This window comes from Ambystoma mexicanum, chromosome 1q (genome assembly GCF_040938575.1).
Source record: "Ambystoma mexicanum isolate Mex_15411 chromosome 1q, UKY_AmexF1_1, whole genome shotgun sequence".
NCBI lineage: Eukaryota > Metazoa > Chordata > Amphibia > Caudata > Ambystomatidae > Ambystoma > Ambystoma mexicanum.
The window spans coordinates 470600513-470888870 of NC_090922.1; the positions used below are offsets into that span (position 1 = coordinate 470600513).

At 46.9% G+C, this 288358-nt stretch overlaps 1 protein-coding gene across 3 annotated transcripts; it reads right to left on the minus strand.

Moving 5' to 3' along the window:
* Nucleotides 1-1678: 1678 nt before the first annotated feature.
* Nucleotides 1679-181022, minus strand: LOC138528855 (uncharacterized). 3 transcript variants are annotated; one of them, XM_069640763.1, is made up of 3 exons: nt 180870-181022; nt 100888-101040; nt 1679-7760 (listed from the first exon to the last, which is right to left on the minus strand). In XM_069640763.1, exons 1-3 carry the CDS (start codon nt 180909-180911, stop codon nt 4650-4652), a joined length of 3306 nt encoding a protein of 1101 aa, XP_069496864.1. In that variant the 5' UTR covers nt 180912-181022; the 3' UTR covers nt 1679-4649. The 3 variants fall into 3 exon arrangements, with proteins under 3 accessions (XP_069496864.1, XP_069496869.1, XP_069496878.1); XM_069640768.1 differs by having other exon boundaries at nt 180763-180994; XM_069640777.1 differs by lacking the exon at nt 180870-181022 and adding an exon at nt 137028-137141.
* Nucleotides 181023-288358: the final 107336 nt, after the last annotated feature.

Consider the following 288358-nt stretch of genomic DNA (forward strand, 5'->3'; position numbering starts at 1 on the left):
ATTAATGAGGTGGCACCATTCCTCATGCACACCCACAGATCAGCAACCCGTAGATATATATGAACATTGTATCGAGTGCTCACACCCATGGACATACTTCGAGATCTGTTTTAAAAAGAAATGCAGAATGGGGTTTACAATTAGAAATTACTGTTAAATTGCCCCGTTTAAAAAAACATTGCGTACTGATTCTTGTGTACAGCTTTATAGAATTTGGAGTGAAACAGAGTGTGTACAAAAGAATGAGTCTGAATAAATTGTCGGATAGATATGCATTGTCTTTTAACACAAGCTGATGGAATAAATCTCTTTCTAAATTCCCAATAGTACTGCAGTCCCCGCCCCCTCACCCCCCCGCACCCCCCCCCCCCCGAGTCAGTTTACATCATAGGTTGCAGCAGCGGACTTGCCACCAAATGTTTCTGTGTAGGCAGTGTTGACCTCATAGGAGGCGCGCGAAACATTAACTTGAAATTATATAGCAAAGTTCACCATCCAGCGTTATTTATTTTTTATTTTTAAGGCGTCAGTCTGCAGGGGCGTGCTAAAACAAAAATGAATAGTAATTCCCAATTCTCATTGCAGCGTATGAAAGCTTCTGAACATTGAAAGAACATTCAAATCACAATTCATACAGCTCTTTACTAAGCTTAGCATAATAGAACTATGGACTCTAGCGCCTTCTTCACGATACAGTGCCTTAAGGAAAATGCAGAATCATCCTCATTGAATACATTCTAGTACTTTTTTTCGGAGAGTTGCTTTATGCAAAAAAAGGTTCTTTTTAGTGCCTCAAAGTTCCTGTGATATCCAAAATGGTGCCGCATATGCATGTTGGAGATTGCACTGCAGCATTGTATACAAGGAGGCGGCTGTGGCTCATGTGATGCAATCTAGAAGTCAACAGGAGAAAGGTATTGATATGGAATACCAGATGCCCAGTGAATGAGAAAAGGTAAGTTAGCGGGATCTCCTGCGTTAAGTGATTACATTTCAAGTAGGAGGAAAATGCACAACATGGGTTCTTTGCATTCAGATGGTGCAGAGCAGAAATATAGATGGTTTGCATATGCACTGGCCTCGGAAGTAGGTTCATAAAAACCTGGACTGATGTTACCAGGACCATAACACAGAAATAGGTGCAGACATTTTGCCCCTCTCGAAAGTCTACTTGGCTTACAGTGGGATCACTTCTACGAATGCTGGTGACGAGATGGATGCATGGCTCTCCGTCCCATAAGAAACTTTTCTTACGTTTTGCTGCACTGCAACAATACTGCGGACAAATACTTATGGATCCGGAAGAAGGCTGCACTTTAAGACAAATGGGTACTATTTACAGCATAACTGATCAGTCAGCAGGCTGAGCAACTTCTAACAGATCTTTAATTTCAGGTTAGAACATGCAGGCGTAAATTAATTTATCAGCAACTAAAATGATTCCCTGGTAAGTCAAGAAGCTGCTGCAGTGTCCGTTTTTGTGCACCAAGGTTTTTCCCCAAACATTCCAGTATGTGAAATTTGCCTCTGAATGACGTTTAAATTGGATAGCAAGGAGTTCATCCAGATGGAGTGACTAGGAACCAACCACAAAGGAACATTACTCCAATGGATGATTTCTTGGAACACACCCCCTGTGTCTCTCAATATCGACTCAATCACAAAATAAGAACAAAAAGAAATTTAGGGACAAACTGTCCAAAGAAATTTATTCAAAAATAAGGAGTACCAGTCTGTAAGTACATAAACAAATCCATTTCGTTTTATATTTAAATAGAACTATACCATAGTTTTTTTGTCACACCATTAAGTACTTGTTTGAAATGAACGCAACCCCAAACTTATAAAAGCAAGCACAAAAGACTAAATGAAAATTGGCTTAAATCAGCAGATGGGGGAAATGTGTAGGTCATGATTGTCATAGACTGGAATTTTTGCAGATTTAAGCAGTTCAAGAGAAGCAGCAAAAGGCCTCTACTGAAAGAACGACGTTACAATCCTGTGAACAAACAATCTTAACTGCTTTGTTATGTCCTTTTAGAATTTCCCAAACACGGGAAGGGGAACAAGCCACTATGGCACCAGCACGAGATGGTGTCAAGTCCACTGTGGGTACTCGTTGAGGTGACCTCAGCTCAAAGCATCCTGCAAAAGAACATACCAAGTACATGCAATTGCAAAGGAGATCCTTCTGAAGAGTACAATCTACAGGCTACCAACAGCACCAATTAATCACCTCGAAATGGCAGACAATGGGAGCAAGTGATAGACTTTCAAAGAAGACAGGCATTCTTTGGCAAGAGAATCTTCATTTGAAGCACAGACGCCATTGCACAAACCTTATACAAAAAGGGTTGAATGTCTATTGATAATTTTTTGGGGTCGATTCTCTGTTTTTGCTCAAACTATTTTTGATAGAAAGTGGAGGAGACCCCCATTCCAGGGTCCATACATGACCCTCCACTCCACCCCCACCAATATTACCTAATCCAAATTCAACATATGCATTTTTTGGCGAATTTCGAGCACAAAATGCCCACAAATAAAATGATCAATAGACCTACTACAGAAATAAATAGGTTGGAAACGGATTACTCTCCTCAGACATACGCCTAAATTCTGCTGACGGTGGGGTCAAGAATCAGTAAGGGTACAAGTGAACTCTTATGGGATTTAACCCCAACTATTTGGAAATATTCTCCACTGAAATGACTTTTCCAGATCATTCTGGAAGAAAAGGCCGGCATTAAAGTACCAGCAGCACTTCTGTGAGCCACCGAAACTCCTGCCATTTATTGGCATGCTACCCAAACATCTGCACATGTGAGCACATCAATCCACAGTGCTTCACGGTATGTGCTCAACAAGACCCCGCTTCTGATGCGGGCTTTTACATGTGACCGACTAAATGACGACAGCAGACATCAAAAGCCACAGAAACTCGGTGTACACTCCTCCTGCATCATTTCATTCCGCTGGGGGCCCAACCACTACCACCGTGTGAATGCGCGTGCTCCAAGGCATGATTTCACAAAAGGGGCGACCTTACTGCCTCCCCATCATCCCGCCTTAAAGGTCCTAACATAGGCTACCAATAAAGCTGTAAAATGCACGTCGAGCATCGGAATGTAGACAACTCATGACATGCATGTGTCGAAAACACATGCTTTCTTTTAAATGTACACACAAAAACTACAAAATTGTGATCCGTATATGAATTTGTCAAAACACCATTATTTATGTGTACTATTTCGTTATTTATGCTAATTTTCTTCTATATGAAGTGTCTTTTCTTAATACATTGATTGCATTCTATTAGGTGTGTCCACACTTTATGAAACCATTGCTTTGTGTTAATGGTCTTCACCATAAGAATTAACTTTCGTACAGTAAATTAATGTTCTTATTGTTTCTATATTGTAAAAAAGTATGAAATATTCAAAATAGAAATAAAATAAAGTGACAAAGTTCAATTCAAAAATCAATTGTCCCTTGGTTATTAATTAACATATCCTTATGTTATTTACTAGAATGGTCAGAATTTCTAAACGTGTCTGATAAGTCCATACCCCGCAGGTACATCTTTTATGTTTCTTGGCAGTAAGCATGCGGGCATTCCAGTTTACCCCACCCCAATTACAGGGAGGTTGGGGGGGAATGCCACAAAGGGGCTCAGTATGAGAAATGTTAGGAGACAAAAAAAAGGTTACTCTGCATCTTTCATTCTACGGGAGGAATGTGTACACAGAACCACTTCTCGGGGTTGGGGGGGGCGATTGGGGAGGAGGGGGTGTGTTAGTGTATTATATATATATCGGAATAACTGCACTAGTGAAGGCCCCGCTTTTTGTTAAATAAATAGAAATGAAGGGCAGCTTAAAAAAGGCACCACAACAAAACTGGATGGGTAAAACTAAATAAGGAACACTCTAGGCTAGAGGGGAAAAAAACAGACTGTCAAAGTTCTGTTGATGCAGAGGAATAAGGAACACTCTAGCCTAGAGGGGAAAAAAACAGACTGTCAAAGTTCTGTTGATGCAGAGGATCAGCACAGTGGCTGAGAAGTTGTTTTCAGTGCTTCCGGTTGAGGGATATATAGAAGTGTGCACTCCGCGTAGGCAACATTTTCAAAGTTCAGATGCTTGGAGTGTGGTCGAGAAGCCTATGCACTCATGGCAACTAAGCCCAGCGGGGATTTGCCTTTTCTCGCCATCGCTGCACCACGTTGCAAATCCCCAACTTCGGCTGATTTTCTCCATTTCACAGACTTATGGCATCAGACATCGCATCACAGCAGAGCACATCCAGTTCGTCCAGGCTATACCATAGACCTCTGGAGTACCATGTGCCGCCTCGTGTCCCATGTTAGCACATCAGGGGACATAGGAGGCTCGCCCAGGATCATACAATCTGGCAAATGTATGAGGAAGAATGTAAATTCCTTGTCCATTGCAAATAAACTCACCAGCTCTTCTCCAGTACCTCTACTCCCAGTGTTCAGGGCGAAGTGATGTGAAGTTAGAGAAGTCTTGACAATACTTTTCAGTTCAGAACACCTCTTGAATGGGTGACTGGGAAAGTGCAGTGTAGAGATATAAAGAGACCGAGATGGCAAGCGGCATCAGATTGATCCAGTTGCTCAGGGCTGCTCATTTGCGACGACATACGCTTGGCAGTGTGTGCCAGAGGTAACTGGGAAGACGCCGGAACACAACTCCACAGGAGCACTCAAATCGGGATACATTGGGGTGCACCCAGCCATGGCTCAGCAGCTGCTGGTGGCCCACCAGGGACCGTCCACAAGTGGCACAGATGAAGACTGTGGCCTCCAGGTGTTGTAGCTGGTGCCGCAAGAAGTGCAGTCGGCCCCGGAAAACCTTCTTGCAGTCGCATCTGTGGAGCCGCAACCATCTTCTTTTCCGGCTGCGGTGCCTTTTTAGCTGAGAAGCGAGGCCATAACGAACGCCACAGTCCATGCAATCGTAGCTCTGTGTGGTCTGCAGTAGTGAGGACATATTGGTGGCTGATTTACGCAGCAACTTATAAACAGGGTTTGTGCGATAGGATAGGACCTTGATGTGCTCAGGATGCTCCTCTCCCATATTGGCGCTCAAACTATCCATGTACTCCGAAGAGGACCAGTTGCTGCTCAGGTTGGCCTTTGCATTTTGGAGCTTTTCATAGCGTTTCATGTCCATCATTATTGTTTTTCTCCCATGCCCATCTTTCTGGGGCACCTCAACAACCATAAATCCTTCGTCCATCTTTTGACTCTGGTCAGAGCGGTAGGGGTTGTCTTCAAAAAAATCATAATCCTCTTCAGTCTTCACCACTACATCAAAATCACACTCTGGATTAACACCACCGGCTTCCTCTTTCCTTTCCCGATGCCTATAGTGCTCGTTACGGTCCTCCTCCTCATCATCCTCCACTTCCACCTCCACCTCCATCTCCTCCTGTAAGCAGCTTTGCTGATATTTTCCAATATCTATGCTAGGAAAGGCCGAGTTTGGGCACAATATACTTTCCATGTTTCCAGACATGGAATGCACCCCAGGAGAACGGTCGGAACCCTCAACATCTTCTTTGGGGGTGAAGAAATTGGTCTCCATGTGAATCCGTAGATGGCGAGCGAGATTGCACTTGTGCACAAACTCCCTCCCACACTCATCACACGGGAAGAGTTTGTTGTGAGCTGTGCCACTAGAAGCACCTGTATAGGAGTGCTTGGCCGTGGACGCACTTGTACGGGGCTGCTTTGTCGTCAAAGGATTCATTTGTGAAGATTGGTTGTCCATCACTGGCTTTGAATTCAATTGAGGCTCTTTCACGGTCTGCTGCAGTTTGCGGATTTCCCCCTTTATCTGAAGAAATTCTGCCTCCTTTATGTGCCACCTCAAGTGTGCAGAAAAATCAGAGTTACGCTGAAATGTCCGAAAGCACTGTTGACACTTGAATTTCCTTTTCACAGCACTCCTGACTTGGGCAGGGACAGAGCCCAGCTTCTCCCCAGCATTCGGTTTGTCCCAAGGTATTTGCGTTTTGGTCTGTAGATCTTCCTGCAGAGTGTCTTGGTCAATAGAGCCATCGGCCTCTACCTCCCCAGACAACTCGGGAACTGCTACTTGATTGACTTCAACTCCTCCGGACTGGTCTGAAGGGGTGTCTGTAGCAACTCGCCGTCTGACTCCCTTGAGGCCGAAGAATTTAGGGTCCATATCCCAGCACACGTGCTTGTCCAAGTTGCACTTGCGCATAAATTGACGACCGCAATGGTCGCACATGAATGTTGCCGGCACTGTACTCCAAGGTCTTACATAGCCATTCAGTTGGCTGACAACACTGTACACATTCTTGCCTTTGAAAGTGGGTTGGCCTACAGCAGCACCCAGATTTCTGGATCGATTTCCCAAGGAGGTGCAGTCAGCACCAGAGGTAGACGGGCCCTCCTCCTCTACATCTTCGGGTGCTGCCACTTCAACCACCAGAACTTTCCTTTTCCCTTTAGCTGTTGGTTGAGGTTGTTGGATTCTCCTTCCCACTTGAATGGGCATTTTTAAATGTTTGCCCTTCTGTGCACTGGGGGCCTCCAAGCCCTGACTATTTAAGCGCTTCTGAAGCTGCTGTAGCTCATTCTGTGCCTGGATACACATTTTCTCCAGGGTCATCATGTCAACTGTATCCAGCATGCTACTATCCAGGCTGTCGTTCAACAGGTCCTTAGTGGTGGGTTGGTCACAGTGTGTATGCTGAGAATTACTCAATATGGGCTCTTTTCCGGGCAAGGGCTCCATGTTACAGGCTGTCACAGATTGCCCTTTCTCGCCCGTTTGTAACGGTAAGGTCTGTATGCCACCGGAAGTGGTGGAAATGGGTGGATCAGTACTAGTGGCCTTCCTTGGCCTTCCACGGCCTCTTTTGATGCCATTGTTCTTCAAAGCCACCCTCAAGCAGTTGTGCTTCTCCAGATTGCACAGGCGCCTGAATTTCTGCCCACATTTGTTGCACACAGGGTCTTTCAATGAAGGGCCAACAGCAAACTCTTGTTGGTTATCAGAGGCTCTGGTACCGTTGTCGATTTCTGGGCATTGTTCTGCTGGGCCCCAGGAAAAAGAGCATTCAGGACTTGAAGAGAACCACTGGCTGTATGAATCCTCCTGTTCAGCACTGTAGTTATCGCTGGAATGTAAGAGCTGATCTTCAAGGGGTTCCATTTTAATGACTCGCATAGAATGTTCATCAATTGTGCAGCTGTCTTCCTGGGTCTGTCTACTGCCTCGTCCACGGCCACTGCCGCGTCCACGACCACGTCCGCGACCTCGACCGCGGCCTCGCCCGCGGCCACGGCCACGGCCTCGACCGCGGGGGGCAGATATCACTTCAGGCTCTGTTGCTGTGCAAGACCCTGCATTTGACTGGCCACGTGCTTTCTTGCCCTTGCCCTTCTTTTGCAGAGCCATCAGAGCAGCTTTGTAAGCATTATTCCATAAGTCAGGCTTGCCACCCAGCACCACGCCATAGGTACACAGGCGCTTGCGCAGCCCCTTGGAGATGGAAAACCTTGCAACCTGCTGCCCCACATCAAGCTTCCGTTTCTGAGGCAGGGCACCCAGATGCGGATTCATCACCTCCTCCCTCTTCAGAATCTCTGCATCGTTCATCGTCACAGCGGATTCTATGATGTTGGTTTCCACCGACTCATCGCAGCTAGAGTCAGAGCTATGCAGCATGTCCCAGGAAGGGCAGCCCTCCTTGTTCTCCTAGAGAAAGAGAAACACAAGCAGAATTAGCCATCAGAGTCAGATGCAGGACTCAAGAGGTGCAATGTATGCTCTAACAAATAAGGGGTCTCCTAATGCATGGCCAAAAAGCTGACTAAGTTCATAATCTACCAGCATGAGCACGGGGGACCATTGGAGAACAGCAGGTGTGTAAAGGAGAGCTGCGCGCAGGGGCGGGGGGAATGGAGACGATACATAAGCGAATAGAGGGAAGACCACTACTTTTCCAGATGCTGCTGAGAGAAGACAAATGTCTCCCTGACATCGTATTCATATTCTACAGGCAGGGTTTCCAAATGGAAGACTCCCAAGCTATGGGTAAATCTCAGAGCATTCCAAATCATGTGTAGCTTAGAACAGTCCAGTACATTCTGAAGTGTAAGATTGGCACTTACACCAGTAACAGGAGGGAGGAAGCCTTCCCTATACCAAGGATGACTTCCAAGAGTCATGGTGTCAGGGGAGTTTTTCCTAAAGTCCCACTTGGGAGGTAATACTTTAGTAAGCTATCCCAGTGGTTTGTAGATCGCCAACTCTTAGCATCAGTCTGTACTACTCGGAGACCTTGCTAGAGCGGCAGAGCAGTCAGGCTTATCTTAAGAAGATGATGTGAGCTGTAGGTAAGTACACTGAACCTAGCTAGTAATGGTCCAAGAAACACTCATTTGTATCAAAATATAGATAATACACAATAAACCAGCACACATGGGTATACTTTACAATACTTTCAAAAGGCCACTTCTTAATTGGTAGTTGCTGAATGCGCACAATTGTTACAGGAGTCTGACAGGCCTACCATACTATCACACTCACAAACTGATAGGGTAATTGCATTTAGTCAGCATATAGATATATGATGGTGATTTCTGGGAAGGAAAACAATTGGTTAGTGTTATCCTCGCAGCGCTTCAGGTTCTAGAGGCAGATTCCCTGCAGAGCAAGGCTTTTAAAAGTCCAAAACGCAACCCTAGCTAAAAGGCATTTCGGAGAGACTTAAAGTCTTGAAAAGCAGCAGAAGTCAAAAGTTCCTGTGGATACTTTCTAGTCTCTAGGGAAGATGATGCAAGAAGAGTGGAGATCCTGTTAAAGGACTCGCTAAAGGGACACAAGCAGCGGCTTGAGTCGGAGGTGAGAGGGGGTTGCCCTGGACGCCTCTATGTGTACTTCAACGCTCCTGTGAGACTTTCTGGAAAAAGGTAAGCAATACCTTTTTCCCCACAGTGTAATATAACATTTATTTGATTTGGTTAAAACATTAACCTTTTCAAAATAATCAGAAAATGGCAACAATCAAAAATAACAGTCATTTAAAGGAAAAACATGTGTTGAGGTTCTGTCAAAATAAATCTAACAAGGCAAATACTTAAATTTGTGCTTTCAAAGATTCAAAGTGTTTAAAAAGGTAACTAGCTAGATTTAAAGATATGTGTTCCGCTGTAAAGATTTGTATCCATATTTTATCACATGATAAGAAATTAAAACCATCAAAGAATTTAAAAAAACAGGCCTTTCTTAGCTGTTTCAAGGCTGGACAGTCCGTCAACAGGTGTTTCAAGGTTTCACTTATGAGCAATTATTACAAAAACGACATGTATTCGATTGCTCCCAATCTCTTGAGCGTATCGCCAGCACAGATTTTGTTGGCCAGAGATCCAGGCAAATTCGTAGGCGGGCATTCCTGTATGCAGGATCAGGGAATTTTAATAAATATTTTGGCGCATCTTTCCATAAATGAATGCATTCACTTTCATTTAGCCTTCGTTTCACACCATCCGGATTTTCTATAAGTTGCTTCAAAGATCAAAGAGAGATCAAAGAGGAAGCCATAAAAGGGACTTGCCCTCAACTAACTGGTGTGACAGAAACAGAGCTTTGTTGGTTTCAATAGCGTGCACAGAAGAGGAGCTGATGGCCAACCCTCTGAGGATAAAAGCAAAGATGGAAGATCTAGATTGGATCAAAACCCTCAACCAGGCGGCTTCAAATAAACTTTTGGCTCATCTTCCCCTCAGTCTGCAAAAAAAAAAAAAAGGCGCGCATATGTAAAAAAATTCCCGAACAACACCTTGAGAGGCACCTTCCTCAGGGCACGTCTTAATCTTTTACCCACAGGGGAAATTTTGAAAATCCACTCCCAAGTGGCAACGAATGCATGCAGACTTTGTCCAGATAGCAGACAGCCGGAAACTAGACATCATTTAATGATGGAATGTCCAGCAACGCTCACTCTGAGACAGACCTACCTGTCGCCATTGTTTTTGGACAGTGATTTTCGGGAGAAGGACCTCTGGTGGACCCGCCTTTTGTCAGGCGAGAACACCAGAACACCAAATGGACAATCGCAGCAGCCAAAATCCTAAAATTGGCAATGGACAAAATCGCAAAATTGCAGATCTCTATCAAGTGAATGCAAGCAACATCCAAACCAATAAACAAAGAACTTTCCATGTAAATCTTAAGACTTTTATTTTTTCTATCTTCTTCAACGTCTTGTAAAAGCCTTAATTGGCTGCAAAACAAGTAAATAAAAAAGAAATTAAAAAATAAGTTGTTTCATCTATATCGAATTTATTTAATAGTGATACACAATGATCTTTCCAAATATTAAAATAATTAATTCCATAATCATCAGAGGTAGCAGTTGCAAGTACTGGAATTAGTGTGCCTTTTATGTTCTTCTTGGATTATACATTTTTTATAAAAGGGCCAGTGTCTACAAGTCGACTATTGATTGTAATTAACTCAAGCCCATTTTGTAATGGATGATTAAACTAGGCACACTTTTAGGTAAACCCAAGACTTCTTTCCACAATTTGGCATCTAATTGTTCCCATTTAGGATGGTCTGTCGTTTTTTTTTAGCTTGAGCAGCATACGAAACTACTGGGATCACCTTGTGTGTGTAAAGGATCAGCAAAGGTTTATAGGAGAATTTACAATGGTTCTTAATATTTTCGCTTGGGATAGCAGATTATTCATTTTATTCAACATATCTAGATTTGGTTTATAGTGATTTTCTCGAAAAAAAAGTTTCGAATAACAAAACATTCGAAAACAAAGTTTTGAAAAGAAAAAGCTTTGACAAGCTATATTTAACATGCAAAAATGCATTTCTTTCGAAACCAATCCATCGACAATAGACATGGACTGGTTTCAATTGAAATGCACTTTCACATGTTAAAAGTAGCATTTCAATGCTTTTTTTGTAACTTTAAAACATTACATGGAACTGTCCAGTGCTGAAATGTCAGCACTGGCCAGCCCCTTGTAACGTTTGAAAGTTTTGTGTTTATTGGTCAGGGGGTTCCCCCTTATCCCCCCAACGCCCACGCCACCCTGCCCATACCCAACCCTAACCCTAGCCCCAACACCAACCCTAACCATAAGGCATAGCCCTAACCCTAATTTAACCCCTAAACTAACCCTAGCCCCAACCCTAACCCTAAACCCTAATTTAACCCCTAAACTAACCCAAGCCCCAACCCTAACCCTATTTTAGATCATTTTTCATTTAGATGTATTTCGATATGATAATCGAGTTTTCTTCCCAAAAAAATGACTAACCGAAAAAATGACTTTTCTACAAAAAGTATTCTCAAGATTTGTATTTGAAACATTGTGTTTCAAAAAAATTACTCAATACCCTAGCTTATAAGGGAGTTCACTTACAATTGAAATTATATTGACCCCCAAATACTTATATTCTCTAACTATTTCCACGTTTTCCTTTCCAATCCACCATTTTTCTTTAGGCTTCTGCTTGTTGTTGGAGCCTGATAATATTAAAATATTTGATTTAGTGTCATTTATTCGCAATTGATTTTCTACTGCGTAGGAGCTCAAAGTATTCAACTGCCTCTGCAATCCTACAGGTGTCTGATCCACAATCACAAGATCATCGGCAAACAACAATCGAGAAATTATCGAAGGTCCTATTTTTGGGGAAAGGAACGTTGACTTTCAAATGTTGTTCCTATATCATGAATAATAGTGCCGCCTGAGCGCAACCTTGTTTCAACCCTTTTCTAGTCAGTATTTCCTCCGATAATTTCCCATCCCCATTAAGCTTCACCCTAACTGATGTTTCAGTGTGGAGTTGTTGTACTAAATATAAAAACTGTAAGACCATTTTGCATTCAGTAGCTTCCGCCATAGTACACTTTCTGAGATGGAAATCGAAGGCTTGGCGAAAGTCGATGAAAGCCAAATAGATATTCTGTTTACGAAAAAGAGCGTGAAATTTTAACGCTGTCAAAATAATCAGGTTTACTGCCGTTCCCCAGTCCCGTTATAAACCCCGATTGGCAAAAATCCATCTTTCTATTAACTTTAAGCCACAATGTTAAGTTCATCAGGATCAACCGCGCAAAGATCTTACCGGGAATGTCAAGAAGGGCAATAGGTCGGTAGTTAACCAGATCTTTCCTTTTACCCTTCTTGAACAGAGGTATGATGACCGAAATTCTCCACGATGGTGGGATTATTCCAATCAATTTTATTTTTTGGAAGATTAAATATAGGATCTCTGTCCACTTTTCTGGTTTACTTTTTAGGATTAAATTTAAGAGCCCGTAGGGGCTGGGTGCTCTTGAGGTGGATAATCTTTTAATCGGCCCTAGGATATCGGCCCTTGTGAAATTGAATGCCTCCAGATCTACTTCGTCTTTGGAGGTAGGTCATTGGGAATATCAGCAAACAATTACAAAAAATGCGGTACCAACGCATGCTCGCTGATAGAGTTCACAATATTTGTCTGAGTAGCATCTGAAGGAGCCTCTTTTAATAATCTCCATATTTCCAAGCTTGATTTAGAGCACAAGGCTTTTCACATTTTTCTCCCGCTATTTGTTTTTGTTGCATTTTATAGGAACAAAGGCGGTTCTTAAATCTTGAGCAGAGATTGGATACCAATTCACGCAAGTTCTGGGGTTTTAGTCGCTTTATCCTCCATATTGATTTTCTCTTAGCGAGTTTCCATTTCTGGATTATTGAGTCAAATTTAGATCTATTTCATTTGTGGCCATCCCCCTTTTTTGCAGACATGATCAATTATTTGCATAAAATCAACATATGTTTGTCTGGAATTATGATGCATATCTTTGGACAGGAGTACATTCAATTTCCTAATATTAGATACCAACCATCTGATTTAATTCCTACCGTAAATTTCCAACTGATGAGTATATGCCTCCGTCTTTTTATTACAGTCCATTGCCCATGTGGTCATAAGAATATTATGGTCACTAGATGGCAAAGTTAGTATTTCAAAATCTATTACTCTCGATATAGCCAGATCAGATACAAATACATAGTCTAGTGTTGCTTTAAGATGGTCCCTGGACCACGTATACTGCGGAGGCGTATCTTTCTTTGATGACCCATTTAGCATTTTGAAGCCTCTCGATTTCATTAAATCTAACCATCGTTTAGCTCTCTTTGCTAGTTATGATTTCTTTATGCCTATACATTTTAGATTTAAATCACCGACTATTATAGTCATGTTTATATTTCCCTCTAGTTGCACTAGATTTAGCATATCACTAGCTAGTTCCAAATAATTATTATCAGGTAACATCACCGGATTCCAATACTAATTTAGTATCGCTATTTGTGATATAACAATGTTTCTTTGGTTCTTAAATACTATTTTAGATAACTAGATACGGATGTGGAGAGGCCCAAACATAGTCTAACCTTACTGCAGTTAACAATCCTGTGGATGGTCTATCTATTCCTTGATAAACTGATGGTACACAAGTTAGTTTGTAGCCTGGCAGGATTGGTTCTTTCAGCAACCATGTTTCTTGCAATGCGATAATTTCGGCATTCACAAACATTGTCTTGCTGCCAGTGTTTAGCAGATGCTTATAGCCCAGAGTATTCCAACTCACCATTTTAATGGTGGTTGAGAGGTCTTGAATTTGGCATTAATTCTTATTATGAGAATAGGTCCCTTCGCTCGCTTTCTTCAGCCAGGTCCAGTCTGACGTATTCTCCTCCCCGTTATCAGAATCAAAGTGAACAGTTCTAGCAATCCTACCAGAGTCAACTGTACAATTTACAAAGATATCTTTACTATTATAGTCGCTTTTATGAGAACTATTATTAGGTGGATTCCTGTGAGTCATTTCATGCCTCTGATTCGGCTATTATGATATGATATGGCATTTATGACGTGCCTATACACAAGTGTTTCAAGGCGCGACGAGGCAAGGGAGGGGAACAAAGGGAGGACAGACTATCTCCACTCCACTATTATCTCCACTAGAAAGCCAGCTTCAATCAATTTAACCCTCTCCTTCCATAACATTTTTTAATGATCGTTGAGGGTATTGTCAGAATGACTGTCCATTTTACGGGTTATTTGGCACTGCATAGTTCCAATGTCACATGATCTAATGAGCTCTAGATTTGGGAATTACTTAAAAGGCAGCCATTAAAGTTGATCGATTGGGGAATGGCTCATTATGGCAACAGTTTAACAGACACTGATACAAGCTCTGACATTTTCAAGTGAGTGGATCATAAACCTTTTTTAGAAGATGAACATGGAGGAGGAGATTTTAAATTTAGTGGTTTCCCGGTGGATTTATTTTTCCTATTAATGGTTTTTTTTTTCCGTTTGTCCTCCATTGTGAGGAACCGAGTGTCACATTGCTCAATTGGGATGTTAATTCGAAGGTCATCTAGTGTATATTCCCTATTGTAGTGGCCACTTCCTTCTGTGTCCTATCTGGGCATTCTCAGAATCAATCTCTGAATGGTCGGTCGGCAATGAGTATGTGGATAGATTCAACAGGGCTTCCTCAGACGACTGAGTCCAGACTCCCTTTTCTCTTAGATTGTTCAATGGGAGGACTTTGTTGCTCTGATAAGGCTCTAGTCTGGCTAGTAGCAGTTATTTTTGAGTGAGGCCTATTAGACGGTGTAGTCAATTGAGCAATTCATTTTTAGCATCATTTGATTTTTCATTTTTTGCTGTTTTTTTTTTTTTAACATGTTCATGTTTCAATGAGTCTGGACTTTCTTTTCCGACTTTTACAAGTCTTAAAGACTTCATAAAGTGTCTCGTGTGGGATTTCACTGTCAGTTTCCTGAGGAGGAGCAGGCTCTATCATTCGTTCCTCAACTTCATATAATGACGGTTGCGCATCTAAGCATAGGACTGATTCTTCAGGCAAGGCCTCAACCGTAGATATCATTTATGGCAGTTGGAATTTGAACATAATCTTCAGATTTTCAAAACCGTCCCATTTGGCGGCTTCTCTGGTGAACAACCCTCTTGTGCACAATGTAGACACCTCAGGCAGCCTTGCTTTTTCTGTGGATCTACATTCCGATTTATTAGCAATTGTTAAGACGGATTTCTGGACTCTGTTCTGGAGAAGCAGAGGTTCAGAAGTCCAACCTAGTTTCTTGGAACAGGGTAACCTCTGGACAAGCCAGACCAATCAGGGCAGCTATGGCAGGCAGTCAAGACTTAGTCTCAGGAGGGGTGAGGGTGACTGAAAGACCTCAATGAGCATACAAGGCAAGGACACTTACAAATTACTCCAGACAGGTGTTGTATTAAAAATATAGACACATTTATTACAAGGCCTTTGTAACATAGACCATAGCAAAGAATCACAGTAACACTAAGTAAACCAATGCATCACACTCAAATATATATATATATATATATATATATATATATATATATATATATATATATATATATACATACATACACACACACACACACACACACACACAAGACCAATGGGGTTTAAAGGGTTAAACTCACGAAATATATGTTGACAACCTAGAGGGGAAGAAAACAGGCAGTGCGGGTAATCTTTAGACCCAGTTCCACATCTTTTTTTTTTGTTTTTTTTCCTCAATAATACACCTGAGAGGCAATCCAACCCCTACGAAGAGAGGAGCCTTGTGCTCAATAGTACATGCACGCGCTTGTGCCAATGGGCAGGATAGGGTCTCTTCAAGGGTCTCTAGCAGCTAAGGAAGGTGGATGAGGCGATGCAGAACAAGTTCCCACTATTCAAGAAGGACCTCCACTTGAGGGCAGAGGCAGTTTGAGAGTGCGGGTTGGATTAGCTATTTTGCAATAGCTGTGGAAAGGAAAGGGGCCCTCAGAGGCCACCGTAGCGTAAAAATGGGCTCCTGCGCTAGGGGCCAGCGGTTGGTGTAAGGACTACTCACCGGTCCCCGATGCAGGCAGACCCAAACTTCGCCAGTACAGTCCACTTTGCTGTGTTCCAATGTGGCAAAAAAGACTGCTCAGCACCTTGTAGTTCCCAAGATACAGCGATGATTCCCAAATGGGACAGTGACGATTTCTCAGCTCCAGGAGGAGGAATCGACTCGGATTCACTGCAGCAGGCTTCAGGGGTAAGAGGGTCACAAATGCAGCCAACTTGCACAGGCCGTTGCCACGGCAGGGTAACACGGTAACCGCGTTTACTCTGGTCCTGGCGCATTCGTCTCACTTCAGACCTAGGAATGCCAAGTAAACAAAATTCGGTGTGAGGGTGCCGTGGACACAGAGCTAGCAGTATACCAAGTTTTGAGGGTCTCCTTGAAACGACGGCAGAGACAGAGCAAAGGTTCTGCGTAAACTGGTCAGCCCACTGGTTGGCCCAGGGACACTTCCGAGAAAGCTTACTTGCAGGGTTTGATGAAGGTGCCGAGAATAGATGGTCCCACTATTCCAATGTGCTGAAGCGTCTTCGCAGACCCTCTAGGAGATCAGATGCAGAGGGGTCCCACGGGACGACAGCGGGCTCAGGGTGCCAAACCTTCCAGCGGATCACCAGTGGTTCATCGACTCAGCTTCTTGTTGCAGGATACTTGGCTCCTATCCTTTGTTCGGTGTGAACTCAGGAGATCGACATGGTAGCAGTGTTTTGAGCCTCCTCTTATCCAAAGTTCCCTTTGCACCAAAATGGAGAGGACCCAATGGGAGATCTGCTCACAAACACACACACTCCATACGTGGACCAATCACGGACCACAGTGGTCCCAGGCATTCAGGGCATTCCAGACTCTCTGGCACCTAGGATGTGTATTGGGATGAGACATCCCAGCCCACATACTGGCGACATACACACAAGGCATGCAGAAGCCTGCGAAAGCTTTGGGATTCATGGGAAAGTGCATGACCAAATAAGGACTGACCCGGGTCGACTCAACCTGGGGAAGGTCAAGGGGCAAGATGGCCAAAGGACAGGACAAAGAACCTCGTGGCATGGCCATTTTGGAGCCAGGCCACCTATTTGTGCCAAACGCGGTTAACATAGCAGGAAAGGGTTAAAACAAATGCGAAAAGATAGCTGCCACCAGTCCTGTCCATGACACATCTGCACAGTTCATAAAAAGTCCAGTGAGAGTTTCTAGGGTCTTTGGAAATGACTAGAGACCCAAGTGTGCTGTATGGTAAGATACATTGCACACTTGTTACATGTTGCACAAACGCTGCAACATGAGGAAAGGACTAAGGGAAACAAAGTTTCCCAGTACTGACTGTCTTAAGGGCATGTCAGTTTCCCCATAAAAAGGTGAGCGAAAGCCCAGAGGAGTGCAGCTGAAGGCTGTGCTTCTCTGGCAAAATCCGTCAATGGTGTCTAAACAGCAGCAACAAGTTTGGGGGGTCAACACATGGAGGGCAAATTACATACAATTATGAAATCTTTCCTAACAGCAATTGAGGTTTTTCTTGAACTATATTTTGAGCGACCCAGTCTATCTTTGCCCACAATAGTTTAATGGTTTCATCATGGGACGCCATTTGTTATGGCAAATAACCCATTGTTAATGGCAGACAGAGTTAATTCTTGAATTAATTGCAGAGTAGGGTCTTAAGTCAAAGGATGGCCTTGGGGTCGGCTTTGCAAAAGAGTAGGGGGATAGAGTTCGATGTCTCAGAGGAAGATTTTCTTTGGTTCAACTACATGATGGGCGATTGGGATAAGTTGAGAACATTTGCCACAGGTGGTGCTTCAATTTGCATACAAAACACTATACTAGTTTCGCTATTCAGGATTCCTTCTTGCGATTTCACGTTAGTGTTTTCAAATTCAATTAAATTCATAGACGCAACATGTTTGGTAACAGCTGAGGACACACTCTGGACAGTATAATTTGCTGGCACAACAGCTTGTGAATATAACATAGGCCAAGGTAAATTCTCTGGCGCATGACAAATTACCTCTCTTGGGGCTGTACTTGCTTTAAAATTTTGTTCCGAAAATGTTTCCGGTTGTTTAACATTTGGTACACAATGGCTGCCAATCAATGTGTTCATGAGGTCAATCCTTTCAAAGTTTTGCAAATTTATAGACAACAAATCGGCAACTGCAATAGAAAAGTTTGCCGGATTGCTGTGTGGGTTTGTCGCAATATCTATTTTTCACTGCCGTTGTGAGGAAATTTATCGCAATAGCTGGAATTGTAAGTGAAGCCCCTCCTTTGCGGACATTACGGTAGGGCAGAGGGGTTTGCGAACATCCATTGGTAATGTTTTGCAGTGCTTCATTCTATGATGGATAACCTTCTGTAGGGCAGTGATATTGGAGGCATCTGAAGCAACAACAAGTTGGCTGCATCTGCTTGGCATCCCTGTAGTCACGTTATACATTATCACAAAGTTGTAATTTAAAACTGATTCGAATGCAAAGTCGAATTAATTATCGCACCTTATTAAGTGGGTATATGAGGCAGTGTCTGCCAAAGGCAGCGGTACATCGCTTCAATCACCGGCGATATGCCAGCGAGGAGGGGCTGTCAGCTGAGCGCTGCGGTGAACCACAAACAGCCGTCCTCGATAGCATGCGGTTGCGTGCTGCAGTCAGATAAGCGTGTGGCAGAAAAGGGGCGTGGCCAGCAAGTTCTAAAAGAAAATAAGTTTATATCAATGTACTTTGCGATAATAAAACCTTATCGGCATTATAAGGAAAGTAATATAGCTTACTCTCAGACAGTTTTAAAGGCACCATGTCCTTTTGGTGTTCCTTAAAAGATGCATGTAGGTCCAAACAGAAACGAGCAGGATAACGGGCAGAAGCAGGAAGCCACAGCGAACTCCTCGATAGCGTTAGCTCAACTGCGCTATTGCTTTCCACACAGCTTAATTGCGCTATTGCTTTCTGCACAGTACCTTAGGCTTGAAGGAAACTCTTTGTGGTGGATGCTCCGCCATGTTGCAGCTCTGGACCAGACCTCTGTATTCCTTGGTCTGATGACAGAAGGCAGGACAATGGACGGGATCTCTCAGCAACAGTCTCGAGGGAGGACCTCTAGCATGGTTTTCATGGCTTTCATCAAGTTCTCTGGTAAATCTGCAGTTTTGGCACCTTTTCTACAGCACCAACAAAGGACGTGATTAGCCTGTTCAATCTTCTTAGGTTCCTGCAGTCCCACACTCTGGTGAGTGGGACTGGAAGAGTTGCATTGTGTCTCTGGAGTGTCCTTGAGGGCTCAGCAAAGACTTCGACGAATTCAGCCTTTCCACGACAAAGCACTTGAAATGGCCAGCAGGTCTCCTGGTATAAGGTTTCCGCAACACTGGAAATTAACAGCACCTCGAGTGATGGCTCAAAATAAAGTTTGTCTTGGGACTGGTTGTTCCCACCAGTCAAAGGGAAGGAGTCGTCCTCTTCAGAATTCCTCTGTCGCACAGAAAACGGGATTAGGACAGTAGTGGTTGCTTCACAGTGTTAGAAAGGGTCTGCAGGCATCTCTGGTTTTCTTCTTCAGTTACTATAGCTACCAGGGGTTGACTTTCTTTTCACTCCAGGAGACTCCCCGTTTATACAGTTCCAGCACTCACTCCTCTAAGGAAGCCATGGTATCAAACTAAGACACACAAGTGATCACAGTTCAAGTGCATTTAGTGAACCTTATCAAGGGTGTGATAAATGCCCATCTAAACCTAAATCTAAGATGGAAGCAAGCTACAACCATCAAATAATAATAATGCAGTCCTAGTGGAGTCTCGTCAAAAATAAAAGGGCCGATACTAAAAAACCTGTTGCCAATCCTTACCGCTAATTTACAAATAGTGTGGGGAAATGTTCATGAAAAATAAAGAAGTGTTCACGAAATGATAAGTCATGATTTTCAGGCCTTTGGCCTCCCTTCCCCACGTTTTCAGCACGGGACAAGGAGGTTCACTCGAGCATAGCACACTCTTGGGCTTCTTCGGCACGAGGACAGTTCTATTACTAGCATCAGGGCTTTCTATGCCCAAGTCTCTTAAATTATCAAAAGTCTCTTGATCCAGAAGGCCTGATTTATCAAACAAATTAAAGAGTTCCTTTCCACATATTCAAGTAGGGCGATTCACTCTTCATCCTAGACCCCCCCCTCCCCAGTCGGGCTCAGATCCCCTTTTCCACAATTAGTCTCCCTCAGCCGGGCTCGGACCAATTACAGTTTGTTCTCGGGTGGCTCACAGTTCACCCCAGATCCCCCTCAGTCGGGCTCAGATCCCCTTTTCAGAATTAGTCTCCCTCAGCCAAGCTCTGACCAATTACAGTTTGTTTTACATTTATCGAACACGGTTTAGCTTGACCCGCTGCAGGACCACTTCGACACACACTTCCTTTTCACAATATAGTTGCCATTCAGTTCGATACCCAACAGAGAGATTCGAATAAGCACCCACGTGGCGCGGGACCCTCTGTACACGGCATCTTACTTGGCCTTTCAAAGTTCATTCACTACTTTGGTATTCAATTACATTTGCACCGCTCATCACATACGCCTTACGCTGTTCTTTGCAGATTTCTTGATACAATGTTGCCTCTTGCAACCTTGGCTCTAACACAGACCAGTCTGCTACAAGTCTCTCCGACTCACCGGCTGTGCTGACTTTACTGGAGCGGATTTGTTTTCACAGCAGCAATCTCTCCTCCCTGCCTCAGCCGTCAATGAGGGGAAAGCCCTGGGTACCTTCGAAACACATTGCACCTTTCTTCAGCTTTAATTCCCGGTCTTATGCTTCTTATCTTCGAGGGCTTGTGAAAGTAACGGTTTTCTTCCTCTGAAAAGGCCAAGGGCAATTGCCTCCTTGCAACCCTTTCTGGTCTCGCCATCTTTCTCCTTGTATTAAAATGCCATCTCAGAACTTCTGCTTCCTCGTGTGTTTTGCCTTGCTCAGTGTGCTTTAGTGCTCTGCCTTTTATCCATGTGAGGAAGTGCGATGAAGTCCGGTGTGTGTAATTATCAGTAATTGCGTGACCCTTGTGTTGGGACATGTCGAGTATACGGCTCTGGTGTTAGTCGGTTGTCGCTCACAGTGAACTCTCCGGGAGAATGTTTTTGTGTCGGGAGGTGGTGGGGTTGGGTTCCTAGGTATCTGTAATGCTTGTGCAAAAATGTGAGCCAGAATAACATGGCGTTGATGCGCAGCCATTTTTTAACACTCATCTCCCATCACAGTAATAAAACCTGCGTTTCCGCGGGCCTCACAGAATAAACGAGCAGCAGCGAAAACAGAGCAAGGTCACAAATATTATGGTCGAGTGGGCTTACTGTGGAGAATAGTTATGGTATTGTCCACTGACGGACGAATGCAGAAAGGGAGTCGGAGCATCTTGCAGGTGCATAAGGGGCTCTGTGAATGAATGCGAGGAGAGACGCGCTAAGATTTTCCACTTCAAACTGTTTTTTTCCACCCTCTGTCCCTTCGACTTGTGATCTGCTCTTCGGCCGAGGGCAGACACAACCGAGAAGGGTGGGGAAATGCCCCCATAAAGGAGAGCGCATTGCAGGGAAAAAGTGAGTTGGACTTTGGACCCCCGGATGATGCAGTCTCGCTGAGAGGGAGGACACTACGCCTCGGATCCCGTTAGAACCCATTATCTCTTTGCCTACTTGCTGAGGGACTAAGCAGTGCTGTGGTGGCCAAGATGAGGATTTCTCCCGCTTCCTGTTTAACTGAGGTTTATGATACCTATAGTCTTATATATCGGAGTGTATGTTTGTGTATATATATTATGTGTAAATAAAGGGCCTATAACAAGCCATTTGTTTTACAATATTGCATGGTTCATGTGGGGTCTTTTGCTTATCCGAGTCCAATAACTTGCTTTTTCTAGGAGGCTGGGGTAGCGGAAGTGTAAGTGCTCTCCCCACTAAGCCAAACAGACGCAAAACAGTATCCTACCTGGTAGGATGGGGAAAAAGTGTTACAAGGAAGAGGATACTGCGTCTCACCTTCAGGTGTCCCACTTCCACTCCCCGAGGACCCCTCATCCAGGTGATTCTCCCGCAATGATCGACCCCCAGGAACTGGAACCAAAAGCAATGGGCGTGTCCTGGCCACCTGGATGACAAATCCCCAGGGACTAGTGGGTGAGACACGTTCAGTTTTCTCACACTCTTCTGAAATATTCCTCAGGAGTTTAAAGAATGAGGTGTTTGGATGTCCAATCAGGACAGCCAGGCCCCCAGTGGGAGCTGGATCCATTCAGGCACTTTGGCAGAAAGGACAGGGGGGGTGGAACACTCCTCTCCCACTTCCTGCTCGCCCAGACACTCTGAAACCTAGGCAGGGTCACCCAATGGTTCCCACTGAAACCACGAGGGGCCCTTAAATCAGTAACACATCCTACAAGGATGCGGATGCAGAATAACTGACACCAAATAATAAGACTGGCTCAGGAAGCTGGCAAAATGTCTCTTCTGACTTATTTACAATGGTCTAAAACAGGGAGTTACAATGGACATCAACAGACGTCGCACAGCATAAATCTCACGAGAACTCAAAGCGTTTTATAGAAAATTACATTTGTATAGTAAAAATCCATCATACGTGACGTCATAGTACATCGCAAACTAAGAAAAGCTACGGGTGTTGTGGTTGGTTCAAGGTGAACATCTAGGTATACTTTTTTTAAGGGTTGGGTTGTGATTGGGTCTCTACAGTCAGGTGGAAAACGTATGCCCACCCTTAGTGCAAGTCATCTTCAACAGTTAAGTACATGGCATATCATTGGCTCTCAAACTAGAAGGCCCTTCGTTATATGGCCTTCAATTGGTTGGCACACTTGTGCCCTTCTGGAACATTTGGATCACTAGCCGCATGTAAGCTGGCAACTTAGGTGTCAATGGGTGAACTGGACAGTGTCTCCCCACTCAATTAGCCCAACATCTCATTGCTTATGCCATCTGCCATTCAGATGGTCTTTGAACTTGGCCTTGCAAAGTATCCTTCCTCCTGAGAATACACAGGATTGGGAGCACGTTCTTATCTTAAATCTGGTGCTGCATGCCCAGTTTCTATTTCCATCTAACCCATGTGACTGGAGACCACGCTTTGGCTCCCTTTCCCGCATTTAATAGTATTAACTGAATAAAACTTGGCACTCCTGGCTTGCACCTTTATAAGGGATGGTTCTGCTTCTCACATTCACTGTTATTCAAGGATAGATAACCAGTTCTTGGCTGATCGAGACTGACACCAGGCCAGACAGCCTTCTCGGTCTTTCCTCAATCTTCAACTGCTTTCTTGCTGCGACACACTCCTAGCTATTAATCCTTCTTTCTCTGTGGGTCTGAGCTAACTAAATATGCAACATCGAAAGTCCAGATTCTATATAATGGCAGCACTGCCTGCAGTCTATGCACTATGTATAGCCAGCCTTTATGACTACTTAGTCTACTTGCGTTGTTGCATCTGTACAGTTATAAAACGGCTTGCATTTTCTGCAGTGCTCTTCACACGTGCAATCTTCATTCCGCATATGAAAGTTTACTCAATTCTTTATTTTGTCATAAGATTCTCTAAGGTCTATGCATTCTCTTCTTAACCCACTCGTCTCAGTGCATCACGCTTACTTCTTGTGAGGTCACCAGCTTCTCTTTCTCTCATCTTCATATTCCTTCGGGGATCTCCTCCAGGAGAGCATCATGTCTACGGGGGTACATCATATAGGGTCTTCTCAATGGATACCTGGTCTCAAAGGCTCTTCACGGCATAGAAACCATTACTGGCGTTGCGTATGTCGCAAAATCCAGCTTCCAACATATAGGCAAGATCGGGGACGGGACTTCCTGCAGAGACCTTCAGCTGCTCCTCTACACTCCCCCCGCACCACTCTGGTTGACTTATCAACCACTCCTTCATCAGTCTTCACATCTTAGCATGCTCTCTTAAAGAAGTGCTTCTTTGGAGTACAAATCTTTAGCACTCCTTTCAGGGATCCTGCCGATTTTACATGTTGATCAATGCTCCAGGTTATGTGGCTGCATTTGCCATATGGATTACAGCAAATCCATTGTCCCACGTACTTCCTGCGATTTCTTGGATGCAGGAATTTTGTTCCCTCAGGTGCAACGATGCTGGCCTCTACATATTTTCTGATTTCTTCATCCGTCAACTCCTTGGGTCCAAACCCTGATCGAGATCGATCTTGATCTTCATTCCTACTGCCTTTTTTTGCTGTCTTCTTGCACTGTGTGATTATTATCCTGATCAAACAGAATCCAAACATTATCATTACTAATAATGCTCCCAGGAACTTGAAGATATTCGCCATCAATTGTGGAACTCATGTGAAGATAGACACAAACCAACTATCATCTGCAATGTCTTCCACCTCATCTTCCATCTTGTCATGCAGCTTCGTCAGCAACGTTATGGCCTCTGTCAAGGTGCAATTCTCGTCACCATGAGAAGGTATGAACGTGCAATAGGATTCTCCAATTTTGCCGCAAACTCCTCAATCCATCCATTGCTGTAATCATATCAAGGACATAACTGTTCTGGAGGGTCATCAGCCTTTTGGCCCTCAATTCTTCTTTGATCGCATTGAATCCCTTTGGGTAAAAGTTGATCATCTGCAGGAGCTCCCAGCGAGTGATCTGTAACCACTTTGCATTCACCATTGTCTGGGTCCCTGGCATAAAGATAGTTGTGAATATTGCTGAAGTCTGGCTGAACAACCTGTTCTCATATGGAATAGAATCAAAGGCCTCTATCGAATTAGCTGAGAAGTAGTTCTCCCTCTTTGTCTGATTGATACATTTGAGAGATCTTTTCCTCCTCAAGTGGGCGTCTGCTTTTGGGTACTCTCCAATATTCAGGTCGCTCTTCGGAATCACCAATGCTGGAACATGGATAAGCACTATAGAGCACATCCCTCCCCTGTACTTGGGCAGTTTCATGTAAGATCTGGACCCACAAGCCCAGTAGTGGTCCATTAAGACAACTGTTGCATCCTTCATTCCTGGTACATCATAAATCCGGCCACACTGCTGATTTTCTCCAACATTTCTTGGGCCATTATTTCTGAAACGCAAAGATGCATTTTCTAGGAGGTATTATCTGCAACGGTCCTCCTTTATCGTCGACCCATGTCAGCAACTTTGTAATCTTCGACCAATGATCTACGCATTGTCCTTCTGCATGTCCCACAATTGCTTCAGGTCGTCCGGTTAGTGCTTGTGCTTTGCACACATTCAGGCCTTCAGCCCATCCTTCTGGAGTCAGCACTGTTCCTTTGATTTACAATTGGCCTCTTTCCCTTCATCTCTGTAGCTCTTCTTTATCTTTGCCTTAACAATTCAGCATCTTATTTTCTTCCCTTCTGATTCCTGCTCAGCTCATTCCAGGCTATTCATATCTTATTACTAGATTTCTTGTTTCTGGCTTCTCTCTTGTCTTCCAATCTTGCACATAATAATCTTCTCTTTGAGATGTCTCTTTATTCACCTATACCAAGGATGCTGTTTGGCCCTGGAACTGTCCTCTTGTCAAGCAGGGTGCGAGATGCGACAGGCAATGAGCTTTTTTGCACTGGTACTTCTGCAGCTATGAACAATTTGGTAGTACCAATGGCATAAGGTATGAGAGCACAAACGTAGCAACTCACCTTAGACGTTCTCTCTCCTACTTTTTTCATATGCTGATACCACATGTTATAACCCAAGTGTGTTGTACTATCTAGATAAGTGTTCATGCCATCATTGTCTTCCTCTGCACTCCTCTTGTGTCTTCCTAACAGGATTTTTGCAGCCTATGGAAACAACTCTAAGGCAGCCTTATGCTGGGGAGACAATACAAGGGGCTTTGGCTCATCAGTGATGGGTAAAGCTACAAGAGTTACTGGAGTAGGGAGGATAAAAGGAACTTCTGCCTTCTTTAGATCAATAAAATAATAAATCAGAAGAAACAAAAAGACACAAAGCATAATAGTGCATATATATATATATAGCAAACCAACATATTAATCCCCACCACTTGTGCCATTCTGGCATCTCTTGGGCTCGCTCATTCTCTGAAATCATACAATTTTCAACAATCCTCATTTTTACTACAATTTAAGGAAGGAAAGATACTTTACTCCAGTGACTGGTAAATTGGACAATTGTAGTAACTCCTCTACTATTGCTACAAGCAGCCTCCTTATTACAGGGCCATTCTTAGGATCCTGTAAAAAAGTGTGTATGTCCATGTCTCTTCTAACAAGGGCAGGATAAGCTCGAAGAATAAACACGAATACAGCAAGTATGACACGATGCACATCACATTCTGGGAAGACCATAAACTCAACAAAACAAATATTCAGTAAGAAACTAAATCGGGGGTACTGCTCACCTTTCCAATACTTGATATGACATGATAGGTTATTTATAACATGCTTAATACCCAAAGGTTTCCAAGCGTGGACCCAGGAATCAAACCTGTAGTGCTCTGTTTTGTGAGCACATTGCCCCTGAGCTATCCTCCCGAGACAAATGTCTTTTTGGCATAATCGGGATACGTCAACATTTCTTTAAAGTTAATTTTCAAAAGATCTCTATGACTCTCAGCACAGGTTGGACGCCTGCTATAAATATCTATAAAGGAGTGTGCAGGGCGAGTCATAGTTCAAAGGCACTTTGCATTTTTAATCAGTTACTTTATCATCCTTCTTTATCATCGATCAAGTATGCACAAGCTGAAATTCTTCCCGTCTTGCTTCTGAATCACTGGTTGGGGGTGCGACGGTCTCGCCGGTGTATAGCTTGATGTCGTTGAGATGTATCCAAGCTCGTCTGCCTTGAACCTTTACTGCTGAGGGAGTAATATTCTCTACAACATATGGGCCATCAAACCTTGGCTTGTGCCACTTCCTAGTCACGTTTCCGATTAGCACAGCATCATTAACAAAAAGTCTGGGTACTGATAATTCTGAAGATCCGGTTGCAGGATGGTTTTCATCTGTGTTCTGAGACCGACCCCCTCCCCCCCCGATGCTTTAGATGATCTCAAATGAGAGAGATACTTGCGGTCATAGACATCAAATATTAATTTTCAAACATTTTTGCTGTACTCTGGGCATCACTTCTACTCCTCGATGGAGGAGTCAAAGGCGTTCTCATTCGCCTTCCTTTCACTAGCTCATGGGGTGTGAGGTTGTGGTCGGAACCAGGCTAATTCCTTAGGGCATATAAAGCTAAGAGTCGGCAGTATAGCCATACATTTTTCAGCATTAACTTAAGCTTGGCAATTCTTTCTTTAAGGAGGCTGTTGAGTCTCTGACATATCCCGTTCCCTTGCGGATAAGCAGAAGAAAACTTCTACTTCATGCTAAACAATAATCCTATCTGTTTGAATACGTCATTAACAAAATGTGGACCATTATCAGATCTCAACACTTCACACTCCCCCCATCTTGGAAAAACTTCTCGTACTAAAAACTTCACTGCGCAAGTGGCAGGGTGTGTACATGGACCTGCTTCGATCCACCTGGAGAAGGGATACACCACCACTATCTACCTGTATCCAGTACAAACTTGCAGCATATCAACATAGTCAATATGTAAATGCTGAAAAGGACCATTCTGTCGAGGAATTACTCCTCTAATCGTTTGCAGTGTATGCCCAGAGGTAAACCTTTGACATATGATGCAGTTTACTACATAAAATGCAACGTGTTCTAACAAATTTGGCACAAACCAGTCTGCCGCAATTGTTGCAGCAAGACTTTCCCTAGTTACATGCGCAGGGTAGTGCAGATGTTGAACCGCTACCATTAATGAGGCTACTTGCATCACTGGCTTTCCAGTGCTGTCCTGTTGCCATAATGCCTCTGTGGGGGATAGAGAACACCCCCCTCAATTGTGTTTTCGGTAAATTATTAAATCCTTCTTTTACTACCATAATCTTGACTACTTTCTCCTTAACATCTGGAGCATCAAAACTTGAAATATCTGGTCAATATGCAACCCTTTTAGCTTCTGCATCACCGGCTTCGTTCCTGCAAGAAATAAAGTCAGTTTGCTTAGTATACGCTGCGCATTTAACTATCGCTATGGCTACTGTGCGTTGTAGTGCCTTAATAAGCCTGTCCAATAATGATGCATGCTGCACTGGAGTGCCGTCCGCTAGGAGGTAGCCCTTCCTTTTCCAACGTGCTAGTCCTGCATGTACAATGGACGTCACATAGGCGTAGTCACTGTAAACCGTCACTTCCGGCCTTCATGATTCTCGAGCGTGACAATAAGCACTACCAATTCTGCTGCTTGCGCTGAAAAGTGAGACGGTAGTCTTGCACTTGCTACAACATCAAACTTGCCATTTGCTCTATGCCTCACTACAGCTGCGCCAGAAGGCCTTTCTCCACTTGTTTGATACATTTTTGAAGAACCATGAATAAAGAGAATTTCCCCTCCTGACGGTGCGTTCTCTTTAACGCGCGGTATGTCATCAAATTCTATGTAATTTACACAATCATGCACATGCTCGCTCTCTGCCACTGGCTCGGCTACACATGTGGCAGGGTTCACTATTTTACATCTGACCATTTATTCGCTGGGTTTGAGATGATCACTTCTTATGCCCAAGCCCTCTGGGATGTCAATGTACCGTTGGTTTTCTCTAAAATGGCAAACAAAGCATGCTCTACAAAAAGCATCAGAGCAGCCCATTGCAATACTTGTAGACTTCTCAATTGCGAACGCCGTGACTGGCAATGACTGTTCGCAAGGAAAATGCCCTTTCATAAGTGGATTTAAAATCCCACTGTAATATGCCAGAGGTGTGTACCCTAATGTAGTCCTCTGTGTAAGCAATGCTGTCATGACTGTCCCATTAGTGTGTGAAAATAAAAAACTCCTCAGCATAATTGGGAATTGCTAAAACAGAAGCTGTACAAATTGCTTTCTTCAACTCAAATCCTCCCTCCATTGCTTCAGTCCATTCTATTTTTTCCATGTTCACCTGTGCTTTCTTTAAAGCCTGTAAACTGGGTCTTGTGTACGAACTATAACCAAACACCCAGCATAATTAAATAGTCCCAGAAACTGTTGCATCCGCTTTACTGTGTGCGGTTTTGCAGTCTTCATGATCGCCTCAGATCTTTTAGGCGTTATCCTCTTTCCCTCATTTGAGATCAACTGGGCCAAGTACAACCCCTCTTCTTGACAGTACTGTAACTTCTCCGTCTACTTTATATCCCTTGTCTGCTAGGATAGTCATTAACTGAATCAAGTCTTGCCTGCACTCATCTTCTGTAGTACTACAAATTAAAATATCTATGTGCTGTATCACAATGCTCTTCAAATCAATATTACCTAGGTCCATCTGTAGGACTCTGTTAAAGATTGATGGGGACTCTTGGTACCCTTGGGGCAAAACCAGGGCTTTTCAGGCCGATTTGGCGAAACATAAATGAAGTCAAGTCTTGTGAGTCTTTATGCAATGGGATTGAGAAAAACACATTTATCAAAAAGATCACCGTGAAAGATCGAGCTTCCACTGGGATACTGCATAGTATCATCGCTGGATTAGGAACTTGAGGAAACTCTGCCTCTACAATCTGGTGAATCGGTCTCCACGACCCTCCCTTTGATTTTTTCACAGGATGCACCGCAGTATAACAATGATTCTGACGGCATCAAGATACCTTGTTCCATCAGTGCTGAAATAGTCTTAAAAATGCCCTCATCTGCCTCTCGAGGCATTGGGTACTACTTGCCCCTGGCTTTAACTTTTTTCCACTTCCCCTATTCCCTTCAATAGGCCTACCTCATAAGGGCCTGTAGTCCATAAAGCACTTGGCACCTTTCCCAAGTCTTGGTAAAAAAAATGCTGGACGCTGCCGTATTATCGTCACTCGCAGTGGGATATCCCTTTTCTCTATTCTGATCCAATATGTAATGCCCACAGATAACACCACTTGATCGTCTGCTGGGTCATTCTTAAACATGTCATCAGGGACGTCAGTAAGCCTACACACTTCTCCAATAGCTATCACTTGTTCTTCATGGGCTACCTTTGTCATCTGTTCCTTCAGGCGTTGCCATTTCCGCTCGCACTACGGCTGCAGCTAATTCTGTAGGGATGGTCTGTCCCAACTCTTCATCCATGGGTATCTGTGGTCTAAATAAGAATTCATCAGGTATTCTCATAGTCCTTCCCACTAAGCCAGGTAACCATGTCAACAGACTGCTCACCCCATAAAGAAAAACCTCTGGCTCCATTGGGACGCCTCACAGAGCCACTCGCCCTGTGAATGCCAATAAAAAATCCCCCACATTCATAGAATGTATTCCAGGAGTGGAACAGATTATCCCTTAGTCAGTAAAAGAAACCGTCAGTTTGAGTTTTGTCATCAAATCGCTTCCCAAAATGTTAACTGATGTCTGTCGTGAATACAACAATGGAACAGACATGTCCTTTGGAGACTGGTAATTTATCAGTAAAAGGAACTCAATTCGTAGCTCCAGAGAATCCCTGAGCATTCATTGCAGTTCCCGACATTGGATATTTCCCCTCTCGTATACATGAACGAGTAGCCCCAATGTCTACTAGAAACGAAAAAAAAATTTGAACTCCTATCGTCACATCAACCCTCGCTTCTTCTTGGGGGTCTGGTGTCACAGATAGTACTGAACACATCAAGTCACCCTGTGAGCGGTCCTATTGTGGATACATGCATACCCCTGTACCTGTAAAGGGATTCCCTCCCACCACAGTGACACCCCCTATTCTAGGTGTCAAGAATTGTCCTGTGTTTGCATTATGCTGTATCTGCATAGGAGCATGCTTTGACTGCCCTTGCAGTGGATTGAGTTGTGCGTGCTGTGATTGCTGTGCCTGTTGCACTTGCGCCGGTGTCCGATATACGTTCTGATCTTGGGTGAACCCTTCCCTAGCTTGTGAGCTATATGCTGGAGGATAAGCTGTCCCCTCTGTTGAGAATTGGCCATTCTGTACATACCCTTGGCTCCCGCACACGTGCGCAATGTGCCCGGTCATCCCACAAGTCCAACATACAGGAGGGCCCTTCTAATTAGTCCCCCTTGGTTGAACCCTCATTGTGCATTCCGATTATCATTTTGTGCATTCTGAAACCCACCTTGATGATTATGGAAACCTCCGCTACCTCTGTATCCGATGCCTCATCCTCGTTGTACAAACCCAACCCATCCTTGGTCTATCAGCCACGGATTATTCGCCTGCGATGAACCCTCTGCTTGCTGCATTCCCAGTCCTTCTCCGCTAGTCAATACCGTTCCTTCTATGGCACACTGACAATTTCTTCTGAACTAACTTGGCTTCCTCAAGTTTTCCAGCATCCTCTTTCTCCTTATTTTCCTCCTGCAACAGCCGACAGTGATGCACTATCGTCAATTGTATTTCCACCCATGGCTTCACTTCCATTCCCACTGGTTTCTCGAGTTGCCTCTGTGCTCCGGCAACCCTGGACATAAAATGTGGTAAAATACTGCCACTGTTTTTCCCCAAGGCGCGTGAGTTTCAAGAGTCCAATGTTCTTCAATGTCCTTAATGTAAGCAAGAGGATCTCCATCCCCTTTCAATTTACGTGTCATGATTGCACCCATGTCTGATGTGTCGGAATACTGCACCCTGAGAGCCCTCCAGACATCTGCTCTGTAATTATTAAATGGTGCTTCATCATGTGCTGTGTTCTGTGCTGTCACACTAGAATAACCTGCTCTCTTCCAAATGTCATCAGCTCTTTCCTCAACAATGGCTGCTAGGAGACCCTTAATGTCCCCTATTGCCAAGGTATTTCCTCCTGTCATTGTTAAATGCATTAGTAGCCATCTGCGGCCATGGAATATACTGTGGTCTCGCTCCCCCTTTTTCCAATAAGGGAAACTGCGTAAACCCTAACCCGCAATCAGCTCCCATCGTCTGCCTATCCATAGTAGGGACAATGGTTCCTGACCGCCTCCTTCCTGGCAGCGATCTTAACCTGCTCACATATGGTGGTGAGTCTCCCTTCTCCCTATACGATCGTCCTCTGGGTACGCTATGGGATCTGGCGTCCTATCCTTAGGTTGCTCGAGATCAGACCATCTTGCTTCCTTGTCTGCCTGCAGGGTTCCCTCTGGGGCACATGCACCTCCTCCTCCTACACGGAAGGATTCCCTTTCTTCGTCTGACGTATCTAGTCCCCAACTAGTGCGGCTCTTGTCTCCTTCACCCTCATCTAAGGTCAATCTACTTAAGGATAAGGCTCTATGCTCAGGACTGAATGGATTTTCCTCTTCGCTTCGTGATTGGAAGAATATGGTTGGGTCTCCCTTCCCTCGGCTTCCCTATTTGCCACCTTCCCTAAATCTTTATAGGCTTTATTGATTCCATCTCTGATACTCTCAATATTAAAGTTCTCTTCTATGGCCACCCTAGAGGGCCCGACGTTGCTCCCTTTAACAGAAGGAACTCTTCTATACTGACCCATTGTATTACTGGACTTGGCTCCATTAGTTCCTTTTGAATGCGGTCAATATTGCGCTCCCGCTGTCTCCTCTTTCATTCTAATTCTTCATCTAATTCTATTTGCTTCTTATCTAACTCTTTCCTCTTCCGGTCTCATTTCTTCTCTCCTTGCCCCTGCTCCCCTTTCTTCTTCTTTTTGTCGGTGTTCTTTTGTCCATTTATTTCTGCGCTTCCTCTTCTCTTTTCCTTTCTAGCCTATCCCGTTCTTCTATTGCTCTCTGCCTGTTATACTTTCTTTGCTCTTCTGCCCTTTCTTCTTTCTTTTGTTGGTCCTCCTGATACATCTGTTCTCACCACTGTCTGCTCGCTCTTTTATGCTCGTCTTCCTTCAATATCTTTTCTCCTTCGCTGTCTTTCCTATCCTGTTCGTCCTGATCTTACTTTTGCCTTAATTCCTCGATGTTTTCCCCCCCCCCATCTAGCTTGAGTAATATCTGTCCTCCCATCCTTTGGTTCTGTACGAGCGTTACTTCGTCAGTTTTATCCTTCTCTTCTTTCCATCTCTTAATCTATCATTCTATGTCTGTCGATACATTCGATCGCCCGCTTTTCTCTTCCTTGTTTTGCAAGATCTTAAAGATCTCCTCTTTTCTCGTAGTCTCCTCGGGACTATCGTCACTGCTATAAGCGGGAGGTTCGTATATCGGATTACTATACCCCGTTGCCGCTTTCAGTAACTTTAACGGATACAATCCTAGGTCTTCTACACTATCGCCTTTTTCTTCAGGTGCGGTAAGGAGAGCAGAAGGCTTCACACATTCCTCCCTGCACTGGTTAAGCAGCCACTCTTCAGGTGGCAGATCTTCCCTCTCTTCCTGGTACATTTTCCAAAGCTCTAAAATAGCTAACCTCTTCTCAAATGTCTTTCCTGTGTACGCAGAGTGAAAGTAAGTGGTCATGTGTTGCAATACAGCTTTTGACAACGATCCCCCCCCCCTGTGTGGCCATGGCATGAACATTGTATCCTCTGTGCCTTTCGCCCATTCTGCCCTGTACGGTTTGAGCTTGGGCATGTGTTTTGGCAATGTTTTACATAAATACATCAGAGGAGTGATATTTCCCATTGTGACGATTCTCAATGGACTGTCAATACTTGCCAGCGTTTACAAAATACCTTTATAAAAACAAATATGAGCGCGCTCCAACAATCGCCGCTCAAATCATTTATTTCTCCAATATTCTCTGCCTACCTCTGGATTGGCAGCAATCGTTTCCCTAGACAGATACTATAACTTCTTAACTTTGCTTCAATTCTCACACAACTGTTCCTGTTGCTCCTCGACACCTTAATTCAACACAAATACATAACAGACAGACCAGTTGACTCTTCACAAAAACCTTGGTGATCACCCCTCTTCTCTTCTGCCACTAAGAATACTCTGATCACAGAGTTTAGATTGTCTTCTTATATGGACCTATCCATACGTAGCCTAGTGACTCTGCTCGGAGTAAGACGATCTCTTCTGGAACCCCCTTGGGTCAGGAATCTCAGACACTATAGGCCTCATTACGACCCTGCTGGTCTGGACAGATGTTGGTGGTAAAAACACTGCCACCGTTTTTTCATGACTGGCTGATTCAGAGTCCTGCAGGTGGGAGGTGTCACTGCTGCCAGGTCTGACCTTGCAGGAGTAACGCCACCCGCCTGCAGGCGCAAATGGAAACACCGGCTTCGTCATAGACGGAACCAGTGTTTCCATTGTCCCCATACCCATGGAGTCCTATGGGAATCACAGAATTCCGCCTCCGGAATTCCTGGGTCAAAGGGGTCGTAATGCCCCGGTGATTCCGGTAATCACGGAGGTGGAATGGTAATACGGGTCCGGCGGTAGCCTGCTGCTTTTTCCGGCACGGTTACCGTCGGACTCATAATGAGGCCCTATCTCTCCCTCTTCATACACTTATTCTCTTTAATTCTACACAGTATTTCCCGTAACTCCTGTTACTCTCATTACTTTGAAATTACCACAACCCCATACCCTTAGTTTGTCATTCCCCTCAGTCTACTCACCATTCGCTTGTTTAGCCCGAAAACCCTCAGTATCATATCCTCCTCCAATCAACCACTTTTGCCTTCGGTCCACAAAGCGCCTGTGGAAACCAGGTAGGGATTTCGTCAAAGATGGACCCTGCTCACGTCTCAATTTTCTTGCAAGTTTACTAATCGGCCACTCTCCACAGGAAACCCGCGATCTTCTGGCTAGATGGCAGAGGATATCCAATCGTCCGAAGCTCTGGAGTCAACAGGTCGGTGGGTCTTCTATGCAACCACCAGACATGCTACCACGTGAACCCAAGAGGGGCCCTTAAATCAGTAACATGTCATACAAGGATGAGGATGCAGAATTACTGACATCAAATTATAAGACCGGCTCAGGAAGTTGGAAAAATGTCTCATCTGACGGTTTTATTTTCAATGGTCTAAAACAGGGAGCTACAACGGACGTCGCACAGCATAAATCTCTCACTAGAATTCAAAGCATTTTATAAAAAGGAACAAGTACCTGTAACTGTTGTTCTCCAGCATGGGTCTGGCATGGATTCACATGCTCATGAATATTCCCTGTCGTCAGGCTGGGAATCCTCGGTACAGAAAAATCAGTATCAGTTTCGTTTCTGATCTGTCTTTCCTAGTAGTAACCAATCACTGATCTCTGGGTCATACTGCCCACAGCCAATGACTGCCCTCTTCCTAAGCCCCGCCTCTGACAGCCATCCTCAGATTTGGTAGCACGTAAAGTGGCAGTATGACCAAGTGAAGCGCCGCAGAGGGGTAGGCGGGAGGGTTCGCATGTGAATCCATGCCAGACCCATGCTGGAGAACAACAGTTACAGGTAAGTAACTTGTTCCTTCTCCAGCATGGGGTCTGGCATGGATTCACATGCTCATGAATATAAGATTACATAGCAGTACACACATGCACAACCACGGGAGGTGGCAAAAGGCTCAACATTAAGCAATACATAAACTCAACATTAAGCAACTCTTACCTCCTCACCAGGCCCTTCAGGCGAACAGGTTGCGCAGCACTGCTTGGCTGACCCTGGAATCCTGATCGACGCAGTGGAATTTCGTGAAGGTGTGCGTCGACCTCCACGTAGCAGCCCTGCAGATGTCCAGCAGGGGCACACCAGACAAGAATGCCGTGGTAGCAGCGATCGCTCTGGTCGAATGGGCTCTCGGACAGCCAGGCAGCGGTCGGTTTGCCAACCGGTGACAATGCATGATACAGCCGGAGAGCCATCTGGAAATGGAAGCCTTCGAGAGAGCCTTCCCTTGATTCACAGGTCCAAAGTTCACAAAAAGCTGTGACGTCTTCCGAAAACTCTTCGTGCGGTCCACATAGAACTTCAGCGCTCTAGCTACATCCAGCGAGTGCAAAGTCCTCTCGGCCAGCGACGAAGATGACGGGAAGAAAACTGGTAACACCAAGGGCTCGTTGAGGTGGAAGTCTGACGGCACCTTGGGCATGAAGGAGGGATGCGTCCTGAGCACCACTCTTGTGTCGTGAAAAGTCAAGTATGGAGGCTTGCAAGATAGGGCCTGAATCCCTCCCACGCGCCGTGCGGAGGTGATGGCCACAAGAAAAGCGGTTTTCCACGATAGGAACTTCAACGGTGCCTTATGCATAGGATCGAAAGGGGCACCCCCGTGAGCCTAGCCAGCACCACGTTGAGCTCCCACGCCAGGGCTGGGGCCTTCACCGGCGGGAACGAGCGGCATAGTCCCTTCCTAAATTCCTTCACCAGGCGATGAGACTACAAGGACACCAGTCCTATTGTCGTGGTGTATCTGGAGATGGCAGCCAGATGTATCTTGATGGAGGCGTGAGCTAGTCCAGCCTTGGCCAACGACAGTAGGTACGGCAGTACTTGAGGGGCCGTAATCCGTAGAGGCTTAATCTTCTGTGCCCGGCACCAGACAGAGAACCTCTTCCATTTGTGTCCGTAACACTTGAGAGTTGAGGACGCACTGGCCTTTGCAAGAACCTCTCTGCAGTCGGCCGGTATATCGTATCCTCCAAACTCTAGTGCTGCAGGAGCCAGGCCTATAAGTTCAGCGACTTCGGGTCGTGATGAAGAATGGTGCCTCCTTCTCTGGAGAGAAGATCCGCATCCACGGGCAGTTTGACTGGTGGGGATGCTGATAAGTCCAGAAGGTCCGGGAACCAGATCTGTCTCGGCCACGCCGGTGCGGCGAGGATCATCCTGCACCGGGACCTCTTGAGCTGTTGACAAGCCGACGTAGCAGTGGCAACGGCGGGAAAGCATAGAGGAACAGGTTGTCCCAGGGGAACGAGAAAGCATCGCCCATGCTCCTCGGTTGGGGGAACCTGCTGGCGAACCTCTGGCACTTGGAGTTTGTCGCCGTCGCGAAGAGATCGACCTGGGGTCTGCCCCACAGCCTGAAGAGTCGATCCACTGGATCCTGGCTTAGCTCCCACTCATGGCACGAGCGCAGCTCCCCGTTGAGTGAGTCGGCAATGGTGTTCTTTATCCCTGCCAGATGAAAAGGTACCAGAAACATCCCCTGGTCGACGGCCCAGTGTCACAGATCCTGGGCTTCCTTGGACAGGGCTGGGGATCTGGTTCCACCTTGCTTCCTGATGTAGAACATTGTGGTGGTGTTGTCGGTGAAGATCCTCACCACCTTGCCCTTGAGGGACGGAAGAAAGGACCTGAGGGCCCAAAACACTGCGCAGCGCTCCAGAATGTTGATATGAAGCTGTTTTTCCTGCGGGAGCCAAAGGCCTCTCACGTGGAGATCTCTGGTATGCGCTCCCCACCCTTCCAGGGAGGCATCCGTCGTCACTGTTTCCTGGTGAGCTGGGGTCTGTGCCCGCCATCAGATGAGTGCGGGTGCCCCACCACCGGATCGCTCGTCCGAAGGTCTTGTTGAGCGGTATACTGTCCTCAAAGCTGCCCTTCGCCTGGATCCAGCGTGCGTCGAGGAACTCTTGCAGTGGACGCATTCAAAGTCTGCACAGGCGTACCAGATAGATGCAGGAGGACATCACCCCGAGAAGGGATTTTATGGATCTTACCCTGGCTACGTCCGTGGCTAGCAGGCGTTGCACCTTGCCCAGGATGGCTTTCGTCGGACGGCGAGGCCATCCGTGCCACTGTGTCGAGCTTGGCTCCCAGAAACAGGGCGACCTGCGACGGGACCAGGTGGGATATGGGGAAGTTGATTGAGAACCCCAGGTCTGTGAGTAGCTGGACAGTCTTCGCTGTGTGTTCTAAGGCAAGCTCCCTTGTCCTTGCTCGCATGAGCCAGTCATCCAGGTAGGGATAGACGTGGATCCCTTGTAGGCGTAGCCATGCCGCCACCGCTGCTAGGCACTTGGTGAATACCCTGGGTGCCGACTTTAATCCGAACGGGAGGGCCTTGAACTGGTAGTGCCGTCCTTGGACCACGAACCTGAGGAACTTCCGGTGTCCTTTTAGAATGGGGATGTGGAAGTAGGCATCCTCCAAGTCCAACGACGACAGGAAATCGTCCTCCTCCAGCTGTCCCAGCACGTGCTGGAGGTTGACCATCCGGAACTTCTGAGCCCTGATGTACTTGTTCAACCGCTGCAGGTCCTGGATGGGACGCCAATCTCCTGTCTTCTTCTTTACGAGAAAGTATCTTGAGTAGACCCCGGAGCCCCGAAGTCTCTTTGGGACGAGCTTGATGGCACCTTTCTTGAGCATCGCCCTTACCTCCAGCAGCAGCTGCGGTACGTGGTTTTCCTTCCTGACCACGGGTGGCACGCGAGAGCACTTCTTTAGAAACTCGAGGGCGTGCCCCTGGGCCAGGGTTTCCAGCACCCAACGGTCGGTGGAGATGGACTCCCACACGCTGACGAACTTCGCCAGCCGGCCTCCCACCGGGGTGCTTCGGTGGGGGCCCAACGCCACGGTCGGTTCAGTCCTGTTTCGAGGCCGCCTTGCCGCCTTGACCTCCCTGGCGACGACGGCAGGAACCTCCAGACTTGCCCCGTCCTCTATAGGCCTCCTGCGACGAGGAACAGGCCGCTTGACGGTAGGGAGAGGAGCCGCTGCCGGAACCTTTGGAGGCCCCTTGCTTGCCTCTGGTGTTCCGAAAGGATGGCCGTCGTTGCTGGAGAACTCCCAGGGCCGGGCTGTCTCCGTGTCCGTTTTGATGGCTTGTAGGGACTCACCGACTGTCTTCCCAAACAGGTTGTTCCCGTCGAAGGGCATGTCCAACACTTTGGCTTGTACGTCATGGTGGAAATCCGTCGCCTTAAGCCATCCGCGCTGTCTGAGGCAAACACTCTTGCCCAACTGACAGAAACCGGTATCAGCGATGTCCGTCGCCATCGTTATAGCGTGGTCCGATGCCACCTCGCCTTCTTGCAAGATTTCCAGGACTTCTGCCCTCTTGTCATTCGGCAGGAAGTCTAACAAGGGAGCGATTTTATACCAAAGTTCGCTGTTGTAACGGGCAACGATAGCCAGGGCGTTGGCCGCTGACGTGATGACTCGTCATCCCATCGCGTCAAGCTTCTTTCCCTCGCTGTCCGGCGGTGAAGTCGATGTCGATGCCCCCTCACCTTCTTCCAGGCCGCCGCCGAGACGACTGAATCCGGGGTCAGCTGTGCTCTAAGGCATAGAGGGGCCGCGTCTGGGACCCGGTACTTTTCGCATCGGTCCCTTTTTGCCAGCGTTGTGGACGGGTTCTTGAGGAGGGAGAGCCCCTCGTCCCAGATGTCATCCAGTAGAGGTACCGCGAGGACCTTCTTCCTCTTGGTCTCTCAACGTTGATAGAGGAACCCCTCCTTTTCTTTGGGGCAGAACTGGAAAAGAGGGTGTAGGAGGATGTGTTCTTCTCCTCTTGGGTGGTGGACTTCCCGACGGGCCTGCCCCTGGCTCCACCGTCGGGCCTGGCTCCGGCTCCTCCGTCGGGGTAAAGGCAATCTAGTCCTTATTTCAGAGCATAAGGATTGAATTGCCATCAAAATGGCCGCCGAGTTGTCCTGCGGCACTGGCTGCGATGGGCATGACGGTTGGTCTGGGGTCCCGTCGACGCTTTCGTCGTCCCCCTCGTTGGGATGCCTCTCGACGGGCTGGTCCTCCATGCCCGCGTCGTGGCTCTCATGGACTTCGACAAGTTCCTCCTCGGGGGCTGTGTCTGAATCCACGACGGCCACTGCCCCCCCCTTCTTTCTCCGCCGGGGGCTTTGTGGGGGTTCTTTCGATGGGCTTGAAAGATGCCTCCCTCCAAGGTGGCAGGGAGACTTTGGGCCCTGAGGCCGCTACCAGAGGTGGAACCTCTGCAGGCTGCGCCAGGGTTGCTGCAACCTTCTCGATAGAGGCCTTTGCTGGGTGAATCAAGGCCTTAGGCACCGACTGCGTGCTTGTGGCCTTCACCTTGGGGGAGGGCTCCCCGCCTCGCTCCCCATCAGCCGAAATCTTTGAGATCGGCCGGGGCCTCTCCAGAAGCTTGGCCGGGTTCTCGGATTTCCTCTTACCCGAGCCAGAGCGTTGGCTCGTGGTCGATGGCGCCGGGGAGGATGCACCCTGCCTGGCAGCCGAGGAGCCCGACCGTTCGGCGCTCCCGGTGCCCGCGGACTCGCGGTGCTTAGCCTTCTGTTGGGCCCCCGTCACCGGGGAGCCCTCACAGGACTTAGAAGACCGCTCGGATTTCTTCTTTTTCTTCTCACCCGACGGGCTCTTTCCCTCCAGCCAGTTGGCGAGACGAAGATGGCGGTCCCTCATGGTCCGCTCCGACATGTTCCCGCAAAACGCACAGTTCCTCCTCCACATGCGTTTTGTCCTTGTGAAGACAGAAGAGGCATAAGGAATGCTCGTCTTCCTTGAACACGTTCTGCAGCTGGAATCCAGGGCAGGCCCTGAACAGCTTCCCGGGCGTCAAGCTCCCTTTCTCCTGGGCCATGTCCGGGGTAGGCCTCAGAAACTTCTGGAATCCTCCAAAAGCGTCGTTCGAGGAAATCTTCACCCTTGAGGGGCGTAGAAACTTCCGAAACGGGTCCCCGTTGATCGGATGTAAAGACGGTGGAGCTTGAGGCTCAATTTAACCGAAAAATGAGAAATTCTCTTTGAAAAAGCACGAAAACGCAGCAAAAGCTCGAGAGCTATAGCACGAGGACTCCCAACACTTGAACGTGCGTTAAAAATCTGAGGATGGCTGCCGGAGGCGGAGCTTAGGGAGAGGGCAGTCATTGGCTGTGGGCAGTATGACCCAGAGATCAGTGATTGGTTACTACTAGGAAAGACAGATCATAAACGAAACTGATACTGATTTTTTCTGTACCGAGGATTCCCAGCCTGACGACGGGGAAAATTCATGAGCATGTGAATCCATGCCAGAACCCATGCTGGAGAAATTACATTTATATAGTAAAAACTTGTCATACATGATGTCATACTACGTGGCAAACTAAGAAAACATATGGGTGTTGTGTTTGGTTCAAGGGGACCATCTGAGTATACTTTCTATAAGGATTGGGTTGTGATTGGGTCTCTACAGTCAGATGGACAACTTATGCCCACCCCCAGTGCAAGTCATCTTCAACAGTTTAAGTACACAGCATATAATTGGCTCTTAAACTATGAAGCCCTTCGTTATATGGCCTTCTACAATTGGTTGGCCCTTAACATTCGGCTCACTAGCAGCACGTAAGCTGGCACCCAAGGTGTCAGTGGGTTAACTTGACTGTGTCTCCCCACCCTATTAACCCAACATCTCTCATGCCGCCTGCCATTCAGATTGTCTTTGAACTTGACCTTGCAAAGTATCCTTCCTCCTGAGAATACACCAGGGTGTGAACACGTTCTTATCTTAAGTCTGGTGCTGCATGCCCAATTTCTATTTTCATCTAACCCATGTGACAGGACACCGTGCTTCGGCTCCCTTTCTCGCATTTAATAGCATTAACTGAATAAAACTAGGCACTCCGGTGTCTCTTTCTTGCACCTTAATAAGGGATGGTTCTGCTTCTCACATTCACTGTTCTTCAAGAATAGAAAAGACTGGATCAGTCAAGAACTGGTTGACACCAGGCCAGACAGCCTTCTCGGTCTTGCCTCAATCTACAGCTGCTTTCTTGCTGCGACACACCCATAGCTATTAATCCTTCTTTCTAAGTGGGTCTGAGCTTACTAAATATGTGACATTGAACGTCCAGATTCTATGTAATGCCAGCACTGCCTTCAGTCTAGTCACTACGTATAGCCAGCCTTTATGATTACTTAGTCTACTTGCATTGCTGCATCTGTACAGTTATAAAACGGCTTGCATTTTCTGCAGTGCTCTTCACACGTGCAATCTTCATTCCGCATATAAAAGTTTACTCAATTCTTTATTTTGTCATCAGATTCTCTAAGGTCTATGCGTTCTCTTAACCCACTCTTCTCAGTGCTTCACGCTCACTTCTTGTGACGTGACCAGCTTCTCTTTCCCTCATCTTCATATTCCTTTGGGGATCTACTCCAGGAGACTCATGTCTACAGGGGTACATCATATAGGATCTTCTCAATGTATACCTTGTCTCAAAGGCTCTTCGTGGCATAGGCACCATTACTGGCGTTGTGCACGTTGCAATTTCCTGCAGAGGCATTCAGCTGCTCCTCTACACTGCCAAAGGCAAAACACACACAGGCCTCCCCCTGTCAGAATGGTAAAAGAAGGGCTGACAAAGAACAACCACGCTAGTAATGGCAAAAAAATAAGGGAAGCCCAAGTTGGTAATTGGGTGCCCCTTATGTGCCCTACCAAGGCTATGGACGTAGCTGCAGTAGAAAAAAAAAAAAGAAATCACACAATAGTTGGTAGAACACGTCCACTGCCACCAGCCATAACTAGGAGATTGTCTATGTGACTTAAAAGTCACAGGAGCAGAGAGAAGGTGTCCCTTCAGCACTCGACATGAGATGGTGTGTGCCAATCTTTCAGACTATAAAGTTTTTGGAGAGATACTAAGTACCTCTCTATCCTCAAGAACTGTAGTTACTCTAGGATAAAGAAAAAGAATCTCAAAGGTCCTCCTCTGAAAGGTCCCCAGCAACACTGCCCATAAGGAGCTGTATGCTGTAATAGTAAAATACAGGTGACATTAAGAGTTATGGAGGAAAATGGACTCCACAGGATAGGTACAATACAAAGAATAGAGATCCAAAAGACAGAACCCATGAGAATGAAATAGTGGAAAAGGATCCATTCATTCAGGATTTCAGAAAAAGGTCCAGAAGTCAAGCAAAAAGTGCTGGGGATCTCACTAGGAGAGGGGATGAAGCATAAAAAGTATACATCTCTTTAACACTCATCCCACCCAGACTAGGGACAGGATGATCTAATCTACTTTCTGAAGAGACCATCAGCATTCTTATGTTGGGTATCTGGCCTGTACTCAATAGTGAAGTCAAAGCTTTGTAGGCCTATGGACCACCTAAGCAATTTTGGGGTTTCTCCTTGCATCTGCATCAGCCACCTTAAGGGTTGGTGGTCAGTTTGAATCCTGAAAGTAGTTTCATAGAGGTGTGGTTTGAATTTCTTCAGGGCCCATACAATAGAAAAATATTCACGTTCAATTGTGGCCCATCTGGTTTCTCCATCTTTTAGTCTTCTACTAATAAAGTAAATGGGTGTTCCCTGCCTTTGCTATCAAATTGACTCAAGACTGCTCCTATACCTGTGTTGGAAGCATCAGTCTTGACAAAGAAGGCCAGAGTATAATCTGGAACTCTCAGTACTGGAGCTTTACAAAGGACATCTTTCAGCCCCTGGAAGGCTTTCCGCAGTCTTAATTTCACTTGATCTTTTTAGGGTACTTGGGAGAGGATATAAAATATTCAGAGGAGAGGCTATGGTCCCATTGTTCTCAATGACGTTCCCGTAGTAACCAGTAAATCCTAAGAAGGCTGTTAATTGAGTTGGAGTGGCCCAGTATTGTACAGACTGTACTTTGTTGGATACAGGCATAATCTCCCCCTCCTCCTACCTTATGACCAAGGTAGACCACTTTACCCTGTCCATCCTGGCATTTACTTGCTTTGATGGTCAGATTGGCCTGTTGAAGGGCCTTCAACACATGTCCCAGGTGGTTAAGATGCTCTTCCCAGGTAGTGCTGAACACTGCTATGGCATCCAAGTATGCCATGCAGACGTGCCCTAACCCATTCAGAACATGGTTAACCATTCTCTGGAATGTGGCAGGTGCATTCTTTAATTGAAAGGGCATGACCCTGAACTGGTACAAGCCTTCTGGGGTTGAGAATTCATTCGGCCTTCTCCTTGGACTGGTCAGTCAGGGCAATCTGCCAATAACCACTTGTCAGGTCAAAAGTACTGAGGAATTTTGCTGAGCCCATCTTATCCACTAGCTCATCTGTCCTTGGCAAGGGATGGGCATCAGTCTTGGTAACTGCATCCAATGCCCTATAGTCCACACAGAATCTAAGTTCCTTAGTTCCTGCCTTTGGTACCAACACAACTGGGCTAGCCCATGGACTTGTGGAATGTTCAATCACTCCAAGGACATGAATCTTGTTGACCTCTTCCTTTATGTGATTCCTCATTATCCGACATACTGTAGCTCCTGCTTTTAACAGGTACACCACACCAGTGTCAATGTCATGTTGGCCCCAAGGGGTCAATGCTGGTGTAAGCGAGAACAGAGTGGCAAAGTACATTAACAAATCATTGCACTCCTGCTGTTTTTGCATTGTCAGATTAGTACAGAGTTTCACCCCTTCTACTGATCCATCTAATGGGTGTCCCTTTAGAGGATCTGGGAGAGGTTCACTTTCCTCTTCTTCTTGATCAGAAACTAAGAGCAAAGATCCCATCTGTGGCCTGGAAACATACGCCTTCAGACAGTTGGTATGAAAGACCCTAGGGGCCTCCTTGCGGTTGCCCAAGTCTACCAAATAATTGACCGTTCCAGGTTTTCCCACAACTTTGAAGGGCCCTGTCCATTTGTCTTGTAAGACCCACTGTCTTACTGGAACCATGATGAGAACTTGTTGGTATGGTGTAAACTCCATCATGTTAACCTTCTGGTCATGCCAATGCTTGACCAGCTTTCAAATTCTCAGATGCCTCTGTCATCATCTATGTCATCCTCTGTCTGAGGCCTAGCACATAGTCAGTAATCCGTACTGGCTCGATGGAAGGAGGACTCTCAAGACCCACTTTAATAAGGGCTAAAGGGCCTCTGACAGGATGACCATAAAGTAACTCAAAGGGACTAAAGCCCACTCCTGCTTGAACTTCTCTATAGGCAAAAAGAAGCATGGCAGAAGAAGGTCCCATTTTCTTCTAAGTGGTCCTTCCAAAGTTTCAATCATGCCCTTCATTGTTCTATTAAATCTCTCTACCAACCTATTTGTCTGCGGGTGGTAGGCAGTTGAGAATGTGCAGGTGACCCCACAGGTTTTCCACATGGCTTGCATGTAGTGGAACATAACATGTGACCTTCCCTGTCAGATGCAACCTCCTTAGGAAATCCTACTCTGGTAAAGAAATACCAAGTAGGGCCTTGGCCCCTACCTGAGCAGTAACAGTTCTCATTGGAATAGCTTCAGCATACCTAGTGGCATGGTCCACTACAACCAATACAAATCGGTTGCCTGAAGAAGTGACAGGGTCTAGGAGACAATCAATGTCAATCCTCACCCCTCTCAAAAGGAACTCCCGCAACAGAGGCACTAAAAGGCATTCTTGGCTCCACTTTCACCAGATAACTAACTCCTACAATGTTTCTCAATTTCTGCACCCATCTTGGGCCAGTACAAGTACAATGACATCCTCTCCTTGGTCCTCTTAAAGTGACCAGCCAGGGGGACGTCATGTGCCAACTGTATCTTGGGGTACCAACAGTCTCCAGAGGTTCTCTGGAACAGAATCCATAAGCTCACTCTAGAGGAGTCCATCCTCCCAGTACAGCCTATGCTTCCCAGGGTCTTGCCCTTCACTCTGGGAAGCTGCCTGCTGACACAGACTTTCAAGAGTGGGATCCTCTCTGTCCCCTACTGAAGTCTGTCCTTGAGGGTCCACCTTCAGCAAGCAACGTCTGAACTAAGGATGGTCTCTTGGATCCAGATCTTCCATACAGGGCTGGATCTCCTCCACTTGTGACTCACCAGATGATGGTTCTTCTGAAGATGCTTCTGATACCAACACAGCCTCAAGCTGGTGGTGGGGTCATAGGTGTGACTTCTCGATTTTTGACAGGAACCTTTCTTGGTGAGGAGGTTTTGGGCTTGGATCCCTTCCTTCCTTTGGAGACTTTGGGTTTCCCCTTGGTCTCAGTTAGGTCTCTTAAGGTTGCAGCATCCCTTGCTTTCCTGGTTAGCTCTCTTGTTTTCTTAGAAGTGGGCTTTGGGGTGCTGGAAACGACACCCAGGGCCTTTACATCATTGCCCAAGAATACCCAATCTGGCACTTCAGACTGAACACTCACAGGGATTTTAGCAGTCATGTCATTGCATGTAACGATAGCTGGCAGTATGTGACACATTTGGACTGGACCACCTGCTAACTTGGTAAGCCTTTTGGAAGCCTTAGCAACTTCCTCAGGTTGCAAGAAACTCATCTATCCCAGTTATCCTGGCCCCAGTGTCTCTAATGGCAGGGGTGTCTGGACCATTTACAAGTACACTGTTGTTAAAATACTCTTTAGTATTTTCAGTAATGGAATTATAGTTATGTTGTTTCCACAGTCTCAGAGACAATAAAGATACTCTAGCTTGAATACCAATGGGTTCTTCAGCTTGAGGGTGAAAGCTAGCCCCTGTCATTGGCATATCCACATCATGTGTGAATGCTAAACTGACAGAGGGGATCCCCAAAGGTTTAGCCTTACATCTGTGACCTCCTTTCACATGGTCACCAAACCCACAAACCACACATTTTCCAAATGTCTTTTGGAATGGGGTTTTTGATAACCTCCCTTTGGTTTGGGTCCAGAGGTTTCACCAGCCCTATAAGGTTGTTTAGGGGAATATTTACCCTCATGTTTGTGGCCCTCCTTTGGTGGGGGATTTTTGGAATGATCCTTCTCGTCCTTCTAATGCTTCTTCCAATCCTCTTTCTTGTGAGGAGCCCAAGTATCCTTGTGTGTAGCCCGATTGGCCACCCACAAGTCGGCAGCCACTGCTAGCTTCTTGGGGTGCAGTTCCTTAGAGTGAGCAACGTGCTGTTTCAGCTCTGGGGAACAGGCATCACAAATATTTTCTAATATGAAGAGACATTATGCCTTCATCGGAGCTCACCTTGTAGCCCTTCATCCACCCATCTACGTTTTTCAGGGTTTAACATACTCAAGTGGTCCACACGTTACCATCTCTCTTCTTGTGGTCCCAAAACCTTTTTGGGTATTGAGAAGGGGTCTTCCCAAACCTGGCTACGAGAGCAGTTTATCAACCAGTAATTTTGTCTATCTACATCATACAACTTCATCACAGCCACTCTGGGGGAGCCTAGAAATTACCCATGGAACAAACTCACTTTCACATATACCTTGGACTTTACATGTACATTCAAATGCAGCATACAAACTCCCCAACTCTTTGGGGGACGAGGCTTCATTTCAGACTGAAGCTCCAGTTTTTTTAAATTCAAGCTGCATTTTCTTTTTCCCCCATCTCTAGATCCAGCTCAGCTGACATGTTAAACAAGATATGGGTGAGGTTGGTGGATTGGACGGTGGATCAAGAATCACATTAACTTCTAGCGCCACATTGGAATATTGGGACAAAGCCATGTGCAAATATGCGAGGACGACATTTCCCTCACCTAAGATAGGACTATGGGATAATAAAGAATTTCCCCCGGGTTTGGACAGGGGGCGATGAATCCACTGGAAAGTGGGGGGTCTACACACACTGGGCCATTTGTACAGAGACAATCATCCCCTCACGTTTGAAGAGTACAGGCAGGCATACACGGTAGAGGAGAGGGATAGGTTTGAGTATTTGCAACTTCATCACTGGGCAACTCAACCACAAGTAACACCCCGGGGGAAACGCAAGCCTACTACCCTCGAAGATTAGTTTATTGATGACCCCCCCTCCGATAGACACACCACCCCCCCCCCCCCCCCCCCCCCCCGAGAGCCAGGTTAGCAACTCTTTATAAGCTGTTGAATAGATCCAGGTCTAAACCCCTGCAAACCTATATGAGCAGGTGGGAAGAAGATTTAGGGACACCTATAGATCTCACATGTTTCAATATTTGCATGAGAGCCAATAAGACTTCTCAAGCTGTTCACCTCAGGGAAAATAGTTTTAAGCCGTTGCTCTGCTGGTATCTCACTCCAGAGCATATACATAAAATTACCTCGATCCTCCCCCCACCAGCTGTTGGTGGTGGTGGTACAACGCACCTTCAGGTTCCGTTTTCCACATGTGGTGGGAATGCCCACAAACACAAAAATTTTGGGAGAAAGTAGTCACCCAGATCTAGGAAATGTGTGGGTTGGAATTGGTTTTACTTCTGGGAAACAAAGACGCACAGGGTCACTACAAATTAACAGCCAGAAGCTCCAGACCAATTACCTTCTTCCTAGTAGCGGCACGCTTAGTAATTGCACAACACTGTAAATCACAAAACCTGCTAGGCATAAAAGAATGGTGGGCCAAAAAGTGGTATTTAGCTGCCATGTCCAAAATTGAGGCAGCAATGCAGGAGTAATGTCGAAGTTTTCGGCAGATTGGGCCCTACTAAATCACATTTGTGAATAATTCTGATAAACCTAGCACCCACCACAAACCCCACGAGATGTCCTCCTCACTATTGTAGCAAGGTGAACACCCCGTTTCACTTGCACCCCGACCAATTACCTAATCTACAAGTCATACTTCATTAAATACTCTCAAACAATAAATGGAGATGTCTACACAAACCTTTTTGTTTTGATTTGACTAATTTTCATTTGGTTTTACTTTGCTCTTTATTGGATAAATGCTTATAGTCGTGATTTGATTAAAGTGTTTTGGAAACAGGTCAGAAGCAACACAATACTGTACTAGCGGAATGCCAGTGTCAGATATAACCTTATTAATGGGGAAATTGTAATATTTGCAACCCTGACTTGTATTGGCATCACTGTTATGGTGACAGAAGCAATGCTGTATATGATTCAATAAACTTTAAATGTTAAAAAAGAATCACATTAACATCCACATCATCATCTGCCTCACTTTCTGGAAGTTGAGGGCTAACGGTTAAACTTTGACCATCATTATTTTCCTGATCAATTCTGGGATTCGGGGGTTATAGTCTACTCACAGTTTGGTAATCCAATAAAGTTTGGATTTGCTCATCTTTTTTTCCTTTAGTGCTAAGACTTTTATCCTTAGACATGTCTTTCGGTTTTTCAACAGTAAGAGATACAAGAGCTTCTGCCTTGTATTTGTTCATAGTGGACATTGTTTAGTACTTTACAGTAGCCTTGTGGATGTACTCTTTGAAATCCAATACAACCAGGAGTTAATGTAATCCAACCTACACAAATCCCACCAGCTGTAACACCAGTGTCGGGGAGTTTTTCTAAAGTCCCACTTGGAGGTAAGACTTTAGCAAGCTATCCCAGTGGTTTATAGATCCCCCAACTCTTAGTAGCAGTATGTACTACTCGGACACCTTGGTAGAGTGGCAGAGCAGTCAAGTTCATCTTAAGAGGAAGATGTGCGCTATAGGTAAGTAAACTGAACCTTGCTAGTAATGCACATCAAAGAAACGAACACATAAATGTACATCAAAATATAGATTATTTTTACACAGGAATCACTGTTAAATACTTAGCACAATAAACCAACATTCATAGGTATACTTTACAGTACTTTCAAAAGGCCACTTCCTAGTTGGTTGTTGATGAACGCGCACAATTGTTACATGAGTTCGACAGGTTTACCGTACCATCAGTAATAACGCGCACCCATAAAGTAACAGTAATTACATTTTGTCAGCATAGACATACACGATTGTTATTTTTGTGAAGGGAAACAATTGGTTAGTGTTATCCTCATAGAGCTTCAGGTTCCCGGCACAAGAAGTCTTTAAAGTCCAAAACGCAACCCTAGTTAAAAAGGCAGTTCGGAGAGGCTTAAAGTCTTGAAAAGCAGTAGAAGTCAAAAGGTCCCTGTGGATACTTTCTAGTCTCTAGAGAACAAGATACAAGAAGACTTAGCCAATGGTGGAGTCCCTGTTAAAGGACTCGCTAAAGGGACACAAGCAGTGGCTTGAGTCAGAGGTAAGAGGGGGTTGCCCTAACGCTCTGGAGTAACTTTCTGGAATAAGGTAAACAATACCTTTTTTCCCCCCACAGTACCTCAGGTTTGAAGAAAATGTTTGTGGTGGATTCTCTGCGATGTTGACCCGACCTCTGGATTCCTTGGTCTGATGACTGAAGGCATGACAGTGGGCGGAATCTCTCAGCAGCAGTCTTGAGGGAGGACCTCTAGCACTGCTTTCATCAACTTCTCTGGTCACTCTGCGGTTTTGGTGCCTTTTCTGCAGCACGAACAATGGGCAAGATCGCCGGTCAATATTCTTCAGTTCCTGCAGTCCCACACTCTGATGAGGGGGTCTGAACGAGTTGGATTGTGTGTTTGGAGAGTCCTTGAGGGCTCAGCAAAGACTAGAACAAATTCCAGAAAACTGGGTCAGGACAGCAGTGGTTGCTTCAAGGTGTTGCAAAGGGTCTCCAGGCATCTCTGGGCGTCTTCTTCGGTTACTTAAGCTTCCAGTGGTCGACTTTTTCACTTCAGGAGCCTCACCCTTTTTATACAGTTCCAACACTCACACCTCTGCAATCTTCCTCAGCAGTTTACAGAAAGGGGCGTTTGGCTTTCCAATTAGGATAGCCAGACCCCCAGTGGGAGCTGGTCCCTTTCAGGCACTTGGCAGACAAAGGACAAGGGGTTGGCGGGGGGGAGGGGTGGTGGAAAACTCCTCCCCCACTTCCGGCCCACCCAGACACTCCGGAGCCTAGGCTGCGACGCCCAAGGGTTCCTGCCAAAGGCAATGCACACACAGGCCTCCCCCTCCCAGAATGGTAGAAGAAGGGCTTACAAAGAACAACCACGCTAGTAATGGTGAAAAAAGAAGGGAGGCCCCCCAAGTTGGTACTTGGGTGCCCCTATTGTGCCCTACCGAGGCTATGGACATAGCCTGCGGTAGAGAAATCACACAATAGTTGGTAGAACACGTCCACTGCCACCAGCCATAACTAGGAGATTGTCTATGTGACTAAAAAGTCACAGCAGCAGAGGGAAGGGGGATACTAGGTATCCCTTTGGCCCTCCACATAAGGTGGTGTGTGCCAATCTCTCAGACTATAACGTTTTGTGAGAGCTTACTGCAGTTACTATAAGCTAAAGAAAAAGAATCTCAAAAGGAGGACTCGAAGGGTCCACAGAAACACTGCCCATAAGGAGCTGTGTGCTGCAATAGTAAAATACAGATGCCTTTATGAGCTATGGAGGAAAATAGACTCCATTGGATAGGTACAATACAAAGAATAGAGATCCAAAAGACAGAGCCCATAAGGATGAATGAGTGGAAAAAGGCTCCACTCATTCAGGATTTCAGAAAAAGGTCCAGAAGTCCAGCAAAAAGCACTAGGGGTCTCACTAGGAGAGGTGATGAAGCATAAACATGATAAATCTCCCCAACAAGGAGCACCATCAAGGAGAAATGCAGGTAGCAAAATGGTGGTGATGCCTCCGTCAGTGAGGAGACACCAAGTAGTTTGAGTCAAGCCAGGCACTCCGAGTTTCTCCTTTAAACCTCTAAATGTACCCGTACTTGTGAGCTATCACAAACACTGCGGATTTCCTCCGTTGGGTTGCCTGCATTAGATGCTGCCACTGTCAGGCACATAAACTGGGTGGACCACCAAAGTCACAGACACTGTATATAGATGGGCAGAGCCGGCCAGGGCTGCTCATGGGCGTGCGTTTTGGAACCGCAAAGCTCTCTAACACAACCCCATACCAAACCTGTGAGGTTTCAAACAACCGGCACCCACATAGGGGCATAGTGGGCCCAATGGAAATCAGGAGAAGTCTCGGCAGGCCACTCCCTCACAAAGTTCTTTTAGGCTGGAGGGAAACTCTGCCATCCATCCATCCATCCATCCCAGACCTTCGAGAAATTCGGTTTGGGTTCATTTCAGAAAAACCAGACTCGAGTAATGTATTACAGACCACATACAAGTAACACTGAAGGACAAGAGCATGTACCACTCGCAACATCGGATAGATCACATGCACCACCAGATAGCTCTCCAAATATCATAGATCAAAGGACAACAATCTAGCATTACCAACACCAGTCTTTGGATATATGGGTGGAGGAAGATAGTTTACAAACATCAGGTTTCCTGTATTTACGTTCATTTTAAGGGATTGGCAGATTTATAGTTAGCAGTGAAGCTTTTAATGAATAGCCAAGTCTCCAACATAAATGTGTTTCTTTTGATAGATTGGTACTCATGAACCTTTTTCTTCACTTCTAGCTGCTTACATTAGCTATTTTACAAGGGTTTGTTACCTGCAGGTTACGCATAATGCAGCTCAGTAATTAATGTGCCTGCTGCAGAGATTTTTGTTTGGATACTGCTAAGATCCCTCAGTGATTGGTTTGTCCTGTGGAGGATTTACAAAAATAACCCTACCCTGTAGATGTAGAACGCCACAGCAATTGGCTTTGCAAGGATTGTTGAGTGAATGGTGCAGTGTACCCAAGAGTGAACATGGTAGTGTGAGTGCAAGTTCAATTCTGTGACAAGACCGGAGGAATAGAACTTTTCAAACTAAAGAAACTGTCCATAACACGGTATAGTAGGCACACTACGGCTCCCATGGGGCTCCAGGGGTTCAGTAGTCCTAGCCTCAATCCCATGCTCCAATGAATATGTCCCTAAAGGTATAAGACTGTCTAAACTCCGGGTCCCTTCCTCTTCTTTTTTGCTGCCAGACTCAGCTAAGTACTTTGCCCATTACCCTTGTGATTACAGCGTTTTATTGTTTAGGAGAGCGCTAATAAGATTGAAATAATTCAGGACAGATACCGAATGTGGCACCGCGTACATGTATTAATTAATTATATGTATTTATGCGCGCAAGATATGGTAAATGCGCACGCGTTTGAGCAGTTTCGAATTAACCATAGCAGTGATAGAGTGGGACCCGCGAGCATTACCGCTCGCTCTGGGGTTCCGAGAAGTTGCACAGAATTATGACGCACGTATTTAGTCAGAGGCCCTGAAAGCGGCTGTGGAGCCAAGGCATAACTTTGATCGCATGCGTGTGCATGCGCAATAGCGATTCCGTTCCAGTTAACTGTCAAAATAGATACGAAGGAGTCGCGTATCATTGCTGAGCACCGGAGCCCTTTAGAAACTTCGTTTCACGGTGATCCTGCTCCCATTGAAAGACTTGCATAGATTCTCAAAGAAAAAGACAGAGCTGAGGAATACTGGGAAGATTATGAGGAGCAGTTAACAAAACTCCTGGAGGAAGAGATGGATCTTTCTCTTAGTTTTAAGAAGGTGCTCGGGGACTCTCTCGTGAGAGCTGTGGCACAGGGGGTGCAACCCATCCAAGAGAGGCTATTAGTCCTTGAGAATATTTTGGGCACAAAGACTGGCTCGCAGGATGATCCTGGTGAGGGGACCTCCACTTAGTCTCTCAATGATGCAAATAGGGGGTGTAAAGTGGCCCGGAAGAGGAAGCACTCTTCTACCCCCCCCCCCCGGGCTCCATTAAGGGGATAAGAGAGAAGCCCCAGGAGGCTGCTGATGCTTTCTTCAGACTAAAAGAAGCTTTCTTGTCTAAATCAGCAGTGCCCAGCCCAGCCTCCCACACCGACACCTGGGGAGAATAATATTGGGGAATCAGGCTCAGACAGTTCAGGGTTGTCACCTAGAGTTCATGGGGACCCCTACGCAGATAAGTACACCGGCACACATACACTGCCCAGAAGAGGAGAAAGTCTTGTTAGACAAAGAGATTCAACCGCTAGCAGACAAGCAGGCTACAGAGAGAGCTCTTCCACACTCAGTAGGTTTCTTGAGCAACATGTTTTTAGTTCACAAAAAAGGAAAAGTACAGCCGGTTATCAACCTAAAGGAATTGAACAGTTGGATAATTTACAGGCACTTCAAGATGGAAGGAATCCATCTGCTTGCAGATCTTCTCAGGAAAGAAGACTGGCTGGCTCGCATAGATCAGAAGGATGCCTATCTGACAATTCCCATTGTGCATCAATATCGTCATTTCCTGCAATTCGAATGGAAAAAGCAGAGATGGCAGTTCAAGACCCTGCCGTTCGGCCTAGCATCTGCCCCGTGGGTATTTACCAAACTAACGAGACCTATTGCAGTAGCCTTAAGAGATGAAGGTTGCCGAATGATCATCTACTTAGACGACATTCTAATCATGGCCGAAGACAAAGTCAGGTTACAATATCAGGTCAGACGAGCAGTATCTCTCACAGGGCTAGGATTCTTAATAAACGTAGACAAGTCAGATCTTATCCCATGCCAAAGAATAGAATTCTTAGGCTTCATGATAGACACGAAGAAAGCTATGTTAGAACTACCCACGACCAAGATCAGAGCAAGAGAAGAGACCGGTCATATCGTTTCGGAATCTAGCCAGGATAGTTGGGCTTCTAGCAGCATCAATCCAGGCGATATTTCCAGGGCCTCTACATTATCGAGCACTTCAGAGGCTCAAGATAAAATACATACAGGAGAGATGGAGATATCATCACTCAGTTGCCCTAGATCAGGACAGTAAGGCGGCGATCGAATGGTGGCTCAGCAACATGGAAGTCTGGAACGGCCATGCCATATTCGGGGATTCCCCAGAGATCATCATAGAATCGGACGCCAGCAGATCAGGCTGGGGAGCAAGATGCGGCCACATAGGGACAGGGGGGAAATGGGCCCAAGAGGAGCTGCAGTTGCATATCAACTGTCTAGAGCTCTTAGCAGGATCTTTTGCAGTGCAAGCCTTTACCAAAGGTCGAGCGAGGGGTTGCATCCTTCTCAGGATGACAACATTTCAGCAGTGAAGTACATCAACAAGCTAGGGAGTACGCGATCCAGGATGCTAGCAGAGTTAGCCAAGGAGTTCTGGCATAGGTGCCTGGCGAGAGATATAGCAGTCAAGGCAGAATATCTTCCGGGGTCGAGGAATACGGTAGCAGACTGGAACTCCAGGTACCTGACAGACTCTAGCGACTGGAAGTTACATGCTTCAGTATTCGAGAAGTTACTGCGGAAGTGGGATCCGTTTGACACAGATCTTTTCGCGTTGAGACTGAACACCCAACTGCCCAAGTATTTCAGTTGGAGACTGGACACGGGAGCAGCAGGGACGGATGCGTTCCTGCACAGCTGGAAAGGTCAAACACATTATGCCTTTCCCCCCTTCGCGATGCTGGCGAGGGCACTAGCGAAGGTCCGCAGAGAGGGAGCAGACATAGTCCTAGTGACATCAGAATGGAACGTTCTATGGATTTTCCACTGAGGATTGCACAGACCAGACCTCCTAGTAGATCTGAAGGACGAACCTCATCCGATTCAGAACAACAGTCTGAGCCTGATAGTTTGCAGAATTTCAGGCGTAGATCGTGTTTGCCAGGCCTTTCAGAAGAAGCTACAGAGCTTATCAAAGTATCATGGGCCCTGTCCACAATTCGGAGCTACAATTCCACTTGGCAGGCCTGGGACGTATGGTGTAGAGAGAGAAGCGTTTCTCCCATTTCAGCCCCTATAGAGCACATATTGAACTTCTTAGCGTCCCTAACAACCAGTGGTAAAGCATTCAGGACAGTGGGAGTCTATAGATCAGCCATATCAGCAGGACACGAGCTTATAGACGGAACTCCGGTAGGAGAGCACCCAGCAGTCTCCCGTCTGCTCAAAGGGATTACACAGTTACGAGACCTCCTCTACCTAAATACTCAGTCCTATGGGATGTTAGCAAGGTGTTGCAGCTCTTTGAGCTATGGCCTAGGAACGAACTACTGTCAAGTCGGCAGCTATCAGGAAAGTTAGCTACTTTACTCTGCTTAGTATCAGGTCAGAGAGTATCAGACGTAAAAGCGCTAGAAATCGACAGGAAGATTTTCTATCCTGAGGGTGTAGCTTTTAACATAGCGCAGCGCACTAAGACAAACTCAAAAGTGATCTCTTACCCCCATTTCCCCGATAACAGCAAGCTATGCGTAGCGCAATGTATCAAGTGTTAAGAAGCAGCGACAGCAAGACTGCGCCCACAGGATGTGACCCAGTTACTCATAGCGCGCAGGAAACCTTTTAGAGCAGTGGCTGTTGCTACTATAGCGAGATGGGTGAAAGAGGTCATGGAGCAAGCTGGCATAGACATTTCTGTCTTCGGAGCTCACTCAGCCAGGGGAGCTATGGCCTCTGGAGCTTTTGCAGCTGGAGTTCCGCTGCAGGAGATCTTAAAGGCAGCAGACTGGTCTAGTGATTCAGTTTTCAGAACCTTCTGTGCTTCCGTTTTAAGCCAGTAGCGAATATTGCAAGAGCGATTGTACAAAGCTTTGAACAAGCATAATGCTTGCCTGCGGTCTCGTCATAGAATGAAGATTGCCAAAGCGCATAGAGCAGGAAGTCTTGATTCTGTTAAAGACACAGAGGCCAGCATTATCCCACCCTAAATGAATATCTCTGTGAAGTTACCAATGGTCAAGTTAAGTGTTTATGTATGCATAAGATGTTCTGGAGTACAGCGAATTCCCGCCCTAATGTTTTTGTTCTCTTTGATCTAAGAAGAAGAGCAGAAGAACTCCAGGGAATAAGTGAGAAGCAGGCAGTCTCAGCAGAGAAGCAAGTGCAGTTTATGAGGGGATTAAAGGCTATCAGTTTCGCAAAAAGAAGAGGAAGGGACCCGGAGTATAGACCGTTTTATACCTTCAGGGACATATTCATTGGAGCATGGGATAGAGGCTAGGACTATGAGCCCCTGGAGCACCATGGGAGTTGTAGTGTGACTACTATAACGGGTTATGCACAGTTTATTTAGTTTGAAAAGTTATTTTTTTTGGTAAAAAAAATTTAATTAAAAAAAGATATTTGATGTTTGAAAAGATATTTTGAAATGCTGTGATTTGGCAGTATTTTTTTTTTTTTTTTTCCTTTTTGTATGTTAACCTATTTAAGGTTTTTTACAAATCTGTGCTGTGGTGAACTGTGTTTGTGCTACTTCTAAGAAGTTAGACCAGAACTTATGACACCACTCTCGAATTTCCTTGAAGATCACTTGCTGGTGTTGTTGGTGTTGCAGGCGACGAAGTACTGTCACTGGCTTTTGCCAGGGCTACTTCAAGGAATTTAGCTGCCGCTCTGGACCATCTGGTGGAATCGCCTGCAATTAACCGAAACCATATTGTCTCTTCGTCGAGTGTGAGCGGGCACGTGATGAGTGGTGTCAAGTAGGCCCTTCTTTCGTGTGCCAGTCCAGGACATGAGGTGAGTAGATGACGGACAGATTCTATTTGGTCAACCAGTCCACAGACCCGGCAGTGAGGAGAATTTGCCAGTGCCCTTTTAGCCAAAACTTCTCTCGTATGCAGAAGATTCAGACGGGCTCGTAAAATAATTTTTCTCAGCCTTTTTTCAGGAAATTTTTCGCAATATTTCAGCGGAATCTTTGGGCGGTTGTAAGTAGGTGGCAAATCTTTTAGGGATGTATACGTTAGGATTTTCTCGTTGGTACGTATCCAGTCTTGTTCTAAATGTTGTTGCTTCACACGCCCAGGATTTGAGATGAGGAGGTCGTCCGTGCAGTGGACGACTTCTAATTTTTGTCCAATTTTCTTCGCCCAGTTGGTGAATGGTGTGCACTTCCCGTTTTCCAGTTCGTTTTCTAATATCTGAAAAATCGGCAGAGAGTCAGGAGTTCGTATTTTCCTGTAAAGTAGAATCGCGCTTTGCATGACGACTGAGGCTAGTGAAGGAAGGCCAAGGTCGCGCCGAATGGCTGGCATGGGGGCTGCGATAGGAAGTCCCAAGACCGATTTCCATAGAAATCCTTCCAGTCTCAGCCAAAATTCAGCAGGTAGAGTTAAGTTGGCTGCCATTCCGTATGTTATGGCCGGTACTACCTTTGTTTTATAAAATTGCAGTACCGGGGTCCAAGAGAACTTGCCGAATTTACTGTCGACCGCTCGAGATTGGGCTGTCAGGTTCTTGATTTTTGCCCATAACGAGGCTTGAAGTGAAGAATCGTTTAAAGTGTTGTCTAGTTGAGTGCCCAGGTACTTAAACTCATCTACTACTTCGATTTTTTCTTCATCGAGAAACCATACCGGACACTTTTCTCTTTTTTTTTTGCTTTTTGAAAAGGACAGGATTTTAGTTTTGCTTTTGTTTATTTGCAGGTTATTTTCTTCCATGTATTTGGCCAGATTTGTTAGCTGTCTCTGAAGGCCTACTGCCGTCTGGTCAATCAGAATTAAGTCGTCGGTGTACCACAGTCTTGGGACTTTAGAGGAGCCCACTCGCGGTGGGAAAGATCTTACTGATTTCATTGTGTCTTGGAAGTCTCCGATAAACGAGATGAACAGAGCTGGGGCTAACGGGCAGCCCTGTTTTACTCCCCGTTTTGTAAAGATTTGCTCTGAGAGTGTGCCTTGTTGGTTTAGGCGGACTCTGAGTGAGGTGGTTTTGTGGAGTGCCATTGCTGGTGCGAGAATCGAGTCTGGACATTTCCAGTTGGCTAACTTGGTCCACAGTCTTTCTCGATCTACCAGGTCAAAGGCCTGGGACAAGTCCACCATTGCCATATGGACCTTTCCCGTGCCCCTCTTTGCATTTGCTTTCAGTATGTTGAGAAACAGTAGGTTGATTGACGTTCCTTCTCCCTTCTGGAATCCTGTTTGAAGCATGTCGGCTGCCGGGGAGGCACTGGCCCAGACTTTGAAGTGGCGGAGGAGTAGTGCTGCGAAAATCTTCCCTATAACATCCAGTAAGACAATAGGTCTGTAATTGGCGGGGATGTCTCTGTTTCCTTTCTTATAGATAGGTACCAATACAGCCTCTGTCCAGGTTTTGGGAATTTCTTTTGTTTTCTGAATTTGAGTAAATATTTCGCCAATTGCTTGCGCCCATAGTAGTGGGTGTGCCTTAAGGTCAATGTTAGTCAAGCCGTCTGGCCCGGGAGCCCTTGAAGATTTAAGATTGTTGATTGCTTCTGTGATGTCCTCGACCGATGAGAGGGTGATCCATGGGGAATCTGAGAGGATGGGAAGATGTAGTGACGTGGAGGTGGGGCAGCGGTATAACTCCGTGAAGTGCTGAATCCACTTTGCCTCTGGGACACAGTTTGCCAGCGCGTTTGCCTTCTGCCCATTAATTGATTTTAGTAGTGACCAAAAGTCTCGAGTGTTCCTTGTGGCACAAGTGTGGAGCATTTCTTCAGCGTCGTTTTGGTACATGAGCAACCGGTGCTGTTTTAGCCATGATTTGTAGGACTTTTGTTCTGCTTGGTAATTCAGCCATGTTTCCGGCGAGTCAGCTCGTATGGCCGTTTTTTTCAGTTTGTTAAGCTTTTTTCTTTTTATTGCCACTTCAGTATCGAAGGAATGCGTATGGATCGGTTTCCCTGTTTTTGTTCCTGCAAATTTCGTTTTGTGTGCGGCCAAAAGCGACACGTATTCTGGTCGTCTGTCGCTTTTGCTCTTTGTTATTTGGACTGTTTTCCTCGCAATGTTAGAAAAGAAGTTTTTTACATTTTCGGGGGTTAAGCGAAGCCTGTTTTGTTGTACATTAGTTTCCACTGCTGCAGGATAGAAGGGTCTTGATGGAGCTGTTCCGTTCCATGACATTTTTAAAGGTTGTGGTCGCTTTCCTGTGTTTTTACTACCGTGAAGTCGGTGAAATAAGCTATCAGCCCTTCCGTGATGAATATGTAATCCAGCGTGGCGGACGAGCTCAGTCTTTCCCACGTAGGGATTTGTGATTCTCGATCTTGGAGTGATGATACATTATGGAAGTTCCTTGATTTCATTAGGAGGGACAAGGCTCGACCTCTTTCGTCCATCGTTGAATTCGGGCTTTGTTTGTTTTCCACTCTCCCCTCACATTTAGAGTTCAGATCGCCGCAAATGATGATGTTGGGTACTTTCCGCTCCACCGTTAGGTCGTCAATTTGGTTGGAGACCATGGTGCAAAATTCTGTAGTGCTGGTTTTCGCCGGGTTCCAGTAGAGGTTTATTATGCCTAAGTCCGAGTTTGTCCAAGCGTCTCTGGTTAAGTCTTGATGGCACCATGTGGCCAACGTCGTCAGCATTCCGTAACCCTCTGCTGTTTTCCCTTTTGAAGTAATCCCTGAGCCAATCCGGATAGCTGTTAGTATGCCTCCGGAGGGGCGTCCTAGGATGGATTTGCAGGCGGGTGAGGCTTCTGTTACATATCCGTCCATGGCTGGTTTGTGAACCAACCATGTTTCTTGAAGGCAGATCAGTTCAAACATACCTAAATTTGTGTCACTAGGCATTGTAAGATGTTGATGACCTCTCGTATTCCACGAGGCCATGTTTAGGGAGCATTTTTGTAGAGGGTTTGAAGGACCGGTGTATTGTTTCTCTGTCGGATGTGGTCCTTGGTTTTGTTGCTATTTCTTGTGAGTTTGCGCAAAGGTTTCTGAAATCCATTTCCATGGGTTGCGTACTCGTGGTCTACTCTCCTTTGTGAGTTCCGTTGTAGATTGTCTTGTTTCTCTTTTCTCGTGGTGACTGTTTTTGAAGCTTCGTAGTTGTTAGTTCGGGTAGTAGTTTGAAGGGTAGTTTGGTTTCTCCGCCCCCACCTTTCGTCGCCATATACCGCGTTTTGTTTTCTTGGAAGCCTCTGTGCGTAATTTTCTCTGTGTCGCTCCCTGTCTCGAGTTGGATCTTCAATTTTTTCTTTTGTCGCTTTGATGTTTTCCTTCGAATGTTTCTGAAGGCAGTGGATTTTTAGGCCCATTTTTTGGAGGTCCTTGTGCACGTCGGGAGTTAACTCCAATGCAGTTTTTCTTCTTAAATGGAGGTAGGCTTTTGCTTTATGTTCCCGGTGGTAGGGTTCGACCAATGTGAAGTCTTCCGTTCTTAGGTGGCAGAGTGTTCCTATTTTCCCTAGTCTATTTAAGACTGTTCTGCGGTTTAGGACCAGGTAAGAATCTTTAGATGATGTTTGTTCTAGCTTGAAGATTTTTCCCCCTTCAGAGATCTTACCTTTGTCTGAGGCTGTGTCCTTTTTTGCTCTTTGTTCCTTTGATGACTGAACTCTGGCAGGATAGTTCGGTTTGTAGTGTTTCTGATCTCGGTCTCTATGAGGCTCGAGCCCAACGAGTTCATGAGTCTCCTTTAAGTTTTCCAGGGCTTCTAAGGCAGTGGATGGAGAATTTGAACGAGATCGTTTTCTGGGCGGCTCCCTTGATACCTCGGAGTGAGTTTTTTTTCTTTTGTTCTCGCATAGGTTCGTCATTAGATAAGGGGTTTGTTTGCATATGTTTTGGAGCGTCGTCGCAGTTTGACCGTAGTGGGGAATCTGTTTCCCGTTCGTCGGGGTACAACGATATGTTTGACAAGTCTGAGGATGAAGTTGAGTCTACACTTATTCTGGTTTTGTCTGTTGCGGTCGACTGCTTCAAGTTTGTGAGTGTGGGGTTTGTACTCACTTCCCCTTGGATAGCTCCCGTCTCGGTTTCCCCAGTACAATTTCGATTTTGAAGGGTTTTTTGAGGGGATTCCATTGGGCGCAGCCACACAAAGGGTTTGGTACCGTTCTTGGTCTTTTCTTTGACTTTGCCCCTAGCTGTGGATTTTGAGGGGGACAGTGCTAGTGTAATCTCGTCAGTTTTATGTTTTGGAGGAATTTTTGTGAAGATTGGGGCAACTTCTTTGTTCTTCTCGGTCTGTGTGGACTGTGTGGTTTTGGTTGGTGGTTCCACATTTTCGTGCCTAGTGCCCTCTTTCTTTAGTAGTTCTGACATCACGATGTCTATTTTTTCCTCCCATTTTGAATGTGTGGAGTTTGCCGTTCTTTCCATTGCTGTAAGGTAGCCTTCCACGTAGATTAGCTTGTCCTTTAGTTCGCTGATCATTGCTGTATTGTCTTTCAAGGCCTCGTGTATTGATTCGTACAGCTTTGTGATTTGGCAGTATTAAAGAAGAATAAGCATAATGCTCGCCTCCGTGTCTTTATAGAATCAAGACTTCCTGCGCTATGCACTTTGGCAATCTTCATTGAGTCTCCGGTTTCCATGCCAAAGGGAGAGCATCATGACGGCGCAGTTTGGCCTGCGGAGAGCAATGTTCGTGCAAAGCAAATAAAGTAGAACAGTGGCAGTTAGTCAAGAAAGAATCATGAAGTGCGTGCACTGCAAAGTCAGCATTAACGGGTGAACCCAGCTAAAGCATTGTGGTGCAATGCGAGCAGTAAAGCGCAAATGCTTCGCTGTGATAAGGGTAGTAGGGACACTGCAGTGAGAGTTCAGTGCGAGTGCCGCAATGTGAGGGGAGAAGCGTTGACTAGGTATGCATCGCGAGTAATGTAATGTGAGCGAAGTGCGACTAGCTAGCACAGGCACAATAGGAAAAGTGCAGCGGGAGTACTGCTGCGTGATTCCCAAGGTGCAAGTGCTGTGTGAGTGAACGATCAGCAGGACAGTGCAAGTTCATTCGGAGCTCTGCAGTGTGAGAAGTTCAGTGTGATGGCCTTCTAGTGCAGCACTGTTATTGCCATGCGAGTAATGCATGTGGAGTCTACGATCGCAGAAAAGTGCAACTCGTACATTGACAAGTCAGTTTGGCAATATAAGCTAGGAAGTGGGTGAAGTCCGTTTGAGTCGTGGAGATGTGCAAGTACAGAGTCTGTAATTTTGAGCATGGCATAGAAAATAGTGTCACTGGTCTAAGCGATCCATATTAGTGCAATAAGTGAACAGGCCTAATCCCTTTGTGCAAAACGATTTGAAATCAGTACCTGGCAGTGAGAACACTACACAAAACACAAAGATAAAACGTGGACAGTCAATGTCAGTGGTATCTGCAGAAATGATTGAATACAAATAAATCTAATGAGAAATGACCGATTTCTTTTGATCAAATTCGTTAGATATATTTGTTCATTTTTTAATTAAAAATAGATGTGGGGTAAGGAGATAGGTTAAGGAAGGGGGACTGGGGGGACTCCCAGCGCATTATTTTAAAAAAACAAAAAACATTGATAAAACATTTTTTCAATCATTTCACAGTAATTCTATGTCAGGCACTGGGAGTAAAGTGTGATCAGTGCAGTGGGAACACTACAGTGTTAGTGCGCCCGAGGCAATACTATGCAAAGAGGACAGTGTCCGGATAGTTTTTAGAGAGCAGTGCGAGTATAGGTGGATATGTGAAAAGTCTAAATCAGGTTTTTCTGAGTGCACATCCTTCATGGCAAGAATCAGTGCAGGCTTTGCAGTGTTCTAGCATTGTACGTTTTACTGATCGTGCAGTGCGTAAAACTTGCTAGAGCAGTATGGCCATGTGGTGTGCGCAGAGCAGCGTAAGCAGTCAATGAGTGCAGCACAACGTCAACAGGGTTGTTCTGAGTCCAGCATGTTCTGTGGCGTACATTTGGTGTAAGCTGTGTGCTGTGAGTGCAGTGTTTGCAACGCAGTGTCCACACTGGGAAAGGGCGTTTTGAAAGCCACCTTATCAGGAAGGATTCTATGTCAAGACATGAGGTGAGCATTATGCTTATCTTTCTTTATTGCTGCAACATCAGCACTTCAAAACATTGAACATTTCAACTGGGTATTTCTCCGTTTTACTCCAGAACTCTGAGGAAAAGGTAAATCCAATGTTTGAAAGTTCATGACAAAATCCTCTCACTGACACTACGAGCCCCATCATCCTCTAGTCCCTGGTAGTCCTGGGGCTCCTCTCCTCCACCTATCAGGAGCCTGTATGTGATAAAAGAGTCCTTTTCCCTAGGTCCCTTTTTTTTCTTTTTGCTGCCTCAGATTAGTGACTTAATTTTACTTGTGAATTGTTATAATTTGGTTTGGTTTTACTGCATTGGCGTTAAAGCAGGAAACGGAGCTGTCCCTCGGTTTTAAGAAGGTGCTGGGAGACTCCCTGTCTAAAGCAGTCTCTCAAGGGGTACAACCCATTGCACAAAGGCTGGACATGCTAGAAGCATTAATGGCTGAACAGAGAGAGCAACTAGCATCCAGAAAAAGACGGGCAAATAACCCTGGAGAAGGGACGTCATCTGGATACCCCCAAGGAGGGGTTGAGCAGAAGGGACGCAAGTAGCTCGGAAGAGGCAGACGCTGTTCCCCAATGAGTAGACAACCCTGTTGCCAGATTAAAGAAAGCCTTCCTTTTGAAGTCGGCGGAACGCCACGACAGACCCCATGCCCCAGTGGTGAATAATTTAGGGGACAATGATGAAGGCTATTCGCTCGATGATGGAGGGGAAGAGGAAGTTGCCCTCAAAAAGGCCATCGAAGAGGGCACCGCTCCAGAAGATGCTAATACAGGGGTCATGTTTGACCCGGAGGCCATCAGCCACCCCAAATTATCTGAATGGGTGCCATCGCTAAGAGCAGCCCTGCATATGGCGCAGCACATTAGGAAACCCCTTGACAAGGATGTGCGCTCTCGAATGAGGTCAGAATGCCCACGGCCGGAGCTGCCTAGCAAGTTGGCAGAGACACCGGACCTCAATCCAAAGATGGTCACTTTCGTGACCAATGGCGAGCGATATCGGGAAGGGTGTGGATGGCGCCTGGAGAGGGTGTCGGGATAAGCTGCTGGAACCGGCCGGCCCGTTGGCCAAAATAATGGATAAAGGCCAAAGATACTGGAACACCAGTGGATGCCCAAGCACTGTGTAACTGGACACAATGCGCAGTATGCCTCCTGGGCAATGCCAAATGCGCCCTCTCCTCGGAGAGGAGCGTTATTAAAAATGGACTGCAAGCTCAGTGATCTGGCCTCCTACGAGGCAGGAGAGGGAGCTAAAGGGCTACTCTTCGGGGAAGCCTTCGCGAAGGAGATGGCACAATTTGTCAGAATTTACGCGGCGTTGGAGAAGGCCTAGAGCTCCATCAGAAAAATATTCCCAGGGCGAGTTTTTGCTGGGACCGGACGTGACACGGGTCAGTCGTCCGGTCGCTTCAGCTTTCACCGCAGACCCCAAGGGCCCGAGCTCAGTATTAAGAAGGAAGACAACAGGATACATTCTTCCAGGCCAGAACACGGTTCCCCAGAGGTCATAGAGGAAGAGGCTCTTACAGACAGCAGAGTGCTGCAGGCGGTGAGTGCAGCAAGCCAGCAGGCTTTGCAAGTGGGAGGGAGAACCCTCTGCTTTTTGAACAAATGGCAACCTTTGTCATGAGATGAATGGGTGCTCCAAGCAGTAGCAGGATTGCAACTAGAGTTTGTTGTCGATCCGATACAGAGAGTAGAGCCTCAACCAATACACATACTGCAAGAAGAAATAGTGCTATTGCAAAGCGAACTATCAAACTGGTAGGCAAGAACGCAATAGAGCGCGATACACAATGGGGTGCAGGATTCCTCAGCAATATGTTCCTGGTGCACAGGAGAGAAAAGAGAAGGCCGGTAATGAATTTAAAGAGCCTAAACAAATTGCTTGTAGACAACCATTTCAAGATGGAAGGTATTCACCTACTCCGAGACCACCTACATGCAGAAGATTAGCTAGCATGGCTAGATCTCAAGGATGCTTATATCACGATACCGATAGCATCAGCACGCCAGAGATTTCTTCGCTTTCAGTGGAACGGAGAAATGTGGTGCTGGACTTGTCTCCCATTCGGTCTAGCGTCCGCTCCTTGGGCTTTTACCAAAATAATGAGACCCGTGGCCACAGCCATAAGAGAGAGAGAGGAATACGAATGATCATTTATTTAGACGACGTTCTAGTACTGGGGTCAGACAAAGTAACCCTCAGCAAGAATGTACGTTGGGTTTTCAACCTATTATCCTCACTGGGCTTTATAGTGAACTTAGACAAGTCTCAGCTTCGACCAGTTCAGAGGATAGAGTTCTTAGGTTTCACAACAGATACCACGAAAGCAGTCCTTGAACTCCCGGGACACAAAGTGAGAGCAATCAAGAAGGAACTCAGAGCAGTCATAGCGGAGAAGACTATTTCGCTTCACAGTCTAGCCAGGATAGTGGGACTGCTTGCACCCTCGATTCAGGTGATCTTTCCCAGGCCGCTGCATTACAGAGCCCTTCAGGCTCAAGATCCGGCACTTGCAAGGAGGGGTAGGCTACCACCAGCTAGTGACCCTAGATCAGGAAGTACTTACCAAGCTCCATTGGTGGCTTCAGAATATGGAAGACGAACGGCCAGGCGATTTTCAGCGACGTGCCAGACTTGGCGATATCCGATGCAAGCTGGTCAGGCTGGGGAGCCAGTTGCAAGCAGGCAGAGAAAGGAGGGAAATGGTCAGAAGAAGAAATGAAGTTACATATAAACTGTCTCAAACTCATAGCAGGTTCTTTCACAGTACACGCTTTCACCAAAGACAAAGTCAGATGTTGTGTCTTACTCAAGATGGACAACATTTCAGCTGTATGCTACATAAACAAGCTAGGAGGGACCAGATCCAAGATGCTAGCAGAACTAGCAAAAGATTTCTGGAATCATTGCCTACAACACCAGATTGTAGTGTCAGCAAAGTATTTAACAGGGACACAAAACAGTGTAGCAGACTGGAATTCACAGTATCTCGTAGACTCCAGCGACTGGAAACTACATCCCCAAAAATTCAGACAGCTGCAGGAGATCTGGGGTTCTCTAGACACCAATCTATTTGCATCGACACTGAACGCACAGACGCACAAATACTTCAGTTGAAGAATAGAGTCGGGAGCAGCAGGGATGGATGCCTTCTTGCACCTGTGGAACGGAGCAGTGCACTATGCCTTCCCGCCATTCATCATGCTCGCGAGAGCCTTAGTGAAAGCCCGCAGGGAAGAAGCAGAGCTCTTGATGATATTACCGTTTTGGAAGTCCCAGGCCTGGTTTCCAGTAGCAATGGAACTTTCTTCAGATTTCCCGAGGATAGTTCCTCATGGGCAGGACCTTCTTCTCGGCCCAACCGGCCTCCCTCACCCTTTGATGGAAGCGGGCACGCTATGCTTGATTGCCTGCAGTGTTTCAGGAAGAGATGGGAATTGGCAGGCATTTCGCAACTAGCTGCCAACTGTATCAGAGACTCATGGGCGCCTTCTGCCATACGGAGCTATGGCGCCGTTGGACCCAATGGTGCACAGAACATGGTATGGACCCAGTTTCCACCCCTGCAGTTCACATACTCAACTTCCTAGCAGATCGGTTTTGAGACGGCTGTGCTTCTAGAACGCTAGGAGTCTATTGATCAGCAGCGTCAGCAGGACACAACAAGGTGGAAGGAGGACTGGTGGGGGGGGAGGGGTACACCCCGCAGCTGTGTGCCTTCTCAAAGGAATAAAGCTGAAGCGACCGCCAGAGCCTAATTGCACACTCTAATGGGGCGTCAGACAGTCAGCCTCTTTCTCAGGTGGCCAGAGAATACTAGCCTTTCTCGCTCACAGCTTTCAGGGAAGCTAGCAATGCTGGTGTTTTTAGCAGCATGTCGAAAGGTGTCAGATGTCAAGGCGCTGAAGTAGATAGGAAGATATTTTATCCAGAAGGCATTTAGCATAACTAAGAGAACAAAGAGTGACTCAAGAATCATTTCCTACCCTTAACTTTGCAGAGAATAAGAAATTATGCATAGCAAAGGCATAAAAGATTATGAAGAGTTGACAGCACATCTTAGACCGCAGGGCGTAACTGCTTATAGCGCATAGGAAGCCTCATCACGCCATAGCCAGAGCAACGATTGCTAGATGGGTTATAGAGGTGATGCAGTGGGCTGGCATAGACTTATCCTTGTTTGGTGCGCATTCAGCTAGAGGAGCGATGGTTTCTAGAGCTTTCGCAGCAGGAGTGTCATTACAGGACATAATTAAATCAGCCGACTGGTCTTCTGAGTCAACATTTAAGATGTTTTATTTCAGACCTGTATAAAAAATACCCAATAGGGTGGTAGAGAGCTTTGAACAAACATAATGCTTGCCTCCTGTCTTGAGATAGAATGAAGATTGCCCAGGCTTACAGCGCAGGGTAGTCTTGATTCTATTAAAGACACGGAGGCAAGCATTATGTCCCACCCGAAATGGCAAAAGTCTTGATGTGCAGCATTTATGGGAATACTGTATAAGAGCTTTAGCGCATTCCCACCCTCATGGTTTTCTTCTCAATTCTTCACAGGAGACTACCAGAAAGTGGCTTGAGAAGGCTTGAAGGATCAAGAAGTTGAAGCACAAAGTGCGCACGTTGTCCCGTTGAACCAGAACGACCATGGCATTTAAGGATCAGTTAAGAGTATGGATGTTGGAATAATTTGCTTAGAGCAAGTTTGACGTTCAAAGTGGAAGTACACTGGATGCAAAGAATGAGGAAGTGACCTACAGCAAAGGACTCTTATACCACAGACAGGCTCCTGAAAGGTGGAGGAGAGGAGCCCTAGAACTATCAGGGACTAGAGGATCATGGGGCTTGTAGTGTCAGTGAGAGGATTTTATCTTGAACTTTTAAAAATTGGATTTACCTTTTGCCCAGGGTTCTGGAGTAAAACAGAAATACCCAGTTTTAATGTTTAATGTTTTGAAGTGCTGATGTTGCAGCAATAAGGAAAGATACGCATAATGCTACCCTCTGTCTTTATTAGAAATCAAGACTACCCTGAGCTCCAAGCCTGGGCAATCTTCATTGACAAACCATAATTTACAGATCTGAGAAATGTATTTTTCTCAGACTGGTTGGATGACATGATATCTTTAGAGTAAAGCCATAATGTACATACTTAAAGCAGATTAAACCTGGGGACTATTCAGACCAAGAGCTGAATGTTCAGGGAAAGAAGTACTCATGAGTAGTCCCAATCTGACATTGGAACTACATTGTGTTACAGACTGGTGCTAGGAGTTGCGACCGGTCAGAATAAGAACGCAGCCTCTCAGAGGACATTTTCAGTAAGGTTCATTAAATAGTCAGAAAGGCCTAGCTATCCCTATGGCTATGGAGAGTTCCCTACCTGAAGGTGCTCGTCAGTTGTCTTTTTCTGAATGTCCAAAAATAATCTGTCCTCTGTTCAAAATGACTATCTGACCCGAACACTATTGTGACAAAATAAATGCAGGAGAAGGACTCCCTTCTCCTGATCCGTGCTTCCAGCACGGGTATATGCCCTCTTTTTTGACAACTCCCTATCAGTTCAGATAATTCCTTTGTCACATTAGACAATTTGCATTCCACTTTAGGCATGTCCTTGCTTTGAATAACTTGTTTTGTTGTATAGGCTATGTGGGCCTTTAACTCCTGATATTCGCTCTTTCTTATCTCACACTTTTGCTTTGGGAGTCTCGGATGTTTTCTTTTCTCTCCAGGATAGACATATAGTACATGGTCTATCCCCTCCGTTGAGGATTTCTGTATCTGTTTATTTTACTAAAGATATTCACATTCATTAAGATTGCCTTTCCTTTAGTCTTCTCTCACTTTCATTCACCTCCCTCTTTGTGAACGTTATTTTTGCTTTCCTTATATTAGCAGAGTTCACTTTTAGTAAACGTATTATATTTCTAGGAAAAAGGGGGTTCCTGGCTACCTTGCAAATCTCATTTTCGGGAAAGTTACATTCTCCACGCTCTTTGTGGTTTTGACAAGTGCAGGTCAAAACCGCAAAGAGCATGGAGAATCAAATTTTTCGAAAATCGGAATTTCTTAGGTAGCCAGGAACCCCCCCTTTTCCCTAATCACACAAGGAGGTGTGGGCTTCACCTCAACAAAAACCTGTGACCTTGCAGCAATACCTATAGCAGCACTAAATAGCTAGAGCCTAGCGTAGGAGTGTTCTAACTCTATGCCCAGTCTCCTTTTCTTGGTATTTTATTTCTACTTTCATCCCGTCCAGGGAACTGTCTTGTTCTTTTCCCCAAACTATCAGAGTTTGCATTTAACAATGATAATTCATTTGTATTCAACTCTCCTTCACTTAGCTTTGTGGGTTTCGGGCCCGTTTCATCACAGTTCCAGTATAATAACTCTTCCTTCTTATTTGTACTGAGGCAAGTTATTTGTTCTGTAATATGCTCTATGTTTTTCTTCCCCTGCCTACCCCCTCCATTTACCTTCATTTTTCTTAGGAAACGCCCCTTGGACTCTTACGGGTCTGGCGTTGATTCGATTTCTTCGCTGCACTTGCGAGCCAGTTTCCTCGGCGTCCCTCGCCTGCGGTTCTCACACTTCAGTTTCCTCAATATCTCAGCAAGGAGCTGCGTCGCTTGTAGCGGCTTTCCTCGGAGGGTCTCATCACCCTGGTTCTCTTAGGGTCACGTCACCACCAATTCTTCTCCTCTCAGGCTCTCCGGACTGTTCAGCGTTCTTGCTCTTGCTTCCCAGCAGGTTTGTAATTTGCAGGTTCTGCGTCCCGCGATGGCTCCGCCTCTTCCCAGGGTCATGTCAGCAGGGAGCCTCCCCTGCTTGGAGATGCACTGCTCTCTCGCTCTTCATCCTCTTTCTCCTCCTCTACATGACAAGTGTTCTCCTTTCAATCCCCTCGTCTCAGTGTATTGGTTACTTTTCCTTAAAAAGAAATGTTCTTTCTCCTGAAGAATAGCACCCTTCAGCCTCTTGTTTGGCGCAATCTTTGCTACTTGAAAAGATTTGGAAGTCTCGTATATGCCATTATGTTTACTGGTGAAGGAAGTTCCTCACAGGAACGGGAGTCCTTGACCCCAAAGGGGGGTGGGGGGAGGCGCTCCCATTGAGGTTCCACTTACCTTGACCCCTGTCATGACTACTGGGTTTCCCCTAAAAAGAAGTTCCAAGGTTTCCTGGGTAGTTGCTTATAATTCCTGGTCAAAGGGTAGGTAGGAATGTGGGCTATGTTTAAAAGAACACTTCCTCATTTACCAACATGGCCCCCTGGTAGCACTCCTTAGATTGGGCAATTCAGTCTAGTCTCTGTCACTCCCGGAGTATTTAAGCCCCTCCACTTTGTTTTGCAGTGCTTTGCGTCTTTTTGCTGTTACAGGACGCTTACCACGGCTTCACTCTTGTGAAGATTATTTTCCCTCAGCAACTTCCACTAAAACTTTCTAGTTAGTGAATTCCCGTCTGTAATCATTGTTCTCTCCATTGTTCCATGGTGTCTGCTGTTCGTGTTCCCTCGCCCCTTTCAGAACACCAGGTGCTTGGGGTTGAACTCTGTAGTGAGAGAGAACAGCTCGAGACGTTCTCTCACCAGGTGCCAAGAACTGCAAGTATCGGTTGTAAATAATTACATGACAGTCTATTTAAGCTATTGCGTGTGTGTCGCCGAGTCAAGCTAGCCTCAGAATTCCAAGTTTTGGTTTTACTAGAAGTGATTAGGGCATTGTTGATTTTTTCTGTTTGTTGCCGCTTCTGAATCTCGGAAGGCGGTGCGCACGTTTCCAGTCAGCTTTTCAGGAGAGAAGCGCGCGCACCGTAATAAAACTATTACTTGTTAGCGCGGCTTTGCGCTTCATGCTGTATTAGTTGAATGCGCATGTTTCCTGTCAGTGATTGCAAGTAGGATGTACGCGCACCTCAGTAAAACCATTTTAGGTACTAGTGTGGCTAAGTACTTCATTCCGTGCTACTGTTTGTAACAGAGAGCCAATTGTTAGTGAGTTAGGAAGTGGGTTGCCTATTCTCTTTAGGAAGTTGTACCATCCCTTGAAATCACTGGTAGCACTGTAGTTTTCTTTTTTTTTCCAGTTAGAAGCTAATTTTGCTTGAAGGTACTACACTCACCAATTTCACTAGCATTTTCCATGTTGTGTTTTTCCAGATTAACAACCCATTCTGGGTAGGGAAGTTCTTGTGGCTATATTCTGACCTCAGCCAATTCCCCATCTACAGAACATGCACCCCTGCGCTGAAGCAGGATGGAGAGCCCACCATCTCACAAAATAAGGTAATTGGGGCGATATTGTTGTACAAGGTGGTATAGGAATCTGTAGTTAATTCCATTTGCATTAGGACTCATTCTAATTAGCCCTCCCATGTGTTTATTCTTTATTTCCTGGGATATAGAAAAATAATTCAGTAGAGTGAGCAAGAGATAACGCACCCTGAGAAGTGTGGTAGTGACATTCACGTGGTGTCCCCGCAGAGTCTAAGGTAAGCGTTACACCCCTGGGGAGGGTGTTGCGGTGTGGGCTCACCTCCTTAGCATCACGGGAGTGGGAGGGGGGTCCCCTCAGGGAGAAGGGACAAATTCCCTCAATTAGTCAGTATTTTTTTAAACCAACACTAGTGTGAGGTTTGGAGAGACCTACATTCATTTACGCAGGGTTTCCACAAAAGATAAACTCACACTGGTAGACATGACGGAACAGTAATGCTGACTCTTGGGAAGGGTAAACAATGGTACAAGGTACAGATCACTCACAAAGACGACAAAGTAAGAGATTGTATACAATATCATAACATATATATAGACGTTGTTTGTTTAACAAGAATAATGTGCATTGAGATTAAGAACTAGTATAAAGATCGGTTACTACCCTATACCGGTATATATAGCGTACATTACTTACCGTAATGGTATTTCTGATGCTTGCATCTGCTTAGATTCAGATGCTGTACATAGGTCGACATCTAGTGTAGGTGCAGAGAATTGCATTCTGTGTTCCAGTTTCGAAAAAGGGACGACGACTGGCACGCTTGTAATACTATCCGTGTGATTTGTACTGTACCCATGACCCTTTGGTTCTTGGTCATTATCTCGAATATTAAAGGCCGCACCAAAAAAAGACTGATTTTTCTTCAGCTGATTTTGGGCGGCCTTTAATATTCAAGATACTTTAATTCCTCCCCTCTGCCCTTTGAAATCAGGGGTATCACCCGCGAACCCCCCTTCAACTTCTCCCCAATCCCAACCCTGCCTCATACTAACACACCTTTTCCCCAGCACTCGCTTTCATACAAAAACATGCAGAAACACACACAGACACACTCTTTGCCCCAGTCCCCTCCTCTCCACAAACACCGTCCCCTTTCATATGCAAACGCATGCAAAAAACACACTTCCCTTTGACCTGCCTTCCCCTGCCCATCTCAGTCGGCCTGTCAGCCCCTGCGCACACATTCTCAGAGCGATCTTTCCAAATCGGTCTCTCTCATTTTCGGGTAAAGGAAAAATACTTTTTGACCTAATACAGACCCTTCAAGCGTCGAGGTTCCTCCAATTGTTTTGTTTCTGGCAAGAGGGAGCATGAAGTGATGCGCAAATAAAGAAGATAAAGACGATGCAAGACTTCCATGTACCATCAACTACAAGCGGGGAGAAAGGGCGGGCACATGTGAATCTAAGCAGATAAAAGCAGCAGAATTATGATAACGGTAAGTAATGTATGCCTTCTGAGGCTTGTGGATCTACTTAGAATCACTTGTGCACAGACTAGCGAGCAGTACCAGGAGATGGTGGTGGGATGTTAAAAAGGTACAGCGGCAAAGTGAGGTCTTAGCACTGCCTGGCCCACCTGTGAAGCACTCTTAGAGTCTGCATAGCAGCAGTAGTGCTGTGAATAGAACTCCAGGTAGCTGCTTTGCAAATGCCATCTAAAGGTACCTTTGCAATGAAACCTAAAATAGCCCCTGTGCCTAGAGTAGAGTGTGCTCTGGGCATCAAGGGTAACATTTTCTTTGAAAGAGAATAACACATGTGGATGCATTTCACAATCCATTTTGAAATGGCTGACTTTGAGACATGATTCCCTTCCCTTCCAGTGGCTATGGAAACAAAGAACTGCTCAGTTTTCTGTAGTGGTTTAGTCTTATTTACGTATTAAGCTGAGTTTTAGCTGCTTGATTGGTTAACTGTGTTTGTTGTGGAGAAGTCTTTCTCCCCCCCGACTGCATTCTGCGAGAAGGAGCCAAAACTTCAAAATCTTACCCGGTGCTCGGAGCTCAGTCTTGGCTGTCTACGGGGCTGACAGTGGCAAAGAACTGGACCGGAACGCCTCTCTAAAAACCTTGGTGCATACGTGCTTGTGATAAGACCGCTCTGTGCCCCAAATTAAGTGTGAGAGCTTCCCGCCCCTCCCACCCCCCTGCATTGATATAAACACAGGTTGAAGGGGGGTAATGCTGAGAGTCTGTGCAAATCGTCGCCAGACAAAGATCCGTGATGAGACAGCTACAGTGTTCGCGGCCTCTCGCAGCAACACAGCGACTGGCACTGCAATGACTGAAGCATCCCACCACTAAAAGATTGGAAGAGACCGAATTACGTGGTCGCTACTGGGTTATTAGGGGATATGTGAGAATGAAATCACGGTGGAAGTAGGGAGGGACTTATCCTGCCACCCCACTACAAGGAAGATGACAACTACAGGCATCGGGAAGAATGCGATATATACTCTCAACCAAAAGCAGGCTTTGCTCACCAGTGGTAATGGCAACTCGCAATGAAAAAACGAAAGAGGATCATTGTAATAGCGAAAGAGATAGGATGATCCCACTCACTCAGTCAACAGGGTATGCAAATTGGGACGTTTCCTCAAGGGAAAAAGGTATGACTATCCCCTCGTCCAGCAATCAAAATCTTCTTGCATCTGCGGGGGATACCAACTTAACACACAAGCCAGACTTTGCCTCTGAGATGGAAGTCAATGGGAGCATGGTAAAGGGGGCAGGGGGTGGGGGGTAGGGTGGGGAGCGGGGGGGGGGGTGGAGTCATGAGTCTGCTGAAATTGCCGGTGAGGACATCGCCCAGAATCACCTACTATTCTGAATTCCTAGATGGACATAAGTTACAGGACAAAGAATTTAGATCTGCAACTGAGGAATCAGAATCTCCATACCTGGAAGAAATCTTTGCCAATCCGATGAGCGGTGAACAAACTAACTCTGAACATCAAGAGATGAGCACTTGATGAAAAATAATATGGAATTCCAACAACTACCAGACTTAAATATGCTAGAAAAACAGCACTTGGCTATTGTGGCCAGACTGTCACAGGACATTGTGGATATGAAAGCCACAACTGAATGGCAAAGAATGCTGAGTGGGTCATGGCAGACCAAAGGCTCGTCCCCTCCAGGATTTACACCCATACTGGACCAATCGCACCAACAACAGGAGAAGAGCATGTTGAAACAATTGAATAGGGAAGAACATCCAAACAACTCCCAGACTGAACTCACAGCATGTGGAGAGCAACGACGTAAGCCAAGAATAGGAAGGCCACAAAGGAAGGAACTGACAGACTTCCCCAATCATCTGATTCTGAGCCGTCACTTTCACCTCAAAGATCACTCCCTTCCACATTCTCAAAGAACATAAGAACAGCTGCCTAATCTAAACCAAATTCAAAACACCATATTGGCAGGTTTGGCAATCTCCCTTAACCCGTATATCAAACTAGGAGTCCATGAACAAATCAATAAAAGATCAAGAAGTAATATTGACCAAGCTCCATACAAAAAACACCCAGACAGAGACCTTTTCAGAGCCTCTCCAGAGTCGTCTAGACAGAGAAGCCAAACTATAGCAGAACCGTCTAAGCGACCGTGCGCGAGGTGAGGATGCGGATAAATCCAGTCCGATTGCTGTGATTTTAGAAGCATTTAAATGGACAAAAATAAATCAGCAAAGAGATTTGGTGCTTCATAATCAAAGAAAGATCAAACGGTGAATTCAAGAAAGAATAAAGAGGGGAATGAAACAGCTAGGAGAAGCCCTCAGCGGACTGAAAATACCCCTAAACGATCATATGAGATTCTCGAGTCTGGCCGGATAATCTCTGATGAAGAGGGAAACAATTCTACAACAGATGGAATGATGTTGCATCGCCCCGGGCCGCAGGAAGACCCAATTAGTAAAGTCATAGAAGTCTCAATTCAATCTCTAGAGGTTAGAAACTCAAGGACTGAGAATATTGATTTAACAGTGATGGGAGGTTTGGAGAGTCTAGCGAAAGGAGGAACTTGCTTCCTGATATTTGAAAAACAGGCTCCCCCAATGAAAGGAAAAAAAACAGAATAAGAAAACTAAAAATATGATGATACCCTCGAAACCCAAGTCAAACGGATCAAGAGCATTCCTTCGTAACTTGACTACGCCCCAACCTAATAAAAATGAATCACTATTAAGGGCAAAGAATCATGAGGTTCTCGTAACCAACACAACAAATGACAAAAAAACACTTTCCCTGGTGGATTAATGCCCCAAGAACCGCAAGAGATGGAGAGGTTATCCAGTTACTGGACCTTTCTACGTATTCAGATGACCCGGAACACATTGATTATATCTCCCACAATATGACCCCAACCTCGACTTGGAGGTTGCACTCCTATATTGGACACTCAAATAGAGCACCCAACACTGAGAAAGCAGTCCTTGGCACTGGGACGAATCTTGATGCTGTCAGAATCTGCTCTCCTATTCCAAATAATGGAGGAAAAAAAAAAGAGGTCGCCTGGCTTTAAAAAGGTGCCATGGCCAATGAAACCATCAAGAGCAGAGAAAACAAGGAGCCTTCTCGGCCATCCATCTTAAAGAAAGAGACAAGGATTCCTTTAGAGACGGGAAGAAATGTTGAGGGGAGAACAACTCACCGGCCAAAAACAGAACTCGGCTAAAAACAAGATAGTTAAAGAGCAAGTCTACCCAATGTATGATGCCTTGGTGATGATTGAAAGAACCATTCCCTCAGAGGATGGTTTGATCCTCAATAGGATGAACGTGCTGAAACTTCTACACTGTAGGCCTAGATTGCGCAGTGTGAACTCTGAGAATATAAAAATCATCCAGTTCATGAAGGAGTCATGCATGGACTGGGTGACCCTTCAACTATCGTTGCTTCTGATTAAGACATCCCTGATGGAAGCTGCTGCAGACTTGTTGCCCATGGGATTTATAATCTCAGATACCTAGTTTGCTAGAGAAGTGGACTATCTGAAGAAAAATATGATCCAAAAGAGGGAAGAAACACTCCATCCCCAGGGCCTATGAAAATCCTGACGTCAGTGGGAGCCACCACCTCCGAGCCCCAACTTCAGAAGGGAAACTAGAAATGCTGCCCACTAAGGCTCTCATTTTCAAACCTCAAAATTACCTTTGAGAGCAGATGTGCTAACCCAAGGAAGAACATGGAAGAAGATAAAAAGCAGGTAACCCCGGGATCCAATTCAAGATTGGTCATGGCTAGCTGAGTCTTTAGCATCCGGTTATATCAAGTAACAGCCAAAAGAAGGAAACCAACAACCTGTATGCACCTCTTTAATGAAGATGATGAATTCTTAGGACAACACAACATCCTATGCCTCCAAGAAGCCTGGCTTATTGTGGACCCAGTTTGTGATGGCTACGAGATCTATAGTAACTGTGCCACAAAGGGAAAGGTGGGGAGACCACTAGCGGGTCTATTAACCCCGATCAAAATAGGACAAGGTTTGGAAGTTATTAGATCAGTAAACCGAAACCCTTACATCCAAATGACAATCATCAAGAGGAACCTAGAGTATGATAGTCCGAGCTGTTTGGTATTGATCAATGCCTACAGGAGACGTCCAAGTTGTGTGATGTTGCTAGTAGATGAGGTACACCTCAATATCAAATATCCTAAGATCTTGATATGTGGAGACCTCAATATCAAATGCCTGGACAAAGAGGGATTCCCTAGGATACTGGATACCCTAACCAAGAAGGAACAAACCTGGGTTACTCAACTTCATGACAGGAACATCTACATGATGAATGGTCAGATTGAGGGGGATACGCCTGCGACACCCACATGGAGAAGAGAAGTCCAGGAGGAGGGGTTGGATTACTCTTTTGCTTCAGAGAATATATTTACCCTCACCACCTCATTTACATCAACAAGGTTAGCATATAGTGACCACGATCCTCTCACCTTGTCTGGGCTGGAGGAGCCAGCGCAAGAAAATAGCGAAATGGTTCAGCGGGTGGAGATAAACCAAGCAGGGACCCATTCAAGAATCCCCTCCAAAGCGGATGTTGAAATAGTGGGTCAGTATAGACTAAATGAGAAAACAAATGACATTGGTCTTGAATATGGTGGATTACTGATGTGCTGCCGCTATTCATCGAATAAGGACCCGAGACATAAAAAAACAAAGCCCATTGTTATGATAAACAACTAGGGAGGTAAGAGAGTATGTCGAGCCGATCTAAGGAATTTGAATCTCCAGGCGTCGGCTGATGGATCTTCCTTAATCAAAAAAAGGCAGCAAAAATATAAAAACTGGCTCATCTCAAAAAGGGCATTACGTCTACAGGCTGATGCGGAAGCCCTATTAAGAGTGCTTGCCAACAGAAACACGGGGGACCTATGGGCTCTCCCAAATAACAAAGCTCAACAGCAGACTACTATGGTGCCAATGGTAAAGGAAACCCAATGGGTAGCACATTTATACTCGGTTTTCGGAGGCAAGAATTTCCATTGGAAGCTTGTTCCAAAGCTTTGGGCCATATATTCCAAACCTTCGGTCACCTGTATATACATATCTAGAGGGTGGGACCTGCAGCAACAGCTTGCCACAAGAACGTAGCTGGCGGGCTGGTGTATACACCTTGATTTTATTCACCAGATAACTACGTGCCAACTGTTTAACACATTTAAATACCATGCAGAGAATTCTATAATCTATCCGTTCCTTCATTGCATGCCAGTGAAGTGATAGCCGCAAGTCAAAGATTGGGGATGATTTTGCCACCGCAAAAATAACATTTTGGGCAATTTGCAGTCTCCGAACTGGAGTAATCTGGATTGATGTTAAGAGAGCATTGCAGTAGTACAAACGTGAGTTAGTGAAAGTCGCCACAACTGCTCCATGGTCCTTAGCCGATATGAAAGTAAGATTCTGTTTTAACAAGCATTGAGGGCAGAAACCTGATTGAACCTCTGCACTCACCTGTGCCCTACTCCCCAGGTTCTCTTCCCAAATGCAACCCACATTTTTTATCTTGGGTGCTAGGGCCAGATCTGAATCTAGGAAACAGGGAGATGGAAGGCGCCTACCGTTTTGTAGTTGATGTTTTGGACCAAACCGTGCTACCTCTGTTTTCCCGGCCTTCAACAACAGCTGGTTTCGAACACATGCATGCTCAAACTTCCTTCAGGCAACGTTCCATTAACTCAAAGGTCTCCTCTGTCCTCGCAACTCTCACAAACACCTGGGTGTTGTCTGCATACAAATGGAATGTCACTTGATGTTTCCTCAGGATGCCCATGACGGGTCTCACATATCGATTAAAAAGAAGAGCAGAGAGAGGAACCCTGTGGAACACCACAGGTCTGTGGGAGGGAATCTGAAAGATAGCACGCCCCCACTCCCAAGTCTAACCCGTTGTTCATGATCTGTCAGAAGAGACTCAAACCACCACAAAGCTTGTACAGAGACGACATTTCCGATCTCACCAAGGCATTGCAACATAATATCATGGTCTACCGTATCGAACGCCGCTGAAAGATCTACCATAATCAGAAGCGATAGGTCCCCCTGGTCGGCCACCTCAAGGAGGTCGCCCCATATAGTCAGAAGCGCTGTCTCTGTACCAAAACCAGGTCGGAACCCTGACTGAAAAGGGTCCAGCAAGGCCTCCCTCTCCACATACTCCAGTAGTTGGGATGTTAAAATGGGATGTTAAAATGTTTCAAAAATCTTACCTGGCCAGGGTAGTCCAGAAACTGGCCGGTAATTCTGCAAATTCTGGGGATCTAATTTAGGTTTCTTTAGAAGAGGGGTAACCATTGATTTTTTTCCAATATAGCCGGTACAAAACCTGTAAATAAAGATTTATTTACAAAGTCAGTATGAAATGGTGATCTGACTAATGCCAGCCTTTTGGCAACACAGGACGGTATAGGAAATAGTGTATCGTTGGTAGGCTTCAGACTCGAGAGAAGAGATTGTACTGTCTCTTCCTCGTCCCTGGAGAACCCATACGGTTCTCTGGCTGGTAGACCACCAGCCTCGTTGGGACTTCTACTCTGCACACCCAGCTCTGGTTCATTAGAGGATGATTGTGTAATCTTTTCCCAGATACGCTCAATTTTTTTAATGAAGAAGGAGTTGTACACATTGTCCTGCAGCGCCGATGAGGCACAACTGGGTTCAACAAAATTTGTAATAAGAGTACAATTCTCTTGGCCTGTTGGAACCTTGATCAATCTGATTTGTCAGAAAGTTAACTTAAGCTTCAAAAATGGCCCTTCTGTATGAAGTTTGAGCTGTCTTAATCATCTCCAAGAGGTTTGTTTCCGTAGGGTGAATAATTCCTGTGAAAACCAAGCCTTGGACATTTTCTTAGGTTTACCCTGTCGCAAGGACTTGATTGCAGATTGTCCATAATCTCTACCCCTGCCTTAAAGAATTTCTCTGGATCTACAGATCTTTTTCCCTGTAGGGACTTGGATAAATTATCAGTAGTATATATATATATATTTACTGGTGTAGTGACAGGGGACCCAGACATCTGTGTAGATGCCTATGGTGTTGGTTTGATGTGTTTTACCCCATGTTTGAGCTTGGAAATTTGTTTAGATGGCCATTTCGAAATAAGCGTCGATGGGCGTTTTTGTGTGGCACCCGATTTTTCTTTGGGTTTAGAGCTATGCAGCAAGCGTGAATGTGAATGCTCAGCAGGCTTCGAATGCAAGGTTCAATCACTTTCGACGACACCTTAAACGACCGTTTGGTTGCCGTTAAAGCTCCCTTTGAGGATCCCGTTTAAGGTTGGCTTGGGTTTGTGTGTCTTTATGAGTGCACGTGTGTGCCCTTTTCTCCAGGGGACTTCCACATAACAGGGCTTTTGGCCCACCTAGTGGGGTTGGGGACCGAAACACACACGTCTACCGACTCCTCCAGAAAGTTTTCGGCTTCTGAAAGGGAGCTGTTACTGCTGAGCTCTTTCCTCATCTGACCCAACAGCGCTGGTGGGCTAATGAGATTCAGCCTGCATGGCATAGGCCGCCCACCGCTTGGTGGGCCTGCCCAAGGGTGTTGGCTTAAAAAGTTTGCAGGAATCGCAACATCGTTCAGCGTGATCACGTGGAAGGCAAATATTACACACTCAGTGCATCTTTCCATGGGAATTTTCGATTACAGGAGGAAGAGAATTTAAAGGGTGTCCGCTCCATACTGTTGTATACATTTAGCTGCAGCTAGGTAAATAAGTGGAACAAGGCATTTTATAAAAGAAATTTAGATGTGGAAGACCCCCCCCACCCCCACTCTCCCTACTGCAAGGCCAAAGCCTGGTGAAGGCCACAACCAGTCCTCGAGAAGGAGACTGTCTAAATATAACAGTACCAATATAAATTATTTTCATAAAATCAAAGCTACGTTTGTTTACCCACCCAACCCTCTGTACTTTTGGGGAGCATTTTGTCCCCCGCTACCTGGGGTCTCAAACAGGTTTGAATGATTTTTAGTTGAGCTGTTGGTCTTAGAATAACAAAGTGTGGGTGTGTGTACCTCCTGCCAATTCTCTAATTTCACCTTTAAGGCCAGCTCCAACTAGCCTCTGGGCCGAGTTTCTCAGCAGGCTCTTTAGTCTAGCCTCTCCCCTAAGCCTGACCTGGCCCAAAGTGTTTGCTGCCTCCTGTTCAGACATGCTCTATTTGGCTTGCCCAAGGCAGGACCACAATGTCTACCTCTCCGATGCCTCACTCTCTGCACCACAACTCTCTGAAAAGCCATTTTAGCTCCCTCAGCATCCATTGTTCTGCCTCCTTTTATTCAGGTGTTTCTTACATAATGGATTGAAAGAGCGTTCTGATTTGTGCTTTGATATACCATTATGACTGTCAATTGAGGACCTTCCAACGGGTTAAACACCCCCCAATGTGTTTGGCTTGGCGTACCCTTATCCTCTGGTGCTCCGTCCAATTAAAAAAATGATGACCAGGTCAAAACACCACCCAATGGGTTTGGTATTCCCTTATCCTTAGGTGTTCCGTTCAATTTAAGAATGATGATCGGCATGTGGTTTGCATTCGGATTATTCAAAAACCACGCCCGCCATGTTTGAAACTAGCAGTTCTGTCATGGTGGCCCCCAAATCTCAATCGCCACACCCCAGCTCGAAAATAAGCATCTCTCTCCAATCGCTGTACTTGCACATGAACAGTCTATCGTGAGGCTTCAGTGTGTTTCTTCGAGTCCGGTGAAGGTTGTTTGTCCTGGCAAAACAGGCATGCGCTGCAGTTAGACACACTCTTCACATGACCCACAGGCTGGAGTCAAACTACACAGCAAATCGCTTTGATATCACATTTGTACAAGACGTGTTCTTGGGTCATTTTCTTTACCCAGAGAGAGTGGCCGATTCTTTCAGACCCTTCTGGGCCCTTTGTCATCTTTTTCAAATAATATATGCCTCTTTAGGGCATATGGCTTTGTTCATTTGAACCACTGTGACCATTTGAGATTGCCCCGAGGGAAGGCAGGGGGAGCTCTGCGGATCACCCATATACCGCCTCCAGAGGTTGCAGCAGAGAAGGTAGGTCCTTCTGGCTCCCAGAATACCATAGTTCACCTCCTTGGGTGACCTACTGCAACCTTATCACAAACCTTAGACAGCTGGGAAGCCTGAAACCAGACACTGCTGAACATTGAGCTAGGCATTATACCCCTGGTTAACAAGAAAAATCAAACCAGTCTCTAAACGCCTATATGGATAACACATGGCAAGCTGGGCGTTATAGCCCTGTGCCAATGATTTGGGCAAAGTAGTGAGATAGCTGCGGCCTCCCTGTAATTGTGATCTGGGTAAAAAAGAAAGCTGGGCACTATAGCCCTGCGATAAGGTTGAGAGTAAAGATTCAGGCAGGCCAGTATCACTACTAAAAAGCCCCTCCGGCCCCCACTCCCAACACTGTATAGTTCACCCCATTCTATGCCCATTAACCCCTTTTTCAGTTGTAGTGAAAATGCCATCAGAATGTATTCCACATTCCTCTCCTAATCAGAATAGAGGATTTGAAAAGCCTACTTCGTTGCAGAAGAGACCATTTGCCACAATGGCTTCAGTACATCTTGTCAGTGAAGCACATAATAACATTCCGGAAGGACACTTATGTGCCAAAGGGACAGGTCTGTGGAACTTTTGGTGCCCAACCCTTTAGCTCAGAATACTTTTTCTGGTTCATGTATCGGAGGACCTCCGGGACCCTTCATTAGAAGAGGGCAGGAGGGGGTAGAGGGGACGCTATGATGCTTGACAATGCAAACATGAGCACCAGCTCCCATGCAGATGTAGGCTTCCTGTTGCATTTGGCCTCAAGAGTACCATATTCAGAATCTTTCCCACTCCTACAGGATAAGCGTTGTTTGGAGGCCTATGACCTCTGTAAGGATTGTATCCCCCTTTCACATATCGCAGAGGAAATGGAGTGGAGGGAACCTCAACTTCCAGCGTGGTTATCCCAACAGCTTGAGCTCCCCAACCACTTTAGATGCTTGCAACAACATTGACAGTGTTGTTCTGATGGACTTCACTTTTGCAGCTGGATATCGTAGATCACTACAACAACTTTTATCACAGCATCGGCTTTCTGCATCCGATCCATTGATTGATGAACCATTTTAGGGTGGAGTAATAGTTACACAATGCTCACTCTTGTGAACCAGAAGGAGGAGTCAGACAACTTAAATGGCATGTTTAAAAAAGGTTTAATTTAAATGAAAATAAAACTCCTATCTTGTCCTATTGCTACGAGGGATGTTCCCTACCTTACAAAAGTACAGCTACGGGTGCACATCAAGTCCAAACAAAAAGTCTTCTGTCCGGAGCCTAAGTAACTAACTGACCCTACAACTTTGGACAAAAACTGTAAATAACAAAAAAATAAAGACTAAAAAAAAGAAGAATAGAGAGACTTGTAAAATAGTCTTGGCCCAGACTTCTGCTGGCCCACTTGTAGTTGACTGGTTTTCAGGCTTTATGTTTCTAGTAGCTTGTCTTCACAGCTTCAGTATCAAATCCTTTGGGAAATAATAGTCATTATGGGTTTTCCTCTCCCTTGGATAAGAAACAGTTTCTGATTTTTAAATGTACCAATCCCTCCAGGACGATTTGAATAATACACTTCTTTCTTTCCCACCTTAGTAGCATTGGGACTTGCCAAAGTCTGGTAGCTCTGTGGAAAATGTCTCATTTCTTGATACCAAATTTAGCTTTAGGGCTTCTGCCCAGTTGGCTAACAGCTTCCTGGGATTTCATGCACTGTGCTCTCCGTATTAAAGAGTTTTGAACTTCCCTCCACTCTGTTTCAACTTAAGACGTATGTCTGTGCTTCCTTGATACCCTTAGTGGGTAATTCAGCTTTGATTATACAGGGTCTACATCTTATCCACCCTCCTATAGTGAGGCTATGTGCCAGTCTCATTTTCTGAACTTCTCAGACTTTTCTTAGCTATTCCAGCCCTACATCACAGTGTTTGTATCCCTTTCTCGCTGGGTTAGTGGGGCTGTGTGCTTGTTACGTTTGGGGACTATTCCAACCTTGCATACCACTGTTCGTTACTCTTGGTCTCTGGCTTGGTGGGGCCGAGTGCACATTATGCTCTTGTAGTGTTTTGCACCTATGTTCATTTTGGTGCTCTTGAAAATCTGCAGTCGTGAATCCCTCTCTTCTCCACACATCCGTAGCATATCTTTTCCCGTCCGTTCCTCTTGTGGCTGGAAAGACGCTTATTGATGGGAGCTCGGGATCACTTCTCCCCTCTTTTCTGGGGTCTTGGCATTAGATGCTGGGAGCCTGGACCACCACTGCTCTTACATGGCAATGCCACCCAAGAAGACTTGTCTTCCCGTACTCCCCTACCCCTTGACCGAAGCCTCTTGCTCAGTCAAGGTACCAGCCTCCCAGCTAGTGGGTTTCTCGCTTGGCACATCAACGCGCTCTGCGCGGCTCAACGAGGGTCCGCCCCTGCAGGATGTCGATGCTCTGGACGCTCGTCTCTGCATAGCATTTGCTCTACTACCACCGTGGGAGTTCAATATTCATTCGCGGTCCATTTTCCTCTTCTGTACGTCATTGGAGTCAATGAAAGGATGTCCATCTTCATTGATCATGGCACTAAGGCGAGATCCACCATTACCTGAAGCTAATAGAGTCAAAGAAAGATATTTGTGAATTATAGTTGTAGCAAGGAATGCAACAGTTTGTCTGACATCCACATATGCAGAAAGGGTGGTTTGCACATACATCAAAATGGTGTCTCACAGGAACAAAATATGATCCAATATAATGTATACAAATAGATCACAATTTCAACATCAATCCTCATGGAAGAGCATGGAGCAAATAACAATGACAGTAGAATAATGTCATTAAATCGCATCATTTAATTTTATGTAAAACACGTATACAAAACACATAAGATAAAAGTAGTACCTGACCGTCATACTACATACTAATACATGAAATAAAGTGCAAAAAACGTCACCCTACCTATTCAAACATTATTCATGTGCATAATGCAGCATCACAATACATGACTTTAAATATAGCCATGATCTCGTTAGACCATACACTACTGACACAGTCTAATATCATAGTCTCGGGAGGATAGCTCAGGGGCAACGTGCTCGCCTTGGAAGCAAGATGACAAGGAGAACCACCGGTTCGGTCCGCGCTTAGAAACCTCTGGGTATTAAGCGCGTTATAAATAACTTATTCTATCAATATCGGATAATTCACAATGGAAACTGGTCAACTAGTGGGTGGTAATTGAAACACAAAGCAATAAATTCCCACTGGTTTCCCCAAAAATGTGTAGAATTCCTTCCCTAATGCTAGTTTTGCAGGAAAACAAAGTACAACAAAATGATCCGTCTTCTTCAGGACATATGGAGCCAGCCGGCAACCTGTCTTCACTTCTTAACCAGGGACACGTGCTTCGGGATGCCTCCTAAATACTCCTTACTGACTCTAGAAAATACAAAAATTCACTTGGTCAGTCCGTCTGACTTCACCAGTTATTTACCTCCAATATCTCTTTCCTAATTTTATAACTAAAGAAGATAGTTAATTACCTCTGATTCAAGTTTGTACATGGATAGCTTCCATCATCGACTTTAATGGATTTTACAAGGTCAACATCTCCTGCAATGACACAAAAAACAACTAGGGTCAAAACCCTCCAGTTGCTGTGTACTTCATATTGGAAGGCATGTTGTCCAAAAATAATTGTCTGTTTAGTAAGTTTCTCACAACCTTGTCACAGACAGGATAGTGGTGTAACTCTTCATAGTATTTTCAATCATTACATTGAGCGAACAAACGCTTTATGGCATCTGTGGTAGAAGAAACCACTGTCAAACTAAATCAAGCCATATTTAAGGTTGCCCAGCACCAATTCTGGCAACCACAGTTACATCTTCCTTAAGCAAGAAGCTTCCCATAAATGGAAGAAACTTCAGTTGTGGCTCTGGTTTCCAAGCGTTCAACTCTATGAGAGTGCCCATTACAAAAACACACTTTACTTAGTGTGCGTCGCATGTCACTAGCACGCGATACGCGAGATGATAAATGCCTGCAAAGTTGGGCTGGTTTCCAAATGCAAAGTAATCCTCTAATTAGTCCCGACGGGGTACTTTGCACAGGGAATTCCATTTGGAATGGGAGTCCCTGTCCCTAAAAGGGGAGTCACTCCCCGTGATCTTCCACTTGCCCAGACCCCTAGGGAGGGTCTTGCATAGCAGGCTCACCTCCCTAGCCTCAAAAGGGGTGGCTCCCCTCTGCGGAGAAGGGGTGGATTATCTAGATTAGTCACACCGCCCATCATCAGCTTGTGTGTGTGCCAGGGCTACTGCATATGTTAGGCCTCACAGATTATCTTGGTGTTGCCAGGAAGAGGAAACCTCCTGTTTTAACAGTCATGCTTGCCTTGGTTCTCACAATGGAATGCCTATACAAAATGATGTCCTAGCAGAGGCCATAAATTCCCTGGTATAAGCCCGATTCTGCAAAGGTGGTCACCATATAGACATATGGTACAGGTCTCTTCCCCTGTTGAGATGTGTACGGCATCACACAGACAGGCCAAGTCATCCTTCATGGTGGCAGCCATGATGTGGTATAAGGGTGTTTCAACTTTGTTTAACACAACTGCACTAATAAGTAAAAAGGAAAAATTCAGTCAGCAGGATCGACCAAATTATGCTCTTCAATTGCGATGGACCAACGAAGAAACCATTCTGAATGTGTGCAATCAATCAATCAAACTCTGGAATACGCTTGCCTAGTATGAGATGTACATGCTTACAGAGAAGCAATGCCTTCGTAGTTTGGGTTTAATGCAACTGCAACAGGTGGCAATGGACATGGATGAGGCTGAATCTCCGATACAAGAAACATGGCAACTCTGCATTTATACTGAACGGATGTGCATTAACAGGGCTGGATAACTGACACCAGGGTTTAAAATGGAATGTAGGACAACGTCTTTGATCTCTGGTTCAACTAGGTTTACTTGCTAAATTTGTTCATCAATGACAAACTAAGAATAAGCCCTGTACTCATACAGCCAAGTCTCTAGTTGCCCTGAAAAAACAGCAGGACAAAATCCTTTTCCTCCACTGCATAGTAAAGGCTGTCAAGTTGCCAATCCTGAAGCACGTATACCGGTCACTCAGTTTTCTCTCTCTGAACCAACGCCACTTTTCACCTCTGGTCTTCATACATCTCAGTTTCTAAGGCCTCCACTCTTAACCTCCACCATTCCAATACTTGTTCCTCCAACTCTTAGTTCTCCACTTCATGCAAGTCCTCCCCCCTCCAAGCTCAACTCCTTGTCATATGTCTGCCTTGCCGGAGTACTACAACCTTCGCAGCCCCGTCTTAAATTCACCAACCTTCAACAACTTCCACCCTCCGTAACTTTGCCAACCTCCCCAAACACATCTCTAACCTCCTCCCACAAATCCTCTCCAATCTCCCCAAACTACCTCAGGGATATTGTCATGTATAACTATCATGTATTGGTGTTCAAAACAAATGTTGGAGTAGGGCCCCCAGGAACTGCTGTGATAAAACAGGTATGCGACTCAATATAACAGTGCCGATTTTTAAGAAAAACAATTCAGTGGGAGGGATATTCAAATCCTAGTCTAAGGTAGGACAAAGGTCGAGAGCCCAAGTTCCCTAGGCTACAACAGTTCGTAAGTGGAAAAGATTCACACCAAGTCAATCACAGTTATCAAATGGTCTCAACCATCCAGGGCCCTCCCTGTGGACAATGGAAACATCTGGCGTTCCTGGGCTTTGAAACTCGTCCAGACGAAAGTGGATTTCTTACCAGTTGGTCGAAGTTGGAAATCGCAGCTGCCATCAATGTGGTTGTGACCCCTCCAGCCCCGAGCCGCATGCAAAATTCTGAGCTAGGGACCATCTTCGGTTGACCAAGAGCCCATCACAGACTCAGGCTTCTCAGCAAGTTTTTCTGGCTCAGTTTTACCTTGAAATTTCCCTTCAAAGCAGGGAATATTACAGCTCCTTTCTGTGCCACTGCCTTGCTTGTACCAATGATCCAAACATGTCTGTGGAGCTGTGTCGGTGGTAGCTGGGGACAGCCTCGGACAAGTCAGTTTCCCATTTTCTGTTTTTCTTATTTGCCTGTTTTTTGGAGAAAACGTGGCTGTGCATCACTTATTGAAGGGTTGCCCTTTGGCCCACTAGGCTTGGCCAATGTTGCACGTCTGCTTTGGACCGCTGTCCATTTACTGCCGTTCCTATGAGACTCTTGCTCAAACCTCTCCCTGCCTCCGATGTCCTTTCTCCTTCAACCTCCTTCTGTTCAATACACCTTACCCTTTCTCTGTCCCAGCCTGCCAAACTCTCCCTCACATGTCATTCTGCAATTTTCTCTCTTAATGGCAGCCTCTAACACAAGTCTTCCTTCATCCAACTAAGATCTTCACAGTTTCTCTTTTTTACTCTGCAGGGTATATAGTGCCCTTCCCACTATGTTCGGATATGGTGCCTTGGTTCCTTATTCACTGCATACTACATTCCCTTGGACTCTGCTTTTCTGAAGCTTCCTCTGGCAAGCTCTGTGAGGCACGTTTGCACTCCAGTTTCCACTTACCCAGACTGAGGAAACAGATCTATTTTTATACAGCATGGGCCTGGTGTCTGCTTCCAGATTGGCTAGGTCAGTCAGATGGTTTCCTGCAGCTGTTTTCCGATTGGGAGTGAGGCTTTGTGGTTTGAAATTCTGAGGAGAGTGTTTTGAAAAAGCAGTTGGCTATTTTTAATCCATGCCAATGCAATTGGAAATTGTTTGAGAATAAGGGCCTACCTCTGTTTCTGGATGGTTACCGTTGCTGAAGGAATAATGGTTTAAGCCTTGTCCAGTTTGAATCTCCAAGATCTTCTTGCTTTCATTTACTTGGGTGTTTCCAGTGTGATTTTGTGAGGATAATGTCTTATATGTGTATGCCTTGCTGCTGCTTAGGGTGTAGGAGTTTTCCACGTGGATTTAACTTCTGTACCTCCATCTAGTGCTCAGAGTATCTCACCTTTCTTCTCTGAAGCGTGTGGCCATAGGTTCCATTTAAAGTGACATTGTGTCTTTCTGCTGGATGGTGAGTTTGTGAGGAGAGGTATCACCAACCTCCTAAAGGGGACTTGCGAAGTTCTGTCTAGGAGTGTCCTACTTCTAGACCTCTTGTCTGGATGTTCCTCTTGCCTCGTTCACTAGAACCAGAAGTGGGGAGCCGGTCGCCACACTGAGTATCGAGATACATAGGAAACCTGAAAAATTACTTGCTAATAATGGACTCAAATGATGGATTTGGCTGAAATGTTGCAAACAAAAAGATTTAACTGTGTTGCACGTATAATAACTGCAAATATTTTCGAAGTATTCAGGGCCATTTGTAGTCCAAAGGCCCTGGCTAGTGGGTCCGAAAGTCATTTATGGTGGCCAGAGCAAAGGCCGTGGCCACCTGGTGGGCCCAAAACAAACATCTTGGGGGAACATGTAAAGTGGATACGACTGAATTCCGTGGCTCATTAGTGGCCAGTGGGAAAAAAAAAAAAGACATGTATAGTGGCCATCTAGTGGGTCCAAAAGAAACATCAATGGAACAAGTACAGTGATATGGCCAAAGACCATGGCTAGTGGCCCAGTAGGGTTTTAAAATATATAGTTGGCCGGGCTGAAGGCCATGCTCACTGGCTAGTGGGCCCATGAGACATGTATAGTGGTAATGGCCGAAAGCCATTGTGTGTCCAAAAGAAACATTTTGGAGAATGTGGAATGCAGCAGTAAGGAGTTGGACAAAGGGGTGGCATACTCACTAGAATCTTTATTTTAAATAATAATGAAAAGACCCATTTTTTCACTATCCCCAAGGTGGTTTTCCCTACCCAACTAAAGAATAACTTGGGTGCTCGTCGTCAAGGTGGTTGTCAAACTCCAATGTCTGTCCTCTGTCCAAACTATTCTACTCTAACTCTACCACTAAACAAAAATACATTAACAAATAGCTCCAGGAGAAAGACTCCCTTCTCCTGGTTCAATGGCATCAGCCCTACAGGAAGTTTTCGTTTAGTCTTTGATAATAGTTAAACTTCTGCACGTGTATGCAATACCAGGAGAATGACTGCTTTCTCCTGGTCCAAAAGTTCAGTCACTGCAGTCTCTGGGTAGTTTCTTGTAGTAGTTCCAATTCAGTACACAAATATTTAAAGTCCCAAAATTATCATCTTCTCCTGGTCCATTTTGTCAGCCTCCAGGCTAGATATGTTTCTTGGATTGACAACTCCAACTTGATACAGTCAGTATCAAGTGTAGGATTCCTTTCATCAACTCCGGGGTCCATGCCCACTTAACATCTCACATGGGTGCGAGTCCCAGACTCACAATATAGCTTGGTTCACTCTCCTACCAAACTAATATCCTCTTATGGCTCATGTGTCTTGGTTAATCTTGTAGCATCGTAAGTGCTTGGTTCACTCTCCTACCAAACATTTGGTTTGGTCTCATATGGGTGTGGGTCCCAGACTCGTAATTATCATATTTTTTCGGTTTACTCTCCCGCCGAACACATGATTCCACTCCTTTGGTGATTTCCTGGGTTCCAGACCATCTTATGTTTTGGTTTTTCATATGGGTGCAGGTCCAAACTCGCAATAACCCTTCATGGTCCCAGACACTCCATTTTCAGTGTTTATATTTCTAGCCTCGATGTACACCTTGGCATGTGTCGAGTAGTCCTTCCAATTTGGATCACGCTGAAGCTCTCCTTCCCCTCTGTTTGTCGCACCCATTGTGGGCTATCTCTACCCGCCAGGTGCACGGCTCCCGCAGATCCTCCTCCTCGGTTAGTTTTTCCTCCGTCTCCCAGCTGAGCTCGTTTAGAACTTCTGCGCTTGTCTGTTGTATTGATTCGGGCAAATGACATCGCGTGAGAAGTTAGACCGCTCATTCTGCTTTTCCCCCGTGTGATCCTTAGACTTTCCCTCATCTTCTACACAGTACTTACTTTTACTTCAGATGCAAAATACTTAGTATTTCATTGTATATTAGATTGGTCATGTATATTAAAGTGACAGATCTGGCAACAGAGAACATTTTCTTTACTTAGAGAGGGGGAGGAGAATTTGGTATTTGGGAAGTGGTTGGATATACTAAGGCAGAGTTATACGGCATTCCATGAGAATAGTTGTCCCCAGTCCCATAGGGGGCTTCCTTCCCCATGTGATCGCCCTCGGTGCACCACCACCCCTGGGGGACTGTTGTACTGAGGACACATCGCCCAGGCCCCATGGGAAAGGTCTCCCCCGAGGGAAGAAGGGACAAAATCCTCAGATTCGTCACAACTGCTTTTACTTTTTCCAGTTGGGGTTGTACCAAACCGTTCCCCACAAAGAACCCAAGGTACTTTTCCGCTAATTATACAAGATGGTACGTCTTGGGGTTAGCAGTCAGGCAAGCCTTCCTTAGGGCTCTTAAGGTTTCATACAAATGGAAGAGATGTTCTTCAAAAGTCTGGCAGTGGATTAGAATGTCATCTAGGTATTGTGAGGGGTCAGAAATGTGAGGCGGACAACTTTGTAAGCTTTTCTCAACAAATACCATTTAATTAGATAAAGGCCTCACTATCCCTACCCTATCAAGGATTTCCCTGCCTAAAATAACTAAAGGAAACACTTTAATATAGGATATCTGTCCCGCACACTTAAACATATAACAAACAAATAAGGAAATGCTTATTGTATTTGTATTGCAACAACAGTCTTAGAATCTGGGAGAATTCCCCTTTCCCAGATTTCTGTTCACAGTTCAAGAAAAGAAAGTAAGGAAATCCTAGTTCACAACAAGGTTCCAACACAGTTCTTTGCACCTCTGATGGGTCAATGTAAAGTTCGACCACACCTCTTAGCAACTTCTATTTGGCAACAAAACGTTCCAACACTCCAATGATTCAACAAAGAAAGCAGAAGACTTTTCTTATCCATGTCCGATTTATCCTTTTTTAGACAAAGGACAACTTCTCTGTTGATCAATGATAAACATGATATTTGCCACAACTGATTAGTTCTAAAGAAATACAACTTCTTTGTAATAACTTTGCACAGCTCCTTCTTCAGAAATATAAGCAACATAAATAATCTCTGTCAGACCCACTTTGTAGCACTTCAACTTCTACCTGGTCTAATCCCAAGCCAGGCCGACTCCTCCAAAGGTTTACCATCCAGGTATACTTCCCTGCCCAAACAGTGTTTCCCAACAACAAGTGCTTTTGAGGATGAGACCAACTGGCACGAGATTCACAACAACTTCACAATATTCAACAGTTAGCAGCTTTGAAGTTTTTAACAAATCTTGAGGGAAAACAAGATTTGCATAAGTGCTCCTTAGAGTTCTTCTGGAAATAATGCTCCTCTCCTTCTGAATAGCCTCTTCCAGAAGGGCAGCCTTTTTACCACTCTTGTTGCCCCATTGCACAAGTAACCAAATACTAATAAGCCTACAATCTTATTCTGCTTCTCCTTTAGCAATGCGAGTTATTACCAGCTTGTACCACGTATTGTACCAAGTACGGGCACCAACTCTCACCACTTAGGATTCTTTCATTAGCCCCTTTTGGCTGTTGGCAATATCTGTTGGATTGTATTTGCCTTGGCTTTTGGCTTGGGCAATGCTTGTGGATGTTATTTCTTAACAAGATCACCCCATCGGCTTGATGGATTTTCCATGGACTTGTACATTTAAAGTGACAGTAATTTGGTTTTGTTACATACGTTTTTCACTGTTCAATAGTTTGGTATTCAAAATTATCTTGAGAACCACTTTCACTCATACACAAGTTCTGTGGTTGCTGCTTTTCAATAGTTCGGTATTCAAAAAAGCTTTCTGAACTACCTTCACTCATACGCGAGTGCTGCTCACTCAACGGACGCCTGCCTGGAAAACGAAAGCGGGTGAGGAGTGCTTCGGGGTCACTACCAACTTAACTCACTGAGTAAGATGTGCGCCTCTGATCCCCTTGCCTCTGGCAGGACTTCTGATTGGGTTGCTCCTCGCGAACCGGCAAACTGCTTCTGTTAATCCACCTTCACCCACGCCACCTTTTCACAAGAGCTTCTCTTGCTCCCGAGGCCCTCCGACGTACGGCAGCCACTGGAGTCTGCCTCCTGGGAAGGAAAGCTTCTCTCGCTTTCGCTTCCCGTTGCAGCCTCTGCACTTTGGGAGTTGGGAGACACAAAATCTCAGGACCGGCAGTGGCTATCTGCCAAACAGTCCGGCATCCTCTCTCTCCTCCAGCTTGTGTCAGAGCTGTCTGCACTGACCACACTGGTTCTGCTGGTTCTTCTCACTCTACCTCTCACCTATGGCCTGCACCTGAGGGGGGCTTTAAAGCCTGTCAGTCTCCCTCAAGTGTGGGTCATTGTTATTAATGATCTGACCACTCCTACCACATTGTACCTTGTCCCAGTACTTGAATTTCCTATGGGGCAAAGTAAGGTTTTCTTAATTCTTCGTTCTGTTTTAGAATAAGCCATTAGAAGAGTGGGGTTTCAGGGAAAGTTGAACAGGGTGTTTCCCCCTTCCTCCTGACCTGCTGCTCCCACTCCCCATGTGATCCTCCTGCACAACACCACCACCAGGGACAGGATCAAGAAGAGTATGCCTTCCCCTGGCCACATGAGAAGGGTCCAAGGCCCAGATATCTGGGGAAAGCATGGCTGATTCATCACAGTATGCGGCACAGAAATGGAAAAAGGATCACAATACCTTGTCCATAAGCCTTTGAAAAGTGGCCAGAGCCACATGCAGTGCAAAAGGATGGACATTAAACTGAACCAACACCTGGTGAAGTAAAGCAAGCAGTTTTTTCTTGGTCTGGGGGATTCAAAGGAACCTGCTAATAGCCCTTTGTCAAATGAATCGCGGAGATGTATTTAGCCGGTCCCAATTTTTCAATTAAATCATCAAACTAGGAGATGGAGTTTAGTTTACGGAAGTCAATACAGAATCTCGACTACTGATCTGGTATAGAGATTAGGACTATTGGCAAAGGACCAAGGGCTCTCGACAGCTCGAGGAGATCTGTCTCTAATATGCCATCTACTTCCCTGAGGATTGTTTCTTTCCTAGATCCACATTGGGAGGGGTGTGGGCAGAGTGGGTGGGCATGGAACACGTAGAGTGGCCAGTGGCCTGTAAAAAATTTTTTTAAAAAAACGATGGTATAACAAAACCCTTGAAATTCACTGACAAAACCTTAGTTAAGGTGCAGTTAAGTTGAACATATTTAACTCACCAAAACCCTTGAAATTCAACGGATGTTGGAAGTTATGACCAGCTTAAATCTGCGTGTTCCCATTGCAAAGCCCATGTACACATACATATTATAAGAAGGAATTCACATTGACATACAAAATGACATTATGGGGGACATCAACGGGAGGGAATCTGCCAAAAAGACAGATTAAATGACCGAATAGAAGATTTGGCCGAATTTCGGCCATTAGAAAATACTGAACTGCCGAAAAGTTTGACCAAATCCCCATTCGGTGGCAGGAGCTGCAGGGGTGTCCCCCGCACCTTTGCTCAGTACATTGTGAGCGGGGATTGTGCGGGGTGTCCCCCGCAGCCAGTCCCATGATATAAATAAATAAAAAGACCCTGCAGCTCTGGTTCCCAATCACGGAAGTGAAAGGGAACAAGTGTCGCGGGGACACAGTGAGTCGGCAGCAAGGTAAGTAGGGGGGGGTGGAGGTAGGGGTGGAGTCGGCCCCAAGTTGGAAATGTTCAGGAGAGAAAAGACTAAAGATTATTTCAGAAAAATAATCTTCGGTCTTGTCTCCCTCAAATATTTCCATCTCTGGCTTTCAACCCTGATCCCAACGGGAGCACGCTGAGTTAAGCTGGTCATGACTTCCCATCTGCTGAATTTCAAGTGTATTGTTGCATTAAATCTGTGCAACTTAACTGAGGTTTTTGTATAAAGTAGCACTGCCCTCTAAGACAAAGACAATTTTCCAGAGAAAAAGGCTTGCATTTGGGCTAATTTGCATAACCACAATGTCTTGCTAATGTGGTTCATCACCACAGGTGAACTTCCAGTGATGGCTACTAGGTGGCGTTGTGGGATGTGGAATTTGGCACAAGTGAACTATTCTACTTTCACATTTCAGGGGAAAGGGTACTTGCCTCCCCACACTCCCCCTCCAAGTCTTTCTAAAACCACCATAAGGAACAAGTTACTTACCTGTAACTCTTGTTCTCCAGCATGGGCCTTGCATGGATTCACATGCTATAAATATTCCCTGTTGTTAGGCTGTGAATCTTCGGTACAAATCTTAAAACTGCAGCGTCACTTGTAAAGTCTATTGCTGTCAGTTTGGGTCATAATGCCCCAACCAATGACATGCGTCCTCCTTTGCCCCACCCCTACTGGCCATCTTCAGCAGACTAGCAAGAAGAGCCATAGAGGGGAAGTAGGGAGGGTTTGCAGGTGAATCCATGGAAGACCCATGCTGGAGAACAACAGTTTCAATTAAATAACTTGTAACTTCTCCAGCATGGGGTCTTGCATGGATTCACATGCTATAAATAAGATTACACAGCAGTACATATACAAAACCACAGGAGGTGGCAAGGCTCAACAGAAGCAATAAGAACACGCACCTCAAGAAAACAGGTTTCAAAGCACCGCTTGTCCGCACGAGACTCCTCCCTGGAATCCCAGTCGACAAAATAAAATCTTGTGAAGTTGTGAGTCGACCTCTACATTGCAGCCCTGCAGATCCGTAGCAGAGCAACAACAGAGAGGTGAAAAAGGCTCTCGGCCGGCCTGTTGGCCAAATGATGGCAATCCATGATGCAGCCGGAGAGCCATCTGGAGATGGACACTTTAGATATGGCCTTCCAATGCAATCCAAGTCCAAAGTTGATGAAAAGTTGAGAAGTCTTTTGAAAACCATTAGTGTGTCCAATGTAGAACTTCAAGGCACACGACACATCCAGTACATGCAAGGACCTTTCAACAGGCCTAGAAGGGCTCGCAAAGAAGACTGGTAAGACCAGAGGTTTTTCAAATGAGTCATACGGGACATTTGTATTAAGGATGGATGAGTTCGTAGAACCTCCTTGGATTGGTGGAAAGACAACTATGGAGGCTTACAGGACAGAGCCTGTACATCTCCAACATGCCTGGCTGAGTTGATCGCCAGTAGGAAGGACATCTTCCTCGAGAGGAACATCAAAGATGTCTGATGCATAGGCTCAAACAGAGCACCCATCAGTTTGGACAGGACCACATTTAACTCCCAAGCCAGGGTAGGAGCCTTCACCCAGGCAATGTCCTGAAGAGGCCCTTGAGGAACTCTTCATGAGCCTGTGAGACCACAGGAAGAGCTTGCCAGGAGCCTGAGAATACCGGGATATTGCGACCAAGTGAACCTTGATGGATGCATGGGCAAGGCCAGCCTTAGCCAGAGAGAGCAGGCAAGGCAGAAGTCGGGGCGCTGTGACGCACTGTGGAGAGATCTTCTGTGACTGGCACCACACCGTAAAGCGCTTTCACTTGTTTTTGTAGCATGCAAACATGAAGGAGCCCTGGCCTTGGCTAGAATCTTCTTGCATTCTAACAGCAGTGAAAAATTCCCAAATTCTAAGGCTGCGGGAGCCAGGCCGACAGGTCCAGGGACGCTGGGTCGTGGTGCAGGATTTCCCCTCCTTCTCTGGAGAGCAGGCCCAGAAGAGGAGGTAGCTTGATGTTCGGAACCACTGACAGGAGAAAAGGGTATGGGTACCAGATCTGTCTGGGCCACGCCGGCGCAATAAGGATCATCTTGCAGCGGGATAGTTTGAATATGTTGATCACACATGGGAGCAGCGGAATTGGCGGGAATGCCAAAAAACGAACTACAGACTACATGCATGATGATGATGATCCCTGCAGGCAAACCACTAGCACTTGGTACTGGCTGCTGTCGCAAATAGGTCGATCTGAGGCTGTCCCCACTCGCTGAAATTCTGAGCGGCTTGAGCTTGTCGGAGCTCCCACTTGTGGCAGGACTGCAGTTCCCCAAGTCTGCAATGGTGTTTTGAATGCCTGCCAGGTGAACTGGGACTAGAAACATTCAGTGAGCAATTGCCCAGTGCCACAGGTTCTGGGGGAGAGAGAAAGAAGAGAGAAAAAGGAAAAGAGTGAGAGGAAAAAGGAAAAGAGTGAGAGGAAAAAGGAAAAGAGTGAGAGGAAAAAGGAAAAGAGTGAGGAAAAAGGAAAAGAGTGAGGAAAAAGGAAAAGAGTGAGGAAAAAGGAATAGAGAGAGGAAAAAGGAATAGAGAGAGAAAAGGAAAAGAGAGAGAAAAGGAAAAGAGAGAGAAAAGGAAAAGAGAGAGAAAAAGGACCTTGATGTGCAATGGCTTCTCCTCTGGGAGCCATAGGTATGTAGTTGGCACCAACCTTCCAGCGATGCGTCGGTCGTGGCAGTCTCCTGATGCACACGGGTCCTGAAGGGAGCACCCTGCGAGATGTGAGGGCGAATGGATAACCAGTGTAGGGCCTGGCGGAAAGCTCGATTGAGGGCTATCCCGTCATCCCATGGGCCAGCGATCTGCTTCCAGCTGGCGGCCGGGAATTCCTGAAGAGGTCTCATCTGAAGTCTGCAACGAGGAACCAGATGGATGCACAAGGACATCATCCCAAACAGGGATTTGATGGACCTAACAGTAGTTGGCACAGGAGGAACTGCCTCAGCCCCACCGACCGCTGGCACAGGAGGTGGCGGTCGGTGGGACTGAGGCAGTTTTGGTAGACTGGCTACAACACCTGAGCCTAGAACCACAGATGGTAGGCGCAGCTGAATCTCCGAGACCAGAGCGTGGAGAGTCGACAAAATGTCCAAAGAAACATCTCTAGTAATGGATCTCTCAGAGCCAGAGGCATCAAGATTGGTGCACGAGGCCAGGGGCTCATAGGGCGAGCAGGCCGAGTGGTTGTGCAGGCTGCGGGGCCGGCTGTGGAAACAGGTCAACACCACCCTCCATAGGGTGTGAGCAGACTTCTTCAATGACTTCTTACTCCTCCTTAGATAGGATGGTAGAACTGAGGCAGGGATTACAGACATGACCTCGGGAGGCCCCACAGGAGTGGCAGGTAGTTGAGGGGCCCTCGTGGCCTTTGGCAGAAAAGAGATCTGGAGTGGTCTCCCTCTCTCTGCTGGAACCTCTCAGAAAGGTGCCTAGCTTCGGCGCACCAGCAGAAGGTAGCACAGGTGGAACAAACCCAGCCAGGACTGACGGAGACCTTGGAGGCAATGCCACCCTCAGGATGGCCGCTGTGACCATCGAGATGGTACCTGCAGTGGTCGACGAGCCCGTCGTGACAAAAACTGCTACCACCGGCTGACGAACGGTGTCGACAGAATCTTAGTTGACGTCGACAAGGACGCGGTCAACAATGAGGAACGATGCTTTGTCGCGACAGCGACGGAGTGGACGATCTCCAGCCCTCCGAAGACAGGGTTCTCTTCATGTCCGTCACCGATCCAGATGGACACTGCGGCAGCGGCGCTCCTCGACTAGGAAGTCGGAGTGTGCAACAACTGCCATTTTAGGTACCTTCCACTTGGAAGGGTCATCAAAAGGATCTCAACCTTTTGCCAGAGGAAGCAAATCTGATTTTATTTGGCACCTGAAGTATGGCATGCTATTAGCTAGCACACAAATATGAATATTAGATCTCTTGGCACAAAATTTAAACGGGTTCAATTTCGACTGGAAGGCCATCTATTACTCCAATTATGTCTCAATGTGTAGTGGCACAATTGATCATGCACTTAAATGATATGGCACTACTGAGGAACTGAGTTTCATTGGGAATGGATTGGTTCGGAGGGACACATTCAGGATTTGCTGCAGCAGAGAAATGCTCCTGTGTATTGTGAAAGGCCCGACATGGCCGGCTTGGAATAAATGACGTGGTTCCCTTCAGAACTGCTTGGAAATCCTAGACTACAGTGCGTCATAAAATGCACAGCCAGGCACCATTTCCTTCAAAAAGTTCTTTGGGATAGAATACCTGCCCTCATCAAAAACAGCTCAGGAGAGGAGTGGTGGGGGTAATCCGACTCATTGACTTAGTGAAATATGGTGCAGGCATTTACATCCCAGTTATTCAAAAGCTCATTGGCCGTCAATGATGGGGTCCCTTTCGCATAGCCAATTATAATCCTTGAAAACGGATTCAAGATTATTGCCATGCAGCCCAAAAAAAAAAGCTCATCTCCCACAATGCACTGGTGCACTCCTCAAAGAGCTGCAACCTGAACTTTCTAGGTTTCTCCTTCTAAACAGATTTGGACATGTAATTTTGCGCAGCGACTCCCCTAGATTCACCACCCCCCACCACCACCACCACCATCACCATCACCATCTTGTGTTCGGCAGAGTGATAGCGACAGCAACCATCATAAAGTGGGAGATGCTGGAACATTTACCTCTTCACGGTGGGATCTTCCATACTCTCACTTCAACTTCTTCCACTTTCTTGTACTTCACCATTTTCCATTTCTCTCCTTTCAACCTTGTCATGGCTGCCGACATTTATTTGGCATCTGCAATCAATGTTAAGGAACCCATTGCCCCAATTCCTTTTCCCCATACACCCTAAGTGCAATCGTTCGGAAGGGTTTTTTGTTCACTCCAGTCTCAGAACATTTCAAAAGAAAATGAGGGGGATTTTCAGGGATCATTATCTCAATTAAAGAGGGTGGTCCCGGGGTTCAGAAAAGAAATGTAAGAGTGAGGAAAGGGGGTGCACACATACAAAGGGGAAATAAGGGACATTTGGGGGGAATGTCAGGGAGATTTTTTTTGTGGTACTTTTGGGAAACGCTTCAAATTTGAACAGACCCTTCCGTGAGATTTTCCACATGTAATGTCAGTGTTGATTCTGGAACATGTATATATTAAGGTGGTTGGTCAGACACGTGTACCAGAATACCCCTACATAGAGTAATAAAAACAGGCACCGGAGGAAGTGCCGTTTCAGGATGCTTTCTAGATCTCCCAGACTTCAAGACAATTACTTGTCTGAAGTAAAAACTGGTTAGTTCTCTAAAGAGATCTGCCGTTTCTCTATGGCTGGTCATTGTCTGTATAGTCCTTTAGGCCTCTTAGCAACAGGACCTCCGAGGCCCTTATGCACCTTAACATGGCAATCAATAAATACTTCGGTCTGTCAATACATTGTTTTAGTTTATTTTTGTAATGGCTACATAATGAAAAAGAAAGTAGCCGGGACATTTTCCAAATGCATGGCAGCAGAGATCACAAGCAGAACAAGATGAAAGCAGGCGTTTTCAGGCGTGCTGCCCACAAGACTAATTTATGACTGTACCGAGGCAAGGTGAGGACTGATGCAGGTAAGGACACAGTGCTGCAGCACAGATATTGTGACTAGCCCTGCTTTGCAACACATGAACCTGACCACGAGAAAAGATGGTGCACTGCCTCTAATATGCAAGCAGCTGAATGTGAAAAAGTGCATGACGATTGATTTGGAAAAAAAACAAACGTGGAAATGTTTACCACGAGGGTGCCATACAGAAAAACTTTCCAGGACACCCCCCTGTCCTCTGTAAAAACAGAAATGTGTTAATCACTGGTGGTCACTCACAAAGGTTCGCCATGTACATAGAATCCAGTACAAGTCTAATCGGTGCAAACACCCACAAATGGCACCCTCATTATTCCAGCAATTAGGTGCTGCACGCACTAAGACCTACCAACACTACAGAGGGCTCTTCAGTGCGGCAATCTGCTTCCTGCAGTTCAATCTCTGCACCAACCTCCTGCATCACTACTTCACTGCCCAGTTCCACCTCGCCGAACTCCACTTCACTGCTGAACTCCACCTCGCCGCCGAACTCCATGACTGCCTAAACCAGAAGAACAGAAAACAATTCAGTCATAACAGACATCAAGTTGTCCTTCCCTACCACTGCCAATCACCACTTCAACCCATCCTCAAGTCTCCTTTATACTTTCTACTAACTCTCCCAACCCCAACCCTCCACAAGCACTACAGCAGCAGTTTTACAAAGAAGCAGCAGTTTTACAAAGATACATTTCCCTGTTTCACAACAACAATATGGAAAAGAGTTCAAGAAGTTCCTTTCACGCTATAATTTCGACAATCCCGAAAAGCAGCGCCCAACCCCCACCTCCACCCAAACCCAGGCGACCCTCCAACAGCTTGGGATCTGTGGATTGATGCCTTCAATGTATACCCAAGGGCAGCTGGGGGCGCCAAATACTCAGATGACGAGAAGGAAGCAGCTTTGTTAAATTGCTTAGTAACTGAATGGTTATGCATGTTCAGAAATCTTCTGGGAGATGACGTACATGTTCTGGGTGCTGGAGGAGGAGAGATGGTGGTGAGCATGTATGAGACAGCCCTTAATAAGCTGGAAGGGCGTTTCTGCAAAATAATGTGGTATTGGAGAGATACCACTTCATCTCAAGGGCGCAAGAAATAGGGGAGTCGATAGATGCATGCATCACTGCATTGCGTACACTCATTGCCACTTTCAAGTTTACTGGCATGCTAGAAGAATACATAAAGAATCAAATAATGATGAATACAAACAATGCCAAAGTGAGGGAGAGACTATGAATCAATAGAGACCCCCCACTGGAGAAAGTGATTGAAATTGCCGGGGCAATTGAAGAGTCACAAGTAAGTGTTCAGGAAGTGACCGAAAGAAACGAGAGAGAGCGAGCTAAGGAGTAGCGGTGCACACAGTGATTGCTAAGAAAGGTGCTGGAAAAGGAAAGGGAAATTTAACAAAGGAGAGAATCTGACCAATAAGGACAAGAGGGCCGCCCACGACAAGACAAGTCTGCAGGAAGTGTGGTTAGACGGGTCATTCTACAGGGGCCAAGGAATGTCCAGCTTGGAATGCAGATTGTAGGAAGTGCAAGCAAAGGGGGCACTTTGCACGGATGTGAATAGCACTCGCAGTGAGTAGACAAACTGAGAATGTTGGATGGTGAAGGAAGCACCAATAGTGTGGCAGGACATGTGAGTGAGGCATTGCGCAATGGGGTATTGTTGAGTGTGGTGGGGGGGGACAAAGGAAAGGGCCATGGACTACAGAAACTGAACGGTACTCCGATCGAAATAGTTATCGACTCGGGGTCACCCTACACCATGATGTCACCAGAGTTGTACACTAAATGCTACGGAAAGGAATTGTCCACCTTGAAACCTTCTGACAAATCTGTATGCTTATGGCCATGGACCCATAAACGTCCTAGGTTATGAAAGGGCAAAGATTGAATTTAAGGGCCGTACTGTTGAAGGGAAGTTGTCTGTTGCACACAAGGGCAACAGTGTCCTAGGGTGGGATGAGCAAGCTGCCCTAGAAATTGAGATACGCCCAGGGAAAGACATTCCCATGTTGTGCGTGGAGGATGGTGGTGGTCAGATGTTAACTGGGGGCATTGTTACCGCCGAGTATCTTAAGGAGGCTTTTCCCACCGTTTTCGGTGTTCGCGGACAAGTTAGGGAGGCTGAATGGTTTTTTCACACAAAATCGTATTGAAAAGGAGGTGCGGTGTCCAAGGCTCACAAAGATAGGAAGGTACCCCGTGAGGGCTAGGGAAGGATTGAAGAGAGAACTTGCCATACTTAAGAATGCTGGTATAATTGGGGGTGTGGGGGAGGTCGCTGTAGCGTGGCTCGTGAAATGGCCGCAGCCTGAAAGTGCTCCGTCGGAGGCTCCAATATATGGTATAATATCCTGCACTCCCATGTCAGTTGCCGACGGAAAACTCGACTGCATACTGAAGCGGAACATCAGCCGAACACGGGTGTACCACTGTGACCCCTCGGGACCCCACAGAACCTGAGATACCTACACGGGCCCCGGGCGTTCCATGTGGTGAGGCCGAGGCGTGGCGGGAGGCCCTTCCCCCAGTAGCTGTTGTCTTGACGCCGAGCTAGCCAGGCCCCGCCTGGTGTCTGGAGTACCCACATCCAGGAATACAACATATCTCCAGCAGCGCCCGCTCGGGGGCAGTGGTGCCTGAACATATCTTGACTGACCGGACCCCACCGGGGGCACGCTGGCTGCCGCTTTGCCACCCCAGGAGGGGCACAACATCGTGGGACTGGATCCTCACTGCGTCCTGGCCAGGGTGCGCCTGGAGTGCCGTATACTACCCTATACACAGAGCTCCAGGGCCAGAGGACCACACTGGGAGTTTTGCGGGGGTTGCCTCACGTAGACCCGGTGAGCACCAGCCTGGAATCCGCCCCACGGTGATATGCAAGGCCCGCCCGGGACTGGGAAGAGGCTGTGCCCCAGGCCAGCAACGGCCACAACACACTTCGGAGTGCAGTGCCTCCGATCGCAGCTCCCCGTCTGAACTGAAGAACCCACCTTCCACACCTTCTCCCTCAACGAGGAACCCAGACGAGGAGTGCTGCATCCACGACCTGGCGGAGGCCGGCCTGGGAGCTGGCCACATCCGATGCACCCCTCTCATACCCACGGTGAGTCTGGGGCATATAGAAGAGGGACTCCAACGTATGCTAAACCCCCCCGCCCCGATTCCGAGGTCGGGGCGGCTCGTGCTCCAACAGCTGGGAGCCCTCACCGCACAGCAACTTGAACGCTGCGGCCAACAATCTCCGAGGTGCAAGGGACACGAGTAGTAGCAAGCTGTCCCAAAAAACTCAGCACGGCGGGCCTCACTGGCGACGGCCACCACCAGCTTTATCCTCCTTCAAGTCAGCCAGCCAGGTTGGCCTATCTCTAGGGGTGGTGCTGGAGCCGGACTTCACGATCTCCGGTCACCCCGAGCGGGTCAGGCACAGCCCGCCTTCTGAACTGCTAATCCTCCCCAGCTTCCCCGCAGGGGCTACTCCTTAGCCGGGGGCGACGGGTTGCATCCAAGGCATCCTTGCTGGCGACAGCTTCACACCTGGACCGCAGGCACATAAAGGATACCATAATTCGCCCAGGGGAAGCACAACAAGTCTGTGGTTTCTAACACTTATACAGGACCTGAAGTTCCCCTCCACATACTACGATCCTCCTCGGCCCCCGAACTACAAGCAAGTTGATGACCAAGTCTGGGCACCTCATGCCCTAAATGCGGACAACCTCCGGGACTGGGCCTAGCCTCTATTAGGAACGTGGTGGTCCGCGTCTGCACCGCATCCACAGCCTAAAGAGACATCTTGTAAACCTATATCTCGGCAGAGGTCTGTGGTGCCCCCGGCGGCCTTCGGGAGGCACAACTCCATCTCGGGTGATCTAGGGACCCTTACGCTGCAACAGCTGCCTCGCCGACAGTGAGACCATTGGGAATGGGAAACCCAAAGAAAATCGAAAATGGATCATTCTCTACAACAGACAGAGAGCCACCACAATAGGAAGACAATCCAGGTCCCTCCCATCTGGCCACCTTAGCCCTCAATCAAACTCTTAGCGCTAAAAAGCAGCACGGACAATCTTGGTGCCAAAATTGACGCCTTAACATGTAAAGTCAACGTTTCTTGCGATCCAAAGTGACAAACCGTGTGGCAGGGTGTCGGAAGCAGAACATAGAATCGGAGACGGGGAGGACAAAATTGCACAACTTCAACGAGAGGTTGCTTCCCTACAACAAACGGTTAAAAAAAAGTAATGGCCAAGAACGATGATCTTCACGAGATATATATATCCACTATATATCTATATATCCACGAGAAAAAATAACATAAGGATCACGGGGGTTGCAGTGTCCACCCCAATAGACAATATGGAACAGTTTGTGGATAAATTACTTCAGGAAGTCCTCAACAATACGTCAGTCACTGACCTGTTCATGGTGGAATGGGCCCATCATTCCACCACCTCCAGGGGCCCCCCCCGAGAGGCCCGTTATTGCTCGTATTTTCAACTACCGAGACGTGATGTATGGCTACGGGCGGCGACGATACGCCTGTTCCCGGACTTTAGCCAACAAGTACAAGACCAGAGGAAACCTTTCCAAAATGCAAAAAACATAATGAGGAAAAAGGACATACGATATGCAATGATGTTCCCAGCAAAACTTAGAGTTGTTCACGACGGTAAAACACTTCTTCACATCCCCGGAGGCAGCAGAGCGATACGCCTTGGAAATTCCAAATCCAGGGGCTTCCCCTCAGAGATCCCCATGAACTATGTTGGAGGAAGATGCGACCTACATATAGTCAACCTACTGGATCCCCACGGTGACACAACCGGGGCTCCACATGGCAACTACCGGGGTCACCCATAAAAATGAAAACATAATGGCAAGTAACGACTTTGGAAACAAGTCTCTTGAGAACAGGAGGCACAGAGGCCGCCGGCACCCACCGCGCCCAGCGGCAAAGTAAACTTGTTTGGGGTGGACGCTCGATGTTATTTGGGTGGGGCGCAGGACAAGTCGGCCAGTAGGTTGGTGTTTCTGGCATGGGTGGGGGATGGACGGGGGGAGTTTAAAGTTTAATGTGTGTTGCACCACAGCGTTTAGGGGGCGAGGGGGGGGAGGGAACTTTCTTCCAAGGGCTCAAGACTCTAGGTACGCCCAGGACTAACCAAGCTCCTAGCTCATTCTCGAGAATCCAGAACGGTAACACTATACTCTCTTGTCATGAATCTCAGTCCTGACCTCACATGACAAACCCCTTAGGGGTAAATACACCCTCCAACACAGATATAACATTGGTTTCATGGAACATTCAAGGTTTCACTAATGGTAACAAACCACGTCTGATCGCGAACTACGCCAGGAACCGCCATGTGAACGTCCACTGTCTCCAGGAGACCCATCTGGGGAAAGATCACAGACTCCCTACCTTGGTGGGGTGGGGCATACATAGGTATGGCTCGCCACACACCACCCACTCCCGGGGGGGGGTGGAGCGATATACATACGCTGTTCACTGGAATTCAAACTACATACCCAAATGACAGATACGGAGGGCTGCTTTGTCCTGGTAGCTTTCCAAACATGCTCCGAACACCTACGCACTTTCCCGGGCTATGAGGTGGTGTGGGATTTTAACATGGCGCTGTTGCTGTTCCAGGATAGGTCTTCCTCCGTACAGACAACCCTCACAGGGGCGGCCCAAAAATGGAAGTCCATCGCAGTGTATTACGCCCTCACCGACATATGGCGCCTCCACCACCCCAATAGCTGTGAATTCACTTACTATTTGGGCGTCCATGGGAGTTCGTCCAGGATAGACTACATCCAAATGTCCCCAGAACTGGCCCGGGTGACCTACAGGACGCAGATATTACCCCATACCCTGTCTGACCACTCCCCAGTCCTGGTACAATTCACGTGCCAGATCACCGCCTCCAAGCAGCTCCGCTGGAGATTTAGAGCCTATGCGCTGGAGGACATAGCATTTCGCGAAGATATACGCCAATCAATCACCGAGTTCTTCCAAATAAACACTGACTCAGTCCCCGATCCCAGGGTAGTTTGGGAAACCTTTAAAATATATATCCGGGGCTGGTGCATCTCCAAAGATGGGTGGGGATCTTGAAATGCATCTGCAGATCCATTTCGACCAGGGAAAAAGATTAAAAAAAATGTAGAGACACAACAGGCACAGCAGGACTCTCCGGAGCTTCAGGCCGAACTGGAGCTTAAGAGGGAAGAGATCCATACACTGATGACCAGTGAGGAACGATTCTTGGGAGACCAGATAATAGCCGCAAGGTATGGGGAGGGAGACCAACCCAGTAGGACCTTGGCATGGGCCATCAGGCAGGAGCAGCACTTCGATCCTATAATAGAAATAGAGACATCCAATGGTGGAACTCACCAGGGAAATGGGGAAAATAAATGATACATTCTGGGAATACTATGGGAGACTCTACTCCACACAGACTATGGCCAGGCATGATGACATTGTGCAATATCTAGATAGGGTAGCCCCGAGTTGGCTGGACCCGGAACGTTGCTAAATAATCCCTCCTCAGACAAGTTCCTCAAGGTAATCCGTTCACTCCCAAATGGTAAAGCCCCTGGAACTGACGCATCACAGCCGAACTATATAAAACCTTTCCCAACCTACTCATTCCCCATCTAAGAAGTATGTTCGAGGCGGCCAGCTCGACAGGCGTTCTCCCAGAATCCACCAGAACGGCCCTAGTGACGGTCCTACTTAAACCAGGCAAGGAATCCAGTAAGTGTTCATTCGATAGGCCCCTCTCCCTGGTGAACACCTACAATATCATAGCGAAGCTTTTGGCGGACAGGCTTTTGCCATTCATGCTTAGCCTGGTCCTCCCGGATCAGGTAGGGTTTATACCTGGCCACTCCACTCAGAACAACTTGCAGAGATTATTCACCCTGATGCACAACATGAACCAGGCAGTCCCTATGGTAGTCACCGCTTTGGATGCTGAAAAAGCATTCGACTCTGTCGAATGGCTGTTCTTGTTGGAGATCCTCTGCCGAGCAGACCTGGGTACTACATTCCTATACTGGGTTTGATTGCTTTTTGCAGCCCCTAGAGCCTTAGTGTACACCAACTGTAAACAACCTGAACCTATTCTTCCATCCCGTGGTACTAGGCAGGGCTGCCCCTTTTACCCTATTCTGTTCGCCCTAGCAATCGAGCCGGTGGCGTGTGCCCAGAGGGAATATCATGCTCATAGAGGGATAACACTTCGCTCACATACCTCCATCATCTTTATACGTGGATGATATGTTAATATATGTTGAACACCTGCGAACCAACCTAAACCCCGTGGTGGAAGAAATCACCAGATTCGGGGCCCTATCGGGACAGAGAATCAATTGGGCCAAGTCAGAGGTCCTCCCACTCACCACATGTGTAACTCCACAAGACATTGGTACCGCCTTCACCTAGTGCCCACAGGGAATCCGCTATCTTGGCATTCAGGTGTCCACGTCTCCCATTAGACTATAAGAGGAGAATTACATGACAGCCCTACAGAGTTTGGAACATAAGGTGGACAAGGGTGTGCCTTCCCATCTCCCAGGCTGCTAGGATTTCACTAGATGGTAATCCTGCCAAAATTATTATACGTCTTCAACAACGTCCCGATCTGCCCCCCCCGCAAACTTCTGGGACAGACTGAAGAGCATGATGAACAAACCGATATGGGCCGGTAGGCAACCTCAACTCTCAATAGACATGTTCTGCTGACCAGGCTCCCAAGGGGGACTGGGGGTTCTGGATCTATTCTTGCATTTCTTGATTGCCCAGGTTCAATATGCTGTGTGGTGGTGGTTCCCCACAGCTGGCTTGTTCTTATTCGACCAGATCTAAAGTGACTTTTATGGGGCACGCAGGAACGATGCGATAAGGCTGAAGTAGAGCCATTGGTATTTACCCTCAGGGCCGGGGATCGCCTGGTGAAATGAGCCGGACTGGGACAATGGCACTCTCCTAATATCACCATATATCACATCCGAGGCATACCACACACAAGGCTATTTTCATTCAACAATTCCCAAATATACTGAGACACTGGGAGATCTTACCCTTCAGGGCAGATTCATCTCCTGGGATGACCTCAAAGCTAAGGGAGAATGGAGCCCCATAACGCAATGTTTGTATTACCGGCTGCGGGAGGTGCTACGAGCTAGATGGACGGATTTCCCAAATGCGCCCCCCACACCTCCGATTATGACATACACCCCTAAACCAATGTCCACCAGGCAACTGGCATCAACCCTTTACCCACACAGACCCTCGAACTGTAAGAGATGGGATTAGGCACTAGCAGATTTCTACCATGTTGCCTGAATCTGTGTCCTCTGGTTCAGTCCATGTGGACTAAAATAGCTGAAGCAATGTCAAAAATGATCGACACTCACATACCGCCATCCCCCAAGATTTGGCTGCTAGCACTGGTTGAGGAAGGTACCAGCAGCAAGAAACACCTCGTGGGTATGGCCTCTGATTGCTAGATCACTCATGGCACGGTCATGGGGAGCCAACAGAGCCCCCACATTTCAATACTGGCTCAACGTTATATCGAACTGTGAACAGAGGGAGACAAAGTACAATCTAACGCTTCCACCTGACTAAACCCAGCGACTATTGGGCGGCCTTCAGGAGTTATATGGCCGAGGAGTCTGACCCATGGGCCGACCCCAATGCACGGGAATCCCACTGCAACACTCAACTACCCACTCCGATGGGTATCCTGTGAACATTAATCACCAAGGGGATGGATTTCTTAAAATGTCCACGAGGTATAGGGTTGATTTGGTCCACATTTCGTGGACAGCTTGCTTATGTAAACACTCGACGCAGTGAAGGACTAGAAACTCATGAGATGTCTAGGATCTCTTTGATATAACTGTATAAAATGTTAATGATTTCTATGAGCATTGGAAGAAGTAAGGGGGGGGGGTGGTGTGGAGGGTGGAGGGCCATAACGCCTCTGGTTGGGATTTTGTGTTTTGGTTCCTGTATGTAAAACTATAATAATAAAAACAGTTTGTCATCAGCTTCCGCAGCATTTTCAGAGACTCGTGTTAGGCAGAATCCTGTGCAGTGCCCCTAGGGACCACTACACACAATTAAGACTACCGGTGGCAATACAAGTTTACCTTTGGTACAAGCCTGTAATACTAAGTTATAGTGGTAGCAGTAGCAGAGCAGCCAGGCTTATCTCAAGAGTAGCAGAGATTACACAAAGGGACCACAATTACTGTGACTCAAGCAAACACTGACTCAAGGTTTCAGGTAAAAAATATAAGTACATTTATTTTTAAACCATCAGTTATAAACACAACACCTCTATTAAACTTTAAACAAAACCACACGTTAAATATACTACAACTAACCAATTTACTTTGTACAGTATGTCTCAAGGCAAGTACCCGGTGTTTGAATGAACCGGTGTTATGAACAAAACACGATACCGCGGATACGGTTGCGATCACTTTTTGACAGTTCGGTCTACTCAATAAACGCGTATCCGTGACATGCTACCGGGGCAAAAGCACACTTAGCACCTGAGATACCCAGAGGGAGTTGGAGGCAAAAATCACAGGCAATATTTAGGTTAGGTAGACAGTATCAAGAAACACTCAGAAACAGGAGATCAAAAGTCAAAGGGTCGGAGCCAGGTTTAAGTGACACCGGAGACCTGTGCCGAAGATCACACCGTTAGACAGTTCACGATTCAGCGCAGCCCAAAAGTACTTGGATATTGTCAATGTTCGGAAGCAAAAATTATAAGAAGGAGGGAACACAAGGACGAGCACTGAGGATGAAGAAAAGGGATTCACCCAGTTTCCTCGAGTAGAGCACAGTACCTTATTCCAACGATGCAGCTGGTGCCCAGGCAGTCGTTCCTGTTGGTTTCCCGCAGAGCCACGATTCCTGGAGCTTCGTTGTGAAGGAGGACGTCTGAAGGGGGTCTACATCACACAGGGATGAAGCCGGCAACAGCGACAACGAAAAAGGTGTGCTCCTTAAAAACAGGAGAGGCTCAGCAGGTGGCTAACCACTACAGCAGTGTGCAGCGATTTCGACTACGGCGGAGATCTCTGGCTGAAGAAGATGAGCTGGTTATCCCCACCAGGCTCAAGGGAAGAAGACTCCGGACTGGATCTCCTCTTAGTCGTTGAAGGGAAGATAGCTCAGGACTGCAGCAGGGCTTCACCGGGACGGGGTAGTTGCAGCAACCGTCGTTCTCTCCGCTTCTCTTCGGTTCCTTGTAGTTCCAGAGGCGACTGACTTCTAGCCCAAGAGACCTACCTTTTATGCGCAAAACCCCATTCAGACAGCCTGGCTGTCAATCGCGCAGCAGGGGGGTTGCCCAGCCAGGACAACCACCTCAGCCAATCATGGCAAAGTGCGACTTGGGTTTCCTAGGATACCCTGTGCAGGGGGTGACTACACCCCTTCCCCACATTCAGTCTACCTAGACACCCGGCGCAAAGAGGAGGGCTTCTCTGCAGAAGCCCGCCAAAAGACGGTGAACAAAGAAGGCAAACCTAGTTTGCCGCGCAAAGTAAAACACAAGAAGGACTTTAACAAAAAGAAATAGCGAATAAACCCAACCGCAGCCAAACGAAAGATGATTTGGTCAAGCGGGTTTATGTTCGAGGCTAATATAATAGTCAAGAACAGTACCACGTTTATCTGATATAATCGCGGTAGAAAAGTTAGGATAGATACCACTGCCACCAGCCAAGTCTAAACGTTAAAAGAGCGAAACAATGCTCAGGGAGGTACAGACAGAAAAGGGGTACAGATTAGCAATTTCCAGTACTCCATGTAAGATGGGGTGTACTGGGTCTGTGGTAAAAATGACTATGTAAAGTAAATGGCAACTTTACCTTTCTCTGGGGGACAGCAGTCAGCCCCAGCGAAATGGAGTCAGAGGGAAGTCTTAAAGACAACCCAGGGTTACTGCATTAAAGGTGCTGTGTAACCCGTACAAGAACAGGGGCACCTGGAGTGGTGTGTTCCAGTGCCCAAGATCACACAATGAGTAAAAGAACATAGGCCAAAACACATGTAAGAGTGGAAAAAGGATGTACACTCTTACCAGGTGGTAAAAATAAACTCCAGAAATCCAGCAAAGCTGCTGCAGGACTCACTAGGTGAGGGAAATTAGCCCTAGAAGGAGAATTCTCCCTAACAACTCACGCAGTTGCTGTTCAGAGGGGTGACGGGTGTGAGTATTTCCAAGATGAGTGAAGAGCATGATGGCTGAGTGATTGAAGTGATGCATGACCTGAAGAAGATTGGATGGACAGTGAAGTGGTCCAAGTGCCTTGTGGGGGTGCCGAGTGTCACATACCTGGGTCACACGTTGGAGGCGAAGGGAGAAGTCCCAAGGAGGAGTTGTTAAAGGTGATGAAGGGGGCACCTGCACCAGTAAATAAAGAGCAACTCGGGTCATTCCTGGGTATGACTGAATATGATGTGAGATGTATGCTGAATAAACGGTGAACATTCGGACCTTATTGAAAATAAATGGCAGGTTCCAATGGACAGAGAATTGTCAAAAGGAGTTTGTCGATTTGAAGAGCAATGTGGATCACACTCCGTCCCTGGGTTCATTCAATCCAAGGCATAGGACTGTATTGACTGTGGATGCCAGTGATGTGGGCCTGGGGGCAGTCTGGGAGCAATGGCAGGATGGGAAATGTCGGTCTATAGCTTTTGCTTCTAGGGTGTTGAGGGATGCCGAAAAACATTAGGCCATCATAGAGAGGGAAACATTAGCGGCTGTGTGGGCATCCAAGCATTTCAGAACATTCTTTTGGGGTATTCCTTATGTGGTCCAGAAGGTCCACAAGCCCCTCACATTTGTATGGACGACTAAGGGGATGGGTTTGGTCTCTCCCAGGATCGCAAGATGGAGGGCTCATCTACAAGAGTTTAATTTTAGAGTAGAGTACATACCAGGAGCTAGGAACGCGGTGACGGATTGTTTGTCCCTGTTGCCTGGTGGGTGCAAGGATTTGCAGAAGGAGGTTGATGAGAATACACAGGTGGCCAGTGTGTTTCCCGCAATTGATAAAACCGAATGGGACAGAGTGCGCCGCAGATCCTGAGCTGGCATGGATCAAGAGAGGTTCTGAGGAGTGGGTCATCCAAACTGAACTGTAAGGAAGTAGGGAAGGGTTATGTGCACATTTGGCGCAAACTGTCTGAAGGTGCATGGGGTGTAATGAGAGGGGACAGGTTAGTTCCCTCGCTCAGTTTGAGGTCCAAGTTAGTGAATTTGGCGCATGAAGGGCATTTAGGAAGGTCCTTGATGAACAGACGATTGCAGGATTCGTACTGGTGGACAGGGATGGATGAATAAGTTGAGTTGGTGGTGAAGGACTGCGCTGTGTGTGCCGCAAGTGATGAGAGCAAGGCAGTCAAGCCACAGCCGGTGTAACTCGTGGAGATTCACGACGTGTGGTCGAAAATGTCTGTTGACATTGTGGGGCCTATGGATGTTTTGGGGAGGGGGCGGGGGGAAAGAGTTGAGCTTTGTCATGGTTGATTACACTTCACGTTGGGTGGAGGCCACTGCCCTGGAATCTGTCACTGCTGAGAAGATTGTGTCATTTTTGGGGAAGGTTTTTGACAGGGAAGGAGTACCGGCTGGCATTGGCACCGATAACAGGGTACAGTTGGAAGCAAGTTGCATACAAGATTTTTTGAGGAAATTGGGAATAAGGCACCACAAAACTGCATTGTACAATCCATCGGCAAATGGTATAGTGGAGAGGATGAACCGTTTTGTCAAAGGTGCCATTCAGTTGGCTGTGGCCAACGGTTTAATTTGGACCGAGGTGCTATCTGAAGCGCTGTCAGCGTACAGGCACATGCCATTGGTTGTCACCGGACACTCCCCTTTTGAACTCGTGAGAGGTAGGAGCGCTGGTTCCAAGATGAAGATTGCCGCCTTGGGTGGAGGCGTCTCTACCGAGGTGGATATGGCTGAGGTTTTGGAAAGGGTGCATCTACGGCAAGAGAGAGTGAGTTGGGAAGGAGGTGGTCGTGGGCGATTGCGCTTTTGTGAAAAATCTGCGGTTTGTGCTGTGAGAAACCTGAAGGCGTCTCCCTAGCTAGTCCCTGGGGATCTGTCATCTAGGTGGCCAGTACACAGCCATCGCTATTGGATTCAGTTCCTGGGGGTGGACCAGTGAGGGAGGACCACCTGGATGGGGGGGGGGGTCCTTTGGGAGTGGGAAAGAGACGGGTGAAACCCAGTATCCCCCTTCTTTCAACACCTTTTCCCCATTCTTCCACGTAGGATATTCAAAAACACTGCCCCCACCTTTTCCAACACAAAACACTTGCACGACACGAAAGAGAACGGACTAACACCTGAGCCGTTAAGTTGACATGTCCCAATACAAGGGTCAGGCAAAGTCAGGCAATTGACCAGAAACAACCCTTATTAAATCCTGCAAGTGTTGAGTGATGTCAGTCTGTCCATCTCACAACTCGAAACTCCCACTATTCTGTCTCTCTTCCACCTCCTAACAACAAAACGCTGAGAAGCCAACTATACCTCCTAACACCCATCCACCTTGCCTCTCTTCCTCCGAGACACAACTTCTCTACTCTACCTTACCGCATCAACTGAATATTGCACTTTGGAATGGTCAGTCTATATGCAACAAAACATCCTTTATCAACATCTACTTTCACTCCAGTTTTCTTTCACTAGACCTTCTTGAGATCACTGAAACCTGGATCTCTCCATCTCACACTGCCACTCTGGCAGCCCCAAATGACTCCAACCTATCCTTCATTCACTCTCCTCAGCTGACTGGCAGAGGTGGAAGCATCAAAAACATCCAATGCCACGTACTCCCCTACCTCTTTTCAATCCACCATCTCTACTATTGCTCCGCCTTACTCACTTCACATCATCTCCTATCACCTCCCCAGTCCCAATGGACTGATCATGGGCAACTCCTTGATGCCCTTTCCACTAAATATCACCTTATCCTCTTAGTCGACTTTAACCTTCCATTCCAACCACTTCTCAGAAATCTTTAACTTCAGTCTTTTCCTAGTGACCAAAATCTCCACTCCATCAATAACCTACCTACCCAGACAGGAGGTAACTCTTTGGATCTCTTCCTTATCTCCTCCTCTCTCTCAGCCACCAATACTACGGTCACACCATCCATATCTGATCACTCAGTTGTTACTACAACCATCTCCTTTCCACATTTGGACCTCTTCTCTCCACTTGCCTCACCTATTACTAAAAAGAAATGGAAACCTTCTGCTATTCCTCCCCTTTCTCTCTGACCTATAATTCTCACTCTCCTTCACACCCGATGCCTCTTCCACCAAAACAGACCAGCTTCCAATCCCTACTATAGGACTCATTCTCCTCACTTCCCGCTGCTTACTTTTACTTCTAAATCTCAGCATCCTCAACCATGGAACACCCCATTCATATGCTCTCTCTGCACAGACATGCATCAGCTGCTACGGAAATGGATGCATACCCACTTGCATGCAGACCTGCAAATCTACCGCTATGCCCTGAACTCTCAAGTCCTCTCTTGACAGAGAGGAAAGGGGAATTCTTCCCAACCCTCATTGACAGACTCAAACAATCACCAGCTTCAGGGCAGCCTAACTCACTCCTCACTCCTATGACTATCAACTCCACTCTCAAAGCTAATGACCTAGCTGAATACTTCGCTTCAAAAATGTCCAAAGTTAGAGACTCTCTCCTGACCTTCCTTACACTCCCTCCTCCTACATTGTACGCCCGCCTACTCTACCCTCATCCTCTGCCTCCATCTCCCACTTCAGTCACACTAATACTGAAGACGTCCCATCTCTACATCTCGTGTGACCCATTAAACCATTTTGTTCCTCAGCTAGTCAAGCCTATTGCTCCTTTAGTCACCTCTCACCTTGCTGAACTCTTCAACCTGTCCTTCAACTCCACTTGCTTTCCCTTTATGTTCCAAACAGCCACGGTCATCCCTCTCTTTAAAAAGCAAGTGGCTACCGGCTAACTTCTGTCCTGCATCTCTCCTTCAGCACTACTCTAAAGTGCTCAAAATGATTTCATTGAACCATCTTGCCAATTTTGTAGATATCCACAACCTTCAAGACACCTTACATCTGTACAACTGTTCAATCACTTCTGCTAAGCGGCTAAGCAATCCAACCTATCCTCCATCCCAATTCTCCTTGAACAGTCTGCTGCCTTTGACATCTTAATGCTCTTTCTTCTTGGGATTCATGATAAAGCCCTCTCCTGGATTGAATCCTACCTGGCACACTGCCACTTCTCTATCTCGTGGAGCAACAGCACCTCAACTCACTCCTGTAACTGTTAGTGTTCCACAAGAGTTTGTCTTGGGTGTGCTCCTGATTACACTCTATACCTCTGCTCTCGGGGCACTAATCTCCTCCTTTGGTTTCTCGTACCAACTCATTGCAGATGACACCAAAATCATCTTCTTGTTTCCTGAACTCTCATCTGATTCCTCCATCAACATTACCAAATGGCTCTCTGCCATTAGATACTGAATGGCTTTGCACTCTCTCATATGAAACACAGACGTGCTCTTCTTCCCTTCCAGATGCTCTCTCTAATCTCTTCCTCTGCCTAGCCAGTTCCTACCAGACATTCCCCCTACGCTTCTTCAGCTAGAAATCTTGGCATCATCTATGACCCTTCTCACACCTTCTCTACTTTCATCTGCAAAACTTTAACAGCAGCTTGCCTCAACCTCATATCAGCTGGATGGCTGATGATGCAAAAACAGTGCCAGATTTAAATGTCTTCTACTGGTGCACAAATATATCCACAGTAAAGCACCACTGTCTCTATCTTGTAACCTCTGCTCTACCTACTCAACTACCCTTGTGGCTCCTCGCCTACCTGTGCTTCAGCTCCCTTCTTGCTCCACTTGCATGGAATTCTCTTGCCCCAGACATCCGAGAAACAGTCCATACAGATTTGTTCAAAACCAAACTAAAAGCCTACCGACTCACCTCCGAGAAACCCTCTTAATCAACCTCTCATCTGTCTTCTAGCAGCCTCTAACCAGCCTGTGTCCCTCGCTTTCTCTGCCCCCATTCATCATGGTCACAACCTGAGCACAGCTGGCCGTACCGCCTACCTGCACTTAATGTCCAATGTTGGTTGTCATTAATCTATGTGGGTCCATTTTTGTGTTGTCCCCGGTGACTCTTCAATTTACTCCCCTTCACAAACTGGTCAGAATGTCCCTTAAACTCACCCCATTGTAAGAAGCTCACTGCTTCTCGCCAAATCGGATTGTTTATCTATTGTAAGTTCTTTTGTGATCAAAAGAGCATTGTTCCTCACTGCATTTGTGTATATTGTACTGTGGTGGAGTGTGGAGGTGGACAAAGGTGACATTTTGACTATAGACTTATTAAAGTCAAAGAAAGAACCTATCTTTCCCTGTTCATAATGGGTCACCTCAGTCTAATTGAAAGATAACTAGGGTGCTCATCATCAGAATGGTTGTCAAAACAACACTAGCCATCCTCTGTCCAAACCCCCCACCCTACTCTAACCCTGCCACTTATCAACACAAAAGGTTTAACAAGTACGTAGAGATAAAAGGAGGAGGACTCCCTTCTCCTCATACAATGATTCAGTTCTCTATGATTCTCCAACAATCTTTGGCTCTAGGTTCCGATTTGACAAAAAAGGCATGAGTAGGAGAAAAACTTGCTTCTCCTGGTCCATCTAGATCAACCTTAAAGGCTTCCTTTGAACAGTCTTTTGAAACAGTCTTTAAAAGTCGCTTTACTTCCTCCCAAAGTCCTTTCCAATCTTCTCTTTACTGGCACCGATAGCTTTAGAATTTCCTGTCCCAATATTATTCCCCGATTATTGGGTAGATTGCTCCCCAACAGTTCTTGACTCTTTACACATTCTTCAACCTTGTTGAGGAACCCTCTGTGACTAGGGTTTCTGTGGGTATCACTACGATAACTAGGGAGATTACTCCCAAGTACTTCTTGATTATTGGTTCTCTGGGTATCACTATTGTGATGAGGGAGATTACTCCCAAGTGATTCTTACCCCTTGATTTGATTTAGGTACCTCCCCGGATCCAATTTGGGACTCCCACGGCACCAGTTACCTTGCCTCTGGCTGGGACGCATCACTGATTCTTCCCAGGGTCTCAGATTGATTCTTCTTCTGCATGGCTTCTTTCAGAGAAGGGTTATTCTTCTGCACGCGTCCTCTGCGTGGCTACTTTTGGCTTCTCCGGTCTCAGTACAGCACTGCAATGCCGTTGCTTCTCCGGCCGCAGCGTGGCTCCACAATGCCGTTCCTTCCCCGGCCGCAGCGTGGCTCCGCAATGCAGTTACTTTTCCGGCGGTCTCGGTGCAGTTTATAGACCGCATGGTCCACCTCTGAGAGGTCACACCACCGCCGAGCCCTTGTCACTGTCAGGGGAGTAGGGTCTGAACAGACTCATGGAAGCCTTCTCCATTCCCTGTGCAAGGTCTTCTTGCCTGAGGACAGACGGTCTCTCAGGACTTCCTCTGTTCTGGGTTTGATTTTCCCGGGCTGTACTGGAAGAACGCCAGCTTCCCTCACGGCTCTCCCCGCTTTTGCTTCTGCAAGTCCCTCATCAGTTTTTCTGTCATGTAGCTGGGCCCTGCCCAGCGTAACGTCAAAGTCTCTTTAGTGCCTTTGGTGTAATTCTTATGCCTCTTTGGGGCCAACTCGTCACAGTAGCACTGTAATTCAACCTGTTTCCTTGACTTTTTCTCATCTCAGTCACACCAGATCTTGAAGAAGAGACCGAAGCGACTTTACAACAACAGCAGTATTCTCATTGCTATGGAAGTCCAACATATCAATCAGACGGAGGAAAGAATTGGGGTGACTGAGGACAATGTGCAATCCCTCCAAGCTGCTGTGGTCTCCCTTACCAAAGATATGAAACTGGTCAAACATAAGTGATAAGATTTGGAGTCCCAGTCAAGGAGAAATGACGTTCCCTTTGTAGGGGTCCCCGAGGACGTGCTATCTGGGGGAATGGAACTTGCAGTGGAGCGCCTGCTTAGGGAGCTCCTAGATGATCCATACTTTGCTGTGGAACGGGCACACCGAGCACTCGCCCCAAGAACAAAGCCCGGGGACTTTCCCCACCCAATCATAGCGGAAATCTTGAGCTACTATGACAGAGACCAAAACACTGCTGGTTGGGGGAGGCAGTGAGGGTGGGGGAGATGGGTGGGAACCTAGCTGTTGGTTGGGGATGTTTATTTTGGGGAGAAAGAGTTCAAACCTCTTGGCGAGTGGGCAGTGTGCCATGTGCGGGGATGGGGGCGAACATAAGACAAGAATTCATGAGAAATACACACAGGTCAATAATCTGGCCTGATGGGTGAAAAAGCGCATCACTCCAATGAGCTGGAATATTAGGGGATTAGGAAACTGCACCAAATCAAGGAAAATAATGGCATATGCTGTTGGACACAGGTTTAATGTTCTTATGTTACAAGAAACCCATGCTAGGGCCGATCTCTGCCGTCGCATTGCTCCCACATGGGGAGGGAACAGATACTTCACCTCTTACTCGACCCAGTCCTGCAGAGTGTTGTTACTAGTGCATAAAACTATTACATTTGTTGAAAAGAAAGCATACATTGACCCGGCTGGGCTACACGTCATTGTACAAACAAAGAAGGAGAAGGCTCAAGCTTTGAACCCTCCCGTCCCCTGCACACTTTTATGTGTTGGCTAAACCAACTACTATGACCTCGGAATAGTTAATTCTGTTTGTAAATAACAATAATAAACCAAAACAAATTTTGTAGAACATAAGTGTACATATTTTGTTTTAGGTTACAAATATAATTTAAAGACAAAAGAAATCACAATGTTATTGCAGAAAAGGAACAATTTGAAGAAGTGTTGCTAGTAGTCTGTTTTCATTTGGCGACACGTTTCGAGGAGGAACACCTTCTTAGGCCTAAACAGATTATGAACAAATGTATAAATTACAGAATAAAAGTGTATAACACCAGTATATTTGTACATTCATACTTGAAGAGTTGAAGAGTTTTAAGGCTGAAGAAGTCAATTCAATTGTAGCACTATTTCCAAAGTATAAGCATTATACATTATATCCGCAATTCGACGGCTGGAGCAGTGAAGCACCAGCAAGATCCCGTTCTTCACTACAGGAGCAGTGAAGCACCAGCACGGAACGAGGAGAAGGTGAGCACATCGGTGCTAATCCCTTGAAACAGATCGCTTAAACCCGACCTGCTATTTAAAAATAGTCAATGGCCGCCGCATCAGCTGCCCTTTCTACGGCTGCGCCAGCGTCGTGTCGCTAGGCAACCATCTGCATTTCAGCGGACGCACATCCGCCGGCGAGGCGGAAGCTGGCCTACCGCTGCTAAGGCCCGCGGTGCAAAGGCCCTGTTTTGCACCTGTTATGCGCTGGAATGCGCACCGTCTCCGGCGATAGTATAAGGTATGCTCTAACCTTTACATTTCGCTCCTGATATATCTATTCATCACTCAAATACAATCCCCCATGCTCGCTCGAAGGCTATCTGCCCCTTCGATCTGCACACCAACAAATCTGTATCAATTAACGGGCGGCTACGAACGCTGAACAACCTCCACCTGCCCAAACTTCCGGCCCACAACGTAAGACTTAACTTCAAGGATCCCAAACAAACTCTTCCTGTAACTGCACAATACTCACCTTTTGTCAAGATAGTCACCCCCTTAACCTATTATGGGTTACATATGCAACTGTCTCACACTGATAATCATACCTATACTAGCCTACCTGTGCAATTGATGTTAGCCGACCTATGCAATTGATACTGGCCTACTTGTGCAATTGATATTAGCCGACCTGTGCAATTGATATTAGCCGACCTGTGCAATTGATATTAGCCGACCTGTGCAATTGATATTAGCCGACCTGTGCAACTGATACTGGCCTAACTGTGCAATTGATATTAGCCGACTTGTGTAACTGATATTAGCCTACCTGTGCAATTGATATTAGCCGACTTGTGCAACTGATACTGGCCTACGTGTACTACTTTTTACCTAGTGCAATTGTTGCACAATCAACACTAACCTGGGCGATAGTCTCCCGACTCAAAACACCATCCAAGACCCCACGGCAAGCCCTGAACATGCTTGGCAACCTAAAAACCCTACCTTTAGTACTTGCACTTAGCATCCTAGCGACTATGGCTCTAGTCACCCTCCTAACGTGCCCTCCTCCGGACAGAAACATGAGACTTAGATCTAGACGATTCCGACTCTATGATCCTAAAAATACCAACAACCGAACAGTGTTAACTATGCCTAATAACCGAACTATGGCCAATATAGTAAAGTAATGTTGCCAGTCCCAATACACCTAAAGTTAAACTCCCCCCCCCCTACCCTGCAAATAAAGGCACAGTATCCCTATCGAGATCACTTATCAATGCCAGATCCCTAGTAGCCCATGCCTCTGAAATTGCAGACACATTACACAATGAGAATCAAGACCTACTAGCCGTAACTGAAACTTGGCTCCATGACGCGGCAGGTCCTGCCCTCATGATAGCAATACCCGAGGACTACCAGATTATCAGAGCGGATAGGCCTAACTCTCGCGGTGGCGGCCTAGCCATTATCGCCAAAACTAGCCTCTCCATCAGACTTGCCACTCCAACTACATGCCACTCATGTGAAATCCTTACGGCTAAACTTCCCCTATCTAACAATCGCACCTTAACAATCCACTTGATATACAGACCTCCCGGCCCTTTAGGAACCTTTGAGGAGGACCTTACAGATATAACTAGCAACACTAAAAACCGCTCAGAATCCTTGATACTGAGGGATTTCAACCTAGACTTCGATGAGGCTGGAAACAAACACTCCCAAGCTATAGCTGCACTTCTAAAAGATCATGGACTAGTACAAAAAGTCCTATCCCCCACCCACATCAAAGGTAGAATCTTGGATTGGGTGGCTGACTTAAACTGTAACATTATTATTACTGATAATGTACCACAATTATGGTCCGACCATCACCTTATTACATTCTCGGCCCAATCAACCTCCTTAGTCCTAAAACCATCGAGATGGCACCGCCAACTTCCTACTAGAAGCAAAAAGGACATCACAGCCGAAAAACTACTCCCGCACCTCCTCCCTTCTTTGAATAATGTTAACAATAATGCTGACCCTAAATCCTTAGTGGAAATCTTCAACACAGCTATGTCCCATGCCCTGGATTCTACCGCCCCACTAAAACTCCGCAAAGCCAGACAAAAATCCCACCTCAATGCATGGTTCACACCTCAACTTAAAGAGTTAAGATTAGAGAAAAGAAAATTGCAAACAATCTGGCGCCATTCCCCGACTACTGCGAATAAGGCTAAACTAACAGAACTTTCCAAATACTACAAAAAGGAAATAACCAACTCAAAAAAAAAATATATTCAATGATAGTATTGGAACTTGCTTTTGTAATTCTAAGGAACTGTTTTCCATCCTCCGCAAAATGGAAGCCCCAATTCCACCTGCAGACACTCTTCCCCGAAGGACAAGCCATGGTGCACGGCAATTCAAAAAGCCCTCCTAAACAAAATCACTACACTCCAACTGAAAATTGCTATGAAAAAAGCTTCTCTGCCACCCTCTGAGCAACAACCACCCCCTGAAACAGGTTGTAACACAACTACTCCATTTACCTTTAAAGAAATGTCTATTCTCGACACTGAAAAAATCATTCTTTCCCTAAAACCTTCAAACTGCAAGGGCGACAGTTGCCCGGCACAAATTATAAAGGATGCGGCTAGAGACCTTGCCCCATTTATCTACAAGCTCATAAACGCCTCCTTTAAAACCAATACTGTACCTAATAACCTCAAAGAATCCTGGGTCCTCCCCCTGCTTAAAAAACAATCCCTAGACCCTACCATTCCCACCAACTATAGACCCATTACCACTGTCCCTTTTCTACTTAAAATTGATAGAGTGGCCTATATTCAAATTCAGGAATACCTGGAAACCAATCATCTACTAGGATCTCGACAGTCTGGTTTCCGCCCACTCCACGGCACAGAAACTGCCTTGCTAGACCTTAAGACTCAAATTGACGAGTTGAAGGACAAGGGACAAACAGCTATGCTACTTCTCCAAGACCTCTCTGCAGCGTTCGACCTAGTGGATCATGTAGTTCTATGTAACCATCTTAGGTCGGCGGCGCACTTTTCAGGGGAAGCCATAGCTTGGGTCCTGTCCTTCCTGGCCAACAGGACAATGCGAGTCTTCTCCCCAATAACTGCTGCTGACCCAACTCAAATCTCCTGCAGAGTACCCCGAGGATCCTGTGTCTCTCCCACTATGTATAATATCTTTACTAAGCCTTTGTTCAACAAATTGGACAGATTGGGTATCACTTACACAAACTATGCAGATGATACCCAGATCCTCATTCCCCTTTCGGGAAACTTTTTGGAGGACACAGCCTTAGTAAACAGACTATACCTCCTCATTCAGGCATGGATGGCATCACATGGCCTCTGCCTGAACGGCGAAAAAACTGAGATACTGATCCTAGGCTCCGAAACTAACATAAAAAACTTAGCCCGAACTATACCGCCTTCAATATCGACAATAATCTCATCAAAGTGATGCCAGTGGTCAAAACACTAGGCTTCTATCTTGATGCCACTCTCTCACTGAAGAAACAAGTCAACTCACTCTCAGCCTCCACAGCCTATACCTGTAAGCTTATCTGAGCTTGCAGACCATTCCTCTCTACCTTGAGTTGCACCACCCTCGCCAATGCCCTTGTAATGTCTAGATTAGACTATTGTAACGCTCTCTACTCAGGTGCCAACAGAAATATCATTGACAAATTACAAATAATGCAAAATAATGCCCTAAGAGCTGCACTGGATATCCCTAGGAGAGAACACATCTCTAACGCTAGAAGAGAGGTTCATTGGCTACAAATATCTGACAGAATACTTCTAAAAACAGCCTCCCTCACCTCCAAATGCTTAAACAACTTGGCCTCACCCTACCTTGCTGAAAGGATAATAGAAGATCGTCCATACGTCCAACGAGAACAGCCAATGCCCACACTCTGGAAACGCCTAGATTTAAACGTGCCACAGCAGGAGGATCTAGCTTCCCAGTCATTGCAGCACAAACGTGGAACGCTCTACCGCACGACCTTAGAAAGGAACAACCATATCCGAAATTTAGACTCAATATAATTAAATGGCTACGAACAAATGACTATTAACTCACCTTCCAAGCACCAGCTACTCTGGTCTCTGCTGCTTGTTTTTTAACTTGCTTTTCCTTTGCATGCCACTGTAACTATCCCGGCAGCCTATCCTTCTAACTGTTTTGTATATTATATGCTTCTTTGTACACATTATGTAACCATTATATGCTTCTTTGTACACATTATGTAACCAAGCTTAAGCTGTCTTGACTTCTACTGCGCCCGGCTACCTAATGGGTTTGGCGCGCATTATCAAATAAATAAACAAACAAACAATAATGCTAGTGTATTTACATTCACATTCGTTTATTTTGCATAAAGTTCAAGTGACCACAATAACTCTGAAATAATTAGTTAAGTTGATTCCTAATAAACCAATGGTGGCTCTTAGGGAGGGTCTAATGCCTGTGTGGAGGGAGATCCTAAGTTAACCACTAATCATCAACCCGAATAATGATTGAGAGATAAATGGTTTAAATTACCTGATAGTATAGAAAAAATTATGTAAGTGCACCCCGAAGGAAGGAGGTGGTAGTGCGTATAACAAAATGTGGAAGGCTGCTTCCAAGTGTGCGTGATGGCTGTCAACCAAATCAACAACCTGGGCTGGCTCAATCTGAAAAATATAGAAATATACTGGACGAGAGATATCAAAGAATGATGGTGTACACCCTATTATTGGCATGAAAAAAGATACCCTGTGGTATCCAATTGTTACTACTAATTTAATATAGATAAAGAATGGCCATCATACCCTCCAATTGAGGGGCCAGCGTGGTCACTTTATAAATGCAGAGCGAGTGTTAGTCCAATGCGCAAGCCCATCTGGTATACATAACTTACACGTTTATAATATTGTCTGCAAATTCAAAGGGAACAATTTATTTTGAAAATGCTCGCTAATCCAGAGTGGCCGTAGACGTCTGTCCGAGTTACATGGGATTTCCACAATTGCTTCAATACAAACAAAAAAGGTCTGCAAACGGAATGTATTAAAAAATAGAAATAAATAGAAGTGTATATAAAAAAAAGATTAAGTAAAGAATATATAAGTGAGCAAAAGTAGCTTAAATAGTGGACGTACCTAGATAGTGGAAAAAGTTGGATCTGGCATGTTTAGACCGTATTCGGGGTGAAGAGCCGGGAGAACCATATTATGAATGCCTGACGAGAATTCATAAGTGGATGGGCACAGTCTTCGATCGGTTCTAAAGCATCCAAGCTAAATTAAGGTAAGTAAAAAGTACTATAAATCAGGCCTGTAGAATAGTTCTTTAGTAGAAAGTCCCCAACGTTATTATCTTTCTATTTCAGGTGCGATTGCGAAAGTGATTCTAACTCCGTGCGGAAGCATCGGCGACCATTACCATGGTAACGCACTTCGCCATTTTAAACAAAGTAGCGTAATACACGTGCAATGAGTTATCCAATCAGGCTACGTCGACAATTGAAACTAAAGAAGGGACTGACAATGTCCATCAGGATATAACATGACCGCCATGTTGAAATGTTTTAAAGGAAGGTAAGTAAACGTGTATATATCGTGCTGAATTACAAAGAAAGTCTATCCTGAGATATTGCACATGTGATGGAGTGTAAACATCAATGGAGAAAATTTGTGAGGCAAAAATGTTGTCTTTAAATTATATTTGTAACCTAAAACAAAATATATACACTTCTATATGTTCTACAAAATTTGTTTTGGTTTATTATTGTTATTTACAAACAGAATTAACTATTCTGAGGTCATAGTAGTTGGTTTAGCCAGCACATAAAAGTGTGCAGGGGACGGGAGGGTTCAAAGCTTGAGCCTTCTCCTTCTTTGTTTGTTATTTGTGGAGGTCTTGTGCCAGGATCTCTACCAGATTAGGAGTGCACCAATTTTGGTATCTTATTCAACACGTCATTGTACACCGTATTCTTGAGGGGGTTGAAACCCTGCTGGTAAATAGATATTTCCCCAAACATGGACTCCCCAGAATACTGGGATGGGATTGTAGAGATATTGTCATCATATGTTGGGGCTCCCATTATATGAGGAGGGGATATGAACCTTATTCTCGATTTTGGACTTGACAGAACTGGCATGGCCCCCAAACACCTGCCCACGGCGGCTCGCCGCCTTAAACTGCATATTAATGCACCATCACTAAGGGACGCTTGGAGGCTCACACACCCGCAGACACAGGAATATACTTTTTATTCCTCAGTACACAATATGGCCTCCTGCATTGACCTTTTGCTGCCGTCAGCTCGCTCTTGGGTAGGGTGTTCGGGGTTCGTATCCAACCTTGAGCACCATCTGATCACTCCCCAGTGATTTTAAATATGAGAACTGATGGACCCCGTCCCCCATTGCTACTTGGAGATTCAATTAGGAAGCTCTGAAAGACAGCCTCATTACGATCCTGCCGGTCCGGAAACAAGGGTGCTGGTAAGCTTACAGGCACTGTGGTTTCCGGACCAACATACTACAGGTCTGCCTGCCAGAGCTGCCGTGACCGACAGGTCTGACCCTGCCGGGCACAGCGGCCACGGTAGGCAGACCAGTCACAGAAGCACTGGCACAGTTAGCAACAGTGCAAGTGCTTCTGTGTCCCCACTCCCATAGAGTTCTATAGGACTGGGAATGGGGACTTACATTTTATTGACGCCTGACTTTCCGGCCCGGTAAATATTTATGTTAACGCAAGGCCCGTAATGAGGCCCGTAGTGTTTAAAGCCGATATCACGTCTGACACAGAAACCTTCTTTGCCTGTAACGCTGCTGGAGACCCGTCCTTGGGAACTAGGTGGCAGGCCTTTAAAGTCTTCATAACAGGGATGTCTATATCCAGGTAGGCAGGGGTCCTAAAGGCGATCAGAAATGGCCTTCGGCTTAGTGAAGCCTGACTCAAGGCCCTGGAGACCTAACATACCCATTCACCTGAGGTGAAAACTCTAGCTCCAATATGTACCGAGCTGGAGAGTTTTCGTGCACATGCCACACGAGAGGTTCAGCTTCTCGCTAGGCCGGTAGCCGGCAGAAAATATGGGGAGGGAGAAATACCCGGCAGGACACTTGCTAGGGCGGTGCATGCCGAATGTGAGAGAAACCAAGTCGACAGTATTTTCAATGCCCAAAGGGAACTCAAATGGGAAGAGCTAGATGTTCTGGACGTGTTCCGGTGCCAATATGGGGCCCTATACCAAGCAAACCTGTGATATGACCCCATTGCCATCAATGCCTGACTGGAGGAAGTGGCCCTGTCAAGTCTGAGTCCACAAGCTACTGAAAACCTTAACACCCAGCTTACTGTAGATTACATCCTAGCCATCATCAGGGACCTCGCAAGGGGAAACGCCCCGGCCCCTGATGGTCTAACTACCGAGTTCTATCGGGAGTTTGGAGTTCTCGTGTCTCCATATCTCAATGAGGTCTGGAAGGAATTATTAGCCAACTCCCTCCTACACAAATCCATGTGCGAGGCCGTCCTAACTGTATTACTCAAACTGGGCAAATGACAGCTATCACTCATGAATGTGGATACAAAAATCTCTGTTAAGGCCCTTGCGAACTGTTTATTAGCATTAATGCCCCACATTGTCCATCAAGATCAGGCTGGGTTCATCCCTGGCAGAGCAACCTCTCCCAACATCCATCGACTGTTTAATGTGATGGCTAGACTGAACCCCGAAATAGAGGCTGTGGCAGTGACTATCAACGCCCAGAAAGCATTCGATATGGTGTCATGGAAATATCTATATCTGGTACTAGGAAAAATGGGGTTGGGGCCCCGAGATGCTCAGATACATTAAACTCCAGGATATCCAACCAATTTGAGTTGGGTAGAGGTACCCGCCAGGGATGCCCCTCGTCCCCTATCCTATTTGCACTTGCGATTGAGCCAATGGCAGACTTTATCCTCTTCCATCACAGCAGCATAGGCTGCGACTCAGTCGCCCCCCTGAAATTATCTCGTTACATAATTTCGTTACAAGCGGACGATGTCCTGCTCTATATCCGCGATCCACAAGTTAATTTGGACACCATCATCTGGGACATTACTCTTTGGCGAACATGCAGGTTTCGTTATTAATTATACCGAATCCGCAATCTCCCCCCCCCCCCCCCCCCCAACGCCCTCCACAAAAGACCCCTCTTGGGACTTCCCCCTTTTATGGGCTCCAAACGTCATTAATTAAATACCTGGGTGTGAAGGTGGCCCGTGAGAGTGCCTCCCTCCTCAGAGATAACTACACGGCCCTCGAAGAATAAGTCTGAGAGAAGACCACTAACTGGAGGTTGTTTCCAATCATTGGCGTGTAGGCTTGTCCTAATCAAGATGATTCTACTTCCCAAATTACTCTACACATTTGTTAATGCCCCCCTATGAACCGGCAAACTGTTTATTAAATTACATGGGATGCTATCACAATTCTTATGGCACTCTGGGGCGGTCCAAAAAAAGTGGCTAGACCAGAGTTACCCATATTCGCCCGTCGGACTGACGGCCCCAAATTTAGAATTTTACTGGGTAGCTTCCCAAGTCCAATTTGCTTCCTACTGGTCTGGGGAGGACTCACAATGTGAGGCTGGAGAACCTGGCTTCGGGGGAGGAATAATCTTCGATCACTAATACTAGACGATAAATACACTGATGAATGCCCCTTTGACCCGGTGAGGACAACCTTGACTGCGTAGCACTCAATCTTTGTCAAAACTGGGATCAAACACCTGTACTATAAACAGCTTCCACTATGAAAATTCCCCAGGTTGGGCCCCACATGGGACCAGTTACTGAGCTTACACTGAGAAGGGCTGGGCTACCTGGCGTTGACTTGCCTGTATCCAAATGGATCCTTTATCACTGCACAAACCAGGAGGTAGAGCCACAGGGATTCAGCCATTGAGCAGGATTCACGCTGCTGTCACTGCATGGTAGCAGAACTACCCCAATTAACCCCATGAACAATGAGGAATTGGCATACATGGTAAACACCACAAACTGTTGTGGCCGACTTTCCACACTATAAAAGATTATTTGAAAAAGAAATCTGCGGATACACTAGCAATCAGGTTGAAATGGGCGGAGAGCCTAAACGTGGAACTGTCGTACACCCAAAGGAAAAACATGTCCCTCCATACACGCAACGTATCCCTGAACGCCAGATTTAGTGTCATGCAATTTAAATTGTCAAACAAACGTTATAATATGTCTGGGAAACTGATAGAATGCTCAAGTCTGGGGAACAGCTATGCCCAAGGTGCCATGTAGCCATGTAGAAGGGGCCAGCCACATTCACATGTCCTGGAGTTGTCCCTCCCAGGCAGAGTTTTGGGAATCAGTTTTAAAGATGGTGTCGGAAATAGCGGGGATCGTGCTGAACGTTCTCCCTTGGGCGCACCATTTGGAGGTTGGTCCACAACTCCGACAAAACGCCTTAGACCATTTGTAAATATGGGGTGCATGATGGCTAAAAGGTGCATAGTGCTCAAATGGAAAGCCAGAACCCCCCCCCCTTCAACCAAGACGTGGTTGGCCTACATCGATACCCTTCCTATCTCCTCTAGACCTAGAGGCACCTTGATGGAATTCTGAACAGATCTAGCCAGCACGACCCCCGACTAACCACCTGGCTACCCTGCTGAATCACCCCTTATTCCGGAATACCATCCATCCACAAGTGTTGTGAGCTCCAATTGTAAACTGCTACTACAGGCATGTATTATTTCACTATTAAGCATGTCTACATCTGTATGCTCATATACAACGAAGTGAAGCATCCATATTAGTGTTCACAAATATTCTTGATTTCGAAAACTCTATGGTATGTTGTGTTGATGTAACATTGTCAGTCAAGGATACCATGGTCACATCACTGATGTTCTGGAGTACTGCAGTCGTCCAGCCGAGAGAGAGGGCAGGAGCCTTCTCTACAAGACTCTCGCTCAGCGTGCCGAGTGAGGAGCCCTACCAGCCTTCCTGCAGCACTACGGCGAGACCGCGACTGGTCTTGTTAATTGTGCGAAATTTTACCGAAATTGCTCAATAATTATTGCACTGAAGTGCAGCGAAGAGGCAAAGAAAGAATTGCGCCATTTTCCGACGCCTGTGAATCATTTGGCTTCATTGGTATTCCATTGTGAGCAACATGTGTAATGGCCGCGACCGGCATTGGCTTTGCCTAAGAGGCGGATATGAAAACAATTGCAGCCACCGATTGGTTCATGGCAACTGCACCAGACTACATCCGCCTACCATTACCACGGGCAGGCGCAAGCCGGCCGTTGTTAAGGGCCGTGAATAAGGGCCTGTCTGTGCTGTCGGCCAGACACTGCCAAAACAACCTCCCTCAGCCCTTCTATACTGCTCCCATATCACCGAAGGTCATCCAGCCCTTTTAGCTCACATCCCTTCGCTCCGCCATTCCCCATGGACCGATAAACAAGAATTGCACACCCCCTAAGCCCCCCCATCTGCATTAACATGGTCTGAGACTACTAGTCGGCAACTTAAACACTGAAGCTTCGACTCTCAGCGCAGCTGACTCCACCCTTCCAGCACCCGATTACACTCAAGTATGTTCTAACCACCCCGACTCTGTCCGTACCACATGCCTGCCCTGCTCAGTTATTACTCGGCGGTGCCCCCACTAGCCACGCTGCCCTGAACTGTATTAGCTTATGCCTAATGTTTAGGACTGCATTCTGTGCATGCCGCTAGCCATTGTCTCGCTGCCCTGAACTGTATTAGCATACACCCAAGGTTTACATCTGCATTCTGTGCCTGCCACCAGCCACTGTCACGCTGCCTTGTATAAGCCTGTGCCTAATGTTTTATGACTGCATTCTGTGCCCTCCACTAGCCTCTGAATTGCATGAGCTTTTACCTAACATTTATGACTGCATTCATCTTGCCCAATTGATCCCATGTATTCCACTACGTGTCCACAGGATTCACACATGCATACGCTTCAGAACATACTCTGCACTACTCCAACCTGGCATCGCCTGCTAGCGCTCACCTTATCCACCTACCCGAACTCCGCTCCATCATTTATGTTAACTTTCAATGTGGTCCACCACGCTTACACCACCACACAGGTCACAATCCAAGCTGGCCCGGCCTTCCCAAGGATCCCCTTTGGCACACGCTGCCCACCGGCCCACTTAGTCTCCAGACTCTTCAGGCTCAGGTCTCGCACTGAACCGGCTCTACCTCCCAGCATCCCTAGTCCCGCGGCTAGAAGGAATCTCAGGATGGGCTCCTGCACCCACCACTCCTATGCAACAACTTGCTCCACCACAGTAAACGACTCAGCCATCCTACTAGAATCTTCCGCCTAGGACTTCCGCCTTCCCTATTAATACTCTCCACACACTCAAATCTAAATCTAAAAAACCAACTCACGCACCCTCCCGTCCAGTAACCTCCCCCTCCATCGTCTTGCCTCCCCTTAACCCCTTTACTAAGAATCCCCCCACACCTGGTTTTAAATGTGCACTTATAAATGCACGCTCTCTCTTCGCCCATGTGCTGGAGATCAACAACCTCATCACTATTCACGACCTAGATCTACTTGCCATCACAGAGATTTGGCTCTATAAAGCTTCCGGCCCAGCCATCTCGCTAGCCCTCCCTCCCGGTTACTCCATTCTTCGACAAGACAGACAGCTGCAAAAGGGAGGGGGTGTAGCGCTCATTACCAAAGATGCCCTGTCCATTAGGCTATGCAACCACCTGTGGGAAAGCAACGCTGACCTCCGCTCAGCCAAACTGTCTCTGTCCCCCCAACTGCACCATTAATATACATCTCGCGTACAGGCCCCCAGGCCCAGCCCCGGATTTCCAAGGTCATCTTCTGCATGTACTAGGCAACAACCTAAAAACCTCCACAAAAACTATGTTACTTTGTGACCTTAATCTAGGTCTGAGTGACCCTAAAGACAAAGCAGCCTCAGCCCTAGCAAAGGAATTGAAAGATTTGGGGTTCCTACAAAAAGTTACTAGCCCGACGCATTGCAAATGCAGCACCCTCAACTGGGTGGTAGACCGCAACTGCTCCACCACCATCACTTCCAACTCTCCACCTACCCCTGGACAGACCACAACTATATCCAGTTCACCATTACTACCACACCTACCACTAAAGGCCTCACCTTTGCCCCTCCAGCTCTGGTCAGAAGCTCAGGAAAACTAACCAAGGACAACCTTTGTCCCCTCCTGGAAGGCACTGAACCTAAGCCCCCCATTCTCGAATGACCCTAGCACACTTGCAGACATCTACACCGACACCCTCACTAGAGCGATCAACACCATAGCCCTTATCGAATGCAAAAAAAGAGAAAAAAATCCATGCATACCAACTCTTGGTTCACGGATGAACTACAGGCCTTACGTACAAGCAAACGTAACGCATTAACTAACGGGCACTCCAAGCATAGTGACTCCACCAAGGAAGAATTCAAAAGGCTATCCTTTTGAATTAGATATATAAAGCCAAGTCAAACTCGTTCAACCGTTGCATCTGTAAAACTAACTCACAATCTAAGGAAATGTTCTCCATTTTCAGAGGCCTTATCACTCCTTCCATCAGCCCTGATTAGATCACTAAAGATGAAGTGTGGTGCTCCAACATACAGGCAGCCCTGCTCAGTAAAGTAGAATTACTCCACGAAAAATACAAGCACAATTCAAAACTTTACCAGAGCATGACCATCCTCCTCAACCCAGCCTCCCGTCCTATAACCCCACTGACCTACTCTTCTCATTCCGTGACTTCACAGAACCGGAAGTCCTCTAACTCCTCCAACATCTTAAACCATCTATGTGCAAAGGAGACATCTGTCCGCCCAACATAGAGTGTGCTGATTCCCTGGCTCCACCCATCACGGCTTTCATTAATGCATCATTTACTACAGGTACTGTCCCTTCTAGCCTTAAAGAAGCCTGGGTAACACACGCTAAACCCCCACCTCCCCCAACAACTACTGACCTATCACCACTGTCCAGTTACTCCTCAAAATCCTGGATAAAGCAGCCACAACCAGATCCAACAGTTCCTCGAATCCAATAACATCCTCGGTAAAAGACAATCAAGATTCCGCAAAGGCCACGGCACTGAAACCGCCCTTCTGGACCCAGAAAAACAAAATTATGGACAAAGGTAAACCAGCTCTCCTCTTACTCCTGGGTCTCTAGGCCACCTTTGACCTTGTGGATCATAAGACTCTCGAATCTCACTCATGCAGCTCACTTTTCTAAAAAGGCCTCATCATGGATCACTTCCTTCCTAAAAGGAAGAGCCAAGAAGGTCTTCTCAGACCAGGTGAATGCAGCTCTATCCACCATCCTCTGCAGAGTCCCACAGGGCTCCTGCACAGCTCCCACTCTACAACCGGTTCACAAAACCACTCTTTGACAAAATGGACTCCCTTGGCATAGCTTATACCAACTATGCCGAGGATACTCGGGTTCTCCTGCCACTCTTAGGCTCGTATGACCAAGACACCACAGCCCTCGGCCTGATTTACACCACCATCCAAGCCTGGATGGCAACTAATGGGCTGTGCCTCAATGGTGACAAAACCGAGATAATCCTTATGGGCCCCAAAGAAACCCTAGCCAAACTCCGCAAACAATACTGCAACTTCACCATCGACAACTCCATCATCCCCGTCTCCTCATCAGTTAAGACGCTAGGGGTTTTTCTAGAATCCACCTTGTCCATGATGCGACAGGTCAGCGCCATTGCATCTGCATCTGCCCACACCACAAAGCTAATAAATGTGGTAAAATCATTCTTTCCAACCAGAACTGCCTCTATATCTAGAGCCACCATTGGGGCCAAACTAGACTATTGCAATGTACTCCTAGCAGGCACATCCGCACAAAATCTAAACAGACTTCAAATAGTCCAAAAGAATGCTCTCAGAGCAGCACTTAAGATCCCGAAAAGGGATCACATGACCCAGGCCAGGCGAGCAACTCACTGGCTTCCCGTAAAGGAAAGGATCACCTTCAAGACCCTCACCGTAACGCACCAATGCTTAAGCCTCTCTGCCCCTCGATACCTATCAGAGACTATCACCAGAGACACCTCATCACGTCCTAAAAGAACCTGCCACGCCAACCAACTGCGCATCCCACCCATAAAAAGAGCCAAAGCAGGGGGGGTGGTTGGCTTCCCTACATAGCACCTAAACTATGGAACATCCTACCAAACTCACAGAGCTGAGACCTCCCTCCCAGCCTTCCGGAAAATGCCAAAAACCACATTCTTCAACTAACACGGCCTTCTCTCCTCTTGCTACTGGCCCCCCCTCCTCTCCGTCCCTCATGCTCATCATGTTACTAAGTATGTTTTTGCTCGTCTTCATGTAACTAATGTGTAGTATGCAATCAAGAACTCTCTTCAACGGCGCCACAGTGCTCACAAGCTGCTGCGTGCTTTAAAAATGTTAATAAATAAATCCTTGTTGCTGCTCATTTTTCCATTACGTGTGCAAGAAAAAAAGTTAAAAAAAGAAACTTTGGCTGACCTACACCTGGTTGCTTAAGATCGGAACAGGACAACAAAGACGAGTAAGTGGATATGCAGCACAGACTATTGTAAGGAGGCAGAAGTACGAGTCTGGCAGAGGTGGTATATTTGTTGACAAATGTGAATATAAAGAAAAGGAAAAACCTACCTGAGCCTATTCCTAAGAGGGGTTTCCCTACCTCCAACAAAAAATACTAAGGATTCTGTCAAGAAATCAGAAAACATAAAATGTCCACCGTCCTGTGTCCAAACCCATTTCCATCCCTTACACACTAAATTAACTAAGGAAAACTTTGACCTTCTGGATCCAGAAGGCGGCTTCTCTTTTTCTGGACTACAACTAAAATGTTTAGTTTTTAATGTTCAAATCTTGACAAGAAAACACAATTCCTAAGTATCGGGGACGTCCCTTCCCCTTTTCTACTTTCACCCCACAAACGTCTTATCAAGTCTAGCTCCTTCCTGCTCCTACCAGACTTGATCTGCAAGTCTGATTATTTAAAATGGTTTCACTAAACAAATATCACACAGCAAATCCTGTTAATTCTTCTGCCAGATTTGACTGTAGTTCTTTCTTTCTCCACCTGTAGCTGTGTCTCACAGGAAACCAACCATCAAAAGCAAAGTACACAATATGTATGATCAAGTCTGGTTTATTCCCTTGCCAGACCCGACTGCAGCTCAGTTGTGTTTCAAAAAAGTCACCATAAAGCAATGTTCACATATATAACATCAAGTCTGGTTTACCTGCCGTTCTGGTTTGTTATTCCAAAAAACATGTTTAACAACGGGTCCTCGCCCTTTTATTTTTACTTCTTCCTTTTTGTACCGGTCCCAGACCCCTCTGGGACACTTCAAGTTCTTTCCAATTTGTTCTATGTCCTGTTTTCCTTTCAGGTGGGTCCCTAACCTTTTAAAACTTTCTTGGGATTTCGCAACTTCTTATGTGGGTGCCCGACCCCTCTGGGATACCTTTGGGTCTCCCAAACCCGCTTTATAGATTCTCTCTCATTCCTGTGGGTCCTGGACCCTTTTAGGCCTGCTCAGGGTTTTCCCAGACTTGTCTTGGATCTCAGCACCTTGCTCACATGCTTCCTTAGACTGCAATGGGTCCTTGACCCTCCTGTACTATTCTTGTGCGGCTTCCCCAGTTTCATGTGGGCCCCAGACTCACTCTCAGGTTTGCCTTGTAGCCCATAACCCCGTTTGCGTGCTTCCCGGGACTGCAATGGGTCCATGACCCTTCTGTAGTCTTCTGCTGCGCTTTCCCCAGTTTCATATGGGTCCCAGAGAACTCTAAGGTTTGCAGTCCCTTTTTGCCAGGCAGGGTTTACTAACCTGCCAGGCACGGTTTTTCATAGGTCTGCTTTGTATTTCTCCACATGGACGGGAATGAGGGAGAAGGGGTTCCTCAGCTTTCACCAAAGGCCTTGTTTCTTTGTGATCTCTGCCACCCATTAAGGTAACCCAGGTACATTTTGTGGCATTACGTTCTGCCTTTGGTGTCTTTGAGGGACCGTCTCGGCTTGCTGTGGGCTTCAGCACACCTTCAGGCTCTCTTGACGTCTCCCCGCCGTGCTTCCAAGTCTGGTCGCTATCGGTTCGCGCCTCCTGCCTCAGTTGTGTGGTCTGGCTCCTGGATCTGCGATTCTCCAGCCAGGACAGCAGTGAACACCTCCTGTGTTCGGCAAGGCTCGGGTAGCGTTCCTGGCTCTTAGCAGCAAGCCGTTCGCCAGCGCTCAGTTCCTCCAGTGAGGATACAACAAGGTTGTATTTATGATTGCAGTGATTTGTTAAGAAAAACGAAATAAGCACTACCTGCATGCAGCCTTCCTGCCTGCATTCTCTGCTCTCCAGCAATAATGAAGCAAAAGCCACCCAATGGTAGCTTTTGTTTATTACAGCTGGATGGCTTTTGCTTCATTAGCGCCGCAAGGGCAGAGCTTAACAGAAGCACAGGACGCTCATCCATTTCACAAAATGGATGCCTCCTAGTGCTTGAAATGTGTGATTTTGAGCATCATTTGCTCAAAAGTTTACATAGGAACTTTCTTTAAAAATATTTTTTATATATATTTTTGATCATGGCCCATCTTTTGAGCAAATACAATTTTAAAAATATCCCTTTAACAAAGTGGCATTAAAGCAAAGAAGTTACTTTTCAAATGTCAAACTAATACAAAGCAGATTAATAATTCCAATGTGAATCAAGAACTGGATAATCATACCAGAGAAGTGTGATTGTGACATTGTGGGGCAGAGTGAGAGTCAGTGACAAAAGCAGGCAATAATTATAGAAGAAAAGAGAAACCATAGTTGCCAAAGCCAAAGAGAAATAAACCTAGGCAATTACAAAAGAACCACAACTGCCCAAGCCAAAAGAAGGTGGGTAAGATATTGAGCAATGATAAAGACTGTTGCCCCTCCAGAAAAGCGGTGCCAAAGAAAAATGGTTTAAGTTCACATTGCCAAAGCCAAAGAAGTGAAAGTGGAGCAGAATCCTTAGCAGTTGGTTGACAGAAGAAACAAGAATATGATATGATACGATAGGTTATTTATTACATGCTTAATACCCAGAGGTTTCTAAGCGTGGACCCAGGGATCGAACCTGTGTTGCTCTGTGTCGTATTGCTTCCAAGGCAAGCACGTTGTCCCCGAGCTTTCCTCCAGAGACTCTCCCAGGCCGGCTGACCTTCTGAAAGAATATTCAGAGGGGGTTGTGGGAGCATAACCTGCAAAGAGTGTGGCAGATACACAACTGTAACAAACAGCACCAGTGTGGTTCTTGTTTCCCTTAAAGAATTTCATGTACCTAAAACTGTGATGCTCAACATATTACTAACCGGTTTAACCTTTACCACTGAAGTAACTACAAGTAATAGTTTGTTCTGGCCTAGCAGGAGAGTACACCAGGTCAGAGAGTGTCCTAGTACTTTGATCTGTACTGGCAAGAGAGTAAACCAGTATAGAGAACTTTGTCGTGATAAGCCTAGCCGGTGAATGGACCAGGTGGAAACCATTGAAGTACTGTGGTGTGGTTAACAATATTAAAGCAGTTGCCGAATCACTAAAGTGTTTTGGTAAATTAAAACAAAAGCATCCTGACAAGTTAATAACACTGAAACAAGAGTTGTGTGAACTGCTGCAGAAGTGTCAAACAAGTGGTTTTGTGTACTGTGGCAGAAATCTAATAACAAAGACCTGTTCTTGTTGAATCCAATGAAGCAAGAGATTATTCGAGGCTGATGAGAAGATGTTGTTTAAAGGTCTTTGTCACAAAGAGAAAGAAGGAACTTTGTTGAGCACTTGTGAACTGTTGGGGGAATACAATCTTGGAACTTTTATTATTTATTTGGTATTTATAATGCGCCTATACAGCAAATGGTGTTTCAACTTTTTAAGAGACAGGATTCCCTAAGCTTTTGTTTTGAACTTTTTAATAGAATCCTACTTAAATCTGGAAAAGGGAAATTCACCCAGATTGGAAGGAGAAACATTGATTGTAACCTGAATTTAACTATTGCATTGGCTTTTGTTGAACGTTCATATAATACCTGGTTACATTGGTGTATGTTGAAGTGTGAGGGACAGAAACCTTTTCTTAGGGTGTTTTCTTTAGTTTGAGGCAGGGAAATCCTCATCAGGGTAAGGATAGTGAGACGTGGGTGTTGTTGAGCGAAGCCACATCAGGACTGCACCAGGAATGCCACTGAGACCAGATTAGGATGGAATTGCGAATACCAGCTAGTCCCACACAGACAGGTTCCAATGGTGAACAGGGGCCGAATTTGGGCACAGGTGTGAATATTGGCGAGCGTCATTTATGGAAGGGATAGCGATTATCGGCTGATGCCGAAGCTAGATTGACATGCAGTGATGTTTGCGTGCCACCCCTAGCAAAAATGCAGAAATTCAGCACATAACTTATAGACAAAGATGCCAATAACCAATCCACTAACAATTTCACCCCTCCGCCTACACCTCTCAAACTCTAACCAGACGCAAGCACAACCTTATACCACAACAAACCGCACAACCTTCACTACACCGCAACAACAAAACAAACCTCACAGAGACTCGCACAAAAGCACACGATGTCTACCGACCAGAAAACACCCCAAGCCCAGCCAACGGTGTTAACCGGGTTGAGGCTGCCAAAAGCACATCACTGCTCTCTTGCACTTAACCGCTTACTCCCACTAACTCACCCCCCTTCCCGTTTCAGAGCCACCAGAGCGCCAGGGGATCACTCCAGTGGTCAAAGTGCGCGGTACAAATATCCTTTTACATTAACATGTATCCAACCATTTGAGTTAATAAAATTGCATCTTTTGAAAAACTGTCACAAAGTTGTCCGCCTCACATTTCTGAGCCCTCACAAAAAAGGTACAACAACAGGTCCCTGAATACATCAAATAAAAGCAAGGCCTAATCATGTGTAGCATTGGGGTCTGGCCCTTCCCGGACGCTCATTTACCACCAGGCCAGGAAAGGACCACTTTCCACCTTCCCCATAGACCAGCTGCAAGCAGAGAGGTGCTAGGCAATCTAAAACAGATGTTAAGCAGTGGTCGAAGGGGGCAGGAGCGGTCGGGAGTGGTGCTCCTATACTTCTTTTAATTAAGTTTGACCATTCCTATACTTTTATTTTAAAAAGAAACAGTTCGGAATGTTTTCGTTTTAAAATAAATGTTTAGGAAGAAGTTGAAACTTGCACTTCCAGTGCACTGCACTGGACGTTCCCTTAAACAGCAGGCACCTGTGTTTTGGGATTTGTAGTGTGCATGGGAGAGGGCATGGCAATGAGGTTTGTGGGGAGCGGTGCAGGCCAGTAGGGAGCATAGTTCCACTACTTCTTTTCGTACACTTCGACCACTGATGTTAAGTCTTTCCAGCAACAAGAGATGGGCTACCCAGTCCCCCCCACCCCGCATTGTTACTTTTCCGTTATAGACCCCTCAGATGGACAACAGACACCAGAGGGGATTTTTAAAGCACCAACAGGGACCCCTTTTATTATTCATAACTAAATATGAAAAAAATCTTATTAACTTTAATCAACTTAACACTCCCTTCTTTTGCCATTGTCTACCCAGTCGTGGCTCTCCTAGCGATCTGATCTGCAATCCCACCCTCCCTGGAAGGGATCACAGAGGGACCCATAGAGTTAAACGACGAGGCAAACCCCCCCCCCCACCCATTCCCCATTCTACCTATCTGGCACCACCCACCCAGAAGGCGTTCCTTCCCCTAGGCTGACCCTGGCAGGCTGCCACTTCTACCAACTGCATCATGCCAGGTTAAATATACCTTTTCTCCCGACACATGCATGGCTGTTTGAGGTTGACTCCAGCCCCATAAAAGTTGGTGGGCTGAAATGTTGGCCCGAGGTCGGCATACCAGTCTGGGGTGTACTGACGATAGTGACATATAACCAACCCCACCCATTCACCCTGCACATGGGTGGATAGAGGTCCGGCCCTGTGCCATCAGTATAGTCGATTCGGGAGACTGCAGATTTGCGATTTTTCAAAAATAGGAGGTTATAACACAATACAACATAAACAAGGCTATAGCAGACCCCCATGTGCATGTCATCTACAGACCTGTGCAATGCCGGGTGGTATCGGTAGTAAGTACATAAATAAACACATGGGAATAAATGAGCACATAATACAATTACACAAACTATTCTATACACGGTCATCATTATATACAGTGGTGTGGGTGCTGCAGTCAGCCACACCAAAATGGCCTTGAAGTCCCAAATGGCTGCCACAGTACCTTATGTTGCAGTTCTCTGTAAGTGGCAGAGTCAGCCCAACCCTGCTGCTTCCAAAGGGGCTGGCCTGCCCCAGGTGCTTGATTAAACATGGTGGTGCCCCACATGAGACATTGTCATCACCACTGTGCCGCCTCACACATTTTATTCTTCAAGAAGTGTCCTGTACACAGCGGGGAGTGCTTCACTCACCACAGTTCTGCCCAGGCACATCACTCTTTTTCTTGCAGCGTCCCGTTGCTTGGTAGGGTGCCGCATTCACTGCTGCTGTAACCAGCAGGATTATGTTAATCATGGCGGCCCACTGCAATGCATTTTCCCCTCTGGCAGTGCCCTTTTGCCATGCGGATGCAGCCTTCAACGTCACTGCCAGCTGCGTCACTGCACTCGCCCACAGGGTCTAAGCCTTTTCCTCTTCATGGCTGTGAGAAACCAAAGGGTGTCACACTGTTCAGTCCCTTGAGAACTGTCATCCAGGTGCCCGGGACACAGCCATCACCTTTGGATCCAGTTCCAGGGAGTGGACCAGTGTGGGAGAATCACCTGGATGAGAGGTCCCTGGGGAGTGGAAGGGGGGGCACCCGGAGGCGAGATGCTGTATCCCATTTCCCTATAAACCCCTCCATGTTCCAGGTACTATCTATCTAGGAACTTTAGGTTACATGTCTTTATGGTGGAAATTTTATTGCGAGTCACACAGAGCATTTTATAACAAAACATTTTATGGGGGGTTCCCCCCCAAACCCCCATTTACCACCCTTAAAAACCCACTCGACACATTTCCCCCAATAATTAACCCTTTACCCCACCCAAAAATACAATCGGTATACAGCTTTTCGTTATAAAATCCTCGACGTGTGCGTTTCCTCTATATAAACGTTCGATATAAAGAATGGATACCGGAACTTTACCCCCTCCCCCCCCCCAACTTTCCTACACCCACTCTGCTGTATGGACAAAGCTCTTCAGGGAAAGACAGGCTCAAACACAGCCAATCCGTTTGACATGTCCCAACATCAGGGTCAGGCACTTAACCTTAATGACTCACACCTTTATCCTGTTACCTTTTCCCACTGGAATAAAGGCGGAGCATGAGAGCACCCGGAGAGGAAGGCAAGAAGGGCAACCGAAGCGAGCAAGACCAGAAGAACGGAAGTGCAGGAAATCCTGGGAAGGCGACGGGACCATGGAAGCAGAGCAGACGGGACCAGGAGGCGAATGAAGGCTGTGGTCCTACCAGCTGTGGGGGAGTTAGTGGGGGGGGGTCGCTGTAGAATCCCAAAGGGGCAACTCCCTGCTACTGCAGAAGGTCACAGCAGTACCTCCTACATGTGCGGTATGAGGACTTGAAAGGAGGCGAGCCGCGCTGGGCCAAGAGCCTTGACTAGACGGAAGGTGCTGCTGCCGGTGAGTGAAATGGGAGACCGGCTTGTGTTGATAAATGAAAAGGACCTTAACGTTTGAAGTGCTTGTTCGGTTGTCAAGAAACTGCGAGTGAAAGCACATCGTAGCAAGTTTGAAGAATGCCGAGTGTACGCAAAAGAAATATGAAGCACTTCAGAGGGTAACAGAGAGAAGGCTAATAGTCAAGTGGTCATACAATGGTAAAGTGAAGGGTACAAGTCCCCCCTCGTACAGTTGAACGTATTTGACAAAAGATGAAATTAAGTATAAAGCTATACTAAGAAATTATTAGCCTGCTGATGCTAACTAAGAACTGCAGATACCAGAATATCAGAAGGCCTCTGGAGTGGAAGCCGGTATAAACCTTTGAACTGTATCCAGTGTTGTGGGTTGCGCGTAGGACGGCAGCCGTGAGAAAGAGAAGCCCGATTGTTGAAAATTAACGCACTTCCTACTATATAACAAGAGTGACCCAGCGAGACGCGAACGCCTATCAGAAGTCTCTGTCTTGAACTGGCAAGTACTTTGAAGTGAAAGCATGAAAGATTGCAAAGTAACAAGTGTGATGCTAGCCGTTTGAAGGCTTGCACCTGATCGAGGGAAGCCAGAACTGCCTACAGAGGAAGGCCTGAGGCCGGAGGAGGTGGACCAGAGTGAATCGGGGAAAGTGCACCAAATATTTGTTTAAAAAAGACATTAGGAGCTCCTCAATCTTATAAGCTAGTAGAACTGGTCAAGTTAACTGACCTGTGATTTGAAGGCTACAGTGAACCAGACAGAGGGATGCAAAGTGAAAGCAAAGGAAAGTGAATCCCGCATTTTGATAAAGTGACTGAACAATGGGGTAAAGATGAAGCTGAACCCCAATGAAGTGGTATCACGAGAAAGAGGGGAATCCTGCAAGTCTTGTGATGCCACGCAAGAGACATTCAATCGAGGGATCCTGCCTTTTCTGAAAAAGTGTTTTCCTGATGCCTATAGAATAACGCAGGGAAGGGAGTGCACTAGTTCAGCAGTCCTGAACTACCAAAACCCTTTTGGACATTTCAGTTTGCACTCCATTCTTGTCCCACACCCTTTTGTTATATTGAGTAAGGATTTGGCAATAGGTTTATTAGCATAGGCCATTTTGTTTTGAACCGACACCACTAAGACAGCGTTTTCATTATTTTGATGGTCGTAGCTTGCTCCCTTCTTAGATTTAGGTTTAGATTAGGTGTTTTTCTCACACATACAGTTCAATAAACGCCCTTGGATTGTACTCCTTATGTCCGTCGTACTTCTGAGAACCATGCCTTCCTTACACTACCAAGCAGGCTGACACAGAGGCAGGCTGACACAGAGGCAGGCCACATGGGTGCCCGGGCTGCACAGAGCACACAGCCCAGGGTTTGTGGTTTAGACGGCAAACCCCTAGCATACACGGCCCACCTGGTACACTTTTTCTTTTAGCCCTGTGGTGCCACACGAGGCCATGGTCAGGCAGGGAGCTTACAATCGAGGATCCTGTTGTCTCTCTTGCCTAATCTCTCCACCTCACGACCGTTACTTATGTTTTCTTCCCTCTCTCTCTCCAACATTCTGTACCCTGCCCAGTACTTCTGGGGCAGGGACGACCTGGCCAATGTCTTTTTCCAAGCTATATTGCTTCCAGCCATATACTGGGGCTGGATGGTTTAGTCCACCAAGGCCAGGCAAATCCTTACAGTAAAACACAAACACAAAATTAAATACTTTTACCCCCCACCTTTTTGTCCGTCTTATTTTTCCCCCTCAGGGTACAAGCAGTATAGCCCTTGTAGATGAGCCTTAATTGAGCTAGGGGCTAGATATGAATAAAACACAGGGAAACCTGAAAGTTCAGATGTTACTAGTACATGAATGCTGTGGCTCGAAGATGGGGACACGGAAAGAAGCAACCTGCAAAGCTCCCGTCTGGCTTGAAAGAACAGTAATAACGGGGATGAAACATCTACCCACAGCATGGTAAATGCAGCAGAAAACCTGTTGCATGTTGGGAGAGTTCAGGAGGTGAGGAAATACTACACTGAAGCAAGAATTGGAGGCTGAAACAGAAGGAGCAGCAGGACAGAAAGGGTGCACCGCCATTACTCAGGACTGAGAGGGAAAGTGGAAGCCGCTTGGGCCGACGGAGTCGCACATGTGCAACAGCCAACCAAGATGGGACCGCCGAGGTTAGGAGAACAACTACTTAATGAATTGCTGGCAAGCAAGAGATACCATAAAAGGCAAATCAAGGAAGCAAATCCCAGTGAGCCCCTCAAATCAAACCGTACCAGCAAGGAGGGGGTTATTAGCGATGGCCTGAGGGAAATGGGGAAGTCACCAATAAACAAAATCTCTGCGGGGGCAGGGGATACAGTAAAATTAGAGTAATACCTCCTTTCCACACCGGCTTAATCTGACTGGAATAAGAGGTTGGTTTCCGTGAAGGAAGGCAATACTAATGTATACCACTGAAACCAAAAAAGAAGCTTTGTACAGCCAGCCGGTCTGCTCTTGAATCGCTTGTCATGTTGATTTCCTGTCCAGGCATTGGGGGCGGGAGTGATATCAAAAAGCAAGGCATAAATTAGTTTTCAAAATTCATTAGAGTTTTCTAATTAAACTTTTCTTGATTAGCAAACAAACCCATTTGATTAGCAGTGTTGTACTAATATTTTTAATGTCACCAGAAGGTATTCGTATGTGTACCGCTGAAGACAGACATTAGTGATATGAGCCAAGCTTTGCAAATTCTTTCAAATTCCGCTAGATCTGCATATCAAGTAACTTAGTTTACCCACTCAACCAAAGAGAAATGAACTTGACCAATGGCAACGGATGACAAAAAATGTAAATGCCTCTTCTGTAAAATGGCACAGGTCACCACAAATCCACTTTGTTTGGCACACTGCTGCTACCCAGAGGCCAGCCATTCACGTGAAACACATTTATTGCAAACCAAGTAAATAAAAGTTTCAAATATCCCCTGCAAATGGTACTCGACCGTCATAAAATGTACTTGACTATGCAAGTGGTCCAGTAGATTTTGCAAACCCTGTACGAGTGTCTGTAAAATGAGAAAGGTTACCTGCACGAATGAACACAAATAAATAGATATGATGAAACGGATCTGAAAACAGTTTGGCCAGCTCTCTCGCACAGGTTCTAATATATAATGCAATCATAATTGGAGCAAAGCAAGCTCTGGAGGCTACCTACAGTGCATGGTATTGCAGTAGATCTGTAGATGCACAGACTGGATGGAAATATTGAGCACTAGCTTGTGCAAACCTCTAGTTAGCTTTGTGTATTCATTATGCAAGAGGAAAGAAAGTAAGAGACTAAGCAAAGTGGATGGTGTAGCAGGCAGAGAACTGGGCAAACTATGTGGAATATTGTAGTTTGCAGCCATCTCACTTTCAGGGTATCTGGTATAAATCGACAAGTTGACAAGATAGAATGTCAAAGAGTATGTGATCAGCTCATGGATTGAGAACCAGTTGCACAGATGTATGCAACCAGCCATTAACAGATCTGGTTTTGCCATCAAAAGCATTTGGCTGTGTGATCATGTACATTTTCAAAGGTGTTCACTCGTCAATGGGATGCATCTTCCCCAACACAATGAAACATAGTTGACACTATGAAAATGTAGATAGTCTAACAAATTTTACTGTAAAGCATGGAGTGCAGGGTTTTTTACAGTAGCAATACTCTAATTATGCATAATAATTTCAGGACTGTCTTTTTAAAAAAAAATGTAGTTAACACATACTGGCCTTTGCCAGGCAGGATATAGTTAGTTTAATAAGAGTATGATCCCGATCATTTCTGGTTTGCAATTATTTGAAAAAGAAAAAAAAAATTCCTATCACTCCCACACAGACCTTTGGCAGTTAAGAGTGGAGGAGATGATTACTGCTGCACTGCCTCTCCATTAGACCTTTTGAACCTGCCGTGAACAGAGGAAAAAAGGGTGGAGGGAGCCTTGCCAACAAGAGAGGAATACAGGGTGAGCCGTGTTTTCATTGAACAGTGTAACTTAAATAGCTAGTTTTGCTACACAAGTGTCAATTTAATTATCAAACCTACTATGCGACACTGCTTATGTTATGCCTGGAAAAGGCTTGCAACCAACAGGACAAGCGAGTCATGAGCACACAGGCCTAGAGAGAAGGATCCCTGGGTGTGTTTACAAAGGCAGACCTGGCATCATGCATGGAAGGCCTGAAGAGCATATCCCATAAAATTCACTCCTTGAAAGAAGAAATGTGGAAATCCTTTGAAAATGTGCACTGCAAGGTCCAAACACTGGGGGAAAGAGTTGAGGCTAACTAAGACACAGCTACTGAATTTACAAATCGAGATCTCCAAACTACAAGCGGACATGCTGGCACTGCAGACGTCCCAACAGTTGGTTGGTGATCAAGTGCAAAGAGCTAGAAAATAGGTCTTGCGGGGGCACCCTGTGATTGAAAGTGGTGAAGGAGGAAAAGGAAGACAGATCTCTGGGGGCTCTTTTTACCTCCTCCTACCGGTGGAACATGGCCTAGCCATGACTATTGTGAGAAACCTGAAGATGTCTCACCCACAAGTCCCCGGGGACCTGTCATCCAGGTGGCCAGGACACGGCCATCGCTTTTGGATCCAGTTCCTGGGGGTGGACCAGTACGGGGGGGAATCACTGTCTTTCTCCTCTTGTTAAACTGCCATCTTGCAACAGCGGTTTCCTTGTGTGTTTTGCCTCGCTGAGAGTGTGCTCTCATGCTCCGCCTTTTATCCGTGTGGGGAAGTGTAACGGAAGTCGGGTGTGAGTAATAGCAATTGCTGACCATTGTATTGGGACACGACAGGTATACGGCTCAGGGGTTATTCTGTTTTCGGTTAGAGCGGGCTGTCACTGAGAAAGTGTTTGTGTTGTAAAAAGGGGGGGCGGGTAGAATTCCTAAATATCCTACCGGGTAGGATGGGGTAAAGGTGTTAAGGGGATACCGCGTCTCACCATCTGGTGTCCCACTGCCCAAAGACCCCTCACACAGGTGATCCACCCGCAGTGGTCCACCTCCAGGAACTGGATCCAAAAGCGATGCCGGGTCCTGGCCACCTGGATGACAAATCCTCTGGGACTAGTGGGTGAGACACCTTCTGGTTGCTCACAATATGCTGTGAAGAGTGGCAGATGCCCAAGAACGGAAAAGGATGAAGGAAGCGCTAAGGCTAGCGGAGGAAGGGGTAGTGCTGCTACGGTGGCAAAGAGATGAAGAGCAGGAGGAAGTGAGAAGACAGGTAAGGGATGTAGGAGGAGGAAAGTGGAGACATGGGCAGGTTCTTGTTAGATTGGACAAATTGGTTATCAGAACGGTTGAGGTGGACATGGAGAACAGGGATGCTTCCATGGGTACAGGGAGGACGTGAAACATCACCCTCTGGTAGTGCTGATTATGCTTCTGTGCCTGTAGAAGGGTCACTGGATGTAGTAGCCAGAGAAGACAATGAAGGAGAGAAATGGGAGGTTGAGCAAGTAGAGCAGGGTGTAGTCAGCCTACCTCCTGCTCCAGAGCAGCGATAGAAAGCAGACCATGGAGCCATTGGCTGCTGTAAGTGGTAGGGGAAAAAACGGGGGCAACTTTGTTTTCATTGCTCCATAAGGGTCTCGGAAGGGCGCATTATGTGCGGTGGTCACACCTGGACCGGAGTAACTTGATGAAGACACTCCCGGCGAGGAAGTGGATTTAAGCAATGGAGAAGCACACTGCCGCTGTCATGTTGGCCATAGGGGACTTGAAGAGCCTATTCAGGGCCCTAATGGGGGAATCAGTCAGATGAGCTTTTGCAGGAGATCGGGGTATCCGGGAGTTCAGTTGGATACAAATACCCATGATGAAGCAGCTTTTAATAATCTCAGGGCACAGGTGGGGCCTTGCAGATTATGTATCCCGATACGCCTGATATCAATTCAATTTTAGCTAAGACAATGAAATTGGATAATGATCCTGCCACACACATCAAGTTAATTCAGGAAATGTGCAGGGCAGAAACAGAAGCATGGAACAAGAATGTGTCAATCTTTTACCACATGCTAAAAAAAGGGACTTCCTAACATCACGATTTAGATAGTTAGTAGGGATGGAGGCCAAGAGTTGGCTTAAAATTCATCATACATTTTTGCAAGAGAAGACAGGAAAAAGAGAAGACGAATGTAGAGCAGGCGCAAAAAGCAGAGGCTAAGCTTGTTCAAAAGAAATTGGCAGAGATTTGTTTAGAAGGAGCAGTAATTACATATTCTATGGAGGGACAGCAGGGGCAACCAGGACAACAGGGACACAGTGAACCGGGTATGACGCAGGGTTGTGTGGACGGGTATGTTTCCGGTCCAATGCCAATGAGAGCGTTTCCACTGGGAAGTGGGTCATTTGGCAGGGTCGGAGTAATGGGTGCCCGGTTTAATGGGCCAACAGGAAATAATTATGGAGGATTTTATGGGATTCAGTGCTGGTTGTGTGGAAGGTTGGGACACGTGTCACGGGATTGTCGTGAACGGCCAGATGCCGTGCTCCAGATAAGATTTTGAAGCGCAAGTAATTTACTTCTATTTGTAAAAGTTGGGAGCAAAATGTTTTTTTCGGGAGTAAAAATGTAAGTCCATTTCCCAATGAAGATATTTTATAAGCGAGTAATAATGATTAAACAGGAAAACGGAAATGTTTCTGTAATAATTATTTCTTTGCACCTAGTTAATCATGCACATTAAGGAGATACATATTTACTTCTTCCGATCAGCCAGTATGAATAGAATTTCTTCCTCTTGGTACTACATGCACTACTGGTCCAAACGTATCCATGGAGCCGTTGGGGTGAAAGCAGGGCACAAGGTCCTAACATGTCTGTTCCTTGTTGGGAGTATTTTGACTGCCTATTTTTTGGAGTGAGAGAATTTGCATATTTTTAGGGAGTAAAAATGGCTGATACACATCTGTGGGGGCTGGCCACAGTATTTAACATGGGAGCCAATGAGAGCTCAATAGATTCAGGCCCAACCCTGCCATATTCCCCAGGCTCTGTGCAACTGCAGCAGGCACAGGTTGAATAGAACCCAGCGACTGGGGCTGCACAGACCTTCGGGAACCCAACGACCATGCCAGCACAAGCATCGGTGCAGACATGGGACAAGAATCCTTTACTCCAAGAAACAGTTGCGCACTACACTGGAGCGGGTGTGTCAGGGGAAATACTTTTTCTCTCCCAGGTGCTAATATATACCAGGAGTAGGACAGCCCTAGGGATCTCTGATGTGTCCGGTCCAGTCCGGTCCATTAACCACCGATCCGAAAGACAAACCCCCGGATAGGTGTGCAGGTACGCGACTTAACTATTTCATTCATGGTTGACATGGGAGCTACCAAGTTTTGTATCAAGGAAGGCGACTCCCCTTGTCAGGCAAAACAATGGGCAAACAGGGATTCCCTGGAGCTATCCTGTTGGTTCATTATACTGAAGATCTTCGTATCAAGGTGAGTAATCAAAAATGTATTAGCCCCTTTGTTGTATTGTACGGACACCCCAATAAATCTTTTGAGAAGGGACAGTCTCGGGAGGATAGCACAGCGGCAACGTGCGCGCCTTGGAAGCGAGACGATACGGAGCAACACAGGTTTGATCCCTAGGTCGGTGCTTAGAAACCTCGGGGTATTAGGTTATTTATAACACGCTTATCATATCATATCCAGAGCAAGTTGCAGATGTCGACTACCTTCACGGAGGAAGGTATTGTATGCGCAAACCCACAGCAGTATCCAGTGAGGGGAGCAGCACGTTTTCAGACCTATTGTAGCAACAAAGCGATAAGGGGGCGGGGAGGTTCCTGTGTATGCAGCATAATTTATTGATGAGATGATGGTTTTGTTGAGTGTTGTCCCGGGAATCAGAAATCTTGCCTGTTCGATATCATTTCAGTTTTCTTTTTTTCATCCTGATGTGCTGCAGGAAGGAAGGAAATGCCAGGAGGGAGCTACTACAGTTCAAAATGCACTTCAGCAGTCACAGTGAAACAAATTATTTTGTTCACGATCGTGCCGCATATGAGGGAGAAGAGGAAGAGAGGGTGAATGTGAAAGAGCATACCCTAAGGGGGGGTGATCTGATTTTTTGTTGTTGATGGGTCTTCGACCATCAACAAGTAGATGGGCGAGAGGCATATGGGTGCAGCTGTTGTGTCTTGTGGATGGGGAATACCGGGTCAGACTGAACAGACGGTTGCCTTCTCATTTCTCTGCACAAGCAGCATAACTAGTGGCACTTACTGAGGTCTTACAAATGTGTAAGGGGAAGGCAGTCAACATTTATTCCGACTCCGCGTACATCATCTCCACCATCCATTCTGGGTTATTAAGAAGGCAGAGAAGAGGGTTTGACGGGTCCCATGTGCAGCATGCTGCGCTGCTATCGCTGGTAATTGAAGCGTTAACCTGGCAATTTGAGATAGGTTCGATAGCTCTCAGAAATGATGCCACAGACAAGGCAGCGGAGGAAGTGGCGTAATTTTCTTCAGATTCCCTGAAAACGGACCTGCCCCGTACACTGCAGTCCTGCTGCTCCAGATAATAGAAATACAAGGGTAAGCCCCTAGAGAAGGACAGGAACTCTGGGAAAAGAGGATGTGTTCTCTCACCCACAGATTTGCTTTGGAGATAGGAAGTGACGAGAAAGGTAGGTACTAATGCCCATAGAGTTGCTTCTTTTGGCTCTAGAGCAACGACATTACACATCACATACTTCGACAACAAATCACAGCAGAGCTGCAGGAGGATTGGTCCCTCCCTACCCTACAAGAACAGGTAAGTAGATTTGTAGGGAATTGTGCAGTGTGTGAGGAGTTCCATCTCGGAAATACCATGAAGTCAGTGAGGGGGTGGGTCTTATCCAGGCCATCTGGTCCATTCAAGGAGCTCCACATCGATTTTGTGGACGCAATAACGAGGTGCAGTAACTTCAGATATCCAATGGTCATGGCTTGTCCATTCTGCCAGTGGCTTAAAGTTGGTCCTTGTGCAAGATTATATTGTCTCAGGTTGTGTCTTCTCACCGACAGACAACAGGAGAAAACGGCGATACTATCGACAATCAGCAAAAAACACTGCTTCTCACTGGGGACAGCGTCTACATTCGCTTTCGTGCGTCACTGGAACAAGCAGTGTTTCCATGGGCTGCAAACCGTGATCTAGGTGACTGACTGCCATGAAGGTGGAGGGCAACAACAGTTGGATCCACCCCAAAGACACTCGAAGGGATACCGGCAGCCCTCCACCTGCACAGGAGCAGGAGCCGGCATAGAAGTTAATTACACCCCAAGGATTCACTGTTCGTTTCAGTGCAAAGGGGGGTGCGAATGGAGATCTGGAGTTTAAATATTTTTTGCATAGGAAAAGGAATGTTTAAGATTGCAAATTGTGTAACAGTGAATGCTTTTGTGGTTTTTGTTTTGGTCCTTAGGTCATCATGTCTGAAGTTAACAATCAGCACGGATAGAGAAAACTCAAAATCGTCTAATCTTACGAAGTCGGAGGAGAGAGGAAGAACAATTTTTTCGATAATGATAAATTAAATCCCATAATGAATGCATATGGTTTTGCAGTTGACAATGTACGATGTAGCCATATGAGTAAGGAGGGGAGAGAGAAATCCGTAGGATGTTGCTACATCTGCTCTCTCATCCCCCATGCTTCTGGCGTTCCAAGGGTGTTCATCGTGAATAAGGTAGAGGTAACAGATGCGCTATGTCTAGTGCACTTAGCCCTATGCAAGTTTGAGGGCAGTTTAAAGGGCAGTCAATTACGGCATCAATCATACCAAGTGAAGACAATGGTGAAGCCTGTAGAACACAAAAATATAGGTGTTTTCAAAGGGTTCAATTTATCTTGGAAAGAGCTATTCTTTCTAATAATTGATGGGAGCAAAGGGTGAAGAGTTGCAGTGCTGGAGGAATGAGGGGATTCTCAGTAGAAGGGGTTGCACAAATACACAGAGTGTGGGACAGTATAGAGAAATCATTTGCAATATCCGACATGAAAACCTGTTAAGATACAGACAGTTACCCATTTTTCTCTATGTTTTAAGGGTGCTGGCATGGTGCCCGTTGGCACAAATGGGAACTGCAGTTGCACGCTATGCATCACAGATTTGGCTGGAGGTACGGCTGCTCTTCTTTTGGACCCGTAGACAGAATGCGTACAGGCAGTTGCCTCCAGCCTGGCGAGGTGTGTGCAGTTTCTCTACTCTTCAAGTGCCCATCATCATGATTCCTGGAGAACACCCGACTTCGGCCCGTCCAATGCCCGAAATTACATCTGTGCCCCCTTTGTCCCCTGTGCCCCTTGCGTCCTTTTCACCACTGTATATCGAACTACCTCTCAGCAGCATCATCACAGGCTTTAGCAGACATTCCTGATCGATATCGGCTGTTTAGCCACACCGAGATCTTCTTGGTCTTCCTGCTGGCACCTGGCGCCCAAGCAGCGACCAATGCCAAATGGCTCCAGGTGACCAGGTATAAACGGTTCTACGTGATTTCGCCGAATGAAATGTCATCGTGGGACATTTCATCGCCGAAATCTCATCGCCAGAAACCCTGTATTTTTTTTCTTTTTTTTATTTCTGCGGGGGGGGTGCCCCTCCAGAGACCCCCCCTACTTTAATATTTCATACCCCAACCTGCACAAAACACCCCACAAAAAATATTTTTCAAAAGAAAGGGTTTCTGGCGATGAGAATTCCGGCGATGAAATGTCCCACGATGACATTTCATTCGGCGAAATGCGTGTATACCGTATAAACTATTGCTGCCCTGCATAAACTGAAAGTGATCATCGAAACTGAGGCCGAGATCATCAACGACTCATGTATGGATTCTTTATTTTCGTGGGTACCTCATTGGTTAAGCCTTGGTGTGAAGAATCTGATGCCTATTTTTGTCTTCCTACTTATCCTTTTTTGTTCCTGCCAACTGATCATACGTTGTTCTTACCAGGTACCAACAGTGCTGCCATAAACACTGTAACCCTGTCCAAGGCTAGGGCCACCACTACTTCATCTGACACAGGTACTCAAACTGAACTTGTTTTTACCTCCACCAAATTGGCATGCTTGTGTGGAGCGGCGGGTAGATTGTGGGAATAGTGGGGGGAGGGGGGAGAGGGCAGGCGGCGAGTTGGGTTGGTTCAGCAGAGGAGTATGCCCATAGCGAGACCGGGGTGTGAGATGGTTGTAGGAGGTGCCTCAAGAAGACGATTATGATTTATTAAAGTATTAACTAAGGGTGGAATGTTCGGGTGGTCAGAGAGGGGCCTCATCATTACGAGGGATTCATGTTGCGCGTACCGTATTGATGACGGGGGATGGCAGGGAATGTGGCAAATCCATATTTGTATCGAGTGCAGTTAATTATGTGGGATATGTTACTTTTAATGTTACAGTTGTTTAGAATGTACACATATTAGACCTTCACGCACATAGAAAGATACAATATTAAACCTGCAAATGCAACATGAACACAATCTACTCAAAGGGGTGCTTTGTAAAAAACATGGTAGTTGGGCCTCTTGCAAAAAACTTTTAAAGTGACTTTCTCCGGTATTTAGACAGCTGAAAAAATACTAAATCAGTCATTTTAATCGCTGTGGTTAGCTGCTGGACATGAATTTTAAGTAGCAGGGACATTCTTGACGGACAGAAGAATTAGTCATTTAGTAAGAAGCGCAGTGCACAAACAGACAAAGTTTATGATTTAACAGTTCCGCAATGGAACAGAGGTTATCTTGCTCATTGTATTGAAGTCGCTAGAAGGGGTTGGTCATTTGTTCGCTCGAGGCCAGGGTATCCGGCAGTTAATTGTTTTACAGGTCAGAGGCTGTATGTTCTGGAGTTGTGGTTGCATAAATTAGTAGTTCTTCATAAGTGCCAGGAGTCTGGGGTAGTTGAGATCGTAATCAATAGTTCAAAGAAGATCCTGTTTATTCAGGCCTTCCTCTATTTGGTAAAATATACAAGCGGAACAAAATGCAATCACACTTAAGTTAAAGGCCTTAAGCCAATTATTGCTAGCAATGAATTGTGTTTTCAATACCAATGTTTAACCATGTACTGACGTTATGGCCTACTACGGATGAATCCTAAGAAGGTGTGTTCTGAAGATGACTATCAAGATAAGACTGGCCAATGAAAATGGTAGAATTGGGAAAAGAGGGGATTTCTTTGAAGATGTTTTTGTCCAGTCATGTCATATTTGGAGGATGGATTGTAATAGAGTACCTGGAGGTGTTTTAATTGATGCAAAAAAAGTATATAAGATTCCAACTGATGTTTTATTGTTGAGACTTGAGTTAGTTTGGTCCTGCAACACCAACTAACCGCTCCTCGTAGCTTTGTACAATAAAATTGCTTTATGTACAGCTGTGTACTTATTTCTTAACTGGTGTGCCTGTTTGGGTTAAGGTGATTAAAAGGCCCATCCGCACACTCATATACAACAAAGGACAAAATGCTCTCAATATCAAGAAACCAAGTTTTCGTCGATTACAAGTGACGATTTCCAAGACATCGCCGCCCCCAATTTGCAGAGAAAGAAATAATTTGGGAAAGTGACAGAACATTTCCAGAAAAACAAGATCCCATAGAGGTGGACCTTCCTTTTGGACTTTCATTCTCAAACAAGGAAGCACTGCGCAGAATTTCCTTGATCAAGGAAGAGTGCTCGTTGTTGGGCATCATAGAAGGAAGCCCCAAGAACAATGGACTGGTTGCAAAGAAAAGAAAATAGTCAATGGATACCTTTTTGTGCAAAGTATTACTACCAAAATGCTGAAAGTGGAAAGAACACATGCATGGAAAGCATGTAATATAATACCATGGACGGAATTCGATTGGCAAGGAAATGATTTGCTTGAGAAACAGGTCACGTATTGGAGAGGGTAGAGGTGAAGCCAGAAGAAGAAATGGTGGTTAGCCGGACGGGAGCGGGTGAACCTACGTAGACGGAGAGTTGCCACCATTGAGAAGGTTACAGGAGAAGATAATGGGGACTGAGGAGGGAAGGTTGAGGAAATACAGGGAAAATGTGTTGGGGGGAAATCTTATTGAAGCCGTATCCTCACAGGGTGTTGGTTTAAGAAGTTTGGCTACAACTCGGTTTGGTTTCTAATTCAAACATTTGATGTTTAATATAAGGGGACCATCCATAACCTCTTCCTACCCCTCTTGCTGGTTTCCCTAAACCAGAAAGAGGGGTAGGATGAGGTTATGGGTGGGTATGGGCGATTTAGACTCTTTCACACCGTCTGGTACATATTGCGCTAGACATGCCCACTGTGGCTGTAAACTCTGTTCTTTGTTGGGCTCAACTCCTGCGGAGATCGATACCTCCTTGCATTACCTAATGCAAAGACACTGGTGCGCATTAGAAACAACCCTGCATTCCTCACATGTGGAGCACCTCACTGTACATTATGGATTTCAGAACATGCAAGTACAGCACTAAGGAATCAACAGCAACCTCTCTCGCCATTTCATTGGCACATCGTGTTGTCCGTAATGCGTTTTTGTAGCGTTTCTATGAATCCAATCATACACTTCCCCATACTTATCCAATCCAATGGAACCTAACCCTCTTTCACCAACGAGGTCACAGCAGTTCTGCATGCAGACCCCACGACTTTTCGTGAGGCAGGAGTTTGTGCTACCTCTGCGCAAGAAGCCCCCAGGATCCGAGACACACGCAGATGAAAAAGCAAGGCTAGGGTTTATGTGGATTTTTATCAAGGATTGTACACATCAGAAGAAAGGATCAAATAAAAGGTGGGAATAGATAGCAAAGGCGACACTACCAAAAATATCTCAAGATCAGAAAAAGATTAGGACTCATAACAAGGAAGAGGTTTCGAATGCCATTACTACTAAGAAAGCCCCAGGACCAGATGGTGTGACTGGCCGGTTCTATAAAAATGTTAGTGGGAGTGAACAGCCCCTTTGAGAGATATGTTCAACTCTTTGCTTGGCACGAGATTACAGAATCCATGAAAGAGTCTGCCATTAGCATTCTTCCGAAAATGAGAAAGAACCTGGAGAAGTGTAGTTCTTGCAGACTCTCAGTTTTATTGAATTTACATATTAAAAATCTTTAATAAGATTTCAGCACAAGGCTTGAAGAAATCGATCCTTGTACGGGTACACGAAGACCAGTAAGGCTTTGTGAAAGGCTGACAAACATTTGATAACACATGGAAAGTTGTGCACCTGGTGGACAAAATAACAAGATATCCAGAGAAACTGTCCACCCTGTTAGTGTTATATGCACAAATGGTTTTAATAGGGTGGACTGGGCATTCTTAATGGACACACTGAAAAGGGGCTGGTTTTCGGATACAGGGAAACCGTGGATATCTGCATGGTGCACAAATTCCATAACAAGCATCATGGTTAATCGGCAAAATATCAGAGGAGTGAGACAAGGATGTCCACTATCCCCTCTATTATTTATTTCAACCATAGAACCAATTGCAGGGCGGATAAGAGCAAATATAGATATTAAGAGCATTAGGTTTGAAGGACGTGAATACAAACTCATTATTTGAGGACAACGTACTTATCTCGACACGCTACCAAAAGTACAAAAAGAAATTACTGCATTTTCGAAAGAACTTGGATTCAAAATCAATTACCTCACGTCTGCAATTATGGGGTTAGATGTCGCGAGAGAAATGCATGAAATAATTTTAGGGCATGTGAACTGTAGCTTGGCAGAGAGAGAAAGCAATCAAATATTTAGGGATAGACTTAACCAAAAACACAGCATATAGAATAAACTACCCGCGTGTGTTTCATGCAATCAGGATAGACCTTTCAATATCCTGGTTTGGTAGACTCAACGCACTAAAAAGGTATGACCCCACCTTCTCTACTTCTTCCTACTCAACTAGTAATGAAAGACCTCCTAAAACTGGGAACATATTAAATTCATATGAAATGAGAAAAAAAACTGAATAGCAATGAGATTAGTCACCCTTAGTACGAATGAAGAGGGACAAATGTCTCCTTTTGCGGAAAGAACAACAAATTATTTTTTTACTAAAAGTGCCGTTTCAGGTTTAAATTAAAAAATTGACTGGCTCAACATATAATATCATAGCAGTATGTATCGACTGAAGGTAATGTGTGTAATACAGCCATTACTCCTGTGAACCGCATGCCACTTGCTAATAGAGAAGGGGTAGGAGCCGAATGTGACATGTGGCACATGCCACAGCGTGCCACAGCATGCCACCAATCTCTGGACTGGCTGATGGAAAATGTGCAGTTTTAAGGAGTTCAAACATATTGTACAAGTGAAAATTACCCTCTCAATCATTGTGGGATTGTTTTATATTGAAACACTTTCAGCAAATGCATAGTTTAAGTACTTATCATGCCACAGCATATCACCCCTCTCGGGACTAGCTGATGTCAATTTGCTGTTTAAATGACTTTTAAGACATTAAACAAGTGAGTTAAAAGCCTCACAATCCTTTTGCGATGTTAATAAATCAAATTAAAAAAAAAAAAATAGTGGATTCTGACAGCTGTCTAGAACTTTCAACCTCACGCACTGTAGTCAGCAGTTCTACAGTTGCACCAATACTTCATAATGGAAATGTCTGGTGCTAGTTCTTATGACCTATTCAAACAGCAGGGCCCAACAGTCCCTTTTCAGTGTCAATTCTAACGTGGCATGCCACCTAGATATGTCTTATATCTCCTTCAAATCAGTGTTTTCATTGCTTCAAAATTACTTCAGGCATCTCACCTCTTAGTCTCTTGTCTTATGTTTCATACCTTTCAGCAATTGAATGTTTGGAAGCACTTGGAACTCCAGCATGCCACAGCATGTCACCCCTCTCGGGACTAGCTGATGTCAAATTTACTGTTTAAATGACTTTTAAGACATTAAACAAGTGAGTTAAAAGCCGCACAATCCTTTTGCGATGTTAATAAATCAAATTAAAAAAAAAAAAAGTGGATTCAAACAGCTGCCTAGACCTTTCAACCTGGCACACTGTAGTCAGCAGTTCTACAGTTGCACCAATGCTTCATAATGGAAGTGTCTGGTGCTAGTTCTTATGACCTATTCAAACAGCAGGGCCCAACAGTCCCTTTTCAGTGTCAATTCTAACGTGGCATGCCACCTAGATATGTCTTATATCTCCTTCAAATCAGTGTTTTCATTGCTTCAAAATTACTTCAGGCATCTCACCTCTTAGTCTCTTGTCTTATGTTTCATACCTTTCAGCAATTGAATGTTTGGAAGCACTTGGAACTCCAGCATGCCACAGCATGTCACCCCTCTCGGGACTAGCTGATGTCAAATTTACTGTTTAAATGACTTTTAAGACATTAAACAAGTGAGTTAAAAGCCTCACAATCCTTTTGCGATGTTAATAAATCAAATAAAAAAAAAAAATGTGGTTTCGGACAGCTGCCTAGAACTTTCAACCTCACGCACTGTAGTCTGCAGTTCTACAGTTGCACCAATGCTTCATAATGGAAATATCTGGTGTTAGTTCTTATGACCTATTCAAACAGCAGGGCCCAACAGTCCCTTTTTAGTGTCAATTCTAACGTGGCATGCCACCTAGATATGTCTTATATCTCCTTCAAATCAGTGTTTTCATTGCTTCAAAATTACTTCAGGCATCTCACCTCTTAGTCTCTTGTCTTATGTTTCATACCTTTCAGCAATTGAATGTTTGGAAGCACTTGGAACTCCAGCATGCCACAGCATGTCACCCCTCTCGGGACTAGCTGATGTCAAATTTACTGTTTAAATGACTTTTAAGACATTAAACAAGTGAGTTAAAAGCCGCACAATCCTTTTGCGATGTTAATAAATCAAATTAAAAAAAAAAAAGTGGATTCAGACAGCTGCCTAGAACTTTCAACCTGGCGCACTGGAGTCAACAGTTCTTCAGTTGCACCAATGCTTCATAATGGAAGTGTCTGGTGCTAGTTCTTATGACCTATTCAAACAGCAGGGCCCAACAGTCCCTTTTCAGTGTCAATTCTAACGTGGCATGCCACCTAGATATGTCTTATATCTCCTTCAAATCAGTGTTTTCATTGCTTCAAAATTACTTCAGGCATCTCGCCTCTTAGTCTCTTGTCTTATGTTTCATACCTTTCAGCAATTGAATGTTTGGAAGCACTTGGAACTCCAGCATGCCACAGCATGTCACCCCTCTCGGGACTAGCTGATGTCAAATTTACTGTTTAAATGACTTTTAAGACATTAAACAAGTGAGTAAAAAGCCTCACAATCCTTTTGCGATGTTAAACGTGGATTCTGACAGCAGCCAAGAACATTCAACCCCATGCACTACAGTCAGCAGTTCTACAGGTGCACCAACGCTTTATATTGGAAATCTCTGGTGCTAGTTTTTATGACCTATTCAAACAGCAGGGCCCCACAGTGCCTTTTCAGTGTCAATTCTAACGTGGCATGCCACCTAGATATGTCTTATATCTCCTTCAAATCAATGTTTTTGAGGGCCTAATTCTCGGAGGAGCTGGGAGGACACGTCCTCACGCGTCCTCTGCTGCTCCCGTAATGCGCGCCGAGCGCGCGGGGGCGGCCCTAGTGTCCGCGGCCGAGATCTCGCGAGAGTTGCGGCTCTCGCGATATCTCTACACACCTCCCCCTGATAATGCAAAGGCAGTTCATTGCAATACATAGTCATTGTATCTCACCGGTCTTCTGTGTTCTCTTCTTGGCCGGTCACTTTTCTCGCTGTGGGCATCCTGATGTTCCAGTTCTCGTTCTGCTGTGGGTGCATCCGGTTCCAGCTCTGTTTCTTCCCTTTCTCTGTCATCATTCTCTGGCTCACGTTCTTCTTCTCGCTCGTGGTCCATTCCTCCTTCCGCCTCTGATCTCTCCGGGGTCCTTGCTCTCTCTTGTCTCTTCTGGAATAGGGCTACTCTTTCCAGGTTCCAAGTGCGCCCGTCTTCGGTGCGGACGTGGTTGGTTCCTCTGTGAACCACTTTTATGGGTCTGCTGAACCGAGAGCCCGTGATTTGATCCTTTGTCGGTAGTCGTATTTTGATCCAATCTCCCTCTCTAACGTCTGACGCTTGTTTAGTCCTTCTTCTTCTGTCACTCCATGTTTTCATGCGTGCTTAGCTGTTTTCAATTCTCCACACCACCTCTGACATGTCTACTTCTTCATCTTCTCTTACTTTGGTCAACCATGGTGGTATAAGCGTTGAAGCTGCTCTACTCCCTCTCAACATTCGAAACGGGGATATTTGAGTGATCCCGTTGGGAGTAAGCCTGTGGGCCGCTATGGCCTCTTTAGTTGTTTTGAGCGGGTCCATTCCGGAAGCGGTTGCTAGCTGGATAGCACCTTTTATAAACCTGTTGGCTCTCTCTACCAGCCCATTGGCTTGGGGATGATGCAAAGCTGCTTTCTTCTGGTGTATGTGGTGCTTTCTCAGGAATTGTTCCATGTCTCTTGAAATTAGTTGTACTCCATTGTCCGTTACTACTTCGTTGGGGAGTCCTTCCCTTTGAAAAATTTCGGTGAGGACTTTGATTACTGTCGCGGTGGTGATGTTTGGAACAAACTCAGCCTCAACGCACTTTGATAAGTAGTCCACTAGCACTATGCCATAGCGATGTTCGGGCGCCATCGCCTCCAAGGGTCCTACAAAGTCTATACCTACTTTTGACCACACAGCTTCTGGTACTTCTGTGGGAATCAGAGGCGCCTGTCTGACCTTTAAGCGCTTGTCACTGTTGAGGCATTCATGACATCTCTCTATCATGGTGCGAATCTCTTGATCCATGGACGGCCACCAGTAGGCTTCTCTCACTCTGCGACGGGTCATAGTGTTCCCTAGGTGGCCCGCATGGGCTCTGCAGAGAATGGTCTTCCTCATACCTACGGGTGGGATTATCTGGTCCGTTTTCAATATTATTCCATCGGTTTCTGATATCTCATCTGCCACCTTCCAATAGGGCCTCATGCCTTCTGGCATCGCTTTTTCATTCGGCCACCCTTCCTTGATCCACTCTCGTATTCTCGCCATGGTTGGGTCCTTTCCGTCTTCTTCCAACCAGTGCTTCTCACTGAGTTCCAAGTAGTCTGGTGCTTTGAGATCTGTGATGGATGCCACGATGCATTCCTCTTGTAGAAATGTGGTGGCCTTGTCTTTACCCTCTGGCAATCCTGACATGCAGTCTGCCTGCGAATTCTTCCATCCTGAGATGTGCTGTACCTCAAACGTGTACTCCTGCAGTTTGGCTGCTATGCGTGCCAATCTGGGTGTTGACACTTTAGTGCCTCCTGGGCTGAGCATGTGGATGAGGGGTTTATGGTCGATTACCAACCTAAATTTTGTGCCCCACACATATGTTCTGAAATGTTCTACCGCCCATGCACACGCTAACATTTCCTTTTCTATGGTGGAGTAGTTTTGTTCGGCCGAGGATAAAGCTTTCGAGGCAAAGGCTACCACATGTTCCGTGTCACCTTTCTTATGCGTTAGGACAGCTCCTAATCCGTACGCACTGGCGTCTGTGGTGATGACTGTACCCCATTCGGGGTTAAATGGTTGTAGACACGGCGCTTCCATTATGTGGCGTTTTATGATTTTTACCGCTTTCTTTTGGGGTTCTTGCCACGATTACTCCGACCCTTTTTTGAGAAGTTCGCGGAGGGGTGCTGAGGTTTCCGAGAACTTGGGGATAAATTTTGCATAGTACTCCGCCAGTCCAAGGAATGACCTTACTTCATCTTTGCTGGTGGGTTCCGGTGCTTTAATTATGGCTTGCATTAAATTTTGTTTGGGACTTATCCCTTGCTCGGATATTTTGTACCCTAAGTACTCAACTTCTTTCGCTTTGAATACGCATTTCTCGTAGCGTAACCTCACCCCCGCTTCTTGCAGCTTAGTTAGGACTGTTCTCAATGTGGCATCGTGTGTCTGTTCATCCCTTGCATAGACAAGGATGTCATCCTGAAAATAGGCCACTTTTTTGACTTTCCGTAGTAGGACATCCATCATTCGTTGAAAAGCCGATGCAGCAGAAGATAAGCCGAATGGCATCTTGGTGAACTGATAGGTGCCAAACGGAGTGATGAATGCTGTGAGGGGTATGGATTCCTTGTGCAATTGTATCTGATGGTACGCGTTTCTCATATCCAGTTTTGAGAATATTTTGGCTTCTTTCATCATAAGAATCAGTTCATTTATGCTCGGTAGCGGGTAACTGTCCGTAATGACCTCCAAGTTTAAACTGCGAAGGTCAATGCAAACCCTTAGCTCTTGTGAGTTGGGTTTCTTTATGAGCACGACTGGGCTCAGCCACTCCGAAGCTTCAATTTCTTCAATGACGCCATCCATCCTCATTTTGTCCAATTGACTCCTGAGTGTGTCTCTCGCGGTTGCTGGTACTGGTCTCACGCGATGTTTGACTGGGACCGCATTCCTTTTGAGCATTATTTTGTGGACGAAGCCTTTGATATGTCCCGGCTCCTCCGAGAAGAGTTTAGGATAATCACATTTGACTATTGGCACACTCCTCCCGCAGACAGAGAGTACCTGATCTTCTGTGCTGGGGTCCAGTTTGATTTTCAATTTATCTTGGTCGTCCCATCCTAATACTGCCGGGCCTTCTTGGCTGAAATATACTCAGGTGGTGGTTTCTCTTCCTTTAAACTCCACCTTCCCATTGATATAGCCCAGTAGGTCAACTGACGCCCCTCCAAAAACCGTGGGTTTGTGCCGTGTGGTGAGCACTCGAACCTTTTCCGTCCCCAACATTTCTTTGTATGTGCATAGGGCTATTATGGTGAGGTCAGAACCTGAGTCCGCCATGACTTTTGTTTCCACCCCGTTGATTTTGATTATGCAATGGGGTTTTTCTCTTCTGGCCCGTGTACTGTTCACCATGATGACTGTGGGTCTCCCTTCATCTTCCGAGGACGAATCTCTCTCCGTGTTGCGATCCATGTTGACGTTTGCGACTTTCTTGTTTCTCCACCGACACACAATCGAGAAATGGCCAATACGTTTGCAGATAGAGCACTCTTTATCTCTGGCTGGGCACTCCCTGTCAAACGCCAAATGTTTCGTGCTTGTACACCTGTGGCATTTCAGTGGTTCTTTCTTGCTACATTTTTCTTCTTTCGTGTTCGATACCTGTCTCTCTTTCTTCGGGCGAAACGCCACTGCTTGTATTTCAGTGGAACTATGGCTTCCCGTGAGTTCTTTTCGTCTCCCAGCTGTTTCTTCGACTGCTCTGGCAATCTCAATCGCTTTCTCTAGCAGCAGTTCCTTCTCCATAATGAATTTATCTTGCACTTTCCTGCTGTTGGTGTGAACCACCAGCATGTCGCAGATGAGGCTCTCGGCATTGTTACCAAAGCTGCACAGCGCTGCCAATTCCCGCAGCTTGGTAACGTAGTCGTCAACGGGTTCCGAGGCTTCTTGTTTGCGGCTATAGAAACATATTCTGTGCAGAAACGTGTTCTCTTTACTGGCAAACCTTTTTACAATTCTTCTTACAGCTTCCTTGAAGACGTCATCGTTGTCACCAACCACCGGGCTCGGGGTGAGACTTTCAAACACCCTCTGTCCTTCTACACCTAGGGCGTTAAGTAACATTGCCCTGCGCCGTGCCGCTGAGAATCCTGCACCGCCCACAGCCTCTACGTACGTCTTAAATAAGGGTTGCCATTGCGGCCACGGGATGGCAGGTCTACCTGGAGTTTGTAGGAAGGGCGGTGGTGGTGTCGCGCCTTGCATGGTTCACGTGGGTTGTAGCGGTGATCCTCGTCGCCAATTTATGTTGTATAATAGTTGTAAGGATGACAGGAGGCGTCTTAGTTATTGTGATGTCCTTTATTCAGCATACGACATCAGTTGTCACATATAGATGTATATGTGGGGAAATCCAACTGGACAACGTGCCTCTTAACTAATGTGTTGCAGCTGGGAGGCTGTCTTGTCTCTTGTTAGGCTGAGGGCCTAATTCTCGGAGGAGCTGGGAGGACACGTCCTGACGCGTCCTCTGCTGCTCCCGTAATGCGCGCCGAGCGCGCGGGGGCGGCCCTAGTGGCCGCGGCCGAGATCTCGCGAGAGTTGCGGCTCTCGCGATATCTCTACACAAATGTTTAGGGAAGGACCAGCCTTCAAAGAGGGGAAAGTTTCACAAACTTTCTCTGTGGTCGAAAAGATTTCCGGACCGCGTTTGCACAGTACCTTTAAAGTTAAGAAGAGCTGTAGCTGAGGCAGTTGTTCCTGGCAGTTCAAGCAGACCTCGCTGTTCCTCTGCTTCAGTCGTAGGGACAAGAAGGAGGACGTCGGGAGGTTCCTGCACTGCCCAGGGACGAGGCCACAAGCTTGGCTAAACGTCGGTTTAAGGTATGAGTGCCTTAAAGAACACAAACTGGTATCCTTCCCACTGGCTATCTGGTTTTCCACAGCACTCTGTAGAAAATTCGACCAGGAGGGGACGGTTTCCAGGTGGCTTGTGAGTTGGTTGGTCCCACCAAATTCGAGGGAAAGAGTTAACCTTGAAGGGCTTCTCTGTCGATGGGGTTTCAGGCAATTCAGACCTGCAGCAGGGCTTCACCGGTCGTCCAGGAGTTGCAGAAGTCCTCTTCCTTCAGCTCGTCTTCGGTTCTTTCGTTCCAGTGGTCGACTCTGCTTTCTAAGTCCCAGAAACCTGCTTTTAAACAGTTTTCCCCCATTCATTCCAGCCTGGCTGTCACTCACACAGCAGGGTGGCTGTCGTTGCCGGACAGCCAGCCAGCCAATCACGTCAGAGTGCATTCAGGTCTCCTAGGAGACTAAGCACAGGGAGTTACGGGCACCTCCCTCACATCCTGTCCACCCCAGACACTGAGGCGCCAGAGGAGGGCTTCAGCACTGTAACCCGCCAAAGGACAACGAACAAAGGGACCAAACCTGGTTAAACACAAGAAGGACCTTTCCTAAAAGAAACGGCAAAAAATGTGGACCGGAGTCTGTTTTTACAGATAGGTCTTGGGCGCCATCTTGAAAAACATGGCTGACCCGATTTTTTTGCTACCGTTGTTCGTGGTCTGGTAAAATCATGATAGTTTGATCTAAACCACTGCCACCAGCCATTTAAAGTAGGAAAGGGTAACATTTGACTGTTACATGAGTGTTTTGACTCAGGGGATGCTAGGCAACCCCTCCAGCACTCTATAGGAAGATTCTGGGTCAGTAAATATAAAGACCAGTAAAGTCAATTTAACTTTACATGCTCTGGGAGACAGTAGTCAGTCCCAGAGAAAGTGTTTAAACCCTGGGGAGTCTGAAAGACACCCCTTTGCCACTACACTGAAGGTGTTGTGTGGCACAAAGAAAAAGATGATGCCTATGGTGTTGTTTGAAAACACCATAACCAAAGAACACAAAAGTAAAACACACATCAAAATACATGGAAGAGTGGGAAAAAAAAGGCTCACACTCTTCCCAGGTAGAAAAATCAAATCCTAGAAATCCAGCAAAGTTGCTGGGGGTCTCAAAAGGTAAGGGAAATGAGCACATTTTGAGAATTCTCCCTAAACACAGAGGAGGAACAAAGCCTCATGGACAAGGAAGTAGGAGAGTTTCTAAAGAAAGGACCATCGCGTTCCTCAATACGAACTTTTTGGAACATGAGCAAATAAAAATGCAAATCGCTGAATATTCTCTAAACATTTGATGTCAAATAAATGTACTTTACCACATTTACAATCTTGCGGTTTGATTTCAAAGTACAGTTTCATATTCCGAATTGTGGTGCGCTGTATTGTGAGCTGATCTGTGTTGATTTCCGGGGTCTGTGTGGAGTCGCGTAGAAGACGCCTGGGCGCGTTTGCCTACGCAGCTCAGTCACGTCACGGATAGAGGCGGGGAATATGAATGTTTTGATAAAGTCTGTTTCAGGGGCGGGGGATTTGATTTAGTGCCGCAAAGGCAGGTGAGCCAGGTCGATGCGGCGGAATGATAGGATTATCACAAAATGGAGGCTGATTTCGAGTGCGATAATGGGCGAAAAGTCGGGTAAGGTCCATAGGAAAGTTTCCTACGATCTACCGATTTATGCTTACAAACACATGGCCGACCCGTAGGGACAATAAAAAAAAAGTCCCGGAACTATCCTTTAATGGCGCTAGGCTCATATCAGGATGTCATGAGTTCGAATCCTCTGTAGAGCATTTTAATTTTTACAAAAAAGGAATAAAATTGGCGTTTCGTATTTTTATTTTTAAAAAGGAGGATTATAATTTGAAAAACGAAGAGACAGACTTACCGTGACACGTGAAACCATTTTTTGTGGCATGGCATGTGACACCTGCTAGTGGCACGTGTCACTTGTAGTGGTGACATGCAGTGGCACGTGTCACTGGCATATGACACATGCCATATTCAGCTCCAACCCCTACTGTGCTAATACACTCTTGACAGTAAGGCTCTATTCTCCTTTTCCAACTATCAGCCGAACCCCCTTTAAGACTCCTGTGAACAGATGCAGATGCCTAGCATTAATTGTGTACTCACTTTTTTCGACCAGCCACTCAAACATAACTAACTTGTTTTGGAGTGTAACAAACCAACAAGGTTGCATACCTGTGCTGAACTAAAGCAATACATGGATTAGGATGACAAAAGTGACGCCAGCTGGCTTCTCCGACGTAGGGATTTCCACTTCCATCGGAAACAAGGGGAAGAGTCCCAAAACATTGAGCGCGCTGATGTAACTTGTAAACCCTGACCTATCTTTAACTCACCATCAAGACGCCCTCCCGTATTTAAGGAAGGTGTTAAAATCACATGATCTGTACACCTCGGGATACGCCCACTGCAGACTACGGTACGCTCTAGGACTTCAGAGGCTACATCGGGTAAGCGTGACAAAGGGTTCCGGGTGATTTTGTTCGAACCTACAGCTGGTGCCAGACGGGGAAACGGCAGTTAACACTGTGCCATGTATCCCCTCTCACTAGTCGCACTCGCATGCATCACCTCTCACTGTTCTTTCTTGTCGTTTCACCCTTTCAGCATACCGCTGTCTCCGCACACCGGTTACACCTCTCAACCGACTGCAGCAGTGACTGAAAGACCAGCGCTGCCCCCTCGAAAGCGAACTAGAAGGTGTGTTCTGGTTCCCTAACGGTTACCTCTGATTTCTGCATACGATCACAGAAAGCAACTGCTACTGAACAGCTAGTCGAGTCTGCTGTCGTGATAAAGCTAAGATAATCATGAGATCAGAATGGCACATAAGGGCTGGTAATGACCACAGTTATATCTATCCCCCTTCCTGCTCTGTTTGACATCTGCAGCCATTGGAGCCAGCCTTACACTTAGCACCCCATTGTGTGCTTCTCTATTCAGAAAGATTTGCAGCGGACGCTGCATTGGTGGACGATTAGTGTCTCTACTCAGAGACAGAGATTCAGCCTGCCTCGTCATACCCCCAGTTAACCCAAAACAGTGGGGCCAGTTCCATCTACAACCAAACAGATGGAAAGCCTTCTCCACAACAATCTAAACGGGACTTTGACATGGTGTTTGTGAAAGTTCGGTATCTATTTGTAATTAGATACCGAAGCTTTTATGGGCTAATATATAGCGAGATATCTTGTTAAGTAACAATGTCCGATTCCTTGTGAAGACTTCATCAGGAGACTTGTCCTGCGATTGTCTTTTTCCCCAATTTTCCATAATTTCCCAAGCTTGCCCCAGTGACAATTAAATTGCACCTATTAAAGCCACACCGGAATGACGTAGCAATCCGAGTCTGTTAAATAACTAACAGTAACTGGCAAGACAGATGGACATTGTCCCATATGGTCTTTTTTTTTCTCCCTCTCCCTTTTTTCTTCAGGTAAAACGTGGAATCACCAGGTGCTGCGTCGTGGACACACCATCAATTTGACACTCCCAGTTCTTCGAGCTGTAGTGTGTCTTTTTGCATTGTGTTGATTGTAAATTGTAAAAGCTGAGTAGCCACTAAACAGGTTTTTTTTCGCACAGAGGATATTACTTTGTGCCTACTGCTCTTTACAGTGCATGTTGTGCATTTTTGACTACCCTAGACAGTTCCCTGACGAATTTCCCTGCACTATTTAGCACTTTTGTTTTTTGGAAAGAAACATGTTGGATGAGTTGTGTTGAGTGTATGTGTACGAAGTGGTTATAGTGAGAGTGATTGAAGTGTTGCATGTAAACCCTTTTTATTAAAATAAATCGCGTATTTGCACAAGCATTCGACACTTTATTGACACCACAGACATTAGAGGGCGTCACATTTGTGAGCCCACTATACCAACTAGACTACTGTCTATTTTGCACTGATGTTTGATAGTAGAGCAGAAATCTAGGGGATAGACTATTTAGTGTGATCTAATCACACCCTCCTGCACTTGAAATAATCTACCTCAATTTCTCGTTAGAGAAAAACCTTTTTTACTTCTTATTGTTCAATATATGGTTGTGTACATTAATAAAAGTGTATATTGTTTCAAGACTTCCCTACACTGCTGTTCTGCTTGATTTATGCTTGGTTCAAAATGGCGCGGGCGCGCAATGCATTCTGGGAGCGCTCAGAGCCATGTTGGATGTTTACTTCACTCCGTAGTGAAAGGCTGCACACATTTTGTTGAATTGTTAGATTCACAGTGCTGAGACAAACCTGCTTTTTCAAACTTGGTATGCAGTCAAGGCCATTTCTGCTGGGAATAGCTAATGTTGTTATGACTTGCTACTGTTCTCCGTGGAGCATGTTTTTAGAGCACGGAGGCCCTGCGTTCCTTGGGGGGAGCTCTCGATTGACCCAGTTGGCAACCGACGGCTGTTCCTCAACTGCGCAAGTGCAATTCCAGAAGGTTCGAGAATGAACTCCCCTTTTGTGGAGTTCCTATATATGCGGAAACCCGGAGGGGTCAGGCGAGACTTCAGCCAGAGAAGGACGCTCCGTCTGGCCTTCCTCTGAGCTGTAGCACTCTCTTTCTGGCTGCCCCCCGGAGTCTTCCAGCCGCTTCTGGACGAGATGAGGACAAGAATTACACTCACGGTGGTGATGTATTTCTTTTGACTTCTTTACTTCTTCTGTGATCTATGTCCATGTTAGTTTTATGAGTTATTTCTATGTACTTGTAATCTTTGAATAAATAGCCGTAAAGAGCTGATTATCTTCTAAAGAGTGCGTGGCAGTGAGTTATTGTGTGTCTGTTTATGGGTTGAAGTATTTGCTCTATAATTGCATTGGTGATTTATGGTAGTTCCGTGCACTTTTCAGGGGAGAGCAATACAACTGCCTGATAATTTAATGTACTAGGAGGCAGTCACTCTCAATAGCACTGTGGTTTTTCTGTGGTTCTTACCTGTCAATATTGGAGATGAATGCCCACCTAACACTAATGTTTTGTTCTAAAGGTTGTTGACCTTATTGAGGGTTGGTTAGAAGTGGGTTTCCCACTCCCTCTACCTCTCGTTGTGTTGTTGGTAAGGTTATAGAGAAAACCGAACAACGCCTAATATCTGAATATCATTTGTAATGGGAGAGGATTTGGGAACTTTGAGGTCAAAGCAGCGGGATCCCGTTTGGGCTAATGCGAGTCACAACTCAATATGGTGCAACACAAAGAAATGGCATGCAAATGGCATGCTAACTCGTAGACCGGCAGTATTTAGAGCCAGTGAAATAACACAAGATAAGCCCCAATTTATCTTAGCAATGCTGGGGAAATTGTGGTAAAACTGGTTTCTTCTTTCATGATTGGTGGTCATGCACAACTATAAGATTTTGGAAAAGAAACTCCACGTCATATAGGAGAATGAATTGGCATGGACATTCTATGGGATCAGGGAGTGGTGTTTCTAAGGGTCCCAATAGGCGGCATATATCCCTTACTTTCCCCAATATGGAGATCTATAACATTTATGCTATTAGCAGCCAAGCTGGTTCGTGTAAAAAGGAGCCTCCATCTAACCAGTGGCACAATAAGGTGTGGATGATAAGGCAATGAAAAGACTGACTGTGGGCTTAATAGATAATCTTAAGGGGGTTATGAAGATTTTGGCAGGAAAGCAGGGCTCTAACTTATCCAGAAATATTGAGAGTTCTGGAGTTATTCAATGTTTAAAGATATAGCCTTAGGTTAACAAGTACCATCATTGTAGAAGCATTGCTGCATCCATTTTTGTTCTTATTGTCTCAAATAAGGCTTCATTGTTCAGGATAGGGAAAACTGCTATCATGCGGGTGGAGGGGCGTTTCAACATAGTAAATCCACCCTTAATTTCTAGTACCCTGTAATGATACTTGTATCGACATGTTACAAAATTAAATGTTTCAAAAATAATGCATGGGGAAAAAGTGCCGTTTTAAGCAAAAAGACCTACAGGTAAACTTTTAAACCCCAAATCGAGTTAGGAAGACCTTGGTGGCGCTTTAAATCTAACACCAAGGCCACTTTCTGTCTGCTCTGTAAAATAAGATTCTACTTCTCAGCAGAAATACCAGGATAGCAGAGTCCATCTGAAGGAACCTTGCTTATTTACTCAACATGTACCACTCCACCCTGATCTCCTGCTTTTCCTCTCTAATCGTCCAATGTGTTTTAGTTCACAGTTTGGTATATGTTTTATAGTGTGGTATTTATCCATCCAAGCTTCCTGCAAAAATCAAAAACTCTCCATGTCTTCACCACAGAACGGGGGTGAACTGTGCCTACTGTGATTTGTATGGCCCAGTGCCAGATTATCCATTATGCCAAGTAGGCACCGGACTATGGGCCCCACTCCTTTTAGGGGCCTCGGGAAGGCAGAGGCCTTGATGCGCTGTGCAACAGCATGCACTGCGTTAGCATTCTTAAAATTTTCGAGGGGGGCCTGAAATGTTGACTACCTAGGGGCCTCCACATGGTTTGATCCGGTACTGGTATTGCCCACAGGTCAGGTGCATTGCTCAGCCTCAACAGGCTACGAGTACCTATCAATCTGTCCGGAATTAGACTGTCTGTTGCAGGTCACATCAATCTGTACAGAAGACACATTAACCTGCTATGCTTTCTTAAAAGCACCAGCACGCCCCTAACAATTCTCTGTGGAAAACACATTATAGCTTAGCAAGATCACAAGAAGACACCCACCAATCACAGGTAGGGTCGGACTCGAGCACCAAAGAAAAAGTGGCCCACCGTTACAAATAGCAATTCATTCCTTTTGTGATAGACTGAGTAGTACCCAAGTCGGAGGTTTTTTATAAAAATGTGATGCAAATTGTGCATTTAAAAAATACGTATTCAGTAACAAGTCAAAACTACTAACTGCATTGTGAAGTAACTCATCACTTTGAGCAAAAAGACGGCCCCACGCTAGAACTTTGTGTTTTTGGTTCGGCATTGCCCTGTTGGCCAGTCCGAGCCCGATCACATGAGTCTTTCCATGCGATTAGGGGCTTTCATGAGTGAAATGAAAAATACTTTCCCTAAAGCAAGGGAGAGGAGGAGAGAAAGCAGAAGCAAAGTGGAAGTTCTTGAGGTGCTTCTGGAACCAGAGATGGTTCTCCTCAAGTTTCAGAGAGGCAGGTAGGCTATTCCAGAAGGAGGCCCCAGCTGAAGAAAGATCTACCACCAACTCGCTGCTTGGAGAAGCGACTAACCCTGAGGGAGTTGGAGGCGGATGGGAGAAGGAAGATATTTAGGAAGAGAGAGTTGAGGTATTGAGGTCCCAGGCCCCAGAAGGCCTTGTGGACAACGCAGAGAGTTTTGAACTTAATCCTCGCCGCCAATGGGAGGCAGTGCATAGATTTCAGTCCTGGAGAGATACAATCCCTGGGCTTGAGGCCAAGGACAAGTCTTGCAGTCCTGCTTTGGATGAGTTGCAGAGGGCGGGGAGTAGAGGCAGGCAGATTTAGAAAGAGTCCAGCCTAGAGAGAACCAGAGTTCTGGAGACAGTGAGCTTCTGGGGGAAGGAAAGGCAGAATACCTCTAAGGAGGTGCAGCTGGTAGTGCGACTTCTTGGAGACGTCAGAGACGTGTGGAGAGAAGGAAAGTGGGGAGTCGAAGATTACCCAGAGGGTTTTAGCCTCACAGGTGGGAGCAGGAAGAGGGCCAAGAGAGGCCGGCCAGAGAGTGACAGGAAAGGACGGAGCCGGTGTGCCGATGAGGAGAATCTCGGTCTTACTGGCATTAAGGCAGAGATCATTGGAGGCACACCACTCCTGGATAGCGGACAGACAGACAGTCAGAGATGAGAGAAGGAGAGGAGGTGGCAGAAGGGAGCCTGAAAATGAGTTGAGTGTCATCCGCATAGCACTGAAGGTTGGGGCAGAGAGCGGCAATGCAGTGGGCAAGAAGTGCCAGGTATTGGTTGAACAGCCAGGGAGAGAGGATAGACCTCTGGGGATCACCAAAGGTAGAGATGGAAATAGAGGAGAGGAAGGACCCAAGTTGGACCTGGGAGGGTCAATCGTAGAGGAAAGAAGTCAGCAAAGCCAGGGCCTGATCAGTGATACCCAGGTCATCACAGAGACGGTTGAGCAGGATGGCATGGATGACAAAGGCAAAAGAGAGATCAAGTAAGGTGAGGTGTTACGCTCACCTGGTATCCACGGGGACGCCACCCAGCTGTGGGGACAGTGGTACCCTTCTCAGCCCCTCCCAGGTATAATCAGCAGAGAGGTTCTGCCTGGAAAACAGGTGGGCAATGTTCAAGACTGGGCAACTGGGGTAAGAGCCTCCCAACACCCTGTATGCCCGCAGCCCCTCCGCGGACCTTTCCTCACCTTGTTATGGGTTTGTCGTGCTCTCCGTCCTGCCTTCTTGGCAGGGGCACGTTGTCCTTTGTGGGCGAGTGCGATCTAGTTACTTCACTGATGCAGGCCCTTTAGAGTCTTTCAGGTAGGTCTTATTACTGTTATACTGTATGTCTTTCTTGAATTTAAATAATGTCTTTTCTCTCTCCTTAGGTGCGCGGTAGTTCGCTGTGGAACGTTGGCTGAATTGGGACTCGCCGGCAGGTGATGGTGCTTCGAGAGCACTTTGATGCGGTAAGTAGGCGCTATGCGCAGCACTATGATGCCTTGCCTTTGCTAACCTGTTGTCTTTTGTTTCCGTAGGTTGCGGTGCTCACCCGGAGCAAGAAGTCCCAAGGCGATGCTGGTCGGTGGGCGGCTCGTGATGTAAGCTGCCGGCACAATTGTAAAATGTCTAATGTCCTGTTTCTCTCCTTTTTGCAGATCCGACGGACCGGGAGGCTCAGTGTTCCTTGGATGCTGGTTGCAGGAGCGGAGGGCAGCTTGCAGTGAAATCACAGGTAAGCTGCTGCTATTAACAATGTCCTTTTGTTTTTCAGATGCTGCTGTTCCGAGGTTCGCAGATGCAGCTGAACACGATGAGCGTCACGTTGCAGGATTGCAAAGTAACGCAAAGCGTGTTATCCAAGTCGGGTGTGGTTTAAATAGCCTCAAGAAAGTAGTCCAGGTAAAATAGTCCCTAGGCTACCATACCCAAAACACTATACAACATAGCTTGGTTCCAAGGAGCCAAGCTATGTGGATGCCTCCATGTTGACTGGCACTGAAATAAAGTAGTCCCCAAGCACAAGTCTTCATTAAGTATGAGTCTGGCGCCAAAGGGGCCAGGACTGGCCCCAAGAGGGCCTAGGCAAAGGATGCCTAAGCTTGGTGGGGGCCCGAGCCGAGACCCCTCCTTGCCCATGGACCTGCCGGGGGGTTTTAGGAAGTGGATCGTGACATGAGGACACAGGGGGTGTTGGAATCGAGGTTGGAGAGCAGGTCTTCACGCATGTTCAGGAGAGCAGTTTCTGTGCTTCTGGCAGCTCTGAAGCCAGACTGATGGTCATGGAGACAACCAACCGATTCAGTGTGAAGATTAAGCTGGGAGATATCCAGCTTTTCCAGGAGTTTTCCCAGGAAAGGAGTGATGGAGATTGTACGATAGTTAGCAGGGCAGGAAGGGTCGGCAGAGGGTTTCTTAAGAAGGGAGGGACATGTATAGCGTCACATGTAATTTAATAAACCAAGTGTGCATGGAGAAGAAATGGTTATTATTTGACATTATTGCGCAAGCAACAAGCTTAATCTGGCATTCTTTTAATGGCAATATGTTCCTGTTGCGGCCATGCAGCCCAGGAAATAAAGATGCTGCACCAGGAAGGAAAAGATACGTCTTTTTTATTCAAACATCAACAGTATTCTAACTTGACCCTTCCCCGGTCACCATGGCCCACATGACCCCGTCACGTGGACCTGTCCCTATCTTAAAGAGACATGAGCCCTTTAACACCACCCCCGGACAAATGTCCTTGCTTCCGTTCAGCATTCTTCAATGAAGCGCAACGGCTTCCTGATGTTTTGTTGTGGACGGATACAGGGGACTGCACTTGGACCGGCCTCGGGACCGTCAGCCGTCTCAGCCAAATGTCGAGACAGGGACCCAGGGGGAATCCACAGATCATCCCTGGACTCACGAGGCTCTGGGTACGGATCAGGAGGTGGAGGCCTTTCCTCTTCTTTAACAACATGTTTAAATAATGAATGGTTCTGTGTTATCTCTTTCTCAGAGTTCACAGCGGTCACCATTGTTACTTTGACGGCAGTGACTTGTAGAGGTTTCGGGGCAAACCAGGAGTCTGACTTTATGACAGTGGCTTGCTGAACTAGCACTTCATCCCCTACATAGAATTCTTTTGGTCGGGCACCTCTCCTTTCATTTGTCTCCACTTGAGCCTTCCCCTTCCGCTCAGTGTCTCTCTTTATGACTTCCTGCTCTGCTTCCGGCTGGCTCACCGGGTGTCTTGCAATGCGGGTGCGAACTTGGCATTTCATCATCAGCTCCGCGGGGGTCTCATTTGTGGCTTTGTGAGGTGTGTTGCAGTAGTCCCGTAACAGTCGACAGAGCGCTTGGTGGGGGTCGTTGCCTTCAATGCGGGCCCTCTTCAGGGTTTTCTCGATTGAGGCCATTAACCTTTCTGCCATCCCATTGGCTTGCAGCCAGCGAGGTATAATTGTCTGATGCGTAAAGCCCATATGTTTTGCAAAGGCAGCAAACTCATGGCCACTGAATGGTGGACCATTGTCAGACTTGATGGTGTCCAGGATTCCCCACTCACTATGACCTCATCAAAGATCACTGCCACCTGGGCAAACGCTGTGGATGTTGACTGCTTTACAATTGGGAATCTCAAGTGTTCATCAATGAAGAGTAATAGATAGTCTCCAGATTCAAGGGGGCCATAGAAGTCCACAGCGACCTTCTCCCAGGGGTGCTCTGGGATCTGTGTTGGTTGGAGTGGGAATCGGAGCTTCAGCCCTGGCCATTGGCAGGCTACGCAGTTTCTCAACCACCGGTCCAACATAGCATCCAAAAACGGGAACCACACATGACACCCGAGCTGCCTCTTGGTGTTGTCCGCGCCACTGTGGCACTCGTGGGCTTCTTGATGACTTTGAACCGGAGGGTCACTGGGATGACAAGACTGCACCCTCTCAGGAGGATTGTTTTATCCTTTAAGGCCAAATCGGCTTGCACCTTTGCTAGTCTCTCCAATCATCTCTGCATGACCCCGGGTGTGTCCACACAGCACGGCGGTAATCCTTCCATCTGTTGTTCTCTGTGAGGCTAATCGCCAGGGCCATGGATGGGTCCGCGGCGGAGGCTGAAGCAACAGTCTCAAGTGAGACCGCCGGGGGGGGGGGGGGGGGGAAATGGGAGGGGGGGCGGGGGGGGAGTAAATGCTTTCGATGTCACATAGCTGATGTACTCCGTGTCTCCGGGTCTTGGCACAGGCTTGCCCCTAAGGTGTCTTGACAGATAGTCAGCTGGGTTGTTTTCACCCCCAGGTCGATGAATGATTTCAAAGTCATATTCCTGGAGCCTGATGATCCACCGCCTGAGGGGCATCTTGGTCCTGGGGTTCCCGAAGAGAGACAACAGAGCCTGGTGGTCGGTGACGAGGGTGAACCTTTTCCCTATCACGAAATTGTGGAAATGTTTGCATGCCCGCACGGCTGCCAGACTTTCTTTCTCGGCCTGTGAGCAGGTGGACTCTGGTGGGGCCAGCGTCCTGCTGGCATAAGCCACACAATGTGTCTCAGGTGTGCATCTATCCCATTTGTCTGTGCCAGTATGGCACCTAGTCTCACTGGACTTGCATCTACAACAATTTCGGTGTGCCAGTCTGGGTCAAAGTAGGAGAGTCTCCTGGCCTCGGCCAGAGCCGGATTGATGGTGTTGAACACCACTTGGCACTCCACTGACCATGCAAATGGGACGTCCCTTTGTAGCAGACATCTTAGTGGCTCTGTGATGGTGGCGTAGTGTGGGATATACCTGGCACAATAACCTGCCATCCCAAGAAATGATCTCACGTCAGCTACCTGACCTGGCTCTTGAAGGTGAAATATCGTGGGTCGGGTGTCATGCTTTCAGCCGAGAAAATATGTCCGAAAAACTTCAGTTTGGCTTTGCTGAATCGGCACTTGTCAATACTGAGGGTAAACCCCACTCCCTGGACAGCAGCCCAGGTCGCCGGCAGGGCAGTGTCATGCTCCTCACGCGACTTACCAAACACAAGGATGTCGTCGCTATAGTTTAGCGCTGCCTTTACCGGCCTAATGACCTGTCTGATGGCCTCGTGGAAGAACTCGGCCGCCAATGAAATGCCAAAGTTCAGGCGCTTGTAGCGGAAAAAGGTTGTCATGGGTAGCAAAGGTGGCGATGCCCCGGGATTCAGGATGGAGCTCCATCTGATGATACCCCTGGTTGAGGTCAAGCTTGGAGAAAAGAACAGCTTTGTTGAGTTGGACGATCATGTCCTCTATCCGTGGCCCAGGGCATCGCTCTCTCTGGATGGCGGTGTTGGCCATCCTCATGTCCACACAGAGTCTCAGGCGACCCCCTTCCTTTGGCACGATCACTAGTGGTGAGACCCATGGGGTTGGACCTGAGGCCGGCTCAAAGATGCCATCTTCTAGGAGCTGATTGAGCTCATTTGACACAGCCGCCTGCAGATGAAACCAAACTCTCCTTGGGTATTGGGGGGGGACATGCCGGACAGACAAGTCTATATGCAGTTTGACCAGGGGACCTTTCATCTGGCCTTGACCTATGCAGAGGAGCGGGAATTCGTTCAAGTTAGTGTCTTTCGTTATGGTGTTCACAGGTGACTGGCTGTTCCACATATTGCAGACTTGGTCTTTCGCCTCATTCGCGGGAGCAGCCGAGCAAATGGCGTCGCCTTCTTGGACGTGAATGTCAATGAGGCCCAACCAGGACGCTGTCTGATAGCTCAGAAGGCACCTTCCTTTGGTCAGGCTTCGAATCAGATGGATTAGTGTTGTCGTGGATCAATCACTGTGGATGAGCTGGCGTCTGAAAGATCTGATGGAGTGTAAAGGGATAAAGGGATATCGCCTCCCCACTGGAAGATCTTGGATGTTGTCTGGGCCAACATCGGTTTTTAAGGGATCTGGTGAAATTCCTTATCTCCCATGATATTCACAGAGGCCCCCGAGTCAACCAGAAAACATAATTGTCTGCCGCCTATCTCCACTGGTATTCTGGGAGCTTATTTAGCTTCTTTCTCATCCATGATGAGGTTTACATATTCATCGTGTACTGGTCACTCTCGTGTTCCATCCCTTCGGGTCCCACCATGTAGTTCCCCTGGAAGGGTGGTGGCGGCCCATCATATTCATCTCGAATTCGTGGAATCTGGTTGTGCGCCCTCATCGGGATAGTGGTCCTCCACAATCCTCACATACCGTCTCGGCCCTTGCTGGTATGGGCGCATTAGCAGCGTCTGGTTCTGCGGGGTCCGGTTGTACATCCTGTACTGTGACGATGGTGGCATGCGTGGTGTGGGGAAGGGTCTGCCCTCTCTGCAGACCGACTGGAAATGGCTATCTCTACCACAGTTCCCACACCTCTGGGTAAGTGCAGGGCATGCCCCTGAGTGAGGAAATTCCAACCTGCATCGGGAACATTGCTGCGGCCTCCTCAGAGTCATCAGATATCCGTCCCCTGCGCTAGTGTTGCTTGGTTGGATCGCCACTATCAGCTCACCTTTGTCTTGCTTGGACGTGGTGGTACCTGCCATCTGGGTTGCCTGTATGTCTACCCTTTCAAAGATCCTGGCCATTTCACTGACCTCGTCAATGGCGAGTGGTTTCTTGAGCGTCTGTGATACGCACCCTTCAATCACCCGCAGGTGAATGGCTTCGTCCATCGAGAAGGCTTGGAACTGGCAGTGAGCTCCTTTAATTCGCAGGCATGTGATGAATTTGTCCACTGTCTCTTCAACTCTCAGGGTACACTGGTTGAACATGTACCTTTCATAGTCTTTATTGGGCTCAATTACAAGTCTTTTGTTAAGGGCTGTGAGCAGTGATGCAAAATCAGGGTGTTCGCCCGTCAGAATGGTCTTGATTAACATCTGGACTTCATTGCCGGCAATATTGAGGAACATGCTGCGTAGTTTCAGGGAGTTATTTTCACCAGCTGCTGCAATTAAGTTATTAAAGTCCTCCAACCATTCTACCCACTGCTGTCCCTTGTCACCTTGCGGGGTCATCGAAATGGGGGCGGCATGCGCCACGCAATGGCTGTAGACCTCATGGGAGGAACCAGGATCGCCTGGGGCTGTACAGCCAGACCAGGGGGAGAACTCATGATGTCCATTGGTGGCAGGCGTTGGATGTGCGACTTAGCTGGTGACCTGAGCTGGTGGCTGGCTGCTAGCCGGTGGCGGCACCCTCGTGTCCATGCATGGCGTGGTGAAAACCCAGGTGGCAAACCGCAAAGGCAGAATTCCTTGTGGAGGCTCTTGGAGGGAGGGCTGGCTTGGCGCAGCAGAGGTGGTAGGCTGGACCATGTGTGCACTGAGCGCCTGTGGCGCTGTGTTGAAATCTGATGGCGTTGCGGGAACAGTGGGGGAGGGGCCACCCACCTGTGGTCGCACGTGGTCTGAGGGATCAGGCGCCCCGACCGCTGGCAGACTGCCGCACCGTTATGGGACGGCGCACTCTTCGCCGTCCTGCTGGTGTTTGTGAGGCATCAGCAGGAGGAGGAGGCGGGCCCAGGATCAGGTTTCTCAGTGCCAGTGAACTGGCGTAGGACTGACTGCCGTGAATGCAGCCAGGTCACGGCCGCTGTAGCAGGCGCAGTAGGATGGCTCGTGGGCTGGAGGAGGAGCAGGATCCTGGTGCGCCTCCTCCAGCCCACAACTGCCTCGTCGCCAGTTGTTGCGGCCGGGCAGCCCAGGAAATAAGGACGCTGCACCAGGATGGAAAAGATACGTCTTCTTTATTCAAACATCAACAGGATACTAACTAGACCCTCACCCTGTCACCTACCACCTCCCACGTCATGGCCCACGTGACCCTGCCAGGTGGGCCTGTCTATCTTAAAGAGACATGAGCCCTGTAACAGTTCCAAAACTAGAAATAAAAATTTTAGTTTAGCGCCATTGTATGTTAAAATGATAAAAGCTACAATATTTTCTTTTATGCCACTTCTGCAAAGCACCATATGCAAGTAGGCAGGCTCATGCACTGGCTCTTCTAGCCTCGGCAGAAGCATGACTTGGCCCTCATTAGGAACTTCCTGGCTTGACCTCCAACCGGATGAACAAAGCAAATTAGTAAGGTTGGTCATTGGTGTACACTCTAGGCTGGGGAACCAGCGCAGGGGTGCCAAAGTTTAAGTGGATGTCATGCGATGCATAACGTCACTGCCACACATTGCGTCGAAGTTTGATTAAAGATTTGGTGTGTATAATTTGTGTACGTGGTAGGTGTATAAACACAAACGGTCGTTGACACTGTCCGTTATATGTGCCCCTACCTTTTCCATGGGCCCTATGTGACCGCCCCCCATAAGAATCCTAGAGAGACATCTAGCTCAAACGTAAACATCTTCGCCGTCATCTCACGGACTCAGAAAACGTAGCCAACAAGAAAGTGAAATACCTCCCACCTTCGTGTAACTTGCAGTCGGATCAGAGTTTGGCAATATTATTAAGGCGCTTGCTTAGGTGCAAGGTAATGTCTAGTTCCCATCTGAGAAATGGACCATTGCAACGCCCGCCTATTCTTCGGTTTAGAGGCAGGAGGAATTCGACAAGCTGTTCTATAATCTCAACATAATTAAAAAATACAAGGGTGAGACAGTATTACGCGAGTGTAAACTATAGAGAAAAAAAAAAAGCATAGACAACGTACGCGTGTTTTAGAGTGAGTGTGGTGTTGGAGAAAGTTTTTTTTTTTAGATGGGTACAAGCCTGCATTCAGAAGGAAGGCGAGAACGAGGGTGTTAATATCAACAGTTTTTTACAGGACAAAAACTCCTAAGTTACGAACAGTATGTCGCTGTAGAGTGGGCGCAAGCTCAAGAGATACCTGCCCGGCGCACGCCCTTGCCACTACACAACAGGACAAGCCCCTAAACATTGTATCTACCTCATACCTGCCTGCATTATAAAATAAACACCCTGAGATGTATGCCCCGCCCATTGCCACACAAGGCTCCGCCCACATGCCAAAAAGGTCAACTCAGTTGTTGTAGCTGGCATTAAAATATCAACAGAAAGTAAAACCAACAAAATTATATGCAACCAGTATTCAAATAAAACATTTAAAATTAGTGCAGTTAATAAAAAGAAAAGTGGAAGGATTATTGAAGTTTTCGGAGATCAGCTTACTGGAAAAGTTGTGAGAAGAGTTTAGGGCCTGAACCTCTGCTGACATATATTGGCCTTTCAATGGGTCAGAGGGCAGTGGGTGAAAGCTAACGGCAAGTATGGGCCCACGTTTCACTGTACATAGCAGCGGCAATAGCAACAAACTGATTAAAAGCGTTAAAACTAAGCATGGCTTTCAGGTGTTCAAAAGACTGGCCAGGCAAGCAGAGCAAAGTGTTACTTTTCTGTGGTCGCCTCCAATGAAGGCTTGGGGGCTTCTGGGGCTGGCTCACACAACACACGCGCTGCAGGCGGCGGCAGCAGCAGAGCCCCAGCACATGCTCACACACACACACGAGTAGGGGCAGCGCCGCAGCCCGCAACGAGTCCACAGCAGGAGACTCACTCAGCAAGTCGGCAGGCAGGGTTGGGGCGCCGGCGAAGATGTTAGGCTGGCAACTGACGAGTTTTCTGCCCCATTAAAAAACCGGAGGTTAGGCAGGCATGATCTACCTGTGCAGGAAAGCGTCCCACTCTAGACAGGGGCCAAGACATACATTCGGCCCAATTCCTTCGTTCCTCCAACCTCAGCAGCACCCGGAACCAGCCATTTTACGGCGCAGCAGTGCATTCTGGGAGCTGTAGTTTGTAAAACGCGCTGCGCATGGATTTTCTGCTCCAACCAACTACCAATCAGACGGCTGCGTGCCGCCGGGTCACCTGTGACTAGCCGCCGACTTGACAGCATTCTGGGAGGTGTAGTTTAAGGTACGTACACCACTGACATCGATGGTATTCTGGGAAGTGTAGTTTTGTGGAGTAGGAAACTCTGTGGATGCCCCAGAAATACCGTGTGCCGCTGTGATGATCTGCACAGAACGAACGAGTTCTGAAGCAACCCTCAAGTTGCTAACTCACTAAGCGAGAAGGGATGGCGTTGAGCGAGCGCGCTTGGATGCAGATGATACCAGCGACTCCTGGTTCTTGAGCGAAAGGGGAGGAGCTGCGAAGAAACGCAGACCAGCCAGAGGTCTGACTGCCTTGCAGGCATGATGGCAAGATAAAGCCCTAGAGGAATCAAAACAACGCTTACGGACATGGTATACCTGAGAGGTCATTGACACAGAGTTGAGCAGTAAAACAGTGAGAGACACAGAGGAGGAGAACAATGGGACAAGAACCAGAAAAGGTGGAGAGAACCAATAACCCAAACACCAAAAAGGGGCTAGAAAGTTGAACATCGAGACACAGGGTTCCAACCCAAGACTGGCGAAAGAAAGCTGAAGGTTTGATGAGGGGAATTGGGTGGTGTTGCCCCTTTAAACATTTCTGTCATGACTTCGTCATGACTCCCTGTCAATAAAAGGAGCCTCAGCCAGCACGTGCTTGCTGCCGAAAGGCGGCAGACTCCACGAATGGCACTTCTGTCTTGTGTCTCATTGTTGGGCCTGCAGTCTGATGCTGTGTGATCACGGACCTGCTACCCTGGCCTGCAGGTTGATGCTGTGTGATCACAGTACTTCGGCCACCATTGATCTGGGTGCGCCCAGATCAGTATGTGTAACCTGAGAGCCCCCAGGCCACTCTCATATATGTGTGACCACACCACATTTTCGAGCCCGGGATGCCACAGAAACTGATGTGAGCCGTGTGACCACAGCAACTGTAGGAGTCTTCTGGCGGGCGAACGCGCCCGTGAAGCTGGCATGGCGGGCGCCGCCCCTTAGTGGGGGCGGTCCAGCCGCCCCCCCCCCCATGGGACTATTGGCCAGGGGGGCGGGAGGGAGAGAGGCACACGTAGCCCACCCCCCTGAAGCGCGCGAAACCTGAGGGGCGGGGCGGGGCGGGAAACCGAGGAGAAGTCAGCCCATAAAGGCAGGGGCTGTGGAGAACAATCGCACATTCTCCCTCGGTTTCCTGCCTCACTGGATCTTCGTTTCGTTTCCTGGATCGCCGGATCGTTGGCGGGCTTGCGGGGCTTCGTGGACATCGCGGTTCGTGAACAGGCGGGGAGAAGGAATCGGAGAGGTGTCGTTGGCGAGTTCCTGTCGCAGCAGGTTTCGGTTCGGGACGGGAAACAAAGGTATGTGGGAAAAGTCCATGGGCCGAGGGGAGCGTTTCGGTGGGTGTCGACCAATGTGAGGGTGTAGCATGGTGGGGGGAGGCGGGAAGAAGGGGCCGTTCAAGTAGTAATGCACGGTTAAGGCAGCGACGGAAGTTTAGTGGGTTTCACGAGTATGCTCCGGGGGGGGAAGGGGGAAAGGGACGGTAGGTTAGCCATGCATGTTGCGTCCGCATTTGTCGTTCGGTGGGGGGCGAATGGGGTGCCCGGGTGGGGTGCAGTTTTGGGCGGACCATTTTCCCTCGGTTTCCTGCCTCGCCAGAGCACACATTTTGTTTCCCGCTTAACAACAGAGGACTTCGTTTTCGTCTTGTTCCTGTTCCTTGGTTCGTGAAGCTGGGGAGCTCTGGTTCGTGGTGAGTTCCGGTTGGGGAAGTGTCCCGGCGATGAGGCGTTCCAGCGTTGAAGGTGTACCTGCTAGTATGGAGAGAGCGTCCCGTTTCACGGGCGCCCAAAAAACAAGGTGATAATATGAAGAAGTGGATGTTTTGCTTGAAATGTATAGGGTAATGGGCTCTCTCTAGTTTGTTCAGGAACCAGCTCCGGGGGCAGGCGTGACGGGGGCAGATTGCAGTTCTCGCTGGCTCCCCAAGCGAATGCAAGTCTACAGGCGAACGCAATGCGGTTGTATTGCCCAATTGCCTGCAAGTTACATATTGAAGGTTTCTGCCATTTATTATTAATGGGGAGTGGTCGGCATGATGGGGAATTGGAATTATGTGGTTCAACGTTGTCAGTGCAAAGTAAGGAGTGGCTTAAGATATTCGGCGCTCTGGTGTGAGCTCACCCGCCCAGGAACTCCAGTTCCTTTGTCTTTTCATGTTCTAGACGAAAGTGATTACTTGGGAGTCAACAAACCGGGATTACAATCTCAGCCTTCCCTTGTGACCAGAGTGGTGTAATCTTGGGCAAATCACGTTGGGGTCATTTGAAACGGGCTGCGGGGAAAGGGTGGAGCAAATACAAAGGGCAATGCTCTATCGCCTCAATGTTAAGCACGCTTCAGTTCATTTTCTAGGGCAGAAACAGCTGAGAATGTTCACGGGGCAGGGTCGACATGTTTATTTGACCACTACAGCTGGGTTCGCGTAGCACGGAAGGGTAGTGCTGTGGCAGTGCACTGCTTTCTTGGCGGCGTACCAAGAGAGCAGGTACAGCAGAAGTGGTAAAGTAATAAAAGGGCTCCTGGCGCTGCACGTTTTAATTGATTTTAATGGCAGGCAGAGTTCAGCCTGTGCAGGCAAACGTGGGTCTCGAGTTATGCGCATGGAACCTGAGGGATAAGCACAAGGGAGCCGCGGGTGGCGTTTGTAGTCGCAGCGCGACCTACATGGTCGGGTAGCCTTGTGGTGGGGGGCAGTGTGCTATTGGGAGATGGAAATGCCGAATTCTCAATGCGTGCTAGAGTGCCGTGCGGGCTTCCGATGTCAGAATATGGACACACATAGAGTAACGAACAATTGCACTTGTCTACGTCGGCATAGGGTGGCGAGCACAATGGCGAGTTGGTCGGGGGGGTCACGCAGTGAGAGGGGCAATAGGGATGGGAACGCAGGGCGGCCGCGTTACAGGAAAGCATTTTGTGCGGCAGAGTCGTTATGGATAGTGTGGGAGTGTTGTTGCCATCAGGCACGGGACAACGGTGCTAAAGCACGAATGCCACAACTAGGTACTAAGAATTACTAAGAAACGCTCTTGCACACATCTGAAGGGGGGGTGTCGAGCGTAATGGCGATTTGGGCGGGTATTTCCACGTGCCCCCCCCTAATCTTTAGTGAATAATATAGCGAGGTGGGGGCATGGGCGGGGGGTTGTAGATACTATAATGGATAAATATATAATATACCGCATTTATAACGCGCCTATACACAAGTGGGAGATAAATATACGCAAATTGACAGACTCTCACAAACTTACGCGCAGCCTGGCGGCCTCCCGCTTCAGCTTGCCAGCATGGGCAGCTGTTAATTTTGTACTAATTCGGTTGGGTGAGATTTCATGATAAATTGCTTGATAAAGCGCTTTGGATTATGGCGCTACATGAATAACACGTCAGTAGCATTACTACCACTATTAATTGCGCTCCGTACCGAACGAATGCTGCGTTTCCCTTTAATATGAAATGTTAATGCTCAATCTACATGGGGATGTTTATGTGAGGGCAAGGAATCGATTTCGTGTTACACATAAGGTCAGCAACACATTTATATGGGGATCGGGCTCCGGGTAGCTAGCATCCATGCAGCAGGGACCGCTTCATTGTAATTTGCGTTTAGGGACGTTGTATTTGCGGTCAAAGATGGCTAGGCGTGGTTCAAGTCACATTGGGTATGGGCTTTAAGTAGCCCAGTAACAGGTGGGTGGTCGGGGGTGGGGATGGGTTCAGCAAAGGTTATGTTCTTCACGTATGGTATGTTCAGCAAGGGTTTATGTTCTTGTTCTCGTATGGTTCGGTAACTGGTAGGCGCATGCATCGTCATGATGGGCCACGAGCGTTGGGGGGGGCTAAAACGGGTATGCACATGTTTCGTCTGTTCGTGCCTCCGGCGGGGGGGTTTCAATGCATTCGCGGGGATGGGAGGGCAACAGGTGGCCTTCGTAAAGAAATACAAATCCCCCATAGTTAGTGCAGCGAATGTTGCAGGGGACAGTTAAGGGTCACGAGCATTAAGAAAGCTTAATTTAAAGGGGGTCGGAATTTAACATGTTTTAGTTGCCTTGGGCTGCCAGGCCTTGTTTTTCTGATTACTTGACCTCGTTGTTGGCATAGATGGAATTGCAGGGAGGGCCGGGGCAGAGTTGTCGGTCAGCCGACTGGCGCGCCTCAGGCGAGTTTACAAATCTCGACATGCGTTTTCCAGGGGGATGGCTTTGTGCCCCTGTGTTTTCTAAGATCACATGAAGGGCTGTCGCTTGTGCCGGTACGATTGCCCAATTGAAGTGTAGGCGTGGTGCTCATGAATTGGGATGTACATAAAATGCATTGTTGTTGGAGATGGGTTCGAATGGAGAACTCTTAGCGCACGTGTTTCGCAGGGCCTACATCGACTTGGAATGCGGTGGGCACATCTTATTGAATTGGTTAAAATGCTGGAAAGAGGAAGTTTTATTGGGCGGTCGGTCGGTGAGGGGTGGGGATACAGGTGGTGGTCCAGCGCCAGAGTGTCCGTTGTGCCACCAGCCCACACAGCGCCTAGATTCTGCCCACGCGCTGTAAACCGCTACCCTACGGGAAAGCAACATTTGGACTACCCGTAATTTTCAGTGCTTTTTTCGCCACCTCTGTTTAAAACACATAAGGCCCCCCAAAGGCTAAGATGAACACACTCCTTTTAATTGACGTGCACGCGTAAATCGTGGAATGTTTGTTTTAACACCTACCATCTAGCGTCGTTGCAAGGTTCGCTAGTTAAATATCCATAGCGCCAAGAGCAGAACCTGGACATAGAAGCAGCATTTAGGTTGCTCCCTGTTCACCCGGACAGTTTCTTCCTCCTAGGCTTTCATTTCGAGGGTCAGGTGTATGTAGATAAGTGCATGCCAATGGGGTGCAGCATCTCATGCGCATATTTTGAAGCATTTAGTTCCTTCCTCTAATGGGCACTCAATAAAAGGGAGGGCGGGGGGGGGAACGCATTATTTGGATGATTTTCTGTTCATAGGAAGAGGGGGCACGAATATTTGCGCAGCACTTCTCGATAATTCTTGGTATTAACGGAGGAGTTGGGAGTACCTCGGGCGGGCGACAAAACACAGGGACCCTGCACCAAGTTAACCTACCTAGGGTTAGAAATAGACACGGTTGAAGGGACATGCAGATTACGGGCAGAGAAGATAGAGGAATTCATTGGCGACATAGATAGGGCATTATACGGGGAGAAGGCAACCATAAAAACCATACAATCTTTGGTGGGCAAGTTCAATTTTGCCGCCAGGGTGATACCGGCCGGAAGAGTTTTTGCAAGACGTCTGGCGGCGGCGACAGGAAGGCACGAAAAAGGGTGGCATAAGATACGCCTCGGGGCAGGTGTGAGGGAAGACGTCTAAGTATGGCGCGCCTTTTTTAAGGGAATTTAATGGGGTATGCATATGGCAGTCCCCTTGGATGGCAAGCGCACAGTTGCAGTTGTTCACCGACGCGGCAGGTAGGGTGGGATTCGGGGCAATATTAGGAAAGGAATGGTGCCGGGCCGACTGGCTTAAGGCATGGGTGAGGAAGGGGCTGTGCAAAAACATCACCATGTTGGAACTATTCCCAGTGGTGGCAGCAATGCACATTTGGTCGCGCGAACTGTGTAACAAAAGATTAGTGGTGTGGTCGGACAATCTGGCAATGGTACAGGCGGTGAACACGCATTCAGCAAAATGCCCGGCCACGTTGTGCCTACTACGCCACATGGTTCGCAAATGTCTGGTGATGAATGCAGCTGTCAGAGCGCGGCACGTACCTGGGGTGGATAACACAGCGGCTGATGCACTTTCTCGTTCACAGATGACACGATTCAGGAAAGCGCACAGCCAAGCACAGCTCATCATGACTCCGTTCGACAAGGAACTAGGGCAGCTAGTGATTTGGGTCAAGGAATGAGGAGGCTCGCTTCCAGAGCATTAGCGGGGAGCACCTGGAGTCGATACAAGGCCAATTATGATACATTCTTGGAGCACACCAAACATTTGGGGGGAGACAACATGGTAGAGAGGGTGGACTGTTTTGTGCTCTGGGCAAAGGGGGCGGAAAAATCAAGGTCATAGCTGGCGGGACATCTTAGCGCAGTGGCATTTCATAGCCAGCTGGCAGGCCAGCAAGACCCAACGAAAGGTTTTCTGGTAAGAGCTGCACTAAAAGGATGGAATAGGGACGGGGTGGCCACGGCATCAACCTCATCAACTCTAGTGAGGAAACCCATTGATTTTGAACTATTACAGAAGGTTATGACGGCAACTACAAGGGTGTGCTACTCGCAATATGAAAGCATTATGTTCAAAGCATGCTTCGCATTGGCCTTTTTTGGGGCCCTACGGATTAGTGAGTTAGTGGCGAAAGCCAAGAATGACCAGAGCTTCAGAGCCTTGCTAGGGGGAGATGTATGCCAGATAGGGGGGGGGGGTATCAGTCAACATCAGGATATCAAAAACAGACCAGAAGGCCAAGGGAAGCGAGCTGGTGTTGGCCAGACTGGGACAGGAGGAGTTTGTCCGGTTGAGAGCACGACAGCATATTTTGCAATTAGGGGGGGCGAGCCGGGGTATTTGTTCCGACACAAGGACGGAACCCCACTTACCCAGTTTCAATTCAGGCGAGTTTTAGAGGGGGCCTTGGCAAGTTCGGGTGTGGATCCGGGGCAATATTCAACCCACTCATTCCGCATAGGCGCAGCGACGACGGCGAGCAGGGAAGGTCTGGGGGAGGACAGGGTCAAAAGGATAGGGAGATGGACATCCGACAAATACAAATTATATGTGCGTTAACGGAGTCAACGCGTGGGCATCCAGGGGGGCGGGGGGTAGGGCAGCATATGGGACAAGGGGGCACTAACTAGGCCACACAAGCTAATACAACCAATCATGTCTCCACAGAAGCCAACAGGGTATGGGTCGTGGGCCACTCCTTCGTGGCCCGGGCAGCGGCCAGAGCGCGGATGGCGTTTTGGGACGGGAACCTGGGCCTACGGAACACGCAGATTAGTTGGATCACCAAGGGTGGTTTGAAAGGTATGTCCGTATGGGCGACATTGGAACAGGCGGCGCAGCAACACCCTTCGCCTGACATTATCTTGTTGCATATAGGAGGAAATGATTTGGTGGCTAAAGGAAGGAAGGATTTGTCAGAACTTTTAAGAAATTTACTAACCAGAATAGGGAGGACTTTCAGGGGGTGCGAGGTGATGTGGTCCGAGATGATCGCAAGACAGGAATGGAGGGGTGCGTTACGACACGTGGCCATAGAGGAAGCAAGGAGGAAAACGAACAATCGCATGGGGAGTTTCCTAAAAAACAGGGGGATGGTATGGATTCGGCATCCCCTCATCACCTTAAAAGTACCTGGGTATTTCGAGAAAGACCGGACACACCTGTCCGAGGTGGGCACAGCCATGATGTCCTTAGAATGGAGGACAGCACTAATAAACGCGGGATGCGCGTAAGGCGGTGCGGATCAGGAGGGGGGCAGGGGGAGGCTATCGCTCCTCGGGCAGGTTCCGTCCCCCCCCACACACGTACTAACGTGCGCTCCCACCCACAACTCCATCGAACCAAGAAAGGGAGTGCCCTGTGCAAGCAAGCTTGGGGGGGATCTCTCCGCCGCCGGCAGCCAGCAGAGAGTCTTGGAGGTGTCACAGGTCAATCCCTTGAACAAAGTACTGACAGACCCATAGGGGAATGATCAGCCAATAGATTAGATGTACGGCGCCCCAAGAGCAATAGGCTTGGGGGAGGCCCTGGGAAAAAGGGGAGGGATGTAGGGGACTTGGGAGCCAATTCCAAGACCAAAATTGCGGGGGGGGAGGGAACGAACAACAAACTCAAAACAAGGGCAGCAAGAGAAGCCGGTTGGGGGGGGAACAAGAGGAGACTACGGGGGTTAGGTAACGGGGACAAAATAACAGCAAGGGGAAGTCTTCACGAAGGAGGGGGGCATGAGGGGGAGGGAGGTGGGGGGATTCAAGAAAGGGAAGAATATCTGGGGGGGGAAAGGGAGCCAGGACATGGAGGGCCAGAAAGGACAGGGAAAGGGGGCTAGGCGGGACGCAGCAAAGGGTGGACTGGGGGAATGGAGGAGCCAGTTGGGAAAGGAAGGAAGAAGGAGGGATAGGGTATCCAGAAGAGACATGACGCTGGCGGGGGGGCACTGGGAAAGACTCCACCGGGGGGGCCTTGGGAGGGAGGGAACAGGGAAGTTCTTGTGGGCTCTGCAAGACGGAAGGGAGACCTGGGGGTTGCATAGCATAGATAGGACTGGGATTCCAGTGCCAGCAGCAACTGGGGGACGTAGGGGGGACAGAGTAGAGGTAGAAAGGAAAAATTTTAGATGGGCGTCGCAAAGCGATGACCAACTAGGCAGGCAGAAAGTGGGGGCCGGCACCGGAGGGCGGTGTCGGCCTCCTTAACTACGGATATGGAATATGTGTAACGTTGGGGCACTTGTGGTGGTGCCGGTATAGGAACCTGAACACTAGCGAGGCACCGCGTGGCTGCCGGTTTTAGCTAGACCCAGACCCAGGACACAGGGTAAGTGTCAGGGGAGGAGCGGGGGGGTCGGGCATTCCCAACTAAGACCTAGAGAAAAAAGGGGGCCTAGGGAAAACACGGGCATGGGGAAATCAAATCACAAACGGCCGGGGTAGAGAGAGGTTATTAGCAAGGGCCGGGCTCAATCTGAGGCGTCTACCGGACGAGGACGATAAGGGAGGGCGGGGGGAGGACAAGGGATACCTAGTTAGCCGCACATTGAGTAGTATACCAGTGGCGGTGAATTACGGATCGCCTGTAAGATAACTCCAAGACTATGCAAAATAAAGCTGCTGAGGCATTCTAATCTTCCAACCCTAAACAAAGTGTCGGTGTCATTCTTTGGTTCAATATGTAATGTATGACTTATGCCGGGAGGAAGGGGGGGACAAGAGGGAGGGGGGGCAAGGGGGCAGGATAAAGAGGGGGGGGACAAGGCACTGGGATGCCCACGCTATGGGTGCCCCCAGAACCAATCGGGCTGGCCCGTGTGTCCTTGAGCCAGCCCGCAACAATGAACATTGAATAGTCTGCTAGGTGCCCCCAGCCCTGATAGGGACAGCTTCTGTACCCATGGACCTCCCCCACAACAGGTTGTATTGTGGATGCATGCTGGTAGAGGAATTCCTGATTGCCAGTTCAAGGCTAAAGAGAATTCAAGAAAGACATTCATGTTACATGCTGGGAAATGTAGTTCAAATTGCAGGCCAATGGACTCTAAAGAGAGACTACTAGTTGTGGCTCACAATTACAAGGCCATGAATAAAGAGGATTGATAGAAGAAGGTAATTTATGTTGCTTACTGATACTTGATTACCAGTTCATGCCAAAGAGAACTAAAAGAGCGAAGACAGCCAGTCCTGATCCCTGCTGGTAGCTGTACTTCAAATCACTGGCTTAGAACCGGTGGATAGCTGTCGACTTTATGGAGCCAGTAAGATTTACTTCAAAGCTGCATTAGCTCATTGTGGACTGGTAGATTTATGTTGTGGCTGGATTCCGTCTTTTGCATGGTTTCTTAGTCTTAATTAAAATAGATTAAACATTTGTATCCTGTGTCTGCCCATTTTAGCTTTGGAATTAATACAATTCCTCAATTTCTTTATGGTTAAAAGTGTGTTGCTTTCACAATGTTATTGTTTCAGTTACAAATCAATAAACACTTCCCCTCCCCTCTCAAACACTCACTTGTGTGCCCACTTCTGAAAAAAACATCCTATGGCCCTATCTCCACCACCCCCTTCCTGGGGAAGCTACTTAAGAAGCTGGCCTTGCCCCTACTTAACTCTCACAATGAACTTGTTGGTGGCCTCCACGACCATCAATCTGTATTCCGAGCATCCAGAGGCACGGAAACTGCTCTTCTGAACACCCATGAACTCTCTGGACTCCAACTCACCAGCTGTCCTTATCCTTCTTGATCTCTCCTCTGCATTTGACACAGTTAACCATTCCGTCCTCGTACAAAGGCTCCACGATACACTTGGTATCTCGGATCGGGCACTGGATTGGCTATCCTCCTTCCTTACTGTACTCTCCTCCCAAGTCATCCTAGGCCCCTTCACCTCTCTTCCATCTCTACCTGTGGGGTCCCCCAGGGCTCTATACTCTCCCCTGGCTCTTTAACATCTACCTTGCTCTCCTTGTCGCCTCATCTCCTCCAACTTCCAGTGCTATGCAGATGACACCAGCTCTTCTTCAGACTCCCCTCTGACCCTCTTGCACCCTCCATCATCCCTGACTGGCTATCTGCCATACAGTCCTGGTGTGTCTCCAATGATCTCTGCCTCAACGCCTGTAAAACCGAAATCCTTCCCATTGGGACCCCTGCTCGCTCCTTCAACTGAAGCCAGGAACCTTGGAGATGTTGGGACAAACTCCCAGGTAGGTTTGAGGGCTACTAGGAGTTCGCAGATTCAGAACTCATGGAAGGCCCAACACCTTCCCATCCCAAAAGGAACGCAGGCCCAGACAAAAAGCAAGTTGAATTGTGGTTTATTACAGCCAAATTCAACAGGGATCAGTACAAGGAAAGAAGGACAATCCGTGGACGTCTCAGTGTTCCCTGGCTCGCAGCCCAGTTTTGTGGGCCTGTTGCATCACGCCGGCATCACAACCTGGGTCCTTCTCCAGCAAACCTATCGCCGCCTGGTATTGGGCGTTGAGTGATAGTCCACCTATAATGGACCCTTTACATGTTAGTTCACTGGCTTTCGCATGTCAGGTGGCTTGCCTGGCCCGTCCCCAATTATCTAATTCTACACAATGTTGCAGTGTGAGGGTTTTACCATTAGTTCTTGCCCGTTGCTACCCACTACAAGGGTCCTGAACTGTGATTGGCTAGAGCTGCCGCCCACAGGCCTGTGATCTGAAACGGTTCTCAGCTCGAGGTGTACCTTTTCAAGTTAATAAGTATAACTTTGTGTCTGCATTGTAACTTGTGTGCACCACCATAGTCTATGATAGTGCAGTTCATATCATGCAACTCTTGTCTTCTTTCTGTAACGACTTTGTTGCAATCTTCTGTCTGGTGGTGTGAGATCGGTTCTCTTCCCACTGCCGGTTTCGATTCATCATCCAAGCTTGGCGAGTCACGTGTCAAGAGACCATGTTTGAGCCCCTTCTGAGCTCTTAATTAGTCTGCATATTGGAGAATTATTCGTTTTACTGCAGCTGGTGTTACTGTTGTTCAGGGAATGGAATGTCACTCGTATCTCTGGCCTTGGCAGTCAGCTTCGTTTCACACGTTTGCTCTCCTGTGCTGCCTAAATTCAGCTCAGCTCTCGGCGAGGGTCTGTGGCCTGCTGCGATTTCCTAAGCCATATCATGGCTTCTGTACGTTTGTCCTACTCTATATTCTCCATATGTTAGTCACACTGGACTGCCAGGTCCCATGGGTGCAGTTCCATAAGGTTAATTTTGCATATAAGCATCTGCAAGCATTCAGCAAGGATCTCTTGCTTCTTGCGGTTTCTGCGTTGCTGCGTTTAAGCTAGTGACAAAATAATAAAGCAATGACAATATGTATATGTGTCTGTTCTCTAACTATAGAGCTTTGCATCCGTGTTCTTCGTGTATTCGAGTGTGTGTATGTTTTGTTGTGCGAATGGCACATGTGCTTCTTGTCTAATGCTGCTAAGTCATGGCGTCTCTAACAATGTCAGTAATGTGGCCTCTTGGCGCTTTAGTTTAGTTTATTTATACCGCACGCCGAACCCTGGGGTAACTGGGCGCCGGAGACATAGAGGAGGTTACAGCTGAGTATATACATACATACAAGATGATAACAGTAAGTGCATTTGACCAGGTGTCAGAGCCCAGCAGGGGCCAAGTGTAGCAGCCACCAGTGTGGGGGCCTATTTATCCAGTAGATGCCATCTCTGTCCCTCTTGTAGGAATATCAGGTGGGGAAGAGTGGCATCTACTGGACCAAAACGGCATCAGGAGCAAACGAAGACCCGAAGACTACAACTCCCAGCAGCCTCGGGAGCAGCACACTCAGGGACTGGCACGCAGGGCCTGCAACCCGTGCGGACAACGCCCCAGTTATCGCGCATGCGCGAGACGGTTCGCGCATGCGCAAGCCCCGAAACCCTGTTCGCGCTCGACTTCCTCACGGGCGGACGCATCCTGCAGAGCTCCGAGAGTGCGCAACTCCTACGCGGAGCTCCGAAAAGGCACAACTCCTACGCGGGGCCATCCCTCGCCCAGACTACATCGCCGCGGCCCCGCTGCATCAAAGATAAGTACTTTAACAGTTCCGAACCGCTAACTGCATGAAGCCTCGGGGAGAATTGGCCCGGGGAGGCACCGGTTCACTGCAGGAGACTTACATGCCATTCTGGGGATCAGGCGCATGATAATTACTAACCGCATGTGGAATTGTATGCGAGCCTATCTGTGGTAGAAACAAGCTACGTGAACGCACGCACTAATTCCTTCTCATTTGACAGACGCAGCTCACGGTTTCCAAGGCACCGCTGGGGGGGCCCGCAGGCAAAACCGGACATCGGACAAGTACCGAAGCTAAGTTTTTTCACAGTTTCTTTGGGATTACGTTTTGTGTCGCTAACTGCCTGGTACTGGACCAGTACAAACCCAGATTGTGCTGTATGAGTGTTCCTAATGTATGGGGTTTCCAACCAATGGGTGGGCTGTAACACAGTGTAATTGACACTGAAGTAAGTGTCAACTAACGGAGCCATTGCTGAGGTAACACAGTGTAATTGACACTGAAGTAAGTGTCAACTAACGGAGCCATTGCTGAGGTAACACAGTGTAATTGACACTGAAGTAAGTGTCAACTAACGGAGCCATTGCTGAAGTAAGCAATGCTTGGAGCTAGCTTATGAATCGGTGTTAATAATAAGCTAAGCATATCACCCTACGCAGTGCAGTAAGACAGTGTATGATTGTTGTGATGCTCATGAGTGCATGCAAGGATGTATTGATCAAAGGTGTTTAGAGTGACCAACCAAGCATCAAGAGATCAGGAGCATGTCTTTCCCCTAGCCCCTACCTAACCATAACACCTCCCTTAACCTCTACCCGGTGACCCTACAACCCCACACCTATCCAACCCGTGGACCCTAACCCTCTTTCCCCGTGGTGGTTGCGGTTTCCTGTGTGCATTAAGTCCCAGGCGCCAAAACTGCTAAGGGGAGGAAGGAGTTCGTGCTACTTCTGCGCTGGATCAAGAGCCTACGACACCAGGTTACATGGTGGTCGGGAGAGAACGCTAGTACATTAACTAGAGTGTCAGATAGCGGAGGAGTTCTTGTTGGCGAGTCAGGACTTTGTTTTTGCTCTGAAGGTCCAGAAGGAGGGTTCTGCTCTAAGGTTCAACAGTATAGCGTTCCATTGTTTAGCGGCCAGGACAGGGAAGCTGGATCCGCTTGCATTTTTTAGGGAGAATTTGGGGATGGAGAGACCGTGAGAGTACACCGTTCTAATTGGTCTGGAGGAAGTATGTTTGGTGAACTTGTCTGCCAGGTATTTGGGGGCGTCATTGGAGAGGCATTTGTGGACGATGACGAGTGATCTTAGGGTGATCCTATCTCGTACAGGGAGCCAATGGGCATTTTGTCGGAAGCTTGAGATGTGTGCGTGTTGTGGGATGCTGAGAGCGGCTCTGAGTGAATTATTCTGTAGCACCTGAAGTTTATTCAAATTGCGTTCAGAGGATCCAAGAAAGAGAGTATTGCAGAAGTCAATTTTTAAGAGCACTAGCGCTCTGGCTAATGTAATGCAACTGGAGGGCGAGAGGAAGGGTTTGCAGGCATTGATGAGCTTATTTGTATAGGCTGTGGAGGAGGCTGTGGTATTCACCTGTTTTTTGAGCGATAGTGTGGAATCTAGATAGACTCCTAGAGTTTTAATTTCTTTGGCCACATTGATTAGGATACCGTCTACGTTGATAGATGCGTAACAGAGGTCTACTTTGTTTAGCCAAGGTTGGGAGCCATCAAGAAGGAGCTTAGTTTTCTCGTCGTTGAGGCATAAGCCATGTTCTGCCATCCAGACTTGTATCTCCATGTATAGGTTGTTGATCCGCATGGAGTCCTCTTCATAGCATCCTGAAAGGGTGATGAGAACCTGGGTATCGTCAGCATAGTTGGTGTATGTGACACCCAGGTTATCAAGGCGGTCGAACAATAGCTTGGTGAAGATATTGTATAGGGTTGGCGAGACGCACGACCCTTGTGGGACGCCACAGAGGATGGGGATGGGGTGGGCTGAAGCCCCCGGAAAGAGAAGACCCAGGTGGTTCGGTCGGCTAGGAAGGATTGGACCCAGGCAGTCGCCTGGTTAGAGAAAGCAGCTGAAGCCGTCATATGTTCCGTGAGGATCTGATGGTCGACGAGGTCAAAGGCTGCTGAGAGGTCAAGCAGCAGGAGAATGGCTATTTTGCCCTTATCCTTTGCCTCGTCCATCTAGATTTTTAAGTCCAGGAGGGCTGTCTCTGTTCCGTGCATTGGTCTGAAGCCAGATTGTCTAAGGCCCAGGAGGTTGTTCTCTTCCAGGTGCTTCTGGATTTGTAAATAGGCCACTCTAAGATCTTTAGGATGTAGGGGACAGTGGTAATTGGCCTGTAGTTGGTTGGGTTATTAGGGTCTAGGTTGTTTTTTTTAGAAGGGGCATGACCCAAGCCTCCTTTACGCTGCTAGGGACTGAGCTTGATTTGAAGGAGGTGTTAATAAGGGCTGTTATGAAAGGGGTCAGATTGTTGGCACCTTCCCGGATGATGGGAGCTGGGCAGGAGTCCCCTTGGCATGTGGAGGGCTTGAGGCCTTTGACGATGCTTTCCACTTCTTTTGTTGATACTGGAGTAAAGAAGAAGTGGGGGCATGTGGGAATTTCAGTAGTGGGTGGGGGTGGAGGGTTGATGTTATGGCTAGGCTGAGCTTTATATGCTCGATTCTGGATTGAAGCATGGCGATTTTGTCTGCCAAGGCTTTTTGAATCCTCTCACACCAGTCTGCGTCTTTCACGCATGTTTCAGAAGGTGTGGAGGGGGGCTCGAGTCCCCTAAGGATGGTGAAGAGCTCTTTTGTTTTAGATTTGGCGCTTTCAATTCAGTTGTCATAGGTCTCTTTTTTGGCTTTGAGGATAGAGGTTTTGTAGGTGGTGGCAGCTATCATGAGTAGTGTTTTGTTGGCCTGATTAGGAGTTTTTCTCCAAGTGGCTTCTGCCGCCCGTTTGGTGTTTCGGAGGGTTTTAAGCTCCGGGGTGAACCATTTGTTCAAGTGGGCTGCTGGTTTAGCTTTTGTGAGTTTGATAGGGGCGATGATATCTACTGCTGATTTTAGTGTTTTATTGTAGAGGTCAGCAAGTTTATCCGCATCTAGGTTGGCGTAGTTTGCGGGAGTGAGGATGTTGTGGATTAGTGCACAAAGGCTTTGCAAGGTGATGTTGCGGTTATTCCTGGTGAGGGTTTGCGGGATAGTAGCTGGAGTGGTATTTGGTTGAGTCATCCCTTAGATGGCTTGGTGGTCTGACCAGGCTATTGGCTCATTTTTAAGGATGGTTGTGGAGCAGTTGTGGTCCGCTAGCCAGTCCAGGGTTCTGCCCTTGTTGTGAGTTGGAGCTGCGATCCTGAGCTGGAACCCTAGTTGGGAGATGGTATTTTCCAGGGAGAGCGCATTGGTGTCATTGGGATCCCCAAGGCCCACGTTAAGGTCTCCCAGTAGGATGATTTGAGATCCTATTTTAGTATTGGTGGACAGGAGGTTGGATATCTCTTCCTCGAATGAGGAGAGGGGGCCTTGGGGTCTATAAATGAGATGCAGAAGGAAGGTTTGTGTGGCCGTGAGTTGGAGCTTAGCAGACAGGAGTTCGGCGGACAGGAAGCTGGATGGAGGGATCAGTCTGAGGCCAAGGGATGTTTTGGCGATAAAGGCTACTCCTCCTTCTTTGCCTGAGTCCCTGTCGTTCCTTAGAATTCAGTAGCCTTCTGGGATGGCGAGGGATAGAGCTGGGCCTGCTGTCTGATGCAGCCAAGTTGCAGTGATAGCCAGGAGATCCAGATTGTTAGCGGTGATGAGGTATGCGATGTCAAGCGCATGGGCGACCAATGAGCGGGCATTGATGAGAGCACTTTTGATCGTAGGAGGTTCAGTTATGTTGATGGGGGTTTATGGGCGTTGTCCAGAGTTTGTATGGTGCTGGCTTGAGCTTGGTTGTGACAAGGGTGACGGGGCTGTTTTTTAGTGAGCGATCTCAGAGGTACGAACCGTGAGCCAAGTCTTAGGTTTCTGTCCTTCACTGGACAGGGCTTCCAGGGTGTGGGAGGAGCAGCAAATCGGTGGATCCATTCTAATGGGCTGATGGCACAGGTTTGCTGGTTAATTTGTTTAGTATCGGCGTACCCCATTGTTGTGGAGTATGTAGGATGGTGGGGTGGGGTGAATGGGGAGGCGGGGTTGAGGGGAGAGGGGGTGTTGTTAGGGTGAAGTAGGGAGAGGGTTACTGAGAGGGTGAGAGTGGGTAAGAAAAGGATTGCCATGAACAATCGGTTTGTGTCCACGAGTGTAGTCAAAGTTGGCTAGAAACCAGGCAGTACAAAATAGATACAGTAGGCAATAAGTGGGCTTAAATCACAGCACAGTTCAAAATAGACACAGTAGGCAATAAGTGGGCTTAAATCACAGTTAGCGCAGCTCAAAATAGACACAGTGGGCAATAAGTGGGCTTAAATCACAGTTAGCGCAGTTCAAAATAGACACAATAGGCAATAAGTGGGCTTTAATCACAGTTAGCGCAGTTCAAAATAGACACAATAGGAAATCAGTGGGCTTAAATCACAGCACAGTTCAAAATAGAAACAGTAGGCAATAAGTGGGCTTAAATCACAGTTAGCACAGTTCAAAGTAGCAGAAAGCAAATAGTAGGCCTGCTAAAGCAGAGTTCAAGATGGGCACAATAATCACTGGTGCAGTTAATACAATTGGATAAAGTAGGCTAGTTCTGGTTTTGACTAGATGAAGTAAACAGTAGCGCATTGGCAGATGCAATAGTTACAGGTAGGCAGGGGCCGTTTAAATACTTGGCTAGTACTAATAGAAGAGCATTTGGTGACTAATAGGCACATAATACGTGACCCGGTTTGGTCGGACAGTTGGGTGTTGTGATATGAGCCCATGCTAGATGCTGGCTGGGTGGGGTTCTGCACTTGTGGAGGGGCGGAGGCGCTGAGACGCTACAAGAGAGTACTTACAGTGTAATCGGTGAATGAGGTACATTCAAGTGAGACAGTTCACTAGGCTCACTGAACATGAATACCTATGGTATACAATATGCTACATGCAATAGTAATCATCTTACATTAGCACAGAGTGGGGTGGGATAGCAAAGGTGCAGTTAGAGTACGTACTTACATAGGTCAGTCCATTGATAGTTCGTTTGGCCGGACCTGGGGCAATCCACATAAACTGCAGGCTGGCTGAAGGTGAGACTGGTGGGAGAAGTGAGTCTGGATGAGGGGCTGGATTTCTTAGATGCTCCCAGTGCGAACAGGGGCAAACAGGGTTGCTTGGCCTTATAGTGGCCTTGGGGGGGCCGCCGGCTATTCCGCCAGCCGGCGGAAGTGTTTGTTTAAATAGCAACAAACACGTGTTACCTGGCAACGAGGCAGATGCTAAGCCTCGTTTTCAGGCCGCATCGCGCCTGACATTTTGGATTTGTGAAATGTTGGTGCATGCGGTCCTGGTGAGGAATGTGGGCAATAGCAGCTGTAATCTGCACAGGAGGGTGCAGGGTGAGGCCCAGGCAGGGCAGGGGGCGAATCCCTGGTGCTTTCATCGTGTCGCTGCAGATGGGCACACGGTTCCTGGATGGTGCGGCACACAAGGCAGTGGGGCGGCTGGGCTCCTCATTAGATATGGGGGCTCCTGCCCTCTCCGCAGGTGGAGGCGCTGTAATAAATACTCAATACTGTCAATTGAAGTCTCCTTAGTTGCCGCCTGAGGGTCTTCATCCACTTTGGATAGGGTCTGTAACGCACCTTGTCTGTAAGTTTGGCTGAGTGGGTACCTCTTGACGTACTTGTCAATGATTGGAGAACTGGGAATTGGTTTGAAATAGTATGGACGATCATGATATCTTTGGTTCCTCTTCCGCATCATATACTTCATCGGTGGGGGAGGAAGGGGTGATTTTGCCCATCCCTCTTCAGTCCCCCCTCTGGTCGACTTGTCAACCATATCCTTAAATGGCCCTTCTCCTGCTCTCGGCTGCTTCGTTATTCCTCTGAGATGTCCATAATAGTTTGTGTGGTCATCGAATGACCAGTGCATGTAACAGCATACTCCTTCGGGGTTGCACCAGACCCACTTCCCTTCATAGAACTGAGGATCATGGGGATTGTCCAGCTTTATCACTCCTGCTGGAACTAAGATTTTGATAAAATCCCGGAAGGAAGGCCGATTGTGAGCGGTATTGGTTGGGTCACGGAGAAAATCAGTGAATATATCGATAATCTACTCAATCCGAGGGTACCTACAACCAAAGCATTATGCAAAGACTCGACAGATGTTATTAAAAAATTGCGAACTATCAGATGGGCTAACACATATAAACTGGTTACCTGGGATGTCCGTGCTCTCTATACATCGATTAAACATGAATCAGCAATTAAAACCCTTGAATACACATTTCGTGGGGAAACAGCCTCGCATTATCATCATGTAGCCTTGTTGAAAGAGATGCTGACCATAACCCTGGAGAATAACATTTTCCTATTTGACAAGAGATATTTCAAACAAAAGCAGGGAGTTGCTATGGGCGTAAAGTATGCACCAGCGCTTGCTAATCTTTTTATGAGTATGTTCGAAGACAAGTATGTGTACACAGATATAGCAGCATAAAATAAGATTGTGATGTGGACTAGATTCATCGATGATGTTTTACTAATTTGGAACGGAACTGACCGGAACTTTTAGACTTCAAGGATCGTTTAAATAGAAATGATGAAGGAATTTTTCTTTCAGGACCATCTAGCGATACCAGCTTAGACCTTCTTGACCTTACCATTTATGTACAAGATGAGAAGCTCCACACCAAAACCTTTCGCAAGCCTACGGAAGCTAACTCTACCCTCTATGCCACAAGTTGTCATCAAAAGTCAGTAATCGCCAATATTCCCAAAGGAGAATTCGTGAGAGCTCGCAGGAATTGCACAACCAATACTGACTTCCTCCAAGAATGTGAATTACTGAAACATCGATTCAGACATAGAGGCTACAGCAAAAAATGTATCAAATCGGCCTTGGACAAAGTAAACAAAATACAGAGAGATGCAACTTTAACCCCCAAAATTATGAAACATGAAGAACAACTGCAAAAAGTCAGCTTCATCACAACCTTTTCATCTAATAATTTTGAAATAGGAGAAATACTGAAGAGGAACTGGCATTTACTTAAATTGGATGAACACCTTACCGATTTTATAGATGAGGAACCCAAACTAATATTCAAAAAAACTAAAACCTTGAAATCAAGCTTGAGTCCATCTTTACTCCCACAAGCGCCTGCACCGCGACCAATACACTGGTTATCCGGTGTATCTAATGGATTCAAGAAATGTGGGTGCTGCAGCATGTGCAAATATGGGCATCCTGACACGAGCACCTTTACAGATGTGAGAGGTACAACCACTTCAATTACAGACATTATTAACTGTCGAAGTAAATACATCGTATATGTTATCATATGTATCTGCAAACGGATACATATAGGAAGTACCATCCGTGAATTGAGATTCAGAATTAGAGAACATTTACATGGAATGGACAAAGTGGCCACAACTGTACCGCTGGCCCAACACTGGCATATTGAACACCAAATGGAAGATAAAACTCATCTGAGATTCATTGGCCTTAAACGGGCCCGTTTGGGCGAAAGAGGAGGAAATAAAGAAGTCCTCCTTCGGCAATTAGAAGCCCGCCTTATTTGCCGATATAGAGCTACTGAATTTGGATTGAATCAAGAACATGAGATGAACCACTTTCTCTAGACTATGATGTACAAATTTGTTATATATTTTCTCAATGGATTATGTGTTTACTGTCTTAAACCATTTACTCATTATGTCATGTGATAAGATGGATGCTAATTTGAAGCAGATTCTTGGAATTCGAGTAATGTTCTAACATACTGACGTTTACACACAAGGACTTTTCATCCCCACGCGCTATGTATTCTGGTAATCTGTCAACTTTTGCACCCAATTTGAGATTTATATTGACTAACACTCTCTAATCATATATACCATGGCTTTAGCATGGTAACCTCTAAGCATTTAATTTGCCATCAGATGATAAATATATGACGACAGATATAGGGGAACACCCACCAAGTAAAATTTTCTAATATTACGCTAAATCTGTCTTTCAGGTTTGCTGTTTTAGGCTTCAACATAAACTATGTAGTTATATTTACTTAATTTGCCCCCAACCAATCCACAATTGTATGGATTAGAATGGAAATGGAATTGCACTCAAGCATTTTTCAGTACAACGGACCCATCTTAAAGATGGCACCCGTTCTCTACCTAGAATAGTTTAGGAAGATAGAACTGCAATCGAGGAAGGACTGCAGGTTGTCACGGCAACCTCTACAAACACTCTGTAGGGCTGCCTATGCGGCTTCGGACGGCAGGATATTTGACAACTTAAAGAAGGTGAGGCATCCACATATCCAGATGTGCCGCTTAGCGGCGGACATAATGCATGTTTCCCTTTTTCACTAGCACTTATAAGAAGGGGGTGTCCCGAGGGGGCTAACCCGTGTCAGAGCGATGTGCTCGCTTTCGCGGTCCATTTGAGCACCGCGGCGGCGAGACACGCGTTTGCTGTGTGGCTCCTTGGTAACCCAGCGTACAAAATGCTTAGTCACGCTTACACTAATAGCATGCTTACCCAATTTTGGAAGGATTTGGCAGCATGTCAAATGCTGACTCTGGATTTATGCACCAGAGTTTATTTGGCATCAATATTGTTTGGACCAACCATTTGACTTTACAATTCTTTATATTCTCTCCCCCCCGTTTTTCAACCTCACTCATGCAACCATGTATTTAACCATAACTATCACCGAGAAACGACTTTAAATCAAGTATTTTGTTCAGTTATTATTATGATAGCCTAAACAGTTTGCCCTTCACCAATGAATTGCTGACCTTAAACCTGACTTCCTACTGGGGGATTTAACCTGTGATTTCTTTCATGCACCAATCCTGAAATGAATGAACTTTGTTATGGAGGATAGGTAAGGAATTGGGGTTTCCAACTCCATGTATCTATGGAATTAACATGGTATCAGTATATATTGGCACTAACCAGATTTTTTTGGTCTTGATTTTTTTCCCCCTTTCTTTGCATTTTCTTATATATTTTTTATTTTTTAATTCTCCGCTACCTCAAATCTCCTCCCCCTACACCCCTCCTTGTTTATCTGTGTCTTGCAATTGCAATTGTGATGAACCATTAATTGTATGGTGTTGACATATATACATAACTCCTGGCTACATAAAATGTAATTTCTTTTTTGATTTCTATGCTCTCTTTACTATATTTTACCAAATGACTGTACAATGTGGTATGATGCAATACTTTTTGATCAACTATCTTTGTTCTGTTGTATTAGTCAATACTAGCCCTGATTTGAGAAAGACACTTGTGTGTCGAAACACGTGTTATCACAGAGGGCAACGCAATAAATATTCTTATACTTTCTTTCGCCTTGATATTATTTGTGGCGCAGTTTTTTGAAGTGTGGAGCATTTTTCTTTTACTGCTTCACTCAAGGGGTCGGGCTGTGAGTCCCCTTCTTTGCACCACACTCAACTGTGACGCATTTGGATTACAACAAACACCTTAGCGCATGGACATACAAGTCGGTTCTAAAAAGCCCCAATCTTTCCTGTAACCTGCTGGAACTAATTCACACTGCAAAATCCTCTCAATTGTTCTCGTTCTGCAACAATCTCATCCTCTGCTCCTCCTACGTACCCATCCTTCAGGATCTGCATTACGATTGCCTCTTCTGCTGTCTTCTTGCACCTTCCAATGCATATTTTAATTCCAAATGCTGATGCTATTACCAATATGAGTGCTCCAGCTAATATCTTCAGTCCACCTGACAGCCGTGATGGCATCCATGACCATTTGTATGCTAGCCAGCTCTTGTCTTTTCCTGTCCCTCGTGCTTCATCTTCCATCTTTGCATGCTGTGACGGCTTGAAGTCGGAGGAAGGGGCCGTGAGGAAGGAGGAGGTGGACTCCAAGGTGGAGACGTGGTGGGGTGCCGATTGCGACCGGCTCGCTTCCCAGTTTGAACCAAAGCCGGCTGCGGGTGACTGCACAGTTGGTTGCGCACAGAGGAGGGTAGTGATTGGAATCAAGAGCGCTGCTGTGGTCAGGACCCAGGCGAACAAGGAGGGAGAGGGCCAGAGCCTGGCCGTGCTCCGCGACAAGAGAGAGACACGCGTTTCGTGATGTCGGCATGCAGCCCCTGTGAGGAATATGACCACCGGCTCCACACGCGGCAGAGAAAGGAAGGTCTGGGTGCTATCAAGACGGCACGCCGACACACAACCATGGCTCGGGAAAGGGCGGAGAACCCATATGAATTGCCACAAAGACAATTAAAAGTCAAGTATAACACTCCCCAAAACAAGGAACAACGAAGCCCCAATACACACCAGAATCCTTACCTCATGGCACGCGGGTGGAGTGCATCATGGCGAACGGCCTCAAGGAAGCAAGGGGGCGAGCTTCGGGGGGGTTTATCAAGACTTAGCTGGGTAAAGGACTCTGATTGGACCAGAGGTATCCAGCCCCTATATAAACCAGAGAGAGATGTAGGACTGATTGTGAATTCTCCACTTCTTTGCAGAACCGACTGGAAAGTGAAGCAGCAGGAGCCTCTTACCGTTGGGCCTACGAGGACTAAGGCCAGATATAGTCCATATTCCAGAAGGAAACTTACAAGGACTGCCTCCCAGGCACTAAGAAGGAATACTTGGAAGCCTGACTGAAAAGACTAATTTTTTAATTATTTTTTTTTCTTCTTCTTTTACCTGCTATAACTTGAAGCTGTTCAAAAGTCAATAAAGACTAGCATTTTGGTTGTAACAGCTGCCTTGTCGGAGTTATCCCTTACACATGCATTTGTGCCAATTGTGCAACTGCGTCTGAGAGAGTTCCGTTATCTTCATCGTTAGTTGCTATGAATGCGCAACATGAACTCCCTATCTTTGCACAAACTCCTCCTTCCATAGCTGTGAGGAGATCCAGAACATATCTATTCTGGAGCGCCACCAATCGTATTGCTCTGAGTTCCTCCTTTATGGCGTTGAACTCATTCACTGTTGAATTAATTGGTACCATCAACTCCCAACAAGTGATCTGTAACCATTTGCCATTTGTGTACTTTTGTAGTCCTCGTATTTTTTATTTTTTTATTTACTTGTATATAATCAAAATATATGATTTTTACAAGGCTGAACATCAAACAGCAGAATCAAGCGAACTAATCAAGCTAACAGAATGCAGAATTCAAGTCTGGTAACAGGTACAGGTAAACTACGCTTGACCTGTGTGTAACAAAGAGAATTTCCGTGAGGCACCTTTCATCGTGCAAAGTCCTGGTATTAGTGATGTAAAGAACATTTGGGTTCTGCTAAATAGTCTGTGTTCTGCTGGTATTTCGTCCATTGCCACTTCTGACTTTGCTAAGAAGTAATTCCCCCCTCTCTTCACTCTGCACAATCTGCTCTGCTTCTCCACCTTCCCTGTCTGGGCAATTGGTGCTGTCTTGACGACCTGTTATTGTCAATCGGTTCCATGTCTGAAAATCGTGACAAAAATGGGCGTGTATACAAAATATTGTGGCAAAAATGCTGTTATTTTCCCGCCACAATCATGTAAAGGATGCAGGGGACACCCCCGCAACCCCTGGACCCATTATACCATTTAAGGGTAGCGGGGGACACCCCCGCAACCCCTGCTCCCCTTAAATGGTATAATGGGGTACACCTTTAAAGGGTCAAACCATGGCATTTTTGCCGTGATTTTTTTTACCGGCGTCTTTTTTGCCATGATTTTATTACCTGATACCTGTCAATCTTTGGGAGTTAATCGAGCTACACATCCTTTCTGGGTACCACTAACAATGGCATGTTGATGTGCACCAGGGAGCATACTCCTCCCGGTTCAGGGGGCAACTTCTCATAGGCTTTTGATCCACACGTCCAATAGTGATCAATCAGCACTGCTCTTCCGGCTCTCAATGTTGGAAGCTGTTCAATTGCCTTGCATCCTACATTTTCACCAACGTCGACCTTGCCAGTGTTCTGGTAGGACAGCGCTGGCATGTTCAGGGAAATTAATGGCAGCGGTCCAGCTTTGTTTTCTACCCATGTCAGCAAATTAGCACTTGTATACCATTCTTTCAGACACTTGGTGTTTTCTTCCTGCACCTTGTTTACTGCTGATTGTGCCATTGTCAGTGCTTTGCTTCCCACCACTCCCAGCCGTCATTATTGTATACTTGCCCATACACTAATATCTGTGGTCTTTCCCAGCATACTGGTTCTCCTATCTCTTTTACTCTTGTCCGGGGACATGGCTATTCCTTTCCTTCAGTGTTATTTTGTCTCTCCTTTCTCAGGCCATCAGTTATGTACTGCAATCCTTCATTTAACTGCCAGTAGTTGTTAATCATGTCTAGTGTCTTTTTGTAATTATCTTCATATGGGAACATTGCTTTAGACATCCATCTCAATGTTGCTGTCTTCCCTTGAAATCTTCCTTGCTTTTGCACCATCGCGAGATAAATCAGGCACTGTGCTCTTGCTGCACGGATTTCAGTTGCAATTAATGTTCGAGAAGCACTCATGGTGTAGCGGATTAAAGAGCAGACATAACAGCTCTCCCCGGTGGTTTCCCTACCTACTTTGGACATATATTTGTACCACATGTTGTTTGTGACTCGTGCTGTGTCTGTGAGATGCATGTCCACTCCCTTCATGTCTGTATCAACACTGCTCTTACCTCTCCTTATCTTATCAGAAGTGTCTTCTCGTCCACCTGACATGGTCGTCCTTCCTGTTAGGATCTGGGTAATGTTGGTAGAGGACACAGCGAAAATACTCATAGCAGTATAAAGCAACCAGAACAACATTTCCAGTACGCCACTGGAAATCAGCAAAAACACCATGATAATAATATCTTTTATTGTCTCTGTCATGACCAATTACGCTGCTGGATCCTTGCAGCTGATGAGAGGAAAAAGTTGCCCGCCTGAAAATCGCGAAGAAAAGCAGTTATTGGTTTAGTATTTGTCAGTACTCGAGCTCCACAAACTAGATAACCACTGATTGCATAGGCAAATACCTCCTCCCAGACCTGTTTTACTGAGGGGTCGCTTAATGTGGGCAGAACCGGGTATGCGCTGTGTTCCAGTTGTGGGTATGCTTGGGCTAAGTATTCTATAAATGCAAGGAAATATACTATAGGGGATCGAGCTCAGAATCTTCTGGGTCTCCTTATATAGTGCACAAACTGGTTGGAGAATGCCCCAGGGTGATCAATGGGAGGTAACATCAGGAGGACAATCTATACAACCCTCACAACATTCACATAGACCTGCTTGTGTGGACAGGAAAATAACAGACAGTGTTTACCACAATCACATAGCGGCGTGCGTGTGCGGAAAGAAAAGTAACAAACAGACAGTGTTTCTAGCTATCTATTTGGACAAGTATACCAGTTGCAACTCCTGCTACTTGGGATTGTCAAACCATTGGGTGACCTGGCTTCCCTAACTCTGTGAGATCCATTTGCTCTTGCCGTTCGTCGACATCTTGAACGCTGGCTCTATCGGTGGAGCCAGTGTTTCTTGGTGCTCTGCTGAATTTTGGCAATGCACTCTTTCAGGAGTCCATTCAGGCATTCACACATCCCATTTGCTTGCGGGTGGTTGTCATTATCTCTGCTTCCAAAAGGTCAGGGTTTTCCCAACTCCCTTGGAAGCAGATCCATAACCCAGGTTCCGAGTGCCAACCAGTCCCAATTGGGACCTTTTGGACCCAGTCCTGGCGCCAGTGGCACCAGGCTCATAAATATGCCCAGTCCCAGCGCTGGAAGCGCCGGGCTCATAATGCTTGGGTGGACTTACCTGCAGCAGACCATGCTGCTTACTTGCCTGCCAGTTGAGCCTCTGATCCTCTTCTGTTTGGAACTACTTTTCCTGTTGGGTGGGGCAGGAGCCACTCCCTAGATTCAGAACACTGGAACTCTTCTGGAAAGCAGGAACTCTTTTCTTACCTAGGCGTGGCTGTGGAAGGAGACACCTAAGCACTACAGGAGGCTATTTAAACCACACCCGATGGATGAATCTTGCTTTGCGTTATTCTGCATCCTCTGCAGCAGAACGCTCATCGTGTCTTCTGCATCTGATCCTGGGCCTAAGGAAAAAGGCTTACCATCCTGAATCCAGTCTTCAGCAACACCTATAAAGACAAGAAAGAACAGGTTAGCATTACGGTCTTCAGTGACAGCTCTTCACTTACCTGGTCCATCGGCTGTCACCAACGCCTCGCGCTGCATTCTGGCATCTGAAAGACAAAGGCTTACCTACTCTTCGTGCGCTCCGGAGGTCTTCACACTGCATTCCGGCATCTGAAAGACAAAAGCTTACCAACTCTTCGCACGCTCTGGAGGCCTTCGGCGCTGCATCCCGCATCTGAAAGACAAAACAAGGTGCGTTTAAAGACATTGGGGAACTTTAATACTCACGTGCCATTACTCCTTTCCACATCTAACCCAGTGGGTATTCCGGCACCCTGCAGCCGCTCCGAACTTGTACCTGCAAAATAAAAAGACAGTTAGAGCGCATTGTGAAGCAGGCAACAAGCGCTTACTTACGTGCTTCCAGGCGCTTCTATTCATCACACGGGCTCCATCTTCAACTCACTTCAGCCCATCATCCGCCATCGCCGGAACCCTGCAAAACAAGAAACATCATTACTAAAGACTTTAAAAGACATTAGAATTACTCGAAACTTACCGTTCGTGCAGTAAACGACGGACGGCAGTCCTCTGAAGTCAAGAGGCCTGCTCCCCTTATCCAGTGAAGAAACTGGTTACAGCACCCTGCCCCGAGGCAGATGGAGAGCACGGCGTTCACTTACCTAAGGTGAGAGCGTTAACCTTTGGGGTTCTACAGGAGAAGAGAAAGGGAAGAAGAGAGAGACATTCAATAACCCAGTTCCTTAATCCCATATTTTCTATCTGCAGACATCTTACCCTTCAAGTCAGACATACAGTGCACAGAGGTCCAGCCCAAAGAGCCAGCCGTGTGTTACAGATCTCCTTTGCAGATACGGTATACGCCCAGTCAAGACCGGCGCCTCTACGGGAATCAGGTGAGCGTTACAGAACGCAAAGCCCACCACAAAACTCCCGTCCAGGCGCTATGGAAACCTCGGATACCGACCAGCTAGCCCAGTTACTTGGGGAACTAAGGGCAGAAGTGCATGCAGCCCGTCAGGAAACGAACGCTCTAAGAAGGGAACTGATTATTTCCAAGGAGCGAACAGATGATCTCGCTAGACAATTGCTACAGTCACAAGCCGGACAGACCCCGTTACCCGCATCTGGGGGAAATCTTCCTTCTACATCCTCTATGAATCCAGTGCAGATCAACCTACCTGGGAATGTACCTCTGGCTCCACCCGAACGATTTTCTGGTGACCCAAAGAGGTTTGCAGTATTTATCAATCAGTGCCGGTTGCATTTCTTATGCCGGCCAGCAGCCTTTCCAACTGATCAAGCTAAAGTAGCTTTCGTGCTTTCGTACCTTAGTGGCAATGCGGCAGACTGGTCGATCCCTCTAGTAAATCAAGATGATCCGGTCCTCCATGATTTTCAAGCTTTTCAGCTCAGTATGGAAAAACTGTTCGCAAGACATTCACAGGGGCAGGCCTTGGACAATGAGCTTCTTTCGTTGCGACAAGGTAATCAAGACCTTTTGGTTTATATTGCGTCTTTCAACAGACTGATAGTGGAAACTCAATGGCCTGAGGACAAAAGGATTACGCTGTTTTATAGAGGTCTACGTGGAGAGCTCAAAGATGTGTTAGCCCAAGTAGTGAATCCCCCACAAGATTGTTCGGACTATATAGACTTAGTCGTTCAAATAGATCACAGACTGCAGAACAGGAAGGCCGATCGTTCCAAGTTTGATGCTCGAGTATTTTCCAAGCCGCCAACTCCTTCCAAAGGAGTAGACTCCGGGGAACCCATGCAAATAGGGGGTCTGAAAGGTCCTCTAACACAAAAGGAGCGGGAAAGGAGAAAACAGTTGCAATTATGCCTCTATTGCGGAAACTCAGGGCACTTTCTTCGAGACTGTCCGGTGAAACCTGCCAAGAAGGCAGTAGGAGCTGCAGTTACCAAAGTTACAAACTCTGAGCAGGGAAACGACCTCGCCCGACAAGAATAGAGGTCCTCTTGCCGAGCGTGAAAACCAGTTCCGTGACCTCGCATTTCGTGATACCTATGGTCCTCATTAGCCCTGATAATCCGGATCGATTACATGCAATTGAAGCTTACGTCGACAGCGGTGCCATCGGCAATTATGTGGATCATGAAATGGTTTTGAGGATGAATCTAACTCTTTGTCCCAGGGCTGTAAAGGACGTCATTACTACGGTGGATGGTACGGAGATAGCCTCCGGGCCAGTAACGCATACCACTCAAGAGGTGACGCTAGTAAGTCAAGATGGACACCATGAGAACATCATGTTCGATGTGATCAAGGCCCCTCAGTTTCAGATTATTCTAGGAATACCTTGGTTAGAGAAACACAATCCTCTGATCGATTGGCGAGCAAGAACGGTCCAGTTTCCAGAATGTGTCTCTACTTGTCACCCTCCACCTGGTGTTGCACTGGCAGCAATTTCTTCAGAGACTCCCCAGTTACCTCCCGAATACCTAGAATACCAAGATGTTTTCCGGAAGGATCAGGCTAACTCTCTACCTCCTCATAGGTCTTATGACTGCCAGATAGACCTGATACCTGGATCTACTCCTCCTTGTAGTAGAATTTATGCCCTCACCGAGCCTGAGAACCTTCACCTTCGACAATACCTGGATCAATACCTGGCAAATGGGTTTATTCGTCCTTCCAAGTCCCCTGCTTCTTCAGCTTTGTTCTTCGTTCCAAAAAAGGAAGGAGACCTTAGAACTTGTATAGATTATCGCTCCCTGAACCAGATCACCGTTAAGAATAGATATCCGTTACCTTTGATCCCTGAACTCCTGGACCAAGTCAGAAAAGCATGCATATATACAAAGCTAGATCTTAGAGGAGCTTACCACTTGGTACGAGTAAAAGAGGGCGATGAATGGAAGACGGCCTTCCGCACCAAGTATGGGCTATTTGAATATCAGGTCATGCCCTTCGGACTTTGCAATGCCCCGGCCGCCTTTCAATATTTTATGAACGATGTCCTCAGAGAGCTCATAGATGTGTGTGTTGTTGTTTACATTGACGACATCCTCGTTTATTCTTCATCGGAATCTGAACATCGGAAACACGTGAAAATGGTCCTCGAAAGATTGCGTCAACACAAACCTTTCGCTAAGTTGGAAAAATGTGTTTTCAACGTGACTGAAGTTGAATTCTTGGGATTCATATTATCACCTGGCGGAGTGCGTATGGATTCAAAGAAGGTCGATGCAGTTCTTAAATGGCCATCACCATCCTCCGTAAAAGGTGTGCAAAGCATGTTAGGCTTCGCTAACTTTTACCGCAGGTTTATCCCCGAATTCTCTCGAATAGTCCAGCCCATCACTGCCTTGTTAAAGAAAAACAAACGTTTTGAATGGTCTACCGAGGCGGAACAAGCTTTCCAGGATTTGAAGACTAAATTTATCTCTGCACCAATCTTAAAACACCCTCGCCCCGAACTCCCCTACATCGTGGAAACTGATGCTTCAAGCCTTGCCATGGGGGCAGTTCTATCACAAAAGGACCCGGTAACCAATCAGTTGCATCCCGTGGCATTTTGGTCCCGCAAATTCTCGCCTCCTGAAATCAATTACACGATTACTGACAAGGAACTTCTGGCTATCAAGTCTGCCTTTAAGGCTTGGCGGCATTATCTGCTGGGGGCCCGACACACCGTTACTGTGATTACGGATCACCGAAACCTGCAATATTTGAAAACCGCAAAAGCCCAATCCTCTAGACAACTCCGTTGGGCATTATTCTTTGCCGAGTTTGACTTCATAATTACCTATCGACCTGGTACAAAGAACGGTAAAGCTGATGCCCTTTCTCGGATGGGAGTGGAAGAACACTTGATCAACCCTAAACCTTTACCAATCATTCCCGAACAAAGAATTCTGGGTGTAATCGCCACAGAATCCATAGAGGAAGTTAAGGATAAGGCCAGGCAACTTGTAACTCCAGCAGGCATACAGAATTGGCATCTGCAGGGAAAGGACTTTGCAGTAAAGGACAACTTATTGTATTTCCAAGAACGATTATACCTACCCAGCACAGATTTACAGAAAAAAGTAATCTCTTGTTATCACGATTCTTTAATGGAAGGACATCCCGGTATGGCCAAGACCTCAGAAAAGATCAAGCGCTACTTCTGGTGGCCGTCTTGGAAAAAAGATATCAGAGACTTTATAATGTCCTGTGGAGTATGCGCCCAAAACAAGAGTCAAAAGGAAAGACCAGCAGGCCTCTTACGCCCTATTGACATCCCACCTCGCCCTTGGCATACGCTTTCTATGGACTTCATCACCGATCTACCTCCATGCTCCGGATACAATACGATTCTAGTAATCGTGGACTTATTCTCCAAGATGGCGCATTTCATTCCGCTCAAAGGCTTGCCAACAGCAGCAACTCTGGCCCGAGAATTTCTCGAAAACATCGTCCGACTGCACGGTTTTCCTTCGGTTCTAATTTCGGATCGAGGTAGTCAATTTATTTCTCATTTTTGGCGAAGTTGCTGTCGGTCGGCTCAAATTGATGTGAGACTATCGACCAGTCACCACCCTCAGACCGACGGACAAACCGAGAGGACCAATCAAACTCTGGAACAGTATTTACGCTGCATGCTGCAACAAACTGAAAAAACTTGGAAAGACATCCTTTGGATAGCCGAATATGCCTACAATAACTCTGTCCATTCGGGAACTGGGAAAACCCCGTTTTTTCTTTTGTACGGCAGTCACCCTCGAACCTCGGAGTTGGATCCCCTCCAAGATCTTGAAACACCAGCAGTAGACTACCTACATTCTACAATCACCCAAGCCTTTAAGGAAGCTGTTTCTCACCTTCAAAGGGCTAAAGAACAATACAAGAAAGGAGCAGATCAACATCGGAAGGAAGCCCCTCAATATCAAGAAGGGGATCAAGTCTGGTTATCCACCAAATATCTACCTCTAAAAGGGCCACGCACATTCAACCCAAGATACCTTGGTCCCTATTCCATCACTACCATAGTAAACCCAGTAGCGGTCAAGTTGGACTTGCCCCCGCACATGAAGATACATCCGGTCTTCCACGTCTCTCTATTAAAACCCGTGCAACCTCAAACCCGACTAACTAAATCTCCAAAACCTATCCTAGTTGATGGAGAACTCGAGTTTGAAGTCAAAAGCATTCTGGACTCCAAGATCTCCAAATCTAAACTATTTTACCTAATTGACTGGAAAGGCTACGGCCCCCAAGAGAGATCCTGGGAACCTGCTGAATATGTCCACGCTCCTCGCCTAATCAAAAGATTTCACCGAACATTTCCTGACAAGCCAAAACCCCCGGAGAAGCCCGGTTTGGGAGGGGCCTTGAGGGGGGGTACTGTCATGATCTCTGCTTCCAAAAGGTCAGGGTTTTCCCAACTCCCTTGGAAGCAGATCCATAACCCAGGTTCCGAGTGCCAACCAGTCCCAATTGGGACCTTTTGGACCCAGTCCTGGCGCCAGTGGCACCAGGCTCATAAATATGCCCAGTCCCAGCGCTGGAAGCGCCGGGCTCATAATGCTTGGGTGGACTTACCTACAGCAGACCATGCTGCTTACTTGCCTGCCAGTTGAGCCTCTGATCCTCTTCTGTTTGGAACTACTTTTCCTGTTGGGTGGGGCAGGAGCCACTCTCTAGATTCAGAACACTGGAACTCTTCTGGAAAGCAGGAACTCTTTTCTTACCTAGGCGTGGCTGTGGAAGGAGACACCTAAGCACTACAGGAGGCTATTTAAACCACACCCGATGGATGAATCTTGCTTTGCGTTATTCTGCATCCTCTGCAGCAGAACGCTCATCGTGTCTTCTGCATCTGATCCTGGGCCTAAGGAAAAAGGCTTACCATCCTGAATCCAGTCTTCAGCAACACCTATAAAGACAAGAAAGAACAGGTTAGCATTACGGTCTTCAGTGACAGCTCTTCACTTACCTGGTCCATCGGCTGTCACCAACGCCTCGCGCTGCATTCTGGCATCTGAAAGACAAAGGCTTACCTACTCTTCGTGCGCTCCGGAGGTCTTCACACTGCATTCCGGCATCTGAAAGACAAAAGCTTACCAACTCTTCGCACGCTCCGGAGGCCTTCGGCGCTGCATCCCGCATCTGAAAGACAAAACAAGGTGCGTTTAAAGACATTGGGGAACTTTAATACTCACGTGCCATTACTCCTTTCCACATCTAACCCAGTGGGTATTCCGGCACCCTGCAGCCGCTCCGAACTTGTACCTGCAAAATAAAAAGACAGTTAGAGCGCATTGTGAAGCAGGCAACAAGCGCTTACTTACGTGCTTCCAGGCGCTTCTATTCATCACACGGGCTCCATCTTCAACTCACTTCAGCCCGTCATCCGCCATCGCCGGAACCCTGCAAAACAAGAAACATCATTACTAAAGACTTTAAAGACATTAGAATTACTCGAAACTTACCGTTCGTGCAGTAAACGACGGACAGCAGTCCTCTGAAGTCAAGAGGCCTGCTCCCCTTATCCAGTGAAGAAACTGGTTACAGCACCCTGCCCCGAGGCAGATGGAGAGCACGGCGTTCACTTACCTAAGGTGAGAGCGTTAACCTTTGGGGTTCTACAGGAGAAGAGAAAGGGAAGAAGAGAGAGACATTCAATAACCCAGTTCCTTAACCCCATATTTTCTATCTGCAGACATCTTACCCTTCAAGTCAGACATACAGTGCACAGAGGTCCAGCCCAAAGAGCCAGCCGTGTGTTACACATCACCTTTGCAGATACGGTATACGCCCAGTAAAGACCGGCGCCTCTACGGGAATCAGGTGAGCATTACAGTGGTACGCACAGGCAAATTTGTGCTTGATTCCTAGCAAGGCTGTAATGTGTTGGGACAGTTCATTGGCGAAGCAAGGCTCATTGTCAGACCGCAGGACCTCACACACACCCCACCTTGGGAAGACTTCCCAGACCAGAAACTTTGCTGCTCTTAGTGCATCAGTGTGGGAACATGGCCCGCCTCTATCCATCTGGAAAACAGACAAACCACCACTATCATTTAGCGGTACCCCTGACAGACTTGGATCATGTCCACATAGTCTACGTGGAGGTGTAGAAATGGCCCTACAGGTCTTGGTATGGCTTCTCTTACAACTCTCAAGGTGTGACCTGCTGTAAACTGCCGACAAGTTAAGCAGCCACTAATTAATTCAGCTATATGTTCATTCATGTTTGGGTAAAACTACGTTTCTCCAACGCGTGTAGCAATGACCTCCATCCCTGTGTGTGCTGGGTAATGCAATTGTGCTAGTGCTGTTTTTAACAAGTCTAGTGGCATAACCACCTTGCCTGTGTTGTTCTGTCACCATAAGGCATCTGTTGGAGACATTGAGCATCCTCTCTTTACCCATAGCTCCTATTCCTTTTCCTCCTGTGGTGCAGCTTTCTGCAACTCCATAGTCTGTGTCTCTGGTAGTGCATTGTACCCTTCCCTCATCACCATGTTTCTGACCCCCTCCCTGGGCTTTTGACGTCTCTTCCAGTTCCCATAATTTCCCAAAGTACGCTGCGCATTTTGCCTCATAGTCTGCTATATTGTTCCCTCTTGAAATTGGGTCATCCCCCTTTGTGTGGGCCTGGCATTTCACTAGTGCCACCTCCTATGGATAGGCAATCACATCAATCAGCTTGCCCAAGAGTAGTGCATGCTGCACTGGGATCCCATCTACTCTCCTAAACCCTCTCCTGAGCCATCATGACAGCCACGAATGTACTGTTGGTGTGACATACACGCTGTCAGAATATATTGTCACATTCTTCCCTACACTGTGTTCTAGTGCCAGTATGAGAGCCTCTAGTTCTGCTGCTTGTGCTGAGTAATGGGATGGTAGCTGTGCGCTCACAACCACCTCACTTGTCCCATCCTCCTTTAGTCTCACCACTGCAGTCCCAGTCCTTCTGATCCCATCAGTCTGGTCAATTGTCGAGGAACCATCAATGTACAATACGTCTCCCGCCTCAAGTGCATCTTCCTCCACCTTACATGTCTCACTGAACATCTCTATGTTCCTTGTACAGTCATGTGCATAGTCTCCTGGTTTGTGCACATCTGCCAAGAATAGTGCTGGGATAACTGTTCTGCATCTTACTATCTTCAGTCCTGCCTTTGATCATATCACTTCGTACCCTGATGCTCTTTGTGTGGTCAGTGTGCTGTGTGGGCGAACAGGAAAAACTCCTTTTTGTAGTCTGGGGTCCCGAACACTGGAGCTGTGCATCTTTCAGCTCCTCGAAGGCTTCAGTCATGTCTGTGGTCCATGTCCATGTCAATGTCTTTGTTCCCTTCTGGACTTCCTTTAGTGCAGTCAATAGTGGCCTTGTGTATGTGCTGTATTCGAAAAATCATGCTCTGCAGTAATTGCATAACCCCAGGAATCGCTGCATTACCCTTACTGTCTTGGGCTGCGGTGTATTGCGTATTGTCTCTGCTCTCTTTGGGGTAATGTGTCGGCCATCTTTAGATATCACCTGTCCCATGTACAACACCTCCTTCTGACAGTACTGAAGTTTGGCCTTGTCCACCTTGTACCCTTTGTCTGCTAACACTGTCAACCTGTGTACTGACCACTGTCTGCACTTATCCTCTGTCTCACTGCAAATCAAAATGTCATCCACATACTTCAGAACAGTACTTTCTGTCTGTATGTTGCTTAGATCCATCTGAATCACCCTGTTAAATATGGATGGTGAGTCCCAGTAACCCTGTGGCAAACAAGAATGTTTCCACTTCTGGTTTTGGTACATAAAGCTGTTAAGGTCTTGTGAGTCTAAGTGTAATGGTACTGAGAAGAATGCATTCTTTAAGTCAATGACTGTGAAATAGGTGGCCTCCGCTGAAATGCCACACAAAATTGTCACTGGGTTAGATGCTACTGGATACTTTGCCTCTACAATATGGTTAATAGGCCTTGGGTCGTGGATAAAAAGCCATGACCCCCCATTAGCCTTGCGCATGGGGTACACTGCTGTTTTGCATGGAGATGCCTCTCTCAATGAGGGTGTTGATTGTCTCATAGATGCCCTCATCTGCCTCCTTGGTTAGGGGTACTGTTTTACTCTTGGCAAAATCACTCCTTGTTTCAGTTTAATCTTCACTCCCCCTATGCTCTTTACAGACCCCACGTCATAAGGACTTGTGGTCCATAAGCTGTTTGGTACCTTGGCCATGTCCTCTTCCCAGAATGGGGGGGGGGGCCTCCAGCGCCATCATCATTCTCTGTGGTACCTCTCTGTAGTGGATTTGCAACCAAAATGTTACACTCATTTCGAACACCATCTCCAAATTCAGTCTCTCTTCTTGGAATATCTCCTCATCTGTCACTGTTGTGAGCCTGCACCCATCTGCAACTGCAATTATTGCTCTCCAGGCCCTTCCTGTGTCATCCACTGCATGTACTGCAATCCAATCCTCCCGTGCCAACACTGCCTCAATCTCAATGGACCTTTTTGTTCCTTCTGGCTCATCCAGTGGTGTCTCTGGCCTGAACAAATACTCATTTGGTACTCGACACACCTTCACTGCAATGCCTGGCATCTAGGCAATGGCAATGTCTGTCCCATACTGGAACATTTCAGGGTCCACTGGAACCCCCCTTTGCACTGTGCATCCACAATATGCCTCAACGATCTGTCTCATATTCATAATGTGTAGGCCTGGTGTTGAGCATGAACTGTTAAGCCCTTTTAAATGAGGAAGCACATCATTACATGGATGGGGATGCAGAATAACTCTTACACCAATAACCAGACTGACTCAATCTGTTTTAATCTCAATTATCTAAAACAGGGAGCACAACGGCCATCAACGGACTTATCGCAGCATAATCTCAACATGTTTCATAAAAAATCACATTTATATAGTAAAAATTCATCATGCGTGATGTCATACTACGTGGCAAACTAAGAAAACTTATGTAGGATTTTGATAGGTCTACGGGGGAACATCGAAGTATACTTTCTGTGGGCGATTGGATTGTGATAGGGTCTCTATAGTCAGGTAGACAACTTATGCCCACTCCTTGTGCAAGTAATCCTCAACATTTGTTATATACATGACACACCATTGGCTCTCAAACTATAGGGATACATGGCCCTGTATAATTGGTTGGCACACTTGTAGCCTTCTGGAACATTCGATTCGCTAGCAGCACGCAAGCTGGTACCCCAGGTGTGTGTGGGTGGACTTGACCATGCCTCCCCACCCAATTAGCCCATCATCCATCATCACTCATGCCGTCTGCCATTCGAATTGTCTTTGAACTTGGCATTGCAAAGTATCACTCCTCCTGAGAATAGAAGGGAGTGCGAGCACGTTCTTATCTTCAAGTCTCGGTGATGCTTGCCCATGTTTTATTTCCATCTATCGCATGTGACAGGAGACCGTGTTTGAGCTCCCTTCTTCACATTTAATGATATTAAATGAATAAAACTTGGAACTCATAGTGTTTCCGTCGCACCTTAACAGGAGCTTGCCTCGCTTCTCACGTTCTTTGCATCTGCTTGAATAGATAAACAGTTTTTGGCTGCCCCAAACCTTGAAATTGGGCCAGACAGCCTTCCCAATCCTTCCCTGATTTTCAGCTATTTTTGTCTGCTGTGCCATAATTTCAGCCCTTCTCTTTCACAGGTCCTGGCTTACTAAAGTTGCAACATCGAATATCCAGATTCTATACTTGTATATATAAATTGGCGGCACCGCCTGCAGTCTATTCACTATATATAGCCAGCCTTCATGATTACTTAGTCTACTTGCGTTGCAGCATCTGTACAGTTATAAAGCGACTTATATTTTCTTCAGTGTTCTTCGCACGTGCAATCTTCATTTTGCACATGAAAGGTTACTCCATTCTTTATTTCGTCATCAGATGTCTTAAGGTCTATGCATTCTCTTCTCTGATCATCCTTCTCAGTGCGTCACTCTCATCTCTTGTGAGGTCACCAGCCTCTTTTGTTCACTGCTTCACACTTCTTCAGGGATCTCTCTCAGGAGACCATCATCTCTCAGCAGGTACATCTTATAGGGCTTTCTCAATGGATACCTTGTTTCGAAGATCTTTCACGGTATAGGTATTATCGGCGTTGTGCATGTCACAATTTCCGGCTTCCAACATATAGGCAGAATAGGGGCGGGACTTCTGGTAGGGGCATTTGGCTCCTCCTCTACAAGCATATTCTGCCTTTGTCTGTGAATGAAATGGTCATGTTTAGCCTGCTCATGATGTCTCGTTCCAATATGTTCACAGATGTCTGTCGAGAGTAAAGCAAAGGTAGTGATAAGTCAGGATCTCCTATATATAAGGAGATTGTATCAGTGAAAGGAACCCCTTCCCGAGCCCCAGAGAATCCTTGAGTGTTTATGGCATCGCCTGACAACTTAAATACTCCTTCCCTGATGCAAGACTTAGTTGCCCCAGTGTCAACAAGAAAGGAAAAAGTGTTGTCACCTATCGTCACCCCTATGCGTGGTTCTTCCGCAGGGTTGGGTGTGATCGACAAGATGGGACAGTGTTACGCTCGCCTGGTCTCTGCAGAGGCGTTGGGGCATGGTTGCAGCCCTCCCTGAACTTGAATCACCCCCTTCAGGCCTCTTCCTCAGTAGAAAAGCTATGAGCAGTGGTACGTGGTGATACTGCTCCTGCGTGGAGATAAGAGTGTGTGAGTGCGCCAATCTGTGATTGTTGTACCTCTTGAACCCTTCTCCCCAAAGTACAGTTTCTGTGAGCATACGCCGGCCCATAAAGCTCACCTGTGAATTATGCAGGATAAGCTCTCCGCCCTGCTACTTCTTGCAGGGGCGCGTCGAATGGGATCTAGTTCCTTCACTGATCCCTGATAAGGATTAGTCCAGTCCAGCTGCGACTATGCTTCTCCTTATGATTGGTAAGTCTTTCTTGAGCTCTTGTGATGTTGTTTGTTCTGTTTAATGTCTTTATATGTTGCTCCTATTTATGCCCGCAATAATGTCTCTTCTGTTTTCTTCCCTTAGATGGAAATATGGCCTCAATGCAGCTGTGAGACGCGAGACGCAGCCGGATGGAAAATGGATGCTACCGCAATGTTCGACAGTTGGTAAGTGATGGTTTAAGGAAAAGCAAGAAGTATGGCGAAGCGCAACCTTAAACTGACTGTTTTTTCAATGTCTAACCTTGTCTTCTGTTTTTCCTTGCAGGCGCTGCTGTCGTTGATGGAGCATGTCGTGCTGCGGTGCCAAGATGAAGAATTCGGCGTTACGGAAAGTGTAAAGATTAATACTTGGTTCGCCGAAGAGATGTACAGGTAAGAACAGCTTCCCCCAGCTGGTAAGTATGCTGGCAGGAAGCAGGATGTCCAGGAAGCAGGATCTTCAAAAGTAAGTCTGACCTCAGGGGACGGTTAGCGTTACGCTGCTTGCAAGTGCAGAATAACGCGAAGCGTCTGTCTTGAGGATCGGGGCAGTTTATATAGCTGAGATCGTGGGCACGCCCATTAGGGCCGGCTTACCAGCCACCCTGCCACTCCTAGAGAGTAAGCACGTGCGAAGGCAATCCATTAGCAGCCACACCCAAGAATACACTTGGGGCTGCTTAATGGATGGAATGTTCAAGGTTAATGCATCCTGCTTAATGGATGGAATGTTCAAGGTTAATGCATCTGAAGTGCTATGTCCATAATAAAAGCTTTTTGGTGTTAAATGGATGTTCTTGTTTACTTTTGTTCATGAGCCTGGCGCCAGGACAGTGTCCACCCAGGTCTCCTGTGCATGCGATCCCTGCATGCCTGTGCCCCTGACTTCATGACCATGACAGAAATACAACTTTATGGGCCAAGGGAACAAGGAGAACAACCAAGATGCCCACTTGTTTGTGACGTTGAAATACATGTCTTGGGGAAGGGAACCCTAAGACTTTAGGAATCACCATTGTTGTCTAGAGGACGGAGCCTCAAGACCTTTTTGGGGTTTTGAACTGTGTTGCTTGGAACTTGTGGAAAGCAACCTTGAGGATTATTTAAAACTGTATCACCTTGAACCTAAGAAAGGAAATTCTGAGACTTTTTGTAGAATTTTTTACACTTGGAGAAGGGAGCTGAAAGGAAGCTGGAAGATGCTCAGAACTTTATGTTGACCATTGTTTCTTCGGTTGCTGACATCCCTACACATTGTAAAGAAGTAGTTGTGAGGGCAAGTATAGATTTTGGACACAGACAGACTTTTAAGCTGAACTCTTGGACTTTCCTTAGTTTTGTTTAGATCGGGAAGTCCCACATTTTCATGGGGCAAGTTAGGCCTTTCATGGGGCAAGTTAGGCCTTTCTCCATCCTGACATTTAAGTTAATAAAGTGTTTTTTTTAAAACTTTGAATCTTTTGTCTGTGTCTTGCTTCAGGATGACTAACAACAACAAGAGACTAGCGGAGTGGTTTAAAGACGCCTGTTCCGCACTCCTAGGAAAGCCTTGTGGACAATATTAAACAAAAAAGGAACCAGCCGTCTCTCTCCTCATACAGCTCAACCTATCCACCCACTCCCGGTCCATGGACCAAATAAGGACCGAGTCTGAGTTTTTTAAAAAAAGGATAAATGTAACAAAATACTAATTTATTCAAATACAATATACAATAAAATGAAATCAAAAAAACATTGTAAAAGAGTGTAAAACATAGTGCACTTTTACTAAAACATCAAGTACAAAAACAAAATACATACTCAAACCAGTTTTAAAACAAAAAACTGATAAAAAGCACCAACAACCAATCGAAAAAAGCTCCTGCCTATACAAATCTAGACGGAGCAAAATACAAAAAAAAGTATCCCTAGTGTATAGTAACGTTTTGGTAGGTAGCAACTCCAAACAACCACTAATCTTTGTTTCTTGGAGTTGTGTAATAAATCACATACCTATTGATTGTCTACCCTGCATTTAAAACCTGCTACTAGGGTGACTGTAGCAACTGAATTGTCAAATACACCACGCACCCCTGTACATTTGGGTGCTTATATGCCCAACATGTTTCGTTCACAATACATATGAAAAATTATGAGAACTTCTTCAGGGGATCCAAAAACTACTCCCACTATACACAATAGTACAACATAATCAATGACACGTGGAAAAAAACTTTCACGGATGCTGAAGTATGTCTCAAAGTCCGGGTTGCTTCAGAGATTAACACATTTAGTATATGCAACCAATATCAGTTTTGCCAACACAAATACTGTTCAATTGCGGTGAGAAGGGGAACATCTACGTTTTAGATGTTTAAACACATTCCTCTAGGTGCAGGAACCATCATAATACAAAATAAACTGCACCAAAGCAAATATGACCACGCTTCTGGTGAAGAATCTTAACGCGCCTGGCTGTCAATCACAAATTACCAAGCCCTGCTTGCAGCTGTTCGCCGACGGGCGAGAACCTCTCCTTCCCTTGCACTCGTTTCTACTACGACTTCACAGGTCCCTGTTCTCGAGATCTTCCTGCTTGGGCGGGTTAGAAACCAGAAGGTGTCTCACCCTCTAGTCCCATGTGGATCCCTCCCTCAGATGGCCAAGGCACGGCTATCACCTTTGGAACCAGACCCTGGGGGTGGACCAGTGTGGGAGGATCATCTGAGTGAGGGGTCTTCGGGGTGTGGGACACCGGATGGCGAGATGCGGTATCCCTCTCCCAGTAACACCTTTACCCTATCCTACCCAGAAGGATATATGATCACTCTACCCCCATCCCATTTTCCTGCTCAAACACTTTCACAAGGACAGCCCGGCCTGGGAAATAACAGACTCACACCCAAGCCGTGTACCAGACATGTCCCACTACTATGGTTAGGCAATTAATATCAATCATTCACAGCTGACTTCCCCAGACAATTAAAAGGCGGAGCACAAGAGCACACTCGAAGCGAGGCAAAGCACGTGAAGGAATAGTACTTTTCAGACAGCTGCTGAACGAGGGAAAAAAGACAGCAAACCAAGAAGGGTGCACATAGAGTGAGATACCCTTAAACCTTTTGGCGAGAAACCATTACTTTCCAGAACCCTGCTGATCAGAAGGAATAAGGCTTGGAAACTGAACTTCAGAAACCTATATCATGTGCCAGATATACCCGTGCCTTCCTGCACAGCTGACCAAATTGGGGTGGATTAGAAGCCGCTGTGGTACCGTCTTTGGCTCCAAGTTTAAAGCAGCACCTGAGAGATCAACACAGCCGGTGAGTTAGGTAGACCGATAAAAGACTGGTCTGGGTTGAATAAAGAATAAAGAGCTCGAGAACAAAGAGTGAAACGCATGTGATGAAAGATGCAAGGAAAGCATATTTGCTGATGTTTGAACATTTACGCAAGAAAGTTACAATACCAGTGACAGAGTGGTCCGGTACCACGTGGGTGCCCAATTGAAGGTCTCTGTAAAGGTATCCAGCCAAGAAGTGGCAGAAACGAAAGTAAGAACATTGTATGAAGTAAAACGAAGTGGTCCAGCGACGGTTTAAGCAAAACCCATTGCACATTCGAAAGTCTGCCATTTTGATGTCAAGAGGAAAACATGGAAAGTGAGATTGCATGGTCCTAGCTCGAACGAGGGAGACCATATGTGAATATTGTGCTAAAAGGATCTGAGTCCGGACGAGGGAGATCCATTGTCCGAACCCGAACGAGGGAGGCCAATTGTGAACATTGTGGTAAAAAGGGTGTCCAAGCCGGATGGAGGGAGACCCCTGATGAATATTGGAAACAAGAACTTGTACATTAGAAAATCCTGATTAGAAAGGAACTTTGGTGCTTGTTTGTTATGACAGGCCCTCTACAACTAGAGACTGTTATTGGAAAGGAGGCTTTGGCAAAAGGCCCTGATATATATGCTTTGGACTGTAGCCTCGTGGCAGAGAAGCCAGAGTGTGTGCAAAGCTCGAACGTGCCGCCTTGCTACATGCTGAAAATGTGGGGAATGGAAGCCAACTGCTCAACTATCCTGGCATATTATTTCTTGAACTCTTTTCTTTTTGCATACACTATTGTACAACACCATTTTGTATTTAGAAGTAAGGATTGGCAATATGGTAATAGACCCTTTTATTTTGACAGACTCGACTAGGACTGCTTTATTATTATTTGATAGTCGTAGCTTGCTCCCATATTTAGATTTAGATTTAGATAGGTGTTCAACCAACCCATTGAAGTTCAATAAACACCCTTGAACTGTGAGCACTTGTGTCTGCCTTCACTGTTTGATACCATGCCTTCCTTAAATGTGGTGTCAGGAGTGGGATGTGACTCAATTGAGACAAATTGAGGGACCTTAAAATTCCAGAATCTTAGTCATAGAGCCTCAGATCCTTCTACCGCCATGAAAGAATCCATAGGCATTGACATTTGCAGAAGTATAGACACTACTATCCCTCCAGGGAAGAGCGCGATGGTTCCCACAGACTTAGTCCTAATACCCCCTTTGGGTTGTTGTATAAGACTGGCCCCAAAATCTGGTCTAGCCCGGAAGTTTGGTCTGGATGTTCTAGCAGGCATCATAGATCCCGACTGCTGGAGAGACATAAAGCTTCTCCTATAGAATCATGGCAAACTCCATTTGAAATTCGTTGTGGGGACAAAACTGTATAGGGAATTCTTGAAAATGCTCTATTTCCCTGTTTTAAGGAAGATAGTGAACCAGAAGAAACTGAAAGAGGTAGATTAGGCTTTGGAGGGGCTCATGAACCACCCATCATTGAGGCAAAGATGGAAGAAGAACCTACCATCCTTCCCGATTTAGCGTTTGCCCAGCGAAATGATCCAGCACTCACAGAGGCTTTCGTGCAAGTGATTCCTGAGGGAGAAGGATGAGAAAGGGAGAGCCCTTTTTTCTTCCTGAAACAGGGATTACTGTATCGAAAAGAAACCTCCAGAGAAGGCCTAAGTAAAGTTCAATTAGTAATCCCCAAAACCCATCGTAAGATTGTGTTAGAGATTGCACATTCTCATTTGACAGGGGGACATTTAGGACAATCTAACACCCAAGCTCACATCAGTGGGAAATTCTGCTGGCCTGGTATTCATGCAGAAATAAAGAACTTCATCCAGACATGTGAAATAGGCCAGAAAATGAGTGCACATATTCCCTTACGTGCCGCTTTAAACCCCTTACAAATCATAGAAGTCCCTTTCTCCCGAATTGTGATGGATATCATTGGGCCATTGGATACCTCTATACTGGATAATAAATATTTCCTCATAATCGTTGATTATGCTACCCGATACCCAGAGGTGTTCCCCTTGCGGAACAAGACAACCCAACAGATTTTAAAACATCTACCATACTTTTCTAGGGTTGGTTTCCCGAAGGAAATTCTAACGGATCAGGGATCCAATTTTATGAGCAAGTTGATGAGTGAAGTCAAGAAATTACTACATATCTCCACCTTAAGAACCTCAGTTTACCACCCCCACACATACGGATTGGTCGAGAGATTTAATAAAACCCTTAATATGATTTTGGAAACAATGAAGCAGGATGGAAAGGACTGGGATAGCATCATCCCCTGGGCCGAATTTATAGTAAGAAAGAACCCTCAGGCATCCACCGGTTTCTCTCCTTTTGAACTACTTTAAGGTAGAGAACCAAGAGATGTCCTATACATGCTCTGGGAGACCTAGGAAGAAAGGGAGGAGGCACTTATTCCCCTTTCACAAACAGCTATCCAATTACGAGAGCATATTCAAACCTTGTTTGAAATCTAGTCTACACTGTCACGCCCCCATCTTCATCCATGCGTTCCGTGGACACATCCCAGAATCCAGCCCCCACTATCACCACCAAAATACATGCCAGGACATACTCTCCCCTGCAGGCCTGCCGGCAAAGGGTGGGACAAGGTCAGCGACGCCGATTTTTGCCTCATTTCCCATCCCGGCGTTGGTTTCCATTCTGGCGTTGGCAGCTGCCATGGAGACGCGCCACAGGCATTCTACAACGTCTCCGTTGCCGACACCTGGGAGCTCCTCCTTCAGCACGTTCGATCACGTGACGGATGATGAGAGTCACGTGATCATTAGTCAGCATTCAAAAGCGACGCGCTGACTGCCCTCCAGCGCTTCACAGCTGATCCTGTTGGGCGCATTACGGATTACGGATTACAGACTACCACTGACCTCGGATTGATTCTTGGACTCTGATTTGGCTTCTTCCTTCACGGTACCTTTGCCTGGAACTTACTCCTTTTGCTATACCCTGCTGGAACTGTTCTCTCCTGGACTCGACCACGTTTTTTGTCCCCGGACTGCTATTGGATTGCCCTTTTGTTATGAACTTTGTTCTTGGATCATGTACCTTTCAACTGATTGACTCACAGCTTCTGGCTTCTATGTCAGGTGGTGATTTCATCCTAATAAGTGCATTACCAAGCTGTCATCTTGTCGTCACCCTTGCCGGCTGCCCCCGATAACATCCTTACACCAACATTGGGTCCCGACCAGCTCCTAAGGGTAAGCCCTATTGTAGACTTCTTACATATTCATATACAAGTCTAGGGTTCTGTGTTTATGACCTAACTTCGTGTTTGCCTTACAGTGGTCACAGGGGGCATTTTCCGGCATTCCTGGTTCCGGCTGACGAAATTCACCACCTGTGGCCTCAAGGACCGCTCGGGCAGTTATTTCTTGTTTGCTCGAGTGGTACCTGGGGACGGAGGTTTCATCGGCTACACGACCATCAAGTCTTGACAGACTGTGAAGCCATTTTTTTGGTCGTCCAGACGATGGAACCCGCTGCCGGGGACCCTGTGGCTGCTCTAATGCAAGCTGTTGCATCCCTTAGAACCGAAATGGCGGCTGCCACAACCGCGATACATCATCGCTTAGATAACATCCAAACTACCCGCAACCTGTTACCGGCTGATGCCGAATTTGGTGATCAGGCAACACCAACTCCAGGTCCCTCTATACCCCCTACACCACCTACTCCCGTGGTGTTACCTACCCAGTTTCCATTGGCACCCCCTGAGAAGTTCCAGGGAGATCCCAGAAAATATTGCACCTTTATTAATCAGTGTAAACTTCACTTTCTTTGCTGACCAATGGTGTTCCATGATTCCACAACAAAAGCTGCCTTTTTGCTATCCCACTTGACCGGGGTTGCAGCTACCTGGGCTAATCCTTTTCTTGAGAACAACCACCCAGCCCTTTACGATTTTGATCTCCTGGTGAGCGAGTTGGCCAAAGTATTCGATACCAGGTACAAAGCCCAGTCCCGGGATCTAGAGCTCCTAGAACTATCCCAAGGTAGACAAACCTTAATAGAATACATCACAAGCTTCAACCAATTGTCAGCTGAGACTTCATGACCCGAAAACAAGAAAGCTGTGGTATTTTACAAGGGTCTGTGTAACACTATGAAGGACGCTCTTTCTGTCATCCCTTCTCTTCCTGACGCATATCCCGAACTAGTAGACCTAACTCTCCAGGTAGACGCTCGGAACAACGAACGTCGGGCGGAATCTGGTTTTTCAGGTAAACCCTTGCCCTCTCCGCCAGATGGCGCAAGTGAACCCATGCAAATAGGAGGTCTATGAAGTCCCATCACTCAGACCGAAAGGGAGCGTCGGAGAACCAACAACGCATGCTTCTATTGTGGACTCAGTGGTCATTTCGTCAAAGAATGCCCACGACGCCCGAAGAACAAGTCTTCGGGTTTTCAGAAAGCTCGTCCTTGAGTATGGGGGACAAGACGAGCTCGATTCACAACCCCAGGGTTCCTACCTTCGGCCCAGTAAGACCAGTGGTCGTTCAGGCAGTGCTTCATCCTGATAGGGAGTGTTCACACACAGTACATATAGTTATTGATTCAGGGGCTACTGGTTTCTTTATTGATATATCTCTGGCCAAAGCATTGAACCTTCCACTAGTGACCAAGACACATCCCGAGCCAGTCCAAACTGTGGACGGGTCCTCTCTCATTTCTGGTCCGATCAAACAACAGACTGCCCAGATGGACGTGATTATTCAGGGTAACCATAAAGAACAACTGTCCTTTGATCTGATATCCACACCACAGTTCGGGATAATCCTAGGCCTTCCCTGGTTAAAAAGGCATAACCCACTCATCGACTGGGGTACGGGTCAGGTTTCTTTTGAATCAGACATTTGCCAACATTCTTGTTTACTGGAAGAAGATTTCAACAACCCTGCGAGGGCACTTGGGGGCCTACACTTAGTCCCTGTAGGGGATAACGACCCACCCGAAACAACCCATATGGTGGGAGCCACTTTGTCAGGAGTACCCCCAGAATACCATGATTTCCATTCAGTTTTTGATAAAACATCTGCCGAGATACTGCCCCCTCACAGACCGTATGATTGTTCTATTGATCTGATTGATGGGGCATCGCTTCCCAAAGGACGCATATATTCACTATCACCATCTGAAGAAACGTCCCTTAAAGAATACATTCGCCACGCCTTACACTTAGGTCATATCAGGCCTTCTTCTTCACCCGTGGCCAGTCCTATTTTCTTTGTCCCGAAAAAACAGGGAGACCTCCGCCCCTGTGTAGATTACAGACGCCTGAATGCGATCACCATAAAGAACCGTTACCCCATCCCACTCATCTCTACCCTGTTAGACAAGTTGACCAATGCTTCCATCTATACCAAGCTGGATCTCCGGGGGGCATACAATTTAGTCCGCATGCGCCCTGGTGATGAGTGGAAGACTGCCTTCTGCTCTCGCCAAGGATTGTATGAGTACATGGTGATGCCTTTTGGCCTCTGTAATGTCCCTGCCATTTTCCAACGGTTGGTAAACAATATATTTAGTGATATTCTGGATGTTTATGTAGTGGCATATATGGACGACATACTGATATTCTCCCAAACATTGGCCGAACACGTCCTTCATGTCAGAGAAGTACTCACAAGACTCAGGAAGAACTCGCTATACGCTAAACCTGAGAAATGTCCGTTTCACACAGCTGAAGTTGAATTCCTGGGTTTCCATATTTCACCGGGGGGGGCTAACAATGAACCGATCCAAAGTCCAGGCTATCACAGATTGGCCGGTACCTGTTACATTGAAACAATTGCAATCCTTTCTAGGGTTCGCAAATTTTTACCAGAGGTCCATCGCAAATTTTTCCTCCATTGTGGCACCATTGACCGCGTTGACCAGTCCTGCAGTATCATTTATATGGACCGCTGCACATCAAGCAGCCTTTGACTCCCTTAAAACCTCGTTCACCACGGCCCCAGTCCTGCAGCATCCTGATCCAGAACTCCCGTATATTGTAAAGGCAGATGCTTCTTCCTTTGCCTTAGGGGCCGTCCTGTCTCAGCCTTGTCCTACCACCGGAGCACTACACCCGTTGGCCTACCATTCCAGGAAATTCACACCGACTGAAACTCACTATACGGTCACTGAAAAGGAGCTCCTGGCCATCAGAGACGCTTTCTTGGTCTGGAGACACCATCTTCTAGGGGCAAAACATCAGACCATCGTCTACACAGACCATAAAAACGTACAGGACCTAGCGTCACTGAAATGCGCCAATAGTAGGCAAGTTCGGTGGCACCTTTTTTTGCCGCATACGACTTCCTTGTCAAACACAGACCGGGGTTGTCCCATGGTAAAGTGGATGCCCTGTCCCGTTCACCTGGGGGGGTTCCTCTCCCATCATACCCCGAAACTCTCCTGGGTAAAGGCCATGTTGTTTGTACCTGTACTCCGTCTCCGCCTATGTTAACGGCTATACGCCAATGGGTTATACAACATCCGCAGGTATTGGATGATTGGGATACCGTTATGCAGGATGGGTTGCCTTTTGTTCAAGGAAAACTGTTCCTCCCCAGCAGTGACTCTCTCAACCAGGCTTTAGAGTGGTCCCACAATACCCCTATCAATGGCCACCCAGGTCAGCGACCTACTCTGGAGTTGTTAAAACGCTGGTGCTGGTGGCCATCGATGCGGCGAGACGTGGAGACATATGTTAACACCTGCCCTACATGCGCATAATGCAAGACTCGGAAGGGTCGTCCGCTGGGACTGCTACAGCCATTGCCTATACCCCCGAAACCATGGCATACGGTGTCCATGGACCTGATAACCGATCTACCACGTATACAAGGCTACGACACGATTTGGGTGGTAGTAGACTCTTACACAAAAATGCCCTGTTTTTTACCATGCAAAGGCATTCCTACTGCTCCCTCATTGGCTCGAATGTTCTTTGAATCTGTTTTCTGTCTGTTCGGTTTGCCGAGTGTCATTGTGTCAGATAGGGGGTCTCAGTTCACGTCACGTTTCTGGTTGGCTCTTACAAAATTACTAGGTATAGATGCCCGCATCTCTTCAGCTTACCATCCAGAAAGCGACAGCCAAACTGAGAGAGAGAACCAGGCCTTGGAACAGTACTTAAGGTGTCTAACTTTGCAATTCCAGAATACCTGGCTTGATTCTCTTCATTTTGCGGAATTTGCATATAACAACGCCTTGCACTCGTCCACTGGTTTTTCCCCTTTTTTCTCGCTCTATGGCCATCATCCACGTACTCTACCCTTTTCCGATTCGGATCTTGCCAGTGCCCCTGTATTGTGTACCAGTACCCCTGCGGCAAATGATTGTGCCAGAGATCTCGCATCCATCCATGCCCAAACCCTTGTCCATCTCCGGGAGGCCCAGGTGTCTATGAGTACCGCCGGTAACAAAAAAAGGAAAGATGCCCCGTCATATAAGCAAGGCGACCGGGTATGGTTGTCTACACGACACCTCCATATACCGGGTTGTCGTAAACTACTGCCCGTTTTGTCGGCCCGTATAGGGTCTCCAAGGTCCTGAACCCGGTGGTCTATCGACCCAATGTCCCTGCTTCATGGAAATTACACCCCGTTTTTCACACATCTCTCCTCAAGCCTTGTCCTGATGCTACACGCATTGCTCCCGCTCCTAGTCCTGTCCCTGTGGTTTCCCAAGAGGAATATGAGGTTAGTGCTATTCTGGGGTCCCGGGTTGTTAGAGGGAGGTTACAATACTTGGTGGACTGGTTGGGATATGGTCCTGAGGAGAGGTCCTGGGTTCCATCTTCTGATGTCCATGCCCCGTTGTTGGTGGCGCGGTTCCATAGGGAACACCCTTCCAGCCCACGGGGTCGTGAGCCTTTGAGGGGGGGCTCTGTCACGCCCCCATCTTCATCCACGCGTTCCGTGGACACATCCCAGAATCCAGCCCCCACTATCACCACCAAAATACATGCCAGGACATACTCTCCCCTGCAGGCCTGTCGGCAAAGGGTGGGACAAGGTCAGCGACGCCGATTTTTGCCTCATTTCCCATCCCGGCGTTGGTTTCCATTCCGGCGTTGGCAGCTGCCATGGAGACGCGCCACGGGCATTCTACAATGTCTCCGTTGCCGGCACCTGGGAGCTCCTCCTTCAGCACGTTCGATCACTTGACGGATGATGAGAGTCACATGATCATTAGTCAGCATTCAAAAGCAACACGCTCACTGCCCTCCAGTGCTTCACAGCTGATCCTGTTGGGCGCATTACGGATTACGGATTACAGACTACCACTGACCTCAGATTGATTCTTGGACTCTGATTTGGCTTCTTCCTTCACGGTACCTTTGCCTGGAACTTACTCCTTTTGCTATACCCTGCTGGAACTGTTCTCTCCTGGACTCGACCACGTTTTTTGTCCCCGGACTGCTATTGGATTGCCCTTTTGTTATGAACTTTGGACTCGGATCACGTACCTTTCAACTGATTGACTCACAGCTTCTGGCTTCTACGTCAGGTGGTGATTTCATCCTAAGTGCATTACCAAGCTGTCATCTTGTCGTCACCCTTGCCGGCTGCCCCCGATAACATCCTTACACCAACATTGGGTCCCGACCAGCTCCTAAGGGTAAGCCCTATTGTAGACTTCTTACATATTCATATACAAGTCTAGGGTTCTGTGTTTATGACCTAACTTCGTGTTTGCCTTACAGTGGTCATAGGGGGCATCTTCCGGCATTCCTGGTTCCGGCTGACGAAATTCACCACCTGTGGCGTCAAGGACCGCTCAGGCAGTAATTTCTTGTTTGCTCGAGTGGTACTTGGGGACGGAGGTTTCATCGGCTACACGACCATCAAGTCTTGACATACACCCACATGGAAAAAGCTCAAGCCCAACAGAAGTCCACCTGTAACGAGAAAGTACATTTAAGATATTTTTCAGTAGGACAAAAGGGTATTAGTCCTCGTACCCACCTCTGAAAATAAACTTGTCTCAAAGTGGCATGGGCCATATCAGATATTAGAGTAAACAGAGACCTGTACCTAAAAAATAGCCCAACCCGATAAAAAACAAAAAACCCACCTTTACCATGTAAATCTCTTAAAGGAGTGGAAAAAAAATCCTTCAACTACATCAACCTCGATATTGTCTTGTTTTATGCCGGAGGAGATAGACAATTTAGAGCTTATTCCCCAAGCACCCAAGCACTATCTAGACAAAAGCAAGAAGATTTAAACAACTTGGTAACAGCATTCCCCAATGTATTCTGCCAAAAATCAGGGACAGTACATGGTACTTATCATTATCAAAGGGAAAAGTGGTACATTTAAAACCTAATAGACTCCCAGAAGCCCGAAAGCAAATAGTGGTAGAGGAAGTGAAGAAAATGCTGACGGCAAACATTATCGAGCCTTCTACCAGCTCATGGTCCTCCCCTATTGTAGTGGTAACAAAACCTGATAATTCTTGGAGGTTTTGCATAGACTTCAGGCAGGTTAACGCCATCTCCGCCTTCGATGCCTATCCTATGCCATGCATCGATGAGTTAATAGATGAACTTGTAAGTGCCATCTTTCCATCGACCCTAGGCTTAACCAAGGGATATTGGCAGGTCCCCGTACATGGAACTGATAAGAAAAAGACAGCTTTCTCAACACCCCTGGGACTATTCCAGTTTAAATTCGTCCCTTTTGGCCTACATGGGGCCCCAGCTTCTTTACAACGGCTTATGGACAGGATAATTGTCATGTGAATCAACCTCTATATCAGAATAGTTTGTTCCACTCTCTTCCTCACCTGAAGAAAGTGTAGCGGGGGTCTTCGTCTTCTTCTTATCTCTCACTGTTGCTTTCTTTTTATGCAGGTATGGCCGACCGCGGAACGAAGCCACGCTGGTTGCCAGAGAATATCCGGAAACCAGAGGCCCCGGATCCGCAGCCGCCAGAAGGGGAAAAAGCCGCGAGGGCAAAAAACCCCAGAGAATACTGGAATGTCGGTGGAGATCTTCCGGACCCTCAGGTAGGTAATGAATCCAGGAACAGAACTGCTCCACAGCGTTACGAGAAAAGGGAATGAAAGCGAGGCGAGAAAAGGGAATCCCAGGTGAGTGGAGGGAGAACGGGGAAGCCAGGACACAGGACCCGAGGCAAGGCAGGGAGACGCCGATCCGAGGCAAGGCAAGGAGGTGCCGAGGGCCAGGGAAACAAAAGACGAAAGAAAGGAGAGAAGGCAACGCAAAGGAGAAAGGCGGAAGCGCCAGATAGGAGGGCGGTAAGCCAAGGAGAAAACTCACGGAAGCGCTGGCAACGAAGGAGAAACAAACCAGTTGCAACGCGACCGCCGCCGGTCGGGAGTGAAGAAAAAGCCGGCGGCGGCGGCGGCCATGACAGAAGGAAAAACTAGACCGCTTAAAGCACTGTGGCGTAATGTAGTGGAGCAATTCAATGGCGGCTGCGTCTCCATCGGTCCCATACCCTTACATAGAAGGGGCGAATGACAGTATGCCCCCCCCCCAGTGCGGGCGAAACCCGGTTTACCTGGATGGGCCCGGTAGAATCTCCTCACCAAAAGTGGAGCTTGGACATGAGAACTGAGTTCCCAAGAGACTTTTGATGAAGGATAACCTTTCCTGGAAATAAGGAATTCCAATCTCCCTCTGTGGTAACGTGAGTCCTTGATCTTTTCCACCTCATATTCTTCTTCAGCAGTGTCCTCCACTCCCGTGCGCCGAGGTACCGGGGTAGTGGGAATGTCTGCCGGGGCTGGACACAACAAGGAGGAGTGAAAGACAGGATGTATTTTACTCATGTTTTTGGGTAGACGGAGGCGAAAGGCCACCGGATTGATGCGAGATACCACAGTAAAAGGACCTATGAACCTAGGAGATAACTTGGAAGGGTGTACCCATCGAGGTAGGTATTTGGTGGATAACCAAACTCTGGAGCCCGGTCCTAAAGGTGGGACTTCCGTTCTTTTTTGATCCGTCCATCTCTTGTAACTTGAATGAGCCTCAACCAAAGCTCGTTCAGCTATCTTGTGGGCTTCCTGGATTTGCAATAAACGAGCCTCAATGGAGGGGCACACGGCTTCGGAGGATGATATTGGCAGGATGCCCTTGGGGTGTTGCCCATAGGTACAAAAGAAAGGACTGAGACCAAGAGTGGAATGTGTGGAATTGTTATAGGCATATTCTGCAAAGGGTAATACATCATACCAGTCATCCTGGGCCTTGTTGACATAGCATCGAAGATATTGTTCAAGAGTTCCATTAAGTCTTTCAGTTTGACCATAAGTCTGTGGGTGGAAGCCTGATGAGAGGGCCCGAGTGATTCCTAACCGATGACATAAAGCTTTCCAGAATTTGGAGGTGAATTGGCTCCCCCTATCCGAAATGATTTTGTTGGGTAACCTGTGAAGGCGAAAAACATCTCGGATAAAAACATCCGCCATTTCGGATGTGGAGGGTAGTCCCAGAAGTGGGGAGAAGTGGGCTAACTTAGTGAGCGAATCCACAGTAACCATTATGCAAGTGTGCCCCTGAGATGCTGGTAGTTCTACGATGAAATCTGTGGATATCTGCTCCTAGGGTCTTGAAGGTAGTGGGATTTGCTCAAGAAGGCCAATGGGTTTCTGGTATCGATGCTTACCCCGGGCGCATGGGAGACAGGATTGTACATGTCTTCTGACATCGTCAGAGATTTCGGGCCAAAAGAAAGATCTTCTGACCAGATCTCCTGTATTCTTTATGCCTCGATGCCCTGCTGTTTTATGTCATGGCACCATGATAATATTTGATTGCGCAGATCCAGTAACGGGATGTACAACTTATTGTCGACGAATACCAAACCCTCTTTCTTTACAATCTTATACTTGGTGGTTACAGAGTCAGGAAGTGGTAACCTTTCATTGGCGGACCTAACCTGAGAGAGGAATGACACCGTGCCTTCAATGAATACCTGATCAGGGAAAAACCTCTCTTTGATCGGAGTCGAGAGTTCTTCGGTATTCCATCAACGTGAAAGTGAGTCGGCTACCACATTCTGGGCTCCCGGAAAATATGTAATCTCAAAATCGTACTGAGCAAAGAAATGAGCCCAACGTGCCTGTCTGGCATTCATGCACTCCAAGTTCCTTAAAGATCTCAGATTCTTATGGTCTGTCCTAATAGTGAATGGACCAACTCCACCTTGAAGAAGATGCCTCCAATCCTCACACGCCAGTTTGATGGCCAGAAGCTCTCGCTCAATCACAGAGTAATTCTTTTGACTGGGGTTTAAAGTCTTGGAGAGATAGGCCACCTGATGTTCTACTCCATCAGGCTCCTGCAATAGGACTGCTCACACCACATCCGCTGAAGCATCGGCTTCCACAATAAATCTCTTGGTTTGATCTGGTTGTTTCAGAATGGGGGCTGAACAAAACTTTCCCTTTAAACTTCTGAAAGCCTCTTCCGCTTCCGAAGACCATTTGAAAGGTAGTTGATCTTTCTTAAGAAGAGAAGTGATGGGAACCACTGTAGAGGAAAAATCTTTGATGAATTTGCGATAGAAGTTCGAGAAAACCAAGAATCTTTGAACTTCCTTTATGGAAGAAGGAGAATGCCATTCAGTGATTGCAGACACCTTCTTGGGTTCCATCTGAACTCCATCCCTGGAAAGAATAAACCCCAAATAAGGAACTGAGGATACTTGAAAAGGGCATTTACTGGATTTGACCAAAAGACGATTATCTTGAAGGCGCCTGAATACTTCATGTAAGTGGCGAGTGTGTTCTTGGGCTGATTTGGAAAAGACTAAAATATCATCCAAATAGATGATGACCGAATGGAAAAGTAAGTCTGAAAAAGTTCAGTTCATAAACCGTTGAAAGACCGCAGGAGCATTGACTAAGCCAAAGGGCATAACCCTGTATTCGTAAAGCCCATACGGGGTTCTAAATGCCGTCTTCCATTCATCTCCAGCGCGGATGCGTAGGAGATGATAAGCATTCCTCAGATCCAGCTTGGTAAAAATCACTGCCCCTTTGACTGCCTCGAGTATGTCGGATATCAAGGGCATGGGATATCTGTCTCTGATGGTGACCTTGTTGAGTCCCCGATAATCAATGCAAGGCCGAAGCTCCTCTGAATCCTTCTTAGAGATAAAGAAAAGTGAGGCTCCAGCGGGTGATTTGGAAGGTTGGATTAAGCCATTTTTGAGGTTGGCATCTAGGTACTGTCGAAGAACAGATTTCTCTTTGAGTGATAAGGCAAACATCCTACTAAATGGAACCAACGCCTCAGGAATAAGCTCAATGGAACAGTCCTCCGGGCGATGTGGGGGAAGATCATGTTCCATCTTTTCAACAAACACTTGGGAATATTCAGAAAGTAGCGGTGGAACTGAGTGAATGGTACGAATGGGAGACTCTGAAGTCCGTAATACCGCTGTCTGATATCTTTGAGAACTCAAGCACGACTGGCTGCAGTAGGGAGAGAGAAAGCTGAGGGTATTAGTGGCCCAGTCGATAGTCGGATTGTGACGGCGTAGCCAAGAAATGCCCAGGATTATGGGGAAGTGGGCTGCCCTAATGATATCAAACAACATCTCTTCCTTATGTTTCTGAATGGTCACCCGAATGGCTTCTGTGGAGTGGGTGATTGGGCCAGAACAGAGAGGAGCGCCATCCACACTTTCAACCTTGAGGTTCTCCTTATTCTAGATTCATTGGATACCCATCTTGCTGGCCCATACAGTGTCCATAAAGCTTCCCGCAGCGCCACAGTCTATAAGAGCCAGCGTGTCCACAGATTTTTTCCTCCAGGACAAATGCAATGAAACCACCATAAGACGAGCGTCTTCGTTCAGGCGGGAAGGGGCGACTGACAAGGTTACATAGGGACCCTTGTTTATTCCTCGAACCGAGGTCCCATTTAGGTTCGAGGCACCATGTTTCCCGACCTCCTTGGTGGGACATCAGGGCAATCCCTAAGCAGATGAGATGCAGATCCACAATACATGCAGAGACCCGCTTCACGGCGTCTTTTTCTTTCTTCTGGAGTGAGTGGCGCCCTCATGGAGCCAATCTGCATGGGTTCCTCTTTAGAGAGATCCGGGGGAATCTTTGGAGTAACTGAGGGGCTGGGAAGGCTGAAAACCCCTATGGCCTTCTTCTCTTGCTTCCTTTCATTGATACGATGTTCAATCTGTAGAGTGACGGACAAAAGTTCTGAGAACGAGGCCGGACGAGGAATTCTTGCAAGTTCGTCCTTCAATTCCTCCTTAAGTCCCCTCCTGAAAATGGTGAATTGGACTTGCTCCTGCCAGTTAGCCTCTGTAGCAAGCTGTTTGAATTTGGTGATGTAGGATAGAAGATCCATTTGCCCTTGATGGACCTCCAGCAATTCTTCACAGGCCATATATGTGACTTCTGGCCTTCCAAAGCTCTGTTTAAACCTTGCAACGGAAGGCGCTCCAATTCCTCAAAATCGGATCGTCTGCTGTGACCAAGGGACTGACCCAGGCCAAAGCGTTTCCTAATAAATTAGAAACCAAAAACCCGATCTTACTTAGATTGGTGGAAAATGTAGTAGGTCGAAAGGTAAATTGTATATTACAGGCCTCTATGGATTCCTTGAGTTTCTTAGAAGATCCGTCGAACTTTCCTGATGAAAGTGGCATGGGAGGAAGATCCGTATTGCGGGGCTCTCTAGTCGCCACTAACTGTCGGAGTACAGTGTTTTCGGCCTTGATATTTTGTAACTCCTGGTTTAAATTTCGCACTTCCATATTCAAGGACTGCACAGCTGCTACCAGCTCTTGGCCCTGTTCAGCGGTTGCCATAACGGGATCTTTCTGGCGTTGCAAGCTGTCATGTGAATCAACCTCTATATCAGAATAGTTTGTTCCACTCTCTTCCTCACCTGAAAAAAGTGTAGCGGGCGTCTTTGTCTTCTTCTTATCTCTCACTGTTGCTTTCTTTTTATGCAGGTATGGCCGACCGCGGAACGAAGCCACGCTGGTTGCCGGAGAATATCCGGAAACCAGAGGCCCCGGATCCGCAGCCGCTAGAAGGGGAAAAAGCAGCGAGGGCAAAAAAAAACAAAGAATACTGGAATGTCGGTGGAGATCTTCCGGACCCTCAGGTAGGTAATGAATCCAGGAACAGAACTGCTCCACACCGTTACGAGAAAAGGGAATGAAAGCGAGGCGAGAAAAGGGAATCCCAGGTGAGTGGAGGGAGAACGGGGAAGCCAGGACACAGGACCCGAGGCAAGGCAGGGAGACGCCGATCCGAGGCAAGGCAGGGAGGCGCCGAGGGCCAGGGAAACAAAAGACGAAAGAGAGGAGAGAAGGCAAAGCAAAGGAGAAAGGCGGAAGCGCCAGTTCTCCAGCATGGGGTCTGGCATGGATTCACATGCTCATGAATATTCCCCGTCGTCAGGCTGGGAATCCTCGGTAAAGAAAAAACCAGTATCAGTTTCGTTTCTGATCTGTCTTTCGTAGTAATAACCAATCACTGGTCTCTGCGTCATACTGACCACAGCCAATGACTGCCCTCTACCTAAGCACCGCCTCTGGCAGCCATCTTCAGATTTTTACCGCACGTTCATGTGTTGGGATCCTCGTGCTATTGCTCTCGAGCGTTAGTGCTATTTTTTTCACATTTTTTCTCAAAACTTCGTTTTTTCGGTCAAAAAGAGCCTCAAGCTCCACCGATTCTCCATCCGATCAACGGGGACCCGTGTCGGATTCGTCTGCGCCCCTCAAGGGTGAAGATTTCGTCGAGCTACGCTTTTGGAGGACTCCAGAAGTTTCTCAGGCCCGGTCATGGCCCAGGAGAAGGGAAGCTCGACGCCCAGAAAGCTGTTCAGGGTCTGCCCTGGATGCCAGCTGCAGAACGTCTTCAAGGAGGACGAACACTCTTTTTGTCTTTACTGCCTACATGAGGACAAGACGCACGTGGAGAAGGACTGTACGTTTTGCAGCAACATGTCGGAGCGGACCATGAAGGACCGCCATCAACGTCTCGCCAACTGGCTGGAAGGGAAGAGCCCGTCCGGCGAGAAGAAGAGGAAGAAAGCCGAGCGGTCTTCTAAGACCTTTGAGGACGCCCCGGCGACGGGGGTCCAACATAAGGCCAAGCACCGCGAGTCCGCTGGCACCGGGAGCGCCGAACGGTCGGGCTCTACGGGCGCCAGGCAGGGCGCACCCTCCCCGGCACCATCAACCACGAGCCAACGCTCGGGGTCGGGTAAGAGGAAGGCCGAGCACCCGGCGAAGCTCCTGGAGAGGCCCCGGTCGAGCTCGAAGGCGGAGGGGGAGCGAGGCAGTGTCCCCCCCCTCAAGGATAAGGCGGTGAGCGCACCTAAGGTGGTGAAGGCCTTAATCCATCCGGCCAAGCCCTCTATCGAAACTGTCGCGGCGGCCCTGGCTCAGCCTGTGGAGGCTACACCAGTGGTGGCGACCTCGGGGCTCAGAGTCTCCCTGCCACCTCGGAGGGAGTCCTCTTTTGTGCCCATCGATAGGACCCCCGTGAAATCCCCCGTGGGGAAGAAAAAGGGGGGGCAGGGCGTCGTCGTAGATTCGGCCTCAACCTCGGAGGAGGAGCTGGTCGAAGTCTTAAGCCACGGCCTCGGCGTGGAAGAAGACCGACCCGTCGGGATGGATCCCGACGCAGGTGACGACGACATCGTCGAGGGTACCGACGGGGCCCCTGATCGCCCGTCGGATTCCCCTCTGCCAGCGCCGCGAGACAACTCGGCGGCCATTTTGTTGGCTATACAGTCCTTATGCTCAGAGATAAGGACGAGACTACCGTTGCCGACGGAACCTCTCCCGTCGGGGGACCCAGAACCGGGACCTTCTGGTGTTCCCCCTACCAAGAAAAGAAGGATCCACCCTCCGCCTCCTTTTCAGCCGTCGCGCCCCTTCCAGCCCTCCTCCCCGTCCACCCGAGGGGATGATACGGGGACTGACACGGCAGCGACGGGTACGGACGACGAGGTATACGACGAGGATGTACCGTCGTCGCCTCCCACCAGGGCTTCTCCGCCCGATGAGATTGGATCGTTCCACTCCATGATCACCAGGGCATCCGAGCTTTTCCAACTCTGCCCTGAGGAGAAGAAGAAGGAAGGCTTCCTTTATCAGCGGCGCGAGGCCAAGAGGAAGACGGTCCTCTCAGTGCCTCTATTGGACGACATTTGGGATGAGGGCCTCACCCTCCTCAAGAACCCTTCCACGACGCCAGCTAGAAGAGACTGGTACGAGAAGAAGTACCGGGTCCCGGACACGGCCCCCCTGTGCCTCCGGGCGCAGCCCACCCCGGACTCCGTCGTCTCCGCGGCGGCCAGGAAAAAAGCGGGCGGGGGGGGGTGCGGCCTCCACATCGACTTCCCCACCGGACGGCGAGGGAAAGAAATTGGACGCTATGGGATGCAGAGTCATCTCGTCTGCGGCGACGACGATTAAAGCGGCCAACGCCTTGGCTATCGTGGCCCGCTACGACAGGGAGCTCTGGTACAAACTGGCTCCTCTGCTGGACTTCTTGCCGGACGACAAGAGGGCAGAGGCCCTGGAGATCCTGCAGGAAGGTGAGGTGGCTTCGGACCACGCCATTACCGTTGCGACGGACATCGCCGACACTGGGTTCCGCCAGTTGGGCAACGGCGTTTGCCTTAGGCGGCGTGGATGGCTCAAGGCTACGGACTTCCGTCAAGACGTTCAGACCAGAGTCCTGGACATGCCCTTCGATGGGAACAACCTGTTTGGGAAAACAGTGGACGATTCCCTTCAGGCCATTAAAGCGGACACCGAGACGGCCCGGGCCCTTGGAGTTCTGCAACAACGACGGACGCCCTTTCGGAGCAGCGGAGGCAAGGGCGCCTCCAAAAGTTCCGGCGGCGGTTTCTCCACCTACCGTCAAGCGGCCCGCTCGTCGGCTCAGGAGCAGCGGAGGCAAGGGCGCCTCCAAAAGTTCCGGCGGCGGTTTCTCCACCTACCGTCAAGCGGCCCGCTCGTCGGCTCAGGAGGCCTACAGAGGACGAGGCAAGTCTGGCGGACCCCGCCGACGTCGCCAAGGAGGTCAAGGCGGCAAAGCCTCGTCGAAGCAGGATTGAACCGGCCGTGGGGTCGGGCCCCCACCGAAGCACCCCGGTGGGAGGCCGGCTGGCGAGCTTCGTCAGCGTGTGGGAGTCCATCTCCATCTCCACCGACCGTTGGGTGCTGGACGCCTTGGCCCGGGGCCACGCGCTCGAGTTTCAAAGAAGGTGTCCGCGCGTCCCCCCCGTGGCCAGGAAAGAACTTCACGTCCCTCAACTTCTCCTGGAGGTAAAGGCGATGCTCAGGAAGGGCGCCATCGAACTCGTCCCAAAGAGGCTTCGGGGCTCCGGAGTTTACTCGAGATACTTCCTCGTGAAGAAGAAGACGGGGGGATGGCGCCCCATCCTGGACCTGCGACGTCTGAACAAGTTCATCAAGGCGCAAAAGTTCCGGATGGTCACCCTCCAGCACGTCCTGGGTCAGCTGGAGGAAGGAGACTTCCTGTCGTCGTTGGATTTGGAGGATGCCTACTTCCATATTCCCATCCTAAAGGGGCACCGAAAATTCCTCAGGTTTGTGGTCCAAGGGCGTCACTACCAGTTCAAAGCCCTCCCCTTCGGACTACGGTCGGCACCCAGGGTATTCACCAAGTGCCTTGCACCGGTGGCGGCGCAGCTGCGCCGCGAGGGGATCCACGTCTACCCCTACCTGGACGACTGGCTCATCCGAGCAAAGACGAGGGAGCTCGCCGTGGATCACACGGCAAGGACCGTCCAACTTCTCACGGACCTGGGATTCTCCGTGAACTACGCCAAGTCCCACCTGGTACCCGCGCAAAACGCACTGTTTCTGGGAGCGAAGCTCGACACAGTGTCCCTTCTGGCCTCCCCGTCGGAGGAAAGGACCAGGTCCATCCTGGGCAAGGTACAGCGGATGTTGGTTTCCGACGCGGCCAAGGTGAGGTCCATCAAGTCCCTCCTCGGAATGATGTCTTCTTGCATCTACCTCATTCCCATGTGCAGGCTCCGGATGCGCCCGTTGCAGGAGTTCCTGGACGCGCGCTGGATCCAAACGACGGGCGGCTTCGAGGAGAGGATCACACTCGACGAGAGTTTCCGCCGAGCGGTCCGGTGGTGGGGCATCCGCGCGCATCTGACGGCGGGCATGGACTTCCAGACCCCAGACCACCAGGAGACCGTGACCACGGATGCCTCCCTGGAAGGGTGGGGAGCGCACACCGAAAATCTGCACGCGAGAGGCCTTTGGCTCCCGACGGAGAAGTCCCTCCATATCAACGTCCTGGAGCTCCGTGCAGTGTTCTGGGCCCTCAGGTCCTTCCTTCCGTCCCTCAAGGGCAAGGTGGTGAGGATCTTCACCGACAACACCACCACCATGTTTTACATCAGGAAACAGGGCGGAACCAGGTCCCCAGCACTGTCCAAGGAGGCGCAGGACCTGTGGCATTGGGCCGTCGCCCAAAGGATGTTTCTGGTGCCGTTTCATCTGGCAGGGATAAAAAACACCATCGCCGACTCACTCAGCAGGGAGCTGCGCTCGTGCCACGAGTGGGAACTACGGCAGGATCTAGTGGATCGCCTCTTCCGACGGTGGGGCACACCCCAGATCGACCTGTTCGCGACGGCGACGAACTCCAAGTGCCGGAGGTTCGCCAGCAGGTTTCCCCAGGCGAGGAGCATGGGCGATGCTTTCTCGTTCCCCTGGGAGGGCCTGTTCCTCTACGCGTTCCCTCCTTTGCCACTGCTAATCCGGCTCGTCAACCAGCTCAAGAGGTCACGGTGCAGGATGATCCTCGTCGCACCTGCGTGGCCGAGGCAGATATGGTTCCCGGACCTTCTGGACTTGTCAGCGTCCCCGCCAATCAAGCTGCCGGTGGACGCGGATCTACTCTCCAGGGAAGGAGGCGCCATCCTCCACCACGACCCGAAATCGCTGAACTTGCAGGCCTGGCTCCTGCAGCGCTAGAGTTTGGAGGATACGACATACCGGCCGACTGCAGAGAGGTTCTTGCAAAGGCCAGGGCGTCCTCGACTCTTAAATGCTACGGACACAAATGGAAGAGGTTCTCTGTCTGGTGCCACGCACAGAAGATTAACCCTCTACGGATTACGGCTCCCCAGGTACTGCCGTACCTGCTGATGCTGGCCAAAGCTGGACTGGCACACGCGTCCATCAAGATTCATCTTGCTGCGATCTCCCGATACACCAGAACCACGGGGCGGACGTCCTTGTGGTCTCATCGTCTGGTGAAAGAGTTCATGAAGGGACTGTTCAGATCGTTCCTGCCGGTGAAGGCTCCGGCCCCGGCGTGGGAGCTCAACGTGGTGCTGACCAAGCTCATGGGACCTCCGTTCGAGCCTCTGCACTCGGCCCCATTGAAGTTTCTTTCGTGGAAAACAGCGTTTCTTGTGGCCATCACCTCCGCACGACGGGTGGGAGAGATCTAGGCCCTTTCCTGCAAGGCCCCGTACTTGACTTTTCACGACACGAGGGTAGTGCTCAGGACGCACCCCTCCTTCATGCCCAAGGTACCGTCGGACTTCCATCTCAACGAACCCTTGGTGTTGCCTGTGTTCTTCCCGTCGCCTTCGTCGCCGGCTGAGAGGACTTTGCACTCGCTGGATGTGGCTAGAGCGCTGAAGTTCTACGTGGACCGCACGAAGTGTTTTCGGAAGACGTCACAACTCTTTGTGAACTTTGGACCTGTCAATCAGGGGAAGGCTCTCTCGAAGGCTTCCATTTCCAGATGGCTCTTCGGCTGTATCATGTACTGTCATCGGTTGGCAAACCGACCGCTGCCTGGCCGTCCGAGAGCCCATTCCACCAGAGCGATCGCAGCTACCACGGCGTTCCTTTCTGGTGTGCCCCTGCTGGACATATGCAGGGCTGCTACGTGGAGGTCGACGCACACCTTCACGAAATTCTACTGCGTCGATCGGGATTCCAGGGAGGAGTCCAGGGTCGGCCAAGCAGTGCTGCGCAACCTGTTCGCCTGAGGTGAGCCTGGTGAGGAGGTAAGATGCTTAATGTTGAGTTTGATGTACTGCTTAATGTTGAGCCTTTGCCACCTCCCGTGGTTGTGCATGTGTGTACTGCTATGTATTCTTTATTCATGAGCATGTGAATCCATGCCAGACCCCATGCTGGAGAAGGAACAAGTTAATTACCTGTAACTGTTGTTCTCCAGCATGGGTCTGGCATGGATTCACATGCGAACCCTCCCGCCTACCCCTCTGCGGCTCTTCACTTGGTCATACTGCCACTTCACGTGCTTCCAAATCTGAAGATGGCTGCCAGAGGCGGTGCTTAGGTAGAGGGCAGTCATTGGCTGTGGTCAGTATGACGCAGAGACCAGTGATTGGTTATTACTACGAAAGACAGATCAGAAACGAAACTGATACTGGTTTTTTCTTTACCGAGGATTCCCAGCCTGACGACGGGGAATATTCATGAGCATGTGAATCCATGCCAGACCCATGCTGGAGAACAACAGTTACAGGTAAGTAACTTGTTCCATAGGAGGGCGGTAAGCCAAGGAGAAAACTCACGGAAGCGCTGGCAACGAAGGAGAAACAAACCAGTTGCAACGCGACCGACGCCGGTCGGGAGTGAAGAAAAAGCCAGCGGCGGCGGCCATGACAGAAGGAAAAACTAGACCGCTGAAAGCACTGCGGCGTAAAGTAATGGAGCAATTCAATGGCTGATGCGTCTCCATCGGTCCCATACCCTTACATAGAAGGGGCGCATGACAATATTACAGCCCTAATCCGATTTCTGTGGGGCTTATATTGACAACATAGCCATATATAAATGCAAAGTAACCTAACATAACATAACATTTACAGTAAGACTTGGGAAGACCACCTTTTCAATATCTTTACTGTTATGAAAACTCTCAGAGAAGCTGGCTTAACTGCCAATCCATCCAAATGTAAACTGGCCCAATCAGCCGTGAAATACCTTTGCTTCTTTGTACGGAATGGTCGACAACTTAAAGAACGCTTAACCCCAGAAGATTCATTGGACTGATGAGGACGATATCTGTTACAACATCTTTAAAAAACCTTGTGCCAGACCCCAATCCTAAAGGTGGGAGATTTTTCAAAGGAGTTTGTGTTACAAACTGATGCCTCTCTCACAGGGTTAGGAGCAGTCCTATCACAATTTTGTGATGGATTAGAACACCCTATCCTATTCACTAGTCAAAAACTCTTTCCACAAGAAAATAACTACTCCATGTTGAAGTTAGAGGCCCTTGCCATCAAATGGGTAATCACCCATCTAAGATACTGGGCCTCATTATGACCCAGGCGGTAAGGGGTTAACGGCACCGTAAAAGGTGTCAGCGCCGTTAAACCCTTACCGCCTAATTATGAGGTCCCTTTGCGGGTCCCGACCTGAAGGAACCCGCAAAGGGACTTTCGAGGTAATTGTGGTACTGCAATTAGCGGTACCGTAATTACCGCCTTCCCCATTTCCATTGAGCCCTATGGGGGCAATAATGGGAATGGGGAAGGGCCAATGGTGAATGGGGAATTACCGCCCCACCAACCTTGGAATTCACCATGGCGGAGTTGGTAAAATACCAGGTTACCGCCTGGGTCGTAATGAGGCCCACTATCTTTTAGGAAGGAAGTTCACCCTTGTTACAGACTACTCACCTTAACTATGGATAAGCCAACCAAAAGATTCTAACCCTCGAGTCATGCAATGGTTCTTAGACCTGCAACCCTACTGTTTCACTGTGGAGCATCGAAAAGGCAAAGACCAGGAGAAAGTTGTTTCCCTTTCCCGGTTTCCCTGTGAAACAGATGCGGCTACACCGCACAGGGGAAGGGTATGTCAAAACCAGACGTGTCTCACCCGCAAATCCCAGTGGATCTCTCTCTCTCAGGTGCCCAGGGCATTGCCATCACCTTTGGAACCAGACCCTGGGCATGGACCAGTGTGGGAGGATCACCTTGGGGAGGGGTTTTCGGGGAGTGGGAGTGGGACACTGGATGGCAAGACGCAGTATCCCTCCCCCTGTAACACCTTTAGCCCATCCTACCCAGTAGGATATATGAAAACTCTACCCTTCCCTTTTCCTGAATGAACACTTTCACACGGACAGCTTGCTCTCGGAGAAAAGAGACTCACACTCAAGCCGTGTACCTGACATGTCCCACAAATATGGTCAGGCAAGGTCAGGCAATTAATAATAATCATTCACACCTAACGTCGATTAAACTTTCCCACACGGATAAAAGGCAGAGCACGACAGCACACTCAAAGCGAGGCAAAGCACACAAAGGAACAGTACTTTTCTGATGGCAGCTGAACGAGGGAAGAAAGACGGCAAACCAAGAAGGGTAAGCAGGGAGGGAGATTCAATTGTCCTTTTTGTCGAGAAAACGTTACTTTCCAGAACCCTGCAGATCAGAAAGCATAAGGCCCGGAAACCAAACTGCAGAAACCTATATTGTGTGTTGGAGATACCCGCGGCCCTCCTGCACGGCTGACCGAGTCGGGGAGGAGCAGCAGCCACCGTGTGTTGTAGTTAAGGTTGCAAGAGTCAACATTGTATAAAGAGCGCAAGAACAAAGAATGAAACATCCGTGATGAAAGACGCAAGGAAAGCTTTTTTGCTGATGGATGTTTGAACATTTATGGAATAAAGATACAATACCAGTGACAGAGTGGACAGGCGCCGCTTGGGTGCCCAATCAAAGGTATCCAGCCAAGAAGTGGCAGAAACGAAAGTAAGAACTTGGGCTTCATTACAAGTTTGGTGGTAGCTTTGCCGGTAAAACCGGCAGGCTGCCTCCAAACTCGCGATTTTTTTAATTTTATTTTTTATTTTTTTATTGTATATGGTTTTATTAAACCTTTACAAAGAAAACAATAAGAACAGTACTAAAAAAAAAAGAAAGAAAAAGAATTTACAATTTGTAAGAATAATTCACGTGCAATTAATGTGTTGGCAAACAGTATAAACATTAAAAGTCATAGCCATGGGATATTCAATGACTGAAGTTTAGAGTACTAGCAATTGATAACTAGAAGAAGCCTATAGATTTATGCACATAGCAACAAGCAGTTTCTCACATAAGGTGCAGATGGAGATTACGAATAAAGCCAGACAAAGCCAGGCCCTCGCGCACAGTTTGAATTCACAGACATCGTTGTCATACCAGTTCAGTTGGAAAACCCAAGTATATAGCGTTTAGTGCACTCAGACAAGATTCTCTGAGGGCCTTCAATTGCGTGCAAAAAAGAATAAGCTGTTTAGCCGTTTCGGGCACTAAATGGCAAAATCTGCAAAGGCTATCTGTTGCCAGAATTTGTTTCCACCTCAATTTAGTGTCCAATGTTGGAAGAATATTCCAGCGCAATCTGAGTAGAACATGTCAATGAATCCGATTAGGAAAAATGCTAAGGACTGGAGAAGGGATACCTCTACTCTTATGTTCATGTGCTAAATGAAGCATAGATCTGTATGAGTGGAAAGAGTCCGTGGTAAGGCACCAATCGAAATCCCACTGTTTATTTTTAGTTTTTGTAAGATTAGTTGTTAGCTGTTCTAAATCTGAACCAGTGCTACAAAGTACAGTTTCACACAATTTGGAAAATATAAAGTGTTAGGTGTGGGTACCTTGAATTTGGCGTAGAGCGTAAGCATCCCCCAGTGGACTCGAGATTTTAAGGAAATATAGCCTAGCTCATAGCGAATCGCAGCCAGAGGGACCGCGTTGGGGAGAAGTAAAACCCATCTCAAGATGTCACCTTCAATTGCATCGAGTTTGGAGATGGTTAATCCCATGCATAGCTCCAAACCATATGTCAATTTCAGAGCCAATTTGCCTTCGAAAAAGAGGAGAGTAGGTCTAATAGAGAATAGGCCATATTTGCGATCGATTTTAAGGATCTGCCGAACAAGTACCTTAGCTTTATTCAGGAGTAGGTTTATCTGCCCTTTCGAGCCTCTACTAGTCCCGACATAATAGCCAAGGGAGGTAAAGCAGGTGGAGCTAGTTACTCTTACTCCCCCCAAGTTCCAGGAGTTGGTTTTCTTCCTACAAGGACCTTTCGATAAGACATGGATTTTAGTTTTAGCGGGGTTAATGTTCAAACCATTTAACTTAGCATAGTTGGCAAATGCATCTAGCAGACGCTGTAGCCCCACCGTAGTTAGATCAAATAATAAAAAATCGTCCGCATAGGCCAACCAAATAATCTTCACAGAGCCAAGTCTTGGTGCTAAGAGGACCTCCTTAAGTAGGTGTTCCTCTGCGTCGGAAACATATTGGTTAAACACTCATGGGGCTAAGACGCACCCCTGTCTAACCCCACGAAATGTGCGGATCTCAGGTGACATGTCCCCCTTTTTGATTTAATCGTATTCTTACACCCGAGTTGTTATAAACCCCCTCCAAAAGGCTCAATAGTCCCCTCAGTAAGCCCCAGGATGCAAGTTTTCACCACAGCCTATTTTGGTCAACGCAGTCAAAGGCTGCAAAGACATCCATAGAGGCCATAAAAGTAGGGCCTCTAACAGAAGTGCAGGCAGCCTCCTGAATGCACTTGACCACAATCCCATTGAAATTTGTAGAATGGAATTTGCGTAAAGCCGTTTGGAAAGGGCTCAAGGGGTCGCTGTTTTTTTCCTAGTCCTTTAAGTGCGAAAGGAGTAAGGCAGAAAAGATTTTGCAGTCTGCGTCAATCAACGCAATATGCCGATAATATTTTGGGTCAGACCTACTGCAACATTTGAAAATTGGAATCACATATGCTGAGGACCAGGAGATTGTGCAGACCCCAGATTGGAGTATATCTCGGAACTCAAAGCACAAGAGATTGGCCCAAAGGTTTGGGTCAGCTTTAAAGGTGTTGTTAGTTAGCCCAGTTGGGCCAGGGGCTCTAGATCTTTTACACTTTAGGATTAGGTCTCGCACCGTATCAATCTCAATGGGGGGGTTCCCATTAAGAAAAAGGGGCCAAAGTATCGCAAATCGCAGAATTATTAATTTCCTGCAATGGGTTAGGAGCAAAGCTATTGGAATAGAAATCCAGCCAGTCTTGTTCCGCAATTGGATTTAATAGGACAATAGCTGTATTACTGTCTTGTTCATTAACAATAGACCAGAAGGCTCCCACATTCGCCTTCATAATAACCCAAAGCATTAGTTCAGAGTCCTGTTGTAATAACTGATGTTTAATTGTTTTGCAAACATTTTTATAGCCTTGTTTGACCTTTCTAATGAGACCTAAGCGTATGGTCTTATCAAGGTTTGCTAATCGAAGTCTCCTAAGGTTTTTGTTCTTAATGGATTTTGCTAATGCCAGGTCAGAATTATAGCAATGGGTGTGCCTACTAGCTGTAGTTGGGCATCCAGAGCGATTACCCAGATCATCTATAGCTGCTCGTACAAGAGAAGTAACCGTTGCAGTGTTGAAAGTTGCCATTTTCCAATCATATGTAGTCTGGGTGAGCCTAGCCCTCAGGTTGAGGTTCAGGGTGTCAATGTTTTTAGGTGACCACCGAACTGTAGAACCAGATGAATTAGGTGTAACCATAAATTGGGACTGATAGGGCCCCTGGAGATGGCAAGTCTTAAATATTGCCGTTAGGATGCCATGATCACTCCAGCTATTCATATGAATTTCAAACAGAGAGCAACTTATACATACGTATTCATCCACAAAGATGTAATCAAGCATAGAGGAGGAGTGACCAAGCCGCCAGGTATGCCAAGTGGGATTTTCAAGCAGCGATTGAGAGCGGCCAACAAGGGGTTGTAGGCCAATATTACCCAACCCTGCATACCAGGTATAACCATCCTGTTTCTTCCTTGTGTGACACAAGTTTGACGTATTCATCACACAGATTTCCCAGGGTGAATACTCAAATATGCAATCACAGTTTAAACCCCCTGTTAATAAGACATGCCCTGAGTCGTTAGCAAGCATCCAATCAAGAATAGTCTGAGTGATAATGGACACAAACAATAACTTCTACTACCCCATTATGCCAGTAGCTATTGATAGTTAATAATTTCAGTTGGCCATTAATAGACGTAAGATCAACACCCAGTGCCCCATATGGCAGGCCCGAAAGAGCACTGGCATGTAAACCAAAGCAATTATCAACCGCGACAATTAGACCGCCCGATGGTCTACCTCCCAAATTATGTCGGGCAAGCTGATCAAAGATTTGGTACCCATCTAAAAAAGGAGTCAAGGTCATCCAAGTCTTCTGGATGCAGATAATGTTAGCATCTCTCAGCAGCTGTAGACATTCCAAATTTGTAAATAGGTGCTGGTTGCCTCTTGAGTTCCAGGATTTGAGGCATAGGTTTGAAAAGGATCTTAGATCTGTCCTTAAGGTTGTTGGCCTAAGACACAAGTTTTTGCCACAAGGTGGAGATGATGGTGGCCCAATCAACATCCTTATCCTGCTGTTTAGGTGGAATTCTTTGGTTAAACATGGCTTCAGGGCCACCTAAATTGGCCACCAATGGTTTAACTGGTGGCTGAGTAGTAGAAGGCCCTCGGGGCAACACTTCCCACGATAGAGCAGATTCAACTTTAAAGCCCAATTCCCATAGAGATTCCCTTTGGGTAAGGATCAATTGCTTGACCAATGGAGAGGAAAGGAGAATCAAGCTGATATCTTGAGAGTTTCTGTCAGGAAAGGCCACTCTAGCAATGTCCTTAGAGGATATTAAGGAGAGAGCTGGAATTTCTGAGAAAAAGGTCAGGACATTACATCTGTTCAAACAAATTTGAACTTCCAGCTCCAGCAAGCTCTGAATTTTTACCAAGTGCAGCGGTTTCGATTTAGGGGCGTTGATGCCTTCTTGTCGGCGTAGGGAGCCCACGGGTAGACTTTGAAGCCCTTTTGGGTTAGTGCCTTGCATTTTAACTGAGTCTGAATACTGAGGCCTAGCAGTTGGTTTATGCAGAGGTGCCACTCAGTCTCGTATACCTGCTGAGATTGATGGATGTGTAGACACTGCCGGGATGTTATCGCCCTGGAGCATCCCCCACTCCTCTCCCAAGTCTAACGGGAGTGCAGGGATCAAGGGCTGGTTGCAACCATTGCAACCTCTGGGCCAACCATTTTTAAAGGGACCAAGGATTTCTGTAGTGGACTTCCTTCCAGCGTACTAGGTACCTGAATGTTGAGTGTGTTGCAGTTGTCAGTTTGAACAGTAGAGTCAACCAATTTAACCTTGGTTAGGCTGGGAACACGCAGACTCTTCCCCTTCAGGAATAGCCCCTAAATTCAAATTAAGTGGAGTAAGTGCGGAGGTTTTGGCAAATAGTAGGTTAGGTTGTTTTGTAGCCATTTTCCGCTTAATAGTGCGCGATTTGCGTGGTACTAAAGTTTTTTTAGGGGCAGTATGCTTAAGAGCACTTTCCTGTGTGGCTAGGGTCGCAGTAGGTTGGTGCTGGCTTGAATTAAAAATAGGGTTAGAAATACAGCAGGTGGTCAGCAGGTGGTACTAGCTTAGATTGACCTTGGAATATGGCATTATTAGGAGCTTCCAGTATAAGGGTATTGTCGGCTATTTCTATTATTTGTGATGTAACTAGAGGTACTTGTACAGATACTGGGGCAATGGTTTCACTCTGTTGTACCAAATGGGGGCCTTGCGCAGCCAGCTTCTGAGATAGTTCAGTTCCAATCCAATACACTTTATTGGTTAGATCTACCAGTATTTCAGTACCAATGCAGTCAATTTTCAAGTTGAGTTCCATCATTGATCTTTGGACAGACTTAAGTTGAGCCCAAACGTTATCGTACAGCTCAACAAATGAGCTGAGTACCACGTTTAAGGCTGAGATTTTCGGATGAGTCAGACGGATCCGTTCATCAAGGTCTTTCAAAGTGTGATGTAATCTTGGAGAATTTGCATGGCTCTGGTTTACATCCCATGAAATTGCTTCCTCAGCAAGATCAATATTGTTTAAGTCAATTCCTTCAATAATATTAGTTAAGGCGTTTGGGGTATTTTGGGACAAGGCCACTTGAGATGGTGAAGTAGAGTTTCCAGGAATTGCGACATCAGAGGGCATGTTCATTGCTTTGTCCGCGCATTCAATGATACTAATATCAGTGATGTGTTATTCGCACCAAAGAAAGCCTGTGTAGTCATTGCTGAATGATCCAGCATAGCATTGCCTCTAAAAGCTTTAGGTAATTTAATTTTGGTGCTAGTAGAGGTTGCTTTCAATATATATTTGTCCATGAATGTTTGACCTGATACAGGCTGGGTTAGTTTTAATTGTCTAGGGGTTTTATGGCGGAATAATAAAAGCATCTGCAGCCCCGGAATTGTGAATCAATACTTTATGAGTGGTTGCAGCAGAAGGGGGCACCTTATAATTAGTACTTAAAGGCTTCTCTATAAAAAGGCTAGTTGACAAGCCGTATTTTGAGTTTACAATAGTTTGTACAGGAAAAGGTGCAGCACAGAGTGAACTTGAGGACATTTATAGTCCACTGGTTGCTGGCCAACACTTAACCGATGTAGGGAGTAGTTGGCTGCTACCAACAGGGTCCACCAAAATAGCATCTGGTAGCATGGAGGAGCCCTTTTGACTACGTAAGCCGGATCTCATAGTTGAAAGAAGAATTAAAAGCCACCCATGGAGCCGCGGAGGTATATAAAGTTCTAAAACAGATTAAATATGAACAAGTGCAAGTCCAAAATGATTGTGCGAAACGCAGAAGACTTCAAGCTGAAGGTGCGTGTGACTATATCAAAGAGTTTGCAGTGATAATGCTAAGTCTGTAAACCCTGCAGTCTCTGGCAGCACACAGAGTGTGTGATAACAAAAGGAACAACTTATCAGGACAATATGTGTATGCCGGGTATAAAATCAATAATATCCAGATTTCTCATATAATAAGGAGCTTACTGTAGTGCAGCATCCAGCAGCCGTCCACGCCGAACAGCCAAACAGCACCAGCCCTTCTGCCACCAGGGCTTATGCCGCTCGGGCGGCTTTGCGGCAAATTGAAAGATCCTCGGCAAGTCACGTGACCGCATCACGTGTTCCTCAGTGGCTCCGCCTCCCTATGGACAGCAAGAGCCCTGTGCTTGCAGTGCTGTGTGGAGGGGGAGCTGGCTGGTGTAAAAACAGTTAATGTGGATAAAACAGCGTAATTAAATGAATGCCTTCACTCTACGCCGCTTGGTGGGATTTGCAGCAAATTTAAAGATCCTCAGCAAGTCACGTGACCCCGTCAGCTGTTCCTCAGCAGCTCCGCCTCCCTGTGGACAGCAAGAGGCCCGTGCTCGCAGTGCTGTGTGGAGGGGGAGCTGGCTGGTGTAAAAACAGTTAATGTGGATAAAACAATGTGGATAAAACAGTGTCCTGCAGCTCCGTCGCACAATTAAATTAATTCCTTCACTCTTGCGATTTTTTTCCCGCACCCACGAATGGGCAATTACCGGGTCATTACGGCCCCGCCGAACCCGGTAATTGCCCATTCGCAGGCGCTAGAAAAAAATGCTCCCCATTCCCATTGAGCCCAGCAGGCTCAATGGGAATGGGGAGGTCGGATGCACCGGCACCATTCAGAATGGTGCCCGTGCATCCGACATGCTCTGCTCGCGGGTGCTGGTACGCCCGCCAGGTCAGACCTGGCTGGCGGGAAGGCACCAGCGAGCAGTACTCGTAGTTTGCCGGTCTGGTAACAACGATACCAGCAAGTTTACCGGTACCATTGTTACCAGACCGGCAAACTTATAATGCGGTCCACCGTGTGAGGTGAATAGAAGTGGTCCAGCAACGGTTTAAGCAAAACCCATTGCACAATCGAAAGTCTTTGATTTGGATGTCAAAAGGAAATATGTGGAAAGTGAGATTGCATGGTCGGAGCCTGAACGAGGGAGACCAAATGTGAATATTGTGCTAAAGGGATCCGAGCCCGAACCCGGGAGATCCATGATCCGAACCCTAATGTGGGAGGCCAGTTCTGAACATTGTGGCAACACTGCGGTTCAAGCCTGAAGGAGGGAGGCCCCTGAAGAATATTGGAAACAAAAAAATTTGAAAATCCTGATAAGAAAGGAACTTTGGTACTTATTTGTTATGACAGCCACACTGCAGCAAGAAACCGTTATTGGAAAGGAGGCTTTGGCAAAAGTCCCTGATATATTTGCTTTGAACTGTATTCTCATGGAAGAGAAGCCAGAGTGTGAGTGAAGTTCAAACGTATCACCTTGGCCCGTGCTGAAAACATGGGGAAGGGAAGCCAACTGCTCAACTATCCTGACATATTATTTCTTGAACACTTTTCTTTTTGCATACACTATTGCCCCACACCATTTTGTATTTAGAAGTAAGGATTGGCAATAGGTTTATTAGTATAGGCCCTTTTATTTTGACAGACTCAATTAGGACTGCGTTATTATTATTTGATGGTCGTAGCTTGCTCCCATCTTTAGATTTAGGTTTAGATAGGTGTTCAACCAACCCATTGAAGTTCAATAAACACCCTTGAACTGTAATCACTTGTGTCTGTATTCACTGTTTGATTCCATGCCTTCCTTACAGATGCCATGGACTTGCGTTTCACCTCTAGTGACTGAACTCGGCGATGTAGGTCTGGTTGCTTCGTCGACTGGTCTCCTGATTGCTCCAAAGAAAAGGCTGAACGAGCAAAGTAATCGCCCCATAGACATTGTTGTCGAAACTGCCGAAACTATCAATGCTGAAGGCCATACTCTATTCTTACTAACATTGTTACTTGTGGTGCGATCACTCCCACTACACTTGCAACATTGAACACTTCCTCCAAGCACAAAGTGGATTACGTGGGCAGCAATCACATTTCTGGTGGCGCGACCGCTCGCAGTATACTTGCAACATTGACCACTTCTTCCATGCACAAAGAATATGAATTCTATAGTTGACTGTATGGGCTTCTCTGCTCCCACGTCTGTTGACGAAGTTAACTGGCTGTCTCCAAGCTGTGATGCCGTCTCTGATGCCGACTTGCTCGAAAACACAGCTAGTATGCACCTTAAAACTGGAAATGTGCCGTCGAATAAGACCTGTCTTTTAGACGAGTGTTTCCTTATTCGGCCTAGAGATAGGTGCAGTCTGCCGTTCCGCTCAGCAGGAGAAAGTGTCATTACTTCCAGCCATAAGGAAACTTATTAAAGCGTGGTCAGTCCCGCTCTCCAAACAGCAACCCAGATCGACCCCTGTTATGCTCAACCCTCAGAGAGTAGAGTGCAGTGCTTCACAAATAAACTCGACGCTGGCAGTTCGCCTAACCGAGGATATTGCTAATCTGACAGTATGTCTGTAACCCGGTCGCCCGAGTGGTAAATGACAGTATGTCGCTTCTGAACAGAATTTGAGAAAGCATACATGTTGCCTCTATTAAAAAACCTACACTTTCCCTCTCGATTATGGTTTCTTCTATGCCAGCTCGCTTCACCTTTAACTCGTACTCCTGTAGATGGCTCTTGTGGCACTGAACTGTTGGTCTCCTATGTCTTTCTTCAATCACTGGCATCTACGATGCCAGTGATGAATCCGACCAGGATTTGAATCAGGCTTTAAGTCCTAACTTAGAGCCTGGAGAAGATCTGACGGCTTCTCCGCCCACCGAAATGATGGCCTGCAGCCCGATCAGTTAGCTCATTTTCATGCCAGCATTTTTTCAGCTGTTTCATCACATTAGCTTCTAATTTGAAGCTGTATGAAAATTTGAGCGACAACTATAAGCACCAATCAATGTTAATTGCACTAATGCATTCAAAATTAATACATATAGAAACATCCATTGAAGCATTTTGTGAAGGAAGAACAAGAGACAAAGAAATGGAAGGTGTGGTTTTGAAGTCTCTAATCAGCCTAACTCAAGAGTCCAGAGCCGACAAACAGATATTCTTAGAAGGGGTTTGTGATATCGTCAAGCAGAATAAAATCCTGCCATCCATAGGGGAGTCTAGTGTATCGACTTTCGTCGCCAACACCGAACAGGTGCTGGCCCTGTTATCATTACCAGCTAGTTCTGACAGCATGCCCCATGAGGTATGTGTTCAGTCGAGCTTGTCTGCCAATCTTCAAGCTGAACCTGCAAGAGCCAAACCCGTAGGGGTTCAACTGGTCCCGGACGCGACCTATCACCAGATATCGGCGTCTGCACAAGTCCACCATGTTGCTGTGTCATCTCCAACGTAAACTAGCGAACATGATGTTCTCTCGGGAACTCCTGCTCTGGTCGACATAGTCAAAGCCGTCGACGGCAGGAGCCAAACGCCTACTAGTATTGCTAATTATCCAGTTTTTGATCATAGGACCCAACAAAAGATAACATCTGTCAACAAAGTATCTAAAGATGTCCAAGTAAGCAAATCAAAAAATATATCTAAAATGACTTTGACTAAGGCCTCGGATTCTCAAAGCTTTATGAGAAACTTGAAGGTAACATCATCAGAAGCTATTGTATCTTTGGTTTTTGCCTCTAGAAGCAACTCTAAAAAGATACAGATCTCGGAAAAACAACAACGCTCTGGCAAGATTGATATCTCGTCATATAGATGCATCAGTTGATTCAGACGGCCCAGACGATTCATTGTTACTCCTCTCGACTTATGAAGAGAATAAACCGGAAGAATGTGCAGAGGAGGATCTCGTCGCAGATGCAAATAAATCAACTCGGTTGGAATGTCTAGTGGAATGCCACCCTGATCATGTGTCAGATGATCAGACCAATACCACCCCACCTTTTCTCACATTAGCACAAAAACAAACAAGCGCATCTGCTCTTTCGAATAAGCCCTTGAACTCATTTTCTATCATAGAGAGAATGATTAATCACTCAAAACAAGAGTACCGCCCCTCTGGTCCTGTTCTGGAAGTCTCTAAAATGGGTGATTCCTCCCAGAGATCGAAGCTGTCTCATGGCTCCAAGCGAGATGCAGCTGAACCCATTAAATGTAAAACTGGATTGCATATTGTAGTGTTGGAATTAGTGTTGGTGGCCAATGACGGCTTGATCTTGAATCGTTTCAACATCATATGCTTTTTCAACCATGTCCCTAAACTGCGAGTGATCCACTCTATAGATATCAGGATTGTTGACTTCCCGAGTGAGAGGGTACATGACCGAGTGCATTTGCACATTATGTCCACCTCATTGTCTTCTCTGCTTACGGAGGCTTGTGATGAGCTACATGCCCTAGGATTCGACTTTAGGAAATGTGAGAATCACCACAATATCTTCCCCTGGGTGAAGGGAGCCAAGAGCAAAGCTTGTCCCGATGCACGACTGAATCAGAATAGAAATTACATCCTTGAAAGCTCACCACTAATAGATCTGTCAATCCGACCTCATCTAGAAAAGCAAACCATGTTGAACGGCCCGAATCGATCAAGATCACCATAAAAGGACCCTGTACTCAAGAGGAGAACAAAAAAGTGATGAATAAAGAAACTCTGGGACCCCGTCTATTGAAATTGCCCAATCCTGGGACTGGCTAGCGAGAGCATTGACACTGAACAGTAAACACTAGAGCCAGCGGAAAGATGACCCCTGGATGCTTTATATTGGTTCTTGGAACACCAGGGGCTCTGTTAATCTTTTTCAAGGCCTAGCCACTCCTGTGGCTGACCTTAAGATTTTATGTTTACAAGATACATGGCTCCTCAAAACACATTTGCTAGATGGCTGTTCGATATTTCATCATAAAGCCATAAAAGGTTTGACTGGCAGACCATCCTCAGGTCTTTTTGACGATTATAAAAAACAGCTTAAACTTGGATGTTACTCGAGTTATCTATCATAACCCCTACATCCAGATTTTGATTATTAAAACTGCTGACCAGCCCAATTGTAGTCAAACTAACTTGGTACTCTTTAGCCGTTATTGGAATCCTGACACTCAAAAATCGTCTTGTTTTGTAGACACAGTGATGACTTGGATAGACGAAAATGTATTCTATTATGAGTGAACCCTTGGCTTGCTTGTATGATATGGTCAGCAAGGTTGTTGCATCATTTTTGCGCATGGTTTGGTGCATTGTTGCACATGGATGGGTTTATCTTGTTCATGATGTTGAACGTTTCTTTCTGGGTGTTGCTTGATTTTCCAATTCGTTCATTATAATATGTCTTTTTTACTTAGAGAATTTCAGCTTTGTATACTCTAATATGTCTGTGGTATGTGTTTTTTTTTTGTCTTGGTCATAGTTTTTCCTCCATTCTTGTTCTAGTTTCTTGTTTTTTTCAGTGCTTTGAGATGGCACATGAACCATCTTGCCACTGTTTTCTTTAGTGAGAGGGTAAAAGTTTTTTCTGGTGCATTGTAATTTAATGTTTCCACGACACATTTTAGGATTGTGTCTGTGCTTTCTTCCATGCTGGCTACATCTAGGATGGTGATTGATAGTTTTGTGGCTTCCATTTTCACATTTAGGTCCACAATGTTAATTGTTCTCCAATTTCTTTTTAGAATGGGAGGGATTTTGGGGCAGTTGTCAGGTATCTCTGTTGGCAGTTGGATCACAAAGGGTATGATGAGGTGGTCGCTCCAGAGGATTTGCATTGGAGGTGCAGTTGTGACCAGGGTTTTGTTGCCAAAGATTACATCTATTGTGTGGCCTCCTGTGAGTGTCGCTCCTTTCACCAGTTGTAGGTGCATTGTCGCTAGTTGATTAGTAAGTGTTTTGGGTGAGTCGAACCAAATGTTGAACTCTCTGAGAATGATCAGGTGATTATGTTTAATGTTGTAGGTTGGTGGCCTGTCAACAAGTAGACACATTAGGTTGGTTTGAAGAACTAGGGATGGGTGTAGGATGAGTGACTCACAGCTTGGGATGTTGTTAACAGTGTTTCTGTTGTTATTTATAGCTGGTCCTTGTATGCTATGGCGAGTCCTCCTCCTCGTTTTCCTTCCCTATTGACTTGCTTGAGTTTGCAGTTGATGGGTAGGCAGTTGTGTACTATTACCCTGTAGTTTTGAGTTAGCCAGGTTTCTGTGAGGAATAGGATGTCAATCCATCCGCCACCTAGTAGATCGTACATTGCTGTAGAGTACTTCAACATAGATGTGGTGTGGCCTGGGTTGCAGTGTATCTTTTTGTTTCTTGTGGTCTGTTTGGTCTTTGGCTGTGTATTTTGGTGGTTATGTTGGTGTTTTACCATTGGAATGTGTGCTTGGGTCTGTTGATGCTGTTTTTCTTCATTGAATAGCTCAGCCAGGATTCGTATTGGGTAGATGTGTTCTTTGTGATCTTCTCCCTGTCGACGTTGGTAATACCCTTTTGTCATGCCAATTTTTTGTGATGTATGGCGTGCTGGTGTTGTTTCCTTCTGGTTTGATTCTGTGTGTTTTCCCTCTTTCCCCTGCACATTCCATAATCTTGCTAATGTGTTTGAGATTTTTGAGGATCAGAGTTTTTTTGAGTGTGTGGTAGATTGACAGGCAGGGCATTAAGTAGAGCGATTTTGGTCTTGTTCTGGCAGGAGAACCTGTTTCCGTTAAACGTGTGGGTGTGTTATCGCTTCGTATGCATCTGTTCCCGGGTGTTGTGTTCGGAGATAGTTCTACTTAATTTGTTCTCTTTTGATTGTTACTTGTGCATCAGTCTTTCTTTGTGCATGGTGTTTTGTGATGGGCCCTGTTCTGCGGAGGCTCTATCCAAAGGGAAAGACTGTCATGTGGTCAGGCTTTTCCTGGTGATGAGAATATCCCGAGGGTCAGGGAGGTCTTTGTGCTGTGGGCTAGCTCTGGCTGTCACTGACTAAATCCTAACAAAACAAAGATACTGGTATGCTAAGGGTTAGCAAGTGTGGAGTGAAAAATAAATTCGAAATGTTCACCCGGTCTAAACCCATGTAACCATAATGGTTATAGATGTTGCATGCAAATGTGTGTACTAGAACACTCCTAGAAAATAAACAGATTGTAGGAGAGATTGATGTTAAAACTTTATATCAGAAAATTAGTACATATAATAAAATGATATCCAACTTGCAAGAACATATACAATCAAGAACATAAACATAAATCTCCCATTTGTAGATTGAGTGTGAAAACTTTCAAACAATTAAAAAAATGAGAATTTGTACATTAAAGAAAAACATAAAGCAATTTTCAATATTGACAAAAAAACAGTTACTTGTCACTGGGATGCTTGATTAAATCGGAAGCAAAAGACAAAAAGACAAAAAAGAGAGTAATAAATACAACTGCAACTCTATTCAACCTAATAAGAAGTAGAGCAAATGAGCAATGTTCATTAGTGACTAGGATCAATTCCCGAAGCTGAAGGTGTTGTGTGTCGGGATAGGGTCTGCCTCTAATATGAATGAAGACAAAGCAAGGGGGAAAAAGAATAAGAGAATGCTTGTCTGTAACGAGCCTAAGTGTGGCTGCTTAGGTAAAGCCCCAAAAGTGAAAGCAATTTTTGGGGAGAGCCCGACCACTAGACAACCGAGGTTGCCAATTAACATATACACAGAAAAAGAGGCCACTCAGTGGCCACAGTGGTCTGCCCCGGGGGGTAACATACCAGTAGGGGGCGGAATCTATAATCTCAACAAAACAAAGATACTGGTATGCTAAGGGTTAGCCAGTGTGGAGTGAAAAATAAATGCGAAATGTTCACCCGGTCTAAACCCATGTAACCATAATGGTTATAGATGTTGCATGCAAATGTGTGTACTAGAACACTCCTAGAAAATAAACAGATTGTAGGAGAGATTGATGTTAAAACTTTATATCAGAAAATTAGTACATATAATAAAATGAAATCCAACTTGCAAGAACATATACAATCAAGAACATAAACATAAATCTCCCATTTGTAGATTGAGTGTGAAAACTTTCAAACAATCAAAAAAATGAGAATTTGTACATTAAAGAAAAACATAAAGCAATTTTCAATATTGACAAAAAACCAGTTACTTGTCACTGGGATGCTTGATTAAATTGGAAGCAAAAGACGAAAAGACAAAAAAGAGAGTAATAAATACAACTGCAACTCTATTCAACCTAATAAGAAGTAGAGCAAATGAGCAATGTTCATTAGTGACTAGGATCAATTCCCGAAGCTGAAGGTATTGTGTGTCGGGATAGGGTCTGCCTCTAATATGAATGAAGACAAAGCAAGGGGGAAAAAGAATAACCCTTAGCATACCAGTATCTTTGTTTTGTTGAGATTATAGATTCCGCCCCCTACTGGTATGTTACCCCCCCCGGGGCAGACCACTGTGGCCACTGAGTGGCCCCTTTTTCTTTATATATACTGACTAAATCCTGGCTGCCTCAGACTAATGTTGACTTTCGGGGACTAGCCCTGGAAGTAGGACATTTTTGTGGTCAGGACTACGTGCGGGTGGGTAGTTTTATCGGGCTCAGGGTAATGGGGGCCTCTCTGCAGCGGTCTCTGGTTTGGTTCTTCCTTGGGGGTTCCTGTGTGGGTGTCTCTCCTTATGTAATCCTGTAGTTTTTTGTAGTGGTGGTTTTATTGGGTTGTATCTGGCTCCCTGTACTTATCTCTGTTACCTGTGGTTATATCTTCCCTTGTGGGGTGTCTATCCTTGTAGGTTCTCACAGTTTTGTAGTTGTATTTGTATCAGATTGACAGTTGTGAATGCCTCCCTGTGGTACCCTTTGGTATGATCTTCCCTTGAGGGTTCCTGTGTGGTTGTCTACCTTTGTGGGGTCCTGTGTGGCTGTCTCTCCTTTTGGGGTCCCGTGGGTTTTGTCGTATTCGGTTCACAGAGGCGGTGATCTTCCTGTGGTGATATGTGGTTTTGTAGCTGTGGGTGTATTGGTTTGGTAGTTGTGGTTGCATCGGTTTCACAATGGCAAGGCCCTTCCTTCCTTTTGGTGACCTGTGGTATCCGGTTGTTAGTTCTTCCCTTGTGAGGTCCTGTATGGTTGTCTCCCTTAGTGGGTTATCATAGGTTTGCACTTGTTCCTCCGTGGCTAAAGCCTCCCTGTAGTAACGTGTGGTGTCCCGTGGTTATTTCTTCCCTTGTTGGTCCTGTGTGCCTGTCTCTCCTTATGGGGTCCTGCAGCTTTTTGTTGTGCCCGGTTCACAGAGGTGGTGACCGGATTCTTGATAGTTACTAGGTATTACCAATCTTAGCATTCAAGTCGTTCTGTGGGAGGGAAGGCACTTCAATGCGGAGTAGCCCATCATTACTAGAATCAGTGGTACATTATTGTTAGGGAGAATTTTCAGTTTGGTGCTAAATTCCTCCCACCTTAGAGACCCCCAGCTCTTTTGCTGAACTTTGGGACTGTGTACTTTCAATTCTATGTGTTTTCTGTGTTTGGTTTTGGAGTCTGACAAACTCCAAAGGCATCATCTTTTTACATTGTGAGACATAGCACCTTCAGTGCAGTGGCACAGGGAAGTCTCTCTGATTTCCCAAAGGTTTAAATACCTTGTCTTGGATAAACTACTGCTTCCAAGAGCAGTGAAGTGAAATTGACTTTACTTAGTATACGATGCTCAAGGGGTTACTTAGTATTCCTTTTGTCTAGTTTGTCATGTAACATTTTTATGTTCTCTTTCTACAATTAATGGCTGGTGGCAGTGGTTTACTTTTTACTACCATTGAGTGTTTCTACCGCGGGCTGCAATTGCAGCTGCAGTACAGCACCTATGGGTGCCCATTTTGTCAAAATGGCCTGGTCTTCTTTTTTCGCCATTTCTTGTTGGAAAGGTCTTTCTTGAGATTTATTCTGCGTGCCAAACCAGGTTTGGTCCCTTTGTTTGATTTGTCTTTGGCTGGGTTGACTGATGAAGCCCGCATCTGGCTCCAGCATGTCTGGCAGGGCAGTAAGCGAGGGAAGTTCCCGAAACTCCCTGTGCCTAATCCCCTTGATTACAGAAATGCACCCAAAGGTGTTTGGTCGGCTTGCTTTCCTTCGAGGACAGACACCCTGCTGTGTGAGTGACAGGTAGGCTGCAAATGAATGGGAGAAACCTGCATTAAAGGCAAGGTCTTTTGCTTGGAAGGCAGAGTCGACCACTGGACGAAGGAATCCGAAGAAGAACTTGGAAGAGACGCATGCTGCAACTCCTGGACAATTGGTTTGCCCGGTGAAGCCCTGCTGCAGTGCTAAAGCTCCGAATTCCTGCGAAGGACGACTTCTCCCCTTGGGTTGGTGGGACTAATCAACACCAAAGCGAACTAGTCTGGACATTCTCTCGGAGCTGGCTGTACTTCCATTGCTGCTAATGGAACCGTTTGCCAGGGAAAGGAACACCAGGATCGAGTGCATAGTTTTTAAGTCGGACCTGAGCTCCAGGAAAATCCTCCGGACTCCCATGAAGCAGGACTGACCAAGCCTGGGCCCCCTCAACAGAGTGCTGGACCCCAGCTGAAAGGAAAGTCCATAAGGTATCCAAGGACCGCGGTGGTGCTGTTCACAAGAAGCTGAAACCGCAAAGTGCTGCTGATCTGAAGTTTGCCCATTGCTACTGTGACCTTCAAACCGTAGTGCAGGAGTCCCCGGACATCCTCGCTCTTGTCCTCATGACTGAGGCCCAGGAACAACAGGATCTGCCATACTAAAACTGAAACAGAAGCCAGCTGGAACCAATTTCTTCAGACCTAAGGTGCTGTAAACTAAGGGGTACTTACCTTTTGTTGTGTAGCCTTGCTAGCTCTCAGTTGAGTCTTGCCTTGGTTGCCTTTTGCAGAGTTGCTTGCAGCTTTGCCCCTCACATGCTTCCCAGCTTCTGTCCCTACAGTGATTTCATTTTCTACAAAGATTTCTAAAACATTGTGCAAGACTTTTTACTTACCTTCAAGAAGTGCTTCCGCTCCCCTAGACTTTGCTCAATTGACCTTGACTGTCCTGGCTCCCTGAAAGACTCTTCTTACCTCTGACTTTGTGCTTTAACTATCCTTCAACAAAAGTCACATATGTAAGTTGTGTAGCTGGGAAAGGGTTAATTTACTTTGCATTGGGGGTTCAAAAGTTCTTACCTGCTTAAGAATATTTCTTAACCATTGTTTTATTCCCTCATTTTTCTCTTTTAACACTAATCTCAGTATTGCCCTAAATGTGCCCTAAATGTGCCAGTGATATATCAATGTCCACAGTGTCCTAGTTATTTAAGTCACCTCGGGGTGTAGGAAGCGTCTGTGTGCCATCCCAAATGGGTATCTACTGATTTAAAGAAACTGAGAGTGTGTATTTTGAAGTATAGATTTGTGATACATATATTTGCTCCCTTCTAAAGAAGGCTTATACAACAGACTGTTAAATAAATAAATAATTGTTTAATCAAGAAACCTGTCACTGTGAATCTCTATGTTATAACTCTAGAGCTCCCTTTGACCCCTTTTGAGATAAGCCTGGCTGCTCAGTCACTCTACCAACTTGTGTAGTACATGCTTATACCAAACTATTGCCAAGAGGACAAGGCTGGTGCAGTCTCCCACAGGGTACTGCATACAATCTCACCTAACACTTACCGTAGTCGGATTTAGGGGGTTGGTGTGAAGTTCATTTGGGTTCAACAGTGGCTATACTCCGATCTCTTAGCTTCAGTAGTGGCTTATATAATCTTGAAGGTATGCCTACCCTAGGCTCTTCAAATGGCCAATCACAGGAGATGCTTACATCTACTAATATCGTAGAGGTGGCTATATGTGTTTTTTACTACTGCATCTACTTGCAGACCAAAGGAGAGCTGGTTGTCAAAGAAAGGTGTCTTTTTGGAGGGCTGTATCTGTCTTTTTAGTATGATTTCCAATCAGATTTTTGGATTGCTCCTAGAGGTCTAGTCCTTTTTCTGTTTCTGCCGTTTTCCTTTTCCCTTCCCACTCTTCATTTCCAGGACAGCTGGCGAAGGGCACAGGCTAAGGCCGCCTCGTGTTCATCTGGCTTCCAGCCCTGTAGGGCACCACGCTCCTCTTCTAAAGCTACTTCCAGGTAAGGGACGTCTTCACTGAATCTTACAACTACTGTATTTTGCCACACCTGTGTAGCAGTTCCCAAGTTCTTCCAACTGGGGGTTTGTTACATTAAATCTCGCCACTTGTTGCATTTTGCCACACTTGCAATTTGCGGGATTAGGTTTAGATTGCGGCTGTAAAACTCGCCACTGTCTATATTTACCATACTTGTCGTTTGCCTCCCAGAAATACACAAATGTAGTCCACCACATTTGAACTTTGCCACAGCTAGGATTGAATCACAGCCGATTGTTCCTGCCACACAGTTGGCACCACATTTGAATTTCGCTGCTGCGTGAGTTGGTTAACGCTGCTTTTGAAATTAGCCATACCACAACTGTACTGTTTTGACGCCTGCTGCTTTGAATTTAAACACATCAGAACTATAATCATGTCGCTTTTGAATTTAGCCACACTAGAGCTGCAAGAACACTGTTTTTGAACTAGCTAGAATTGTAATGAATTGTTTAACGCTGCTTTTGAAGTTAGCCACACTACAATTGTACTGATTTAGTTGCTGTACATTTTGCTGCCTTGGTATCATGCCACTGTTTGTGTTGTGCCACTACGTGATTTAGCCCCTACTGTATTCCAAAAGTAGATGGTGCTGCCTTATTATCACACCATTGTTTTTATAGTGCCACTACTAACATTTAGCCCCAGAGTGTCACAAAAGTAGATTTTGCAGTCCTGGTATCACGCAACTGTTTGAATTTTGGACACTACTTGTGGCCCAATGATCTTTTTTAAAAAAATGTGTTTATTAGCTAAGACAAAACTCAACCTTAACAAAAGAGAAAAACAGCAAACAGGAACATATAAAGCACATAATGTCTTAAAACCTTGCAGCATATCACCCTGTTACAAAATTACAATATTATCCACTTAATTCATATTCCATTTTTAAAAACAAAAAAATGTTCTTCCATCATAAGAAAAATCATACTTAAAACTATCGGAAAAAAGCACAATAAAAAAGCACAGAACAATTAATCACAGATCGTCATGAAGACCCAATGAATTTAAAAATCCCACAGTAACAATCGCATAAGAGATCGGAGAGCCCCTGAGGCAGTTTTTCCAGAATACATCCATATCAAACAGCTCCATTTTGCTCACACATTTGGGAAAATATAGATTACAATTCATATTCACGGTTGGACACAACATTATGAAATGTTTCAAAGAGTCTATGGGTTCTCTGTCCTTGCAAAAGCAGCAGAACCTCATTTTCATTGCCAACTTCTTGCGACTAACTAATATTTCTTGTGTATCATAAAGGTTCCATCGAAAATGCCCAAAATCTTGCCTCACTACTTGGCAGGGAAATAGTTTTCACTGCTGAGCCAGATCACCCACACGCTTGTGTTTATAAGCAAGGTGAGATAAGCTTTTTTGTTGGTGGAATTTAGCTGTCAAATTGGCCCATTCAAACAATTTAAGAGAGCTCTTAGCCCTGTTTGGATTACTTATCAATTCTAATCCTGATTATCCCAAGGCTAACATCATTACAACACACTCCCCTCAAATTATTTTAGAGATTTAATTTGTCCCTCTTTCAACATCCCACCAAGATCATAATATAGGGTATTCGTACAGGAAGTTAAAAGCTTACGAAACAATGACAATTTTTTCCACTGCACCTATGATTCCTCCTAAACCCATATCAAACAGGATAGCTGATGTTGGCACCGAGTTAGGAATCCCCAAGACTCTGCGCCATAACCTGCTCTCCATTCTAATATGCCAGTCACCCAAATGGAGTAGATTTCAAGTGAGTTTTGGAATTACAGTCACTACATAAAATTTGACTAATGCAGCAATTGAGAATTTGCAGAACTTACCTTTTAGACAAATCATTTGATAGATGAGCAAATCCGTCTTTTTTGTAAAATACTGAAAACCCCTAGCCTTGTTTGGCTTGCTGGTGATTAAGAAACCCAGGTACTTTAGTTCTGTTACCTTCTTCAAACTCACCCAGGTACCAATTTGCCTTCGGCTTTCCCCTAGCAGTTGATAGGGTCAAGATCTTGGTTTTCTTATTATTAATGTTTAAACAGTTTTCATGAACATACTTTTTAAAATGTGTTCACAGCCTTTGAAGGCCTATGGGGGTACAATCAATTAGCAAATCAATTAGTCTGCATATGCCATACAAAATGCACGCAGATGGCCCAGTTTAGGAGGTACAAAGAACCCCAAATCTATCCTTTCCCAAACGTCTGAAACATAGAGGTTAAAAAGACAGGTGGCAAGCATGCACCCCTGTCTTAAGCCATTACAGACAGGGATTCCCTGGTAAATTCCTCCTCTTGATTCGGCCTAACCTGGATTACAGGCAATTCATGTAATTTCCTGATCAATTTCAGCAAACCTGGAGGAATCCCCAAGTTAGTCAGTTTCGCCCACAATTTATTTCGACTCACCATATTGAATGTCTGATTTAGGTCTATAGATGCTACAAAAATACTCGTGTACTTTCCCTCTAAAGTTAATTGTTGGCAGAGCCAAAGAATAACCCCATTTATCTCTGTACCCTGGGACTTTCTAAAACCTGTTTGCCAGTGACAAAGTCGCCCAGAAAGCACTGCCCAATCTTCCAGATGTTTGAGCAGAATCGCTGCAAAGATTTTACTATCTACGTCTAGAATGGAGATTGGTCGGTAGTTTCTGGGGTCCAATCGCAGACCCTGTTTATAAATAGGAATTATGGGGGCAATTCTCGAAGATATGGGACATAGATCTTTTTGCTTTATGTCTTGGAACAAAACAGATAGGATAAAAGCCCATCCTCTGGAATTCACCTTAAATAACTTATTTGAAGGTTTATTTACCCCAGGTGCCTTAGAGTAGCTCGCTCCCTTGATGCATTCTCAGATCATCTGTGGAGAAAAATCGATATCATATATAACTGGTACTTCACCGTTGTCCCTTAATTCCCCTGGAAATGTCCTTCCATCCATATAAACTTTCGAAATGGGAGATCCATTTGGCTTCTGCCACTGCCTTCACTTGGACTGCCTTATTCAAATGTTTCCCAGAATTAACAATGAACCAGAATTTACCCGAGTTTTTTTCTCTAAGAGAATCCAACATTCTCATTGAGTCTTGATTTTGCAATTTTGCTCTCTGTCTCTTAGTGGCAGATGGGGAGCAGGTGCGAGTGGATCTAGGTCACCTGGCCTAAGCCCCACCCACCTGGTGTAACACTTACCTCTGGGGCCCTGTAGGAGTGCCTGGCCGGTCTGTCGGCGAACTCTGGTCCGGTCTGTTGGCGATCTCCTGTCCCCGTCGCTGCCCAAAACACTCACTCCACCCTGCCCACTGCAGGTTTAGTCACCCAGTGTTCAGAGAGGCGGGAGTGGCCTGGATGAATAAGGTTCCGGGGCGCCCTTGTATTGCCAAGTCTCTTGGGGGCCTTCTGGGTGTGTTTGTAGAGAAATGACAATCCCAGTTCCTTCACTGGTTTATGGCGGTTCTGCAGTCTCTACCCAGTTCCTTCACTGTCCGCCTTAGGATTGTCTTTATTTGTAGGCACAGAATGTCTTTCTTATGTAGGCACCTTATGTTGTCACAGAGTGTTTATTTATGGGCACCACTCCGCTCTGGTGATGTCTCCTCAGCTCAGCAGAGGTATGTGAGCGGAATGCCTGCGTGCCCTTTGTTCTGCTGTAGAATGTCTAACCCCTTTTTCCTTGTTCATTTCTCAGGTATTTATATGCCTGTGAAGGAGGCCTGCAGCCGTATATGGATGGCCGTGGGACCCGCTGCGTGGAGGAACATTGTTGAAGTAAGTAGTGCAAGGATTGTGTGAGGGGTATGGGTGGCGGGGACAGTTCGTAGCTTACCCCCGTTGTTTCAGGATCAGCGGATATACCTGACTGCAGACGCGCGGGAGAAATCCAGTGGACGTAGCCGACGAGCGATGCTGATCCTGTGGTGTTGGAGGAGTTCCAAGGAAGTCATGGTGAGTATCAGGTAAGTCGCTGGGCTTTGGAGTCTTGACACATAGTGAAGCGCTGGGCTCTTGAAGTCTTGACACGTAATGAAACGCTTGATTTCAGAAACGCTGGATACTAGCAGAGAATGCCGGGTCCCTGACAGGCAAGTGTCACGCTGGATCCCAGCTGGAGAAAACGCTAAGCGCTGGGTGTGGCCCAGGGCAGGGTTTATATAGCCCTGGGCCCACTCAGCACCACTAGACCACCATGGATACTTGTACTGTGGACCTCTAGAGGCCATGTTGGATCCTACTGAATGATCCAACTCGGGGGCCATTTTGGATGAGGCAATTTGCCTAAAGCACTGGCAGCAGCCTGCTCCTGTGCCATGCAGCCAGTCTCTCAGACCAGATACCCCCAATGCTACCAACGGGGGTTTTGGGGATCTTTGGGGTCATGACAGCACACCCCCCCTACTCCCCCCAAGAAGAGCCAAGCCCGGGCCCGGACGTTCTGGATGCTCACGATGATATCGAGCCACGAGACATGGTGCATGTATGTGCTCAACTGGTTCCCAGGTCCGATCTAGAACTCCATATCCTTTCCAGTCCACTAAATAGTAGACTTTCTTCCGAACTATCTTGGAATCCAGGATGCTTCTGACTTCGTATTCAGCTTCTCCCTGCACTATTATGGGGGGAGGCCGTCTAAGGTTCTCTCGAGTGCCAGGATGTACAGGCTTTAGTAATGAGACATGGAATACCGGGTGTATGCGGAGAACTGGTGGTAATTCTAGTTCCATGGCCACATGATTGATAATGTTCTTTATTGGATATGGTCCAATGTATCTGGGGTGGAATTTTTTGGGTCCTTTCAGCTGGATATGCCTTGTGGATAACCATACTCTGTCACCTATCTGGTACTGAGGCTTGGGAGTCCTTTTCCTATTTGCGAAACGCTTCTGGTTGATTTTGTCTTCCAGGAGGGCTTGGGTGGCCTTTCTTAGGGTTTCCTTAATGTTGGTGTGCAGAGTGCGAACTGCTGGCATGTCCAAAGGTGCCGGTGGATCTAAGGTTGAAGTTCGTGGATTCCGTCCATGCAAAAAGAAAAAAGGTGAAATGCCAGTAGAACTGTGAACTGTGTTGTTGTACGCGTATTCAGCTGCCCATAGCAGCTCCACCCAATTCAGGTCTGTCTGGTCAAGCATACACCGGAGGTATTGCTCGAGCGATTGGTTTGTCCTCTCGGTCTGACCGTCCGTCTGTGGATGATGGCTGGTAGACAGACAGACCTCGATCTGAGCCTTGGCACAACAGGCCCTCCAGAACTTGGACACAAACTGGTTTCCCCGATCTGATATTACCACTGAGGGAAAACCATGTAGCCTGACGATGTTGGTTAGGAAAGTTTGAGCTAACACTCCTGCACTGGGTATACCTTTCAAAGCGGTGAAGTGTGCCATTTTGGTTAGGAGGTCGACAACTACCAATATGGTGTTAAAACCACCGCAGGATGGCAGCTCTGTGATGAAGTCTAATGAGATAGTGTGCCACGGGGCCGGCGGAATCGACAAGGGACAAAGCAATCCCTGTGGCTTGGTTCTTGGCATTTTGTTTCTAGCACAGATATCACAAGATTTCACGTGTTGCACAATGTCTTTCCGCCATGTAGGCCACCAGGAATGTTGCTGAATCTTTGCCATGGTTTTTGCTATGCCAGGATGTCCTGCTGTAAGAGCATCGTGGTAAGTGTTCATGACCTGCTCTTGCATTGCTGGGTGTTTGTTTGTTTGCTTATTCATTTGTTATCCGCACCAAACCCGTAGGTAAGAGGGCGCAGCAGGTATGAGGATGCAAAGCTTACATAGTTACAAAATATACACCAGGTACAGATCTTACATGAATACAGAGAATACAGAATGTACAAATATATCCAGAAATAATATAGCCTGGGTAGTTGCAAAGGTACACCATGCGCCGTGAGCAGCGATACACAGTGCAGAGTAAAACCTTCCAAAAAACACTGGGGCTCGCAGATAGGATAGGTTAATGGGCATGTCGTGAAGGGTAGGAGGCTAGGGGACTGTAGTGACAATGTGTTTTATAAAAACATTTCTGAAGTGTAGTTAAGGTTGGTCAGCTCTCAAGTCTTGTGGCAGAGAGTTCCAACGTTTAGCAGCCTGTACAGGGAAGCTATTACCACCAATAGTGGTAAGCTTGTATTTAGGTATGGTCAGGCAGTTAGAATTACCAGCTCTAGTTAGTCTATACAAAGTTCTTCTCTGCAGTTTGTCTGTGAGGTAGCTGGGGGCAGCCTTATTAAGAGCTTTATGAGTCAAAGATAACGTCTTTAGCTGGATTTTATTGGCCGTGGATAGTGGTGGCGTCTAATGGGGGAGATATGGGTTCTTTTGTTTATGCCTAAGACTGCTCTTAAGGTGTTATTTTGTAGAGTTTGGAGCTTTTGAATAGTCGTTTTATTAGCACCACTGTATAGGGCATTGCAGAAAAGAATTCTGGAGAGTATTAGGGCTCTGGCCAGGATCAGGCAGCTGTCATCAGAAAGGAATGGCTTGCCAGCTCTGAGTAACTTACACGTGTAGGCCGTAGATGAGTTCGGGGATTTGATCTGTTTTTCAAAAGACAATGTGGAGTCCAAGTAAAAGCCGAGGGTTTTTACCTCCTTGGAGACTTTAATGGAGTTCCCGTCAATGTTGAATGATGAAAATTCCTGGCCTAGTTTTTTAATGTTGGCCTGTGAGCCCAAAATTATCAACTCGGTCTTATCATTGTTCAAACATAGGCCATGAGTGGCCATCCAAGCTTGGATGATAAGATAAACTTTGTTCACCAACTCCGTGCCCTTACTGTGATCCCCAGAAAGCGGGAGGAGAATATGGGTATCATCTGCGTAATTGGTGTAGGCAATACCCAGATGGTCCAGATCATCGAACAGGGGTTTGGTGAAGATGTTGTGGTGGGTAAAGGCGCTTTCGTTAAAATGGAAGGCCGTTGGTTATAGTATGTTGCGGTCCTTGCGAAACCAATGTCTGTGCTTGCGTTGGGGTCATGGTTTCTTTGATCTGTTCATGTAGGCTCTCCAATGTAGTCAGATGGTTGCCGGTTATTCCTATTAGTTTTTCTTCTGGTATAATGGGCAATGGAAGAGGACTTGCGTATGCATCTTCCCTTTTAATATTCCAGCCAATCCGTGACACTGCATCTGCCTTTCCATTTTATACCCCGGGGCGATAGCTGACGGTGAAATCGTATTCTGAAAAGAACTGGGCCCATCGCAGGTGTTGTGGCGTTTCGCCCTGGCTGTCCGTAGAAATTGCAGATTGCGATGGTCGGTAAGCACTGCAGCTGGATGTCGCGCTCCCAAGAGATGGTGCCACCATTCCTTGAATGCAGCTTTTATGGCGAGGAGTTCCTTGTCGGTCACTGCATAATTTGGTTCTGCTGGATTGAACTTCCGAGACCAAAAGGCCACTGGGTGTAACTGGTTGGTATTAGAGTCTCTCTGGGATAGCTACGTTGGAAGCGTCCATTTCCACCAAAAATGGGAGTTGTGGATTTGGATGCTTGAGTATTGGTGCAGTGGTAAATCGCTGTTTCAGTTGCTGGAAAGCTTTCTCGGCTTCGGTGGTCCATTTAAAGATGTGGTTCTTATGGAGTAATGATGTTCTGGGATGGACAATCTCTGAGAAGTCAGCGATGAACCTCCCATAAAAGTTAGCGAAGCCTAGGAAGCTCTGGACTGTTTTGATCGAAGTGGGCGAAGGCCGTTGCAGTATTGCTTCCACCTTGCGATTATCCATCTGGATGCCCTGAGGGCTCAGTATATATCCGAGGGACGTGAAAAGCACACTTTGAGTTTTGCTAACAAATGGTACTGGCGCAGCTTTTCCAAGACTGCTCTTACATGGTGCGCATGCTCTTCGACAGATTCAGAGAAAATCAAGATGTCATCTATGTACACCATTGCGCAGACGTCCAATAGTTCCCTCAGTACATCTGTCATAAAGTATTGGAATGCGGCTGGCGCATTGCATTGTCCAAAGGGCATGACAGTGTACTCATTTAGCCCAAACTTGGTGCGGAAGGCCGTCTTCCATTCGTCCCCAGCCTTCACGGGAACCAGATGGTAGGCCCCCCTGAGGTCCAATTTTGTATAGATCTTTGCTCCCTTTACTTGGTCTAAGAGTACAGGAATCAAGGGCAAGGGATATCGATTTTTTACAGTGATTTTGTTTAGCCCTCTATAGTCTATGCAAGTTCTGATATCCCCCTCCTTCTTGGGGATGAAGAAGAGAGCTGAGGAGACAGGGGACTTGGAAGGCCGAATTAACCCGTTGGCTAGATACTGATCTAGGTATTCACGTAGGTGTTGGTTCTCCTTCACAGTAAGAGCGTAAATACGGCTACATGGAAGTTGTGCTCCTGGAATCAAGGCGATTTGACAATTGTAGGGCCGGTAAGGTGTTAGCCTGTTCCTTGTGAAAGATGTCTTGGAAGTCGTCATACTCCGGAGGCAGTTGCCCTATGTTTCCAAGAACAGTTCCTGGTGCCTTTGTTACCAGTCCGGGGTCCTTGTGGCCTTTGTTGAAGCTGTATAGCAGGTTTGGATGCATTCGGCTGGAAATATTACTGTATGAGCACACCAATCTATGACTGGGTTATGGCACACCAACCAGGGCATTCCCAAGATTAGTTGGAATTGGGGAGCGTTGATGAGATTGAAGACAATTCTTTCCTGATGACCGTCATGGCATAGCAATACAACGGTTCCAGTACATTGGGTCACTGGCCCAGATGACAACTGAGTTCCATCCACGGACAATATGTTATCAACTCTTTCCCGTTTCTGGATGGGCACACCTATCCGTAGGGCCATTGTGATGTCCATGTAATTACCTACGGCTCCGCAGTCGATGTACGCTTCCAGAGCATGCATCCGTTGTTGCTGCTCGGGGCATAGTAGAATAACTGGTGTTGTAAGATGCAAGACCGCTGACGTCTCCTTTTCCCGACAAGCCGGTTTCTACTCTTGTTGAGCCATGCAGTTTCCCGGTGGCTCTTGCAACTCTGTCGTGGTTTCTATGACCCCCCAATGGTTTCTGGGGTGTCTTATTTGGGCAGTCTTTCAAGAAATGTCCCTCTTTATCACAGTAAAAACATAGTTGTTGTTTCCTGCTTCTTTCTCTTTCCTCCTTGGTTAATGGGCCCCTTATGCTTCCCAACTGCATTGGCTCAGGCATATTGTCGGTGGTACATGGTGTATCCCGGGGACGTACATACAAGGGTTGATTTTCAAAACGAATTCGATCAGACTTCCTTTCCTGTAGACGGTGGTCTTGCTGTACTACCAAATATATGTAATGCGTACAGCGGTCCGGTGGGTTCACGACCTGTGCTAAAACGTCTTTTAGCTCGCTTCGTAGACCCCGATAGAACAGGGTGGTTCTTTTGTCCTCGGGCCAGTTGGTCTCAGCCACCAGCAGATTAAACGTGGTGATGTATGCGAGTAAGTTCTGAGACCCCTGTCAAAGGGCTAGCAATTCCCCATCCAAGGCATGTCCCCACGTGCGTCGGGAGAACAGCTTGTCCATTTCCTGCTGGAAATTAACAAATTAATGTAGGACAGGGTCATCCCGGTCGACTAATGGAACTGACCAGCTAGTGGCATGCCCCCCTAGGTCGGACAGGATGAAGGCCACCTTGGTTTGGTCTGTCGGAAATGCCCCTGGCCGACATAGGAAATGAAGCCGACACTGGGTCATGAATACTCCATACTTCAGGGGGTCCCCCATGAACCTTTCTGGATGGGCCAAAGGGACGGTCAAAGGAGTGGTTACCTGTATCTGGGACGCTGCTGCTGGCGCTCCATCTACCGAGCTAGGCAACAGGGTTTGTCCTGCTTGAGTTCTGGTGAGGCGCTTTGCCAGTTCTTCTGTTCTCTCCCTGTTCGCAACCAGCTCTTTTCTCATAGCATTAGTCTCTGAGCATGCAGCATGCACTTCGGCCCGTAACTCGCCCAGCAGGATGGCTAGTTGGTCAACCTCTGACGCCTTGACACTCGGGCAAGGCAGTAACATGGGCTTAGCGTTCTGTAACGCTTACCTCTAGGGCCCTGCAGGAGTGCCCTGTCCGGTCTGTCGGCGAACTCTGGCAAGGTCTGTCAGCGATCTCCTGTCCCTGTCGCTGAGCAAAACACTCCCTCCACCCTCCCCACTGCAGGTTTAGTCACCCAGTGGTCAGAGAGGTGGGAGTGGCCTGGATGAATAAGGTTCCGGGGTGCCCTTGTATTGCCAAGTCTCTTGGGAGCCTTCCGGGTGTGTTTGTAGAGAAATGTCAGTCCCAGTTCCTTCACTGGTTTATGGCGGTTCTGCAGTCTCTACCCAATTCCTTCACTGGGTTACAGTGACCCAGGCCTGCTGCGGCGCACCAGTCCGCCTTAGGATTGTCTTTATTTGTAGGCACAGAATGTCTTTCTTATGTAGGCACCTTATGTTGGCACAGAGTGTTTATTTATGGGCACCACTCCACTCTGGTGATGTCTCCTCAGCCCAGCAGGGGTATATGAGCAGAATGTCCATGTGCCTTTTTTGGTCTGCTGTAGAATGTCTAACCCCTTTTTCCTTGTTCTTTTCTCAGGTCTATATATGCCTGTGAAGGAGGCCTGCAGCCGTATATGGATGGCCGCGGGACCCGCTGCGTGGAGGAACGTTGTTGAAGTAAGTAGTGCGAGGATGGTGGGAGAGGTATGGGTGGCAAGAACAGTTCGTAGCTTACCCCTGTGTTCTCTGTTGTTTCAGGAGCAGCGGATGTACCTGAATGCAGACGCGCAGGAGAAATCCAGTGGACGTAGCCAACGAGCGATGCTGATCCTGTGCTGTTGGAGGAGTTTCAAGGAAGTCACTGTGAGTATCAGTTAAGTCGCTGGGCTTTGGAGTCTTGACACGTAATGAAGCGCTGGATTTCAGGAACGCTGGATACTAGCAGAGAACGTCGGGTCCGTGACAGGCAAGCGTTGCGCTGGATCCCAGCCGGAGAAAACGCTAAGCGGTGGGTGTGGCCCAGGGCGGGGTTAATATAACCCTGGGCCCACCCAGCACCACCAGACCACCATGGATACTTGTACTGTGGCCCTCTAGGGGCCATGTTGGATCCTACTGAATTATCCAACTCGGGGCCATTTTGGATGGGTCAATTTGCCTAAAGCACTGGCAGCAGCCTGCTCCTGCGCCATGCAGCCAGTCTACCAGACCATATACCCCCAACGCTACCAAAGGGGGTTTTGGGGATCTTTGGGGTCATGACGCCTGGCACCTTCCAGGTTGCTGCTCCTTTTCCCCACTTAGCAAGTCCCGCCCACCTGGTGCCTTCCTGGTTGCCGCTCTTTTTCCCTACTTAAGGAGCCCTCCAGCCTCTTTTCCTTTGCAAATGGGGAGCAGGTGCAAGTGGATCTAGTCTAGGTCACCTGGCCTAATGCCCGCCCACCTTGTGCCTTCCAGGTTGCCGCTATTTTTCCCCACTAAGCAAGCCCCGCCCACCTGGTGCCGTTCTGGTTGCCGCTCTTTTGCCCTACTTAAGAAGCCCTCCAACCTCTTTTCCTTTGCAGATGGAGAGCAGGTGCAAATGGATCGAGGTCGCCTGGCCTAAGCCCCACCCACCTGGCGCCTTCCAGGTTGCCGCTCTTTTTTCCCACTTAGCAAGGCCCGCCCACCTGGTGCCTTCCTGGTTGCCGCTCTTTTTTCCTACTTAAGGAGCCCTCCAGCCTCTTTTCCTTTGCAGGTGGGGGGTAGGTGCAAGTGGATCTAAGTCACCTGGCCTAAGCCCCACCCACCTGATGCCTTCCAGGTTTCTGCTCTTTTTCCCCACTTAGCAAGCCCGCCCACCTGGTGTCTTCCTGGCTGCTGCTCTTTTTCCCTCATTAAGGAGCCTTCCAGCCTCTTTTCCTTTGCAGATGGGGAGCAGGTGCAAGTGGATCTAGGTCACCTGCTCTGAGCACCACCCACCTTCTTAGCCCTGCCTCTTCCTTCCTGCTCTTAACTCTTAGATCAAGGGCGTCTCTCGCCCGGGCATCTGAAGCAAAGGGCAGACAAAGAAAAGGGCAATTCCTGTTTGGACCTTTTCGGACTATGAGGATCCAGGGCCCGAACCCCTGCTCAGACAGCAGGTAAGCATGCTCCAACATGTGTTTACTCCCTCTGTCCCCACAGACCATCCCCACGCCTCTGGTCCCCCTGTGATGTTATCTTGTGCCCCCCCTTCTTGCACACAGGTGTTGCCTCTTTTGCTTGATTCTTCTACCCTGCTCGTCCTTCCCCCCACTCCTCTCCAGCTTACTTCTGCAGGAGCCAGTCCTGATACATTCTGGTTTCACCATCACCGTCTTGTGGCCAATGCTGGATTTGACTTTTATGGACTTCACTAATTTGCGGTGCATCACCCTTTCTCAACTCTCATGCTGGACTTCCTTTGCATCTTGTACTCATGGTGGCCCTGAATCATGCTGTTCCCATCTTCATCTTGTATCCTGGCTTTCAACATTATGTGATACTACTGACTTCTGCAATTGTATTCGCTCTCTCCTCTTGCTTCTCCACCCTTTTTGATTGCTTACTCTCTGTTCTCTCCTCCTCTCCCTTTTCCTATCTCCTCCCCTCCTCCCCTTTCTTCTATGCACTTACTCTGTCAGAATTGTCCCTGGACCTAGTATGATAGCAACCTCATCTATCTCCTCCCCTTACTTGTCCCCCCCTACAGCACTATCTGAAATGTTGTCAGGCCTAGTACGATAGTTGCTTGTTTTGTTCCTCCCCTCCCTTTCTGCACCCCTCTCCCTTTGTTTTTTTCCAGCTCAACCAGAAATTTCGTCAGGCCTAGTACGCTAGTCGCCTGCCTGTTTTCATTTCATTCCCACTCTCCCCCTCCCTTCCTTATCTATGTCTTAGCTCCTGCACTATCTGAAATGTCGTCAGGCCAACTACGATAGTTAATTTCACATCCTTGCTGTTCATGGCCTGTAAGAATGTCATTGCATTTTCCCTTGTTCCCTCTGTTGCCTTGAAACGCTTTGAAACACATTGTGTAAAGGTGCTATATAAATAGACTATCATATCCTAAAATAGTGCAATTTTTGTATTTTAAAACAATTTTACAAATGTTCATCTTCTTTTCCAGGATAGACAGGTTCATTTTCTTAACCATCTCACTAATGCTTTAATTTCCCAAAGCTACCGTTTTATCATAGACGTGGGAGTTCCCTTTCACCTTTTACGTCCTTTGTACTTTTTTTCCTTCCTACCAAAAGATTGGACTTATTTCTGTCCTCGAAACTATCCACTGAAAACAATAATTTTTTTATGCTGCAGATCGGTTGTCACCATCACCTGGTCCATCACTTTATTTAATATTTCAATCAGGCTTTTGTTCCATGGAATTCTGTCCACCACCCCCCCATATTAACCATGACCTTAGATTCACACTTTTCACGTTGGACACACCCTATAGGCAGATTCAGGGTATAAGACAAACAACAATGATGACTCCAGGGGGTTGCCAACTCTGTATATTTAATGCACTGATTAAAAAGAAATTGATCCATAAAAACAGTCCAGTGTAGATTGAGAGTGACCCCTAAATCAAGTGAAATTTTCTGTTTAATCACCAGTTATCGATCCATTGACCTTAAGTAACCCCAAGTTCCTCAGGAGCACAGACCATCGGTTACCATTATGAGAGTTTCTTCCCCGGCATTGCCATGGAGTTTGATTCCTGCTAGTAGGGTCAGGTTTCCGATCCCCCAACCAACACGTGCAGTTTAAATCCCCCACAAGAAAAACATGACCATTCGACCTACTAGCTCTCCATGAGGTCACCATGCGTTCCAGGAAACGATTTAGTGGTTTAACTCCCTCATGCCAATAAAAATTTATCAGCGAAACCCATATTTGATCACCTGCATTGTTGGCAACAAACTCAATAGCAAGCACACCCATCTGGGTGACAACTTCCTTAGCCAGCGTAATCCCTGACCCTTGTTTTAGATGGGTAATCAAACCGCCCTTAGATCTCCACAGCACCCCCTGATTCCCCACTGGCAGCTTGGGAAAAAAACCTCATAACCATCAATACTAGGGGAATTCAACAACCAATGGTCCTGAAGACAGATAAGTTTGTTCGGTCTTACTACATTGTGGACTGGATTTTTAAAGAGAGCACAATGACCCCTAGAGTTCCACAAGCGCAAACCTACATTATTTTTACCAACTGGACATTCTTTTTACCAACTAGAGAGAGCGTTGCGTCCCTGTGTCGCTCCGATTATTTGAAATTGCACGTAGAAGCCAAGACCAATCTTTTTCCATATTACTCCCACTGTAAGTTTTTTTCTGGGAAATGAACTTTTTCACATACTCCCCCTATTTACCATTGCAATGTTAACTCTACTTTGGTCATTTGACCTCTTTTGGGGAATATGCATTCTACTAGTTTCTGTCGATTACATTTCATAGATTTTGAAACTCAGGTTTCTTAGTTGTGAAACTTCACGCAGAATTATATCTGCCACCAAATTAGACCCCAAATGAACAGTGACAATATTAGTTCTGAATGGATGGCAGAATTCTACTCTTTCAATGTCCCTTGTTCGAATACCATAGAGATTTGCGATTTCCGAAAATGCTCTATTTCAAATAAACATGGATCTTCTTTAAACAAGCTCTCTATTGTAATAAAACATTTGCCATGCGGGTTTATCCCACTTTGCTTACCTTCCTGAGGCCCTGACGGTGACCAATCGTCCATCTCTTCCCCCCTACCATTTCCACCCCTGGCACCTCTTACAAATGAAATTTGCTTACATTCGACCTCAGATTTCCCACTTAAGGACAATTATTTAGATAACATACACAATTTGTGATGTATGGTGTCCACTGCACCTAGATTTGTTTGTTGTACTTTAGAAAGGGAGGCCCTTGATGCATTGTATTCTGCAACGTACTTGACCATCAGTTTGTCCAATTGTAACCCCCTCTTCTATACATTCACTTCTCTAGCACTTGTCAACAATGGTTTAGTAAGTATGCACAATTTGTGATGTAATGTGTCTGCTGAACCGAAGTAGGGTTGAAGATTTTCGGAGGTGCAGGCTTTTGTGGGATTTTGCTCTACTGCCCTTTTCAGTGTTTCTATTACGTCCGCAAACTGCATCTCCCTGTTTTCCTTAGTCACCATCTTCTTCAATATATGTGGCTCCTTTTGGACCCCACGCTTGGACTCCCATTTGGAAGGGTTGTACATATGAAAAGAACCATGCATTCTCTTCCCATCCAACCTTTGGTGGTGCGCAGCAAACTCACTTTCTAAGTCAGTTTGAACAGAGACTGTGGGCCTCATTACGACCCAGGCGCAGAGCGAAAAACGATGGCGGTAAACGATTACCGCCATCGTCTTCCGCTAGGGCCGATTACGACCCGTGACCGTAAACTACGATGTCATTAGCGGCATCGTAGCTAACGCTGCCGCTGACTGCGCCAAGGGCACGCGCACGCGAACATCCACACCGTACTTAGCGCCATGGCGGAAAGGTACGCGAATGCCGACCCAAGCGGACATGCCCCTAACGCCATCACCCAGCCCGTTAAGTACCTTACCGCCATGGTGCTAATTACGCCATCGCGAACCAACCGTAAAGGGCCATGTAAAGTGAATGCAGCTGCCACAGGTGCACAGAAACAGCACAGGTGAAGGCAATACAGACTCAGGAAGTACAAAAAGAGCACACCCCACCCCTTCCCACACCCAGTCACACTCCACAATGATACCAATAGGACTAGCAATGTTGGGGCTGGAGGACCTGATAGCAATGCGAGTGCTACAACAGCAACTACAACAACAACAACAACAACAGGCTGCACAGAGGAGACGCAGGAGGAGAAGGAGGGCAAGGCAGGCCCAGCAAGCCCCACCAGCACAGCCAGTGCCACCACGCCGGCAGCCCCCAATCCCACGCATCAGAGCCAGCCCATTCAACCTCACCGCTGAGCAGATCCACACCCTGTACCGACTGGACCGGGACACCATCACCACCATTGTAGACATGATACACAACGACATCGTCAGCATGATTGAAACACCCACTGCCACCCCCCCCTACTGAAGGTAGTGTCCGTGCTCCACTTCCTGGCCACAGGCACCTACCAGCACACAGTGGGGCACTTGCATGGCATATCACAACCATTATTCTCGCGTACACTGATGCAAGTGCTCGATGCCCTCCTCAAGCACACAGATGACCACATCTCATTACCACGGTCTGCCCAGGAGATTGCCAACACCAAAGTGGGTTTCCATGCACCGGCCGGCATACCTGGTTGCATTGGTGCCATTGACCGCACCCATGTTGAATTGGTGGTCCCACATGCCATGGAGGTACCGTACCGCAACCGTAAACATTTCCACTCAATCAACGTGCAAATGGTCTGTGACTCCAACAGGATCATCACACATTGTTGTGCCAGATTCCCCGGATCAACCCATGATTCTATGGTCCTTCGGAACTCCACAATACCACGCTACATGGAGCGACATGCAGGCCCAAGATCCTACCTACTCGGTGAGTCTAATGTCATGAGCATGGAAATGCAAAGTGGGTGTTGAATGACGTACCAATGCATATTTCATCTGGCAGATACATGGGGGTGATGCATACGTCACATGGGTGCAACTAGCAGTAGCCAGATCATTCCCTGTGGCAGCACTGACGTCAACAGAGTAGTGTACACATCATGCCTGACGTAATCATCCCAACATGTGAATGAAAGTGCATCCCAAAAACGACACAACCATCTGCAAGTGCATTGTGCAAATTGTGACCGCATTGACCCTAACGAAAACCACCAACATGCACGTCACCATGCACCAACTACTGAAAGGCCTGTCCCCCACAACTGCGCACAAAGGAGGCACACGACAGACAGGAACATCAATGCACCACTACAAGACCCACAAACTGTCCCCATTGACACCAGTAATGCTCACTGGGGTCATAATGAGCCAGACATCAATGTTGCTATCATGTGAGCTTCAAGCTCACAGGACACGTGCAAGGTCACATGAATGACGGCCTGAACGGACACAGTGGATGGCCACTCACAAGGCAATCGTCCCCCCTGCATTGTGTTTTTGCATGCAAAACAGTACATGAGAGCCATGAACACATACTGGTTGCACAGTGTAAATCCATAACCACAACTCCAATTGGTGCACAGTAACAGTCAGAATCAAGGCATGGTTGTGCGTCATGTTCACATATCAATCTCGTTCCTGACACATTCTTTTCTCACATTTTACAGGTGATGCGGGCTATCCCCTGAAGAGGTGGCTCCTCACACCAGTGCGGAACCCATCGAACCAACATGAGGAGGACTACAACCATGGCCATGCACGTACCCGTGTGGTGATAGAGCATGCTTTTGGCCTACTGAAGGCACGTTTCCGCAGCCTCAGCAGGTCTGGCGGGGCACTCCTGTACCGCCATGAGAAGGTTGCAAAGATCGTCATGGCATGTGTCATGCTACACAATATGGGCATCAGACGAAACGTGCCTCTGCCCCCTGACGCAGAACTACAACCACCTGATGATGGGGATGATGATGATGGGGATGGGGCAGCACCTCAGGGAGGCAGCGATGCACAGGAGGGGCATATAATGCGTCAGAATGTCATTGACCGATACTTCTAGCACACACAGCGAGTGTGTAACATATGGAAGGCACTTGGGGCACTGTGTGTGTATGGTATGTCAACACTGTGGACTGTAAAACAATAAAGCACACATACGCAATGAGCAATGTCCACACATTTCGTTTGTGAGAAAAGAAAAAGTGTATTGTTCTTCTGAATAGGTATAACAGACCCCTCCCCCCTGAACACTCCAACACACCCAATTCCCCCTCCCCCTCCCCCCTGAACACTCCAACACACCCAATTCCCCCCTCCCCCTCCCCCTGAACACTCCAACACACCCAATTCCCCCCTCCCCTTCCCCCCTGAACACCCTGCAAACATGTGACAGTGCCCGTGGTGAAGTGTGTATAGTTTAGCACACTATTGACTGCCCCCTCTCCCGGAACCTGGGGCCCCCCTGCCTGCGCTCCTCAGGGTCCTGGATGACCTGCGGACGGGAGAGGCTTGTGCTGAACTTGCAGCTGAGGATGTACCGGGCTGCTCAGTACGGCATGTGTCCAGAATTGTCTGGATGAGCTGGCTCATCATCTGCCGCACTGCAGCAAGTTCGGTGCATATGTCCCTGCTGGCAGTTTGGATGGCAGCCCTGATGCCATCAGCACTCCTCTCCATGGCTGCACTGGCACTTCTACATTCTGCAACATGCTGCGTGAGGAGTGTGCCCAGTGCTTCCTGCCTGTTGGCAATCTGCTCCAGCGACAGCTGGAATTCTGGCCCAATGGAGGGTGCCAATGGGGGACCAACGGGACTACTCCCATCTTCCACAACTCCCACTGGGCTTGGAGTTGCTGGCCATGAATTAGCTGGCGATGGGCCCTGGGTGTCATCTCCATGATGGCTGATTGGGGATAGGTGTGGTGAGTGCAGTTGCGTGTTGTGGTCAAGTCCAGTGTCATCCTCCACATCACTGTCGGAGCAGGCAGCGATGGCTGCAGTCTCCCCAACAGTACTGCTCCCTGCTGACACATTGCCCTCAGTGGGCAACAGTGGGTGTTGTTGGGCTGCAGGCGCTGTCACGACCCCTTCCTCGGGGGACTTTGCTGCCCTGGCCTCTTCAGCCTGGCGTGGTTTCTGCCTGGGTCCAGCAGAGGTGGATGCATGGTTCCCTTCTCCCACTTTCCTGGCCTTCTTGGCTGGGGTGCTGGTGCTGTCGTCCCTGCCAGTGTCCGATTGCGAGCCTGTGGTGGAGCAGAGGAGGATGACTGTTATTGATGGTTCAGCGGACATTGAGCAGGCATTGTGAAGAGTGTAATGGATAGATGGTAGAGTTAGTAGCCCGTGACATACAGGTTGCCTCCCTTTAGGTTCGGTTTTGCATGCAGGTGTGTGTCTGCCTACTGTACAGTGTACATGCTGCATGTGCGCAGGGTGTGGCTCATCTGCTGATGTGTTGCGTCTGCCACATTGTGATTGTCACGTGCAAGTGTATCAGGGTGTCTTGCAAGGCTGGATAGGAGGCACCTACCTGTGTCTCCAGATGTCGGGGCCCCTCTCTCCATCTCGCCGACACCTTCGATGCACTCAATGCCAATCAGAGAGGCACATGTCTCCTCCCATGGCTGCATCTTCAGTGGGGAGTGTGCTCCCCCGCCAGTTCCCAGGGCCAAGTTACGGTTGGCAGACATAATGCCCCGGACCCTGATCCGCAGGTCATCCCATCTCTTGCGGCACTGTTTGGAGGTGCGTGGGGTGGTTCCAACAGCACTGACACGTTGTGCCACAAGTTCCCACACCTCCTTTTTGCGGCCTATGGCTGTCCGGGTCATCTCAGTGGAGAAGACAACATCGGCCTTCTCCTGGAGCGTGTCTGCAAGCATTTGCAGTTCCTCACGACTGAAGCGCTCCTGCCGCTGCCTGTCACATGCCTTCTTGACAACTTTCGGCATGGTTGGCTGAGGAAATGGGTGGGTTATGGGAATGTCAGGGTTTGAGGGTTGGTTGTGGTGTGGTTGGGTAGGATGGCAATGGATTGGGTTTTTTAAGATGGCCGCTGTGCTGTTTCCCGTTCCGCCGCGATTAAGCTATTTCCGGTTCCGCCTAATTGCGGTCACCGCTAATTACGGTGACCACTGACTACGGTCGGCGCAATGATGGGTGGCGGTAGGTCAGCCTGCGCTGTTAACGAGGGCGTAAGAGCTGTTTATGGCATGGCGTAGTTTACGTTACCGCCATGGCGTAATGCTCGTGCGCGATGGGTCGTAATATGGCGCTCTTATCGCCATCGGACCATGGCGTTAACGCTCATTACGCCATGGCGGTAATTTCGATCACTTACCGCCTGGGTCGTAATGAGGGCCTGTATGTTTTAAGATTGATTAATTGGATTTTTTTAGATTCTGTACCAAAACATTTGTGAACCCCAGGGCGTCTCCCTGCACAGAGTTAACAGAAACTTTATTTATCAGGTGGGACATCCCTGGTTTCCCACGTACTCGAACCAAAGCATTTGGTGTCTGTTTGTATAGACACCGAAGACGATTCCTTTGTGAAGAAGTCCTCCATCCTTTGCCCACCGGCAGATGAAGGGAAGGGGGGCTGTGACGGCCGTTTCTTACGTCGGAATCTGGCTGCCGACGTTCCACAGGGTCAGACACTGAAGAGCCTGAGTCCAATAATATGTCCACCTCAGAAAAGGTATCCATGATTGAACCTGTGCAGAGGCTTTCTCTTTAAAAAAAAAAAACCGGTATCTTTGATGCTCGAGGCTCCCTTAGTCGACTCAGTGACAGAGTGAGAGTTTGCAAAGGCTTCTTTTATTGTCAAGTTGTGAAGAAATGTACGTGAGGATTGCCTATTATTGTGCGAAGACCTACATTGTTTTGTTTTTTCTCCTGCTGATTCAGGTGTTTTGGTTTTTGTTTAGCTTTCCTTGGTGGAGAGGTGGTAAAATAATAGCCTCTTTGGCAGGGGGGAGAGGAGGGGAGTGTTATTATGTCCACTCAACACAATTATAGGTACCACAGGATAAGTCACCGAAAGAGCCAGCTGAGCCTGAGCCAACATTTCTGATTCCCTTAGCATTTGAATTGCCTGTGTCAGGTCAGACAGACCAGATGTTTTTTTAGAAGATTTAAATAAGCAGTGGGCTTTCAATTCGGCTTCGTTTGAAACAGTATCACGTTTCTTTAATACAGAAGCTATGGTAGGTAACCGAATTAACCTGCAATCCGTACTTAATTCCCTCATATAGAGTGATAAACGAGGAAAGCACATCATTTAGCCCGAACAATGCTTTCTCAGCTCTAGGGATCGAGAGCTCCTGATCCTTGTTCGCACTAGGGGAATCTTGTTCTCTTGCTTGGGTAGGCCTAGGCCCAGGAGTCGAGATTCACGATGTTCCAGTTGAATCGAAGTTGCTTCCCTCCTGTTCTGAGTATATTCAGGGGGAGAAGGAAGTGGGGGTCTTCTGTGTTTTTGGAAACATTGTCAGGTCCGCCTCATTAACCACAGTGTTTCCCAATTTATCCAGATATTCGGAATGTTCAAACAGGTTTAGTAAATTATTACACACCACACCCCCTTCAGAGTTCATTCCCCTTTTGAATTAGCAGTTAGAATTTGGGGAGGGCTACCCTCTACCTTCTTTTTGGGTCTGGAGGACTCCGGTAAAGGAATATTTTTTGCAATCTCGAAAATTTGTTCAGCTATCATCACATGGGAGTATTTTGCCAGATTACGAAGAGAGTACATTATTGTTCCGGCAGATGATCGAAAAGGCACTCACCCGTTCTCCAAGTGCGATGCCAACACAAAATTCTTCCAACGAAGGAGCCGGTAGGTATTCAAAATCACTGTGCTCCTCATGGGACCGTCTTCCGGATGACACCCAAAAACACTCCAAACACCCAAATACAATGCTCAGCACGCCGCGTGCGCTCCGCGCTCTGTGCTGGCGTAAGTGTTTTGTGTGTTACACAACTCCTTCCTCAAAGAAAATAGAAAGCAGAGTTTCCAAAGCTACTGGTGTACAGTCTCCTGCTCGTACTGCTCACCCAAACAAACTTGTAAGGGTTCATTCCTGTTCCCCCTGATCTATCCTCCCTTGTCTCAGGAGCATAGCTCAGGGGCAATGTGCTCGCTTTGAAGCAAGACGACACGGAGCAACACATGTTCGATCCCCGATCCGTTCTTAGAAGCCTCTGGGTATTAAGCGCGTTATAAATAACCAATCATGTCATGTCACTGGCCAGTTGCAAAGCCCCTTTTATGAAGGGGTTGGCTCTTTCAACGAGGCCATTTGCCTGAGGCTGGTAAAGACATGCTCTCAACTGCTGAATATTGTGTTTACGGAGGAAGCTTTCCATCTCTCTGAAGACTAACTGAATGCTGTTGTCCGACACCATCTCCTTTGGGAGCCCTTCTCTCTGGAACACCGTATTGAGCACCTCAATGATGGTGGTAGTAGTGATATCTGGTACAAATTCTGGCACTACCCATTTGGACAGGTCGTCCACCATGACTAATCTGTACTTGTGCTCGGGTGGCATGGCCTCCAGGGGACCTATGAAGTCCAACCCTATTTAGTGCCACACTACAGACAGGATTTCTGTGGGAATTAAGGGTGCCTGACTTGTTCTGAGCCTCTTGTCGCTGTTGGCACACTCATGACACCTCTCAATCATGGTTCTGATGTCCTGGTCCATGCCTGGCCACCAGTATGTGTCCCGTGCTCTCCATCTCGTCATATTGGTCCCTAGGTGTCCGGCATGGGCTCTGCATAGTATGACTTTTCGCATGCCTCTGGGCATAATCACATGATCTCCCTCTCATTACTAGCCCATCCATTTCTACACTCTCTTCGCTGACTTTCCAATACAGGCATAGTCCTTCTGGAACTGCCCTTTCACTGGGCCACCCATTCCTAGCCCAGTGCGCCACTCTGCATAAGGCTTCAACTTGCTGGAGTTCGTCCTTCCAGTGGGACTCGCTCATCTCCATGAACTCACGGCTCCCCATGTCCTTGATGGACACCACAATGCACTCGTGTTTGAGAAAAGTGGTGCCTGGCGTTCTGCGGGTACAGCAATCTGGACATGCAGTCCGCTTGAGCATTCTTCAACCCTGTAATGTACATGATCTCGTATGTGTACTCCTGGAGTTTTGCCCCCCTGAGCTCAACATATGCACTAATGATTTATGGTCGGTGATCAGCCGAAACTTGGTGCCTCACACATAAGATATTCTACAGCCCAGGCACACGCAAGCATTTCCTTCTCGACTTTAGAGTAGTTCTTCTCCACTTCGGATAGTGCCTTGTACATGAAGTCGACTATGTTTTCTGTGTCTCCCTTCTTTTGCGTGAGGGTGGCTCCTAGGTCGTAGGAACTGGCGTTCGTCATCACGTAGGTATCCCAGGTCGGGTTGAATGGTTTCAGACATTGGGCATGTAAGATCCTTGACTTGACTTCATTGAATGCTGCCACTTGTGGCGGGCCCCACACATTCACCTCCCCCTTCCTCAGCAGTTCCCTTAATTGGAACGTTGTTTCGGAGAACCTGCGTACACATTTCGCAGTTCCTCTTTTGATGTTAGGGCTGGGGCCTCCACTATGGCCTGTAGGAGGTCCTTTTTTGGACTTACCCCTTCACTGGAGATCTGGTAGCCCACGTATTCCACCTTGTGTGCTCCAAGCACACATTTCTCATAGCGCAAGCAGACCTCTGTGCTCTGGAGTTTGTT

What these genes read in the sequence shown, in the direction of transcription:
- LOC138528855 (XM_069640763.1), bottom strand. Translation starts at nt 180,911, where the DNA reads ATGTCTTGGCCCCTGTCTAGAGTGGGACGCTTTCCTGCACAG. An exon ending in TGGGACGCTTTCCTGCACAG is followed by an intron (nt 101,041 to 180,869) that starts GTAGATCATGCC and finishes CTTCTGGTTTAG; the next exon opens with GCAGTCATGGAGTTCGGCGG. An exon ending in AAGAGCCCTCTGTAGTGTTG is followed by an intron (nt 7,761 to 100,887) that starts GTAGGTCTTAGT and finishes CTCTTTCTCTAG; the next exon opens with GAGAACAAGGAGGGCTGCCC.